Genomic DNA, 287176 nt, shown 5'->3' on the forward strand with positions numbered 1-287176 from the left:
TGAATGTTTGCTTCCCCCACCTCCACCATCCTGTTTTTCCCTCACTATACAATGTATCTCTTCAGTTCGCCCGCCGCCATTGTGCTGCATGCATTTCTGTGAGGTGAGGTGAAATTGATTCCGCTGTATAAACAAAGCAAAGCTTCGGCATAAACGGGATTTTGATAAAAGCGGGATTTTAATATAAGCGGGGATACTGCACCAGCAGCGAGTGGTCGTTGCAGCGAAAGACATGAGCTTAGTGGTTATAATACTTCGTGCGGCCTTTTGGGTTTCATATTTGCTTCCGTTTCTCGTATGCATCCTATTTTTTTCCCCGCTATATAGTTCCATAAACCCCGTTAATAGTCAAGGCGTGCGGCGCAGTTGACGAAGTCTGGGCAACAAATGTCCGGAGGCAAAAGTGGCATTTCGAGCTAGACTGTTTCGTTGTAACAAGGGTTTAGTGCACGTGAGATGTCTTACAGGCCACAAACAATACAGCTTACGTACGGGACACACGCGTCGAGCGTATCACAATACAAGCAGCCAATCATTTATGCATCGAAGGCGATACAAGTGTCTTCTTATCTCCGTGGTACTTTCGAAGAATGTCGCAGTGATACATCATAAGTGCACCACCTAACATGACTGCCGTTGGGAAAAAGAGTCGGGGGGGGGGGGGGGGGGGGGGAAGCTATCATGCAAGCAGTTCCATTCAAAGCTTTCAGATGGGCTTTATTTCGATTCTACGCTGGAATGGCGAAGCATTAGTTCTTCTCACAACATTTCGCTGCTTCTTCCATCGGAGAATAAAATGTACAAGTGGGGAATATCAGGTTGAGCAACATCGTAAAGAAACGAAACCTGCAGCAGTTGGCGCTGTTGGCCTCTGTTGGAGCGGCGCACATTCACGGTGAGGGATTGGCTAGGCTGCGTTGCAAACTCAAACAGGAGACACAGGCTTACTTAGTTAAGTTAGGTAGACGTTGGCTTACTTTTGACCTATAAATTCATGCTGTTTAGAAATTTGTAACTAAGGAACCTCCCTGATGCTTTGATAAAACCACGGAGAGGTTCGCACACTGGTTTCAGGACACATCCTTTGGCGCTTGCACCAAAGGAGAGAAGAATCGCAGTACACTCTACACAAAATGACTAAAAAGAGAGTAAGCTGTCCTCCTGCGCACTTCCTTATATAAAGAGGAGTGCAGAAGAGGACAACTTACTCCTTTTTTTTTACTCCCTTATAGACATATTCGTGTTCAGAGTGAAGAATGAGTAAGCAGTAACAAAGCGAGTAGGATCTTTAAATTAGTTCTCAGGGGAGCGAACCGCCAGCAGGAGAGAAAAAAGTGATCAGCTAATTAATTTTAGCACATCGTTCACAAAGGTTCCAAGGAGAGAACCCCAGTCGGCATAAATAAAGATTCAGTCGTGGTATTCTCAGCGCAAAAGAGTAATGGACGCCTCGCATTGCCATGCGTTGCATAAACGGGCACTCCAACGGAATTCCAAATGAAGAAAATCCGCTGCAGCAAGGAGAGGCTCAAGACTCAACGAGCTGGAAACCTTGAAAACGTGCGATTGTCAAGAGCACAGTGTTTGGAATAAACGGGACAACATGGTCCACAGAAGGCCTGCAGTAATTATTACCGGCGCACAAACTGCGCTTCCTTTTTGTTTTTCTAATTTAGAACTGGTAAAAAAAAAACTGTATTACGTGTGGATCTCCTTCAATGAACCGATAAGCAGCCTTCTCATAAGGAGTCATGAGAAGCATTTTCGTTTGTGGTGGTATTCACCGTGCGAATGCTTGCCCTGAATCTCGCAGTGCCATAATATGACATGCTCGATTCACTCCCTTGATATCGTTTCTGCACCATCATGCTGGTGCTCCCTTGCACATGTCAAAAAGACTGAAGTATCCCGTATCCAAGTTAAACATATTGGGAACCTATACATATACCATACAGAGTCCAAACACAGTTCCGTACACGATGTCCCTGTTCAACGCCTCATCAGACCTCGGAACGTACTCTTGCAATCATACAGGAGTGCGGTAGAGCGAGTAAATATGAGAGAGCGCTTAACATGGCGGAAAAGAAGAGACCGAACAAACGGCATGGTCAGTACGTGTGACGTCACAGTGCTAGTCATTGCTATGAGCCAACGAACGTAATGCATACGGCTCTTAACAAGAAATAACTGTCAATTTTGTTCGGGGTAAACATGCATATCTTTTCAGGCTTCACAGTATACTCTTCACAGCTGAAAAAGTGCCACGAAAACTCTCTTGATATATTGTTGTTGTTGTTTTCTTTAAACCGATGCTAGATGAGTGTTCATTTGTTCATCGACTCGTTTTTTTGTTTCTTATTTTTTCCTCACTCATTCGCTCGACTTATTTTTTTTCTTATTTTCCGAAAACCTCATCAAATACAACTTCAGTTCGAGAACGCATACACCGTCGATGGGATGTTGTGGATGAGTCGGCGAAGTCTCGAGATAGTCGAGGCTCGGGCAGTAAGCTGTGCCGGACAATTATTGCCACCACGAAGCTGCTTTTCCTTTTATTTCTGGCCACATATCTTTACACTAATTATGTGACGCCCTAAGGCCAAGCAGATATCTCAGTTCAAGACTGCTGCGTGATGCTAAGGACGAATTAAAAGAAAACTAGCGTAAGCGGAGTTGTTTCACGGCATAAAATAGCAGGCGAACCGCTGAAGCAGCTCTCAACAGCGTATCATGGCAGCGATGGTGCTATTTAAATTCTTCACAACAGACTTTCGCACCTGCAGCCTAAGCTGAGTAAGATGAAGAAGCACGCTATAGCTAGCTTGACAGTGCTAGTGCCAAGTTTCACTGCGCTAGTTTTTTTTTTTTTTTCTCAATATAATTACAAGTTCTACGCTTCGAACGTTTGAAACAGCGGGTTCGGAATTCTATCATTGTACAACAATGCATGGGGACTCAGCACAAGACATTCGTTTTTGTGAATATACGCTTGCTACGTCCTTATACACCTATAAATATGTATCATGTTAGTAGCAACATAGGATCTTATGAATGAGTATTTTTGAGCCTCCCACCATCGCATGTAACATGCACCCAAAATTTTGCCATTCTATATTTATACGCAGAAAGAATTAACTAAAGAAGGATGGGCTGAGCCGACAGAGAGAGATAGAAGAACGGAAAGGCAGGGAGGCTAACTAGGCGACGCCCACGGTAGCTGGGCAGTCCCTTCTCCAGCGGCTCTGCAAGAGATATGAGTCGAAGGCCTACTTGGCACTTAATACTCTTAGTTCTTTAGGCCTTAATGTTCCGAGGCCAAGGAAACGGTTGAAACCACCGTGGTCGTTTTCGACCCTCGACTGTAAGGTCACAATTCCCCATGTGAGCGCAAAGCGCAGCTCTCCTTTGGCAGCAACGCGTTCGCTCGTACTTGAACATTTGGAAAAAAAGGGTATGTCCGCCATCTTCAAATTTTCACGGATGGTTCTGTGGGCAAGGTCAAACAAGCTAGCGCAGCGGCTTTTTAATTTCTTTCTTTGGCCTGTAAGTGGTCTGTACGCATTTCTGCTGTAGTATCCTCCACAACGGCCGAAACTGTTGCTATTGAGGCGACTTTACGAAAGTTAGGGTCTTGTCCGGCTCAACCCGTTGTCATCTTCACTGATTCAAAATCTGCCCTTCAGAGGTTAGAGCGCGGGTTCCCTACTGACGCCTTGTCTATAAGTTCTCTCCGCATGATAGAGAATCGGTACAACAGAGACTTTACTCTATATTTTCCATGGGTGCCCTCTCACATAGGAGTCAGAGGCAGTGAGGTGGCAGACAGTCTAGCCCATAAAATTCTGTCATGAAATTCATCAAAACAAGTCCCTCCCCAGATGCAAAATGTTTCTTCAGAAAAAAGTTGCTCGATTATTTCAGTACCCTGTGGAGTGCGCCCCACAAGCCATGTGTGACCAAGGGTCTGAGAAGATCCCAAGCCACTCTACTACATCGAATTCGAACGGGCTCTGCTCGTACTCCTGCCTGGATGAATAAGACGGGCATGGCATCGTCTCCTCTATGTTCTGTATGTGGTGTGTGCGGGGATATAGAACATTATATTATGTACTGCCCAGGGTGCAACGCGGAAAAAGGTCTGTGATGTTCGCTTCCTTCAAGAGGACAGGAGCCCTTCACAGTACAGTTCAGGACATTCGCTGCCCGAGTGGAAACCAGACATGCAGAAGAGAGGCTTCACGCCTTCTTTTAACATTCCTGCAGGACACTGATCTTGTCTCTAAATGGTGACAGCAGGGCCGGTCTATGGTCTTCTGTGATTTAATGTGTGCGTAGATGAACCCTTCTGGAGTGGTCTATGTTGTTCTGTGAGTGAATGTGTGCATGGGTGGTGGCTCTGCAATGGACTATGTTCTACTGTGACTGAATATGTGTGTAGATGGTGACTTCTGGAGTGGACTATGTTGTGCTGTGAGTGAATGTGTGCATAGACGGGGACTGCGGGAGTGGCCTATGTTCTATTATAAGCGACTGTGTGCATAGCGGGGCAAATCTGACCGGTTTTAGGACACTATTAACATATAAGTGACGCTACGGTGGAGCAATTTCCGGCAGAATACGCAAGGCTAATTCCACCTGTAGCTTAAATCAATTCAACTCAGCTCAACTCAACTCAACTCAACTCAACTCAACTCAACTCAACTCAACTCAACTCAACTAGGCGACGCCCAGTATGATATACCCTACGGGGACAAAGGTGCTAAAGAGGCGGGCCCTGGATGCTGGTCCTCTTCTTACGTAAGGAGGCGAAGGCGAGTCCCTTATGCGAAATCCAAGAGGCTGTTGACGGTGGTCTCGTGATCCCAGGTTGGGTAAATCCATTCGCTGAAAGGCCCGACCACCTGCGGGGACTGGTGTCCAGCTCTTTCGGCCGGGCAAACGACAGGCGAAGGTTCGTTAAGTGAACCATGTCTTGTTTGTCCAGCCTATGTTGTGTGCTGAATAGATTTAGTGAGAAGATGTCAGCCCCAGAAAGCTGGATGGTTAAAAAAGATGGACACGACATGCATTGCTCAAAACAAAAAGAAAAGAAAAATTGGCGGGCACCACACGTCAGCTATCTTTTTTTAATGCACCGTCAAAGCAAGATGCTGCCGCTCATTCCACATCTATCCCCATGCGCCAAACACAGAGTTGAATAAGAACCTCTATTTTTTTTTTTTTTTGACGGCTAAAAGTTGCTTATGCATGCGCCAGTAAGTCTAACGCAACTGTCATCTGTCATAATTTTTTATTAGCCAGCCGACAGACGCACTGAACTGTTATACCACTGAATTGTTTAAGTGTTGAAGTTCACTGAAGCGTCAAGATTCAGTTGCGATTCTTGAGCCAGACGACACCTGATCCTCATAACACGCTCGGTCGGTGTTGGCCCGCTTCTATAGATGCTGTCGAAGCGCATCGGCCACGGTTGGATGAGCACACGTGACCTTGGAAGGCAACAACCCTTAATGTCCTTGACACTGCATGTACTCCAGCTGTTGGTGATCGTGATCGGAAACCAATTGCACTGCTTACCTGAGTAGTGGAAAAACCAGAGCATCAGTGCTCACGCACTGAAGGAGTAGCGAGATTTTATGTGCTCACAATCTTCAGCCGTCAGCTACTGTCTTGCGAGCATGTCGTTAAAAATGGAATAGTGCCATTTCACGCGAAAGGGGACGCGCCAGATTCTTAATATTTTAGATTTGACGAAAAATATCGCAATAAAAAATAAATAAGTGGTGACAGAAGTGCAGAGAACTTCTTTTGAAGAAAAAAAATTCTCCAAATATCAGGCTCCAAAGCGTAAGAAAGTGCCTTAATCTGGGCATTTTTAGAAAATTATTCTTCAGGAACCGTTCCTTGCCCAAAAATCTGTCTCCGCATGTAATCGGATATTGAGATGCCCTGTCGTGCCCCAAAAGATAAACTGTAGATTACGCCCCTGGTTCAAAATAGAAGCGCTTAACAGGAGAAAAATATCAAGAATCCGCATCTCTAAAAAGTAAATGGGGAGTCTAAATTTTGAAGCACAACTTTTTTACACTGTTGTTGTCTGAAACCTTTTTATAGTATTGTTAGTGTTAAAGTTAAAAACTACCCTTGCGTTGATCTTTAGTTTAATTGCGAATATCTATATTTCTGCGGAAGCCGCCAAATTGCTATGTGGACGCTATGTGGACAACAGCGCGTGACAAAACAAAAAAAGCCATATGATGTTTCACATGTCAAAAAAACTGGAAAAGTGCTTTTTGTTGTTGGCGAGAAATGTTTTTTTAAAGGAGTCGGATTGGTTTTGGCGACCAGGGACCTACCCTGCTGGCAAAGTGTGGCGGCGTCCGCTATGGCCGAGTGAAACACGGTCATGGCATTCGGTCAGAAGACGATGTCTACGAATTCACCGGTAATCACAGGAGGCATCGCCACCCACCCGAATTTGAAAAGGCAAAAGCCTCTCTAGCAGCCTGCATCGCTCTAACCATTCCTACGCTAAGTAAAATGACCTTCCTAAGCAGTCGGCATTAATGTTCCTTTAATTTGCAACGCCGTTCAGGTCATAAATGAAACTGCATCTGGTGCAATGCTGCTTAGCGCAAGTGGATTACATATTCGTGTAAAAAAAAATTACACTACCGTACACGTATTCCGTCCAAGCTTCAATATATCTGCAGATCGACGTGCCTTGTGCATATACAGGGTGTCCCATCCAATTGTATACAAATGATTTATTAAACATTGTATATACGATATGCACCACGGCTTTGGAAGTTTTATTATGTGGCCAGGCGGATGCCTCACTCAAGCGAAATGTAAATAATGAATACTTACTCATCAAATATGTTCAGACATGGCTTTCCAAATCTTGCGTTCAGGTCAAAACCATGGTGAATAACATGGTACGCTTTGTATACCGTGAGTATTCCACCTAATGGTGAAACCACTCCACTAGGTTGTCTTATTAGGATATGCTCAACGCTGCTAGCAGCAACTAATTCTACGAGTGAGAGAGAGGTTGAGGTAGTCTCTTTAGCGGAGACAGTTACAGCGCTGCGCAACCACCTCAAGTCTCCCCTCCCACCTCCCATCCAAATTAATAAGAGTCACAGAACGAACGATGTGAGACAGTGTTACGGCATCTTTCCTTGCCTCAAAACCGATTTGCGCCCTCGGGTTCAGCAGTCGAACGCCATGACCACTGAGCCACCGAACGCCATCGGTATCCCAATGTCGTCGGCAATGGCCTTCATTAAGAAAATTGAAAAACAATAGCGCTTGCTGCGCGGTGCCCGAAACTCAGCGATAGTTCAGCAGCAAGCTTAAACGCTGTCAATTTTTTGTCATTTATTGTTAATCAGTGTGCATCGACTGCCGACGACATGGAAGCAAACGCTACAACGCGGTTATGTCGACGTCGCTAGCAAGCGTCTGCCGCTCGCTTGGCGCGTACTTCGAGGTCTGCTTGGCGTCAACGAGTCTGCACAGTCTTTGTATAGCGGGCTCACTCCCTCGCCGTCTTACCCACACGAAGCCACAGGTCCTCGCGGGTTAAGCTTTTCCGCTCCCGGTCGAAAGCACGACGTTCAGCAGTAATGTCGTGTGTCCTGTGGTTAGGCTCCTTCCATGTCGACCGACGCTGCTGCTACTGTAGTGACCGAAAGAAGAATACATAAAAGTGCATGGGCCTCTCGACTGGCTGCAAATGGGCCACTATCACTGCCGCAGGATAGCAAGGAGTTTAAAGAGATCAGGGGTGGATTTGTGGGTTGCCCTTCGGAGGGGGGAGTTGCGGGGAATGTCTCATTTGAACAATGTATTTCTTGGGCTTTCTTCGTACAAAAAAAAAATGGGATTCAGCATGCGTTTCCCGAGTAAAATTTCTCGCCGTCGTGTCTGTGAAAGCTCTACGAGCACGTACAGGTTACAGTTCCACCTGGAGAGCACTGGGGCCTTCGCACACACGATGTTTGGGTTTAGACAGCACTTATCCACGCAAGACGTTCTACTATAACAAAATAAAGGAGGATATACTGGGCCCACTATTCACGCAGACTCCGCCAGCAGTTCTCGCCCTGGACCTGAAAGACGCCTTTGATAGCGTGGAGTATAAACTGACAGTCGAGAATCTGATGACCACAAACTGCGGGAGAAGAATCTACGAGTACATAACAGGCTTCCTCAGTAACCGAACGGCCAGGAATCGCGCCCCACCAAACAGACACATTTGAAACACTATCAACCAAAGAACGCAAAAAGGTCAGTTCTATCCCCCCCTCTATTCAATCTGGCGATGTGGGAACTGGCCGAAAGGGTCGCTGAGATACCCGCTGTAAATCACGCAATATGCGACGACGATCTCACTATATATGGACCGCGACAGTATCCAGAGGAGAAAAACAAGAGGCCCAGAAAGCAACAAACATAATACAGGCATAAGCAAGAATTGGAAACCTAACAGTATCGCCGGCAAAGTTGGAGCAGCTGATATTCCCAAGGAAAAGTCCCGGCAAGGTAAAACCTAAATCACCCATCGAGATCGACATTTACGGGAGCAAGATACCAGCGGTTGATAATGTGCGCGTGCTGGGCCTACACACACAGAAGCATGGCTGCGCCACGCAGGCCGTAGACCATCTAGCCTGATTGACAAGACAGGTACTGCGAATGAACGGCAGAGTTACCAAGAGGTACCCCGGAATGAAGAAATAAAGCGAGCGACGACTGCTCATCATCATCATCATCAGCCCAACTACGCCAACTCCAGGACAAAGGCCTCGCCTATACCTCTCAAATTGACCCTGTCCTTTTCCAGCTGCTACCATCTTATCCTTGTAAACTTCTTCATCTCATCCGCCCACTTAACTTTCTGCTGTCCCCTGCAACGCTTGTCGTCTCTTGGAATCAATTCAGTTACCCTTAATGCCATATGGTTTATGTGTTATAGCGGTTTAACTTCCCAATCGACACAGCCTATGAGGGACGTCGTAGTGAAAGGCTCCGGAAACTTTGACCACCTGCGGTTCTTTAACGTGCACTGACATTGCACAGTACACGGGCCTCTAGAATTTTGCCTCCACCAAAATTAGACCACCGCGGCCGGGATCGAACCCGCATCTTTCGGGTCAGCAGCCGACTGCCATAACCACTGAACCACCGCGGCGGTCCTTAATGCCTTATCTTGCCCTTAATGTTGTCTTGCCTTCGCATAGCATTTTCTAAACAAACCTATTTCTTCTTATTGATAGGTGAGTACCCATAGGTGAGTACCGGTATATGATACAACTGTTATATAGTTTCATCTTGAGGGATATTGGTAAACTGGCATTCATGATCTGGGAGTACCTGCCAAATTTTATCCACCCCATTCTTATTCTTCTAGTTACTTCACTCTCGTAGTCCTGGTCTGCGATCACTATACTTGACCTAAGTAGACTTATTCCTTTAACACTTCGAGCTCCTCTCTACCAGTCGTGAACTGCTGTTTTCTTCGAGGCTGTTGAACGTTACTTAAGTTTTCCGCGTTACCCCCTTTTCTAAAAAGTGAGTGCGCTAGAAAGATGAAAGTGGCCCTTTTTGCTCCCATATGAGCGTATTCGTGTATGCAGTGTATAAAGGGACAGAAAATTAAAGAAGCTAACTGAGTCCTATTCCTAGGATTATGGATACAAAGCAGTCTCTGGCTATCACACACCTTTCAAACTCTCAAGACAAGCGCTAGTCAGATCTCGAGGATGATTAAGCGCGTCACCAGACATCGTCAAGGCATGAGAGAGGAGGGCACCCATCGGCTGGTCCATGCTCTAATGATCACCAAAGTGACCTACGGTCTCCTCTACCATACTTTCATCAGGAAGGAAGAACCCCAAGTGGACGTCATCATCAGAAGGGTGTACAAGGCGGCCCTAGGCATTCCCCAAAACACCTTAAACGAGCGTTTAGGGGCTTTACCGCAAACTACAACAGCGGACAGGGTCATCCTGCATAGGAGAGGTACTGAGGAACTTGAATAACAGAGGTCCCTTCCTCAGCAGCCCAAATGTCGCATCAAAGTGTACCTGATTCCGAAATGCATGCACCACGAGCTGCACGTGGGAAGATTGCAAGCCCGAGTCTCGCGGCTCAGGACCAAACTATAAAAGGATCCATATGCCATATTTGTTGACGTGACGGCGTACTCGAAAAGGGGCACATACTCTGTGGCAGCCGTCGACCATCAACTTTCTTTCACCTTCGCAGCCTCAGTGAAGGAAGAGACACTCGCTGCATCTGAGACCATAGCCGCCGCTCTGGTCGTCAAACACCAAGACGAACTCGGCAAGACAGCGCACGTGATCACGGACTCGCAACAGGCTTGTCGCAACTTCACAGCAGACAGACCCCCACATAAGACGGATACCATACCAGGTAGTCAAGCAGAACTTTTTGCTGGGCTAGTTGGTTCATTGTGATATGAGTGAAAACAGCGCTCTTTCCTGTCCCTTCTTCGTTTCGCCTTCGGGCTTCTTTCGCGCTGTTTTCACTCATACCATACCAGGTCCCAACCTCACACAACACCACCAAACCACATGGACCCCAGGCCATGCGGGACTGGAAGGAAATAAGAAGGCCAATGCTCTAGCTCGAGCGCTAATTAACCGAGCGAAACATCCCGCGCCACCTGTCCTCCAACTTCAGTGAACGCCTCGAGACCCAGCGTCTCAACCGCATAATCTAACACCCCCCCCCCCCCCCCCTACCACAACACAAAGAAAAACTGAGCACAGCAGAACAGACCATGGAGACAAATTCAAACACATTTATTCCCAAACCTGTATAAATACAGCAGAATGTATCCAACACAACACCCGCACATCTGCCCCTGGTGCAGCGGTGGCCCCACACTCGTGGGGGGTCGGGAGCAAACCTTAAAACCTAAAGGCGCCACACAAATCATTTGAGAAGTAAGAGGAACAGCTGACCAGCGATACCCTGGAGGGCCAGCAAGACCTCATACAGTAGATTCACCGGGCGGCCAAGGCCAATGGAGTCCTGGAATGATTGGTTGGTTTGGTTTATGGGGTTTAACGTCCCAAAGCGACTAAGGCTATGAGAGACGCCGTAGTGAAGGGCTCCGGAAATCTCGACCACCTGGGGTTCTTTAACGTGCACTGACGTCGTACAGTACACGGGCCTCTAGAATTTATCCTCCAAAGAAATTCCAGCTGCCGCGGCCGGGATCGAACCCGCGTCTTTTGGGTGAGCAGCCGAGCACCATAACCACTGAGCCACCTCGGCGGCAGTCCTGAAATGAGGAAAGCACCCACCAAGCTCAAGAGAAGCCCTACCATAGAGTCCTAATAAAGTTTCTTCTCTCTCTATCTCTCGGCTTGACACCCTTCCTCGTTAGAATTTTATTGCTGCCTTTATAGAGGAGCTGTGCTGACGTTATAGATATTTCCCAGTACTTTTACATAAGGTTCTTCTACACCCTGATTCCGTAATGCCTGTATTTCCGATGGGCTCATCGTTAGGTACGGGATGGAGTGCGTGGTCTGGCTGGCGATTAATGCGATGAGTTCCGTGCCAGTCGTAATTGATAATTATAGACCAATACCAGCCGTAGCAATAACAGAGAGAAAGCATTTGACTTAGTCGAAACAGCAGGTTTCGACTAAGTCAAATGCTTTCTCTCTGTTATGTAACAGAGTAAGTAATGTTCGACAGTCTTGCAAGGGAACAGCAGTTCACAATCGGTAGCGAGGTGCTGGAAGTGGTAAGGGAATACGTCTACTTAGGGCAAGTAGTGATCGCTGATACGGATCATGAGAGGGAAATGGCTAGAAGAATAAAAACGGGGCGGAGCGCATATGGCGGGTTCTCTCAGATCATGAATAGCAGTTTACCAGTATCTTTTAAGAGAAAAGTATACAACAGCTGTATCTTACCGGTACTTAACTATGGGGCAGAAACGTGGAGGCTAACGAAAAGCGTTGAGCTCAAGTTAAGGATAACGCAGCGAGCTATGGGAAAAAATTGTGGCTACAACGTTATAGGTGCACTAAAGAGGATTCTAAGCTCGTCTTTTTACCACGGGGAACTCGATCTACACGCTCCGTGCATTCTTAGAAACTGCGCGTTACTGTCCTATGTGGCCGATTTCTCTATTAAATCGAATTAAACGCCCCAGCTCCCGCCTTTCTTTTTAACTCACCTCCGAAAGTAGGAGGAGTCAACTGACGCGTGGAGTGCATTTCAGCCAGTCGCGTGGCGGCTTCGCTTTTGCTTACATTTTGTTTTTTAGGCTTCCGAAATAGTTTCGGTCGCAGAAAACAGCCGCAAATCAGGCCCATGGAAATAAAAATACGCGAGGACTCTTTGCTTTACGTATCACTCCGCCGATGGCAGAGCGGCAAACCGCCATGCGACTGGCTGAAAGGCACTCCACACGTTGGTTGACTCCGGCCCATTGAGTCCTGCCCATCGATGCTCGCTCGGCAGGCTGGTTGATTTTGTTCTCGTTGAGCTCCTTTGGTTTACTATGCATCTACGATTACAGTTATCACACAGTTGGTTCAAGACAATTTACAATCGCTGCCCAATATGGGGCGATTGCAATTCGGTGCACAAATTTCGAGGGCGCAGGAATTGTTCTGCCGCGCGCACGACAAACACCTTGTACTAGTCCGCGGTTGCACCGCTTGTCGCACTTCGTTCGGTTGCAGCTTGCGAAATGCAATTATTCCTCCCATGCCAGCATAGGTGTTTTTTGTTTGTAGAGCGCCGAAATCCTCTTCGTCAACTTGGAAGCTTATATCCTCGCAGCAAGCCGCTGTGCACCAGTCGAAATTGACACGCTGCATCGGTACTCCACCTGCCGCGGTGGCTCAGCGGTTAAGGCGCTTGTCTACCGAGCCGGAGCACCCGGGTGCGAACCCGACCGCGGCGGCCGCGTTTCGATGGAGGCGGAACGCAAAAGGCGCCAGTGTGCCGTGCGATGTCAGCGCACGATAAAGATCCCCAGTTGGCCGAAATTATTCCGCAGACCACCACTACGGCACCTCTTCTTTCACTCCCACCTTCCTCCCTTCCCTTACGGTGCGGTTCTGGTATCCACCGAGATATATGAGACAGATACTGCGCCAATTAGTTTTCTCAAAAACCAATTTGCCAATTGGTTTTTGCAACGCCTAAACACATAAAAGAAGTGCAGTTTGAGCAGTGCCGAGGTTGTGTTCTGCAGTGAAGTTCCTGTACGGGATAACTATAACCGGTGCTGCGTCTTTCAAATTCAGTTTTTTTTTTCTGGACTAAAACAAAAAAGATTTAGATAAAAATTGCTGAGCGAAATTAGAATAAAGCGTACTGTTAACTGAACTGTATTTTGCATTTTTTAAAGGACCATCGCAGTATTAAATGTTCGTCCGAATGCGCAGCACAACTCACTTTTTTGCAAATTTGACTTTTTTTTCTGAACGTTATTCAGTTTAACCTTGAGTGTAACCATTTTTTCCAAGGAGTACCTACATGTACAGGAGTACATGGAAAAGTACATAACATTTTACTTCTTACTGATTGTTCTCTACAGGAGATGCGCTTCAGAGGTCAGTGCAGAAGTGCAAACGGCGTAAATGCTGTTTAGTGATAGCTAGCTGCTTAAAGTACGAACATATCGAGGTGAGACATTACGGTGGTGTTTTCTAAGTGTAAATCGAAGGCACCGAGCGAATACGTATCTCCGCTGCACTGTAAACAAAAATAAACCCAAAAGGGAGTATAAATGGTGGCGGCCACACTTTTTACTCTATTTGTGAAAATATTTACTCCATGAGTGTGGAGTAAAAAGCTGGACTGTCCTCCATTTTACTCCCATGAGGGAATAATGGAGTAAAAATGAGGATTTATCTAAATTTACTCCAGTCTAGAAAGGGAGTTAATTGTGCCAAATACTCCACCAGTGTCGAAATGGAGTAAAAATACACCATTTTGTGCAATCCGCCCCGCCACCTAGCGTCTCGTCTGCTTCTGGTCAGTTGTCTGATAATGGCGGTGAATGAAGACCACTTGGTTACCAACGTCGCTGGATCTCTGCTCACTTCTGCTTCTTCACGGGCGCCTGCCGCGGTACAAGATATCGGCTTGTCGCCGTTTTCTGCTACAGTGCGCCACATAATTGAATTGCTCCTGTGAAGCCTCCAGTGCTCTAACCGTACCTGGCTTTCCTTTGTTAGTGTCGCCACCCTAGTGTCGCTAGGCCTAATTCTCACAGGCTTTCTTCAGTGTGGCTCTCGCAATGTGTTGCACCAGATTATATGTTGCATGGACATGAAACTGTGATAGAATATAGTGTCAACGCTGAGCTTTTGACTGAGTTGATGAGGCTGCATTTTTCCTGAGTCACATTGAAAAGCCAAGCCCTAATGAAGTGAATATGAAGGCAAACACGGTCATTCCAAATTACCGTCAGGGGTGTTTTCAACTTTTCTGCTCTGGTCTTTAGTCAAATATAGCGTGGTGCATGACCGTGAAAACTACCCAGCGACTCCTTTCAGTTTTTAACTATTGATTATAATGTTACATCTCTATTTACGAACACGGCGAACCAAACGAGCTCGTACAGCAAAAGGAGACGACAAGCAGACGACTCCTGCCGCCTACGCCGCCGCTGGGCTTGCAGACGGCGAATAGAATGCGTGACGCGGAGTTACATTAGGGCAGCGTAGTTTCCCAAGTTGGGTTGCCGGCGGCCCGCGGAGCTACTGCCCGTTCCACCGCAATGTTGGTTCCACCGCTGTCACTGCTGTAAGAATGAGCCTGAATGAGGATAAATAAACATGACGCCATTTTGGGCTCCATTTCTGTGGGTAGTAAAAAATTTACTCCCTTATACTCCAAAATAACTCCCTTATATAAGGGAGTAAATAAAACACCATACAAATGGAGTTAAAAACCTCCTTTTGGGTGTGCGTTAGACAAGCCATTTACTCCCTTTTGGGTGTTTTTCTGCTAACAGTGTGGGTCGCGTCGCTTGCATGCAACCAGGTGCGAGAGAGCGGCGCTCGCTGCGTGCAGCCGGGTGTAAAGATGCCGATTTGTGTCACTTGTGGGAATGTTAAGACGTAAGAATGGACAAACTTCTCCCTGTAGCTCCTCGAAAGTCGCGAAGCGAAAGCTGCACGCTATGTACGCGTAACCAGCATGATAGGCATACGTTCGACGTGACTTTAGCCATGGTAGCCATGTGTCTACAGCGGCGTCCGCCTGTAACTTCAATCGAAATATCACTGGGAATGTTGGATGATCTTTAATCACTTCGTCAAAAAAAAATCATAGCTGCACATCTTGGTGGTAGAAAACTGCTGCCCTCATTGTTTGTACTTCGCGGTAGATATATTGGACGTGAGCAGTGCGCCACGTCGCGGCGAGGTGGTGATGTATCTTACCGTTCAGGTACCGTTCGGCAATCTCGGAGGCTACAAGGACTGCTGACAAAGTTTTGTCGCTGCGAGGGCGCAGCATGTATTCTGAAGGCCGTATTTTTTTTTCTGCTTGTTTTCGTTTCTTACAGTAACAAAGCAAAAGGTTGCGTGTCCTTTGTGCTCCTGACAGAAGTTTTTCCGCTGATGTGGGCCCGACAGGTCCGGCGAAAAGCCTCAATGCTTTGCATTTCTTCTAAAAGGTTTTTTAATCGGGTACATAAAAAGTCCAAGCATTGCGGGACAAATCCACCTATCTGGAGAAAACTATCCGCACCTTGGAGGAAGGAAAAATTTTTTTCCTTATGATTCGCACTAACGAGGAAATAAAAAAAAAAACATCTTTATTCAGTAGCGGCAGAAGTTGTTCTTTGGCCTACAGTTACTATGCATACATTTGTTCTGAGGCTTGTTGAAGAAGTGCGTGCAGCTGACGAACGTCAACATTTATTCAAGAATCACAAAAATAAAAAGATGTTACGCGTAAGATCAAAACTGAAACTGCGAAACTAACACAGCGCTTGAAGCCCTCTAGCGGTGACAACCTGAAACAGCGGTTTTCACGGACGGCTGTCTGGGCTGTCCGCGACGTCTGGGTGCAGCTGCCGCGTTTCCAGCTGTCTCATGCTTTCAACGGCGCTACAATAACTGAATCTCGTGCTACAAACTTTCGTGTCAGATTTCCTTGCTGCGCACTTCGCACGGCAGCTAACGCTCGTATAGCTGCGTCCAAATCTCAAGGTAAGTGCTCAGAAGCGCCGTACGCATGCGGCTCTTCGTTTCGAGTTGACGCTGACGCGTCGCGCGAAACTTTTGCGCGCATTTTTTTAGCGCAAAGTGTCAGTGATAGAACGTTTTATCTTGATAGCATAAAGACAGTGCAAACTGCCTTTTCATTCCGAGCGACGGACTGTGTTGTTGCCATGGGGCTTTCACCTGCGGCAGAAACATATGCGTGGGTAATTGTTTTGATCTTTCGATAACCTGCCACGAGCTCCTTGGCTCAGAAGAAAAGGAAAGGGCGGAAACTAGGTCAAGCGGCCCGTTGCAGGAGCGCGCGTGAACGGCGTACGAAGGCAGCGCTCCTAAACCGGACATGGGGTCATGTGGCATTATAGGGGCAGTTTGCTCGCGCACCTGCTTGCGGCCGTAAACTTGCTTGTCAACTTGTAGTTTTCAGCTTCATTGTGTTTGTAAAAATACCGCTGCTACACACACAAAAAGAAAATGTTGATAGTTGCGGGTTTCAATGGTTTTCGTGTTTTTTGGATCTTTATAGTACAATAGTGTTGGAAAATGCTCTCATTAAAAAAGGCACGCCTTAATTGCAAACAAACTTGAACCTTTTAGATGTATATTTGTGTTTTGGTAATGCATTAAGCTTGCAGTTAACGCAAATGCAGCTTAAAAATAAAGCCCTTGCATGACGCGGCTGTCTTTCTTATCTGTGCCAGCAGGGAAAGATAACCGCGATAGCGCGACTGCTCGTCTGCTAGCTGCGCTCAGTGTTGGCCAAGAGCTTTCATAACTGGCTGTTGGCCATAAAATATGTTGCCTTTTTGTACTGTGTAGCATTATTCACAGTAAACATAGATAATGATGGCTGTTTGAGCTGACAGCTGGAGGATTTCATCCTTGTTACATTGATGCCATTTGCAAATGGAAAAGAACAAAGCATCTGATGCCAGTGCAAAAGTTTATTAGCAGCTTGAAACCATAAATCATTTACAAAGGCCTTTTATTTCATAGCTTTTACAGTTTGTGTCTACTAGCACCCCATCTTTGTAATTTTTTTGTGCTGATAAAAAAGAATACTTTCTTCTTTAGCCTGTACATCTCTTTACAGAAAATGGGGATTCAAGTCACAGTGGAACCAGTGGTGTTCCTGTTCTTTGCTACAATGCACCTGGAGATGAGTGCCGTCCAGGATATAATAAACACAAAGTGCTGCTTCAGGCACCTCAACACGAGCAATGTTCAAGACTGCCACTCTGCCCAGAACCAGACACGAACGGACATTAAAGCGGAAGCCTCTCTGTGGATTGCTTTCTACTATGGGACAATGTCTGTGTTAACGTTGATTTGCGGCATGTGGGTTGGGTCCTGGAACGACCGCTTTGGCCGCAAGCGCCCCATGCTTGTCCCTCTTGTTGGGGGGATGGCGAGCGTCCTCAACTTCATTTTTCTCTCCCACTACCTCGACAGCAGCGTCTCGCTCATCATGATCAGTGCTGTCCTAGTCGGTGTGTCCACTGGAAGCTTGGGAATCATCTCAAGCTGCTTTGGTTACCTGACCGATGTGACACCCTTCCAGTCACGGAGCCGACGAATTTCTATTCTGGAAGCCATGATCTTCACGGGTGGGGCACTTGGAATGTACCTGGTGGGGGGCATGCTCAAGACAACCACGTATGAAGTCATCTTCTTGGTCGAGCTTTTTATTTATGCTGTTGCCGTCTTCTATGTCTTGGTTGTCGTCCGTGACAAGGTACCTGGAGAAACAAGCGTCGACTCTGGAATGGAGCACCCTGGCATATTTTCTTTCCGACACGTGACAGACATGGCCATGACTGTGTTCAGGCTGCGTGACCGTGGCAACAGGGGTCATATCATCCTCCTGCTGCTTGCTGCATTTGCAATGTTCTACGGCCTAGCAGGCAAGTAGTTCCTTGTCTTTTCTTGAGCCCATTTGTGTAATTCCGAAGCTCCAGTCATATCTGCATGCCATCCAGCTCCTTTTTATTATTTTGTTTCAGCTATGTTTGTTTTTTCAACTGTTAATTCATTACTTTGTTTCTCAATGCTTTGCATCAAAGTTTAGCTTGAGGAGTAAAAAAGATGAAGCCGTCAGTGTAATCGTCACATCTTGGTGGCAAAATAAAACAATCTCATTAATGTGTTGCATCTTGGAAGGCCCAAATCCCTTTTTCTGGTTTTGCGCTCAAACAATTATTGTCCAAGAAACTTGCTCCCAGGAAATTTTTTCTGAAGAAGCTCATTACTAGTAACCTTACAGCCATTGTAACCAAGCAATTCCACCGTTTCTCTCAGCAGTGTGCTCTCCAAGACGGCTTTTCTCGCACGTCAGGTGGCTAGTCTCTGCAAGAGCTTTTCTATTGCTCCTTTTCTATGAGGGAGAGGCGAAGATTTAGGAGACATCTATGTCGCGTGCCCCATCTGAACCATGCTGTCAGCTGTGTACTTTCACCTGTTGTCTTGGTGTGGCTGGTCACAATAGTCGAGTGTTCGTGAGGATATGTCTCAAAAACAACAATCACAAAAGAAGTTCTGTATACCATGGTAACATGCATGCAGCGTGCTTAAAATGGAGCTGTGCTTGCACTTACTGAAGAAACAATGCATCAAGGATTGTGCGTTATAGCTGCGGCACGAAACAAAACAAACATTTGAAGTTGAAGAAGGATACAGTGCACACGGCTCACAAGAAACACACAGACTAGCAAATGAAACTAAAACGCTTGACTTCTTTGAAATGAAAAACAAAAATTACATTAAAAGAGAGCAGATACAATGCATAGGTTATTGAAACGCTGACAAAGCATATCATCAGTCATTCAAAGTGACAGAATAATGAAATACTTTGCTCTCCTTGCTAGCAGCTACACTCACTGCATTACCACTGCAGCAGGCATAGATGAGGAGATTAGCTTTGTTGAGAGAGGCGTGAATATTTATTGTCTATACATGTTGTACAGAGACAGTCAGACCTGCCTAATCAGCATATCTGCATTTGCTTATTTGGAACATCTAGAACTGGCGAAGGCTTCTGTAAAATGTTGTGTATGTTCTTCAACCTGCAGCAAACATGTGAGCGAGATCTGTGTTGTTAAAATAAGTTGGTTAACTTGGTTTGGTTGTTTTTGTAGTGGCATTCATCTTTTGCTATTTCCTTAATTAAGGTGGGGTGAGACTTTGAAAATGGTTTTAAAAAGTTGGCTGTACAGTAGTTGTAATAAGGGCTATGGCTATATAATTTGCAAGCAATCTTAAAGATAGACGTAGCTTGCATTAGAGCTCGAAACGAGATTTAAATTTTGTCCAGTGGTTTTTATTTTTATTATTATTTTTTTCTACTAAAGTACATTTTTCTTAGAATCTACGATCTGCACAGTGTAGAAATTTTGTATGAAAGTAGTTACCAATGCTTTACACAGCTCTTACCAAAATTATGCCTTTGGAACAAAAACTAGATTTATTATGTTTTTTTTTTCTGTGTAGATGCAATATAATTGCCGCTCATGAATGGTTTTTGGTCAGAAAAATACAAATAAACTTCGGCTATTGATTCTGGTGTCAGTTATGTAAATGGCATTGGTTAACATCTGTGAAAAATTCTTTTGGCTTATACCTTATAGTTCTTGAGAAAAAGGTACACGAACCTCCAAAAATGTTTGTTTTGAGAAAAATGGCACTTTGACTGACTCTCCAACCACTCTTATGGCACAAAACAACATAGAGACATTGCAAACACGAAGAAAAATTCAACAATTGAAATTTCTTTTCCTACTCAAAAATAACAAACTCCCCATGAACCCAGATTTATTTCTTAAACCGATCACAACGCGACTAACACGACATCGTCACACGGAATCACTTACACCTTACAGCGCTAGAACCAATGCTTTTAAATACTCATTTTTTCCTCACACAATAACTCAATGGAATGAACTCCCGCCTGAAGTTGTAAACAGCATCGATGCCATTAACAAAATTGCTTATTAATAATTGCTAAGTTGTTTTGTTTTTCCCTTGTTCTTTACTATGTTCTATTACTGTTTTGTGCTATGTAATGTGCTATGTAATCTGCCGCACCTCTTTTTTTTGTGCTTTTGCCCCTCCTGCTTGGACCCATCTTAGGGTCTGCAGTATTCTGTAAGTAAGTAAGTAAGTAAAGTAAAATCTCTGAAAACCGTTTATTCGTCAAAACTTCCCTTGACAGAAAAGACACAAGAGAAGCCCTAATAGCTGAAAGATGTACTTCGAACAAGGCCAAATCCCAAACCGAAACCAACACTTGTGTTTCCAATGGAAAACTTCAGAGCAACGAGTTTTTGAAAGTAGCTGAAACAAAAAGACCACGTTGAGATGTGCCCACTTTTCCGGTCAACATGACACCAAAAAAAGACCAACAATCATTTTTTAGATCGCAAGTATCCAAGTGTAATATATTTTCTGTAAGATAAAGAAATTCTCAATCAGATCATTGCAAGACCTCAAAATTGAGTTTTTCGACAAAGCAAAGTCTCACCTCACCTTAAAAAAGAAAGAAAAACATACTTTCTCATTTTAACAATGAGACCTAAATAGCTTCTTGCACTGTGTCTATTGGGATGCAAAGCATGGCTGTTTATCACAAATGTTGCATAAATGGCACTGTGCTTACTTACATCAATTTGTCCTCTACAGCCCAGACGTACCTGACGTACACATTCCTGACTGATGAGCCACTTCGCTGGACTGCAAGTCACTACAGTTTCCTTCAAGGGATCAATATTGCTGTTGAGGGTGCAGCCCTTCTGATAGTGCTGCCCATGGCTTATCGTTATTTGAATATCTCTGATGCCTTTGCTGGCCTTCTCGGATCTTTGTCAAGGTTCTTGGGTCTCTTGTGGCTGGGCCTCTGCACAACGTCGTCCATGGTTTACTTCAGTGAGTGAGACCGGTGTTAATGTTTTCATCATTTGCTCGACAGATGCATATCTGCCAGGCGAAAATCGTAACTGGTTGATTCCAGTTGGTTACCAGTTGGCTCCCAGTTGAATGCAACTGGAAGTCAGCTGGGAGCTGTCTGGAAACCAGCTGGAATCAACTGGGAATTGTTCCTTAAACCAGTTTGACCAGTTACGATTTTCGCCTCAGTTGATGGCAGGAGTGCCTTCTTTGCACGTGTTGGGTTTGTAACCAGAACCCTTGTCAACCAGAGATTATGAAGGGAAGTGTAAAAAACACCATCTGAGGTCGAATGGAGGACATAAGCAGGTGATCTTTAGGGTTAAATAAAATTTGTTGATTTTAAACCAGCAGGAAAAATTACTGGATTATAATGTGTCTTATTTGAACGGTTATGCTACTTTGCTGTTGATTCATGTTTAGTACTGCAAGGCATGTCCATGAGCATTCGTTCATTGCTTGTTATATGTTAGCCTCTTAATATAAAAATAATTTTAAGGCAGCTTTATTAAAATATGTTCGCACCTGGCCCTTTTGATTTTGGTACAAATTTTTGGACCAGTGTTAGTATTTGATTTAAGGCTTGATAGTGCCACTGTTTTGTCTTTCTGAACTAATTTATCTCTTCTTTCTTTTGAACTTTACAGTTCCAGTTCTTTTTGTGTTTAGCGAGTTCACAAGCCCTTCAGTTCGTGCGCTGCTGTCAAAAATCGTTGCCATAGATGAAAAAGGTGAGGTGATCCCTTGGGTGTTTTATAAGAGTTTGATGTTAGAATGGAGGGCGGGGCGGATCTAAGAAATTTTCTTTTGTGATGTACTTCACAGAATTGGCAAAACAACTTATAGTTGCACGACAGAAGACCTGATTTGCACTTCCCATTTAGATATAGCACTCGCAATTGCCTGTTGTGCTGTTGAATTCTCTCGTGAGAACTTAGAATATGTCCTGAACTGTAAAGGGAGAAAATGTATTATTTAAAGGCCTGAAGACTAATCTGGCTCATCTGGTGACAGGTTTAATGTATCATATTGGGGCATTCAGAGAGAGAGAGACTTTAATGAATAAAGGAGAGGTCTGCCTGGTTATAGTGATAAACTGCTTTCGTGAAGCGTGTTAAAAGACTAATTATACCACAAAATAAAGAGCAAGCAGACACCTAAAATTTGAAGGCAATCACAAAATATTGGGGGATGGGCGCTTGTTATGTCAAGGTGTGAAAATCCAGAGCAGGCACATGGTGGAGTGGGCCCTTGATTGGTCCGACGACTAACCATTAAATTCAAGATAGCAGCCACCGCGAAAAGAAGAGGGGCGATCAGTATCGCGTAAACACTGAAAATGCCCTCCCAAGCTTTTTTTTTTTTTTGACACTGCTTGACCCTGTGCTTCGGCATATCATCCAAAATGATCTCATTGCCGCGTTGACCTCCCCACCCCTCTCTTCGTGATAAGCGTCACATGAATGCCGAACAATGGGCACTTGATGTGTCAGGGCCGTGTTTTTGAACTTATCCTGGACATAGCACATAATCGCATGGGTTCTTGCTCGGTTTTTAAAAAAAAATAAAAGCTCAAGAGATAAGGGGGATGTACGCTTATTCAAACATCGGCGAATGCTCAGTGTCATACGATAGTCACCAAACTACTTACGGTTTCTGCTATAAAAGGATCTATTTTTGATAATTATTGGAGGTTTCAACTTTATCACAGTGCATTTTTGTTTAGTAATTGTTTGAAACATCAGTGGCTTTCTTTTCTTTAGAGTGAGAGGGGTGAGGGCGGATTGAAAGTGATTCCTCAGCTGCATGTTACACTACTGTCTTATTGTTAGAATATGAACAGCACATTACAGAGAAAAAAGAATAGTCATTGTTGCGTCTCTGCGTATTCGATTTCACTACAGGCAAAGCCTTTGCTGTGATGAGTGCTCTGCAGTCCTTCGCAATGTTCACGGGATCCCTGCTCTTCAATGGCCTCTACCCAGCAACATCAAAGTTCTTCAAAGGTTTCGGCTTTGAGTTCGCCGCTGCTTTGCAACTCATCCCTATCGGAATTTTCCTGTGAGTTAAAGAAACAACTTGACAGAAACAACTGAAGCTGAAGGAACAATTCTGTACCTATACCTTTTCTTAGCAGCCCTCTTGATGCCATAGATGTATGGTTCACTGGGCAGAGGCTGTATTGCATTAGCATTGCAATTTACACGCATAAAGTTATAGCATTGCTAAAGACATTGTTGTTAACTGATTGGTTAGCTGCTGATTAGTCATCCAAGTTCCATCAAAATGCTCTGAAGGTAGTTATATATCTTTGCCAGCATTGCATGCCTTTTTCGCAGTTTTAGCAACGTGTCATGTACACTGGTGAGGAGAGCATTGGGCCCCACAGTGTGGTGTACTCTGCAGCATGATGCATGATAAGAGTTACCTGATAAAGTAGCATTGTTCTGCGCAGTACCTAGAACAAACCATTGACAGCCTTGTGCATGTGCACCCATGCCCCTCGGCAAAGTACGTATGAAGCATGTATGAAGTAACTGTAAATGCTGTGCACTCTTCTGAGGGACTACAGGTGTACTTTCGAAATTATTGTTAGTATATTAAAGATATGTCCAGAACATTTAAATCTGCAGTATTCATTCCTTTTATGTGTTACTAGGCTTCTTTTTTAATTTTTCAGTGCGTAATTTTTTTTACAGTTAGCCTTTTGTACGTGATGATATTGATATGCCTGAAGTTATTTATGTGTCTGATGTATGAACAGTGCATGTGCATAAAATTTAAGAGAGCAATAAATAGTGTCTAATGACCTGCGTACTGGGTAGGCTCTCATTGTAGTGAAGCTATCCAGATGGTTAGAGACCTTCTTTATAAATAGTTTTTTGATAAAAACTAAGGGTGTCCAGGCAACTGTAATAAAATGTTAAATGTACAGACATATTGCATAAGTACTTAAAGTAGATAGTGAAGCAAGCTGATGCTTGCTTGTGGCAACATGACAGCATGTGGAGCTGTCACTACCAAGATGTGCATGAAAATAGGCGCCAGTGTGCGAGATTGTGTGAATTGCCAACTGCCTTGTTTTGACCGGTTCTTCGAAACATGTTCAGGTGTACCAGGGCCACAGCATACTTTCAGTGAAGTGGTAATTTGTACCAAGCAACATCGATGTCATGTGGGTTTACTCTAACATCAAATATTGTTGTAAAGGCATTTCTTTATCTAGTGTGTAGAAAGTCTGTGCAGGGTACAGTGACTTTGTGTCTTTGAACTGAGCACTGTTAAACATATCAGAAGCCGTTCGTATAGTCACAATAGCAGCAATTCCAAAACCAAGTGCATGAAAAAATCTATACGTTCCTTATTGGTAGCGAGGATAAAACCAACTACGATTCCTTACTCAGTGGGTCACAGTTTTGAGGGGTGAATATGTCTTTACCCAGGACCCAGAATTGACTCAGGTTTTCTTTATATTACAGTTAATGTTGGCCTCTGATGTTTAGATGTTTCTGACCAAGAAGTTCTCATGTTGATTGCTGTTCATTATTGGTAAAAATTTAATCACGCAGCCAGGCTGGTGTACCTTCATTGTTACTCTCTTTCTCTGCAGGTACCTCTACTTCAGATTCAAGAAGGAAGCACCTTATGCTGAAATTGAGGGTGATAGCATGAGCTCCAACATTGTAGAGAGTTGAAAGGTGCCACAGCAACGCTGGCTTCACACATCGTGTGCCCAAGAAAGCATCCATTGTGTGTAGTACCGAACCACGCACAATCCGGCAATGCAAGCAGTGCCATGTTTTACCTAATTGCACCAGACGTAAGGCAGCAGTGTACACTGATGGCAAGATAAGGCATTGAAAACGAGCTTAGCACTCCTGTACTATTTTGGGTGGAGCTTGTGGAGCTGTCCCCGGTGTTGTACGCACTGCCCTTCATTGTTACCACGTGGACAAGTATGTGATGGAAATGTGGGGCTTTGCACATAAAAGTTATAGCCAGGAGAAACTCTATACTACATTCCAGAGTGGTTCAGGCTAGTCAGCTGGCCAATTTTAAGCCTGAAAGCCACATATCTCATCTTGGACACTATGTACTCATCATATTATGCATAATGGAGCAAATACTGTGCTGTTGTGAACATACGTATTTGAGGCTTTATTAGTAATTTATATTTACTTGGCAAATACCTGGCATAGTTATACAACTCCCTATTTTTTTTTCACTGCAAATGAGTGGTTTTGTTGACACCCTGTTACTAGCTGCTAGTATTGGTGTGACTCATGCCACCTGTCATGAAACATGGGTTTGTTTTCTAGTGAAAGGGAATCACTTAGCCATTGATTATTCTTGCATATCAAAATGTATGTCATTGAAAAATTGTTCTGTGTTTAACTTTCTCATGGTGGTCGGTGGTTAACATGTTCATCCACAGTTGTCAAGGTTATATGTTTTCATTTGAAAAGACAATGTGAAAACTGTGACAGGTTATTAAGCACTGACTTTGATAATAGCACTTGCGTAGTCACTACCTATCCAGGTGTCAGCTTACCTTTGTTATTTTGGTGAACAACTGTGCTGGTCACATAGAATGACATTGTACATTCTACACAATTATAGGGCAGCTTTAAGTGTTGGGGAGGTTTTTATTTTAACTGAGCACTGGATATGGTCTGTAAGAAGATATATATTACGATTCCAGTAAGTTTTACTTTTATGATGTGGTTGTTGACGGATAGTCTTTCAGGAAATTTCTTGATAGAAATAGAGCATCGGTCATTCCTGGTGATCACGTAGATATTGTTATTACACAAATGCCAGTCACACACACTCAGATGACAACTGTTGGTTATTTTACTGTAGTAGCAGATCTGCATGATTTCATAGTCATCCACTGTCTTTCATAGTGCACTGTTTACTCCACACAATTTTTAGTTAAGAGTGATGATTCACTTACTTTTTTTATCCTGAAAGCATGGAAGTGTTGCTTTTCTTTGTGGAGATGCAAGACAAAGCTTACTATATCTGCTCTAGGATTGCATGTTAACACATTACAGTACTGTAATATAGAAATGTTGACTAATTGTTTTCTGTGTTTAGCCTGGACTCTGAAGCCACTATATAGTAAAAGTCTTGACTCCACAGAATGCAGTAAATGCAGAGAGCTGTTTTAATTTCTGAGAGGCTTTGTGGAAGCTATGGACACTCTGTGGCCATATTGAGGTAAAGTTGTACTCCAGTTTTCTTAAAGTCTCTGCAATGCTGTTCTTTTTTGTCATGTTTTTGCTTGTTTTGATAAGAGCTTACAACATTGTTAACCTTAAGTACTGAGCAATGTGCAGCTCAGTATTTCAGTAAACTGAGCCATATGTTGTCTACCTGTTGCCCAGTTTTGTTATGGCTGCGCCTGTGTAAATGTGCTGAAAAAGTGTCTTGGGAAGGCTTTTTCATTTAATGTTGTGTGGCTTATGTGAGTAGTCTGTGCCTACAGCCTTGTCGCGCAAAAGAAAACATAGAACAATGGGAGTAAGTTTGTTGTGTGAGCAAAGTCTACCTATCCCTGCTCTCTTTTCATTTTTTCTTGTTCACATGGCTGTGATATCACCATGTTTGAATACATCCGAACCAGAGATGCATTCATGACACGCTGTCATTTTGTGGACAGTGAAAACAGTGTCTAAAACTCGGTGCATCTCAAATTCTATCATTCTGTGAACTCATTTGCATTGTTTTGTGTGCCTTTAGCTCGTATACTTTTTTTTACCTTTAATTCGTCCATTTCAAAGGTGGTGGCTGTTATTCTCATTTAACATCCCGGTACTTTCATTCTTTCATTTAGGTATCCCTGCTGAAGCAGCTGATGCTTCCTTTTTTTTTGTTTCGTTCTCTTATGCTCAGCTTGTGATAGCCGAGTTTTGGGTTGCCAGTATACGCTAACAAAGCAGTTCCCTTTGGAAGAGAAGATGTGTTTGATAAAGTTTTTGCTCATGTTTTTGTAACCATTTCCTTTAGATGAGCAAGTTTATTTGATAAAATTTTTGCTCATGTGAATTGTACTCTGCTCTCATGCAGTAGAAACATTCAGATAAACACTGCATCACACACTGCCTACCGTTTTCATGTGTATGCAGTATATCTCTAATTAATCGAGAGCTCCTGGCAACATCGTAACAACTTTTTGAAGAGCCCATTTACTTGCACCTTGAGCACAAAATGACCCTTCACAATTATTTTACAGTGGAGCAATAAATTATGTGATTGTTAAGAATACTACCTGTACCATTTCATGTGTTGGAATGAATGTGATAACGAACTTCAGTCCAAAGAATGCATCTTACAAGAGCTAGAAGAGCTCGAGCAGCGCAGGAGCGTCTGCTGCTGATTCGGAAGTCACGACTTCGTACCCCGTCTTCTGCGCGACTGACGCCAGATGCAAGTGGGGTGTTGTAAAAGGCTTGTCTCGCTCGCGCAGCGTCCTTCTTGCTTCTCTAATGCGTGTTCACTAAATCAGGCGGGAGGTTTCTTCAGCTAAGGCTTGTCGCGCTGGCGAGTCGTAAAAGCTAAAAGCTACCGAGTCGTATTCACGCATCTGTTAGGTGCCGCGTAATTGCGCGACGCGCTCGTAATGCTTGCAGCGAGAGCAAAACTTACGCCGCCGAGTATTCACCGTGAACCGTTAAATGGAGATCTTTAAGACCAGTTGGAATCTGCTGTCGGTGCTCGGAGCATGCTTATCGCATATCACGCGTAACGAACGACGCTGTAGAGAGCTGCGTCACAGCACGCGGTAGCGAGCGTACGGTAGGGAATGCTGGGAATGCATGAAGATTTGCTAATAGCGAGGTCAGTGTTTATAAGGGCTATAGACGACAAATTTTTGCGTGCGTGTTTTCTTTCAAATGATGCGTTAGTGATGGGTGCACGTGGAGCACCCCGTGGTATTCGCCTACGACCGCTAAATGATTTCTTGAACGCTGTTTTGGTTTCGTTTCATCAACCGAACGATAGCTGTGGCGGGCAGTTGAACTTTTGGTCACGTAAAGCACGAAAAAAACGGCAGTATAACTTCTGATACGTCGTTTTTTTGTTGTAATAAAACCGGTGTGGAATACAGCACTTAGAGAGAAAGCTTGCGTTGGGGCGAAAAAAATGGGTCCCTAAAATTTAGTGTTACGTCCATTTAAGTACCGCAGTCAGTTTTAACTACGTATCAGTGTTTACATTGCAGTTTTTCCGTGCCGCACGTGACAAGTCAAGTTCAACTACGCGTCACAGCCATCGTGGCTAAAGTGTACTTTATCGCGGCCACGAAGGAAAAAAAAAAATTGGGTGGGGCTTAGCTAAGGTTAAGCCTGGATATCTCGAAGCGAAAAGCTGAGGTGATCCGCGATAAACACGCGCTTGCGGCAAACGTCAAACGATGACGCATAGCGCGCGGCAGCGTGCCCCTCCTCTCAACTGCGCACGGCTGCGGCGAAAGGTCAAACGGTGGCGAGGAGGAGAAGCGGCGGCGCACATGCGCAGTAGCCTGCGCCGTGCGTGACGTCACTCGCGCTCCGACATACGCCGGCTCACGCGAAGCGCGGTGTTGACTAGCATAGTTTTTCTACAGTGACCTAGAATATTGGGTAGTGTGCTCACAGGCCCGCTCGGGGTGACCCCGCCGGTGTCGACAGGGCGCGGTGGCGCGTGGTGGCGCTGCACGCGTCTTCACGGGTGAAAACGCGTGGCGCATTCGGCCAGCGTCGCAGTAGCCGTGGTAGCCGCGCCTACAAATTGAATTATTATCGCAACATTCGCATGGGTGTCATTGAAATGGCTAGGCGGATCTTGAATGGACCATAATTTCTGGCATGTGCACATGCTTATTTATTGATCAAAGATCCACAAGGGACATTGCATGAGGGGTTGCATGAGAAATTTTTTTCAGTATACGTTTGGCACGCAGGGATGGTCACTCGTGCCTGCAATGTTTCCGTGTAGTTATAATGCACCGCATACCGAGGGGTCATACAGCTTTTTCTAAGTCAATAGTAGTCGCATGTGGTGTAGAGCAATTTGATTCATGCCAAGGACAAACGCGGAATGGAGAGAGTGTCGGCGGCAACAATTATTTCTATTCGCAAGGAGCCTGTGCAGCAGACAGAAAACTGAGGGGCAGGGTGACGATAGGTAGAACGGAGACATGTAAGTGAGACAAAGTACAAGGAGGGGGGGGGGGGGAGGTATATACATTATTTACAATTGGCGTTTTGCGCTGAACACGAGGCGCGCGCACCGAAACCATTTAGACACAACAGTAACAGTGACGTCACATTTGTTTGGACAGCCATGCAGCATCCACTGATATTTGAAAAAAAAAAAAGAATGAGGCAGATTTGTCATCACTGCGTGCATTTATGCTCGCTCATTTCGCCTCTGGCAGCGGTGGCTCAGTGGCGCTCGGCTGCTGACCCGAAAGACGCGGGTTCGATCCCGGCTGCGGCGGCTGAATTTCGATGAAGGCGAAATTCTAGAGGCCCGTGTACTGCGCGATGTCGGTGCACGTTAAAGAGCCCCAGGTTACAGTGACCTGTACCTAGGTGGTGTAAATTTCCGGAGCCCTTTACTACAGCGTCCCTCATAGCCTGAGTCGCTCTGGGACGTCAAAAACCCCGTAAACCAAAACACTTCGCCTTTTTCTCCTTCAACTTATTCTGGCACTTCAGAGCAGCGTTAGCAATGGCACAGTTTAAGGTGCTTCGCCAGTTCGCGTTTTTCTGCGCTGCAATGAATTACATTCCGAAAGCATTCTTGATGTGTTGAAAGTGGTTAGAAGCAGACTGCAGAGAGAAGTTGATTCTGTGAGCTTTTCTGTGAAGAGGTTTTCAAGCTTCAGCTGAAGTCCATAAGCTGCGCCGATGGGTACAGCAGTCCTCCGCGGTCGCGGTATATTTTGTCATCCCCGCAAGGAAACAGTTTTCATCGGGAGACTGCATTGTAAGCGAGGTAATGCACATCTGGCAACTTGTCTTCAATGTACACTTCCGTGGAACATACCCTGGAAAACAAGTCTACAGCCACTTCTAGCTACGTGCTCATCGTGGTCATGCGCAGGCATGTGCGCAGGCACCCAAGTTTGAATCTGGAGGGCCTTCACACTGCATTTGAAGGCCGCTATCTGGTCAAGCTTGAACAAGCACTGACACCATACGTGAACAAAAACGTGAAATGACCCCACGAAAAGCGCTCAAACCAGCGCAAATCCGCACAACAGCACATCAACGAGCCCACAAATACACACGGCGCACTGACAGCGGCGGCAAATCCTACCGATGGATGGATGGATGGATGGATAGGAGCGCCCCCTTTGAAACGGGGTGGTGGCAATTGCCACCATGCTCAGCTTTTCTTTATTTATTATTTTTTTTGTTTACTGTGTTGGCAATTCTCATTAAGATTCTCCATCAACTTTTCCTACGGTTTCCTTCTATTCTAACCTTATGCCACATCTCTGCTTTTCAGCCACCAATCCTCCAATCGCTTTTTGCTGACTTCCACTGCAGATTTATTTACATGACCATTGTTATCTTTAAACCCTAGGGCCTCAGAAAGAGTGACTGTGCCTGCATCGACATCCGGATGGATACCATCACATTTGATTATGAGGTGTTCAATTGTTTCCACAGATCTACCACACACTGCACATGTGTCATCTTCTTCGTTAAATTTCTTTTTGTAGCTGCGCGTTCTAAGACAACCTGATCTAGCTTCAAAAAGTAGGGCACTGCCTCTTGAGTTATCATAGAAAAATTCTTTCCTGATCTGCCTTTTCCAGAATCGATATAGTTCTACACTATGTTTCTTTTCCATTGAATTCATCCAATTTTTAACTTCCGCGTTTTTAACCTGTCGTTTAATGCTCTTTCTTTCTCCGTCCTCATGACCGGCATACTTACTGGTTAGTTTTCTAGTTCTTTTCCGCCACTGTGAGTCAACGTTCTTTCTGTATAAATATTTAAATACCTTAGCTGCCCATCTGTTATCGTCCAATTTCCTCAGGCGTTCTTCATATAGTATTTTACTCTTAGCTTCCCGTGCCTCGAACGATGCCCAGCCCATATCCCCTTGTACTGCCTCGTTTGTGGTTTTGCCGTGGGCACCTAGTGCTAATCTTCCAACAGCTCTCTGATTTACGTCTAATCTCGACTGAACTTCTGCCCTTAAGCACAGAACCGCATTGCCGAAAGTAAGTCCCGGCACCATTATTCCTTTCCAAATACCTCTTAGTACTTCATATTTGTTGTACCCCCATAATGCCCTATGTTTCATTATCCCGGCGTCTCTTCGTCCTTTTGCCCTAAGAGCCTGTTCATGCTTTTCCGTGTATATCTGCCCTTCGTTTAGCCATATCCCGAGGTATTTGTATTCGGCCACTTTGGGTATTTCGTGGCCTTGTATTGTAAGCACCTGATCAGTTGTATCGTTAAAAATCATCACACCTGATTTAGTTGCGCTAAAACTGAATCCTAGAGCGTCTCCTTCGTCTCCACAGCAATTAACCAAAGTTTGTAAATCTTCCTGGCTATCTGCTAACAGTACAATATCGTCCGCATACATTAAACCCGGGAGTCGCTGCTCAACTACATTTCCGCCTAATCTGTACGATAGATTATAACCCAGATTACTTTCTTCTAGCCTTCTTTCCATATTTATCACGTAAAGCATGAACAGCAGCGGTGATAGAGGGCAACCTTGCCTTGCGGGCAACCAACCTTGCGGGAGACTGCATTGTAAGCGAGGTAATGCACATCTGGCAACTTGTCTTCAATGTACACTTCCGTGGAACATACCCTGGAAAACAAGTCTACAGCCACTTCTAGCTACGTGCTCATCGTGGTCATGCGCAGGCATGTGCGCAGGCACCAAAGTGATGTCTACTGTGGCGCCACCTCGTGTCGGCGCCGCGAAACAGAAGCCTGTGGACATTCGCTGGGCCACCGCTCCCCCGTTGAGCCGGCGCGGAGTGAGCATACTACCCAATATTCTAGTTCACTGTAGTTTTTCGCTTCAAAACTCCGGAGAGAGCTTGGCGTCACGCGGCCAACCATCGCAAGCCATGTGCTCAAGAAGCCGCCCCCCTCATCGGTTTTTCGCTCTCAGAGTCAGTCCCTAATGTTTTCGTGTTGGTATTTAGTGCGCGCGTTTGCGCTGCCCATGGCACGGGCGTCCACTGCAAGGATATAGTTAGAGTTACAGTACACTGTTGCAAAGAGGTTGATCTAGCTGCAGTCAGTTTGCCGCGCTGGTCCGCGCATGCGCGCGAGCAGCGGTGATGCCCATTATCACCGCACGCTATCACGTGGTGTGATAGAGCACTAGCTATGGGGAGCGAACCTTTTACTTTTTGTGGCTCTTGCGTGCAAACAAGAGCTGTATACCAACTGTACAGGTGCACCAAAAGTAAAACGGATACGCGAGCGGTGGTCAAACTGGCCAAAACTAGGGTGCCTTGATTTCCGCGCGCCTTCGCTTTCAGGGTGAGGACACCCTTTGTACCACCCCGCGCCGCCGTTTCCCCCTCGCAGCGGCATGTTGGGTCCCACGCGCCGGTCACGTACAGTACGCTATGCGTGTGGCGCGGTTTGTAGAAGGTTAAATGTGCAGTACATAGTTATTTCGCTCGTAGCAATAATTCTGGCACTTTTGAGTGTTTAATATGCATGGTGCAGTCGCTCTAACCACACGGCAACCGAGAAGTAATGACTGGAGTACTGTATGTTCCCCAGTCACTAAGTGCAGTGAAAAACGACAGCGGTTATTTGTTGTTCCTTCGTAGTAGTAATTTAGAGTGTCGTGGTAGCCGAATTCAGTAGAGTTATGCTGCATTTGTTGTTCGTACGTAAGGACTGTTCACGGGGCCCTAATTTTCTCGGGTATGCCAGCAGCGCGGAGGATGACCTGCGAAATATAAATATTTCTGCGGAGTTAACGCCCACTTTTTCAACATTAATTGGGGTCCCTTCGTCTTATTACTGCACCATATGTGGAGAATTCCACGCAGTAATGGCAAATTTCTCTTCCAAATGGTCCGTCGCCACACTGCTCTGAGGTGTATAGCTGTGACATATCTGAAAGATATATTGGTCATACTTTCTCAACTGCTTGTTCCGCAAAAAAATCATACAGGCGGTTGAATTTTTCTCTGAGCGGTGTTGACTACATGTAGATTGATGATACGACGAGACGACGTTTTGCTGATTCGTAGTTGCTAAGTTGCCTTATTCGAGGACAAATTTAACTAACACATTTAGTTTTTCTTTTGAAAACTTCAACAAGAAAATCGTCAGAAGCAACCGATTAACAAAGTAACCTTACAAAATCAGCCTCTGATAACCACTTCGTTTGAATCCCATTATACCTGCCCAGCTAACAAACGGTAATCAGAGCAACGCGGGCAGCCTTCCTCGCTTCCGCGTCCCATCTGCTCCGGTTTCCAAAAGACGCTGGCTTCTCGCCTCATTCAGTAGTAGTCGGGAAAGGCATTAGATCTCTCATTAAGGTACGGACGTTGGAAAACCGCGTTTGGGGCAAAGCGCGTAGAAAGACACGGATGAGTCAACAGGAGAGACAAGCGCTCATCCCCCGCTGCTGTCATCAAAAGAGGCAAAAAAGAAACGTAAACTGTAGGAAATGCCTGCCCTGAAACATGTGTGACGAATTTTACTGATGTGGTTGCGTGGCGCCAAGAAAGGAGCGTTTTTTCTTGGTAGTGGAGGAAAAAAAGGCTCCTGTCGTTGGCATCACGTCGCGACGTCTTTGCTTACTGACGCACAGAATGCCGCCAGGATATTCGTAGTGAACTGGCGCGAAGAAGTAAAGAGGGGGGGGGGGGGGGGGGTTAGAATGCCTTCGCGACATAAAGATAAATAAATTGCACAAAATGCTTGACGAAAGCGCACATACTCGCTTACAAGCGAGAGCGTGCCTAAAAAATTAGGCAGTGGCTTAGCTCTGGTTAAGCCTGGATATACAAGCGAAAAGCTGCAGTTGTGCTTGGTTTGACGTCATGGCTGTCGCAGTTCGCGCAAATGCACTAGGAGCACCACGATAACGGTGGAGGCGTTCGGCCGTCCACACACTGCCTGTACGGAGGCGGAGGAGGAGACGGAAATCGGCGCGGTTAAAACTGCCCGTAGGAATACGGAGAGGAGGGTTGCCGGCTGCGACGCGGGCAACGCGGTAGTCAAACGGTGAGCGAGGGGGCGAAGCGCGCAGTTGTAGCGACAGCGAGGAAGCAGCGCGCGGCTGCGCCGAAAGGTCGGGCGACGGCTGCGGCGAGGAACGACCACCTGCGCGGCGCGTGACGTCACTCGGTTCCGCGCATGCGCATAACTCACCAGTTCGGCTCACGCGAAGCTCGGCTCTGACCTGCGTAGTGAAGCTTTTCGCTTCAAAAATATGGGTGCCTTACTGGGAAACGTCTTCGTCGTCAGATTCTGTAGGAAGCGCTCGGCCAATTTGGACGTGCCCTGGCAAGTTTTAATCCTCGCCTCCCCTTGCCGCAATCAACTGCAGGACGATTGCAGCGCTTTTTCCGGCCTACGTCATCGGCGCACGTGCTAGTGATCTGGACAAAACATGCAACTTTGACAGCGTGGTGCAGAAGGTTCGATGTGTACAGCCTTTGTCAAAAGTTTAGACCCCAGGGGGTTTGCTTCTAAGCACTATTGTGGCGCTCCTGTAGCGCTCGTGGAAGTCCTATGCATCGGAGGGAGCAGGACCAAAAATCTTACCTTCATGAGATTTGGGACGCTGAGGACGCATTCATGGGCGTCCGGAGGGGGGGGGGGGGGCAAGGGGGGGCGGCTGCACCCCCCTGGAAAATCACTCACTCTAACCGTGAGTGATGGCCGCACACCAGGGGCGGCGGTGCGCTCAGCAAAAAGAGTAAAAGCGGCCCCGCTTCCAGCTTTGGGTCACATCTGCGAAGTGCCGCGTCCGGGGACGCGTCGTTGCAGACATACAGCGGCACCGGCGAGCATGTGTTTCGAGGCGTCTTGAGATGGGTGCCTGTTTCTTTGATCTCTAGAGAGATAGCCACACGGAGGCAGACAGTGCACAATCCGGCCACCGATGAATTCTTCAGGAGGGAGGGACAAATCAGCCGTGTCCACCCCCGCTTTGTCGGGCTGCTCAAGGGCAAGCAGGCGATGAGTTGGCGCCGCCGCCGCTCGCTGTCTCCTCCGATCCACGGGAGAGCGCAGTTCGGTAGAAGCGCCGCTTTCAGAATCTTCGGCAAAGGGGATTAGCAGTTGCTTTTGTTCACGGCGACGCAGTCTCCAGAGGCGCCCCCACACCAGCGTTCCTTGCATCTTCTCCGGAAGCCAGCGCCTTTGGTCAAGGCAGCCCGATGGCGCCTGCCTGGCTCGCCTGGCTCGCCTGTCACCTCTGGCTGGGCCTCAAATCCCAACAGCGCCCATGTACTGTGCGATGTCAGTGCATGGTAAAGAGACCCAGGTGGTCGACATTATCCGGAACTCTGTACTACTCCGTCCCTCATAGCCTGAGTCGTTTTGGTGCTCTGAACCCCATAAAAACACACAAAACAAATTTTCCGACCGGAGTGGCGAGTGTCCCTTCCCCTCGGAAGTCGCGAGGCGTTCCTTTCACCCCCAAAGTGCTATTAGGAACGACGACAACAAGTCTCGCCGGGTGGCCGCCAGCACGCCTGTTTCTACTGTGTATGGCTGCTAGCGACTTGAGGGTGATTGCTTTCGGGCCTGCCGCCATGGACCATAAGCACCGAGAGGACCCAGGTGCCAGCTGACTTCAATTACGGAATTTGCCCGGTTGGAGTGCAGGAACAAAACCAGACCCCCTTCACAAAGTGCCTGCACGTGTAGAACGCCGCCGCCGCCTCGGGGAGACGAACGTTATCTTCCCCATTTGCCGTGACCGTGCCAGGGAACAAAGGGCCTCGTCTCCGGTTGCTCTTTGGCGTGCCCAAGCACCGCGACAAGCTGGCGGGCCTCATCTCCGACCCAAGCACGAGGAACCACTTTCGGCGTCTTCGTGACCTCGCGTCTGGCCTCGAGCGGCGGGTGGCATTTGATGATCAACAGATGTCGGTGACCCGCAGAAACCTTCGGCTGGCCGGAGGCCATCACCTACCGCCGTCAACGCTACCTCGACGACAACCTTCTTTCCCTCAGACTCCACATGTGAAGGGGGCGTGACCATGAGTGCAGTGTCGTGTGTGTGCGCACAGGTGAAAGCTCTAGGCCCCTCCCACTCCGGCAAGGGCGTCCTCAACCTAGGGACTTTAGGGAACAAGAAGGATATAAAACTCGACAACGGATGCGGCAGAATCGTCTCACTTCTAACCACCAATGTAAAATGTAAATAAACCTATTCTCCTTTCGCCATCTACCTCTTCGCTCAGCGGCACTCCTGTCCTGAACCCTCAACTCCAACAGTGCGTATTCGGGGATACTGCGGCAAGTAGGCCCTTGCATGTGTGCGCGCCTCTGTGTTTGTGCTTCGGTATTTTTAGTGGCCGGTTGTCAACGAAGCTGAGAACAATCAAGACAGCGGACGAGAAAACGACGAGCGGCGAGTAGTGTGTGTGCAAATACTCGACTGTGCGGTTGCGCGAGCAAGATGGAGCGAGGTGTATGAAGCTGCGAGCGTGCATTTATCTTGTAAATAAGTTTTCGTTGTATATATAGTCATTTTTTGTTTTCAACGTACGCATTCAACCGTTTTTTCAATCAATGTGTATATATTTTTAACACTACCAACCCCGAAGAACTCCATAGCCAGCTTTGTCTCGCGCGGTTCCGAATGATGGACATTCGGCGCTTCTTCAAGCGTCAGCGGTTGTCTGACGAAGCGTTATCCAAATGCGCCCCTGCAGATTCTGGTGTGATATGTGACAACGGTGTAGCATTTGAACAGAGTGATGCAAGCTTTTTTCACCGGACAGTAGCTGATGTCGTCGACTCCATGGAAGGGACTCTGTCAACAGTGAGTTCAGGTAATGCAGCAGGCCGAGATGATTCCATTTCTCCTTTCTTGGGATTTAAGTCCGGATTTGACCAGAGCGATGCAACCTTTCATCACCGGACAGTAGCCGACGTCGTCGTCTCCATGGAAGGAACTTCACCAGCGAGCTCCGGTCACGCAGTAAGCCGAGACGATTCCCTTTCTCCTTGCTTGGGATCGAAGTCCGGAGACAACATCAAGAAAACAAATAACTTGCCTCAAGAATATGACTTAGGAGAGTTTCTAGGCAAAGCTAAACTCACTGGCATACCGGACTTTTTGAAGTTGCGTCTTCTTACTAAGCCATGGTCACCAAATGTTACATACGATTTTAAGAAGGATGTAACACCTGGAAAGAGGCCTTTTCGACATCAATGGCTGGGAGATTACGCCCCCTGGCTTGCGTACTCAGCGACAGCGAAAGGCGCTATTTGTCGTTTTTGCGTCATTTTTCCTCCACGTGTTCACCGGGGTACTCAAGGAAGTTTTATCGTGCGCGCTTTCAGTAACTACAGAAAAATGCACGAGGCGTGCAGGGATCACGTAAAATCCCAATGGCACCAGGAGGCAATGACGGCCTCACAGAACTTTATGGATGTGATGAAAGGCAAGCAGCTACCCGTTGTAGAGCAGCTGAACAGAGCACTCCACGCGCAAGTTGAAAGGAACCGTGAGAAACTATTTCCAATAGTTTCCACCATTGTCTTTTGCGCGACTCATGACTTGCCAATTCGCGGCAAGCAGTCCGATAGTGGAGTCTTCAATGATCTGCTTGACTTTCGTGTAGAAGCTGGAGATACTCTACTTCAGGAGCACTTCGCTTCTTCTGCTGGCAATGCCAAGTACACTTCTGTCCGCGTCCAGAACGAGATCATCACAATCTGTGGCGACATCCTGAAAGAGCAGATAGTTACCGAAGCTAACAAAGCGTTTGCTTTTTCCGTTCTTGCTGACGAAACTGCAGATATTTCAGGAAAAGAGCAGATGTCTATAGGCGTTCGCTTTATTGACAAGGCGGGAGCCGAAGTGTGCGTTCGAGAGCAGTTTTTGGGATTTGTAGAGCTGGAACAATTAAACTCCGCTTGCATCGCCGCGGCAATCTTGAAGTTTTTGACGAATGTCGGGCTGATTCTTTCGAACCTCGTTGGACAGGGGTACGATGGATGCTCTACAATGGCTGGAAAAGAAGCTGGAGTGAACAAAATTATACAAAAACAGTTCCCGAAGGCACTATTTTTCCACTGTGCAAGTCACAAACTAAATCTCGTCATCAACGATCTGAACGACGTCTCTGAAATTCGAAACACAATTGGCATAATCAAACAAACCATAAACTTCTTCCGCGAGAGCGTACTCCGGAGAAAATTGGTGCCGAACATTCCGATGCTGTGTGAGACAAGATGGTCTGCAAAATATAAGTCTATTAGGATCTTCTCTCAGCATTACGTGGCCATAGTCGAAGCACTCGAGGAGCTCGCGTCCACGGAATCATGCTCGAACGCTGCAACTAGACAACGAGCTCACATCCTCTACTGCGCAACAACAAGCTCATCTTTCATCGTCTGCTTGCATATTGTAGCGAAGTACAGCGCTCGGCTCGAACCAGTTACGAACATTCTGCAAGGTGTATCCATGGACTTCCATTCTGTGCATGACCACATCACTGAGCTGCAACGTATTTTTCGCGGCCACCGGACGAACGCTGTAGAGGAGTTCTCTAACATGAATGCAGCAAGGGAGGCAGCCAATCACTTAAATGTGGTGATATCTGTGCCAAGACAAGTCTCTCGTCAGGCCCACCGAGACAACTACGGGATTCAGTCGCCGGAGGAATACTACCGTGTGGCAATATATGTGCCGTACTTGGACTCCCTCACTGCTTCTTTAGCTCGGCGCTTTTCTGAAAGCAATGAGAGGAGCTTCAAATTTCTCCAGCTGCATCCATCAAAAATGAAGCACTTGAGCCGTGTTGAGTTCGCTGTTCTCGCCGAAGAACTCCAGTGCTTTTACGGCATCGACAACTTCAAGGAAGAGGCCATCTCTTGGTACGAGATGTGGTGCAACAAAACTGGGGACCCATCAGAAATAACTTACTGCGAGCTTCTACATCAGGCCAAGACATTCTTCCCTGGTGTTGCAAAAGCCATTGAGGTGGCTCTGGCTTTGCCAGTTACTACCTGTACGGTCGAACGCTCCTTCAGTACAATGAGGAGAGTGAAAACGTGGCTACGCTCAACGATGACAAACGACAGACTGGACGGCCTTTGTATGATGAGTGTGCACCGAGAGCGTGTAATGAAGCACAGGAATGAATTTATCACCCGTGTCATCAGGCAATTCGCCCAGAAAAATCCGAGGCGTCTACAGTTGCTGTTTACTGACTGACTGTCGTTGCGTGTTTGTGAACATATTGTGCTGTGTGCTGGTCATCAATCCGGGTGTGTCGAGAACCCGTATGCAGCAAGACTGAGCACTCTTCTCCACGAAGTGATAGTATCCTTTTGCATTTTTATTAATTTTAATTGTTTCTTCGTTGATAAACTCCAATGTATCTCTCCTAGCCACGCTTTAATTTGCTGTTTGTAATTTTTCTTTCATGTGTGTATTTTACTTATTTATTTTATTTATTTATAAATAAATAAATTTACTCCGCAAATAGTGCCTTTTTGCTACGAACATAACCCCCCCCCCCCCCCTCCGGCGCCAACAGCCAATGGGGCCCCCCCCTGCAAAAAATTCTGCGGACGCCCTTGGACGCATTACGAGCAAAGCAGTGTGGCTCAGAAGCAAACCCCCTGGGCTCTAAACTTTTGACAAAGGCTGTACTTAGGCTGCTGCATAATGATGCGTGAAGAAGAAAACAACGGGGAACGCTCGAAATACGCAAGTTCGCACCCATTGGGCCACGCTTCTTTGCTTCAACTGACCCCGTGTTGTGGGCGTGATGCAGCTATCGGAGATAAGCTATGAGTGTCTGTTGTGTTTCCGGGTGTACTGCTCACGCTAGAAAAGGACAGCGGCTTTTGTTGCGGAAGCAACACTACGCTAGGTGCGAGTGATTTCGCGGAGCCCCGTAGAGCCTCAACTGCGCATGCGCCAGGAGCGAGTGACGTCAGAGCAGCGCGGAGCCGCCGCCGACTCCTCCGCTACGCGGGTGACTCAGAGGTGCCGCCGCCGCTGCGCCAGCAGTGCATTCTCCAGGAGGAGTGACGTCACACGGCTCAAAGCTGTGGCGCTGGGGCCACCGCCGACTCTTCCGCTACGCGTGTGGCTCAAAGGTGCTGCCGTTGCTTCTGCAATTCTACTCGGGATGGCCATTGGTCAAACCACAGCCTATATGTTTGCCTTTGCTCGAGAAATCGTGCGGAGAAAAAAGTGGGAATCACAGGTCAGGTGAGACGGCTGTAAACCAACAGAACTCCAAGGTATGCGAGACAAAGCAGCGAAATGCTTGCATTCCAGAATAATGTTTGTTTGGGGCGAAGTTATAATGCGCAAATTTAACGTTACATCCTCGTAAACTTCTCGCACTTGGCCTAGGTGCAAACGAGAAGCTGTTTGAATGGCAGTCTTTGGCGAATATGAAAATGTAGCTCGAAATGAGTGGTTCTGTTTGAACAGTAATTAAATCCAAAGCATCCGGGTCAGCAGATTTCACTGGAGTATGCAACGCCCGTTCTGAGAATGTAACGATTTTTCACAAGGCGCCGAGTTTCTCGGCAGATTAGCTGCGAAAAAGATATATTTTTGCGTAACTAGCTTTCATTCACTTTTTAAAAAATCTATGGTACCACCCTGTCTTGGAAGGACACCAAATTTGAGAAATTTCACGCTGTAGAGGCAGTTTTCGGTTCGAAACAGCTCGCCGACGCATTGCTTCCAATGTAACGGAACGGGAGAGTGGGACCCAACATGCCTCCGTCGAGAGCGGTGTCCTCACCCTGAAAGCGACGCTGGCCATCGAGGCACCCTAGCCAAAACCACGACTTGTCGTGGCCAAAACTAAAATTAGCCAAAACTGCATGCCAGCGCGCCCTATCAGCAGATGCCCAGCAAATAGCGAGGGTGCGTCGGCACATCCGGCTGACTCACCTCGATGATCTGATGCTCGCCTCGTTCGAGCGAAGCCGCGCCGCTATACCATCACTGCACGTTGAGAAATATTGCAATATAATTCATCGCACCACCTCCGCATATCATCCGCAAACCAACGGACTCGCCGAGCGCTTTAACAGTACCCTCGACATGTTATCTATGTATGTCTCTTCAAACCAGTCTAACTGGGATCTTGTCCTTTCGTATGTAACCTATGCGTACAATACCGCAACGCAGTCCACTACTGGCTTCTGCCCTTTCTTTCTCCTTTACGGCCCCCACCCTTCTGCCACCATTGACATCATTCTTCCGTACCAACGATTATACACCTCTTTCTGAAGCCGACCGGTACGCCGAAGACTGTCGCCGCATGGCCCGAGCTCTCACGACTGACACCCAGGGCAGAAAGAAATCCCGCCACGACCTCAGTCAAACAACGCCACACTTCCCCAATGGCTTCCCTTGTGTGGCTTTGGATTCCGACAAATACTCCGGGCCTGTCATCAAAATTTCTTGCCAAGTGCCGTGGCCCATACCGTGTCCTGGAGCGCACATCTCCAGTTAATTACACTGTAGGACCTCTCAACTCGTCTTCTGATCGCCGCCGCCGTGTACGCGAGAATGTTCACGTCCAGCGTCTCAAGCCATTCTACGTTCCAGCCATCCTGCCCGAGCCCTAAGTCGCCAGGTTGGCTCTTCTTTCCGGGGGCAATTGTAAAGACGAAGACGAACATTCTGTTTAGCGGCGGCATTGCCATCGCGGCGCGTGCGGTGTGCTCGCCTTGGCTGACCACGGACTGTTGCTGCCCTGCTCCTGAGGTCCCAGTGCCTTCAATAAACCCCCATCTTACATTTCTTTCAATTATGCATCTGTGGTGACAAAAGCAAGAAATCAAAATGAGTGGAGTTGCGGACATCTGTTAGAAAAAAAAGCATAAGCGTCAACTCTGCCATATCTTTGTCATGAACATTATGTAAACGCAATGAAACGATTCAAATAAATGTCCGTTATCTCACCAGAAAGGCATACTCACCGGATAATGTGTCAGAAACATCTCCAGAAAGATACCATTTATATCACCCGAACGGGAGTGGGCGTAGCCAGGATGGCGATGATGATGTTTTAGTTCTACTAATAATGCTCATGAACAGGGGTCAGTCAATCAACGACTTCTGTTGGGGCATTATTGGAAATTAAATGCTTTGCGACTGGCTATGAAGCCAACCAGCTCAGCCCCACTGTTATTTACATTAAGGTCCTAAAATTGAAGCGTGTCTGCAGTCTAATCTGAAAGGAAGCAGTTGGAGCCTCGGGCTGTTCCAGAGTCCCAGGGCGACCCGCGCTCGCCACGTGCCGAAAAGAGGAAATGGTACTAGCACGTAACAAGGTACCCATGTGGGCTAGTTGGTGTACATCAGACCAATGCACTGAATTTTACGCATGAAATGCCTAGTGACAATGCCATTAGGTTCCCAGACTTAATGCTTAATGAAGGCCACATATGCTGGAGCTACTCACCCAGAACTCAGAAAGCGCTTTTGCCTTATGTTTCATCGCACTCCAAGCTGATTAAAAGAGCCATAGCTAGCCTTTGCCTAGGGAATGCCTTGCAGAAGAGCTGCCCACATGCAGTGAATGACAGCTTTCATCAGCAAGTCCGTCGCCTTAGCGATGCGGGTTATCCGGATGACGTGCTGACTGCAGTTGGTGAGTCGATGCTGCAGAAGATTAAAAACCAGAACGCACGAAGGTCCGGAAGTGCTAGACTGGATATGAGGAAAGTTGAAGTGGTGCCCTATTTTCTCGGTGTGTTGCATACGCTGAAGAAAGTGTCACAACGGCACGGCGTGACGGTAGTGTTCTCGGCACCTTGTAAGATGTCTGGTATATGTTCACGAATTGCGAAGGCCAGTGAGGGGAAGAAGTCCAAGAGCTGAAGCATGCTAACAAGTTCGTTGCTTGTTCAACTCGGGTCGTTTATAAGATACCGCTGTCATGTGGTAGGGTGTACACGGGTCAAACTGACAGATGTGTTAATGACCGGGCACGCGAACATAACAATTCCCTGAAAAATTCGTCAGATCAAAATACTCTCCCACGTCACTGCAAGAGTTGTATAAACTGTGTTCCAGGTTTTAACAACATTTCAGTAATCGGAAAAGGAAAAAAACAGGGAGGAGAGGGAAATCCTTGAGGCCTATCATATTAGGCTGCAAGGCAGTGGCACATGCGTCTGTGCACCGTCCTTGCATCTCACAAGCAAGGAGGTTAATTTCCTAAGCAGAAGTGTGCGCGTGCAAGATTGATAGGGAAAATTATCTGTATTTTGTTGTTTGCCAGTGTTGGAGCGTGTATCCACTCCTCGGTGATCTGCCACTTATGTATTTGTTTGTTTTGTTTAGTGTGTCTGATATGCATGCGTCTTCTGGTGACCTAGGTTGGCCGTTTCTCGATTAAACTTCAGTTGTTAGTCCGGGTTGTCCTGTGTTCTTCTCCTGGTGTCTCGTTCTTTCGCTGGTGAAGTTATGTCTACTAGCACGTGTTACACAGAACTCTGGGGCTTTCGCCTCGGCCGGACGGATGCCGCCGTCATCGCCTCCACCGACCACCGCTTCGAGGAACAATGAATTAAAGCTTATTACTGGCCGTGCGATAGATGGCGTCACGGGACCTGTACTTTTTATTGTTACTTTTTTTATGGCTCCAGAGCGCCGACACGGTGCCCACCCAAAGACAATAAATCATCATCAGTAGAGTGCCTGAATGCCCGTTCTTCTCCGCTTTCAGGGTGGGGACAACCTTTGTGCCGCCGTTTACCCCTCGCGGCGGGTTCCCGCGCGCTGGTCCCGACTGCGCCCTATGCATGTGGCGTGGTTTCTGTGCGGTTGCGTGACGACTGCAATAACGCGCCCTGAATTTTAAATACGCCCTAATAGTTGTTTCACTCGTGGCAGTATTTGACCTCCCCTTTGTTCATAAAAGTCTCTCTCTCGTGGCAGTAATTTTCTGACAATTTTGAGTGTATACGCAAGGCCGAACCCATGGCAATCGAAAAGTTTTGTCGAGCTGCTGTGTTCCACAGTGATTGGCTGCACTGAAAAAGGGCAGCGGTTTTTGTGTGTTCCATCGAATGCCGTAGAATTATGCTGCATTTGTTGATGAAACGTAAGGACTGTTCATAGGCCTCAAGTTTCTCGGGTATGCCGACAATGTGGAGGAAGACCTCCCAAATATTATTTATGCGTAGCCAACACCCGCTTTTCCAACATTCTCTGGAATTCTAGCTGTAGTAGAACTTTTTGACGGGTTAGTTGGTACATTGTCTTGAAAGAATGTCGTACGCCAAAAAAGGACGAAACAGGAAGGAAAAACACAGAACAGGAAAGAGGCGCAACTTCCAACTTTAATAACAGGAAAGGAAACCAGGCGCTCTTTTATAGCCGCTGAGCTGCATGAGGGTGCGTGAACTAAAAACCAAATGCGGTGGTGGACGAGTGATAACAACACTGCAACACAGCACAACAAGTCATAGGGAGGTCGCTATTACAAAAGGCATGTTGAAAACTCATGCGAGCGTGAATGATAGCACAGGTTGAACGATTATGAAAAAGGATAAGAACTACCTCTAAGATATTAACAATCATGAAACCGATTGAAGGAAGCAGGCGGACTTTGCAAAGGGCATCTAAACGAAACCGTCCAAAAAAGCTAGTTCGTTTCTGGTGAGGAGAACAGAAGGCGTGCTAACGCAGTTGTCTTTTCTTTGATCAATATAAAAAGCCTCAATGACTTCTCTTTCGATTTTTTCCTTTGCCCTGGCTAGAAACCTGGTCTCTTGAAATTTCGGAAAACAATCTTTACACCTGCTACAATGTAAAGCTAGATTGCTTCCCGTCTTGCTTTTTAGGGTCACATTGTGCTGTCGAGCACGCTCATTGAAGCACTGTCCCGTTTGCCCCACATATACTTTGCCACACGTCAAAGGGATCTCGTATACCACATTAGTGGTACATTTTGTGAACATTGTTTGATGTTTGACAGTGCAGGCCTTTTTGACCCGCTTTCCTGACACCATCGGACATATGCTTGCCAGTTTGCAGGGGGCTGAAAAAACCAGCCGCACTCCGTGCCTGGGAGCCACTTTTTTCAAATTGTGCGAAAACCCATGCAGGTAAGGTATGACCTGCACAGGTTTGTTTCCAAATTCCCGCTTGTAGTCCGGCTTTTTCATTTTTTGAAGGAGGCTTTCAGACACACTGGTGACCAGTTGCAATGGGTAACCTGCTGACATAACTCTTCTGATCTGATACTGGAAGCTTTCACTGATTTTGTGTGGACAAGATTTTTCTAGGGCCGACCTAATGCAAAGAGAAACTATTCCTCGTTTTACTAATTTGGAGTGGGCGCTATCGTAAGCTAACAGAGACTTCTTTGAGCGAGGTTAATACATCCAACAGACGTGGTTGTTGGTAAAGGAAATCTGTAAATCCAAGAACTGTATACAATCATGATCTGGCTTTTCATGCGTGAACTTCAGGGACGTTGACTTCGAGTTAAAAGCGGTCAGTACGTTTTCGATATGCGAATCTGATTCACACTGGGCCGGCACATCAAGCAGAACAAGATAATCGTCAACGTATCTAAAAATGCATGAGACAGCTGTGCCGCAAAAACTGGAATCAAGTCGTCGATCAAATGAAGCCAGAAAAATTTCACACAAAACTGGAGCAACTGACGACCCTATACAGATTCCTTGCTTTTGCACAAAAAAAATTTCTTCGAAACAAACAGCTGTGGAATTAAGATAGAACACTAAGAGTTCTAAAAAGTTCTCTACTGTGAGCCCCACTTCATTTTGAAACTTTACTTCCCCGTATTCTTCCAGTTGTTCTCTAACAGCCGCGAACAAACCATCATGAGGCACAGAGTAAAAAAGGTCTTCTATGTCTATAGAAAATCCGGTAGTAGCAGCAAGCTTTCCTTCTTCTAAGACCTGCACTATTTCTCTTGAGCTTCGGACACGGTAGGGATCCCCTCCCGCTATTCTGTCCAAATGGCGTCGTAGAAATCCACTCACAGCTTTCTGCCACGTATCTCTTTCAGACACAATGCTTCGTAGAGGGCATGCCGGCTTGTGCGTTTTTCCTGAAAAAGAAGATCTCAAGGTGCCCGGTCTTAGCATTCTTGACAGCCTTTCCTAATGTATCCAGGTTCATTCGGGCCAGTAGTTTCAGTGCCGCACGTTTTTGCTTCGCAGGGTTAAAGTTGACAGGCCTGAAGCTTTTCTTAATGGCTTGAGTAGCTTTTTCCTTGAAGTCACCGTTCGTCATGACGACAAAACCGCCCTCTTTGTCGGCCTCCAGTACTGTAAGTTCGGATGCTTTCATAAACTCTGCAATCCTTTTCATGGGTGGCTTTCTGGTTGGGATCGAACTAACCGATTTTTGGAGGCATTCAAATCCCTCCCCAATGGCCCGATCCTTGTCCTTGTCCTTGATATGGTTGCCTACATTACGAACCATGGCAATTAAGGCTGAGCGGTTCATCTGAGGTTGAAAGCTGTGCTTGGGTCCTTTTTCCAAGTAGGACGTGATATCGCTTGGAAGATCAACGTCGCTAAGAAAGGTAACCTGGTTCGTGCTCTTACTTGGACGTTCTTTTGATGGAAGTGAAAGCCTCGCTGTCCGCCATAAGAACTCGGTGACTTCAGCTGCAAGCTTCTTGTAGCCTTTGAACAGGGAGTCGGCCACGAAGACGTCGGTTCCTTCATACAGCACGATGCGAAGCCAATCGTAGTAGTATCTGTCGTGTCCGGTCGCTGTGTGGAATGCAGCGAAAGACGCACACGGTACTTTAAGACTTCGTTTATTTAAAGCCGATGAGGGTGCGACCAGCGTCGACCGAGGCAGGAGCCGAACTGGCCGCCCGAAGAAAGGAGGGAGTGGAGAAGCGTCCACGGCAGGGAGTGGCTTCCCAGAACAGGAGGAGGGTGCGGGGGCGCACCGTGGGGGGGTCCTGGCGACAGCGTGCGACGAGGGGCAAGCGGTCGTTAAGAGGAGGATTGAGTGGTCGTTAGGAGGAGGATTGAGTGGTCGTTAGGAGGAGGATGCGAACTGTCGTTAGGAGGGGAATGCGAGTGGTCGTTAGGAGGGGGCGCACACACACAAAAGCGATAAGGGGACACAACACTTCCTTCCCCCTTAGAAAGTTGCCTGGTATCGTGCAGGGGGTCGGCGCTCACGCGTGGAGGCGCGCTGGCTTTGTGCGCTCGGGGGAGAAACACTTGTAGGCTGGCTGTTGTTCGCTGTGTCTCCTAGGTCTGTCCTGGGCGAAGTCTCTTCTTCCGGGAAGAGGTGCCAGGCTATGTGGGAAGATGGTGCACGTGTTCTCTCCGCTGGCGGACAGCTCTCAGACGGCGTCGTAAATCTACGCAGCTGGTTGAGATGTCGGCGTGCTACTGTGCCATGTATGTTGACGAGCCAAGAGCGCAGGCCTATGCGTCTGACAATTGTAGCTTCCTCCCAGCGTGGCTTTTTCAGAAACTGTCGGGCGAGGACGCGCTGCCCCTCATTAAGCGTGCCGCAGCGCGGAATTGCTTTTTCTTCCCGGAACGTCTCTGCCTTTGGCTCGGGGAGGATGGCTGTGAGCTGGGTTCGCATTTCACGCTCGAACATCATTTTCGAGGGGGTCTCGCCTGTTGTGCTCTGAACCGTCGTGTGCTGCTTGAAGAGAAAGCGCGCAAGGTGGCGCTGCAGCGAGCCTGTCTGATCTCTTTCAAGGGCGCGTTTTAGCTCGGCTACGTAGCGCTCGGCTTGTCCGTTTGTCGCTGGGTGGTAGGGGGCCGATGTAACTGATGAGATCCCGTTGTCGCGATAAAACTTGAGGATCTCCGCAGACACAAACGGTGTTCCGTTGTCCGACACTACCTTGCGCGGCAGGCCGAACGTTGCAAATAGTGATCGGAGGTTGTCAATGACTGCTGCCGAAGTCGTCTGTCCCATTTGCCTTATCTCAAGCCACTTTGTGTAGGCATCTACGACCACAAGGAAAGTGCAGCCCTCAATTGGTCCTGCAAAATCAATGTGCAGTGTGTGCCATGGTGTGTCTGGCTTTTCCCATTCTGGGACAGGAGCTTTCGGCGGGGCGCTCCGGCTGCTCTGGCAAGGCTTGCATTCTCGCACCACTGTTTCGATGTCGTTGTCAATGCCAGGCCACCACATGTAGCTTCTGGCACACTTTTTCATTGCAACGATGCCCCGATGTCCGGCGTGGATGAGAGACATAGCTTGTGCGCGTAGTTCTCTCGGCATCACAACTCGGGACCCAAATATGATGCAGCCGCGATGGGTGCTCAACTCTGTAGCTCGCCTGCGGTAAGCGTCGAAGTTGTCCCCTTTGAGTTTATGCACGTTGCCTTGTTGAACAGCTGTGTAAACTAGCCGGAGAGCTGCGCACTTCTGCGTAGATGCTGCAACTGTGCCTGCTGTAAGCGGAGGTTCTGGCAGTGCTTCGAACATCAGAACGTCTCCTGGTGGAAATGGTTCGTCAACAGTTGCGTCTAGTGGCAGACGGCTTAGCGCATCGGCGTTTTGATGTTTACCAACCATGTTCTGGCTCGGCGTCTGGTGTATGCCGCATATCATCACGCCTAGTGGAGAAAACCAATTTCTCCCTAGAAGGCTTGATCCTGTGCCCTTCACAACAAGCAGAGGTAGCGTATGGGTCTGGCCGTTGTAGTTAACCTGCACGTTGGCAGAGCCCAATAGTGGCAGATTCTGTCCTGACCACGTTCGCAGGTGCGTGTCGTCTTGTTGCAGGGCGGGTGCGTCAGATGGCCATGAAGTTCGGAACGTGTCCTCACTGATCAGAGTACAGGCTGCGCCGGAGTCCACCTCGAACTTAATCAGCTGGTGATGTACGCTTACTTCTGTAAAAATCTTCGGTCGCGTGCCGAGATTCATGGTGTTCAGGTCGTACAACACAGATGGTGTTGCTGATGTTGTTCCATGGAGATCAGATAGCGGCGTATTCTCTGAGGCGTTGACGCTGTGATTAGGCTGGGAAGGTGACTTTATCTTGGCAAGTCTCCGTTTCGTAATGCATGCTCTTTCGATATGCCCTCGCTTGTGGCAAAAATTACACGTGGCTGACTGGAATCGACATCCCTGGGGGTTGTGTTGGTCGTCACACCGCCAGCAGCGTTGTGCCTTTTTGACCGATTTTACAACAGAAGGCTTGCGCACCTGGTTGCTTGTCTGGTGTACCGGCTCGGTGTTCCGGCGAATCCCTCTCTGCTGGTGACCGGCGCGCTCCGCTCGAACGGCGATGTCGTAAGCTTTGCTGAATGTGAGGTCCTTCTCAGCGAACAGGCGCTGCTGCAGTGACTCGTCACTCAGTCCGCACACAAATCTGTCGCGTAACATCACGTCCAAGGGAAGCATGGTGGTGTTAGCAGAAGAAGCTGCGTCCATTTCCTGCCCGGTAGCTGTTGTCGACAGCGTTCCAAAATTGCAGTCGGCAGCGAGCTTCTTGAGCGCTGCTACGTAGGCGCTCACAGTTTCTCCTCCCAGTTGATCTCGTCGTTGGAAGCGAGCCCGGCTGTAGACCTCGGATGGCCTTGGGTCGTAGTGCTTTTGCAGCGCTTTTACGATGTCGTCGTAAGACACTGCCGCTGGTGTGCTTGGCTGAATAAGGGCGCAGACAGTATCGTAGGTCTGCTCCCCGCACAGCGTCAGCAGGTTGGCCCTCTTCAAGGCTGGGTCTGTGATGTTGTTAGCTTCAAAGTAGAACTGAAGGCGTCCAACCCACGATGACCACGATGAGCCGTTGAATTCTGGGATCTGATTGGGAAACCCTCGCGTAGCCATGGCTTGTCAATAGCGTTGCGTAGCGCGGGTCGAATCCACTTTCTCGTCGCCACTGTCGTGTCCGGTCGCTGTGTGGAATGCAGCGAAAGACGCACACGGTACTTTAAGACTTCGTTTATTTAAAGCCGATGAGGGTGCGACCAGCGTCGACCGAGGCAGGAGCCGAACTGGCCGCCCGAAGAAAGGAGGGAGTGGAGAAGCGTCCACGGCAGGGAGTGGCTTCCCAGAACAGGAGGAGGGTGCGGGGACGCACCGTGGGGGGGTCCTGGCGACAGCGTGCGACGAGGGGCAAGCGGTCGTTAAGAGGAGGATTGAGTGGTCGTTAGGAGGAGGATTGAGTGGTCGTTAGGAGGAGGATGCGAACTGTCGTTAGGAGGGGAATGCGAGTGGTCGTTAGGAGGGGGCGCACACACACAAAAGCGATAAGGGGACACAACAGTATCGCACCTGTCTCCAGGCTTCCGACTTTAGAACCTTGCAGACCCTCCTTGTATGGCCCCATGATGGCTCAAGAGCACCAAATAGCAGCTGGATGTCCCAAGGAACCATTCTTCGCTTCATGTAGAACGTCAAAAGTCGAGAACGGCAAGTCGTGACCGCGATAAGGTTCACACACAAAGAAGCGGCAGCTTGCCTGGATTGTAGACATAGTAAAGAACCCGTAGTAGAAGAGAGATGCTGTAGTAGAACTTTTTGACGGGTTAGTTGGTACATTGTCTTGAAAGAATGTCGTACGCCAAAAAAGGACGAAACAGGAAGGAAAAACACAGAACAGGAAAGAGGCGCAACTTCCAACTTTAATAACAGGAAAGGAAACCAGGCGCTCTTTTATAGCCGCTGAGCTGCATGAGGGTGCGTGAACTAAAAACCAAATGCGGTGGTGGACGAGTGATAACAACACTGCAACACAGCACAACAAGTCTTAGGGAGGTCGCTATTACAAAAGGCATGTTGAAAAGTCATGTGAGGGTGAATGATAGCACAGGTTGAACGATTATGAAAAAGGATAAGAACTACCTCTAAGATATTAACAATCATGAAACCGATTGAAGGAAGCAGGCGGACTTTGCAAAGGGCATCTAAACGAAACCGTCCAAAAAAGCTAGTTCGTTTCTGGTGAGGAGAACAGAAGGCGTGCTAACGCAGACAACTGCGTTAGCAACTGCGAAAAGACAACTGCGTTAGCACGCCTTCTGTTCTCCTCACCAGAAACGAACTAGCTTTTTTGGACGGTTTCGTTTAGATGCCCTTTGCAAAGTCCGCCTGCTTCCTTCAATCGGTTTCATGATTGTTAATATCTTAGAGGTAGTTCTTATCCTTTTTCATAATCGTTCAACCTGTGCTATCATTCACGCTCGCATGAGTTTTCAACATGCCTTTTGTAATAGCGACCTCCCTATGACTTGTTGTGCTGTGTTGCAGTGTTGTTATCACTCGTCCACCACCGCATTTGGTTTTTAGTTCACGCACCCTCATGCAGCTCAGCGGATATAAAAGAGCGCCTGGTTTCCTTTCCTGTTATTAAAGTTGGAAGTTGCGCCTCTTTCCTGTTCTGTGTTTTTCCTTCCTGTTTCGTCCTTTTTTGGCGTACGACATTCTTTCAAGACTATGGAATTCCTTTGTCTTATGGCTGCACCATGCATAGGAGAATTACTCGCAGTAATGGCAAATTTCTCTTCCAAGCTGAGGACACGTCTGAAACCAAATAGTCATATTTGCTTCTCTTAGCTTCTTTTGAAAAAGACTAAATAAGGCGACTTATTCACAAAGAAACCTCACAATATAACCCCTGATAACTTCATTTGAATCCCATTGTCCCCGCCAATCAAAACTAACACAGGGGACAACACAGACCGCCTTACTCGCTTCCGCGAAACAGTCTGCTGCAGTTTCCATGAGACGCTGGCTTGCCGCCTCACTCTATAGTCGTCGAGCAAGACAATAGATCTCTAGTTAAGGGTATGAGTATTTACTGGTTAGAAAACCACGTTCGACGTAAAGCGCGCAGAAAGACGCGGACAAGTGAGCACGAAAGACAAAATGTCAGCACCGCGCTGCGGTCACCAAAAAAGAGGCAAAAAAAAAAAAGTAAGCTCTAGGACATGCTTGCCCAGGAACACGAATATACTGATGCGGCTGCATGATACCAACGAAAGGAATCTTTTCTTCCCCAGGAGTGGTTTATTTAAGTGATATACTGAAAGGAAGGGAAATAGCACTGGTTTATTAAGAAGCAATACGAAAACGAAGGAAAAAAAACACGACTGTGGGGCGGGGGGGGGGGGGGGGGGGGGGAGGCTCCTTTCGTTGGCGTCACGCAGCCACGATTTCTTTTGCTTACTGCACGCTGAAGGTATTCGTAATGAGCTGATGCAAAGAATTGTAGAAAGGGAGGGGGGGGGGATGAAGAATGCCTTCGCGGCATAAAAATAAAATACATGAACTGAACAAAATGCAGCGACGAGAGTTTCACACCCTAAATAATATGGCTCCCTTAGTAGGAAACGTCTTTGTCGTCGTCTGGTTCTGACGAAAGCGCTCGGCAAATTTTGACGTACCCAGGCAGGTTTTAACCTTCGCCTCCTCTTGGAGCCATCATTCTGCTGAGAACGCCAAATGACACACCGACGCCCACATGCCAAAAAAAAAAAAAGCCTCTGGAATTTGCGCAGCTGCGGGACGATTACAGCCCGGGCTACGTCATCAGCGCACGTGCTTCTGGTCTAGTGGACAAAACATGCGACTTCTGACAGCGTGGCACAGAAGGTGTGACGTATACCGAGGCGGTTTGTATCGGAAGAAGAAAGGCTGCGAAGCGTGACGGGGAGTCTGGTTGGTTGGTTGGTTTATGCGGTTTAACGTCCCAAAGCGACTAAGGCTATGAGAGACGCCGTAGTGGAGGGCTCCGGAAATTTCGACCACCTGGGGTTCTTTAACGTGCACTGACATCGCACAGTACACGAGCCTCTAGAATTTCTCCTCCAAAGAAATTCAACCGCCGCGGCCGGGATAGAACCCACGTCTTTCGGGTCAGCAGCCGAGCACCATAGCCACTGAGCCACCGCGGCGGCTTTGACGAGCAGTCTCTGATAGGGAGAAGAAAGGTGGCGGGATCGAACGCTCGAAACATGCAAAACCGAGGCGAAATCTAACGAGCACTGAGACTCCAATGGACTTTAACACACCTTCCCAGGACATCCATGGGAGCTTCAGTGCCCTTTGGGAAGTGGTCACTTTTGCCCATCGGGCCACGTCCCTTTGACGGCACGTTGTTTACAACGGGGAGAAGTCTATTAAAAATCTAATGAATGAAATTACCAGCCGTCAAAAGCGACCTCTCGCAGTTGACTTCAAGGCGAACGAGAAGCTGTCTGGGTGGCAGTCATTGGCGAATGTGCAACTGCAGCTCGAAATAAGTAATCGAAATGTATCCGGGGCAGCAGATTGCATTGGAATATGCTATGCCCATTGTGAGAATGCAACGACTGTTCACACAAGGGGGCGAGTTTCCCGGCAGATGGGTTCCGAAAGATGACATACTTCAACGTATAAATGACTCCGATCTACTGTTCAAGTAATCTCCGGTACCACCCTGACTTGGCAGAACACCAAATTTGCGGGATTCCACGCGCTATAGCGGCATTTTTCTCCCCGAAGCGGCCCGCCACTGCATTGCATTCAATGCGCAGCTTCGTCCACAATGGGACCATGAAGACGACGTTGTTGGCGCAAGCGCTGCTCAGGCGGCAGCACAGCACGCAGGCACCAGGGGTGAACTGAAAGTTTCGCCAAAGTTCGTTTGGGTTCGCCTCCGTGTTATCCCTCCTTCATGGCACCAAGGTCACCCGCAGCACGCCAACAGGAGCTGAAAGCATTTTATGCTTTAAAAAAAAGGTGATGAGTCGGTTCTGCGACAACAGTTATTGTGCAGGATAATTAACAAGTTGCACAAATAGACTGATGCTGTTTATTTGAAACAACGCGATAACAAGCTATGTCTACGCGGGCAGAAAGCAGTGTCAGAGCAGGGCCCCGGAACATTTTTTTTAGTGGAGAGGCAGGACTTCGTTTGTTTCGCATTTATTTATTTCATGTTGAATTTACATATTAAATTTTATACTTCATTTAGATCTTTTCTTATCATACATTGTTCAAAGGTGTATCCGTTAATGCTTATAAGTTAAACGTTATGCTTACAAGTTAAGTCCAAGATTTTTCGCTACATCCAGGTTTTCGTTACATGCAGTTTTCGCGAGAAGAGTCGAAAGGACACGGCAGAACGGAAACCAAAAGAAGAAATAAATGTAGGTGAAATCACCTGTCGTGGAGGTCGCGCGACAGGCTTAAATCGATTTGTTACGCTCCCTCCCTGCTTTACATGTGCTTCGGAAACCGCAACTAATTGACAGACAACTAATTGACGTTTGCGACTCGCCAGTGTGAAGTTGCCTTAACTCGATATCATAAACGCGGCGAAGCGCTTCGCGACTGCGGTAGCAGCCGCCGCCACCTCCGCCGCGGCTCGCGCAACGCCGCTACGAGTTAGAGTTACTGTATATGCTACCAAAGGTAGCAGAGTTGCGCGTCTGTTTGATCAACGCCGCTCGCGACTCCATTGGTAGAGCGCCATCACGTGGTGTCCAAGCAACCGTGTACTGCGGAGAAGACGACGCTCGATGGGCAAAATCGTTCACTTTTGGTTCTGAACCGGTTTTACCGGTGTCAAGGGCTCCCCCGCCGCCTCTGTTCCCCGATTCGAGACGCCCTGCAGCCTTTCTTCTCCCTGTGAGAGCCTCCTCGGTACGGTGCATGTTTTGCCCATCCGGCCAGAAACACGTGCGCTGATGACGTAGGCCGGCCGCCGCTGCAGCGAACTGGATTGACAGCCGGCCAAGTTCGAAGCGGATCCACTATCCAACGGCTGTTTACGTTCGCTGCTGTGGGGTGTAGCTCACGCGTTTTGTTTGTTTTTTTTTGTTTGCTAAAAGTTGCATTGAGGTTTCTTTACCGAAAAAAGGCTGGACTTGCGGCTCTGCGCTTTTTCGTGTACACTGTTGAAACGCTAAAATAGAGCTCTGCGTTGCGTATTTAATGCCTGTTGGCATAAAACCTGAATGGCAAACCATTTTTTATCGAGGGAAACATGTTTAGGCATCTGATTGTTTACGTCAGATGGTAACGTTCAACCAGTTTCGAGTAAACTGTATTTTGGATTTTTATACAGTCCTTTCTATAGTTCCGGCTCATAACTTTTTGCAGGGTTTCGTATTTAGTAAAGGAGACTATAAACAGTTTTTTTAATGCAGGTCCGGTGAATAAATGTTGCCGCAAAGATGAATGAATGCCGCATTTGCACGGCGTATTTAGAATACTGAGTCTGCTCTTAGGTTATCAGGTAAATAGTTCGGGGAAGGTGACGGGAATCGCCTGCTGCCGCAGCTCACGGCGTGCGCTAGAGCACCGTTTTTTCTTGGCCACATTTGTTTACTGGGTTACGCAGTCAGCTTTTTAGGGGCTTTTTGTTTGCGATCAATCGAAAAAGTGCTTTAAAAACCTCGGAAAAGCGCTCACGGTCGATCGGTGATGCGCTAGGCATGTCGCCTGCAGAAACGGAGTGCGGCTTCGCCGCATAACTTCGGTTGCTTGGCAGGCAAGATGGCGGACCTACGCGCAACTCTGCTACCTTTGGTAGCATATACAGTAACTCTACTACGAGTAGGGTGGGGAGGGTGGGGATGCGGGGGCGTCGCGGCTGCAGGGCGCGCGGCCGCACCGCCGCCGTAGACCGACCGCGGAGGCATGTGCTTTTACCCGCATGTTCCCTCTTTCGGTGTTCTCCTCACATTGCTCCCCGGTGCTCGCCGCCATCCCCGCTCCCGACGCGCGATAGCTGTCGGCGCCGGAACACGCGAGCAGCCGCGCGGCGGCGGTGACAGTGCAGTGCTGGTTTCGTTTTTGAAGCGAAAAGTTTCACTAGGCTAGTCAACACCCGGTCTGGCGTGCGCAGTGATCAATTTTAGCCACAGCGGCGCATGCGCGAGTTCGCCGCGCGACGTCACTGGAGAGGCGCACGTGGTCGGCGGAGCCGCCGCCTAGCGCGGCTTCGCCAGTCGTCGTTCGCGCGCTTTGCGCGTTTATCGAGTGTGCATCGGCGCGCGCTCGCTTCTTCGTATGACGATACTTGCAGCCGCGTGTTTACCACAGTTACTACGCATGCGGAAGGAGGGCTACGTAACGCGCTTGCCTACACCGTTATCGTGGTGCTCCCAGTGCATTGTGCGCGAACTGCGACAGCCATGACGTCAAACAAAGCATAACTGCAGCTTTTCGCTTGTATATCCAGGCTTAACCATTGTTTATGCCGGAGGTTGTTCTTAGTCGTGCGCAGCGGTGGCTTTGTTCGCAGTAATGAGGTCACCCACGGACGCCTGACGCCCCCTGTCGGAGCGGACAACTAATACAATAGTTGTCGTCCGCTCTGACAAGTGGCGTTAGGCATCCGTTGGTGGTAGTATATGCCCAGTGCGTGGTACTGAAAGTACGTACTGATGACTTGAGTGTTCGTGCTTTATCATCACGAAACCTTCGCGTAGTTATGCCAAATGTCGAGTAACTCAGCACTACCGCATAGCCACATCGTTATATCAAGGTCAACCGCCGCATCACCTTCGTTACATGAAGGTCTCAAATGCACGCGCTTCAATTAGGACGGCGTTGGGGGAATTGAGAAACTTAGTAATATCGAGGAATTCGCTATATAGAGGTTCGTTACATCCAGGTTCAACTGTAAAGCTTGAATTGGGCTGCATGATGGATGTACACACAAGGAATTTCAATTCTGCTAATCGTGCTCATGAACAGGAATAAGACTGCCATAACAACTTCTGCAGGATATGATTGATTTAGGTTACTCAAATGAAAGGCTTTACGACTGGCTATGAAGTCAAATGGCTCAGCCCTACTGTGCTTTAGATTAAATAAGTCCTAGAATTGAAGATTTTCGCAGAAATCTGTCCTGAGCGCAAGCAGTTGGAGACTGGATGGAGGGAGGCGCCCTCCCTTGCCCCCCCTCTGTTCCGAGGTCCCTGCCAAAGAGATAGATAGAGAGGGGGGTAAGGCAGGGATGTTAACCAGATGTTAGCCAAACAGAAGTTGTCATCAGAGCAACACGTTTAGTGCCTGTGCTTCAGTCTTAGCTGCATCAACATTTATAGCTCCATAAACATTGCCCTGTACGGTGTCTTGCAGGTTGTGGTAAAGGAACGAGCTCAGTGCCGTATAAGGATCCTGCCCAGTAGATGGCTGTCTTATCACAGCTCTCGAAGGGTCCTTCTATCTCCATGGGTTGTTAACGCAGCTATTGTCGGCACCTGGCACAGCGGATCCTGTAATCTTTGCCGCTCTCCAAGGCAGGAAACTGCTGAGGGCTTGGCAGCGATCGAGTTGCAAAAGTGCACGATTTAGGGCGGAGTTGTTTTTCTTTGCAGTGACTGCTATTGTTTGTGCTCGGTCGCCAACACAGCGGTCACCAAAGAAACAATAATCGGGGAAAAATCTACCAGTTCGACGACAAACTCGGACAAAAGCCCACGTTTACTTTAAGGGACCCTGGAAAGAGCAACGTGCTGTACGGCCAGTAAAAGTCATGCTCACAAAATGTTTCACATGACTGTGATGTGATGACATAGAAATTTTGTTAGGTTAAATCACAATTGGGATGTGAAAACAATCACTTTAGAACAGGGGCAGATTTAAGGGGCCTCCTCAGGTGAGACATTTTCTGTTGAGGAAAACACATCGGTAACAATGTTTTTAATAAAAAATGTTAAAGAAATGCACTGCATGTGCAAACTGGACTGCAAAGTGGCTCAGCTGACGCTTTTATCACATTCGATCAAGACCACTCGGTAAAAAGATGATCAAAGCAAGTGGCATTACAAGTCTGCTGAGAGCAGAAGAACACTCGATCCTATAGGTAATATTCTTCATAGGATCCCAAGCAGACTTTCAATAATAGGGCGCACACGTAGGACATTCTGCTTACGGTACAGGGGCCAGCTCAAAAACTTACAAATAGAAATTGCAAAAAGAAAAGAATCTTGTACCCATTAGAAAACCAGCGGGTAGCCACGGCGGCACTGGGGACTGGAATCCAGCATTTTCCTAATGCGAGGCGAATGCTCTACCACAAGGCCACCACTTCGGTAAAAAATGCAACAGTTCTTTCTTGATCTAGAGTTACCAGGTACTAAAGGTGTTTCAGAGAAATTTTAAACAAAATTGGCAATGACGTTTTTTTCGTTTGTTTTTTTAAGTGTCCGTCAAAGTTAGCTTTTTGAATTCCAGATGATTTAAATGCTTAACTAAAAACCATCTGAGTGGTCTAGAAGTACAAATTTGTCCGAAGATAGCAAAAAAGGAGATTAATACTCAGCGTGGCTTTGTGGTAGAGCATCCGCCTCACATTCGGGAGGTGCTGGGTTCGATCCCCAGTGCCGCCGGGTACAGACCAGTTTATTTAATGGGCACAAGATTTCCCCTGGCCTGGTGCTCGGCTCTTCTAGGGTGATATGCTTCGGAAAAGCGTCTAGACCGCAGTTGGTTCCACAGGTTCCACAAAATTTTATTTTCTTTCAGCAGGGATCCAAACGAGAGATTATAATGCACGGAGCCTGGCTAACAACATGCATGAAAAACTGCATGCATAGCTACAGCACTGCATTGGTCCTCGAAACACTTTTGTCAGTCACAAGAAAAGCCTTGGAATGATGCAGTAGGGCGCATCATTAGCAGTGTTGCCCCAAGAGAATTTTTCTTGAGCCAAGAACAAGAGTGCAGCTATCACACTATTCAGTGCATAACCACACCGAACTGCGACAGGTGCAGAGGTGTTGCCAGGGTAGACAGGACCTAGTGTAGTGGTATGGCGCGGTACCCTCTTCCATCCTTTACCATATCCTTATGGCCCACCTCTCCGTGAAGCTAGTGCTGTACTGTACGACAGATGATTCCATAAAGCATCGTTAGACAAATACTTGGTGAATATATTGAAAAAGTTATTCCAGCAAGAAGGAGAAAAAAATTCTTGACATTTAAAAGAAAAAAAAATTAAGGCGCACTAATAAAGAAACAAGCACAGCAAGTGTGCTCTGACATGGATGACTTCTGAACTGAGTTTATAAAAATTAACAAGGTGAATAAAAGTGCAAGAAATGCAAGCATTGCCCGAGTGAGTCAAAATGCACCCATCAATATGCACAGCAATTTTCTCCTTGCAAACTGCACGAAAGTGAAAAAATGAGCATTTTTTTATTGCTGCCTGCAACATTTTCAACACGGTGACAAGTGCCACATCGAAATCTCAATCATGGAAACACATTTTTCTCACAACTACAGGTTTTGCCATATCAGCAGCAGAAGGGAAATAACAATGATGCAGCCTCAGATTAAAGCAATCAGAGCAATATTTGTTCGACAAAACCACACGCACAGTAAGAAAATAGGTCATATTTTCTGTAAGCATAGTGCATACACCCGTAGAAACTTGATATCTTAGATTTGTTCTCCACTGGCTAGTAAACAGTATATAGTGCGACAGCACTGAAATAGCCATCAAGTGCCATAATGCAACAGCAAGGGTTCAGAGCTGGGGGCCTTGATCGCTTCAGCACTACTTGTCCCATGGGGTGACTGTGCGGTCGTTCCACACAAATTCTCCCTTGGGCGAGTCGATGTTAGGAGGCAGCAGAGCCAAATAGGTAGGTGCATCAGCGCCTGTCGATTATTGTGAAAAAAGATACAAAAACATAGCACAAGTTTAGTTGAATTTAATGACAATAAATAATACATACTTTATATAACTTCATTTTTGCATTTCTTAGGAGTGTGACGCAGGTCGCGAAAAATAGGTCCCGCGAATAATTTCGGTTAAATGCACACTTATAATTGGGCAAAATACTTTATATATCAGCATGTTGTTAATTATTTCAAACTAGAAGCGCGCACTATGGTGAAACTTCGCATAGCGGACTCCCTTTCTGAAGAGAATGTGCCGCTGTTTCTAGAAATGGCTCTCTTTGCTTCTCGCAGCAGGGTGCTGAAAAATCGGCGTGCTTTAATTTTATCTAATTTATCTACAGCTGAGTTCATGCAAAGGTTTGTTCCACCAAAGCAGGGCACTACACAGCATGAGACATGCACCAAACTCTGCAACACCCGAAAGCTTGCAGGCCTCCGGGAATAGGGGAAAGCTAAAGGGCCTGTCCCATCTGCTTTGCGAAATTTTGTGTCCGTGAAATATTCGTAAAATGTGACCTTGGCCTTGAGGGTATTTTTAGTTATATAGCCTGGTTGCCAGTGTCACCGGATGCACACATGACAGTTGTAGAAGCTGGTTTCACCACATACCACTCATCTTTCTCTTTCTGAAGTGTTACAGATGCATACGACTATGCGTTTGAACAAGCCATTATTGAATGTACGTAAGTGTTAAGGTTTCTTTTAGAAAGAAAGAGCAAAATAGACCACACTGAGCACACAAACCTAACAATACAGCGGGGAAATTAACTAATAAAAGCCATGCACTCACCTTGGTCAGGAGTCAGAGGCCCCTTGTGGCTTGTCATATCCGTGTCAACATAACCAGGATGCACCTGTGATTGAAAAGGAACAAAACATCAAAACCAAGTGGACATGCAGTCATTAACAAAGTGCCTAGTCTATTCGCAGCGATCGCATCAATTATGGCACCAGAGACTGCCAGCACACTCTTTTCACAAGATATTACCCAAGATATTACAGAGTACTTTTTTTTTTCAGACAAGCTTGCATTAAAGGTGCAGTGAAGAGGAATCTGAACTCGTCTTTTTGCCGCGGGAACTCGATCTACACGTTCCGAGCATTCTTAGAAACTTCGACTTATTGCCCTGTGTGGCCGATTTCCCTAATTAAATCGAATTAACGTCCGGCTCCCGCCCTTAATTTTTGAATTCTCCCCATACGGTGGGCGGAGTCGACCAACGTGTGGAGTGCCTTTCAGTCAGCTCCGTGGAGGCTTTGCTTTCGCTTTATTTTGTTTTTAGGTTTCCGTGAATGTATAGTTTCATTCGCAGATAATATAGCCGCAAAATAAGCCCGCAGAAATAAAAATACGCGCAGACTATTTGCTTCTACGGATTACTATGTATTACTCCGCCGATGGCAGAGCGGCAAGCTGCCACGGGACTGGGTGAAAGGCACTCCACGCGTTGGTCGACTCCGCCCACCGTACGGGGAGAATTAAAGAAAAAAGGCGGGAGCCGGACGTTAATTCGATTTAATTAGGGAAATCGGCCACACAGGGCAATAAATCGAGGTTTCTAAGAATGCTCGGAACGTGTAGCTTGAGTTCCTGCAGCAAAAAGATGATTTCAGATTCTTCTTCACTGCACCTTTAAGGCAGAACAACACATCAACAAGTATTAAGCAGCAGTGCCTGTCATGGGTTTCTGCTGAATGGTGAAACAGTAGTATATGGCTTCTTACACAAAAAGCAGACGCTATGCACATCAATTGTAGCTGCCATGGCAGACTATTTCCTTCAACAGTATAACAGTGCAAGCACAGTAACAAAGACTGCTCAAGCACAATGCTGACTAGTTTGGCGAAGTTAAACATAACATTGCACTTATCAGGTAATGTCAGGCACTCCTTTTCCCTCTCTAGTAACAACTGTAATCTTTCATCAAGAAAGCTCTTTTAGCAGTTCTTGGTACAAAAGAAAAGTGCTTTAAACAAAAGCTAATGCAACAAGCTTTTTACTCAGCAAAATTTCTTGATCAGGAAAAGATCCCTACATCACGTCCTCATTCAGAGGTTCGAACATTTGAAACCCAAAATCAATATCAGAACAGTTCACAGCAGAAAAAGCGCATCGATTTGTGTGACTTGCTGCATGTACGCTCAGCAGTGCAGTGTCCCTCCCACTCTGATGCCATCTACAGCTGTGGCATAATTTGATGTCACAGCTGTGGCATAATTTGATGCCATCTGTTTCTACTATGCATGCTACAGCACACACAGGCGCAAATTTACAAGGATGCTGCAAACACGACAAACTAAATGATCTACTTACAGCATTTACAACCAGGTCCTCACGAGGATCCTTATCGAACTCGCGTTGCTGGATGAAGCTCAGCACAGTGACTCCCACCTTAGAGACATTGTAAGCAGAGTGCCCCCAACCTTTTTCACCATTCTTCCCCTCTTTAGCCGCCCTGTAAAAATAAAGAACCTAAGTAAAAAGGTCACTTTTCATGCAGAAAAAAAAAAGTAATGTAGAAAACGCTGAGAGCAACAGATGTTTTACAAGCGAATCACAGTATCATGAATACACGAACAAAGTATCAAGACTGAAGCAAACAGATACCCACTGCACAAACTGCTCCATGAGGCTGCAAAGCTCTTCCAAAGTGATGTCAGGGTTGTTGAACTTCTTCTTCAGTTCTTCTCCAGGGATTCTCTGCAGCATGCCACACATGCTGCTTACATTGACCACCCTGAAAAAGCATTGAATTAGTAGATACGCTACACATATGCCATACTAGAGCTAGTGCTATATATATATTCATACCTTCTTTACACAGTTCTCATATTGTCAACGAGTGAAAAGGACTCTGTATTAGCAGTGGAAGCTTTATATTTTGTGTCTCTGCTATGGCTAGGCTTGACACTTTCTCTACAGGTTTATGACTGTTAATATCTCTAGTTTGTGCTGTGCTACACCAATGAAAGCAGGAATGGCACAAGGAAACTCTAAAAGAGAGGTATTTCATCCCTGTTCATCTGCAATACTTGCAAGGCAGCAGTGTGACCAGTAGCAGGCAAAGAATGCCACTAGCCCTATGTGAGCCTGATGCACGAATGAGTGCATAAGCTACAGAGCTGCTGATCCCTAAATCGACACCAGCATTCTTCTGAGATGAAAACTGGCTCAATAGAGCCCTGTAGAAGGCAGCTTAGAGTAACTGTTACTCAGAAAGAGTATTTCCAAATGAGGTGCTAGTAGCCAAAAATATTAAGAAAGCAAGGACACACTCATGATGCCTCAAGTTTTGCGTTTGGGGTATGTACAGGTGTCAAATGTGCACTCAGCCTTCAGAAATTTTTAACATGCTTTCAACTGCAGCTGCCAAAGGCTTGGATTTCGTTGGTTTGGTTTATACAGTTTAACATCCCAAAGCGACTTAGGCTATGAGGGACGATGCCATAGTGAAGGGCTCCGGAGAATTTCGACGATCTGGTGTTCTTTCACGTACAGTGGCATCACACAGTGCACAGGTATCTAGCATTTCACCCCCTTCAAAATGCAACTGCCATGGCCAGGCTTGAACCCACGTCTTTTGGGTCAGCAGCCAAGCAGAATAGCCACTGAGCCATCGTGGTGGCTACAGGTACAGGTTGGCCTTCTCAGTCATTGAGGTAAAAACCAAATGTTATCAAGATGTGTCTTCAGGAGACTTGCAGTAAGGATCTAATAAGTGGATCCCGTCAGTGGCTACAGCTCACTTTTAAGGACAAATACCAAGCAAAATACCAAGGAGAATATTCTGTGAGCAAGCAATAAGTAACACTTCCAATAAAAGCAAGCATATTTTTGGTAATGCACTCCCGGAATGCAAGCAAATGTTGACTCTAAGTTCCAGGGGTACTTCTAAACCCCGTAACCATAAGTTGTGACATGTTTCCTGGCCTCAGAATTTCAGAATATTTCAAGAAACTGACTGAAAAAAAAAAAAGGAACTACACCATATGCTCAATCAGTGATGCACGACACATAAGAAGAGACAAACATACCTAGCATGTGGGCGCAGCAATGGGAACAGTTCCTTGCAGACGTTAAGCGTGCTAAAAAAGTTTGTTTTCACAGTGACTTCAGCTTGCTCTGCAAATGGCGCTGTTGAGTTGTGCTGCGATTAAAGAAAAAAAAAGCAAATCATTTGATGACAACTTTAAAACAAGTTAACACCCTCAATTCAAAGTTCAAGAAGGCATAATAAGGCCCTAAACAGTTTATACACTCTCCCTTGTTTACATCTCCTGCACTGGCAAAGACAGTAAGGTGTGTTCGATGAATAGTTACAACAAACATGCTCACATCAACATGCTCAGGCTTAGATCTCAAGAAGAAAAATAAATGTCAATTAAATAAACTGACATCCTGCAACAATATTAATCATTTGTAGTTGGTATGGGTGTGATGGAAGCAATCTCTGAATGCTAAGAGCAAGCTCATAATCAGCCGAGCACACATTGCGAAACATGCGATTCTCTTCCTTTTCTATGTACTGTCGGGGACAAAAGTGGTATACTCCACGCCGCGGGAGCCGGAGCAACGGAAAACTGCGACATTTTGGCAAGCTAGAGCACGAAACACTGAAACGAGCTAAGTGACATGCCTGCTGATAATAAAGGTTTGTCTTGTGGTTTTCATGCTTCCACATGCGGTCGACTGTTTTTAACTTCTGATATCTGTAGATTGTGACTCGCATGATGAGCATCGCATAACGTTTTAATACTTCTTATTTCTGTAGTTTGTGACTCGCATATCTTTCATGTGCATTGTTGTCAGTTAGGTCCTGTTATCTGTTGTTTTTCATTCATCCTTTTTACCTGATTGTAAGATCACACGTGCCTCTGTCTTTAAAAGGCCATGAAGTTTCAAATAAAATTTTAGTTGCAAGTACCACCCTGTGTCGTCTTCTTTCTCTGTGCCGTGTCCCCTGCGGTGTTTAGCTCCTTCATGTCTCACCAACTGGCCTACACATCTACCCTCCTAAGTAAAGGTCACGCATTGGCTGTCTCGATCCCAGACGCCGCCTGTAGGTGACGTTGCAACGCAGTTTTCCGTTGCTCCGGCTCCCGCCGCGTGGAGTATACCACTTTTGTTCCCGACAGTACATGCGTCAAAGCATGTGTGTCTTAGTCAAAGGTTGCTGTAAATCTAACTATGAAATTACAATGTATAATGGTGCAATGATAGACCAATGAAATCCTCACATGCTTAAAAACCCTTCACAGCAAGCATGCAATATCTTTCTTTTTTCTAATGAGAGGAATAAAGTGGGACGCTTGCCTTATATGCAATGCCAGCATTGTTCACGAGCACATCCAAGCCACCATAAGTGCTCTTGAGGAAGTCCCGAAACTTGCGAATGCTCTCAAGATCGTCAATGTCAAGCTGGTGAAACTTTGGCCGCAGAAGCTGCTTGTTAAGCTCAGACACAGCTGCATTGCCCCGCTTCTCATCCCTAGCTGCTCGGCAAAAAGAAATAAAACATGATATTCTTTCCCGAAAAGTTAAAATAATGCACGAGTAGAAAGAATAAAATCGCTTTTTTATGACTTCCAACAATGATGGCAATAACTCATGACTTAAGCGATGTGCAATGTTCACCATGGACTCTTTAAGACCCCATCCCTCCACGCAGCGATTCCTTAATAATTCACATGTTCAGTTTGTATAACGGGCATTAACTGAGGCCATCACCATAATGTGCTCTAAAAATCTCTGGCGAATTTTCTGTACATGAAACACTAATCACCCCAAGCCTTACTGAATGAAACAGTCAGTCCACAAAAAAAAGGAAAAAAGCTAATATGTGCTTTAGCACAGCTCATGCTTACTTGTATTCTGCATGTGACAACTTACAGTATGTAACTTAGCCCTTTCAGTAGTTTTAGAACTTCTCAAAGAGGCTTTTGGCCAATCGCAACAGCTAACAAAATTAGCTTTATAATGTCCGACAATATTAAACAAGCCATAGCATCAAAATTCTAGAGCCCATAATTTTTTTTCTTTTTATAAGCTTCTTGTTTAGGTAACAAGAAGAGTTTAAGCAACAGACTACTTTTTCGTCGTGGAGGAATTCTGTGCGCGGAGGCTGAATGTGGGCGGAGCTTCACTGCAGACTTAAGTTGTATACGACTATAGCAGAGCTTCACATTAATTTCAGCCACCTCAGTTTCATTTATATGCACTGAAATCTCGGCACATAAGCATTTTTTGTACTGCACCACCATCAAAATATGGGTACTGCACTGCAGAGCGCGTTTGCAACCTTGAGCTTAGTGGCAGAATGCCATAACAACCGGGCCACAACAGTGGGACCTTTCCGAGCTGTTTCTTTTCATTGCCATTTAGAATGTCAAACTGACTGAGGGGGCTCAGGTCACAAAGAACACTAATGCCCTACTGCTGCAAGTCTTCCTTCCTACTTGTTGCCCTTTGAACAAGTCTCACCATTTACCACAACCAACTCAACCCAATGAACAGTTTGCTACAACTGATGTGGAATACTGAAAGTGTGATAAAACAGTAACTTCAAAACATCAAAGGCCTCAAGAAATTTTGAAGAAAATTCCAGTGACAAGCTGACATTATTCAGTGCACACAATGGGGAAACGTAAAATTCAGACAGTATGGAAGCATGTTTGCACAGCAACTGTTTTCTCTTGCCCCGCATGCCAGCAGAGCCGAAATCACATTCAATGCAGCAGATACTAACCAGTAAGGAACACATCTCCATCAAACTGCTGGCAGAGGAACTTTACTATTGAGAAGCCAATGCCTTTGTTGCCACCTGTAACCTGCGCACACAAAAGACACTGATTAATTAATTTACTATATGCAACGATGATTTCTTCGTATTACAACTTTTTGTGGCATGGACAAAATACTCATCACTATCAACTCCCCTGGCTACCCAGGAGCATTACAGGAGTAAGCTTTCAGGTCTGCCTCCTAACTAGCAATACTATTGTGAAAGCAGAGGACATATATTTTGTCCATGCCACAAAAAGTTGTAATACGCATGAGTATTTAAAGAAAATTTGTGCAATTCTCCTTCCATGAATAAAAATGAACCAGGCACCAAAACAATAAGCCGGTTACAACTCGAGAATTTAACAGTGAATGCCCCTCAAAGAAGGCCCTCCAGCCAAAGCGTCAACCAATTGTTGCAGCTGTAATTACACAGCTGTAATTCACAGCTGTGTTCTTGAGTTGTATCCTACTATAACCCAATGCTATAAACTTTTCAGTTTGAAGTTTGCTACAGCTCATAATTATGCAGCACTACAATTGGTATGTAACTTTGTACTACAGATATGAGATGAATATATGCAGAAGCCTGATGCAAGCACATTGTTCACAACTGCTGATACAGCTTAATTCATACAGTGAAAAGCAAACGAGTTTTACAGGTCTCTTTTTGCACTGTTGCTCCTGCTATTTGTGAAAGACAAAGCTCCACAGATTTGCATGACACATGCATGTAGCAATTCATGACTAAAGAACATGCTTGTTTCAGCCACTGTCAATGTTCTCGCAACACAGAATTAGTTCCAAACAGCTGTTCTGTGTGGGAGACAAGAGTAATAAGCTAAAAACCCTACGAGCATGCATTTCACTTCGTTAACAAGAAAACATGCATTGCACCGCTGCACGAAATGATCTAGTCCATCTGCTCTTGTACATAGCCAGGTCATAATAAAAAGTGCAGGAACAGCTGTCACATGAAAAACCTGCAACATGATAAGTGATCCGTGCCCGTATGTCCCATAACCTGAATCATAACCTGAACTTAAGGCGAGTTGCCAGCTCTCAACTCCACTGTTGTGCCAGACAAAATTGTGTTTGGTCAAAAATGTTTAGGGGAATTCCCCAAGGTGGAGTAGATTTGTAATAACGGAGTACTAAGCAAAAGTGGCCTGAATCAACACACGATTACACTCTTGATGATCATGAATAACATTCGTTCGAGATTCAGGAATATCTATCAGACTTTACGCTCCGCATGAGTTTGTGCTACCAAATATGCTTGCTGCTCACTTTCATTCACAAATCGCAAAAAAAAAAAATTAATATCACAAAAAATCGGAGTCAGCATCACGCATATTCGTTCGAGCATCAGGGCCGGTTGGCCGAGCAAGGTGACCGCGGCAACGGTAGAAACATGACGCGGAGTATCTCCCATAACGTAAGCGGAATGTATCATTTCGGCCAGCATTGCTCAGCAACGGCAGCGATCGGCAAGCAGTCGCACGCGCACCTGCACACGCGTGCATGCGGAACAGCGCCCCGCCTACAAAGCCAAAACGCGCTTTGCTTCCGCGCAGCTAACGGACGGCTGCAGAAACAGAACGATAGCCCCATAACAGAGACGATAAATGAACGAATGACACAACACGAAGAACGACTCAAGGCCGCCAACTGCTCAAGGTCCTTCAGTGTTCAAGGTCCGAAAGAAAGCACGCGGTGAGCATAAATCCAGCTTGATCAGGTATTTGCAGTATTTATCTTACCACAGCGACACGAGTCGACATGGTGCAACGGTTACACCTTGCAGGGCGACCACAAATCGGAGCAAGAATGAGAAAAAGATGATGCGAGGAAGACGTCGCCCACAAACTCACAGCACACCTCTCTCAGCGCGCGCCGAACTGATCAGGGATGTGTGAAAGTGCGCAGGGCACAGGACGACTCGATGCGTTCACAGGACGTCACGTGAACGCATCACCTTTGAAGTCTGGCCACCTCATAACCTCTCTACTACTCTCTACACGTCATAGTTGGTTCTTTTCTCCGCCAGGGCCGTAACGCTGCGAGGATGTGGCGCTACAGTAAGCCAGTTGCTTACTGTAGCGCGGCGGGAATCAAGACCGTTTTCGAAATTCTAAAAATTGATATGGATATTACTCGCAATGTGCTACACGCCTCTCAATAATTAAGTAGCTTAACAGCAATACTTAGAAAGTTAACTGTCAAATTTTAGTTAACCAGCCTTTCTGATTCAAAATGCCAAGTTTTAAAAATTGTGTAAAGCCTTAGGTGAAACACCCTGTATTCATGATTGGAACGGGTAGAAAACATCAATTCCCGCGGCAATGCAAGCCGCGCGATCGAATCTTTTCACCGTAGAGCGCATCGATTTTATCGACAACAACGCGCAATGGCGTGGAAGGTTGTCGAGTGGCTATTCCTGAACAAGTGGTGGTCGAGAAGTACATGGTACAGGAGGGGCTCGATTCAACATCAAGCTTGCGCTATATAAAGGGGCTGCTGGACTGTTCGGTGTGAACCGAAAAAGTAGTCGACTTTAGTTCTTTAAATTCAGTTTTAACCGAAAAAGGTCAATATTTTTGGCACGCAAAGCACAGCTAGCTAGCTGTTGAGTGCGAGTCACACCCAGTAAAAGTTGGATATTAACTAAGTAGGGAAGCCAGTGGCGCAATGACGGTGGCATTGTTGGATAAGCAGCGCAGTTGCGTGATTTTAGCCATTTTTACGGTTGTTTACACTCCTCTGCAGTCCGGGAAGCACCACCTTCTCGCCGCTTGCTAGCTAAGCATTGTTTGTTCACTGTCATCCCCCGCTTAGAGCAGTTATATATTCTGTCAGATAGCTTTATCAAGTGCAAGGACGACACCGACAACAAGCCACATGCATGGTCGTCATGGAAAGTATCATGTTCTGGCTACCGCGACGAATGTGCCAGTTCCATCTCTGCCATCTACTCGCAGACCACATGATGCCCCGTCCTCTTGTCAACCAATCGCGGCAACCTAGAGAAAAGTTGTCAGCCTAGTTCTTAAACGTAAAATCCACTTGTGTTCTTGACTGCCGGCTGTGTCATTAAACTTGCATTTGTTTATTAATCACCAAAGCAATTATTTCTAAAAGCATACCTCCAAGTGTAAAATTACTGGTAAATTATGTTAACTACTGAAAAACAAACTGTTCATGCTAACAAAAATGCCAAGATATACCAAGTGACTTTTGAGCGCACAGAATTGCCACATAAAATCACTGAGAAAAGTCAGTAATTCATTCATCGAAAATATTCGCTGAAAAAAAAAAAACCGAAACTTACATTCTGAAATAAACACCGAAAAAAGTCCGCCGAATTTTTGAAGAATAAAAACCAAAAATCCAACCCCTAGCTATATAGGAGGAGGAGGAAAGAACTTTTATTGTCCAACAGAGATGGCATTCCCCCACTCCCCCTCGGCTTAGGCCGGGGAGGCAGGAGGCACCGCTTTAGATGCTGGCCGGGAGGTCTTGTGTCCCGGTGGCCTCTTCAGCCAGTCGGACAAGGCGGAGCTGGAGCTCGGGGTCTGAACTACGCAGCAGGGTCTCCCAGGATTCTGTAGAGTCGATATTTAGTACCCTTCCAGGAGAATTTGGGCATTACCAGATTATATGGTCTAGGGACCCTCTCAACCCCTATTGTATACACTTGTCTCATCTCATACCCGGGAACATATGGTTCGCCGGGATGGGGTGTGGGTACGAGTATGTTTGAGTCATCTCCAAGCGACTGCCTACTATACCGAGTGTCCCAGCTAAAGTTAGCAAGGTTAAAGGCAGCAAGGGCCGCCAAGGTGGGCCACGTAGATGGCACGTGGGCCACTTCGGCCGCGTAGCATGAGGCGTCATCGCAACCTGCCCACCGGAATGTGAGCAAACTACCCACCATGGTAGGTGGCAGTTAAATTAATGATTGGTGGCAAGAAGTTGCTCCGGAAGAGCAACCTGGGTACCGCTGACAGCACCTAGCTGCCATCGCAGGATTGTAGCCCATCGCTTAACCACCACACCACTACGCTAGGAGTGGTATGAAGACTCCCAGGGATCTATGAATGTATAGATTGACCGATTCCGCATGTCAAAAACAGAACAAAAAAAATGGAAAGGCTCCCCCTCCAATTTTTTTTGTTCCCCAAAGTTAATTAATTGGTGCACAGTAATTAGTTAACACTTTGGTTATTGGCTTCACGAATAAAGTGTCAAGTTGTAGACCACCTTGAAAAACAACTGGCTAAAATGTCCGCACCAAGGAATTTCATTTACGGGAAGTACTTTTTACCGGCCTTAAAAGATAACTCGCACAATACAAAACCTAAGCTTCTACATGATGGCAGTGAGCAACTCCAGCATCCCAAGACATGTATCAGAGAACAAAATAAGCTTTTCTCTAGAGCGCTGTCACCGACGGTGCGTTGCAGGTGCACTAGAAGAGAGGTATGTGCTAGCACCTGTCAGGTGGTCTTTAAGGCCGGTATATACAGCTACGTAAATTGTACCTTGACGCAAACATTCCAGGCATCTGTTTTTTAGGGTGGTCTGCAGCTTCTGGAGTGACACTTTATTCCTGCTGATAATTAGGTTTATTTATTTATTTTATTTATTTTCAATACCTCAAATTCTCCTGTGCAGGGGTTGTACATGAATTAGTCTTTACTAATTCACTAACTCTACAGTATGAAATAGCCTCAGTCGCTTTGGGACGTTAAACCCCAATAAACCAAACCAATCTACAGTATGAAAAAAATGATGCAGCTTTATTATTGGAAATTTTTCGAACAATGTTGAAATATTGGAAAAAATCAATTTTTTCAGGGTCTCACATCTCGGTGGACACCCGAACCATGCCATAAGAGAAGTTGGGAGTGAAAGAAGAGAAAGAGCTAGGATTGGTTTGATTTATGGGGCTTTAATGGTTTGGTGTGGTTTGTTGGGGTTTAACGTCCCAAAGCGACTGAGGCTATGAGAGACGCCGTAGTGGAGGGCTCCGGAAATTTCGACCACCTGGGGTTCTTTAACGTGCACTGACATCGCACAGTACACGGGCCTCGAATTTCTCATCCAAATATGGGGCTTTAATGTCCCAAAATGACTCGGGCTATGACTCACACCACACACGGGCACCTTTTGCATTTTGCCTCCATCGAAACGCTGCCGCAGCGGCCGGGTTCAAAACCGGGAACTCCGGCTCAGTAGCTGAGCGCTCTAACCACTGAGCCACCGCGGCAGGTCAATACATTTAGGCTCTGTTTTGATGTTCAGACAATTTATTGCTGTCTCGGCGAGACCTCCGAAACCGAGCTGACTAGGCATATATGAACGAAGGTACTAATAAAGACTGTACATGTACGATGGCAGACGGAGTTATGGATGGCAGACACGAAACGCATCTATGCTACCAACTTTGGCGTCAATTAATGGCCCGGGCTGCTCGGTCTGTTGGTCTGCTTGGCGGTGAAAGTTCACGAGAAAGATCTCAGTCGCTTATCATATGCTCAAATCTGTTTTCAACGAGCAAGGGCAAAAAACACTACTCTGCCACGCTTTCCTCAAGCACATTAAAAGCAGCAGAGGCCCACGGACACCTCATGTGTGCTAATGTGAAAAAATCAGATTGCTGTGCAAGGCACCAACTCGGACAAGGCAATATGCCATTAGTCCCCGCCGCACGGCTCACGCGACTTAAATATGGTGCCCAGAGCCTGAGCAGAGGTGTTCCCTGACGTCGGCAGTGATGTGTCGTGTGCCGCAGGCACGTGGCCCCTCCCTATAGCCATGCCTATTTGCCAAACTCTCAAGGCGGATTCATGCTGGCGAGTCGCAAACATCACACAACTGATTTCGGGCAATTAGTTACGGTTTCTGAAGCACTAGAAAAGCGGGGAGGGAGCGTAGCAAATCAATTGAAACTAGTTGCGTGACCTCCGTGACTCGCTAATGTGAACCTCCCTGTACACAGTGAATCGCCATTGCCTTCCCAAGACTGGGAGCATGAGTGGCGACAAGAACCAGCCGTGCGTGTAACTAAAGGAGTGCTTGTTCACACAAGCATTTGGTTGTTAAGATGAAAGCCATAAATGGCTCACCAGTAACTCAGCAACGAAACGAGGCATTGTCGTTGTTGACCGCAAAAGTGGTCATGAAAATTCAGTGTGACGTCACCACGATCCTGGAGACCGGAAGCGATGTCATTGTGCTAGAAGTGACGCAGTGGCTTGGTTGAAGCAGCGCTTGATATGTATGCATATGTCGTGTGGTCTTTCCTAAAAGCCTTTACCGGAAAGACCTTTGTGACAATAGTGCTACTTACTAACTAGTAAACAAATATAGTTATATTGCAACCAACAATGACACACAAATGCTTTCGCATTCACAGCACTAAGTAGTTTTAAGTGCTGTCGGTAACTTTTCTACAGAAAAGGTGTCGATGCATCCTCAGATTACACTTTTTTTGTCTTGTCGAACAGCATTTGCAACAACATGACACAAAATTTCATAACTATGGGCCTTGTTACTACATCATCATCACACCACAAATAACCATGCTACACCATTGATTAAAGTAATCGGAGCCATCTTTATTTCATAAAACCAGAAAGCGCAATGAGAAAATAGGTCGCATTTCTTGTAAGCCTATATATCATGCAGATCAGTGCAAATATGTTTTCTCGGGATCATTAATTAACTACCACACCCTACATAGCGTGACACTAGGAAAGGGTGCCGGAGTGTTCAGAGCATGATACCACAAACCGAGAGGCCATGCAGTCGATCACCTTTCCTACTATTTGTCCCATGGGGTAATCTTGCGATCATACCAGACAAACTGTCCCTTAGGTGAGTCAATGTTTGGAGGCAGGAGAGCCAAATAGGTTGCAGCATCAGCGCCTGCATATTTTTTGAAAAAAAAGAAGCAGAATAAAATGCAGAAGAAGCAGAATTATTGTCGTTATGCGACAATAATGAAAATAGAAAAAAAGAATAACAAATTAATGAGAATAACAAAAAAAAAACATTTTCACTGTCGAGTTTTAATCATATAACAAACATTACCACCACGCACCGTTCGCAACATCCATGTCGTTCGTTCACCCGATGTTTCCGAGTTTGGAATGGATCAGACATAAAACATACGCATATCAGACTGCGCAAAACATAATTTCGTGGTGTGCTTTTTTGCACGATGTAAGGAAGTCACCATCAACACTGCGAGGTCTTGACACTATTTGGTGCACTCTCGCTTCATTACTCGTGTCTGCCTTGACTACCTACAGTGCAAATATTTACATCCCGCTACTCCCGAAAAACACTAATCAGGAGTACGATCACAAGCGACGCACTGCCACAGCTAAGGCGCCCTTCGCAAGCATTACTCCTCATCCGCCCCCGCCATCTATGTGGACGCGACACTGAATGCCCTCAGTAGACCGCACTTGCAATTGCAGTCATAGACAATGCTCACAACTCAGTTACATCTGCCATCATTTGGAACTCGACCGACCCAGTCCATCGAGGCGGAAGAGGCAGCAATAGCCCTTGCAGTTACCCACTCCTCTACTGAATATATTTTCTCTGATTCAAAGACAGCCGTATGCATCTGCGATGAAGTTCATGGCCGCACACGTGTGTTTGTAGAGCCTGCATGTTCTCTAAAACAGAGTTCTGTGTCCTCGCTGATACTCCCTGCCACTGCCCCAAAGCCCGCTGTGCCTGTGGCGATGCGGGCTGGGCAATTTTATTTTCTTTTTTTTGTCCATTCTACTCTTTGCCATTGCCCCAGGGTCCATCACGGTGGTCAGGTCATATTTGTTTGTACAATAGCGAGTGTTCGCTGTAAGGGAAGCTGTTATGTGGTTTTAACTACTTTGATGGCACTGCAAGTACATAATTTATCATTTTAACAAAGCAAAATATGATACCAACAAACATTTTTCCTTAAAAAAAAAAAAAAGCAGACAGCCGATTATCAAGCCACCCTAATTACTTGAAGAACAGGTTACCATGCAACCTGTTCTTGCATGTGTGGATGTCCAAGCCACCTGGTAAAACTTTGGCTGCTGAAGGAGGTTAACTTTTTCTAAAGTTAGTTTGTAACAGATGCGTGTGATTGCATGGAGTAAAAGAGCACACTTGGATGTCTGTAATTCTCAAGCTTTATGTAACAAAAAAAAAAGACCACATTGAGCGCACAAATGCAACAATCCAGAAAAAAACTGAAGCAAAAAGGAACTTGTTCAGTAGGCACCAACCTTGTTCAGGTGTCAAGGACCCGTAGTGGCTTGACATATCGGTAGCAACCAAACCTGGATGTACCTAAGATTACGAAAGGTCAAGATAACACAAAACCAAGTTGATAAGCAGTAAACAAAATGTGCCTTGCCTATTTATGTTAGCTATGTAGACTATTCCATGAAAAACTACCAGCACCTTCTTCATGGAGAAGCTGAGCATCTGTGGAGGCAGTGCCAAAGAGAGACCAAACAAAGCGCCTCCACAGTACTCATTGTGGAAGCCTCTAGTTTTGCCATGAAGTCATTAAGTCACTTAATTAATAAGATATTTACACAGATTACAGTTGTGACTGTAACCTTGTTTCCTCCTTCATCAGCACAATGTGTCAAACACAGCAAATTTTGTTCATGTGGGATGCCAGCTGTGCTGAAGTCTGGCACAGGCTTGAACTTTTCAGGTAACATCACAACGTGCACATATATCTAAATGCAAAAAAATATTAAAGTACTGTACATTACTTGGGGTCCCTTCTGAGAAAAAACTACTGACTATGTGCCTTCAATAAAAACGAATCTTTATGATTACAACAAAAGCAAAGTACAGTAAAGGAAGCTGTATAGCTTTCCTTTGTAGCCGTATGGCTGCGCTCGGGTGGACGTCAATGAGTAATTACTCCCTTATTAGAAATCTACTCCACCTTGGGGGATTCCCCTGAAACATTTGGTCTACAGTAAAGATTGAATTGACAGCTAATGAAACAAGCTTTTGAAATGCAAGGTTTCTCATAAAAATTTTTTTTTAAAAGTCGTTACATCATATCCTGGAAAGCACATCTGAAAACTACAACAGACGAGTTCATAAAATAAATAGCGCTTCAAGAATGATGTGGCTTGAAGAAAATGTGCAGGTGCTCGGAACCACATTTGCACTCTCATTTTGATGCCACCTAGTGCTCCACAATGACTACACTCCACTATAAGTCTCACAACAGCTGTGTTTAAAACTGTGCAGGTCTGCATTTCAGTTCTTACAGGTTACAAATTTGCCATCAGGAAAGCAGATGACCTGAGTGGGCTGAAGTGAAAGGTGCATGCAGGCACTAACAAGCACACAAGGACTTGATGAAAATTTGAGACAATGGCTCAACTCATACTCTGGGACCACCGCTTCACCGGAGCAGTCGCTCATTGAGCTAACCGGGACGGCAAGCTTATGGTAGGGCGAGAGCGAATTGATCAATAACTCGAAGTGGGAACAGTGTTGACCAAATGTTTAGGGGAATCCCCCAAGGTGGAGTAGATTTGTAATAAGGGAGTAATTACTCATTGACGTCCAACCGAGCGCAGCCATACGGCTACAAAGGAAAGCTACACAGCTTTCTCAGAAACTTCATAGTTAAAGAAAAATTCGTCCTGGTCCGGGGTTCGAACCCTGGGACCACCGCTTCACCGGAGCAGTCGCTCTACCAATTGAGCTAACCGGAACGGCAAGCTTATGATAGGACGAGAGCGAATTGATCAATAACTCGAAGTGGGAACAATGTTGACCAAATGTTTAGGGGAATACCCGAAGGTGGAGTAGATCTGTAATAAGGGAGTAATTACTCATTGACGTCCACCCGAGCGCAGCCATACGGCTACAAAGGAAAGCTACACAGCTTTCTCAGAAACTTCGTAGTTAAAGAAAAATTCGTCCTGGTCCGGGGTTCGAACCCTGGGACCACCGCTTCACCGGAGCAGTGGCTCTACCAATTGAGCTAACCGGGACGGCAAGCTTATTGAGCAAACCGGGACGGCAAGTTTCTGAGAAAGCTGTGTAGCTTTCCTTTGTAGCCGTATGGCTGCGCTCGGGTGGACGTCAATGAGTAATTACTCCCTTATTACAAATCTACTCCACCTTGGGGGATTCCCCTAAACATTTGGTCAATACTCATACTGGTGTGATGAAATAAAATATCTACTTACAGCATTTACAACCAGGTCCTCGCGAGGGTCTCCATTAAATTCACGCTGCTGAATGAAACTCAGCACAGTGACTCCCACCTTAGAGACACAGTAACAAGAGTTTCCCCAACCTTTTTCACCACTCGTGCCATCCTTAGCAGCTCTGTAAAATATAATAAGGTAACTAGGTTAATGGGTTGCTACTCATGCAGGAAGATATAGTATGATACAGTATGCTAGTAGAGCTAGATAATTATGCAATGCAGACACAGAAACAATAAACTACCAAATTTAAGCAAGCAAATACCCACTGCACAAACTGCTCCATGAGGCTGCAGAGCTCTTCTAAAGTTATGTTGGGGTCACTGAACTTCTTCTTCAGCTCTTCTCCAGGAATTCTCTCCAGCATGCCAGCACAGCTGCTCAAGTTGACCACCCTGTATGAAAGTGTTGTACAAGGATTCTGGTTGTACTAAATAGTATATTACACCACACGTGTGTACAATTTGCACTACACATACTCCTGCCCTCCTTCGGCAGTAAATACGTTGTCACTGGATGAAGAAAATGTTGTAAATGGCAGTGAGAATTTTAATTCCACCACGTCGCAGCAGGAAACGCTTTTTTATCTCTACATGTTAACGACTGCCTGAATTCACAGTTTGTGCAAAACTATATGGTATTTCATATTTCATCTATCTGCAGGTCTAGCATGGCAGCAGTGTGGCCAATAGCAGCAGGCCTGAGGTGCGGTGTGTGCGTTTCAATGCCCAACCCTTTCTGGGGTCTGAGTTGTTAGGACTGATAGTATAAATAAACCAAATGAATTTTGACATTACCCAAGTTTTGCCTTTGGCAAATGTATGCACGGATCAAATGCAAACTTGGCATTTACAATCACTGGACACGCTTTCGACTTGAAGCGTCATTATTTCAGGCTGGCTTTTTATTCGCGCTTTTTAAATCATAACTATACAGTCCCAAGTTGAGTCTTCAGGTTCCAGTACAAAGACCCTGTGGCTCCAGCTTGCTTGTAATGTCGATTATCAAGCAGAATGTGACACACATTAGTACCTGAACACCTAAAAACACCTGGAACTAGAGCTGTCCATTCATGACCAACAAAATTAACATTTTTGACTCAAAATGCAAACATAGGATGTCCGCAAGCTCTGGGGATGATCCTGCCCCTAAGTTGTGATGTGCTTCCTACCTTGCGGATCGCCGAACATTTGAAGAAATTTGCTGCAGAAAAAGCTCAACCAGCTCGATAACAATTCTATTACAGAAGGAGGAACAACGCACCTAGCATGTGGGCGCAGCAATGGGAATAGTTCCTTGCAGACATTAAGCGTGCCAAAAAAGTTTGTCTTCAAAGTGACTTCAGCTTGCTCTGCAAACGGTGCTGTGGAGTTTTTCTGCAAGTAAAGAAAAAAATAACTGAGACGGTCACTGCAAGATGTATCAACATCACTTTTTCATCGCTTTACTGTTGAATGCCCAGCACTGCTCAGGAACAACAGCTGAAATATTTTATTTTCTTGCATACTATGTTAGCTTTGATCTTTCTGTTGCCATCTGCTCCAAGACAGTGCCCTTTAAACTTCATATCATAAAAAAACAGATGGCTGCTCTCACTTCATTTTGTTATAAAGATGCACTAAATGAGGCTGGTTGCGCAGCCTTCACATCATCAAAAAGGTGAATGACAAGTGACTGTTAGAATGACTGCAAGACATTGTACAGCCAAAAATATCTTAATTCAGTCAGAAGCTGAATATTTCACCTAAAAAGCATAACAATGTGGCTCCTCACTGCACTTATTTTTTTCTGACACCAAATTTACGCTTATTTTGTGAGCTTTAAAACTTTGTCCTAAGTTTTTAGCTGCTTGAGCATGATAAAATTTTGAATGATAAATTTTGAGTCAAGAAGGCACACAAATATTCCAAACTTCCCACACTCCCTTTATTCGCCCTTGCTAGAAAGACTATTCATCTGTGCCCACTAGATTGAGACAACGAGTTGAAACCAGCTAAACCAAAAGCTAGGCTCACGTTTACATGCTTAAGAAGAATAAGAAAAGAACAAAACTAGATGAATTGATTAACTTGAAAAAATATCAATGCTACTGAGGTGTCATGGAAACAACAGAAAAGATAACTGAACAAAAGGAGCTAGCTCATAATCAGCTGACCACACTTCAACACACACTCTCTCATCTGTCCTTATCTTTCCTTTCTTCTCTTCCTTTTTCACAAGTAACTTTGCTGCGAACCAAAGTGAGCAATCACAAATGTGCAAAGACATATCAGTGAAAGCCTTACATCTCCAACATGCCTTTATCGTTAACCATGTACATACACACGTGTATAGAACTCTTTTCGACAACAACAAGAAAATTGGAGATAGTTGCCTTGTATGCAATGGCAGCATTGTTCACGAGCACATCCAGGCCCCCATAAGTGCTCTTGATGAAGTCGCGAAACTTGCGAATGCTCTCAAGATCGTCGATGTCAAGCTGGTGAAACTTTGGTCGCAGCAGCTGCTTGTTTAGCTCTGAAACAGCTGCACTGCCACGCGTCTCGTCCCGAGCTGCACGGTAAAAAGAAACAGAACGTGGCATTTTTTTTTTCTCATAACAGCTGAAACAATGCACAGAAAGCTGAGACAATAAAATGGCCTTTTTATAACTAGTAACAACAATCTTGAAACTTGGAAAGAACTACCTAGGCACAAATAATTTCACAAAGACAAAAGAGACGAGGAGACAACGGACAGTCCATTGTCTCCTCGTCTCTTTGTCTTTGTGAAATTATTTGCACCTAGGTGGTTTTTTCCAAGTTTTAAGATGCAGAACCAAAGCCCGTCAACATGCCTTACTAGTAACAACAATACTGTTATAACTAGTGCAGTAACACCGACAATAAAATATTCGTAGCTAATTGATACTAAATGTCCACAATAAATTCTGAGGCACTTATTTCTTTACCATCAGGCCTTTCAATTGGCATCACAGGCATTACATAAAGTCTGCACCACAAGGCACTTAAAAATTTTTTTAATGAACTTTTCGTATCAGGCCCATCAATCATCCATGCCTTCAGTAAATGCACATTTGGGCCAGCTGGCACATAGCAACAATGAAAAAAAAAAAGCAAAGGGATTAGACAAAAGAATACAAGAGACACAAATCAGGTATGGACCTATCAGACATACCGTCCATGTCCTATAAAAGGCAGCAACTTACAGAAAAAAGTTAGGCAGTGTTTCACCCCGGTCATACCCAAAGGCCGAGTGATAGCGTTTTGGCAATAGCCCGAGCCAAATTTGGAGGTTGCCATAGCGGCACGCTCGATTATGACTGGTCATCAGTTATGACCCACAATGGCCAAGGTGAAATTTTTGGGGGTGGGCCAGGCCAAATTTTAGAATTTTGGAAACTACAGAGAATGTTTACTACATTCGAATCAGTGTGAAAGCATGGACTTGTGCTACGTAAAAGACGCCGATGGGCAGGCAGTGCCCCTGGACGGAACAGATAGAAGTTGATGAAGACGACGCTCTGCAGTGCACAGCACGAGAGTGTGGTGCAGTTTATCACGAGGCATATTTGGGTTTGGCTGTGACGATAGCCTAGTGGTCTCGCGCAGTGTCCTGTGAAGCTGATCTGTACGCACTGCCGCTGGTTCGACTCCCAGTCGTGGATGTGATTTCTTTTTCTACGTCTTTTTACTATCTAGGCACATTTTGACCTTGGCTAGGCTGAAGGTCAAATTCAGACAGCAGACACATCACATGGTGTTGAGTGGGGTTGGTGCATCGGCTAGAGCTATTACTCTAAAAGGAAATGCAAAAAAAAAAAGAAAGAGTGTTGCAGGTGGGCAACTAACCAAACAAGACCTTTTGGTATGCCTTAGAAGAATCAGCCAAACGAAAAATATCTACACACTTAAGCTCCTTGCAGACAGTGAATGCAAGAATTCAGTTGGTTGGTTATGGTTTATGGGGTTTAACGTCCCAAAGCGACTGAGGCTATGAGAGACGCCGTAGTGGAGGGCTCCGGAAATTTCGACCACCTGGGGTTCTTTAACGTGCACTGACATCGCACAGTACACGGGCCTCTAGAATTTCTAGAGGCCCGTGTACTGTGCGATGTCAGTGCACATTAAAGAACCAGAATTCAGTTTATTAATGTGCAACAGTGTTCCTGAACGTATGTTGTAAACAGCTGCACTTGTACACAGCTAAAGCTATGCATTATGTTTGTTTTTAAAGAAATCAACGGATTTTAACATGCTTGAGTTACACATTGTCGATGGGGCATAGTGCAGTCAATGGCTATATATGGCTTAATTTCAATCAACCGCGAGTCCTTAATGTGTACCAAAATCAAGGCACATAAATGCTGTTGCATTGTGTTACCATTAAAATGGCTGGTATTGAGTTCGTGACCTTGTACTGAAGGCAAAGAAGCATATACACAAAGCCACCATGTTGGGCTCTTTTTAAATTTTCTTCTAGCCACTGAGGATTTCAATCTCATCTCAGTGTCCATCTGAAGAGGCACAGTTCACAAGCAACATGAATGCCATTCAAGTGCAACTCTTTCCTCTTGTACTTCGTATATCAACCAAATCGCCCCAGTGAAGTTTCATGTAGTGCCATAGACTTAATACTACAAGTGCCATTAATACAGTTTCAGAGAAAAATTAAGCTTGTTCAAACATGCCATATTCACTCACACAATGAACACATTTTTTGTTAAAGATTTGGTGCTAATTTTGGAGGTGATATTATTACATACGGTAAAGCTTGTACAACGACGAATATTGGTGATGCATTTTTTATGCCAGTGCATACATTATATGCGAGTAAATATGGTACTGAATGGGGGTAACACTGAATTTATATAACACTTCTGTAGAGTAAAGGCAATCTATCTCAAGTTATTACTTCTACTTGATGATCCATTCAAAATAAAGAATGCTCGTGCATGTATTGTTTAACATGTGCCATCAAACCTGGAATCATATTTAATGCAGTGGATACAAACCTGTCAGGATGACATCTCCGTCAAACTGTTGGCAGAGAAACTTCACTATGCAAAAGCCAATGCCCTTGTTGCCACCTGTAACCTGTGTGCACAAAAATAAAGAAAAGAAAAGACGTTGAATAACTAATTTATTTTACATCATGGTGACATCTTCTGGTGTTGCAGCATCACTATACAGATTACGAGACAAGTAGTGCTGTGATGAGACACTGACATCAGTATCAGTGCAGTACTAAAATTAGCAGCAAAAATATTACACATTAAAGGTACAGAAACTCACATTTTACAGTTAACCAGCAAATATTTGGCATAAAAAATTTTAACAACATGCCACCTAAATTAATGCGTTATAGTTAGACATACCAAACGATTTCATTCGAGACAAATATATGCTTTTATTATATAAATCATTCAAGGTGTAGCCAGAGGGGGGGGGGGGAGCTTTTCTTTTTTGTACTGTAATACTCCGTCGACCAAAACAACAACTGGTGCCTGAGATCATTCTATCTGTCTTCAATGTCTTTTTCATGCTCGAAAAAACATTTCGGCGCGAACATTGCGAAGTCGGGCTGGATTTCATGATATTATAATTCAATATATTATAAACAATATATTATGATATTATGAACTCGGGCTGGATTTAATGACATTATTTCATGGATTTCATGATTGCATGAATATCATGGCAATGTCCATGCACCTAGAGTCACATAACCCAAGGAACCCCATCAGAGCACAAAGTTTCAAGGGCATTTCGATGGCGAGCGTGCTCGTCGCGGCATCTCGCGGCGGCCGCGGAATCTACGGAGCGCATGAATTTCAATTCTGGGACTTTATCGGTACAAATTTCTCATAAACTTTTGAAGCGAGAGGTGCACTGACATTTCCGAAGTCGCGCTTAAAATTTTCAGTTCTGGAATTTTATGGGTTCAATGTTCTCATAAACTTTTCATGCCAAAGGTGCACTGACTTTTCTAAAGCCATACATAGGAACATACAACGAGACAAGCCAAATCAACACACTATCAAACAAGTTGACAAAGCACGAAGCGTTGTACGATGAGACGAACCGCTGTGGTTAGTCATTTGTGCCGACATGTGAAAGAAAAGAATATCAAAAGAATATACGCCCGCAGAGACATCGACCTTAACGTGTCCGAAGTCACTGACCGCTTCGCTAAACTTTCTCGCCAAGTGAAGTTTGTCCTTTAGGTACCAAAGCAGCAAAACTCAATGCAAGTAAAACCATCTGTTCCTTCGGGTCCATAAATGCATAATTATGAAAACATATGACTGTTCACTAGCTTTTAAAACCACATAAATTTTTGCCGTTTATTGTAACAGTTAGCATCGTGATCAAAGTTATCATGCGAATACGAAAATTACAAGGACAATTTTTATTGACCTTGCTCATTGAAAGCCCAGCCCATGCGGCGCTTCCAAACAAACACACTCGGATATTGGGTTGTTCAACTTGTCGCATCATCCGTGGCTTTCGTTTGTCCTTTTCTTTCTTTTTAGCTGCCTGCTTTTACTTTTTTTTTAATCAAAGCAATACCCTTCTTAAATTCTGGGTGCAGAATAATTGTCACTGTGCAGGCACTTAAAATACACATTTTCTTATTGATTTCTGCATTCTTCCTCTATTAATCTACCTTCCTCTATTTATCTACCCATATGGTGCTCACAACCTGCAGCAAGGCCTAAGTATATATCACAATTTTTGCGATCGTAGTTTTGTTCTTGCCTAGATTGTCTGCCTTTCCATGCGTAAAGTAATCCACAACATGTTAATTTTATATATTTATTACAGATACCTCAAGGGCCCTTGGGTGAGGGCTTTACAGTGCATTATATACAGTGGCTTTTGCTTAGATAAATAGATTTATAGGAAACTTACACATATATTTAAATATCTTGTTTCGAGGTTATGCATATACATCAAGTGAACTTTGTTTCCAGTGACATTTTTTTGCCCTTTATCAAGCTGTATCTTTGCATATGTAATAATCGGTTGAACTTTGCATTTCTAATGTATATTTTGCAGAGCTGCTTTTACATGTGCTCTCTGTTGCGACAATAATTTCGGTGCACTTACAACATACGACTGGTGACAGCTGCTGCAATACACTGTTTTCATTTCATGGCTTTTGCTTTTTCATATCAGCTGCATGCATTGCTTTGGTGGTTTTGAACTGATATAGTTCTAAAGTTCATGTGATATTTTCTTTACTAATTGAATATGCAAAAAATACAGAAGCACTGATATCATGTATTTCTGCCAAAACTTTTGGGTCATACGAAAATGCCTTTTTATAAAAAAAATATATATTTTACTTGTCTTGACAGTGCGTAGCGTTAAAGAGTTCATCTGTAGCATCTATACACAATGTTATTGGCAATGCACTGATATTATTCATGTATTTGATTCCTCGACAAATTATATGAGGAGGGCGCGCTAATCGTTCGAACAAAATTTTTGGCTACGGCACTGTTCAAAGTGGATGAACAACAAAAAAAATGTTTCGTTACGAAAATTGCATATTTAATATATATAAATTTTGTTTGGACGATTAGCGCGCCCTCCTCATATAATTTGTTGAGGGATCAAATACATGAATAATATAAGTGCATTATATATATATATATATTGCTTGGGCTCGGTTAGAAATATACGCAAAAAATATATGAAGACGTTTGTAGCTTAGAACAATTTAATGACGTTTCGGCCGCGGGACGTCGGCCGACGAAGGGACGGACACCGACACACACACACGCACACACACACACACACACACGCACGCACGCACACAACCCAGTGGTTTGCACAGGATAATTTTTTTACAACCCGGACAGATATCATACAAGACAAGGAATGCGCCCCAAGGCCAATATTTAGTACTTCCAAGGTCTTTCCGCTGTTCGAGAGTGCACGTAGAACGTAGTACGCAAGTGCACTACGTGAAGAAAGAATGTAGGCAGAAATGGTTCATTTGAGGCAACAGGGTTCCGAAATGTTGATCTTACCACAGCGACTCGAGTCGATGACATGGTGCAACGGCTTAAATTCCACTTCAGGGGACGACGAGTAATCTGCGCAGGGAGGGTTCAAAGGCCCTTCTATCGCCACCTGAGGTTTGCCTTGCCTACGACGCGTCGCCGGCTCTGCGTTTACAACTAGCGCATCGCGCGCTCGCGATCTGTAGCCGGTCCGTTCGCGCGCGTGAGCATTTTGGTCACGTGACAGTGGAAGATGCGCGAAGACGGGCCGGAGATAGCCTACTATCTCCGTGGCCATGGATAAGTATTCTAGTTCACTATAGCCATGGAGGAAGGAAATAAGTTGCAAGGTTGGAAATTATCAGGGCGGCGTTGACGGAGCAGTACTGTTGCAAGAAGCGAAGTCGCGGTGACTTGTGAACCACGACCATCGAAACCCCTAAAAGCATCCCAGAATAATCATTTTCCAAAAGCACAGCCGCCGTTAGCAGGCTAGAAGAAAAACAAGAAAAAGAAGTCGCCGCTCGTATATTCGCGAGACACGACTAAAATATCTAGAAAATAAAATTAACACAGCAATTTGAATAATTTTTGTCACATTAATCTACTTTCGGTTTCGTTTCGCAGAATATATTCTTTTAATGTCGTTAGAAATCCGACCTAATCCAATCCGTTTGCATGTTGACTTTCGGTTGCTGAAGGGTATCTGCGTTCTCCGAGGATGGGTAGCCAAGGTAAATTCGGAGTCGTCATTTTGCTCCATCCTAAAATAATTGTTCGAAACTTAACATTGGCGATGCAGCGGAAAGCTTGTCGCGATGCGCAATATGTTCACGAGTAACTGATACACCGTTGTTACTTTGGTGTCAGTGTGGAGTACTAGAGTGCACATGCCGAGTTACGGAAGAAGCGTAGCAACGTAACGTGATGATCGTCGCCCTAGTTGCGGCAGAAAGCGTAGTAACGTAGTGTGAAGATTGTCGCGGACATGTTTCCTGCTGACGTATGAGTCTACTGAGGCATTGCATGCATGCTAATTCCAGTGTGTGCATTCATTGAGCCCGGTGGAGTATGCGTACTGCGCACTTGAACGGTGTGCTGCATGTCGAACAGATTCGACCATTGCACTATTTAAAGCCCGAATCGCGGCAAACAGTTAAGCTGCTTGCGTCAGGTTGAACAGAGTAGCTATTACGAAGTCCCCGATTTGTGGTGGGTCATCGTACTGAACTCTCCGATGTGGCTCATCTTTAAAATTCTCCACTCCGTGGTTCCGACTGACCGACATGCATTTTACTGTACCCAAAGAGAATACGCCGGCCTGGAGTAGAAAATAAGTGTCGTTCATTTGCGTGACGCTAAGAAGCGGGCCATTTGATCTTTTTGTGCCTCTCGTTTGCACATATGTTCACTCAACATTCTTGTGTGCTGTTGGAAACTTTAAACTCTGGTCTTGACTACACGAGCACATTTCACGTTTACCTGAATAGAATGTTTATTTGGGTTTCCAGCTGTAAGCCAGCACAGGTGTAATCTTCATTCCAGACTGTGCAGTGCCTTGCGTGTACTGTTCCTAACATAACCAGAATGAACGCAAACCTACAGGCCACGTTTTCTGTCTCCTTACATTTGAACATGTCATTCCACTTCATTACAAATCAACAGAAATCTAGTTTTGCAAATACAAAGAAAGAACTGCCTACAAAAAGTGTGTGCTTCCTGTTCAATATTTGCCTGCATTTGCTAGGCTGCAGGCCCAGCATTTCTTCTGAAAAATTGAGAGCCAGTTTACTTTGGCTGAGCTTTTTTCCATTTCACTCATTTTCGTCCTTGAAAAACTCGACTGCACACATGCAAAAAAAGCGGGACCTTAATTACAGAGTTGACATTCTGATTAAATGAATGCATGCGAAGGTGTTGTAAGCAGATGATGTAGAGGTAGTTCGTGTGCAACGAGTAACACTGCTGCACCCATAGTTGATACCGCAATTATTGATTGTTGTGTCGCACACGCTCTCTATTGGAGGTCACAAACCATGTTGAACGAAGTGTTGAACATGCATTTTTAAATTGTACTCAGTTTAATGAATGCTCTTTTTGTAATCATCTAGCCATGCTTATTTGCTTGTTGTTTTATAGCAGCAGCTTTTTGGACACACTAGCAATGCGATCCCAACAATGGTGTTAGGCCACCAGGTTTGTTACGAGCCAGGCTTTTGCTATCTTTTATTTTTTTTTTAACCTTAACAGAAGCAGTGCAGATCATCTTTACTTCAATTCAACAACTGCCACCAGCAAGGCAATAATGGGGCATGTAGTCTTGTCTAACATGTTTTCAAATTAGAGCGAGTTGTGCATCACAGCTGAATATTTGCACTGCAGGCTTACAAAATATACACTGAGTTCAGAGTGAGCTTGTGGTTCTGAATGTAAAACCACGTTGTTTTTTGGTTTTACGGTTTTATTGGTTTAACGTTTCCTTAATACCTGTGTATTTCCAAAGAAGCAGTAAAGAAAAAAAAAGCGACTCAAGCTAAGGGGATACCATAGGGAAGGACTCCAGATAACTTCGACCACCTGGGGTTCTTTAACATGCACTGACATTGCACAATACACGGACCTCTAGCATTTCGCCTCCATCGAAATGTGACTGCAGCAGTCAGGGTCGAACCCATGTCTTTTGGTTCAGCAGCCGAGCACCGTAACCACTGAGCCACTGTGGCGGCTTGACAACTCTGCTATTGAATGCCCGCATTTTCTGATGGATGCTTTGAATTGCAGCCATCTGGGGGCCGGGCCGCATGGCGACTTCGGTGCTGCACCGCATTCTTGGGCCACAGTGTCGTAGTGTGGCGGTGATGCAGCAGCTGCGCTCCAGTGCCTCCCAGACCTCTGAGCCGGCCCCTACAGATCCCAGTCAGGTGCCCTGGAGGCCCTACTCACCCTTCAAGCCAACAAACTCAGTGGAGTTTGCACTTGCTCGAGCCGATGACATCCTCGCTTGGGGCAGGAAGGTAACTGGCATGCACTGGCAAATTTCTCATGTGGTTCTACTGCAGGCACATTTTGTCTGCACACTTTGCCTCCACATTGTCTTATTTTTTTTTTTATGTTACATTCGATACATTCTGAAGAGTGAATTTAATGAAGGTTAAATGAAATTTTAACTACAACTCAATTTTTCTTTCCCCAGGGCTGTCGAGGTCATACTAGAGAAAGTGGAGCGGTAGCATTGTACTAGTTGCTTGTTAAATAGAAGCATAACACATCTTATTTTCTTACTTCAAAAACACCTAAATAACGTCGAACATGAAATATTACTTAAAAAATTGTAGACTTGCATGGATATATTTTTTTTCTTTTCTGCTGGCTGTCTTGATCTGTTCGAGGACTGAAGTGGAGCGTGGCATTGATTAGAAAATTGTTCATATTTCAGAGTTTGATTGAAAAGAAATATAGCTGCACAGTAGCACTGACATGCGGCAGATAAACAGTTTGGTATGGCTTATACATTGTGAAGTATGGCGGTGTGGTTTTGCCTTTTTGGCTACTACAGAAACTGTGGAGTTGGAAAGTTGTGAATGAGAACGTTTATGAGGTCACGAAATTTTTTATTGAAGATCTAGAATAGGCAGGTTAGCTTGAGATTTCGGATTAGAGATGCCAGTGTAAGCTGTAGTCAAAGCAATAAAGCTGGTTGTGTGATTCTGGGCAGATTTAAACATGCACTACAACGTTTTTTCACTACTACCGATTATGCTGGCTCAAATGATTCCTCATGTGTCCCAGAGGCCAGTGCGAAAAAGAATTGCAGAAATTGGAGCTTGCAATTGAAAGTTATTCCACTTGCAAAATTCAAAACAAAAAGATACAATGAAATCTTGTTTCACTTGCCCAGAGCCAAGATTGGGCGATACTAATCAGAGCCACGCGTTGCACCCAGCTCGCAAAGCATTGTTGACTGCATAGGACAGCCCACAGCCGCGTACTTTGACGCCATTGCTGTTCTGAGTACGCACACCTTTAACGATGCAGGTGTGACTAAAGGAGCACAGCAGGGCTTCCCATGCCTACTTGTGATCCCTTTGGCTTTGGGGTTGGAAAGCTACCACCAATCTGCCCCCCTTTCCCCTCTCCTTCCCCTCTATCCCCTGTTTTGGCAATGGTGTCTGCCGACAGGTTTCTTTTTTTCTTTTAATATATTCTTGGTATCAGTAGCTTGGAACAGCAGCGCCCCGCTCCGCGACAGTTTAAAGTGAAATGGAAAATAGCGCCTCTGGCGCTCTTTTTATTAGTTTGCATTCAATTATAGCGCTTATTTTTAGATTCTTTCTGTTCGAAACGCTTACAATAGTCAGACGCATTGTGTTTTGGATTCATTTCCTAAATATACAAGAATCGAGTTCTAACTCGACCCCTAACCAATCGAACATGCAGCGCCCAATTGGAGTGCTATGTCATACCCGTTGGCGAAAACCACTGCTGCGTTTCTGGCACAGAATAAAATATTTAATATTACGATTTCAGCAATCACATTATTGGGTTGTAAGGCATGACAATGCAGCATACTATGCACGCAAAGAATAAAAACCACAAGCCTGAGTCATTTTGCAAGGGCCCTTTCAAGGTGTTTGAAAGTGCGACGATGTGTGTTCAAAATGACGCGTGCATGTTCTAGGTCCGGCCGAATAGCTGTTAAATTGCCTAAAAGATTTACAGAAGGAGGAGTAGGTTTTTCATTTAAAGGTGTTAGTGACTGATGTTTTGTGGTCAGACAAGGAAAGGTTGCGAGTTATGTTAAAGGAGTGTAGATACCTAATTTTGGTGGCATGTTTTCTTCTCTACAATGATGCGGAGGACACTACTATGTATGAATCACTATGTGATATTCACCTACAACCGTTAAATAATTTACAGTCGCATTTTTCTGTCATACTACTATGCATGAATCACTACATGTTATTCACCTACAACCGTTAAATAATTTACAGTCGCATTTTTCTGTCATACTACTATGCATGAATCACTACATGTTATTCACCTACGACTGTTAAATAATTTACAGTCACATATTTCTGTCATGCGGATTTGATTTTGGTTTCAACAGAATGATGACTGATGTGTGCTTATAGGTCACATGAGGCATGAAAAAACTGCAATATAATTGCTGCTTCTACATTCGTTCTCATTCCATCTCTTGAGACAGGCTGACTTTAGCATTGTAGTGAATTAAAACAACGAAGCTGCGATTATATCGCTGTTTTTTCATGTCTTGCATGACCTATAAGCACACCTTGGCATCACAGTCAACGTTCGGCTATTGAAACTGAAACTGAAATAGCATGAGAAAAATTCTATTACAAATTATATAGCAGTCGTAGGAGAATACCACATGCTAATCTCTGTATTATAATGCCTTACACATCATTACGAAGAGGAAAACACGCACCAAAAAGTTCAGTGTCTATACTCCTTTAATACTTTAATATGAATATGTGTATGAGGGAATGGAGTATGTAACTGAGCCAAAGGTGACAAGGTTAGTTGACAAGAAAGTCTATAATGGAAAGAGAACAGTGATGTTTTGTTAGTTGTGGTAGTCACTAACCAGTTTTAAACCAAGAGTCACTGTGATGTGTTAGCGAGTGTCATTTTCACGTGCATTTGTTTCTGTGACGACCATCCATCCTTTCTTTTTTTTTACGAGTGAGGTGGTGGGAGTCTTTTTCCTCTGTGTGAGAGTCGGTGGGCGAGAGCTGTGGGGGGGGGGGGGGGGGGGGGGCACTATGCCCCGAAGCAGTGTTCCCGGTTAGTGTTTCCGGTTTCGAAGGGACAGCTGAGGCTCGGACGCGGGGCCGCTTCCATCCCCTACGTTTCTTGGAAGGGAGGCTTTTGCACGTGTTCGTCTCTTCTGTGTGTGTTTGTTTTCTGAGCGTATTTGTGTGTTTGTAACTGTGAGAGTGTCAACTTTGACACAGAGCAGAACACCCTTTGTGTAGCCCACAGCAGGAGCAGAAAACAAGCGATACGAGTTTGTGTGCCAGTGTGGGTTAGAGTGTGTGCCCGAGCATGTGCCCGAGCGGTATGTTGAGCTAAGTGACGTTTCTAAAGTGTGTGTAGCTAGGGCATTATATATTGTGTATATATTAAACTTCAATACTCTTAACTGTAACTCTAAAAATAAATAAATAAATAAAAAAAACGTAACTCGTAGTTCGTCTTCCTATCTATATATACATTCATTCCTTCTATCTTAGTTAGCCGAATAAGCTAATAGATGTAGGTTACAACACAATTCATCAATATTGATAGAAATGGAGGCTGCAGCTGTGGCGGCTCATATCGCATGCAGAAACAGAGGTTTAACCAGTCAGTTTTTTTTGTAATGTTCCATGCAGACTTCGCTCTGGCCTCTTACCTTTGGCCTAGCCTGCTGTGCTGTGGAGATGATGCACATTGCAGCGCCTCGCTACGATATGGACCGTTATGGTGTTGTGTTCCGTGCAAGTCCTCGTCAAGCCGACGTCATCATCGTAGCCGGAACAGTTACGAACAAGATGGCACCAGCATTGAGAAAGGTAGTGTATGCACTGGCAATCTCTTCGGGTTTCATCTTTTTGGTGGGGTCAGTTAAATGCCTATTTTTGCAACTTGCATAGAAATGCACAGTACTATAAGTGTGTGCTTGGAAAGATATTGCAGCATTAGTGTGTCCTGTTTATGTGCTAGCTAGTATCTGCATAGCGTATAATGAACAGTATTGAGCATTTTATTTCAGACCGTTTTTAATGCATGAAGTTTGGCTTTCAAAGGAATCAGTTAGACATTTTTTTCTTTAAATGAGGCATTTTAAAATGTTAATTGAGCTTAATGACTGGTGTAGCCTGTGTGCATTTATTTGCAAAATAATTGAATGATGTCTTATTGAGCATGCACTACAGTATAAATGGTGCTTTACTTGCTTGTACTTCCGAAAGCTACACCAAGCCGAGCAGGCAGCTGAAAATGTCACCACAGGCACCCTGGGGTGCACCATTTGAGTGCAGGTGTGAAGGCAGATTTGTGGAGTCTGTGCAGGGGTCTCGTGTACATCATGATAACTCACTTTGTTGTATTGTGGAATCACTATGACGATGGTTGACAGTGCAGACCTGTGAGCTTAAATAGCTAGAAAAGGCGATTTGTTATTCAGTTATTAAAGAAAAAGTTTGTTGCCATTGTTTAATGACATGGCTGGATGTACTGCCTCCATGTGTAACCATTTATAGGGATGCTTTAAATTCCACCTTGCTCAGCTGCAGCATGAACCAATATCCTGTAGCATCCTGGTTCAGGAATGGTTAACGTGAAGTTATACAGTGCAAGTATAACATTCTGTATTGCAAATACAGTCAAGCCTACTTATAACGAACCTGACGGTCACGCAGATCGCGTTTGTTGGACTCCCCCTAATACAGTCAAAATTGCCGAGTCTGCGAAAAAAATTGCTAAGTCTGTGAAAAGTGTCGTTAACTCCATAAAAACTGCTTCATACGCGTGTACTTGAAAACAGCACCTACCGCGGTGCTGTCTAGGTTCTTCAGGGTGGTGATGTTCTCCTCGCCAAGACCCTTGCTGCCAAAAATCTGCTTTCAGGACAGAATATAACTAATCTTGGTTCAAGCATCCATGGCACCTAGTGTCAGGTCGGTCACATTAATCAGATTCCTAGCGGTTTGGGAGTGCTCGTACTTTGTGTACAACAGCTCCATCAGAGAACAGCTGTGCGATATTGTCTCTGCACGAGCGTAGTCATCCAAGTCAACATCTGGCCAGCTATGCATCAACGAGGCGTTGCCGCAAATCTGCACGTGTCTGATCACATCTGTTTTCGACAGCATCATCCATCGTTCCTGGGCACATGCAGTGCCGAAAGCAGTGCAGTGCACGTGAAAGAATGCAATGCACATGCGCACACAATGAATCAGCTGCACCGTCTGCTATCTGGCGCTGCCCGTACAAGGCAGCAGCACAATTCCACTGCATGGCCAGCAAAGCATTCCAGCTTCCCAAATCGCTGTCGTTACTTGATCCACGACCATGCACAGTAACTTTGCTTCCACTTCGAATGCTTTGACCAGCCGGTGCACGTGTAGGCATTGATTCACCTTCTAGGCGATCGGCATGTGCTTGATCGGCGGTTATCTAGTTTCAATGCTGCCTTTCTATTTTCTTTCCAGAGTGTGTCATGGGGGCCGAGAGGAGCTCCTCAGTTTCCATTCTTGCTGGAAGAGCGAGTTTTCCAACTTTGGGGCCGAGTTTACGATGCCTCCTTGGTCACTATAACAAAGTTGTGCAGCCACAGATGTTCGTTGTATCCAAGATAAATTGCCATTGCCCTAAGGCATATTCTGATGGTAGCACCACAAACATTCGTAATAAGCGAGCGTTTTTTATATCTGCGGCCGTTATAAGTGGGCTCAACTATTCGTTAAGTGTAGTCAAAATTTTCTCCATTAAAGGGAGCCTGAAGTGATTTTTACGGTCTTATTCCAATGCAACAAATCTGTACAGGTGCTCTTAGTGAGTATTCGAGTCAAATTTGCAACTCTGCAGGGACTATAATTTACAAATAATTTTTAAAAATTGCTACTCGCAGCCGATTAGGGTGACTCCTCGCCGCACGTTCTTAGCCGCCCCTATCCTGATGACTGGCATTGACAGTTTTCTTTCTTTTTTAATCATTGATATCTTGAGTGTTAATGAAGCTACTTAAACATTTTTGTCGTACGGTGACAACGATGGAACACCGATTGCTCGTGTGCTTTTCTCAACCTCAGTAAACACCACTTCATGATCCCTTTAAGTGGCAGTATTTCACATGGAATTCAATACTACAGACGTCTCTACACAGCCTCAGTTCCGAGTTTATGGCTCACATTTTTGGCTGTAGCCACCCTCAGGCAGATGACAGGTCACAGTAACAAGCACAATGAAACTGCATATATGTGCATTTTCATACTTGTGCCAGTTTCTTTTTCATTGCTAAATCTAGGCAAGGACCACTTTCATGGTGCTCTGAAGTGGCTAATCACTAAAGGAGGCGATGCCCTCGTAAGGAGGAAGCATGGCAGCAAACATTTTGTGCTGTGTTTGTTTGTTTAGTGCAGCACCTGAGTGGAAGAGTGGTGCATGTTCTGCACTGTGGTTTCTTTCTTAATGGTTGTCGTTGCTGCAGGTGTATGACCAGATGCTGGAGCCTCGGTGGGTTATCTCCATGGGTAGCTGTGCCAATGGTGGTGGCTACTACCACTATTCCTATTCGGTAGTGCGTGGCTGTGACCGCATCATCCCCGTTGACATCTATGTGCCAGGTACGACCGTACCAACTGGCTTCCTAATGGTGCCCACCTTGCTTAAAGTGTCCCGAATGTGTTGGAGGTAGCTATGGAATAGTTGTCAGTCCATGCTCTTGCAAGATGGCAGCCAAAGCTGAAATGAAAGTTTGCTAATAATGCTTTGTTTCTCCTGGCATTTATCAAAACACTGAGAGCTGAACCTGCACTTGATTGTAAGCAAGTCAACAGTACAAATTTTTTTATTTGGGGGACCAGTACGCAATGCTCAAGAGCACTGAAAGTGCGACTATAGGGGAAAAAAATTATTTTTGTGGTTTTGCAACTGTTCATTCTATTTCTGTGCATGGAATACTTTCAATTCAACTTTCATCATCTCTTTCGTTGCTACCTATCGCTGCAATGAAAGCTAGCAGCAGCTTATGTAATGCCCACTTCCCTGACACTAGGCAAAACAGTTAGATTAGTAGTCACACTTTTAAAAATCTTTTAGCACAAAGTTAAAAAAGAAAAGCCGGCTCTAAAAGCATGCGAGAAGCTTAGCAAACTGTCAAGATGCATTGCATGGTATCCAGTGGATCCCGTGTGGTCGGTTAAGACAATATATCTCTTATTCCGTGGTTTTTGTTTCCATTTGAGATTTTCCCGACACTTCTCTGTTTTTCCTTTCTTCGTGTTCACTGGGCACCCTGTGGTACCTTTCACTATAGAAGCACGGTTATTTTATGTAGCTCATTTCTGTGTGTTCACCTTGATGCTTTGGTGGTGCTATATCAGAAGCCGTTAAGGGGGGATGAGGGTCTTGAAAACTTTATTTTTCGACATAACTTGTTGAAACTTAGCACGCAGGTGTATCGTAGAATGCTGATTTCAAATAAGCATTTAGATTTAAAATATCTCAGCTGGAAGAAAATTTATCGCAAAATAACATTCAAATTAGGTAATTTCTTACGGGCCTTTATAGTAATTTATCAGTTAAAGAATGATTTTTTAAAAATAAGCAGACATTTGCAAAGGCCGAAAGCACGTCCTAAAGCTTTCTTTTTTCCTTTAAACATTATATATGAGCAATTAGGCCAAGTGTGGGCTAATTACTGCCATGTCAATTTTTTTTTCAAACTTTGTTGTTTATTTATGATCAACAAAATTAGTTTGTAGACATTCTATTAGCTTTAGGATGTGCTTTGGGCCTTTGCAAATGTCTGCTTATTCTTTAAAAATGTTTATTAACTGATAAATTACTAAAAAGGCCCGTAAGAAATTACCTAAAATTAGGATATTTTATTTCGCCATATATTTCCTTCCAGCTGAGGTATTTGAAATGTAAATGCATATTCGAAATCAGCATTCAGTGATACACCCGGGTGCTAAGTTTCAGAAAGATATGTTAACAAATAAAAAAAAAAGTTTTCAAGACCCTCGTCCCCAGTGAAACATTGGTCAAAAAAGAGTCTGCACATAATCCCAGTTCTTCCCTTTCAGGCTGTCCCCCTACAGCAGAGGCCCTCATGTATGGCATCCTGCAGCTGCAAAGGAAGATCAAGCGCATGAGCATGGCCCAGATGTGGTACCGGAAGTAGTCAGTGCATTGTCCGCAGTAGGGAATTAAAAGTCTGCCCATTCTTTTTTCCCTCTTAGGTGCTGTAATAAAGTTGTGTAAAGTTCTGCCTGCCTTTTTCACATGAGTTTCTGAGGTGTTGCATCTACTTCTCCATTGTTCTGCCTTTAGTCTACTGGAAGCAGTGAGGGTCATCATCTTAAAGGTGCACTGAAGAGGATTCTGAACTTGTCTTTTTGCCGCGGGAACTCGATCTACCCGTTCCTAGCATTCTTAGAAACAATGACTTATTGCCCTGTGTGGCCGATTTCCCCAATTAAATCGAATTAACGTCCGACTCCCGCCTTTTTTTTTTAATTCTGCCTCGTACGGTGGGCGGAGTCGACCAACGCGTGGAGCACCTTTCACCCAGTCCCGTGGCGGCTTCGGCGGAGTAATACGTAGTAGTCTGTAGTAGCAAATAGTCCGCGCGTATTTTTATTTCTTCGGGCTTATTTTGCAGCTATATTATCTGCGAATGAAACTATTTATTCATGGAAACCTAAAAAACAAAAAGTGAAAGCAAAGCCTCCACGGGACTGGGTGAAAGGCGCTCCACGCGTTGGTCGACTCCACCCACTGTACGAGGCAGAATTAAAAAAAAAAAGGCGGGAGCCGGACGTTAATTCGATTTAATTGGGGAAATCGGCCACACAGGGCGATAAGTCACTGTTTCTAAGAATGCTAGGAACGGGTAGATCGAGTTCCCGCGGCAAAAAGACAAGTTCAGAATCCTCTTCAGTGCACCTTTAATGCAAATATTGCTACATCTACAGTGGACCATGTAGTTTTCGTTAATGGGTAAAGGCACCTTGGATTGTTTAAAAGGGAAGTTAACGACGCTCTTCTGCATAGGGTGTTATGACCTTTCTACAAAGTGTGTCGCAGCATTGATTTCTTATTGAAGCTGTGCCTATGTGCTAGTTAATAGCCGAAGAGTTGAGTGCTTAAAGAAAAGCAGTTTTAGTGGTCTTTCAAAGGTGCACTGGACCTCTTCCCAAACTATAGAGTCAATTTTGTAGTACTGCTTGTTCACCAAATGGCTAAACATGCAGTTTTCAAAGCACAAAAAGCAGCCGCACTTTGTTTCTGTTGTAAGCGTGGTTCCCATCGTGACACCATGTGCAGTGAAGTGCAAACACATGCAATAGTAATTTTGGCCGTGGTGAACTTGGAACCAGTGACGCCTTTAGTTGGACAAAGTGCATTGTGAAGGAATGATTCAACAATTGGAGAAGAGGTTCCTTGGAAGCAGTGTGCTGTACCCGTTTTTCATGAGGTATCACATGCTGTAAGTCGCACCTACAATGAGCTTGAAACTATTGTGTTGAGTGGCAACCTGTGCACACATAGAAAAATGGGCATTATGAATGAGCTGGGCGGTGCTACGAAACTTGGCAACACAAGTGGATTATTCTAGCACTCTGTTCATTTTATTCTGCAACACACACCAGTCCTGACCACTGCTTTGAAGCTCAACTTGGCAACTGCATATTAGCTGCTCAGAATCACACTCCACCATACAAAGTTTCAAAATGTTTGACGTACTGCTCACAGTGCTCTCCCTTGGCAAACTCTGGCACACCCTTGAGGGCCTCATTACGGTGCTCAAAGAACTTGAAAACTGCATAAAATATTGCAGGGTCGTCACTGCTTCGTGCAGCCTCCAGAAATTTGCGGGCCGAAATGGAGTCCGAAGTGCCCAGGTTCTGCACAAACCGGATGGCGCTGAGCACCCTCTTCTGCGACAGAAGCACTTCTACAATTTCCTCATTGGCTGTGCCGAGTCTCTTGAGCATGTCAAGAGCTAGCTGTGTTGCTGGTGGGTACACTGCATGCAGGGACAGGAGGAGGCATGCCAGTGGTTTAGAATCTGTTAGTACATGGTATTGCAGGAACTGATGTAACTGATGGAACCGCCGGTTATGAACAAGTACATTGATGAGGAGCTCGTTGTGGCAATAGGGAACCGGCAACTGGTGCTGCACCAGCGACCTGATGTACTCGACGAGGGTAGAGACGACAAAATGAAACCTGTCCTCGCACTCATCAGCGAATTTCGAGAAGACGTGGGCATACATATCCGAAGGGTCCACACAGCCTTCCTTGGCAGCAAGTTTGTCGAAGACATCTGCAATTTGGTCAAGGGGCAACTGGGAGTCCTTTTCCAGCAGACGACAACACACACCGAGCAGTACATCTTTGGAATTGGACCGCTGCAAGAGGAAATCAACCAGCTGGCGCTTGTCATCAAAGTGTGCCAGCAAGGGCTCCAGCCTCAGCGTGACGTACCAAAGGCAACCTATCTTTGCGTCAATGACGATGTTCGGTTGGAAGACAACCCAGTTTGGTGAGTACAGCTCATAGCTGACCTCTTCTAATGAGTTGTTTGGCGGCACAGACACCTTAAGCTTGAAAGGGCGAATGGGTGACGGGGGAACTACAGGTCTGTGATACGTCACAAAACCATCGCTGTACCCAGGCAGCTTTATGTCGAACAGCATTGACCGCTTCGACGCTTGATGGTGCACAATGACTAGGCTGTCCACTATGTTGACAGCAAAGCGCCCGCTTGTGTCTAGCTTCAGGATGTCCGTCTTTCTTGGCGGCGCTTCCTTCTGCAAGGTGTAAATGACGATCTCGGCCCCCGTGCCCCCGACCGAGGTTCTCGCTTGATGACGGAGTACAACGATAACGCACTTGCCGTACAGCACTGCTGTCGTAACATCCCGCTCAAGCAGGCACACTCTCGGCGGCTTAGGAATGATTGGCAGATCAACTTCGAACTTCGGCAGCCGCGTAGCGACACCCGGTTTAAACTGAAACGGATGCAAGATGTTACCAAGCGGCCCAGACGACAGCACAAGCAACGATGTAGCTGGCTGATAAACAAACCAATTCACTTGTAGCGTGTAGGTCTTCAGAGCCCGCAGCGTTCGTTTCTCTGAGCTGACCTGATACAACTCGATGCCGTGGTCCGTAACGAAGACAATTTCGTTCGCACAGGTCCAGGCTATGCCCAAGATGTTGGTGGCTTTTCCTTTGCAGCTCTGAGAATACTCTACAGTGTCGATCGTGCCGGAAAAGTTAACAAATTCGACAGACTTTTGGCTGCGCTGAATGGCAAGGACTTTCAGATCGGGAGAGAACTTGATCGAGACAACGTCCCCCTTGTCGTCCATTCTGAAGTCGGTAGATTTGTCGTCATCTGGACCCTTGACGACAACGCCCGTCGCTCCGCCCGACCGCACAACGAACACCTGCTGGTTGGCATCGTCAAAGAAGACGTTCGCAATCTTACTGACAGGTTCGAACCTTATTGGATTTGATGATAGTTCAAGGAAGTAGTCTTTTTCGTCTGTCATTGCAGAAGACACCGCAACAGAGATGCAGGTAACCGCAGCGCCATTCGTGCCAGAACTATGCCAACAAATAGTGGATAAAAAAGAAATAAAGCACTGGTAACCGGAGAATATCTTAAGTCAGGAGGTCTACCACAAAAATAAAAATAAAGCAAGTGTAACAGGTCAAGTACAGTGGAGCATTCTTCGTTATTTTTGTTCTTTCTATGGGTCGTTTTTACTCAACGTGCTAGAGGGCTAAGCACACACAAACACACGCTGCGCACACACACGCACACACTCACCACACGCAAAGTGCAGGGGCATCAGCAGCCGCGGGTAGAAAGTTACCGATTGAAATCAGCATGAAATTAATAGGTAAGTGGCATCTCTGATGACATTACTTTGTACTCTGTTGAATACGCAGTCTTTTGTCATTATAAAGGCCGCCGGAAATTGTAATCTACTCGAAATTCCCGTCTTGTGGCAGCAGACACGGCGATGTCGGCCAGGGCCCCGGGACTGCGAGGCTGAGATAGGCGCCGAGTCGTCGCTACCGAGGACGGCTGCTTGCCATTTCGGCGTTGCAAGTGCTTGGAACACCGCCGGTAACGCCGTGATGTACGACCCAGAGTCGCCAACGGGGTAAGCACCGAAAAATCCAACGCCGTTGGAGCTTTGATACCTTTTTATATGTTTGTGTTTTATCTGGCGCTCTCCACCGCTGCTTCTCTCTCGGTGCCTCAAACATGGCCGCCGGGAGTTGATCATCCGCTGACCCCTGACAGTCGAAAAACCGCCGTTTTACATTAGTATACGCCCGTGGAATGGTGTGAGGGGCCCGAGTGTGTCAGCATATGTTCAAGGATACACATACAGCCGACACTACGGCCGCAGGTGAGCGGCGAAACGCGGCGCCCCCGATCACAGAAGGGGAGGCCTCCTCAGCGGCACTCGCGAGGTATCGACAGAGTGCAGTTTTCCCGTGATTGCGGCTCCGGAGGCGCGGAGACACCGACGAGCAAGCTACAGGCTTCGAACTGCACCTCCAGATTCGACGGTAGCCGTTGCGATCGTCCGCGTCGAACTTGACGCCAACCGTACGCTGTGCGAGAGCGTTTGCCGAGCCTGCTACTCGACCCCGGCGAAGCCATGTTTCGTGCTCGACTCGCTGATTTAAATGGCCGTAAGAGCAGCTGGCTCGCCTCGCTCTTCGCCAGAAGGAAGAATGTCCAGCCCCAGCTTGGTTCGGTTGGGCACGGCGCGGGTAAGGATAGTTTCGCACTGTTTTGCAGGAATACGTGTGCGGTTTCATAACACATTTCTTTATTATATACACCAAGGCAGCTATCGTGCCGTTTGCGCGGGCCGGACGCTCGCGTTTGGGCGTCGGCGTGCGCCCCGGCAACTGCGGATTATCGAGCGGTGTTTCTCACGGCCAGGAAAACATCTTGCCGCTACTGTATGTGCGACTTCAGCGATGATCGGGTCTTGCAGCTTTTGGCGCTAGCGGCTCGTTCCCGCGAGCTTGCAGGCTGCCCGCGTCATCGTAAGCGGCTGTCGTAGTGCGAGCTCCGTGCCAGTGTGGCTCGCGCCGCATCATCTACGTGTATCATTGAAGAGGGCGGATTCGCTCACTTCGTCTTCTGATCGCTGTGATCGCGCATGGTTGTGGGCTGTAGGCATAGCATAGGTCATCGCTGTCTGTCCCTCTATGCCAACACGACGCCTCGCTTGTTTCTGCGCCTGCTCCACTCGTTCTGCACACGCACATTGTTATTCTCTTTTTCGCAGGTCTGCGCCCCTTGCCTTATTTTGATGGCTGTTTTGTGCTAAGATGCTGTGGTATTATGTTTTCGTTGTTTCCTCGTGAGATTCTGGGCAACTTAGCTCACCCAACAAGCCATCTGGTGTTTTGTCACAATTTCAGATTTGAACACTGTTGCTCATTTATTTAATATTGAAGCAGAATCTGCGTGTTCTTTTTGTAAGTGCTCACTTGTCTCTCTACCTCGTGCAAAGAGAGTTGGCATATTGTGGGGCAAGTGTTATCTGGAGCTGTGGTATTCGCTTAGCTGCCGCGATGGTTTGGTGTTTTTTTGTATTCTGCTGGCAACCTTCATTACACAGGTTGAATTTAGATATGCCAGAAATGTGGAAACGACCATGCTTCGACATGTAGCTGCACTTTAAGGACAAGTTCACAAAATCTGCAGCTATCCGCATGCTCCACCTCATCCTCCTAGAGGCATGTACTGCTATATAGCCACATGTAGCACAGGCCACCTCTGTGCATATTAATTTTGCTATGTTCTGTGTTATTTGAGTTGAAAACAGTGGGAGGACAGTGTCCCCGATTTCAGGTAAAGCTATACTCCGTTTCATACATCAGTTGCAACACTGAAAGGTATGGAACTAGTCCGCATGAAAAAAAAAATAAAGAGAAGCGCATTCGTGCTTGTTTTTTCTCCGAGTGGTCTAAGGCACAAAAAAGCGACATGTCGTCGGCAATAACAGTGCATCTAGTCAAGCTCGTGACAAATGTATAATATAATAAGCCTGCAGGCAAAGCATTCACTAGTTTTCGCTCACCACAAGGAACGCATTACTTATTGATCGTGGATGTTGACAGTGCAAACAGGAGCGCTAGCTTCGACAGTGTTGCACCTGATGTATGAAAACAGAGTATAGAAATCTACAGAATGTGAAATTCGCTTTTTTTTTTGGTGCAGTGCGCACATTCTACAACATACATTTTTGGTGCACGAGATAAAACCTTCAGGACAAGTGATACATTCAGATGTTCTGCTTGCTCCTTTTGCGCCAAGTCATGTATAGTACAGGCTGTTTTGTGTCCACTTTTTGAAGGAGCTATAGTGCAGAAAAAGGAGGGGGGGGGGGGGGGGGGGGGAGGTGCTGTTCTAATCTTGTGTGGTGCCGTCGTGGTACTGCCAGCGGTGCTTGCCAAAAAGGGGCACAAAATAACGGCACCCCTTTAACAAGCACTGAGACTTGTTTAAAGAAAACATTTTTGTACTTATGAGCACTCTGATCTTAAAAAGTTACAGAAAACCTGTTTGTAACAGCCATCTTCATACTGCTTAAAATTGTGTGATCAGGAAAGATTATTGTTTATTTATTTATTTATGTATTCATTTGAATTTCTTGCAGCGCCATGACAGCATAATTGCAGGGGGGGATACATACTACATACATTTCAAACAAACAGCATGGGCTACCCAGTCAGTGATACATTGCCAGATTTTAAAAAAAAAAAAAAAAATGGTTTTTGAGGAAAGGAAGTAGCGCAGCAATTGTCTCATCTTGATGAGCACCTGAACTGTGCCAATGGAAGGTGGGAGTGAAAGAAGAAAGAGAGATATTGCCAGAGTTTGAAAAAAAAAAAATGGTTTTTTAGGAAAGGAAGTAGTGCAGTAATTGTCTTATCTTGATGAGCACCTGAACTGTGCCCTAAGGGAAGGGAGGAAGGTGGGAGTGAAAGAACAAAGAGGTGCCGTAGTGGAGGGCACTGGAACAGTTTCGACCACCAGAGGGCATCTTTAACAGCACACGCACATCTTTGCATTTTGCCTCCATTGAAACGCGGCTGCCGTGGCCGGGTTCTCACCCGGGAACTCCAGCTCAATAGCCAAGCGCTCCATGTACTGATCCACTGCGGTAGAGATGCCAGATTAGCATTGCCTTGTATTTTGTCCTCAGAGTAATGGCTGGCTGTCAAGATACGTTACCATAATGGTTGCCAACAGCAGTTGGAAAAAAAGTGTAGAAGGTGTGCCTGGTGGTGCCACTGCTGCTTTCATTCTAGGCTGTGTACAACTGCTCCATGCACTTTTTATTGATGTGTGCACAACTATCATCTGTGAATGAAACTGAGTACTGTGCGAGTTCTGGGAATACTATTTGAGGTGCTTCTGAGAGAAAAATATACATGAAAGAAACCAGTTCTTGAAACCGAGGACAGCGTAGACATTTTTTTTTCTTCTTTTTGTCATATTTTTTACAGCAAAAATAAAGAATCATTTTAGATGGGTGATAATTTCATAGAAAGTGGAAGAAGAGACAGCCACATGGAGCCATAGCCACAATCTTTGCATGCTGTGCACTACCGTTTGAGCTGCAGCGGCGGTCATTTCACTTTCGACTTTCAAAGACATTGATGTTACCTGTAGCCTGGCGCTGAGAGTGTTCATCACTCGCATACTATGCGCAAAAGAAAGCGGAAGGATTGACGGAAGGATCAGCTTGCGCATCAGCTCATCTTTCTTAATGATTTTAATTTGAGCATTTTCTCTCATTGTCAGAAACAGTGTCTGTAAAAAATAAATTTGTATTGAAGGTGACCTTGTGGCAGGGTTATACGCGTGTGCACTCACTAACTTTTTTTATTTTTCTTATCGCAGTTCCCCTGCCACAGCTCTGAAAGGCATGAATGGGGATTCTGAAGGCTCAACCAGTGAGGACAGCAAAGGTGTGGACAAGTGAGTGTCACCTTTATGTTTTGAGCTCAAATGAACGAATAAATATGTGCTTATATATACTCATTCAACCTTATTTGCACCTTGCATGCATGGCGGAGGAATAAATATGAGCTCTTGTATTCATTCAACTTCTTTTTCTTGTCCAGCCAACGCATGTGGTCCTTTTGAGCACTGTCATTGGCTTGAAGTACTTTGAGTTGGCCAATGAAAAGCTGGCCATGTGTGTTTGCAGAGCACTCTTGCAATATGTAAAAAATTGTGCGCAATGTTTACTAGGGCATTGTGCAAGCAACAATACTTCACAGGAAAACAGTGTGAGCTTCACTTCTGAAAGTAGTGCTTGATACAAGCAAACACGTCACTCCAACATATTTCGCGTACTACTGTCATCTGATATAACATGTGGAACACCGAGTAAAGGTTGCGTTCAGACTGTATTTTGTATTCAATGTGGCATACTGAAATACAGAAGTGAAAAAACTCGCTCTTTTTATCTTCATTATACACGTATTCCTTGCTTTCTGGTTATTACATGCTGCATTTCACAAGCTTGACAAACACAGATTGTACGGATATCATGATGTTGAATGTTTTGCATTCCTGCTAGAGGTGTGAGTACTTTTTCACAACTATGACTGACGTAGTTTTCCTGCCAAATCGATATGAATGGAATATTTTCACAATATTCGTAATTAGTCCATGTGTTCATGCGAATCAATAACTGTGCGATACGGCAAAGCGCCAGCGGTGGTGCTGCGGCATGCCACTATGACTTCTGAAGTTATATCTCTAGCTGTAAAAAGTTGCAACAATGATCTGCTGTGTGGAGTTGTTATGAGTATATTAGAGAGTTTTAGAATAGGGTGACCCTATTGGTTAGGGGCATAGTGAGGCACAACAGCGCATGCACAGAACGCTTACACTTCTTGGGTCTCTGGTGGGTTTGTGGGCAAAACTAATGCAAAACTGGTGAAATAGTGACGCCCCCAAATGCCATATAGGTTCGGGCAAGATGGCGGTGTCCGGCAAGGGATGGATAAGTGGGTGGTAGGGGCTCGTTTTTCCATTAGTTCATCGTTGCCGCTTCACTGTCACGCAGTCGCGGCAAATTAATGGCGCACAATGCTCTTTATTTCTGCATCACAAAATGCTCAGCAATAAAATGCTGCAAATTTTAAGATTGCTTCTGGATTTTGATAGCTGCTAGGCTTAGCGAGTACTAAGCATTGTTCGGTCACCCTGAAGACAAGACGTTGAAAAGCACGGGACGTTCAAACAGTGTGGTGTTGCTGACGTAAAAAAGAGGTCACAATCGATGGAACTTCTGGTGATGCTTTGGTTTTATTATTTATTACTGCTTTTTGCTTATGTTGGCGTAAATAAAAGTCTGAAGTTAAATTTGCAAGGTTTACAATTTCGCATTTCACTTTTCAGCTAATGTAATCCAGATGTGGCCGGCCCTCTATTCTGAAGCTATCGCGAGTACGAACCGGGAGGGCCACCTTACGCCCCATGAATAAGGGGCCCCTAAGCTCGGTTCCCCTATTCTAAAACTCTCTATTAGCTCTGTGACCACCTAGTTATACGAAAATTACCTAAGTGTTTGCTCAACCTGCGTGAACCCTGTAAAGTTACCCAGTCTTGTAGGCCAAGCATGGGTGTTATGAACGATGTTCAAAAAGACCTTGTCGCGGCACTGAGCACTCTATCCCGCGCAGAGTGATCATGGCACAGTGATGCGACTGCTGCGCCATTTGCACCAGACTGCACTAAAAGGCAAAGCCTGCTACATGTTGCTACATTATAACAAAATACGCATAATTTTATTTTATTTTACAATACTGCCAGCCGCCTTTTAGCGGCCAAAGCAGGAATGGGGAGAGTACAGTGCATTAGCAAACAAACAGGCACGCACGTGGTATACATCGGGTTATGACAAAAGAATGAACAGAAGAGAAGATACAACAAAGTACATCAGACGCGAGGCCTGTACATAGTTTACAAATCTGCTGTGCAATTGCCAGAGAAGATAAGGGACCACTGCCGATGATTCACACAAGGATGTTACATACACTATTATCACAAGCAGGGATGCAAAGCAAGCAAAAATGTTTCAACTGATTTGGATGCGGTAAAGTTGGGAGGCAGTCCGTTCCATTCGTGGATGGATCTCTGAAAAGAAGAATGGCGATATGAATTTTGTTTTACATTGAGGCATTAAAAGTGTTTTGGTATGTTTTCCTCAAGTAATCTTTGCCAAGCCTGAGCCAAAACTTGTATTTACTTAAGAATGAAATTCTCGGGTGCCATGTTGTATTATCTTTCGCAAATGCATGCATGTTGCATATCAAGCTGGCCAGGTCCATTGGCACCTCGTGTAATGAGAACATAGAAGCGAAATAGGCCTGGAGCACGCAGGGATTTACTCTGGTCATACCGTGGCTTGGAGGGCACGCTAAAAATGCACAAGCAAAAACATTCACAAACAGCACCAGTCTTCACTTTCACGTCCTTGCCCGGCTGAAGTGGGGAAACTGCACGCTACCACGAAGTTCTCAGGGTGGACTTCGGTTTTGAGGTTCGCTTCGTTGCACTATCAAAAAGAGGCGTATAGTCCTGGATAATTTTTTTCACTCATGTTGAGCTGTCTCTCTGCTAGGTGATTCCAGTTCTCCAGCGCATATTCAACGGCATGCAGCTTCAGTTTTGCATTGTAGCTTCTTCGCTTCACGTACGGCGTCATGCTGAAATCGAGACTTTCAGGAATGGCTGGACTGGATGCGGTGGCGGCGCGCACTTCATGCCATCACCGCATTCAGTCTGGTTGTTGGGAGGTTATGTGATTCTAGCCGTAGGATAACATTTTAAAAAGGTTTAGCATAGCGCGTTCCGCTTCCGTTAACCGGATCTGCGGCGAGTTGGGTTCCCCCACTTGGAAACGGGATTGCCTATCGAGTTCAGTAACAGTCATTAAAAACGGTTGTGTGGCACTGGCTGATCTGCATTGAGTTCAATGTTAGAGGGCATTAAAAGTGCTTGTTTGACAGGGTTATAAGTGCTGCTAAGGTTTTGAACTGAATAAAAAAAGAAGGAGAGGGTGCGTGAACACTTGTTTTTGGTAGAATTCAGAACAAAAGCAAATACTACTTATTCTTTCTCCTTCCTTTTTCTTGCCCACAACTGTGAGTGTCAGTCTGGTACTCCCCGCTGTTTCTACAAGATTATTGCCTGAATCAGTTGGAAGTGAATGAAATAATAAGTGGCACAGTTTCAAGTCGAGCCTTGCTTTTATCGAATGCCACAATGTTGTGTATAGACCAGATTTTTGAGCCTCTCCTGGGCGCGGCCATTTTGCACCGACTGGCGCGCCGCGGTGCGGGCGTTTCGTTGGGGACTGCGGGGCTGCGGCAGTTCCGCGGCCGCGCCTGCATATAGCCGCGCTTCGGGCGCTAAAAAAACATTGTCGAGCATACTTCCGCTGCGTGGCTGTGTTGCAGGAAGTATTTACGTTATCAAAGCGATAACATTGACGCGTTTTAATGACATTTAGTTTGACATTCAAGTTAATTGTGCCGGCGCTTAGAACGCGCTCGTGCTTAATCGAATTCCGTCTTGGTGCTCCACCGCAAAGAAACTTTTTATTCAATATCAAGAATTAGGTGTGCGGCTAGTATGCAGTTCCAATTCCCATGCACTCTTATTCCTTCCTGCCGGCCATAAAGCCCCCCCCCCCCTTCCACAAACGGCTTTCTTGTCGCCGCGCCAGTTTATCAACAAATTACCGCTGTGAGCTCAACTGAGTCGCAGCGCCAACAGAAAACAAATTTTGTCATGGTTTATGCAACCTGGTGCATAAAAACGTACTTCCGCTTAATTTATAAAAGCTTGAATAGATATGAGCAGCTAATCCAGCTTTCACTAATTCTGAGGTCCGAAGTCGCGTTATTTTATTCAGGAGCTCTCGCCGCGTGTGAGAGCGTTGCGTAGGCGTTTGGCTAAGTGTGGAAAATGTAATGAAATTGCGCATATTTTCCTATGAATAATGTAGATACCGCACCGCTGCGGTGGCTCAGTGGTTATGGCTCTCTGCTCTGGCCCAAAAGACGCGGGTTCGATCCCGGCCGCGGCGGCCGAATTTCGAAGGAGGCGAAATTCTAGAGGCCCGTGTACTGTGCGATGTCAGTGCACGTTAAAGAACCCCAGGTGGTCGAAATTTCCGGAGCCCTTCACTACGGCGTCCCTCATAGCCTGAGTCGCTTTGGGACGTAAAACCTTAATAAACCAAACCAAGCTAAGGTAGATACCAACAGCAGAAAGATACTATAGATAAACCTTTCCCCAGATACCTCTAACATGCGTGCCGAAAAAGCAGCTGAAATCGGTAGCGGTCGTGCTTACAATCCTCTGCATGAAATGTGTTTAATGCGAACAAGAGCAAGCTCAGCGCAAGGGTGCCGAACACGTACATGGTGATCGAAAACACGCGCTCTGTCGGGACAACCGTCGGTCTGCAGCTCGCCTATCCAGTTACTACTCCACTGAGTCAAATCAATAGATCTACATTCTGATGCATAAAATTATCATAGATGATATCGCACGTAAAAGGGGACGACAAACGACACGACAGCGCAGAAATCTGCTTAGAAGTGCCGGTTTCCAGTCCGTACACTACTTGGTCGACTACACTCGGATGTCACGTTAACGAGTAACTGCGCACTAGATAACCGCAGCACTGTCTGGAAGAGGGCAAATGTGAGTAGTGACGCACAGCACACACCCTCATACGTTAGCTGATGGAGCACAAAACGGCAGAAGCGAACACGTAAACATGCGTTCTATGCGCGGCGCCGGCGCGACCCGCAGTCCCTCGGGCCGCGCGCGCCGACAGATGGCGACTGGCGTCGAGAGTAGGCGCGCGTCCGCAGCCTGCGTGCGAGGGTAAAAAAATCTGGTCTATATTGAGCAGTTTTAGTACTCCCCATGTGTCCCATGTAGAAGTGTGGGAAAATTGTGCATCTATACAAATCTCCCTCTGGTGACACCACATTCTAAATATCTAATGGTCAGTTCTGTTTTTGTAGAGCGCATTTTATCACCATCGCCAAGGTGAAAAGTGGAGCGGGCTGGGCTAGTTACCGAAACGGCACAGAACAAGGCGAGTGATAGGAAGGTACCACTTGACAAAACTTTGCAACTACTTTTGACGCGTGCAGGCTTGCTTCCGGAGACATTGGAACCGCGCTTGTCGCGTGACAGGCCGGTCAGCATCCTGCGCCGTGCACGAGTACACCACTGAGCTTTTGTCAGGAGGCCCCTTCTTGGTGAGCGATAACATGCAGTGCCCCAGAAGGAAATTTGCATGATTTGGTAGCCCAGTGGGCATGCATCACGCACTAGGGCCTTGCTTGATAGTTTTCGCTTGCGAAGAGTGAACGAAAGCTGTGGGGTCTCGCCATTAGGTGACCTGCATTATTTCAGTCCAGATCTATCGTAGCTTGGGACTACAGGAATAAGGTGTACAAGAGACAATTGAACTTTTCTGCCATGCTCCTGAGCTTCCGTTTGCTCATCAATTGCAGAAAAGGATAAAACTAGCGACATTTATCTGGACTACTGCTTATGATGTAATAATACCCTGCAGTCCCCTTTGGCCGCGCTGACTTGAGCATGCTGGGACACTGGTCTTGAAAAGAAAATTTTATTAATTTAGTCATAGTTATGAGATTTTCAGGGCACATGTATTTTTGTGCGCTGATTCTAGATATGTCATTTAATTTCATGTAAAACAATTCCTTGAGCACTTATGCACTTTTTATGCAAGTATTTTGCGGAGAGTTTTGGAAGAAAATTTGCTGCAGGAAACTTGCTGAAATGTATGCCATTGGGTTCTCTTGACACCAAGGAATACAATAAGGGTAAAATTATCATCCTGGCTCTCATAGAACTTGAGTAATAGGGTACGGAAGCTGCCACTTCATAAACAGGAATACACACTTTCCTTCTCATTTCTGAAGCGACAACTTTAAAACTCTATAACTCAAGTTCTATGATAGGCAGGAAGACAATTTCACCCTTATTGTATTCCTTGGTGTCAAGAGAACCCAATGGCATGCATTTCAGCCAGTTTCCCGCAGCAAATTTTCTCCAAAACTCTCCGCAAAATACTAGCATAAAAAGTGCATAAGTGCTCAAGGAATTGTTTTACATGAAATTAAATGACATATTTAGAATCAGCACACAAAAATACACATTCCCTGAAGATTTCGTAACTGTGACTTCATTAATAAAATTTTTTTTTTCAAGACCAGTGTCCCCCCTTAACTAGCAGGCCAACATTGACAAGAGCTAAGCAAATGGCTTTCACCTCTAACAGCCTTCCTGTAATAATGGTGTAGATGACTCGGAAAGCTCAATTACAGCTCTGGAAATGTAAATGGTCTGACTTACTTTAAGTGCACCTCACTAGAGGAAATGCATTAAAAATGATCGCAAAGCAGCCAGCGTGGCTTAGACTTCAGGCTCCAGTTTGAAGCAAATAGAAAGCGTACAAACTTGTCATTAGAGCCTCGTAATTGGTGCATACGTGTATATTCAGTACCATTACAGGGTGCGCACAAGTCCTTGAAAACCCTTGAATCTGAAAATTTTGTTCTCAAGGCCCTTGAAAATCCGGGATTTTTTGCTGCTCCTTGAAAATCCTTGAATTTTTAGTGTAGCACATGTAGATGGCTATTAATAAGGAAAAAAAAAATGAAGTTGCAGTGTTTGCATTTTTTTTCTATGCGTGTTTCAATATCAGCGTTTCAGCTGTTAAAAAGAAAATATTTTGTGTCAGTATAGCCGACGTTTGCACGACAGTTCGCCACATTGGAACCACTGGGCTCTGAAGCCAACTGAGCCAATTCAGTCCAATCAGATTTAAGCTTCGTTATGGCGGTTGACGGCATTGCATTTTGCAGTTGCTTCTGTACCCAGCTTGTTGCGGCTGAAGAACCTGACTGCAAAGCAGATTCCTGGGATAAGCAAACTTCAGAAGGAAGAAAGAAGTTAGCCTCCAAAATTTGGATCCTTTCACAACTTATGAGAGTTTGCCAGTGATGTCTTAATGCTAGCAAAGCTTCAATTTTCACTGGGTGTGGCCATGGCCCTCAAGCCATTCCTCATGGAGTACCAGACTTATCAATAAGCCCATGGTATTCTTTCTTGCAAGGGACTTGGAAACTGTAGTCGGGAAGCTACTGACGAAGTTTCTGAAGTACTCGGTCTTGTCTTTGGCAAAAGGAGTTGCTGGCCTGCCTACGGTGGACATTGGAAGCACAGAGAACCACACTCCACTTGAAAAGGTGGCTGTAGGCCATGCTGCAGAAGAGACTGTCAGAAGCAGTAAAGCAAGCCAGAAAGATGTGTTCCAGTTCCGCATGGAATGCTAACACTTCTTGATCAGTGTGACAAGGAAGGTGCTCGAGAGAAGCCCACTGAGGTTCCCAATCGTTAGGAGTTTGTCCTCTCTAGACCCACAACAAATATGCGTTAAACCAGATGAATGAATGCCTGGCCGGCTTGAGAAGAGTGTTGGATAGCCTCGTTACAGCGGGCAGAATGTTTGAGCACCGAAGAGATGCTGTTAGGGGAGTACAGAGAGTTACTGCAGGAAGAGATGCATAACCTGCGTATGTTTGAGAAGAATGTAAACAGGTTGGATGAGTTCTTGTCTGAGCTGATGAAGTTTAATTCATCATACGGGGAACTCTGGAAAGTTGTCAAGCTTTTTCTCGTGTTCGGTGATGGACAGGCCACTGTGGAGCGAGGTGTAGCGTGAACCGCCAGGTTGCTACAGAAAACCTGAAATACCCATTGTATGTTTCGCAACATTTCGCGTACAACGCTGTGGACAGGGCAGGGGCCTTTCTTAATGTCCCTATTACAAAAGAGCTGAGGACTCCTGTATCAGCTGCCAGGCAGCTGTATGGTGCATATCTGAAAGCAGAAAAAAAAAAGAAGCAATGTGCTGATATCAGGCTATCAAAGGTGCTGCATTGACAAAGAGATGACGCGATGGAAAAAAAAAAAAGCAAAAGAAACTCGGGGCAACAATAACCGACCTCCAGGCTTCAGCGGATTGCTGAAGGCAGAAGCTGAAAAGGCAGAAGCAGCTGATGATCATACATATGTTGTCCAATCCAATAGTGTGAGGAAGGCTGCACAAAAGCAGGGCTGAGGAACAGCATAGCCTCAACCAGAAGGTTTTGGAAAAGCAGCAGGAGCTCCTTCGAAGTTGCCACCTGCAGTTTTCCAGAATTGGTGGCTGTTTGCAGTTTTTTATTGACTATTTATTTTGGCAGCTTAGTGCAATACAAACCGTTCCTTGAGATGTTTTGTTTTCCTAACTTCGTTCAGTAAAATTGGTAACAGATATATTGACTATGGAGTTGCGTTGAGAACTGCTGCTTGTAGCATTATGCTGAGTCCTTGAAAACACTCCAACAGGGCCTTGGAATTCCTTGAATTTACCCCTTTTGAATCTGTTCAAGCCCTGTATATAGCTCCTGTGCTGTGATTGGTGTTATCTATTGGAAACTGCTGCTGCTGCTGCAAAAAAGTAGTAACAAACCAAGTTATATATTTAGAGAATACTTGATATTTGCATACTAGTCTTTAAGAATGGTTAAATGTGAACGATGAATTGCCAAAATGAAAAATGAAATAATAAACATATCTTTGGGCTGCAGCATGCAAAACCTCATAGGAAATAACCTAAGATGTCCTGGGATCGTAGCAACTGTACATATATTAGCCAGGCAACACTGCTACCATGTAGACACCTACCACGTGCCCAATACCTGCGAATTGTCTCTAATGCTAGCTTTTCGTTTTGCATTGTAACTTGTGGGTATGTTGGCAATTTTCACAATTTAGAGGGGAACCTCAAATAATCCAGTATGGCGGTGTTATGGAGGAGTCCTTCTACAGCCTAGGCAGATTAGCGTTTCCTTTAAAATTTTGTGACAAACTCACATTTGTTTGTTTATTGATGGTGATAACCTCGTGTGAGCCAGTCCTACGTTCCTCAGGGGTGTAAAGGAATAAACAGAAGACGGGGAAGAAATTGCTGTCCGGCATTTGAAAACAGCTGGCGTGAAACTGGAGCAGTAGATGGTTGACATGCGTTTTGTCAAGAACTGAAAATTAATGGCATCGACGAAGACTTTTGTACAGCAGTCGAATTAAAGAACTATGTATTTAGCAGCACAGGCAAGCAAAAGATCCACCGATTATCATGCTGCTGGGGCTGAAACGAGGCTTGAAAATTTGGCAAGGCATTCTCGTTTTTGTTTTAACTGATAAAGATCCACCCTTTTGCATTTCAAAAATTTATTGACTGCGTGCTACATTGAATATGAATGCAGATTTCTAATTGTGTGTACAGGTGGAGAGGGGGAAAAGTGAGACTGTCTTCTTCGTGCACTGTTTTCTGAAGCAATTGACCGCATTTTGTACTCTCAGTTTGTTTATAAGGATTTGATGAAAGGGATGTAATGAATGTAAGGCCACCGTGCCACAATTATTTTCTTTCGATTCAATTTGATTCTTATCATCCGCACGTCTGACTGATTCCAGGCATAACAAGGCATTCATGAGGGCAATAACGAAGTGCAAAAAGAACCAGTATGAAATCACCACACCGTACCCCCTCACCGTATTTTTTTTTTTTTTTGTGGATAACAAAGCATCATATCGCCATACATGCATGCTGTACTGAGGCCTGTCATTACAGAGACTGTCAAGCACGAAATTCTTTGCGCTTGTAATGTGCTCAGCACTTGCTTAGCGATGTTAACAATTAGCACCTCTTATTTACATAACTGCTCTTGTCCAGGTAAATATCTTTTTTTTTTTTTTTAAATATAGGCTGAATGCTAGATAAGAGCTGTGCTGTCATGGTCTTGCAAGTGCTCCACTAATGTAGGAAAGAAAAGCTTCCTATTCCTGTGCTATGTATGGTGTGCACCAGAAAGATTCGCTATGACACGTGTATATTGGATCTTCTATTTAGTTAGTATGCAAGCATGCACGTAACAGCGCTTCTAAGGTCTATTTTTGTAGGGAAGATATGATATCTTCAGGGTTGAGGGAAGCACCGCAATGAAGTAAATGGCACGGTTCCGCGTGCGCTGATCATTCTTGGGATAGTTCGCGGTGTTGCTCTACAGCATGGCATCGTCGATTTCGTGAAAATCACCATTAGAGCTAAGCAACAGAGGACTGTATAAAGGCACTAGGCGCAAAGGGAAGCCTAGTGTGTGTTGCCAAGCACATTACGCTACAATCAAATGAAAAAGAAAAACTTGCAGCATTTGGCTTTACTTGCGGAGACGTATGGGCAGTAGCCAGATCTTTGCCTCACTCCAAACCCCTGCTTGTGGTTTTCTGTGCTGCACCAGTTCCGACACAGAAGCCTGCGGCCTTTTCCTTCTGCTTCTAGAGGACACATTGCTTTGGAGGCCAGGTGACAGCTTTTCTCTCGTCCGAAGACTGCAGGACTGCATCAGAGCAGAGCCAGTTCTTTCAACTACTGTGCCTCAAATTCAGCATCGAGGAGCAGATTATGAAGCGTGTGCCCTTCCGAGAACCTACTTTGGCAAACTTAGAGCTTCTAGACCCCGTTGTTGTCGAGAAGGTCAGCTCCATCAAATCCCATCCCCCCCCCACCCCTCCCTAGCAGGATCATTCCCGTATGTGGTTGCTGAGAAGTCCTTGCAAAGCTTGGACGCTGAATGGAGGATGGGATCCTCGGGGACACAGACCAAGACATAGAAACGGAAGCAACCTTGCACGAGTTCTGGGGCTCAGTATTCCAAGTGAGACGCAATGATGAAACCATGGTCTTCCCTGCACTCAAGGAGTTTGTATCGGCCACTCTAAGTTTGCCGCTTTCTAGTGCAGCATTCGAAAGGGCATTGTCTGCTGTTAACCAGTTAAAAACCAAGCAACGAAACAACGGACATTGTATGTGGCTCGCTGCATACCAAGCACCTGATTGCCACTTCAACGTGCTACGGATTTAGTGTTGAGAAGCCATTGCTCTGCAGGATGAAAAAACTGCTAAGGTGAAGGCCAAAGTGACGACTAATTTCCTTGTTGCTGCTCTGGATTTGCAGATGTCATTAGTCATTTGTTTCTCTGAATTATATTCTGCGATATATTCTAGTCAGTGAAAAAGTTAAGGGGGGACATGGGTCTTAGAGCATTTTTTTTTATTTAGAGACCAAATGCAATGAAACTGCACAGACTTATTCAGTTTTTTCTGCTGATTTCAAATATGCAGTTTGTTTAGTTCTAGACAAATTAGTTCCTGAGATATTAATATATATCATGCCATTGTCTGCTGAAACAATAGTAAAGAAATGGGCCACCAGAAATTTAATTTTAATATGTGGGTAGATATTACAATGTGTGAGGAATGCAACGCTGGAAGCAGTTTTCAGTTTTTTGACCGTGTGGACAAATGGGCTCAAGGTTAGTTTTCAAGTGAGTTGACCAGACATGCAGTGCCAGAAAACATGACACACATGAAACTAACTATTAAGCCCATTTGTCCACACGGACAAAAAGCTGAAAACTGCTTCCAGCGTTGCATTCCTCACACATTGTAATATCTACCCACACATTAAAATTAAATTTCTGGTGGCCCATTTCTTTTCTATTGTTTCAGCAGACAATGGCATGATATATATAATATCTAAGGAACTAATTGGCCTAGAAATAAACAAATTGCATATTTGAAATCAGCAGAAAAAACTGAATAAGTCTGTACAGTTTCATTGCATTTGGTCTGTAAATAAAAATAATGATCTAAGACCCATGTCCCCCTTAAGAAATTTGTAAAAGTCACTAGTCATTTCTTCTTCTAGTTATTGATGTTTTATTTTCTAGTCAGTGTATATACAAGCTAACAGCACTTATTTCTATGATTGGACTGAACTAGTCAATGTGAATGAATACCCACCAACACCTCCAACAGAGTGCTCCATACTTTGATTTGACTGTCGACTTTCGTGGGAGCATTTTTTGCGCTGCCACCAGTTATTCTTTATTTATTTATTTATCCACAGAGCGCATTTGGCATTGCAGTTGGGGGGGGGGGGGGGGGGGGGGGGCTGATACAATAACATAGCGCATAAATGCAGGTAAATAAAAAAATAGAGAAACAGCAGCCCAGTCATTCACAAAATAAGCAAAGAATAACAGCATTGACGCAATATGCATCTATGTACAGAATTCGGGGTACAAGAACGTCAACCTCATACCTCATTCAGCTGAAATCGCAATTCATTTCGTGAAACAGTGCCGGCAGGAAGATAGGAATTCAATAATGTTATCAGGTTACTATAATTCCTATACGATTTCCTCTATACTCTGCCCGAACCCGCAGCTGATAATTAGAGTGTTTAATGTCGTACCGTGGTTGCCGTTGGCTGGTCATGGACTAGTGGCCGGCCCGCTTGGCCCAGACGTGCACCTGATGCTGCTATCCTGCGGCTGTTGCTATATACAACAGTGGCGCTTCTTTGTTTGTTACTACTTCGTACTGCAATAAATGGACAACCCATGCTGCAAATGCAAAGAGAAAACATATTTAAACAAGTGACCCCAGCATATAGGGAAATCTTTTGATTTCTACTGATTTTTGATGGCAAAATCTACTACTACTTTTTTTACTGCTGTAGCACTACTGCGTTGGCACAGCGTGTTGGCCTTCATGTGCACTTTCGTCCAATACTGGGCAAAACCGAAACATTACAAGTTTGCTGCCTAGGTTAGGCCTGTTCAGAGTAACGCTAACGCAGTGTACTGTGTGCAATGCAGAAAGCAGTTTTCACTCAGTAACATGGGAACAATAGAGGTGGTAAGTCACGCTGAAAGAAGCGCTGACTGGCCGCAACTGCAGCCAGGACGCTGTCTCTAGCTTCATTTTTGACACCACCGGCAAACAAAACGGCGGCCACCGTTGAGAACAACGCCGTCCGCAGCTTTCGGCTGCTTCAACTACAGCTACGGAGCGTGCTGTAAAGGATATCTTTCAGCAGGTTATAAAGGTCATAAATGCTGAGGTGACTTGGTGTCTCAATGCTGTTATGACGCACACATCATCTGTGCTGCTGTGGCATCAGCTTCTCTATTCCTGGAGGAGAGCCTCATGTCGGAAGCGAGCCAAGCCTCTCGCTTCATCATAGCATTTGACAAATCGCGAAACAAAGTTGCAAAAAAAGAGCAAATGCTTTTCGTTGGACGTAGAGCACAAACGTACTACCTGATGTCATGCTTTCACGGGTGCATGCAAGCTAAAGATTTGGCGTCCGTCTTTAAAAGTGCAACGGATGGACTCTCACGATCGAAAATCATTCAGATAACACGGACAGGCCGAATGTAGACATGAAGTTTCTCCACGTGTTCAAGAAGAACTGTGTGCATCCAGTGACTGCTGTCGAATTCTCCAAGTTGGAAGCTGTGGTCATCATGTAGTGAGCAGCGCGTTTAAAACTGGACACGCGACAACAGGGTGGCAACTCATGGAGCTTCGGTTTGTTATTGGGGTTTAACGTCCCAAAGCAACACAGGCTATGAGGGACGCCGTAGTGAAGGGCTCCGGAAATTTCGACCACCTGGGGTTCTTTAACGTGCACTGACATCGCACAGTACACGGGCCTCTAGAATTTCGCCTCCATCGAAATTCGGCAGCCGCGGCCGGGATCGAACCCACGTCTTTCGGGACAGCAGCCGAGCACCGTAACCACTGAGCCACCGCAGCGGCTCATGTAGCTTCTGTGGGCTATGTACAACTTGTTCAGATGCGTAGCTGCCCAATGCGCTGAATGCACATGTATGACTGGGAGCAACATTCACCATTCGAAGTTTTGCCCTATGCATTGGCTTGAGAATGTTCATGTTATTTCGAGGGCTATTGAGGTCCTGCATACTTAAAGGTGTGCATTGCGTCGTGTTGAGACGAGAACAAGTGACCGACTAACGCCACTTTCGGTGTGGTTGAACCAACTATTCGTGATCCTCTGCTGTTTACAAAGCTAACCTTTATGCATGCTATCGCAGAGGAGCTGAGGAACTACAGCTGTTCTCGCCTAGGTTCCAGGACAATTCGCCTATGCTTCCATTTCTTGGTACAACATTGGAAACCTTTCTGTGGTAATTTATAAGTCAAATAGTGAAGAAAGAAATGATGGCAGTGGACAGTCCATTGAAGTTGATAAAGGTCTACATGGAACATCCTGCAAACGTTGTTGTGGCGCCCAAGACTGACTTTAGCTGAACAGCATGCAAGTGAAAGGAAAACACGACTGAAGCCAACGGTCACCGGAACCAAGGATTTCGGTGCTGCAATGAATGCACTCCAAAAGGCTCCTAAAGTTTCATATTTGACTATCCTTGAATTCAAAAGGGACTGCAACACTTTCGTGAACAACTGCGCCAAAAAGATCACGGAAAGGTCGCCCTTGACATTCAAGCTGTCGAGGGAATCGTCACCGCTCGATCCTGTGTGAGCGCTGATTCCCGGGCTTGGGGAAAGGTGTCTAACTATTGCACTTGTAGTAGTTGTATCAGAGAACCAATGGATGACGGAAGCAGGAGCTGATCATTCATGGTACATGGACCTACAAACAAGGATAACTTAGCCTTGACAAAAGCAGTGCTGAAAATTATTGGCAAGAGCAGATTGACTGGATGCCCTAGGGTGGGCATGCGTGGTTCAAACAAGGAACTACTCACTTTTGCCAAGATGGTTCTCTCTCTTTTGCAAGGAAATGCATTTGTCAAGCGGGGATTTTCTATTAACAAGGAATGTCTAGCCTAAAATCAGAAGGAACAGTCTCTTGTCACCCAACCAATCATCTTTGACACCGTGTTGTCGGTTGTAGGATTTTCCAGTGTACAGCTGACCAAGAGGATGCTTCAAATGGTTTGTGGGGCAAATGCATGGTGGAAAAGAGGAGCTGAAGAGGACAACAGAAGAAAGGGCCAATGCATTGAGGAATGAAGAGGAAAGGAAGCGTGCCGCCACTTGTGCGAAAGAACTTCAGCTCAAAAAACAAAGTGTCGGCTGATGTTGAGATGCAGATGTCCTTTATCCAAAACAAAATAAATTCTCTAAACCAGTGAAACAACATTAAGGCGTTGTGCGCAATCTGAGAGTATGTGGGGATGATCGAGGTTGACTTTACAATGTTCCGTTGTGATTTGTCGCTCTTATTTGTTATTTAAAGCTATGCTTTTTTTATAGCTACCGCATTTACTTGCGTAATTTGCGCTCTTTTTTCCCTTCGAAAAGGGGGTGGGCAAATTACACTACAATTTTGGGACCACGTCCTAAAATACTGTACAAGCTTCATAATGCGCAATAGATACCATAGATACCTACACATCGACCCCCCACAACTTGCACCCCTCGCTGGCCAAAAAGAAAAAGGAAAGTTCACTCCAAATATAAGACGCATACCCCACTCCCGCCCCATGTAATGTCATCCCTCACAGGATGGAAAGATGGTGTGTGTGTGTGTAGCTCAAAGCAATAGATGCAGTAGCGAAGCCAGCAGGCAGAGCCAAATGGAGATAACACGATAAAGTGGCGCCCTCACCTGCGGCCCAGCTGACTAGTGGCAAACTGAACAGAGTTTCGGATTCCGGCATGCATGCAACTGTTCGTCCAGGACAGCGCCTGCCAGCGCGAGCAAACTGATTAAACGGCGCACAGTTTGTCCCCTCGCCACTCGCATGGCCATGCCGATCTTCACAAGCCTGTCGTGCGTGCGCCCGCATGCATGCTGGTGGTCTGGTGCAGCAGGCAGCGTAACATACGTGAGGTAATTAATTGGGGGTGCGCAAATTACACAAGTAAATACAGTATGTTTACTGACAGAGAGAACCTTGCTTGTGAAAAAGTTGACTTGTCGCAATGTGCCTTTATTTTTTCTTTCCTACCCTGTAACAGCCCACAAACGCTTACAGTGTTGCAAATAAAAAAAAAAGTTGAGACCCATACCAATGAGGTTACTATCATTAGATAAAAATATCTCATTCAAAGATGTTTGGTTCGGTAGGCAGTCCCTTTTTACTATTCATATTTGGAAATGTTCAACTTTATTTGCAATGGGTTTTATCATTTGTTCTTTTTTCGAAGATATTCGAATTGCTGTAACCTCTTTTCCTCCCATTTTCTTATTGAATGAAATAAACACCACTGCTTACTATTCGAACTGGATTTGCAGACAATCTTTTTTAAACTCCTTACTTGAGAGTGGCAGCATAAGGCGGCATTTTGTGAGGCTGTCTTGACGTAAAACACATATATGTCACTTACGGAATTTTACAGTAACACTCAAGGAAAAGCTGGAAAACTCTGGGAATTTAGAAACGTCAACTTGGTGGACACCCTGTAGCTGAACCAAGCCATGTCTCAATGTGCTGCCTAAGCACAAAGCAGAGGGAACAATTTACATTAGCCAGAGAGCATCTTAATTGCTTCAGTCTCCTTGAGTGGTTTATGCCTCCAACAGGAGGTGCCAATTAAGCAAATCAGAAGTAACAACTGGAAGTACTTTTCAGGTCGTTTTGGGTGACAGGACAGAAAGCCCCAAATCTGTTGTTAGATCTGCGTTGGAAGCTCAAGTTTCGCAAAAGGAAGAAACTTAACTCTTTAGGCTTCGATGCTTGAATGTTTCAGCGGGGTCCTTCGTTCACCTTATAACTACTGTATTGCGCACGGGGCTCGATCCATTGTCATACAGTTAGGCACGGATTGCATTGCCCTGTCTGCGAGAGAAATCAGAATAGGGCTTTGGAAAGTCCACTACAGAGAAAGGAAATGCAGTGGAGCGGGATTCCAAGATTTTGCTTTCTTTGCTCAGCACTACACCACTGGAGAAACAAGCCCGATAAGAGGCGTTCTTGCAATCGACATGTTAGGTGAAACTCATTCTCACTATGGAGTGGAAGCTATGAGTGCAAGGCGCTTCCACAAATTTGTCATGCACTCGCGAGCTAAGCACAAGGGCCCAGAAGCCGTTCGTCACACCTTGTTCCACTATTTCCAAGCTCTGAGGAACAGCACAGCACCAATTTAGGTTGGGCATCTGGATTCAAGATCGCAGCACTTCATGGTCGCAATGCGAACTGCCAAGTCAGAAGGAATGACGCCGGCATGACTGCCATGTGCAGATAGAAGAGGAGATAGAACAATTAAAAGATCATACACACGTCGCAGCTGAGATGCATACTTAAGTGACAATGACGACCACGTGCTTAGCCACCCAATACAACACCATTAGTAGGAGTCTTTTTATGCTGTCGTGTAGGGCGAGTATTGGTGCACAAACTGCTGTTTACACAAAGTGCAAAAATCCTATTTTTGTTTCCTCCTGAACTGTAATGTACACTATCACTAGTCTACTTTACCAACTGCACTAGTTATAAAATTTACCACAGCAATGTTTGTAAATGCAAACAGTACCACTAGGATGCTTGTTTTGCTACAGAACATTGGTTTTTGGTTTATGGGGTTTGATGTCCCAAAGTGACCTAGGCTATAAGGGGCACCGTAGAGGAGGGCTTTGGATAATTTCAACCAGCTGGGGTTTTTTAATGTGCACTGATATCGCACAGTACCCAGGCCTCTAGCATTTCGTGTCCATCGAAATGTGACTGCCACGGCCAGGATTGAACCCGCGTCTTTAGGTCATTATCTGAGCACCGTAACCAAGCCACCACAGTGGCATGCTGCAGAACGTTAGATGGTGGCACAAAATTAAAATTGAATACGGGTAACGCAGGCAAAAAAAAGAATAATAATAATAAGGGGTCCACTTTGGTTTTCATGAAAGACTGAAAAATTCTCGATTGCACATTTGGAACCAACTGGAAGTGCTACCCAGTCACAAAAGAAACCATTGGCTTCGAAGCGGACTTTTGAGTTGTGCATTTGGAACCAATTGGTGGAAGCTGCAATTGAAGTAGACTGGGCATTCCATTTTGATATTCCAGTTCTAGCTCCCAGTGCAAGTGGCAACTCCATGTGGGCTACAGGCAAGCTTACATGACACACAAACCATAGGAACACTACAAACTTGAAGAGGCAGCACAACATGATAGTGGTCAGTACATATCCACTGAGTTAACTTTATTAGGTTATATACCACTTTCATGGGACCCTTTTCCTGGAGTCAGTGGCACTTGTATGACTGCAGTGATGGTGGAAGCGACTAAAACAATTGTTGAGATAGGCTGCAAATATCTTTTTTCCAAGTTTTTAGAGAGCAATGTGCAGATCCCAGTCAAGGAAATCATTGGCTTCCGATTGGACTTTCGAACAGGAAAATTTCCAATTGTGTATTCGAACCGATTTGGAAGCTCCAGTTGGAATGCTCCATACATTCCATTTTGATGTTCCACTTTGCTGTCCCAATTTTACTGGATTCAAATAGAAAGGTAGAACCATTTGGGCTAACCACCTAGAACTAGGAGAACCAGTTTGATTCACGTGTCCATTTGGCTTGCCTGTTGGGTTCATCTGATTCCAACTGGATCCAATTGGAATGCCATGTTGGGCCCAACCTTTTTTTTTTTTTGCATGCGAAGAAAGTGCTTGCTCAGTAACTCTCTCACTCCTGGTACACACCTCAACCACACTGTGATGGAAGGGATGAAGGAGAGAGTGAAAACTTTAGCTTATCCTTTCTAATTTCTGTAACGTCGAAAAGTAGGCGCAGGAAAGGTGCCACCACGTATATGGACGTCATCATAGAAGAGCATTAAGAGTATATTGTGTTATCAGTGTCAGGAACCTCTACTCAAATGTCGCTGGCTAATGTAGTTAGTGTATTAAATTGTCCACCTGGTTTAGCGGAAGTTTGTTTTCTCCAGAGCAGCATCTGGCTTGTACATGACACTATTCGTATCGGACGAGTACAGGTAAATTTTGTCTCTTCCCTTCTAATGACACACCTACTACAGGTCCACCTTTGTTTGCCAAGAAGCAGCGCGGCTTTGTGGTCTGTGGGGTTGCATGCTTGCCTCGCAATCTGAAAGTCCTGGGTTCAGTTCCCCACACCTTCAGAAGAAATTTATTTTTCTATGATACTACTGTGACGTATGGGACCACTGCTGCTGGTCAGCACCAATGCCGGGTTTCGTTGCCGATGAGCCATATGCTTTCGCATGAATACTTCCGAAAAGGAGTAATACCGCACAGACTTCTGCTCTTACGACGAATTAGGGATGTGCAGATGAAGTGAATGAAAAAAAGAAAAAAAAATGCACTCACCAGTGCGTATGTCTCTTAATGTCCCTCCAAACCAATTGCCAATGAAGTGTCAGCCATGAGAGTGAGGTGATGGCCTAAACAGGAGTGCAGACCTCGTGCTGTTCAAAGCCAACTGTATCAGTCTGGAAATCTTCGTCTTGTGCCCGTAACTGCTGCTCCACTTACATTTTTTTTAAGGCATAATATAAAACTTGATGGACTGCATAAATGGCAAAGGCTTTGTGCTGCACAAAACATAATCTGTACACAATAAAACCGATTACAGTGCCGGCAAATTTGAAAACCCAGATTGCCAGTGAAATTGGATTAGCCCCGAGCCGCTGCATTTTTCATGAATCATAGGTTGATTAAACTAGTGTGTTGCCCCACGGCACAACAGACTCTTTCTTGAAGTATTCATTATCATTTTTGTTCCCGTGAGGCTGCGAAGCTCCAGAGACTTCACAGTGCTCTCAGCCTCTTCTCCTCGATATGGTCGACTCGACTGGAGTGTGACACTAGGTGCTGCAGATGCGAAGAGGTGGGCAGCCAAAGTTTTCAGGTATTGGTACAGTGAAAATGCGCACATGTGGTGGAGGAAAAGGACTAGAAAGTTCAAGGCAAGCTACGGAGGTTACAACAGGAAAAAGAAAGTTGTCACAAACATCAAAAAGAGTCCGTGAAACTGAAACAGCTAAATGGAGACAAAAAATGGGGACAAAAGAATCATTGCACGAATACAGAGCTGAAAAGAGCGAAAACCAGACGGAAACACAGGCTCGGCTAGTTCAGGTTGCCTTGAAACCATGTTCTGGTACACTGTAAAGCTATACGTAGACATCAAAGTGGCGAGCCTTCCAGTAGCTTTGGGTTCAATGATAATGAAAGCAAAATTAAAGCATCGGCACTAGAGACGAGCAAAAGAAGACTCGGGGCATAAAAGCAGAATTCAGAAATTGCACGAACCATTACAGAATCAAGGCAATATAGTTTAGAACATGTAAAATAGCTTTTGTTGGTGGAAAAGAAAATTCAGCACACACGCTTAAGACTGCTTACATGCGAGAATGTGAAAGCATTGAAGTGCTGAGTCATGCTATGTTGCAGAATGAATATCATTCATGACTATGCATAATGTTTGTACAACACTATACACCTTACATTACTTGTACAGTGCTGAGTCATGCGTCATGACTAGGGCCCGGAAATTTAGGCACTAAAGAACCCCGAAATAGGCAGGCATCTAGGCTCTAAAAAATATTGAAATAGACGCTATAAAGCGAAAATAGGTGCTTTGAGTAATACTCTTTATTCATAAGTGCCAGATTTGTAATTCAAGCACGGAGCTTACGCAGTCCTCAACTGAAGCAATAAAGCACATTCTCAGGTTTTCGAACTTGAAGCGCCTTCGGTTTTCGCTAAGCATAGCTTTGTACTTTAAAAGGCTTCTTTGACATAACATGAACTTAGTGGCGCGAACCTAAAACACGAGAGTTGATAAAGGCTTAGACCTTCAGGTGATGTGGCCGTATCGTCTCTGCGAAGAAAGTCTCTGATTTGGGAAATTGTGTCTAGGCATCTATAGGCAGGGTGTCGAACCGGCATTTTTTCGGGTTCGGTTCGGGTTCGGGTTCACGCCTTTCGGGTTCAGTTCCGGGTTCGGCTCCAGAGGGCCATTTCGTTCCGGTTCGAACCGGTTCAGACCGTCCCGAACCGGTTCGAACCGGTTCAAACGGGTTCAGGACAAAAAAAAAATTGAACGCAGATGAGTTTGTCATCCCTGCTATGCGTTTTCATTTTTCCGGCACATCGGTATACATAATAAAAAATGCAAAGATTTGTTTACAAGAACATAAAACTGGGCTAGCTGGTAAGAGTTCATGCTTAAGCAGCGCAATAAACAGGACAAAGGAAGACTGGAGACGACACAGACGCTGACTAACAACTGGTTGTTACATTCTAGGAGAAGTGTATGAAGGCGCAGGACACAGTGAACAATGCAAAAAACAGAAGAAAAAAGATTAAAACTAAAAAACATACTGCGCATGCCCAGCATAGTCGAGTCGTGACATCTTTTTCAACGAAATACGAAGACTATATTCCATAGTAGACAGCAATTCCCTATCTTCTGATCCTCACACAGTTGCCAAGAAAGCCTGACTCCTTCTCTACAAATTGACGGATGGTGAAGCAACACGCCCATCTGCTTCCTTCCCGATCATAAAGGCCTCCACCATGTCCCTACAAATTCGATCTGGGTGAATAAGCAGGAGACTTGTCTTTCTAAATGGGTAAGCAATGAGCATTTGTTCGAACGTCACAGATGGGTGAAAAAGTAGCGGTGTCGTACAACTTGGCTTTGCATTGCAGCGAGTGCAACGATTGCTTACCCCGCAGATAAGACAAGTGTCGTGTTAATAACCCTGTTTGCATAAGTAGGGAGTTGGTCGAGGCCTATATGACCAGGAAGGAAGCTGATGAGCGTGTTGCCTCACCATCTATCAATTTGGTAGATAAGGAGTAAGGCTTTCTTGGCAACCGTGTGAGGTCCAGGAGATAGAGGATTGCTGTCTATTATGGAAGATAGTCTTAGAATTTCGTTGAAAAAAACGTCATGACTCAACTGTGGTGTGCATGCGCAGTGTGGTTTTTAAGTTTTAACCTTTGTTCTTCTGTTTTTAGGGTCGTTCCTTGAGTCCTGCGCCTTTATATACTTTTCCCAGAATAAAATAACCAGCTGTTAGTCAGCGCTCGTGTCGTCTCCCGTCTTTCTTTTTTCGTGTTTACTGCGTTAATTAAGCATGAAAAATTGTTTAATGCGAGATGTTCTCACTTTACCCATTTTACTTATTGTCCGCAGCAAAGACGAATTTACGGCAAGAGCCGCAAAATGAAATGAACTCGAAATTGATGAAAATCGGCTATGTATATATACGCTATAATCCACCTTATGAGGTGTAAGGCGAAAAGCCGGTGGATTTTCGATCTACAAGACCCTCCTGCTTGAGCAATTTGGGAGACGCCGTTGCGCGAGTAATAGGTCTCTTTCGAAGCTTGAGTCAGTTGGGGCTTTCTCGTACGCAGTGTAATTACGGGGCCCCAAGATTGCCGACGCACGGCCCTCTACGTTCCCGCGCACTACTGAGAAAAGAAACTGCCATGTATCGGTAACTACATACAGACAGACACACTTCCGTCGCCCCGAAACCGACTTGCCAGTCACCCCTCCTTTACTAAATGGTAAGAAAATGTGCGAGAATCCCTCCACCGTCCATCTGCCGCCCAACGAGAGCCTCGTGGGAGCACTTAACTTGCAGAACTTACCAAGCATATTTTATTTAAATCACCTATTCGACATCACCTTTGTGACTCACGTTATATATCCCGAACCCATATAGCTCAGTATCTTCAAAAACACAGCTAATCGTGGCTTCTCACTATAGTACAGTAAGAAATTACGACATTGACTTATTATGATGACGTCAACCTCCTCTCTTCTGATAAAAATAGTATCATAAAAAACGCACTCTTGGATGGGTTGAGAACGCTTCGTTTTTGCACGGACACAAAATGTCAACAGCCCCGCCGCGGTGGCTCAGTGGTTACGGCACTCGGCTCCTGACCCGAAAGACGTGGGTTCGATCCCGGCCGCGGCGGATGAATTTCTATGAAGGCGAAATTCTAGAGGCTTGTGTACTGTGCGATGTCAGTGCACGTTAAAGGACCCGGGTGGTCGAAATTCCCGCAGCCCTTCACTACGGCGTCTCTCATAGCCTGAGTCGCTTTTGGACGTTAAAATCCAATAAACCAAACCAAACCAAAGAAATTGGCATCATGTTTGTTGCGACGTTGAGCTGCAGCATTCTTTCAAGTGCAGCATTGTGCGAGGAAGGAGATATACTTACACTACATTGAATGTTTGAGACTTTTCCTGGGGCGCTATCAAAGGGAACCTTTGCGTCAACAGAATTTTTTACGCCCTTGATAGAGTGATAAAGAGTGGTTAATCTGGCGTGCACCATTTGTCCACCAATTTGTTTCACGCATTTATTTTCAAAACTACAAACAACCCCTTTCTGGCAGCTATGCTTTCTGGGCGTGATCACTAACGCATGCCAGCGAGCGCATATATTTCCGCATTGCCCGTTTGATTATCCGGTATTTAATTTTTTTTTCTTATTAGTGCATCTCCACCGTTGCCAAGAACCCGCCTTTCGTTGCTTATTTCCGTCGCTGCAAACAAGAATATGCGGATTCCAAAAAAAAAGAAGCTGCACCAATTTATACATCCCCCTTTTGGAAATACTAGTAGTAATATCGCAGGTTTAACGTGTCGAGTAGACATTGAGGCTATAGGATAGACGGTGTAGTGGAGGGCTCCAAATTAACGGAGATCAGCTGGGGATTTTCGGCGTGCGACAGAGCAGCCGAGCTCCACAGTCATGAGCCATTTTTTTTTCTTTGTTGCCCTGCATTGTGAGGGGTTTTATTTAGAACCTGCTGTCTGAGACAATGAGCGCCTACAAAAGTATATGTTGCACTACCCACTGCGGTGGCTCAGTGGTTACGGCGCTCGGTTACTTATTTGGTGTATCCGGGTTCGAACCCGGCCCCGAGGGACACGTTTCAACGGAGGCGAAGCGCAAAAGGCACCGTGTGCTGCGCGATGTCAGTGCACGTTAAAGGGCAACTGCGCCACTTTTTGAGAATATCGAGGTACTCAAGAATTCAAATATATATAGGCTGTAGGTAAAACATGCTAAGTTTTTTTTGCACTACCATTTAAAATAGTGACGTAATCGACGATTAAATTTTGCAATTTTCAAAGCAACAGGGGAGTGCGGGGAAGTTTAGTGTGACGTCACGGAGGGTATGATTTCGAATTACCGCTGCCGTCAGCCACGCCCTGCCGTGTCTCGTTGGACGAGGCCAAACAACGTTCGGCGGGCTTTGCCTTCGGTGGCATTGGTTTTTTTTCCTTCAAAGCAGGCGTTTATGCGTTGGAAATGTACCGATACCTTCGATGACGTCATCATGTGTCCCCCACTTAGCGTTGTACGCTGCGGAGAAGCTTGAAGGCCGTCCCAATTTTAATGGTGATTACGTCAGCGTTTCAAATGCTAGGCCAAAAGGATTTCGCATACTTTACCTGGAAATTTCACACATTCGACCCTTTTTAGCTCGTCGATTTCTAAAACCTATTCAGTTGCTCTTTATTAAGGATCCCCAGCTGGTAGAAATTATTCCGGAGGCCTCCCCTACTGCACCTGTTTCTCTTTTTTCTTTCACTCCCACCTTCCTCCCTCTCTTACGGCACGGTTGAGGTGCCATCAAGAAGTGAGACAGGTACTGCGCCATTTCCTTTCCTCAAAAACCACCATCACAACGTTGTTGGATCCTCGCGCTAATATTTCATCTATTTGTGAGAAATGACGCAAATAAGAGGAAGGCATTCTCAATCGGTGCTTAAATGACTATGATGATGATGATAACGTTTATTTAAAGCCACAATGCCTTAGTTGAAGGGAAGGCTGATCGGGTCCCTAGTCCGGGACGCCGTTGGTAAAAGCCGCTGCCCGTGCTCTGGCGACGAGGGCTCGTTGTTCCTCGAGGTCCGAGCTGGAAAGGGCCGCCTCCCAGCCCTCCCGAGTTGGCTGATTTATGATGTCAATGCTGTCATTTTTCTGACAAGCCCATACCATGTGTTACAAGTTTGCCTTCTGGCCACAAAATTTGCACTGTGCCGAAAAGGACTCGGGCTCAATGGTGTGAAGCGTAGCTGGATTATTGAAAGACAAAGTTTGCAGCCTCCGAAGGTGACATTCCTCTGATTTAACGAGACCTTTAGCGGGCCTCGGGAGACACCCAGTTTTATTGCGTGTTTCTCCTTTCAAATGACGCCATAGATATTAGAACACATGGATCACCGTGTGGTATTCGCCTACTGCCACTAAATAATTTCGAAACTAATTTTTTCTTCTATGCTGTCCCGGTTTCATCAACCGAATGATGGCTGTGATATGAATAAAGCTAAGAAAGGCTGTGATACCAAGGCTGTGAAGAAAGGCTGTGATACTAAGAAAGCTAAAAACTGCCCCAGCACACATGAAAAAATTGGCTTACGAAACTCGTGTGCGGTCTTTACTTGAATATGCTTCAGTCGTGTGGGACCCGTACACGAAAAAGGACATAATGGTCCTTGAAAAAGTCAATAGGAAAGCGGTTAGGTTCATATACGGAAAATACAAAAGGGAAGACTCTCCCTCGCAGTTAATGATGTCAAATAACATTCCTACACTAGAAATCCGCCGAAATATTAATAGATTGGTATTCTTGTTTAATAGTTTAACAGGTAAAAATAAACTGAAGCTTCCGGAGTGCATTAAGCGTCCTCTAGTGAGAAGGACTCGGAACGTTCATGAACATTCACTTACTTCCCTTTTCGCCAAAACTCACAGTTTTAAATACAGTTTTTTCCCTAGAACAGTGCAAGATTGGAATTCGGTACCGGAATCTGTTTTTTCCTCGAAAAATTTTTCTGATGCGTTAAATCGTCTACTTACCTGCTAATATTGCTTATACGCATGTTTTGTATCCGTGTGCTGTTAATATTGTATAAGTTTATTCTCTTGGTTTTATTCTTTTGGTATCCGTGCGCTGCTAACATTGTATAAGTTTATTCTTTTGGTTTTATTCTTTTGGTATTCGTGTGCTGCTAATATTGAATAACTTTATTCTTTTGGTTATGTAACAATGTAAGTTCACTCCTGCTTGGGCCAAGCAGTGGCCTGCAGTATTCTGAAATAAATAAATAAATCAACTTTAGGTCACGTGAGGCAAGGGAAAACTAATACAAACACTGATGCGTTGTTTTGACTCACTCTAGCACTTAAATCAGCTGGCTTCAAGACCTATAATCACAACGAACGACGTATCAGCAGTTGTATTGCCATTTTATTGCACCTCACGCGACCTAATTTGCTCTACACGTCACAGCCATCGTTATGTTGGTGAAACCGAAATAGGGTCATGAAGAAATTCAAATATAAATTATTTATTATGTGTTGGTGAAATACCACGCGGCGCTCCGTGTGCACCAATGTCTAACGCATCGTTTGAAAGATGTGCACGCAAGCAAAAATTTGGTGTCTATAGTCCTTCATTGAGTTAGAGCAGTGCTAACAATTTGATTAAAGATTTACGCAAATATGTAAAAGGGGAGGAATAATAGCTCAAGATTTCACATAAACCTGAAGTACAAAGAATTGGCGGTAGTACATTACAAAAGCGTCAATTAGGCATCTTCCCAGGCCCCAGACTTCCTGCAAGTTTGCTGTCGCATATAATGGGTACCACTATCGCACTTCCCAGCGCAGACAGCTACGGGTGGTTAAATCTATGCGCCAGATCATCTCATTTTGTCCGGAAACAAGAAGTATGCCAAGATGCAAAAAAAAAATGGGGCTGAACCGGGTACCGAACCGGTTCGGAACGGTTCCTTTGAATCGTTCCGGTTCGGGTTCAGTTCCAAGATGGCGAAAAAATTATGGGTTCGGTTCGGTTCCGGTTCCGGCCGAAAATTCGGGTTCGGTTCCGGTTTAGGGTTCGGGTTCGGTTCCGGTTCGACACCCTGTCTATAGGGGATATTCAAAATTCCGCAAGTGCGCTTTCCCACATAACTATGTTGCCCCAAACAAGATTTCCGACTTTGCTATAAAAGAACTATGTGGGCTACAGGACAGGTGCTAAAGGTGTGGATAGAATGTAAGAAACGTATTTTGGAAGAATCAAACAAAAAACCAGTCTTACTTGCTTTGTTTCAGCTGGAAACGCATGGTTAGCCATCTTGTTTGGGACAACATTGTTATGTGGGAAAGCGCACTTGCGGAATTTTGAATATCCCCTATTGCTGCATCTTCGTTGAAGCAGTAGCGCCCTTTCCTTCCAGTTGCCGAAGTGCTGCTGGTACTTCTGCCACTACCTTTAACGATTGATATATTGAGAGTTCAGCCTTTTCCAACTTTGTCATCCTTTCCGTCAATGTTGAGAAGTTTGCACTAATGTATGTCAGGTCTCTTTCCAAACTCGCCTCTTGCTACACTTCGTTACACTACGTTCAAGTTACAATTCGAGAAAAACGTTCGGCGAGACCCGCGCCTTTTGTACATGCATCAGCGCGCGACTTTCACCATATATAGACATACATAGACAGATGTCTCAAAATTTAAAAACGGCACCAAGGACTGGAGTGCCGGATTTAGGCATTTATAGGAAAAAAGTGTGGTTAAATAGGTAGTATTTCCTAAAAAATGACAAAAAGGCAGGCAAGTGCAAAAATCCCCCGTTTAGGCATTTATAGGCATGTTTAGGCAAACGCCTAAATTTCCGGGCCCTAGTCATGACTTAAATTTGGAAATCGCCTAGTTTTGTATGTGTTTTGAAAATGAGGATGTTTTGTTAGTTTATTCTGAATTACTGTGTTAGGGCCCCCCTTTACAAGCAATGCCATTTGAACTCGAGCGTGCCGGGAACTTGGAAGAACTCTAACGATATCTTAATTCATAAGAAAGGGACGTCAAGGACTATGATTACGCATGTGTTATACAAATGCTATACGCCTTACATTACGTTACATGTAAAGTGTTGATTCATTATGCATTTTCATTGCATGTCGCATTTAGTTTGCCACTTGGAATCCACGTGCATCGGAGATTCGGCCTGTAGTCACTTGGCGCAATAGTTGCTTGAAACTACGTCGTAAACGACCGCCACTTCTAATGGACAGCTGCGTTGGGTTTCACTGCTCGAGCTGGTTACGGTGGAATGACATAAGCTGGTCACGGGTGCAGGGTTCCTCATGTTTCCAGAAATGAAGCTCAGATTGTGGTGAGTGACAACAACGCTTCTGTGAAACCAGTCAGCCACTTATGGTTCAAGCACATTGATGGCCCGGGAAGAGACAGGTGACCCAGCCACACTCAGTGGTGTCTATTTACGGCGTGAATCTTGGAAAGAAGGCACTGATTCTGTCTTGTGTGGAATGTGGAAGTCATCCACACACAATGAATCCGAATGATCGGACTTGGGAAGGCTTGTCATCACATTGGAGCCCTTGTTTCATCATCATCATCATCATCAGCCTGACTACACCCACTGCAGGGCAAAGGCCTCTCCCATGTCTCTCCAATTAACCCTGTCCTTTGTCAGTTGCTGCCACTGTATCCCCGCAAACTTCTTAATCTCATCCTCCCATCTAACTTTCTGCCGTCCCCTGCTACGTTTGCTTTCTCTTGGAATCCACTCCGTTACCCTTGTTTACATATATATATGTTTACACTCCGAGCCCTTGTTTACATATATATATATATACAAAGGTGGTCGCAGGTTGTCACTGGCTCAGAATTGGGCAACAAACTGGGCAACAGGTGGTGGCCGGTTGCACTGTAATGCCATTTTGCACCATGCGCTTTTTATCGAGAGTAAATGACAGCTGACACTTGATGTCCACACTTTGTCAGTGTCGTGTCGCTGTTTCGTGTCGGCTTCAGCCAACACAGCGCACTGTGCAGAAATTAGCTGTTTAAGTAGGGAGCCGTGCCAGTTCGCGAGCTTGCAGCATCGCCCTGACGCAGACTTCACATCATCTACGATAAAATAAATGCCGCCTGGAAGGCCACAAGTTTACCGAAAACGAAGTGCATACCCTAAAAACTTGTTTCAGCATCTAAGACAGGACGAGGTCACATATGTTCCTTCATTCAACTTTTTTTTGGTGGCCGTCCTGCGCTAATTCGGGATGCACCCCTCGTTCAGAAAGTTCGCAGGTCACCCTAATTTTAAAATCTGAAGCACCATATCTAGGTCACATGTATAGTTGAGCTAAGAAATCAAAGGTTGGGCACAGCTGAGCACAGCCTCTAAGCACGACGTATCTAGATACGCCATCCACAGTTATGCACGCGCCGCAGCGATCCAGTGTTCCAGCGATTCAGGGTCACCGATCTCTTTCCCGTAAATGCGCCTGAACCACATGCGGCTCTCCATTTTCACGGGAGCGTTGCTGTCACTAACCACTATCCGAGCTTCGATTTTGGAATCGTGAGGAACCCTGCAACCAACTAAGTCGATGCGCCGTTTCTCCACCGGCTCGAGCAGCGATAACCAGCGCAGCTGCCCACCCGGAGTGGCGTTTGTTTACGACGTAGTTTCGTGCGGCAATCTGAATGCGACACGCGATGAAAACAGCAGGACTTCGTCTGCTACGCACGCACTAAGCATGACGGCCGGCGGCGTCGTACCGCAGCGCCGCGGCTGTGCGCCAGTGCATACCACTTAAGAGAGTACAACACACATAAAACAACCACATTAATTTCCTGTTCTCATGCTATACTCCGTTTTGTACGCTACATCAGGTAGTACAGCGCCGTGGAAGGCACGGAAGTAGTCCGCATGAAAAAGTAAGCAGGCGTGTTAATCCGCGCTTGGTTTGTGGCCGAATGGTCTGAGGCACGAGAAAGCTAAAGCGTTGTCATCAGCTAAAAAAGCGCATTTAATCAAGCTCATGACAAATGTAGTATGTAATAACTCTGCTGGCAAGCATTTATATTTCGCTCACTACAAGGAAGGCACCACTTTTCGGTCGCGGATGTAGGCAGCGCAAACAAGAGCGCCAGCTTTGACAGCGTTGCACCTGTTGCGTGAAACGTAGCAAAGTGACACTCACCACCACTCGCATACAAAGGGGATGCCAATAGTTACTCTGCTGGCGCCCGCATCTGGTGCAAATTAACTGAACGAACCAAACATTCGAGAAACGGGAGTATATGCCCTTTGTCTACGGTCACAGCGCTCCCGTCGCTCGCGCTGGGTGCGGGAAGAAGCCCGCGAGAGCGCTTACCTATTTGACGCCGCAGTAACGGTAGTTTTGCGCCGAAAGCCGTGCTTCGCACTTTGTCCGAGGTTCTTGCTTTATCCGCCTTGTCAGGACAATATGGGGCGTCAGGGATGTTCGCGGCCAACATCGTCAGGCTTCTTGCCCGCCGTAGGGATGGTGCAATCATGGTGGTGATAATTAAAGTCCATAAATGACTTGATTGCTTGAGTGTAGTCTTTTGTGGGATATCATCACTTCGTGTGTGATTCGTCGGCTTTCTTCGGCAAGGCAACGAGGCTCGATGAATGAAGCTGCATTGTGGATGTGCACTTTACCTCAACCTGTTTTCCATTGTAGCCTGGTTACCTCTTCGATGCTCGCGCGCCGCGCGCTCGCTGAGGGTGATCACGTTTGAGCGCACGTGTGCATCGAGACTTTCAGACCTGAAGTGACTTTAGAGGCTCTGGAACCCGTCCCCTCGTTGAGTGCAGGCTCGTAATCCATTGCGAACAGTCCTTTCCTTCCTCCATGATTGCGAACAATTTGCGTCATCTTCATGCAACATTTGACGACGTCGCGAAAACGCCGCGGCGCTAACATTAGCTGCATTCGATTCAGCCGTGGTTCTCTGCACCGCCGGAACCGGTTCACGGTGCGCTGCACCAAAGCGCTCGATTCACAGCGCCCCCTGCACCACCGTCCGCGATTGATTTTGGTGCAGTCGTGGTGCCGCTTTGGTGCAAAGAACCGCGGCACCGTCAGAGACGGAGGTGCAGGATAGTGGTGCACGTGTTTGGCGGCGTAAGCAGACGACGCGCACAGACGACGAAATGTTTGTTAACATCAATGGCCAACTGAAGGAAGTTTTTCCCGTTTCTCGCGACAGCCTCAACAGCCTCTTGAATTCGAAGCTGAAATACCTCGCTTTCGTAGTAGTTGGGGATTCTGTTGCGGTCTGTCCGAACTGTGTTGCTGCAAAAGAAAGCACCACGTCGGCTTCCTCATCTTCGCTGTCTGACGACTCCGAAAATTCCATAAAAATGGATTCGGCGATGTCGTCGTCCACGAGGCACGAAAAACAGACGCGACGCACCGCGCGACACAACACACCACGACGGACGAGAACCGGATAGCAGACGACAAGGCCTGTGCGTGCACGCGCTCGATTGAAAATCTCCGCACCAGTGATTTGTGACGCTGCTGACGCGCTGCACCTGCACCAAGAAACTGGAATTGCACCGCGCCGGCACCAACGGAACTTTTTCGGAATTGGTGCAGAGAACCAGTTCTGAATCGAACAAACCTAGAGGTGCAGGATAGTGGTGCGCGTGTTTGACAGCGTAAGCAGACGACGCGCGCAGCCGACGTTTTTTTTGTTAACGTCAATGGCCAACTAAAGGAAGTTTTTCCCGTTTCTCGCGACAGCCTGAACAGCCTCTTGAATTCGAAGCTGAAATACCTAGCTACTACGCTTTCGTAGTAGTTGGGGATTCTGTTGCGGTCTGTCCGAAGTGTGTTGCTGCAAAAGAAAGCACCACGTCGGCTTCCTCATCTTCGCTGTCTGACGACTCAGAAAATTCCATAAAAGTGGATTCGGCGATGTCGTAGTCCATGACTCCACGAGGCACGAAAAACAGACGCGACGCACCGCAACACAACACACCACGACGGACGAGAACCGGATAGCAGACGACAAGGCATGTGCGTGCACGCGCTCGATTGGAAATCTCCGCACCAGTGATTTGTGACGCTGCTGACGCGCTGCACCTGCACCAAGAAACTGGAATTGCACCGCGCCGGCACCGACGGAACTTTTTCAGAATTAGTGCAGAGAACCAGTTCTGAATCGAACAGACCTATTGGTAGCGTGCCTACAGCGTCATAACGCTGGTAGCGCCGCCACACGGTCACACTTTCGTTTCGAAACACGAATGGAGCGCTAATCTAAAGGCAAGGAGTCTAAAGGCGACTCATAAGCTTGCTCAAGAGGACGGGCCGGATGGCGGAGTTGAGCTGCCTACCGTATGCAAGAACGAAACTTGTTTTGTCTGGCCAGTCCTGTCATCATTTGGGCGCGCCTGGGTTTGTGGCTTCAGCTGCTGGGACGCGGCTGCAAGTTGGGCTCGTCGCTCGTCTACCCTTGTTACTCTTCCCTTCCCCGCTCTTCGTACGCGTTTATACGAGGCCACCGAGCAGATTTCTTCATCTCTTCTCTCACTCCCTACTTTATCCCTTCCCTTATGGCGCGGTTCAGGTGTCCACCGAGATGTGAGACAGATACTGCGCATTTCCTTCCCCCAATTTTACGTTGAAAATTATGCCAACTTGGAAACGCCACAACAAATATAGTAACAGGTACGCCTTGGTGTCTATTTTGCTGCCTCGTCGCATCGAAACTTGGAGGTCAAACGTGGGAAAATGTCAGCTGTGAATCGAAAATCGTGGGCTACTGGAAAGTGTGCGCGATTAAATCGCAGCCGATGGCTGACGAGAAGCTGTCTTGTAGCACCGAAAGATCGATTTGCAGTCGTACGTGGCGCACCTTTTTGCCTTGAAGCACCTCAAACTTTTCGCTTCGTCTCCCATGCAGCGCTTTCGCCCTCGAGAAGAGGCGCGTTGAATGCCATCGCTGTCGCTGTTTGTGTTTACCAAGCGCCCGCTGGTATCTTTGTCGGCGATCGCGGAGCCCCCGTTTCTTTGGGGCAGTGGGGTGGACAGAGGGGTGGGGGTGGCGGGGAAGGAGGGCTGTCACCAGTGGTGCATTGGGCGCCGGGCGTTCCTCTTCTGAGTGGATGCGTCGTTCGCGTGGCGGCGAGCCACGTGCGGGCGCAGTCGTCTGCCGCCGCTTTTGACGCGGCTCGTCCCGTGCCCCCGTTTGTTCCCCCATTGGCTTTATGGTTCCCGCCTAAAGAAGACGCCGGCGGCTGCCTTTAGCTTCTCTGGATGGAGACGCGAAGGAGATGGGCTGCTCTTTGAGGCGGCGCCGACAATGGGGAAGGCCGTGCCTAATTGTCCCCGTCTCGATCGCGCGTGGCAGAGGATGCCTGCGCCTTTCGGCTTTTTCCTCGCCCCAGGGCATGCGGCGTCTTCGTCCAGTATCTCGTCTCCATTTTATGGTGGCTGTTGACTTGGCCTGTGCATGGCTTCTTTTTGTAGTTTCTTTTTCACCTAGTTTTTCGGACCTCGGTTTCTTGTCGCCGCTTTTCGGCGCTTTTACAAGACGAAGGACGGCGGCGAAAAAAGAATGGTGGCGACGCCGTTGCGAACAAATTGCTGCCGAGTGTGTTTCCGCTCGCTTTTACTTTTTACCCTGCTTGAGTTTTCGCCCCTTGAAAGACATCGTGGTGTGTCGCGAGAGAACCGACTGACGCTGCTACGCGAAATACACCCTGCCGTCCCGCGAGTGCCGCCTCGCAACAAAACGAAGAAAAGGCATTAAAAGGAATAGTGGAAAAGTGCAATCTCATTTTCCTGGTTTCTCTTTCTCTCTCTCTCTGTCGCTGTCGGCTCGATGGTTGCGCGCCGCGCCCTGCGTTTTTGTCGCCCCTGTGGCAGAGCTCACCGTGAGATCGGCTCGCATGGTCCCCATCCCCATCGCCGATAGCAGAGCGCGCTCGGCGATCTGCGTGGACGGTTCCCTCCTCGTGCTGCTGTCGTGCCGGGTTTCTTCCCCTGCACGCGCGCAATGGAGATCTGTTCTCGAACGGTGCACTTCGGCGGCTGGTTCCTGGGACCCTGCTACGGTCCGGCGGCGTTTGTCCTGGGACTGTTCGGGTGAGCGCGCACGCACCACGCGGATCGAACAGTTCTCGTGGCGCGACGTCCCGTTCGGTCATTTTAGAACCGCCCTCCCACCCGCCGCGAATGTTCCTGTCGCGCAGTGGGCCGTTAGCCTCTGCCTCCCTTCTCCCAGTCACGCGGCTTACTCGGGAGAAGGTGGCTGGGTGCATCTGCTGCAGTTTCATTGATCTCGTGCAGAATTCTTGTAGAAGTCCAGTCTGTCATCTTATTGGTTCTGTGTGCCTGTCCTTTCACGTGAAAGGCAGGGTTGCTAAGTAATGCTGTTGATAAAAGTCATAAAGACATTCATCAGGTGCACAAAAATTGGAGGGGACACTTAAGTTCCGCCTTAAGGATAGCTTATGAGTTAATTGTCATATATGCAGAATTGGTCATTCTGTACATTCCTGGATCCCTGAGAGTCCTCAAACTACTCCTGGCGCAGTGGTGCAGTGGTTAAGCGATGCGCCACTGCCCTGGAATGGCAGGTGCTGCCACCGGTGGCCTTGTGTGACCCGGGTTGCTCTTTCCGAGTGACCAATCATTAATTTAACTGCCACCGGCCACGGTGAGCAGTTTGCTCACAGTTCAGTGGGCAGGTTGTGATTAAGCCGCGAAGTCACGGGACCTAGGTGGCCCACCTGCCTCCTAGGCTGCTTCTCTGGCGATTTTTCGCTCACGGTCAACGACGCCGACAATGCTGGATTTTCTCTGACATGAACTCCTTAACAGTGCCGCGTTAATATCTGTTACAAATGGGGCAACTTCTACCTCTGACTGGTGCTATTGGTGTGTACCTCATTATGTGCTGCCCACTGTTGTGTGCATTTCATAACTTTCAGTTATGAAATAACTGAGCACTTGCCTTACTGAAGTTAAAACATGTGGTCAACTGAGGTGACGACCATGTCAGTTGTTTTTTTTTTCACTGAAAACTGTTGTCTAAAGAAAGCCTCTTATCATTGCCGCAGGGAGGAAGATGATGAGACAGCACCGAATCACATGACTGCTGGTAAAACAACACAGAAGCTGGCTCGCCGGCGTCTCAAAGGTGGTCACCGGACAGTTGGCTCTCCACAGCGGTGCGACAATGAGGGAGAAAAGCCAGCACGTTTCAAGGGTGTCGGGGCGGACAGTGCTGCGACGAGCGTGAGTGAGGAGCTGGTGACCAGTGGTAGCAAAGGGGGTCGCAGTGGTGCAACGTCAAAGAACAGTGTGGTGGTTGTGTCGTCTAGGCGGAACAGTAGTGAACAGCCTGAAGACAGAAGAGCAGGAACAGCATCCACAGCTGCAACAGCGGCAGCTGGGCAGACTGGGTTTGAAGCAATGGTGGACGATGACGAGGATGCAGGCCATTCCGTCGACAGTTCTGTCCAGGATGAGTCGAGTGTGGCATCTGTGACTGACAGCCAAGCGTCTTCAAGCGATGGTGAGCAGCCACGGAGATGCCACTTTGAGGCTCTCTTTCCGTTCTCCACAGAAGTTTGTAGGAAGTCGGTTGTTGTCCTTTGACTTTGGGCTGGAAACAAAAGGGGAAAAACAAAGGAACCACCACAGGGCATGGAAGTTGTACTGGTGTCATTAAGCAGCTGCTGAGCAGTGTCGGCACTGGATGTGTGAGCATCTATCTGTGCCTGTTGAAGCCCAGCAGATGCATTGCTGGAATCAGTTCTCACGCATACTAAAGTGCTTAACGTAATTGTCGGCATATTTTGACAGTAGTGTACGCTAGGCCATTATCTAGTGCTTTTTATACCCAGTACAATTGCTCAATCTTTAAAAGAAAACATTAGTGTAAAATAATTCAAGACGGCGTGTTTAGGAGGCTCATCATGATGGTACGGAATGTAGTGCTAACCAGGGTAATGCATGCTTACTTCGTGACTAGTTGGCTGGTGAAACAGGAGGTTATGAAGAAAGGAATAATGCTTTAACTGTGCCACCCTAGGTGAACACGTGAACTTTACACGGAGAGAACGGATGAAAGGATTGAGAAAGAAATGGTGGTGCTTACTGCTAATCGCAAGTTGGCTTCAGAGACTATGGAATTGATTGATTATATTGTTGTGTGGCTGTGAAATCTCTGTAAGGGAGAAGACAAAACTAATCAGCCTGTACTTGCTTTGTCTCCTTTCTTGAAATTTTAATGGTGCTTTTTACTTTTAGTAACGAATAGCTGTGACAGCTTGTGTTTTTTTTTTTTTTTCCAAAGCCATTTCATCCTAATAGAAATCTGCCTTGTAACTTTGTTTCAATATGGACAGCTTTTGTTGCAGTGTCAGGCTTGTTTTGTGGTAGTCTTATAGATTGCTCCGCAGCATGATTGCACTTGAAAGAGAAAAAAGTAACAGTAGAGAGAGAATCAGCTGTGTTTGGTGGATGCTGTCCGACTTGCAAAAACGTCAGTCTCCTTTGTTTCAAGGTGTCTCGGCAGTGGGAAATGGATTAAACATTGGATATACTGGAGTGCATATCTAAAGTTGTGTTTGTTCACCTGAATGATGCACAGACTGTTGGTCAGCAGTTGTAGTTCACATTAAATGTGCCATCGTACCCCAAATGATTTGGTGTAACAAAATTTCCACCGGGGAGGAGGTGATGTGTGACATAGCTTTTTTGGTTTTGATGTGTGAGGTGAAAGCTACATGGGCCAACAGACATGTGACGGCAGACATTCACAGTCTGCTTTACTCAAGATTTGGTGCCTATACGTGTTACATTGTCTAATTTTGTGCTTGATGGCAACGTTGACTGGCCCAGCAGCTAGGCTAGCTTGCACACAAAGGCTTGAAAGTCTAAATGTTTCAGCTGTTGTCACTCAGTCATACTTGCTGCATGCAATCCTTGCATCATGAAAACCTTTGTGCTACAGCTCCTGAAAGTACAATATCTGGTGTCCTTACTGGTATGGTGTAGGGTGTTTTTTCTTTAGAATGGTGTTTAAAACATTGCTACACATGGGTCAACACACGGAATTTGCCTGTACCTACTAAATAAGTTGTAATTGGATTTTTTTCTCTTGTTATTAAGTTTTGGTTTCAACACGTTAACAGTGGTAGTGACGTACATGATGAATTGACATAAAGTGAGACACATAAGAGCTGCTGAGTAATAGCTGCTTGTTCATTTCAGCTTTTGAGACATGCTGGTAAAAGTTAGAATTAAAATGATTAAGCACTGTTATGTTGCAGTTTTTGTATGCCTCACATGGTTTTAATTCATCTTAATCCTGTGTGTCACTGCCCCAGTCTGTTGAAAGCGAACCCAAAAATTACATATGTGAAAAAATTCAGTTATAAATATTTATTGTGCACCGGTGAATTCCATATGGTGAACCATGCTTGCTAGTGTATCGCGTATTGTTCCAAAGAAATAACACACAATTAAAACTTGGGTATCCCCACTCTTTTGTCCTGATGCTGCACCTGGGTGGTTAGAGGCGTCGTTGTGAAGGGCTCCGGATTAATTTCCACCATCTGAGGCTAATTACTGTGCAGTTTGCCTTCATTGAAGTACGGCCACTGAGTCATTACAGGGGGTTATTGGCATCTGTTGTGCTTTATCCTTTCCTCAATCCAATTTTCAACCCCTGTTACAATCGCAGAGCATTCTGCTATGGTCGTCTAGGTGTCTAATGCGTTTCTAGGTTTTCTTAAAAACTCCTTTTAAAAGTGAGCAGAATCGTTTGTTATTTTTTAGTCGCCATCAACATTTCTGTTGTATAAAACAACTTTCTTGTTATTAGACAGCTATCATACTGCCCAACTGAATGCCTCTTTTGCAAGGTGTTCGTAAACTCTACATGTGAAATAAGTTAATATTGTACACGCATTCCTTCGAGTTTTTGAACTGAGGGAGGAGGGTTTGCACTTGTGTGTTTAGGATTAAGTACATCAGTAGGACAAAAAGCTTTGTTGCTGAAAAGAAGTGATGATGACGAGTGCATTTTAAAACCTTGAGTTGTTAAGTGGAGGCATCTCCTTCAATGTTGAGCGCATCATGCTTTCTAACAGAATGTGCAGCCTTAAAATGAGTGCACTCATGTGGCATGCATTCAGAGGACCCAATTTTTTTCCTCAGCCGGGGCGTCCACCAAGAGCAAGCAGAAGCAGGGCAGGCAAGGCAAGGCGGCCGCCCAGCCAGCTAAGGGCGGCCGCCGCAGGAGGTCTGAAGAGGTGCCCAGCTTTGAGGGCCCGGCCACCCGCAGGCGAAGTGTGCGGTTGAGAAGTGGGGAAAAGAGACGCGGCACCAGTCCAACTCATCTCTCTCCCACCAAGAGGGCACGGCAGAAAAAGCCACCCGCCGCAGCCAAGAAGCAGGGAGGGCGAGGGACTCGGGGAAAGGTCTCCAACGGCGAGGACGAGAGTACAACGGAGAGTCAGGAAACGCTGGACGAAGAACCTGGGGCAAATCGAAGCGAGGTTGTGCAGGACCAGTCTGACGCGAGCATGGACATCTGCCCAGCGGAGCAACTTGTCGTTGCACCTGTTGAGGAGGAAGGCTCGCCTGTAGCTTCCCAGGCCGGCACAGGTGGCTGTGAGGACAATCCAGCAAGCACTAAGCTGGAAGACGTGAAGGAGGACGAGGAACCGGAAACAGGACGGCAGCCATCTGCGGCTGCTGGTGATGCTAGTGCCACTTCTGCACTGCATTCATCAAGTTCAACCGCTGCTGAGGCACCCGAGCAGAAGCAAGAGATGAGTGCTGATACACCCACTGAAAGTGGAGACCAGGAGGTAAGTTGGAAAATGTCATTGGCCAGTTTGATTCGTAAACACATTCGTAGTCTTGTAGTGGTCTATCTACAACTTAGTCTTGTTGTTGCTGGTTTAGGTTGCCTTATTAGTGCACTGTGTGGATTAGCTTGACTAATGTACTGTCGATTTATATGAATTTGGGAATTCCAGAGGTCATTAGTGTTGCAAAATATGTCATACTTCGCACCGCTTTGCAGAGGAGCTGAAAATATGAAAAATTAACATTTGCTTCACTGCATATGCGTTATGTGCCTTCAACTTGTTTCTGATTACAGCCTTGTGGTAGCATAGGGAACCCTCGAGCCCTCTTCATGTCCTTGCTGGTTTGCTGGTGCCTTCCCTCTATTTGTTGTTCTTGGAGCATGTCGTCTCTATAGAGCTTTTTTTGTCTTGCTTGGATGCAAGGCAAGGAATGCTGTTAGCATCAATTTTTTTTAAAGGGGCACTGAAGATTTATTGAAGTCGGCCTGTATTGCTAAGTGACGACGTTCTAATGGCAGAGGCTGCTTTCACTGAATGTAAAGTGTTTATAAGCTGAAAAATGCCACGCAGTGAAATACAGATTTCTCCAGCTGTTTTCTGAAGCAGACTACAGGAATGTTGATACAGATTTTTTTAACATGGATTCCTGAGGCTAGGTCACGCCATCTTTGCATTTCCCTTTTCGGCGTTGATGTCAATAGTTTGAATTGAGCAACAGAAAAAAATGTTCCATTTTTAAAATCAATTATCTCGGCAATAAATGTGCCTTTTGCCGCATAACAAACATTAACATATCCAGAATGGGCCTCAAAATTAATTTTACCAAGAAGAGAAAGGCTGGACTTGCCGTCATTGACCCTTTAACTTTGGGAGCTGTGTCATCACATTGTTCAAGCCTTGAAAAGATGGACAAGTAAAGTAAGTGTGACACTTTAGGGGCAAAGCTGCAACGGCAAACACTAGTCACTACTCTCGCAAGTGGCCTGTGATGATTTCTTCAAGTGGCCGAGCACTCTGAATCTGGCCTCGCCCTTTGCTTGCCCCTTACTGGATGTAGTCATATTTCTCATGTACAAGCTGGATTACTGTGTTGCCTGCTTCCTTAACTTGTTCCTAAAATGGAGCAGAGGAAGTTCATTATTTTGACTTTGAGTCATTATCTATAAATGGCTCACAAAATGAACTGTTCAATTACCAGGAGCAACACGAAAAGGACGCCAGTGAAACTTGCTCCACAGCACGTGTTGAATCAAGTACAGCCCCCGAGTGCGAAACTCTACAGACTCGTCGTCCTTTGGCAGTCGTCCAGCTCAAGACTGCGGGCGCCGCAGACTTGGCGCTTGCTCCTGGTGTTTTGCCTGCATCAGATTCTGACGGAAAACAAGACGATGATCTACTTCGTGGTCAAGATAATGAGAAACTGCAAGAAAACAGTACGCCGTTGGTTACTGTGATGGACACAAGTTCTTCTGCATCAGAAGAGAGCGACCCTGTTTCAGACCAGCCATCGCAATCGTCCAACACATCAGTGACGTTGCAAGAGATTGCTGATGATGCCTTTCCGGCAGACAGTGAGGCTGCCGCAGTTCCTTCGCACCACCTGCTGTCACCTACACAGTCACCTACACAGTCACCGCAAACAGTGCAGGTGGCTGGCCATCGGGACAGGCGCTACTACTGTAGCCCCGAGAAGCAAGGCACACTTGATGTAAGGGTGCATTTTTTTACTTACGACTTTTAAAAGGCTAGAGTGGCCTTGGATGGACCTCTCTTCACCTTGAATGCTCACGCATTGAATCGGGAGATCCCTTAAGAGTGAAACTGTTCATGCTATACTTCATACTGGTGAACAGCGCAAAAAAGGCGGGACAACGACAAGACAAGCGCTGACTATCCATCTTGTTGTTGTCCCGTCTTTTTTGCGCTGTTAACCAGTATGAAAGCACACCAACTCGCCCAGATCTCAGCCTTACTTCATGCTATACTGCCTTGTTTTATGTTTTGTGTCATTACGTTTCCCCTGTTGCGATGTCAAAGCTGGTCAGTTTTCGCAAAACGGGTGTGGACATTGCAATGGGAATTCGTGCTTTTTGTGCAGAGGGGCGATGGCTCTTTTGTTTTTGTTGTAAATATCATGGTTGCTGCATTTATCCTTCCCACTGTAGATTGCAGCAGGTAGCAGTTCCGTGCTACATGACCGAAAGGAACAGCAAAGTTTAGCTCTCATTACAGCTGTAGACAAATTTGCCATATTTCCAAAGGATCCTCTCTAGGCCTAACATTAATGCAGTAAATTTTTAGTTGGGTGTTCAGATCATATTTCATTCATAGATTCCACTTTATTTTCCCCCACAGCTCTACCTCAAGGAAACGCTCTCCTTTGTGTAGTCAGTTTGTGGTCGGGAGCCATCTCTCATATCTACATGTGATCGCTTGAATCTGCTGTTCGTTGCCATGCTTGTGCAGAGCCCCGAGAAAGGGCCGTTAACACCGAGGTCATCGAGGCGCAAGAGCAGGTGGCAAGATGCAGAGGCTAATGTTGTTTCCGAGCCAGTCATGGCACCTGTTGCTGACCCCTCCATGTCGCCAGTAGCCGTTCCTGTTGCATCAGCTATGCTGCCGGAATCGCCGCTGCCAGAGTGGATGTCCAGCAGCAAGCCTCAGGAAGCAATGGATGCACAGGATATTGTTCTACCACCACCTCCGCCACCAAAGGCTCCGTCTCCTCAGAGGAAAGAGACGTCGGCTTCACTCGACTCAAGTCGTCCCGAAAAGGTGAGGCACGGTGGAACAAGTTCTTATTCATTTCATTCACTGAGCTGTGGCCGTACGGATGTGCAGTTAATGGTTAGGGCAGGTAGCGAACACAATAATGTGTGGCACTAGGAACTTGCAAAGTGTATACGTAGTAAGAGAAATTTAAAGGTGCCAGGAGCTATTCTGCTGCAAAGTAATGGATGGCTAGTCTTATGTGGTGATGTATGTTGCTGCCTTAAATGTTGAAATAATATGGTTGACCCTTTCAACAACAAGCTCCCGCTATAATGAAATATTTCTGATTCCCTGTCAGCTAACCGTAGATATTATAATGCAGCTAATGGGTATCAAGGTGTCGAGCAACATTACAAAATGATGTGCTCAGCACAGAAGGGCCAGTGAGGTTTGGTTGGGGTTCGTTTTGTCCCTTCGTAGGAAATGTTTGCTTCATAAAAACGAGGTTATCAAATACATTGGTGTTGTGGGAGCTTCCGGGGGGAATGGCTGCTTCTTTTGTTTTATCCATTATTTTGTTATAAACCGTTTTGTTATAGCAAGCATTATCAAGCATTATCATTATCAGTTTCAAGCATTATCATGTGGTGCTGCTGCCAGCATCATTGCTATCTTTTAGGTAGCACTAGTTTTTTGTCATGTAACAGTAATGCAAAAAAAAAAAGATAATTCGTTGACGTCTCATGTGATAAGAACCATAGCGTAGTTTGCTGGCTGTATTGGGGAACTTACGCAGGAATCTTAATTCCTACAGTTACGTTAGCTGGGCTGGAAGAGTCAAACATGAAATGTGGCAGCTGGATTTCTGTTACTGTTGTGCACCACCTCTTGCCTGCATAGTGGTGTACAGTATTGGCAGGGCCTTGTGCCATCTCCCCTCTGGCCAGACTTCATGTGGTGAAAATCTTCTCCTGCACATTTTTTTTTTTGCAGGTCAAGTCTCGCTGGCGGCGCAGCAGTGAGCTGGAGACGCGCGACGTTGCACCTGCTTTTGCGCCGCCGTCGCCCGTAGCTCGAGACTCTCCACCTCGTGGCGCCAGGATGCCCAGCATTCGAGAAGAGGCGCCTTTGGCCAGCAGCGGCAAGGAAAGTCCGCGGAAGAAGGACCGGAGTCCCCCATCCGCGCCTTCGAAGGAGTGCAGGGAATCCAACAGAGAGTCCAGAGGAGGAGGAGGTGCGGGCAGCAGGGAGACACCCGAGCCTTCTTCCCTCTCCAGGGGCTCCAGGGATGCTGAAAGGACAGAGACGAGCAGGGATAGAGGAAGCAGTGGCAGTGGGACTAATGGCTCGAGTACTGCAAAGCCCCTGGACTACGAAGAAATTGAAGACAACCTCTACCTCTTCGAGAGGTAAGGTTGAACGTTGCTTTAGGGCAGGGGTTCTCAAAGTGGATTCCACTGAGTGCTTTTTGGGGTTTCCCAAGCACCCAAGTCCATGCATGTCTCAGCCCCCACATTTATTTGGGGTCTAATCATACTGGAATTGCTCAGTGCAGGTATTTTTGCCACAAAGCTCTATGTTAATGCTGGCGTGCACAGACAACCTAAATTGTGCTCAGTGGCTCAGTTTGCGGTTACTCCCGGCACAAAGTGCATCTTGTAGTACTGCTCTCCATTATTGTCTTCAACACTAATTCTGGAGAAAGCTTGGCGCTGTCATTTTGTAGAGTGCTTTCAACTCAAAGGCGGCACTTCTTTGAAGCAGGCAACTTCACAGTTTTCTTGATTACGTGCCGAAGCACGCGAGTGTAAAGGCAGGTTCACATGCAAGTGTCTGCACGATTGAGCGGCGCGTTGCACTGAAAATTTTCAACTTGTTGGAACCTCGCCGCTCACTGCTGCAACGGCTCAGAACAGGTGTTTGCTCCACGATGGCGGAATTTGCTAGCGTTTTCGCTTGCACGTGAAACAGGCTTAAGACGCCCTGTGGTATCGGTGATGGCAGGCGGAAGACAAAAAGCAAGAAGGAGGTGCGCCGCATGATCTGCGACTGCTCGCTGACCAAGGACGAGAAGGATCGGGGCATCATGGGCTGCGAGGAGGACTGCCTCAACCGCCTGCTGATGATTGAGTGGTCAGTCCATTTCCCAGCTGCTTCTTGCCTTGTGGCCATTACAGGGCACAGTATGTTGGTGTGTGCTGCGTAAGGCAGTTATGCATTGGAACCATCCAGTGCACCTGCTTGTGCGCCATTCGTGTCGCATTTCTCCGGCTGCTCTGAATACATGGATGCCCGGTCCCTATGAAGTGCTTTGCCTACTAAAATGCTGGGTGTAGAGCTCTAGCTGTTTTCGTTGCTGCTATTTCAGTGGTGTCTTTGAGGTGAGCTTGCATGTGCTTGCATGCATAGTGACACAAGATGGTACGAAACTTTGTTACTTCAACTGCGAGATCTCCCTGCTTGTTCACTGTGGAAACCCCGGCTGTTCTTGCTTTTTTCGTGTGGATACCTGTGGTTATTTTCATACTGTTTAATTTCATAAAGTATAAATGGTAGGGAGGAGCTGCGCTTCTATACATGAGAAAATAGCCTGGTGTCTAAGTCTTGTGAAAGGCTGGTGTTTTTTGTGGGGGGGGGGGAGGCTGAACTGTGGCTATAGAACTTGTGTTATGAGTATAAGTAGTAGGTGAGTGGCTGGTTGTCGTGTTGTCATCTGTGAGCCTCCTGTTCCTAAAGCTGTACTGTTCAAGTGTACGGTGGTCCAGTTTTGAACTGCATACCAGGCAGGACTCGCTTCTGACTGCAAAGATTTGAAAAGGCTATACGGTCTTCCTTTGGTAGATACGCAGCTACACACAAGTGGATACTGATTATAATTGCAGTTTCCGTGTTATAAAATCTTGAAGATACGGGAAGCTATTGTTTTTCAGGGTTTGGGGGGGGGGGGGGGGGGGGGCATGTAAGCAAAGCCTTTAACAGAGTCTTTCCTTTTGTCCAGTGGATCCCGGTGTCCTAACGGTGACAACTGCAGCAACCGGCGGTTTCAAAAGGTGTGAGCCAAAAGTGTACTCTATTTCACCTGCATGCTTAATTCGTAAAACAATTTGGCTACATGAAAGTACAGTAACTCATCGCATTTATCTTTCGTCATGCAGAAAACCTACATCAAAGTGGAAAAATTCATGACTGAAAAGAAGGGATGGGGTCTGCGTACCTTGGAGACCTTGTCTTCGTAAGAACAGACTCATTACTTCCTTTCATTTAATAATGAGTTGTTTTGCATTTATAACAATCACTGCTGACTGGTGGGCCCGATATAGCTTTTAAAGACATTAGAAGTTAAGTATGTTCCATTGGAGTGTGCATGCCCAGTAAGGTCAGGTTATCAAGGTCTGGTTAGATAATTATTAAGCTTATTATTTCACTTTGGAAGCATATTTGAGTCTCTGTGTGTATGAGCTCTTATATGGCCTAGAATAATGCGTGAATTTTCTTCTCAACACAATTTTAGTGTTCATTTGTAATTGGCATTGCATTCCTAAACTGAATTTTTTGGGCAACCAAATCTGTGCATGCACTCTCTCTCATCTTCATTTTCTCTGATCTTGTATTTAAACATGTCACTGGCTCTTTTGTTTTCTGAGAAAGCTTTTTCAGCCTGCCTTTCTGAAAGATAAGTGTTAGAATTAGCTGTAAGTTGTAACATACTTGAGTCTGTCCTTGATTGTAATAGAACCACATATTGACAAGATGTAAAGTGCCCGTGTGGAGGTATTGTTTTTTCTGTCTGCATAGTAAACTTAGTGTGACCGTTGTTTCAATACGGATGTCATGGAGGGCCTTTGTGTCTGAATTTTTAGCCACATCTGTACATTTTATTAGATGTCCTGAAGGCATGTGCAGTTATTATTTTTTTTTTCTTCCCCCTAGCCAGGGGTGTTTTCTGGGGCTCTCTTGTCATGTGTTCTTCTCAGTCAGCATGCACTGTTTTTGGTCTAGGAGTGACCTGTGGTGCTCTTTCGATCGCTGTGCACAGGGGTACATTTGTAATGGAATATGTGGGTGAGGTGCTGACCCCCGAGGAATTCCGCAAACGGGTCAAGCAGTACGCCCGTGACAACAACCAGCACTACTACTTCATGGCGCTGCGTTCGGACGAGATCATCGACGCCACCCAAAAGGGCAACGTTTCACGCTTCATCAACCACTCATGCGACCCCAACTGTGAAACACAAAAGGTAAGTAACCTCCTTCTATCTGTTGTTTTTTTTTTCTGGCATGTCTTTTATCTATTTAGTGCCAGTGTATTGCTTTAGGTTCATTCTAATTATTCTCTCTCTCTGTATTTGTATGTGTGTGTGTGTTTTTCGTTTGTTTGCTTAATAATGGTGTCGAACCATATTATGCAACCTTGTGGTTTTGCTTGAGCATTGAAAGTGGGTTGTGGGTTGCTTGAGTGCTCTTTTTTTTCCTAAGAGCATTGTGCACCCAGCATAGGGATGGTTGACCTGCAACTTAGAGGGGTCATGACATGGTCTAAGACATGGTCTACTATCAAATTGTGCTCTTACGCTGCAGCTACAAGCTATGACGTTATTATGTGTACGTAAAAAAGAAGTAGGGCTCTACGCACACATTTGAGCTAGGAATTGTAATTTGAATTTATCGGCCCCAAGCCCCCCTAGCAGCAATGGTCATATTAAAGCAGCCTGAGTGACGCCGTAAACTGACAGCGCCATTGTCAGCTGCAAAATTGCTGCTCGCATAGTAGGTACAGAGTGGAGTGCGCGCCTACTTGGGTCGAGCCGTGGTACATTGTGGTGAGGTCGCTGAGACCGGGCAGAAGCTAGACAGAAAAGGGAAGGCAGGCCTTTGTTGCCTTTGTCCCTGTCCATCTACGTACTCCCCTTCACCCCACCGCACCCCCTGCCTGAACCACAAACAACTCACTCCCCTATGCTCACTGTGCACATTTCAGTGGCGAGGAAGCACATGACTGTCGGTTTATGTTGTCACAAACCGTGAGCGCATTATTGTTGCCTGACTGCCTCACGGTTCAGGAGAACCTTTAAAAATTCAATCACAAATTACTCGCGGCACCAGATGGCCTCATATTTTGTCCACTTGTTCCGAGATGTATAGCGAACAACATGCAAAAGCAGCTTGAGTCCGAAAAATGGTGTCATGACCCCTTTAGGAGCACACTGATTGACCTTAATGTGGGAGGAGGAGGGATTAGACTTTGTGGGTGCTCAGCATGGCAGGTAAAACTGGTGGTGGGTTTATCCAGCTTTACGTCTCCATATGTGGCTTTTTCTTCTTTGTTTCTGTCCTCCTCTGCTATGCACGCACCTCTTAGTCAGGACAGATGTGTTGACAGCATCGAGGCTTTGAGCCACAGGTTGATAGGTTTTCTGATGTCCTTCTATTTCTTGTACCACTGTTTTTGAGCCGGGCTTTTCTATTTTATTTTCTCACTGTGTGTGTATCTGCATGGTTTTTAATGCAAAGTGTTAACTGGAGCACTAAAAGAACCCATGTTAAGAGACATATCGTATAAACGCGTGTAAGGGCTGCACTTTCTTTTTTCCAGATTAGAGGGCTACCTTTCGGGGTGTGGCCCATATACGCTATGTGCGAAAAAATGTTCTTTTTTAAACACACCAATCGGGGGAATGAGTGGCATTTATTCTATGTTCAATCGTCACTCGCGGAGTCTTCAGACTCGGAGCTGGTGCTGAGCTCTGGTGCATGCTCATCCCTCAAGAAGTCGCGCAGCTTGTCCGTTGTCAGCGCGTAGCCATTGTTCCACACTTCCATCACACAGTAGAGCAGCTTTCGGGAAACCTGCATGGCTTGTCTCGGAAAGCGCGCTTTTTACAGCTTGTGTTCCTCAATGCATCCTTTCGGTTGCACCATCATCGGACGCATGTCTCATCCACATCGAATTGCCTGCCTGCTGCACCCTTGCCATGTTCGAGAGCAAACTCCCAGCCGTGTAGCCCTCAAGGTGCTCACGCATCGTGCTAAAATTTCAATGGGCAGTGGCAGCTCGCAAAAGCCACATCTATGGTGCACTACCACGCTAGCACAACTCCCGTGTCTTAGACAGCCACAAAATCCTGGAGCTCGTGATACTGATGCCGATATGGATAACGGGAGCTCGCAGTCTAGAAAAAAAAGCTAATGATGATGATGACCGGTGGCCCCAGGTGATCTGTGGGCGGCATTTGGAAGCTCCTGTGGGTGTGCGTGGCCTCCGCGATCAACCGCACCCTAGCTTGCTGATCGCGGAGATCACGGTGCATGCACTTCGAAGGAAATTCCCGCGTGGTTCGTGGAAAGTTTGGGTGCGACCCTTACACAGATCTTTTTCTTTTTAATATTTCCTTCGAGAAAACAGGGTACGGCCCATACACGTGTGCAGCCCTTACACGCGTTTATATGGCAACTTTTATAGTTGTTGGATGTCAGTTTTGGGTGGTGCTGTGACTTGACTTGTTTTCAGTGCCTTGGGGAATGGATTATTATTCTTGTTCTTACTGCATATTTAGATGTAAATCGTAGTCCTTGCCCTTGTCATTTTTTGTTTTGCATGTAACTTTAAATCTTGAACTTTGGTGGCTTGTTGGAGATACTTATTTTGTAGTTGGTAAGGATTTGGCAACAGACCATGTGACTGTTGTGATAATGAATGGGTTACAGTGGACAGTGAACGGGGAGCTCAGGATTGGTTTCTTCACGAGACGCCCTCTGAGAGCGGGAGAAGAGTTAACCTTCGACTACCAGTTCCAGAGATATGGGTATGTCACCTCTGCTTGGCTTTTTTTTTTTTGTCCCTCTGAAAATACCTTAGGCCACAGAGAACAAGAAAAAATTATCCGACAGAAGCATCGACCTCTAAGTCAGCCCGCACAACTGCACTGCGTAGAGCGCAGCTCATGCGCTGGGGTAGCTAACAACGTGGTTTCGTTTTCGTGCCTGCGGTTCGCGACAGTGCTCAAACCGAACACAGGACTTGCAGTTCGAAGAAATGATACGCGTGGTCTAAGCGAGCGGCTACGAGTTGTCGGGGGTACCGTGTTTGGTGCAGCATTGCACCACTGGCACTTTTGTCTTCAGGCATCAAAGGAAGTACAGCAGGGGTGGTCCTGTTCGCATTGCAGCTGAGGTTGCTGCTTTTACGTACATTTTGTGAGCTGTCTTGTTGCGTTTTTCGACCAGTGCTTTGCCCGTCTGATTTGCGAGCATTAAGTCAGACTATGATATCAAACTTTTTTTTTTTTTTTACACTGAACACAGTTGCTTACAAAATAGTTTGTTGTTATTACTACATGATCCCCCTCCCTTATTAAATGCGTTGTGGACTGTAACAGTATAGTAAACGTGCCAATGATGGGTGAAAACCAAATTCGTTTGTAATATCTGTTTCTTTTCATAGCTGTGTTTTGTGGAAAAGTGTTTATCATGTAGTTTGAGCTACCAGTTTTTTTATTCTATTTGCTTCGGAACCAAACTTTTGACAATAGCGCACTTTTGCTTCGAATTACCAGAGAGTTCGAATACTCGAAGGACCTCCTACAAGAGCTACTTGCATCACAGTAAATTTATTTTGTGAAAGACTGGGAAATGGTCGCTAGCTTTTGCGATGAGAACTGCTCGACAGGGACTATTTTTCGCAGTTTTGGCAATGCATTTTTGTGTGCACAGTGTCGGGACTTCTCCAGAATTGTTAGGGTCTTCCTTATCTTTACGGTGCGATGGAGTAGTGGTGGTGAGACACTCTTACAAGCGGTAATGTCACGTGTGAGGAGGTTTCACTGCACAAACAGCAAATGGCACGTGACAAGCATGCACTTTCGTTGCACTGGAAGAATGGAAGTACTGCAGATGGAAGCAAGGGAAATACTGAGAGGAGCCAAAGCTGCAAGAAGAAAAAAAAGAATGGAAGGGAAAGATCAGCCATTCAGTGGGCGAAAACAGTGTGCAGCTGGGCTTGGTTGACTGGCTGATGTGCAGCCGAGAGCTGTTGTCATCGCTGGCTTTCGTGAAACTCGGAAAAATGCAACTGAAGCTAAGAGGTCGGACTATTTTTCGGAGACTGGGCTGATTGTTCATCGTCGCGTCTGGCATTGCACGCACGCCAGAGGCGCGCGGATCGCTGCATCATGCAGTTCAGTTTTGAGTTGGGCCATTTTGGTCGATCGTGTGCTATGCGGTCATACCTGGTTTGGGAGCCCGTTTGAATTAGCCGGTGTGACGAGACCCGTAGCATCCGAATTAGCAAGTGTCCGACACCATAGACTTCCGCGGGTGTTGTCCAGGGCCGCGTGGGCATTTTGATGTATGCCCATTTCAGAATTGCGAGCCTTCAGTGCATGCTGAATGGGTATCGGAGGAGTTCTGCTGTTCGAGTAACACAAGTAGGGCAGTGAGCTTTTTTTTTTTCTGTAATTGTTGTCATCTTGTCATATATATATATATATAATTTTTTTTTTAATTTATGCTTAATCTTTTTCATTATTGTGTACTTTTTGTGTGCTTTTTGGTCAATAGTCGAATGGTGTGTCCTTGATGCAGATTGGTTATTGTCACTGCTTCTGCAGCGGTATTGCGTGTTAGCAAAACTGCTTCAGTCCCTTACATGTGAAAGGCTTTTTAAACATCAGCTAACATAAAATTGTTCCTTTTTGTCAGTTTAGAGATCTATCCAAGTTTTTCAAATAGACAAATGGCACTACATGTATTGCTACTCTGCCATTGCTGCAGAAGCAACGGATAGCTGCAGCTTTTAGTGGTTTCTTTGTGGCAGTCATCACTGGAAGGACTGGGTGTTTGCATTGGGACACGTTCGTACATTATGTTTTTTTTTACTCTTCCTAGTGAGAAAAAAAAACATACAAAATGTGCCACAACGTGCATGCGAACAATACTGGAGGTTTTGTCTCAGCACAAGGGTACAGCGTTATCGCCATCGTTGGTTGTTGTTGGCACTCTGGTAAACTTCACGCTTGTGGTTGTTAGCATTGACAGTATCTTATCAAGGCTGCCACATTCCTGAGTTGTAGGAGCTTAGAAGGGAAGGCTCCCACTAGATATGCACAAGTGTTGTGGTCTTGGTGACATCTTTTTGGGTGTGCTGGTTCATACTCCACACCTCACTCTTACCTTTCAATGATGTGTAAGCTGTGCAAGTGGCGTGCACTCTGATGCATGTCACTGTGCCTCGTGTCACTCCCAGTTCTGTACGCTTAGGTGACGGGTAGAAGGATAATTTGGAAACTCTAGACACTGTAAATAGCAGCACGTGCACATTATCCCAGCAAAAAATACTTTCTTTGTTGATGTAGGCAAGTGCTGAGTCATCGCTCCGTTTGATTCAACCCTCTTTTTGAGTTCTCTACTTTGCGTCAGTGCCAAACCACTTTTAGGGTTGGGACGCGTCCAGTGCCAACGGCCACGCAGTGTTGAATGCAAAGCGGGGTGGGTGTGGAGTATGGGCCAAGCCAGACTTCGGCAAAGTTGGCGTGCTCGGTGCGCTCACCGTGTCCTTGCTTGTCGACCCCCTCCAGCAAGGAGGCACAGCGCTGCCACTGTGAGTCTAGCAACTGCCGGGGCTACATCGGGGAGGACACGAAGATGACGCTCAAGTCTGGTGGCCGCAGCTTGCCTCCCAAGCGCAGCAGCAGCAGCTCCTCGTCCTCCAAGAGAGCCGAGGAGCGCAAGCGGGACACGGTGGAGGACCTTGCGGTGAGTGTGCTGCTCTTGCCTGTCCCTCACTTAGCGTCCGCTGTGCATCGCTGAGCCTCTTGGTGTCTTAATTTCTTCAGACTTGCTCTAAAGCCGCTGATTTCGTCGTGAAGTTCTAGATTGAAGCAGACTTTAGCTATGGTGCTCTCTTCCATAATGAGAAAGCAGCTTGCAAAATGCTCTTATTCAGCAATCTCAGCTACTCAAAATTGGGGGTAGTATCCAAAGAAAGAAAAATGTTTGCCGTTTTTTACATCAGCTTTTTACTTGAAACACACTTCAAGTTGCATAGTGTCTTGCTATGTGCACAGTTTTCCACAAGTACCATGAGCTTGAGGTGTGTTGGTTTTGCCTCTTGTAGCGAAACCTGCTACTCCAAGCAAGGACTTGCTACTTTGCACTTCGGCTTCTGTGCCACTTGCATTTGGGCTGGAAATAAATCTTGTAGATGCGCCACAGTAATTGGGCTTTTGGATTGTGGTGGCTTTTAGTAACAGCGCCAGTTTTTTTATGGTAGTCACTTCATATGGCTAGAATGCTGCTGTTAGTAGGCATAGCCTTTCTGAAAGTGCATTCTGGGACAAAGTATCTGCAGCTGAAAATGATCTTCAGTGTTGTTATATGTGTGTTTTAGTATGTAAAACTGCAACACCTTTTGTATGTCTGGGCATATGGCCATTGGCATTGAAAACTGCAACTCCATGAAATTGTTCCCCATAAGCAGCTGAGTTTAATTTATGTGGAGAGTAACACGAAACCAAATGCTTGCTAATCATCTTGTGAAGAGTTCAGCGTTTATGTTGAAATTCATTTAATTCTGCGCTCACATAAACATTCATTTGCATCTTATTTAAAAGTCCTCTGCTGTGTCTTGTAGGACAACCCTAGAGTGACCTTGCTAGTTAAAAAAAGAATTGCATTGTGTTTGTGCCTACAGCAGCAGTGATATTTAGCAGTTGCTAAGACCTCAATCGAAGGTGGCAAAATCTTTGTAGGCATGTGGCACTGAGAAACATGCTGCTTATGCAACCTGCCAGATGAGATCAGAGCCCTGCGTTTAGGCTTGTCTGCTTGATAACAGGTCATTGTTAAGCGCACTACTTTACAACACAATCACACGAAAAGCACACACAACGACGAAGCGCGAACTCACAGTTTATTGCACATGAAACGCTTTGTCCTTTTATACAATCAAAGCGCAAATGATTAATTCAGATTAGGCACGTGTCGTTGCATCTCTACCTGTTTCTGATAAGTGCTATTTCTGCTTTGGTTAAGGTAATGGAAGAATCACTGACACATTTATCACGATCCGCATCAAGAATTGCAAATGCCTCTTATACCTCTCTTTCAATCCTTTCTTTTTCATGTCCGATTATGCCTGTGTCACTGAATAATCAATGACACCCGTGCCAAGCGCAATGCTTGGCTAAGTTTCCCGGGTGTGTGACCAGCCGTTATTCATCCGTTATTCAGTGACACAGGCATATTCAGACATGAAAAAGAAAGGATTGAAAGAGAGATAAGAGAGGCATTTGCAATTCTTGATGCGGATCCTGATAAATGTGTCAGCATTTCTCCCATTACCTTAACCGAAGCAGAAATAGCACTGATCAGAAATGGATAGAAATGCAACGGCACGTGCCTAACCTGAATTCATCATTTGCGCTTTGATTGTACAAAAGGACAAAGTGTTTCATGTGTAATAAACAGTTGTGAGTTCGCGCTTCGTCGTTGTGTGTTTTTTCATATGATTGTGCTGTAAAGTAGCGCGCTTAACAATAATACAAAACCGACTAGCCCCCGTTTTAGCACTGCTTGATAACAGGTGTCAGAAACTGAATGAATGTCGATGGAATGTTACGCTAGTTACGTGTCTTGCTTATGTCTGTGTCTGCACTATTTTTCCTTCACTTTAAAGGAGTATACGCATCAAAGTTTCTTCTTTGGAGTGATGCGTAATGTATTAATATACTTGGACAACCACATTGAATTCTCCTTGCCTGTTAAATAATTTTTAGTTGAATTTCTAATGTTGTTTTGGATTTTGTTTCAACAGTCGAACAATGACGATGGCATCAAAGTCAACTTCAGGTCGCTTGAGGCACCGAAAAACTGCAGTATGATCATTCCTTCATCATATGAATTCACTGCTGCTCTTATGCCAGTCTGCTACAAAAGCTGGTATGATAACAAATGAACCAGCAGCTATGATATCACTGTTCTTGTTCATCTCGCTTTAGCTCAAGTCAACTTTGACGTCACAGTCATCCTTTGGTTGTTAAAACTGAAACCAAAACAACATGAGAGAACAAATTCAATTATAAATTGTATACTAGGTATAGATGACCTCCATGTGGAGTAAGTAATGCCGTACGTATTATTACGAAGAACACAACCAAAATATGGTGCCTGTACCCTTTTAAGATGCATGAAGTCTGTTCTTGTGTTATAGCTTACATCGATTCATCTAAGCACTCCTAGCAGTGCTTTAGTTCATTGCAGTCTCAATGAAGATGGAATGCTTGCCATTTTAATCTCTAAAGTTGATTGTATGAAGAGCTTTATGCTTCAGGTGCCTTACTAGCCGTTTTTAGTTAGTTGCCATGGTAATATGGGATCATCAGTGCTTAGCGTGATAAGTTTTTTTACCTTTTGCGGTAGCTGCGTGGCTGCGGTGTTGGACTGCTGTGCCCAAGATTGCGGGATCGCATCCCAACTGGGGTGGCCGCGTTTTGAGGAATGTGGAATGCAAAAACATCCTTGTGCTGTACAATGTCAGTGCATATTGAAGAATTCCAGGTGGTCTAAATTTATCCAGAGCCCTCCATTAACGGCGCATCTCATTGCCCATATCCAAATTTGGGATGAGAAACCCCATGTGATATAGCATAATATTAAGTTTTATGCATGCAAATATAGATGCTTGTAGTGCGCTTAACATTTAGAGGACAGTATAGTAGCTTGTATTTGTTAAAGTATTAGGGATGTAAAAGTTTTGTTCTTGCCAGTAATGTGTTTGGTTGCTGGTTATGCATTGTAGCATCGAAGAGCCTTAGACAACAACTTACCTGCCATGTAGTATCGGTTTCCTCTTTCTAACCTAATTCAACTGCATGCAGCTGGTTGTTAACCAGTAGGTGCACGGCCAATACATTCCCACACTTCTGTGACATTTGGATGGGTTACTCGGACATATAGCGATTTTGCACATGGTAAAATGACTGCATTGCAGTCACCGGCTCCTGAAATTACAATTTTTGTGATCTTCAACCCTACCAATCCGCCTTTTTTGCAAGGTGGGCTTTCTTTGGCGGAGTGCATGAAAATTCGTCTGCTACCCATAAAACTTGGTAGCAGGCACAATCTGGTTCCATGGGGTGTCAACTGCACCTGTGAAGGGGCAAAGGTGTGCTTGTAGTTGCCTCCATCTGTCGCTTGCGCCTGTTGCTAACAAACTGTGCATGTGCAGTAGTAGAAGCTGGCGGCTTGTTTTCAACCAGTGGAGCTTGGGAGAAAGGAGAGGCTTGCATATGCAGAGCGGCTGTTTGAAAAAGGCAAATTCTCTGGAGCCTGATGTTGACGTTACCAGATGCGTGCACTTTGTAGCACCATGTATAAATGTGAGAGCTGGCGCTCAAAGAGCCAAGGGAAGTAGAGCAAAGCAGAAGTTTGGGCTAGTTGATAAGGCATGATTTTAAAGGGAGGCTTAACGCGACAAAGCAGGGACAAGCAAGGCACACAGTATGAGTGCTCGTGCTGTTTTCACAGAGTTAAGTGTCACTGGGACCATAACCTTTGTTTACATGCTGTTTAACTTAGCATGTGATTATGTGTAGTGCCAAGTACAAACCACTTTGTAAGCAAAAAAAAATTGCAGCATGTTTAAAAATGTTATGGTCTTTTTGTGACAGTTGCTTTTCTTTCTGATTAGGGGAGGGAGAATGGAGGTTAGAATTCATTCTTAGCTTTAAGTTCTGCATTTAAACAGTTCCTGCAATTCGTTAATTTAAGGGAGCAAATAAGTTCTTACATGCACAGAAAGCTTGTGAGCTTTTGAGTACCTGATCCTAGTTGGATTAAGCAATGAACTGTACTCGCTATTTTCTATGCTTCAACTGACAAATCTTTGTCATTTCTTAAAAATGCTGGGTGATGAATGGCGTCCTTTTGTTTTCTCACTTGGTCATGTTGTGGCTTTCCACAGGAGCTTTCTTTAGTTGCTTCACTTAGTAAGCATAGCCATTATTCGTCTACTCTTCCAGTTTGCGTAGTTGCTTTTGATAGCATGTTGGAAGTGCTTGCTGGCTCGTCATTGCTGTCTATACAAGTCCATTTAGTATGACCGTAGTAGATGGCGACACCCACATTAAAATGATAACAGTAAGCCATTATAATGGCAACCGTTATCATAGGCCGACTACACACTTATTATATTGGATGAATGTGCACACTGCACACATCCGCTGGAATAAAAGAGCCTACAATGATTTTTGCAGATAGTTTAACAAAGGCGTTGTGAGAAGTCACACCAGGGTGCACACAATGCTTGTGCCACTTCGGTCATTGTGTGTGCACTGCAGATCGTTGTAGGCTAGTATTGCGAACTCTTTGGCAAGTATCTTGTTGTCCAATACCATTAAGGGTAGCCAAGACAGCAGAAGCCATGTCCCGAGGGCCCACCCTAACTCGGCGCTTCTCTTGCAGCGTCCGGCTGTCTGGCCAATAAACTGCCCGGGCCATCACGAATGGATATGTGACCTCTTGAGCTTCGCTATTGGCACTCTCGGCCGAGGTAAATAGAAGACTCGCTCCATTACCTCTTGAGCCACGACACATATACACACGTCCGCACGTTTCGGGAGCCAGATGCGCCCTAGACACCGGCACACTTTTTCGTCAATGGCTGCAGGGAAGCCGACATGAAGCAACTCAGAATGGATGCATGACATGGGCTGCTGCCCTCTTTGAGAAAACTCCACCCGTGGAACACACCTGCGCAACACTACCTTCCAGGTTTTCTCTTCGTCGTCCTCCTCCTTTGTGGCACAACGCAAACAATCAGACAACATCTGAAATACCTCCAGGAGAGACCAGCCGGCCAGTCACTTTCCAACATGCTGTGAAATGCCAAATGGTTTTGCTCGTTTTGATTGAAATTATATTGCCAGTTGCCACTGTGACCATTTGAAAAAGCAATAGATTGCTGCATTGTGATCAACTGCAACCATAGCCTGCAGGTGTTGGCCTGCACATTTGATCACAGTGCAGCTGCAGAGTTGTGGGGGCTTATGTTTGTGTTGGTGCATCTGTTTTATTGTAAATTACTGTGTCTGGCGTTTATTTCTGGTGCGTTTTGTCATTGTAGCCGCAGATAATAAAATGAGGATTGGATAGGGGGGTGTAGTGAATGCAGAGGATCCAGGTAGAATATGGAAATTTAGGTATTATATTAATGTAGAAATACTTCTGCTTATTACTTTCCTTGTTGATTTAGAATACATTGGCTGCATTTTGTGTTGCTTTATGGAGCCATACTTTACAGTTAGGCTAACAGAAAAGTGCATCAAACATTTACTGTAGTTCCTAGATTACTTCTTTGAGGTGCATACGCTGGGAAAATAACTCAGTGTGACAGCACCCTTATGTCTGGAGTGTCTTATGTCTCCTTCTGGTTATTGATGAGGGTTGGACCCGCTACTGCCCAGTTCAAAAAAAAAAAATTCCTGTAGTCGCTCACAAGCAAGCTTAACTCTGCTTAAAATCGGCTCCACAAAGTCTGCTCCTCAAAATCGGCTGCGCAGAATCGTCTTCTCAAAATCAGCTGCTGAGAATTGGCTCCTTAAAATTGCCGCTTAATTGGCTGCTCAAAATTGGCTCCTTAAAGTTGGCTGCTTAAAATCGGCTCCTCAAAATCGGCTGCTTAGAATTGGCTCCTTAAAATTGGCTGCGTAGAATCGTCTCCTCAGAATTGGTTCCTTAAAGTTGGCTGCTTAAAATAATCGCCTCCTCAAAATTGGCTGCTCCAAATCAGCTCCTCAGAATCGGCTCCTCAAAATTGGCTGCGCAAAATTGGCCGCTCAAAATTGGCTGCTTAAAATCGGCTACTCAGAATTGGCTCCTTAAAATTGGCTGCGTATAATCGTCTCCTCAGAATTGGTTCCTTAAAGTTGGCTGCTTAAAATAATCGCCTCCTCAAAATTGGCTCCTCAGAATCAGCTCCTCAAAATCGGCTGCTCAAAATTGGCTCCTAAAATTGGCCGCTCAAAATCGGTGCCTCAAAATTGGCTGCTTAAAATCGGCTGCTCAGAATTGGCTCCTCAAAATCGGCTTCTCAAAACTGGCTGCGCACAATCATCTCCTCAAAATCGGCTGCTCAGAATTGGCCCCTCAGAATTGGCTCCTTAAAATTGGCTCCTCAAAATTGGCTGCGCTAAATCGTCTCCCCAAAATCTGCTGTCAGAATTGGCTTCTCGAAATGGGCTGCTCCAAATTGGCTCCCCAAAAGCGGCTCCTCAAAATCGGCTGCTCAAATTCGGCTCCTCAAAATTGGCTGCTCAGAATTGGCTCCTCAAAATTGGCTGCGCTAAATCGTCTCCCCAAAATCTGCTGTCAGAATTAGCTGCTCAGAATTGGCTCCTCGAAACTGGCTGCTCGAAACTTGCTGCTCCAAATCGGCTCCCCAAAAGCGGCTCCTCAAAATCGGCTGCTCAAATTCAGCTCCTCAAAATCGGCACGGCTCCTCAAATTCAGCTCCTCAAAATCGGCTCCTCAAAATCGGCTCCTCAAAATAGGCTCCTCAAAATAGGCTCCTCAAAATAGGCTCCTCAAAATAGGCTCCTCAAAATCGGCTCCTCAAAAATCGGCTCCTCATAGTCGGCTCCTCAAAATAGGTTGCTCAAAATGGCTGCTCAAAATAGGCTGCTCAAAATGGCTGCTCAAAATAGGCTGCTCAAAATAGGCTGCTCAAAATAGGCTGCTCAAAATAGGCTGCTCAAAATGGCTGCTCAAAATCGGCTCCTCAATAATCGGCTCCTCAAAATAGGCTGCTCAAAATAGGCTGCTCAAAATGGCTGCTCAAAATGGCTGCTCAAAATCGGCTCCTCAATATAGGCTCCTCAATATAGGCTCCTCAATATAGACTGCTCAAAATCGGCTGCTCAAAATCGGCTGCTCAAAATCGACTGCTCAAAATTGGCTGCTCAAAATTAAGGTTAACCGCTTGTTATATCTATGGCAATGTGAAATTTTTTTTTTAAATCTAGTTGCCTTAGAGGCAGATGTAATGCAGCAGCCACATTTTAAATGGAGGCAAAGCGTGAAAGGGCTCTTTGTGCTTTTTGATGTCAGTGCACGTAAAAAGCCCCACGTGGTCTGCATTAATCCGGAGCCCTCCACTACAGCGTCCCTCATACCTGCATGTTACATCAAAGTGTTAAATCCCTCAATCTAAAATTTTAGTAATGCCTTCTTCAAGGCATTGGTTTTTCTTTTTTTTTTTAACAGAGAGTGTACATGTAATGGGTAGGACAGATAATCTGTTTGGGAAATGGAATGCACACCAAGGGAAGCAGAATTTGGAACGGAGTGGCGGATTTTCAAATAGTAATATAATAAAGTTAGGAAATTTGAAGGGATTGGGTAGCTGAGGCTGGTGCAATTCTCATTCTTTTGTGTATGTTGACAATAATTGGAAAAATGGAATACATTCTTGACCTTTATTATTAGTATTATCCTTAGAAATTCTGATGTTCGCAACTTTCAGTAAAGGCATAATGCGGTAGGGCTGATATTTTATGGGGCCGACAGCCGAATATTGAGGATCCAATTTTTTTTTTTTTTGGCGCTACTCAAGATTTAGTGAAAATCTAGTGTTCAGGATGCTCGATTTTGGAACTGTTTTGTTATCAATGCTGCGGAGGATTTTTTACCCTTAATTTTTCTTTAATTGGGTGCGCCCATTTTTATGTATACCCCGATGCTGGAAACCATGATCTGTGAGTGCAAGTGATGGCACAGTGGCAGAAGTGATGGGCTCAAAATAAGCCACCACACATTTACTGTTGAGCAGACAAAGGAAGGGAAAAGAGGGACACTATGCCATACATGATGTCACCGAAACCAAGGAGCGTATTGGATTTTTTATTATTATTATTTATTTTTAATTTTTTGGTTTTCATCAATGGCAGATTAATGGAGCCAATTATTTTAAAGATAATTGATTAGAAAGTAGGAAGGGGTGATTGTTGGCTTTCGTAGTGAACACAGTTACTTGACAGTTATGGCATAGCGTAACATCCATTTGAGTTTCCACACCTTCACAGCTTCATCCAATTTTTGTTAGTAACTTTTTTATGGTTCTTTCCGGCTATATTTATGTTTTTTCGGAAGCAAAAGAAGTGTTATTGGTGAGAAAATTGGGTTTAGAAATTAAAAATTATTTTTTCCCTTCACCTAATTCAAACTCATGATGTTGGAACCGAAAAGGACTCTGTTTGGAAGCCTGCGAGAAAAAGGTCTTGATGTCAGCATAGCCTTTTTGGAAGACTGCTTATAAAAGCTCTGTTTTAAATGAAAGTAACCTTTATGTGAAAGGAATGCGATAAGCTATCAACAAAAGGCAGCTTTAATTTACCCTTGGTGTCCTATTAAATAGCTCCTAACAAATGCACTCAAGAAGTTCTTGCTGGAGGATGTTTGGGAAGTGCCATCCTTTGAACATCCCAAGTATACAGCAGCTTCATTGAGAGCCCCTTTCAGAGCCTCTTTAAAGGGTAGCTTTGGGGGTTTTTCAGACAATTTGGGTTGATAGTCGCATCACATTCCTCAGAGTCGCGTCCCTTTGCCACAACAAACTGTTTTTCAACATGCCGAGTGGATCCATTTTAAAACAACAAAAACAGCCAACTGAAACTGAGACTCTGTGTGTGGCCAGAGTCGATGCTTCACATAATCCAGCGATGACATCGCAAACATTGCTAGAAAAGCATTCATATGCACATTGAATGGCTGAAGTCCCTTCATAAAACACCTGAGACGACCTATGACAAGCCTCAACATTTTATTAGTGAAGCAGGAAGCAGGTATTAACGTGTGAGGAATGTTTGTAGCGTTGAAAATGCAGGGCTGGCGGTAAAAATCGCCTGAGTTGAGGCCACAGAAACTGCTAACTTTAAAAAGGAGTGTTGCCAGAACAAATTGTTGCATGGCTGCCAAACTTGGTGGAAGTGATAAGGAATGAGAGAAACGTACAGCATAAGTTTCATTAGTATGTGGTAGCTTTGGAAATCCCTTGGAGCTACTGTTTAGAACTTGACACCCCCCTCACCTTTTTCTTTTGTGAGCTAGTGTCTGCTGGCACTGGTATTTGTAATCGGTATTTGCAGAATTGGTTTTTGAAAAATGATCTAGCTTGTACCATATTTGCATGAACATAATACCTTTTTTTTATTTCTCTGAAATCATCTGGTTCAGAAGGCACTTTGCATTACCATATATTTGAAACCAGGAAATTTTTTTTATTTTTTTGCTCCTTTTCAAGGTAGCAGTAGCTGCCTCCATCGCAAGCCTTATGACCTTATAGCCTGTCTCTTATAGTCCCTTATAGCCTGAGTCGCTTTGGGGCATTGAATTTCATGAAACTAAACTTTCCATTGAGTTTCGCAGCATCAAAGCGCACTGTATGCATGAGAAAAAGAAGGGTGGCTATGGATGTGGAAAGAAGGGCCACTGAGAAAAGGAAGGTGGCAAAAGCTGCATGGAGTTGGGAAGCAAAAATAAAAGGCAAACAGGCACTGGGTTTGGCAGAGCAAAACACCACATAGCAGCCTTGTGGCAGAGATGGCGGCTGGCACTACATGGGAGGCTGCGAGCCGCACCTTATTTTGTCGTGGGCGTTTCTGAACTGTTGCCTCTCATATAACAGTGAGAGCTCAGTGGGCAGTGTCTGTTCATACACAATAATAATTGCTAATGAAGCTAATAATTGGTTATGAGGAAAGAAAGTGCAGTAACTGACTCACTCCTGGTGACACCTCAACTGTGCTCTAAGGGAAGAGATGAAGGAGGAGCAAAAGGAGGAGTAGAGAAAGGGTCGCTTTAATGGTGGGCTCCATATTAACTTCGACCTCCAAGGCTTCTCTAACATGTGGACATGCTACGTCCGCCGCTTAAGAACGTGGGTGGCGCTGGTGAACACTCCCAAGGTTAGGTTACTTGTAAACGTAAATACCCCCGAAAGCAGAAGGTTTGACAGCCATCTTCATAGCTCAGTGGTAGAGCACCGGATGCGTAATTCGGAGGTCGTGGGTTCGGATCCCACCGGCGGCATGTGGTTGTTTTTTCTTCTGCTTTTCTAATCAATTAGCTTTAAGCGGTAACATATTCAGTAATATTCTTAATCGAACAACAGCACAAAATAAATAAATTAATTAAAACTCCCTCGTGTCCCTTGGTTTCTGTGGCTGTTGGCTTCTCTCATGTACTGACATTGCTTGGCACAGAGGTGCTATTTGCATTTCATCTCCATCGGAATGCTTGGGATCCCAATGCTGTAACCACTGAGTCACTGTGGCTGGTTGGTAATGAGGAACTTAGCGGCGACGATGACTATCCGCTGAATTATCTAATCGCAGGTACTTGTTGCTTGCATGCTTTTGCGTACCATCTCTGTTTTGTTGAGTCCACAGATATGATTGCCTTGAACAGTTCGGGCGCGTGCATTGATGTAAGCGCCTTTTTCTTTTCTTTTCTGGATGCAAGTGCCCCCTTGTGTTATAATCATGATAGAATTGTATTTTAGCAAATACGATGCATTATAAATGCTAGATCTCTGCTGGAGGCTCTGGTTTAAACTGGCAGACTAGCTCTGCTTTGCAGTGTGTGCAAATTTTATTGCAACTTATTGCAATTGTAGCTTTTCTTCCAATTGAGTGGTCAGGCAAATCATTAGGTGGACGGCTGGACAACCAGCCATCTACATTAAGGATGACTGCAGCAATAGATCGCAATATTCTCCTTTTATGCAGAAAAAAAAAAGTCAAGCTGCTGCTTCTGTTGTTTGTGCCTTTGCCTTTTGTTCTTCTTTACGGAAGGTCTTCTCTAAATGCTTCTTTCTTCTTTTTTTTTCCCATTATCAGATGGAAGAAGAGATTGAAAAATTAAGTGGTGGATTGAAGAACCGAGAACATACGCTCCTTCTTGCCCGACTCATGGTTCGAGGAGAGGACAACGACACTCGGCGACGACTCCTCAACATCATCAGGGTGTGTAGTTTTTTGCTTCCTCCGCCATCAACATGTATGTTGCATTTAAGCGGTGCCGGAGCATTTAGCTCTTACTTTTAAAATGCCCTTTCCTATTACGAATTTTTTCTCTTAGAATGTTGATATAGAAAATTATGAATCGCTTGTGACTTATTGTCCGAAGGGGAATGCTGTCGCCTGCAGGCTTGAACAAGAAAACAAACAGATCAGACAAAACAAAACGAAGCCGTATTTATAATTTAAAGGAAAAGAGCCAATAAGAAACAAAAACTCCAAGAAGAACACACACTCAACAGGCGTACAACACTACAGATTAAAGGAAAGAGTTCACTGGATATGGAGCGTCCCAGGTGAAGCAGGAATGCCTTGCTGGCTGCAAGGACACGGGTTGATGAACTGCAATGTGTCGCTGGCATTGCGTCGAAGGAAGTGACGGAAGAGAGCCAGGTAGTAAGGAGCGGAGAGGAACACAGGAAGATGCCGATGGACGACTCCAGTCAGCCGCCCCAAGAACTTGGCAGCAGCAGCAGGAAAAAGCACAGCCAAGTCCCGTCGACGGCGTCCCGAAACGCCGTAGGCTTATGCAGGCTATCCAGGGTTTCAACATGCGTACATATACACCACTAAATTGCCTGTGCGATCTATTCTGTGAAGCAGGTTGAAATTGCAGTGCTGCCATTTGCTTCTTCTGAGGAACGTACACCTCTTTGCACAGAACACAACGGAGACAGCCTGCCTTCGCTTGTTCCTGGATTACCATGGCCTCTCTCTTCTGTGGAGTTGGATGGCAGACATTCCCGACAACGAGCTTGCCCTGAAGTCGGAGGTAATCAGCTAGTACCGTCATACAGTCGGACGTGTCCGCCAGTTGTGCGTCTTGGTGTGGCCCTTGAGCGGTGGTGGTGGTCTCTGTGGCAGATCCTGACGGTGCTGCGCCAGCTGCCCATCCCCAACAAGACGATGGTGAAGGACAGCAAGGTGATGTCGGTAGTGCACCGCTGGGCCTCTCAGCTGGCCGAGCAGGGCAGCTCTGGTCGGGCTGCAGCGGCCGCCGCAGAGTCTGACACCCCACCCCCATCGGAGAAGCAGCCCAAGGTGGCCGGTGAGGAGGCCGACAGCGATGGCTCCGACAGCTCGGGGTAAGTGTACGCATTTGCAGTTGGATCTTGCTGCATGCTGTTTCTTAAGACATGCAGGGAACTCCACCTATATGTTCTTTCTAAAGTTGTGCCATGTTTCTTTTATTCGTTTTGGAGCAGCTCGCTTTGTGACAGACCACTCTTTCTTGCTCTACCGCCACCGCGGTGGCTCAGTGGCTATGGTGCTCGGCTGCTGGCCCGAAAGACGCGGGTTCGATCCCGGCCGCGGCGGTGGAATTTCTTTGGAGGAGAAATTCTAGAGGCCCGTGTACTGTGCGATGTCAGTGCACGTTAAAGAACCCCAGGTGGTCGAAATTTCCGGAGCCCTCCGCTACGGCGTCTCTCATAGCCTTAGTCGCTTTGGGACGTTAAACCCCATAAACCAACTAAACCACTCTTTCTTGCTCTACCATGGAAGCTCATAGTTAGCGAAAACTTAAGATGTGTGTGTCACTTCCTTATATGGAAATGACAAGCTTTCTCTCTTAGATGCCCATAGGCAAAAGTGGTATGGCAAATTGCGCTTACTTTAGGCGACAGGTGCGTTTGCCTTGGAACTAAGTCATTTTATCCTCTTATCATGCCCTTGGTGTTTCACTACAACACTGCCATGCGCTTGAAAAGCACTTATTACACTTTTAATCAGTAGGAGTGAGGCTATTTGAGCACCCTTGAAATGGCTGTTGGCAGAGGCAGGAAAGTTTCTGGCAAATTCCCTCAGGGCCTCACAGAGGAAGGTCTCAGCCACAGGCAGCCAGTTATCTGTTTGTAATTAACACATTTGGAGGCTTGTGGAATCTGTCATTTCTCGGAGTGCCTAAGAATGGTTGGTCAGTGTAAGTAAGGTTTGTTGTAAGTATAAGCTGAACTATTTGCTGTCAGCTGAGCTTGAAATGAAACCTTTTTTTTCTCAGAGTTCAAAAACTGAAGTGTTGATGACAGTCGTTAGCCCATCAGTGCCGTCATGCATCTAGAATAGCTGATGCCTATCTGTGGCGTGGTACATAGTACTGTATGTTGAAAGAGGTAAAGAAAATTATGCACATTGCTATGAGAAAAGTGAGTGGCAGTAATGGCACGATATGAAGGGAAACATCGGGTAGTGATCTGTGGCATAAAATGTACATTTGTATCTATTTCTGTGGTTTATTTAATCGTCTGTCATCTCTTTGATGCCAAGCCAGTGTGTTCATGATCTTAACTCTTTCCTTACCACGGGAAAAACGACCATTTTTCACATGTCTCAGACAAAATTTTTTTTTAGAAAAGGTGTGATAGATAAAATTATATAAAATGCATAAAAATAATTCAGATAGAATGCGCTTTATAATGAAATTTATTTGAACACATATTCTGCTTGAAATGCTGTGAAAAAAAATCAGTAAACACAACAAAAAGTAAAAAAGAAGAAAAGTTTTGTGTTTATATGAGAATAACTTTCCAAACACTTGTACTAAAAAAATTCTAGAAACTACAAAACAATTCAAATTCTTTCTAAAACATGGCATTAAAGTTTGAAAATTATAACTTGAATAGTTTTCGAGCTAGAATTTTTTTTCTTCATGCCTCTTGAAAAGGCGCGTTTGAGAGTGCCCTTTATATGATTTTTGCAGTCCAACAAAAAAAAAATTGGAAGTGTAATGTTATGCGCCAAACGAAAGCTTGGTAAGCGTGGTTAAAAAAATACAAATCAAAACTTATTTAATTTACGTCAAAAATTAAAAAAAAAATATAAAACACAACAACTATAGGTGTGATATTGCGATATATAGTATGCGATAAGTATAGCTGCGATGTAGCTGCAGAATCGAAATCCGACGTTACAACATCTTCGTCCGAGGCACTGCTGCTCGGAGGATCTTGAAAATCAGCTGCAGAGGCTGGAGAATCACGTGCAGCGGGACTCTTCCGAGGGCGCGAAGCGCCCGACCTCGACGCGACGCCATCCTCACCCCGTATTATGTCTCAATAAGCCTATGCTCCAAGGGCACTTCAAAAATGCACGACTGGCGGGGAAATTACGAACTAGGCCGAAAATGGAACTAACCGTCTGAACAACAAACCAGATGCGCCCGCACAAGCGGACAGGAAAAAGAAAGCGATACTATCAGGCCAACGTTCCGGGATCGGTTTGCGCAGTTACAGCGTCTGAACCAAAATCCGACAATGCAACATCGTCACCAGAGACTCTACTACTCGTAGCATAGATAATAATTGCAGTCAACGCAGTAGAATTGCGCGCAGCAAGGTTTTTCCGAGCGCGCGCCGTCTGCGCGCCCGACGCCATGCACGGAGCGTCCGCGCCGTACCCTCCGCTTCAAGGGCGTTTCAAAAATTCGCGCGTCGTGGGAAAATTGCTCTCTACGCAGAAACCGAAACTGTAGTCTCTGGAGAACAACTTAGATGGCGCCACATCACCGTAACGGCTACAATGAGGAGCTTCGGTTCACACAAACAGACCGGAACGAGGAATCTGAACGCACAGGCGAGCGTTCTGGGCTCTCGTTGCCCCAGTTTGGGCTTCGAAACAATACCTGACTATACAGCATCGTCGTCAGGGTCCGTGCTAATCGATACATCAAAAATATGTGGTGCAAACGCAGCGGAATTGAGTGGAACGGGGTTTTTTCGAGCGAGCGCCATTCCCGATGATGACGGCTTGTTCGGAGCGCCCGACGCCGCACACCCAACTTCAAGCGCGTCTCAAAAATTGCCGCTTTTTGGCAAAAATATAAACTAAACAGGAAGTTGAAGTTTAATGTGTGAACAACAAACCGAATGACTCAGCAAGTCCGTAGCGGCCGCGGTCGCGCTGCCGTAGCGCTTCGAATTTTTCGATCACCGGTGACCGAAGCACAGTGGCGTGGTAAGGAAAGAGTTAACAGCTCTGGAAACATGCTGCTTGACACAGCATCAAGCGTACATGTTTTTCTTTATTTTTTTTTTCTGTTTTTGTTCAGTAGCCAAACGCCAGCGTCGGCGCCTGGTCAGCGCTCATTGACTGGGTCTGTGGTCTGTTCCCCGGACTCTACAAACCTGGTTGAGAACGGGGACTCGACGCCCAGCGATGGCCCCAAGGAAGAGAGCGGCGGTAAAATGGCCAAGGATCTCTCTGACCTCGCATCCACACTCTTGGACTCTTGGAGCTCACTGAAGGTTGGTGAATCAACTACCTGATGTCAGGCATGCATGCCTGTGGGCCGCCTGTTGACTGTGAAGACAGAAAAGTCTTCACGGTTAACTCGTGATTATCCAGACGTAAATAATTTGTACTTGTCCCTCAGTAAAAATTTGTCTTGTTTGGTAATATATATTTGTAATATCTGTAGTGTCTTGAATTTTAAATACCTTGTTTTGTGCTGAAATAATCCTTTAAGTGGCTTTTATTGCCAAAGCAGTTTAATGTATTCGCGTATGCAGCCACTCTGGCAGGGCTGAACATTTCAGTGTGAAAAGCACCTCAAGAAATTTTAGAAAGCAGCAGTAGCTTGAACTGCGTAGCTGGGATAAGCCATTTTCCATTAGTGTGACGCAACATTTTTAATCTGTGCCACTACTTGGCTCTATTCAGTTTCGCATAAACCTCAATCAACATGGCTTACACCTTGATCAGATGCCACGTTCTGGCAGGAAATGAGACAAAAATGCACTTGCACTCGGAGGGAAACCAGGCATATATTCGCCAGCTAATATTATCCTCTGATTAGGACATAGTTGTCGTGGCGCCATCTCTATGTAATAAGAGGAGGGTGGGGAGATTCACTGTTACCATAGTATTTAAATCATGACTGTGTTTTAAGCTGGCATTTGTTAATATAGCTGACATAGTCTGTGTGAGGAAATTCAAGCACTGGAGCTTGCAAAGTGCTTCAAGCAACTCAGCTTTTCATCACAGGCGTTTTTTTCTTTTTTTTTTCCTTCCCCGAGACTGTCCTTCTGACTGTGCCAGCTCTACATTGTGTGCAGGAAGTCTTCCGGATCCCTCGCTTGGAGCAGCAGAAACGTCGTGAAGACGAGCGGGAGGCAGACAGGCGAGAACGAGAGCGCAATCGTCAGCAGAAGAGCCGAGAATCATCTTTCAGTAGCAGGGACTCTGGATCTCGACGGCGCAGCCCTCCATCATCCAGCAGCCGAGATCGCAGGGACAGGGGTGAGGATTTCAGGTTCTGCACGTGTAGTTGCTCCTGTCAGTGTGTTTTTGCAGCCTGCTGATATCTTTGAGGGCAGTGGTATCACTGATCATTGTTTTGATAGACCCAGCTGCCGTTTGCCTTTGCACATGTGGAGCTTGAGCCTCTTGTCAGATTGGTGTTTAGTGGTGCATGCAGTGGTCTCGATGGGCTGTTTGGTGCTGCTTGGCATAGCTGTGGTGGCTTTGCGCATAATTTCAGCCGAAAAATTTTAGAGGGCTGATGGAGGTGGGAACAAATCTGTTGCAACGATACCTCGCAACCCAGTTGTCTGTTCGTGTTGTACAAGCGGATGGAGTGTGGATAACCTCTTGTACATATTGCAGGCATTTCAAGCATTTGGTTTTTACAGTGGTTCCAATATAACTTTTTTTCTACGATGAATAGTATGGGATACCTAAGCCATCAGTGGATTGTCACTAAGCAGTGGATAAAACTGGCCTTGGACGTTAGTTGTACAAACAGTATGCCTCGCTGCATTTAACTCTGCGGTGGAATGCTGCAAATGTCATTAGCTCAGCTCATCCATTGCTGATGCTTTCTGCAGACCATGAACGGTCGTCCGATCGGAGGCGGTATTCTGCTTCGCCGGAGCGGAGAGATGACAGGAAGTCCTACCATCGATCGTCAGACCACCGGCGCTCTGGCAATGGCAGTGACTCCAAGCCTAGAAAGTGAGTTGCACTTTTGGCCTCCATTGCCTGGCTTGTAGCTGCGTACTGGTGGCATTTGACTGCAGTTGTTCGCTAGTGCTAGGGTGGTGCTCACAACATGCTGCCATAGTGGTGTTGAAATGTATCATGCCGTCTTGTATCTGAATCGCACTAAATGCACAGAAATTAGAAGTGCGCATCATTAATGGTCCATTTTCAGCAAGAGCTCATTTTAATAAAGGTTGATATAGTTTATTTGTCTATACCTAGCATTTCAATGCATTGAATGTGTTCTGCACTTTTTTTAACTCTTTAACTGTTAGTGTCATAAATGCTTGCAATTGGACACTAATAGCCGTGTCAGATTTAAGAATCTCCAAAAAGTGATTACCGATGCTGTTGCTCGACAGAATTTGGCTATGTCGACTATAGTTACGTGCATTGGAGGTTGTTCTTGTTGTTGTTGCGACTGAAGGAAGGATAGAAAGGAAATTTTTTTTTTTCTGTTTCATGTATACACTTGTGGCTGCTGCAGCCAAATTCAAGTGTTGGGACACTTTTCTCAGTGCTGAAACATATGTCGGAAGCTTTGTCAACATCTGAGCTGTTGGCCCCAATATCATCCCAGCCTTGTTGTGGTCCAAGTCTGGAAAGGGGCGCCTTGCTAATTGCGTTGCTTGCCAAATGCATTGCAGTGGGCCTTCCCAAGTTGGATCTAACAGGGAGGGCGTTGCCCTTTGCAGAACGCTGCTGCCCACTCCGCCCAGGATGACCAAAGAAGAGCGTCGACAGCTGTTTGCGCTCGAAGTGCAGCAGAGGGACCAGGAGGAGGCCCTGAGGCGGCAGTTCATGGTGCCTCCGGCTCCCGTGCAGCAGAGCATTGTGGTGCCCCCCCCTCCACAGGGCTTTCTGGGCCCGCCTGGAATGGTGCCTGTGCAGGGTGAGCTCCAGTTTGCTGCTTACCATGCGCACTGTAGGGCTTAATTGAGGAGATAAATCCATTCTCCCAGTTTAACCGCAGCTGACCCAGTTCAACACCGCTGGACCCCACCCCGTGGTCGCGTACGCTACCGAGCGCACGCCGACCACGGCGGGCCTTGCTCTGCGGGAACAAAGGAACGACACACTGGCTGACACAAACAAGGCATTTATTGCTACAACAACAATAACGCCAGCTAGCAACAAAATACGCTGAGGAATCGAGGACGTCCGACTCACCAGCACGGTTACAAGCGAACGTTCACCCACGCTAGGGCTAGAGGGAAGCTCCGAGGCTGGACGGGATGAGCTGACGGGAACATGTTTCCACACGAGGTCGCCCGCCGGCGAAGAGCGGAGCCATGCGCGTGAATGTCCACGCGCTTCCCCGGTCCCGAGCAAGAGAGACCTGTCTATCCCCCGCGCGCGAGCAGCAAACACACCATCCGTGGCGCTGGTGTCGCTGCGATGCGAGCGCCCTCCCCTGTTAGTTAAAGTAACACAACTAAGAAGGGTGCATTGCGGGGAAGCGAACCACAGGGGACGAGTGCATCCCCACAACACACACTGCACATCTCATACCTGCGTGCCACTTTTGCTCATGCATATCAGCATGTTGCATCCCTTCATGAAGAAGGAATATGATGCAGCAGACACACTGCTGTCCAGAGCAGTAGTGTTCCAAGTGGCTTTTAGGGTAGGTGACATACTGAAGGCGAGCGGCTTCCAGAAACCAACAGCAAGTGCCCCCACCTACTTTCTATGCCTCGAACGGTGAATTTATTGCAAAGCAAGTGCTCCAGTCTTGCTCGGATGTTGTGTTAATCCTTTTGAGGCTCCGCTTGTTATTTCTGCTCAGAACAAATATGTTTCTTCGTAAATATATCCAGCCCTGAGTAAAGCCAATTTGACGGTTTTTTATCCTAAAACAGCAACGGCTGAATTTTTTGCAGGAATGTACAAAATTTTCGTACGTAGCATCACAATGGTTGGAAGTTGTGACATGGTAATAGTACCAGGGCATCGCACGCTATAGATTCTGAAGAGAAATTGATGCTATTAGTTGTGCCAAAATCTGTCTACATTAGAATGGTGGAGTACCTGCTACCAAGCTCACTATATTGAGCAATATTATTTGCTTTGCTTGCTGTTGGACACAAAAAAAGCCACCCCATTTGGGATATGAAGGATGATAAATTCGCCTGCAAGGTGTGGCATACTTGTGTGGCTGCTAGGTGTGGTGGCATACTTTCAGAAAATGCTAGAAGTTTGCTATGATTTACAGAGGTGATATAAAGAAATGCGAACAGCACAAAGCCTACATGCTCCACTGTTTGCATTTCTTTTCATCGTGCCTGTACCCATGTGTTAACAAAAAGATGCTAGAGTCATCCACGATACAATAATGAATGACTGTAGTGTCTTTGTATTCCAAATACGAGCGTTATGAAAAGAAAGGCGAACAAAGGAGTGTAGTGTTCTCGTTTCTTTTTATCAAGACAGTATGCAGTCATGTACTGTCGGGTACAAAAGTGGTATACTCCGCGCGGTGGGAGCTGGAGGAATGGAAAACTGCGGCATTTTGGCGAGCTAGAGCACGAAACATTGAAACGAGCCTAGCGACATGCCTGCTTATAATAAAGGTCACTCATTGGCTGTCTCGATCCCAGATGCTACCTGTAGATGGCGTTGCAACGCAGTTTTTCGTTGCTCCGGCTCCTGCTGTGTGGAGTATACCACATTTGTCCCCGAAAGTACATATCGCCTAGAAGAGTTTTTTTTCGCTTCCTTGGCAGATAACAGTGCTTGTAGTCCACTCCCCCAGGTGCTAGTGGTACATCAGTGCCTCGTTGGTATGCATTACCTGGCCGCCTGCTCATGCTCGCACTTGTGATGAGCATCTTCTATTTTGTGTTGTATTGTTGTCCCACCATGCCTGTACTGTACTAAGGCGGAGCACTCCTTACATTCCTTTTTTTTTTTTTTTTTTCTGTGCAGCAGGTGGTTGTCCCACTGCGCCAATGGGTGCTCCTATGGTTCCGGGGCAACCACCGCCGCCACTGCAGCAGCAGCAGCAGGCCATGTATGTCTATGACCCGGCCACAGGTGCGGCCATGTATGGGACCCCGACTCCTCAGCCTGCAGTGGCTTACTACGATCCCCAGACAGGGGCACCTGTCCCAGCCCCCCAGCCACCCGCCCCACAGGAATACGTCCTGCAGCACAGTGAGTCCTCCTTTGCTGTGCTCATCTTGCACCTTGGGCCAGAGACTTGACCTGCGAAGCCTCAAGTAGCACAGTGCAGGCACTTTAGATTTGGACAGCACCAGTGTGCAGATCAACTGAGAATAATCACTATTCTTGCTACAAGTGCTTGGAGACTCTTCAATTGTTGAGGAAAAAAAAATAAAAAGAAGAAGCCTTGTTTCTGTTACCGTATATTGCCGATTATAAGTCGACTCCCCAACTCGCCACCCTCTTTGGGCAAAAAAAAAAGTTAGACTCCGAATTTAGGTTGACACTGCCGCACCCTGCGGTCCTAGCTCGCCCAAAAAGTTTTTCAGAAGGCCGAGTCATAAAGAAACATTTATTCGTTCACGAGGCATCTCTGACTCGTCGTCTGCACGTGGTGCGACGTGCAGAAATGGCGAAAGGCACAGAACAACGTTGCACAGCAGCACGCGAAAATGCTTCTCGGCTCATGTGACTGGTCACGTGTGGTCTATTTTAGATTGGATTGGATTTGTAGCCGCCCATTTGTATTAAATATTGCCAGCCCGCCCAGCTTTGGCCGTTTTTCTGTGGAACGCCCACGGTTTGGCGATAACTAGTTGCTATCGTATTAAAACAAACCTTTGGTGCATATCTCAATTAAATTCAAGTTTTTTTAAGCAAATCCACTTTCACACCGTGTCTGGCAACTATTATGGAATTAAGAGCGCACGGGGCGTGATATTATCCGCGGCTTGGTTGAAATTACTTTTGACCCCGCATATAGGCCGACTTTAAGACTCCGCATATACGTCGACTTCGATTATAAGTCGACCCCCCAACTTTGGAAGGACATTTAAAGAAAAAAACATCGACTTATGCACGGCAATATACGGTAATTGTTGCTGCTTTTGTCTCTTGAATGAGGTTTATTATGGTCATGCTCTCTTGTTTAGTGTGATTAACTTTTTGTTCTTAATGAGTGATATTAATATTTAGTATGGTTCACTTCTGTTCATCTTCTATATTAGGATTATTGACAGAATGCATCTGTTCAAAATATGTTGACAGCCATTGATTTCTGGTCATGATCCATAATTTTTGGTTCCTTGCTTGCTTGCATGTTTTTTGTTTGTGTGTGTGTGTGCATTTGTGAACAAAAGCTAGCCATGATTGAGGACAGGGATGAAATCACAATAAAGTGCAGTATACTCCAGTCATGGGCTCACAGTAGCACAGACGTTACCACCTCCTTGTGAGCAATTTGGAACCACATAGCGACTAGTGTCAGTGAGGAACCAGGAACAAAACACTGCTGCAGAAGACATGCGGAGAGCGTCAGAATGTTGATGTGGGCTAATGGGTGTATGGCTTGAATGGGAGACAATGGCACACAGCATTCACCAGCAACTGTCTATTCATGCGCACACGTAAAAATATGTACCCAGTGTCTAGAACAATGCTGCAGTGGTGAGTTATTTTTCTCTTTCACTACTGATGAGTCTGCCACCATGCAGCCTGCAGAAATTCTGAAAGGAAGGTAGAGAAGGAGAAAGGACAGACAAGGAGGGACAGTACTCATCAGTGAGCTTTGTCAGTTTGTGTTCTTCTATTTTGGTTTGTCAAGAGCAAACCATATCTAACTGGTGTTGTTCTTTCTCCGGTGAGCTGCAGTCATGAACGTAGCTAGCCCTTGGATATGCCTGTTCTCTTTCTGCATCCCGCCTGTGTTGTTCCTCTGATTTGAAGTATGAATGCATGTCGAGTGGCCTGTTACTTCTATGCTTGATCATGATTGTTTTTTTAATGGCCCATTGTTTGCCTATTCTCGTGCTTGTTGATTTTTCAGATGCCATGCTGGGTGGGCCCCAGCCAGTGGTGGCCCCCGGCATGCCGCCGCCCCCAGCAGAGGTGGGACCCCACATGGTGGTGCCAGGGCCAATGGTGCCTCCACAACAAGCAGTGATGGCTCCTCCGCCTACTGAAGAGCCCCATCCTCAGCACCAGGGCCTTCCTCCCAACATTGTAAGCTGCAGGCATTGCACCTCTCTCCCTTAATTTAGAAACAGGAATGTAGGTCGAATTAAAAAAAAAAGAATGAAAACGCTCAGCAAAAAAGTCTACCACAATCTTATATGCCAGTCATTGGTCGAAAAACTACAGGGGTCTTGCAAATACGGGCAACTCAAGTCAGCAGCCTCCATCACATCGTCGTCGTCAGCAGTGCGACATAGCAACGCCATTTTGCTTTTTTTTTTTTTGCACGTATTGCAAAGCTGCCTTGGTTTTCTGCTTTTTGCCTTTTTTCTCAAAATGAGCAGAAGCGACGGCAGTTCACCATAGCTTTCAAGAAAAAAGCTATAGAATATACGGAAGCACATGACAGCCTGGTGGCAAAGCGCGGATTTGGAGCATCGAAAAGAAAAGCATTCAGTACTGCCGGAGCCAGATGCATTGCATTACGGTGTTCAGAAATTAGTACAAAACATCATTTCATGGACGGACTGCAGCGGGATTCGTCCGAGAGCTGCGTGCAAGATTGCTGCCTGTGTCTTCCAAGTGTATCCGCATGAAAGCTGTTGAGATTGCCCACGGCTCTGCACTCATGAGGGCACAATTCAAAGGCTCGTTATCATGGTTGCAGCAGTTTATGAAGCAAAAGGGCATTGCTTTACAGCAGCAGAGTTCCGTCTGCCAGAAACTGCCTGAAAAGTTTGAGAACAAGCTGAGAACAGCGCTCGCGCACTTCATGACCTTGTGGCATGCATGTGAACAGCATTTAAAAGCAAATAAAAAAATAGTGTCATCACTGTGGGGCCGGTTGGGTCCCATTTGTTTCAAGGTAAAGGTGTCTTTCGGTACTTTTGTCGTACAATTTTTCGGTGCACAGTTTTTGCACTCCGAAAATCGGCCCTCAAATATGGAAAAAAAAAATGTGGCCCTTAGATGTGTTTATACGGTATTCTGGTCCGACCTTATTTCGTTTTTACAGTACCCCCCTCCCCCTCCATTCTCCTCACCTGCTATTTGGGCAGCTGATTGTAAGAGCAATTTCGAATTACCTGATTTTTTTACGTACAGGTGATCAAGTTTTGTGTGGAGCTATATTAAGTGCCTAAGATATTAGCTTTGGCTGAAAAGTTTCACTCTTTAAACCTCTCAGCTACAGCAATAGAAGACAGAGGGGCATAAAAGGAGGGGTGCATTGGTATGTTTATCGGCCTTGCATTTATGAAATAAAGAGGAGGAGAGCGGCTTTCAAAAACAACAACAACAACAAAAATGACTGCCATTTACCATGCCTGTTGCATAACGCGAGGTTCGGTGTGTGCTGTAATGAATATAATTTGAGACCATGGCACACAGCAAACAGTGCAAGCACTAGTTAATGCTGCTGCACAAAGAGAGCGCCACTCCCCTTTGCTCTTCATTTGTTTCTCGTGTTAGCCGGCAGTGCAGAACCAGAAAGTGTGCCTTAACAGCTGTAGCTGTAAAACACATGTGTTCAGAGTTAATGAAGAAGAGAGACAGGCTTCATTCTGTACCTAAAATCTTCAGAGAGTACACTTCGTAGTCCTGTGCCCTAATATGCCTTAGCTTTCATTCAGCATCCATTTAGCCATTTGCTTAGTTGCTTCTTTCTTCCCTTTCTCCCTGAGCAGGACTACCAGGCTCTGGCAGCGGCCATCAGCAGTGTGACCAACAAGCCACCCAGTCCTGCTGTTGTGCCGCCTGAGGCCGCCTACCTGACAGACCCCATGCAGATTCCTCTGCCTCCACCCCTGTCTCCGGACTCTGGAGAGGTGACGCCGCAAAATCCGGACCCAGTTTCCTCACCAACCCTGGACAGCACAGAAGAGGCCATGGAGCTTCTGTCGCCTGCTCAGCAGCTTGAGGTCAGGGAACCTGTGGGCACCAGCTTGGAAGTTGTGCCGCCCTCCAGTTACGAAGCAGCTGTAGGCACCCCACCGGTGCTGCCATCCCCCACTCAGCTGCCTCCACCTGTTGCTGCTGCAGCTGCTCCCCCTGCCTACACCCCTGTACAGGTAATGGAGCAAGCAAGGAGGTTCTCCTGCTTTGTGGTTATTTCTTCTTCTGCGGTTTTCCTGTATTTGTCGTGGGATACATTTTGGCCGAGTTGCAGAGTGAAATTTCATAAAGATAAAAATTATTACGAAGTACATTGTGCCAACTTGGCCTTGAGAGTACATAAACTGTGCCTGCAGCATCGTTAGGGCATAACTGTAATGATACTCGAGCTGCATAAGTCTTTGCTTCATCAGATAACATTTTGTGGCAGTTGCAGGACATGGAGATAGCCAGAAGCAAGTAACAATACTTATGACAAAAGTGAGCCACAACTGTGTCGATAGTTATAACAGGGCAGAGGAAGTTGTTTCACAGCAGCCACTGTATGTGGCGCAGCTCATTGTTTTCCTTCATCTGTGTTGCCCCCTGTGCTGTGGTACTAAAGTCATTAGGCAGGGTCTTTTTAATAATTATATCTCTGCCTTGAACCATGTGCTCAGTGACTGCTAATTGCAATTGCACTGGTACACACAGGTGGCAAAGATGGCAGAGTTCAGCCACTGCAGAAAGAATGCTGCTTCCATAAAAATGCGAGACTTCCAAATCACTCTTCTAGCCTTGTTCACTGGGGGATTAGGACATGGTGCATCAATGCCGGAGTGCAGGAACATTACCTTGTCACGCTTCGGCGATGACGCAGTCGCACTAACTCCAAAACACACGGGCTCTCACGCCAGCAACCTTTATTGCACTCGTCTCCCTCCATCCTGCCGCTGCTCAACCTGATGATGATGATGACTTGGCGACCCACTAGCGCCCTCTCGTGGCATCACCCAGAACTAGACCATGTACCGCCACATTGTCCTAACAACCTTTCCCTTTGATGATTGATTGCCGTACTGTTTGTTTCTTTGTAATGCAATGCTTCTGGGAGCGATCCGTGTAGCATTGCCTGCATCTGTGTCTCATTGCAGCAGGCCCCGGTGCCTGTGCCCTATGCGGTGGTGGCACCCGCTGCTGGGGCACCAGCAGGTGCTGTGTACCCGCCCAATGCGCAGCCGGTGGCCCCTGGGTATGGCCCTGGCTACGGACCCACTCCTGCTCCTCCGGGCCCAGTGCAGGGCATGCATCCCCAGGTCTACTTCCTGCCACCCGTCGCACAGGCCATGCCTGGGGAACAGCCACAGGTGAGCCTCTTGCTCCTCAGACGCTCGTATGGGTTTGTATATTAAATGCCGTAAGATTGAAGCCGTTGTTGATCCTTTGTGGCCGTTTCTGTCTGTATTTTTATGCAGCCTGGCACCTTTCCTGACTTCTTGGTGCAAGTTTCAAGTTTTGAGAATCTCTAAACCTGGGCAGAAAATTTTTTTTTTTTTAAGATTCCACAAATTCCTCGACCAAATTTAAAGTTTGTCTTGCAGTGTGGAAAACCTCTTTGAATGGAACCTGGGTAGTGCTTGTCAGATGATGTTTTCGATATCAGAAGCATTTTAAGCAGTGAACTGTCCTGGGCTGATGCATATAATGTATACAGTAGCACAGCATGTTGTATACTGCATGTATGTGATGACTTATGCGAATTTGCAGCTTTTGCTGGCAGGCTTTGTCATGGGAGAACAGAAGCAAGTACTCGATGGAATATTTGCTCAGCATCTGCTTTCAAGGGCATTTGCTCAAAGCATGCATATGCAGCCTGGGCCGGCATTTCTCGAGTGTTGATTTTATTTAGCTGTACTGTAGCACACCATTTGTTTTTCCCTTTTGCAATGTTTCATGCTTTCAAGCGGCCTGCATGACATTTTACTTTGCCATCTCTGAAGCTTTTGCTTCACACAGCGGTGAGCCATGGGCTTGAGCCACATAAATATGTGAAAGCATCTGGACCCAACACTAAGGAAACTGTATTGCTACATGAGCAACACAGAATTTGGAAGGATAAGACCAAGGAAACTCCAGTAAAATCAGTTGTGCCTCATTGCGCAGCATTAACATAAAATCAGCATTAGCTAGTTCTCTTATACAATTGGTCTGCAGAGAAGTCAAAAAGGGATACATGAGAGTAGTTGTGTCCATTCCTTTTACCAGTGCTGCATTTTCAGCCGTCTCGACTATGCTGGATGTTAGGACACGCTCTTCAAAGCTAATTTAATTGTGATGTCTTCAGGAACAGGTTCAGTGATAATGTGAAACGAGAAAAATCTCTAAACATTTCGGAGATTTGACGGTGGTCATGTAGCACACTTTGGTTTGCCTCATTTATTTGCGTTATTTGTGCACTTTTTTTTTCTTAAAATTGAGGCTTCAAAAGGGGGGTGTGCAATTTGCTTGGCGATTTTGCGAACACTTCCTAAAAAGCTCTACACAGGGCATAACATGCACTGTATACAGTATATTGCCGCATGTAAGTCAACCCGACAACTCGCGCACCCTCCTGGGCAAAAAACAGTTGACTCCAAATATAAGTTGACGCATATCCCCCTCAGCTTGCCTGCCCCAGACCTACATTATGTAGTTCCCCAGCACAGCAGGGAGCGCAAAATATGAGAGTAAAAGTTTTTTTTCTATAAATCTCTAAATCCGGATTAAATATAAAGGGTGCACAAATTGCTCGAGGGCACAAATTGCGCGAGGGCACAAATTGCGCGAGGGCACAAATTGCGCGAGGGCACAAATTGCGCGAGGGCACAAATGGCCCAAGTAAAGTGTTACATGACATGGTGGGCACCTTAGTTGGGTACTCTGAGTATAGCTTTACAAGAGAGGAAACCTCTCAATCTCAGCTGCAATCTCGGCGCCTCCACTTCAGGCCGTACTTTCAATGCCTTCATCTCTCTTTCTTTGTCCACGGTGGCTCAGTGGCTATGGCGCTTGGCTGCTGGCCCGAAAGACGCGGGTTCAATCCCGGCCGCGATGGTTCAGTTTCGATGGAGGCGAAATTCTAGAGGCCCATGTACTGTGCAATGTCAGTGCAAGTTAAAAAACCCCAGGTGGTCGAAATTTCTAGAGCCCTTACTATGGCTTCTCTCATAGCCTGAGTCGCTTTGAGACGTTAACTCTCCATAAACCATAAACCAATCTCTTTCTTTGTGTCTTTTTTTTTCTTTCCCTCTCTCTCTAATGTGACGTTATCCAGTTGCCTGACCACTGCTGTTATACCTTTGCATATGGGAGATTTCCCTTCTCTCTGTACTTTTTCCTGCTTTTTTTGATAGTGGTGTTTGTGAGCGAGTGTATTTTTTTTTTTCTTCCAATGAAGAGTCTATAGACAGAGCCGGGCAGTCACTAAGGCCATTTCTTTAATCTACACCAGCTACACCAGTGTAGCAAATGTCCAATACCTCCAATGAAGCTTCGCTACACTGGTGTAGCTGGTGTAGATTAAAGAAATGACCCTACTGTGTGGTGGTGGAGGGTCGTGTCATAATGGCTGCATCTTTGCCTTTGCTCCTTTTCCCAGCAGTCGGTGGTGCCAGTGCAGAGCATGGAAGCACCGTCTGGGCACATGGGCAGCCCCCCACCGCAGGCACGGGCCCCCAACAAGAAGACTGGCCGTCTGCCTCCACACTGGAAGACAGCAAAGGATGAAGAGGGCAACGTGTACTACTACCACGCTCAGACCAGGTAAGCTGGCACTGGCAGACTCTCATTTGAACCTATGCTCTTGTACTTTTTTGCTTTTTTGCTTTTTTTTTTTTTTTTTGTATAAGGGGCAAGGCCTCCCTCCGTGCCCCTCTTTGGGGGGGGGGGTATCTGTAGATGTTACTGCAGCTATATGTGTGATTTTAGGTTATGTTCATGGGCAGTGCAGGGTTGCCTTACTGATGGAGGGCAGGATGCAAAAATGCCTGTGTACTGACACTTAAATGCCTGTGAAACGATTCTAGGCTACAGCATGGAGACCATTCATGGAGATGGAGACCATTAACATGATTGCATTCCTCCGCAGTCCTCTGTGAAGCCATTGGCACATTAGTTTTTCTTTCAGGCTTCTTTATTTTTCAAGTGCCGTATATACTCGTGCAAGGGCTGCGCACCCAAATTGGCATGGTAATTCGGGAGGGGGGGCACGGTCGCATTGTCCCACGCACTGGACTCTGCCTGGAACCGCGAAAACACAGTGCCTCAGCACTATTTCCCGTCCCTCCGGCCTTCACATATATATAAAAAAAAAAGGGAAACGGATGTAATAATCGGGCAACTACAGTACTAGTGAAAGCTCAATGCCATCATGGTACACGTTATTGTTATCTGGTTTCTGTTTTGGGTTTTTCTCTGGCTTTCCTTTTTCTAGTACAGGCAGAAGCAGCAGTGCAAATGCACCGACAGCATGGTTCAGAACTTTCTGCAGGTGGAAGTAGCTGCTTCTACTATTTCGCAAGTGGAAGAGTGGCTACACAATTGAAAATTTTTGCCTTCCTTTTTTATCAAGTTTGTGCTCATAATGTGTCATTCTACTCATTGTCTCTGTAAATGCAACTGCTGATAAATGGAACATATTTTTCTGGTCCCTTGAGGTTCCATTTAAAGAGGGTCCACTGTACTCTGCAAAAATTTGTCAAGCCACATGCAAGGAAATATTCATGCTGATGATGCAGCTTTGTGTCTATTCACATATCACAGCAAACAATGCCAAAGCCTAACCAAAAAGGGTTTTTCCGTCTGCTGGTTATTGAAATATGCATAATCTATGATAGCTTATTACCATTCTTTATGTGCCACTGGCATCTTGGTTGCAGAATTTCTCTTCCTGCTGTGCACATTATCCATTTATAAGCACATGCTCACTCAGGTTGGCGCCTTGTTTGCAATCTTTGCTTTTCCAGGGAAACTCAATGGGACCCTCCGGCGTGGGATGAAAATGACCAGGACATGGACCTGGAAACACCAACCTATGACGAGCCTAAGGTTTGTGCCTTTTTTGTGTGTGTTCATCTGGGAAACACCAGACGCAGAGCCTAATGAAAATATTGCAGTGTTGTATACCTTCTTTTGAAAAAGAACCTTCTTTGGATCAGTCATCATCCTAATAGAAAGGTTCTGCAGTAGTGGGCACCCAGGTGGTATCACGTAGCATTACTTCATCTTCCTCTCGCAGGATAGGAAAAGGAAGTGTCCTTTGGAATTGCAGTAAAGCTTTGTTAACTTGGAATTCTTGAAAAGGGAGATTTTCAAGGTGAACGAAGTTCTGAGGTTAGCAAAGTGCCTAAATTTTTAGTATGTTCATTGTGCATTGGGAAAATGTAAACCTTCTATTTAGCTGTACTTTGAAACAAAAGTCCTTGTACAGAAGCTGAGTGTTTAGTTAAGGGGGGGACACTTGTCTTGAAAAAAAAAAATTTTTATTAATGAAGTCACAGTTACGAAATCTTCAGGGAATGTGTATTTTTGTGTGCTGATTCTAAATATGTCCTTTAATTTCATGTAAAACAATTCCTTGAGCACTTATGCACATTTTATGCTAGTATTTTGCGGAGAGTTTTGAAGAAAATTTGCTGCGGGAAATTCGCTGAAATGTATGCCATTGAGTTCTCTTGACACCAAGGAATACAATAAGGGTGAAATTGTCTTCCTGCCTATCATAGAACTTAAGTTATAGAGTTTTGAAGTTGTCGCTTCAGAAATGAGAAGGAAAGTGTGTATTCCTGTGTGTGAAGTGGCAGCTTCAGTACCCTATAACTCAAGTTCTATGAGAACCAGGATGATAATTTCACCCTTATTGTATTCCTTGGTGTCAAGAGAATCCAATGGCATACAGTTCAGCGAGTTTCCTGCAGAAAATTTTCTTCAGAACTCTCCGCAAAATACTTGCATAAAAAGTGCATAAGTGCCCAAGGAATTGTTTTACATGAAATTAAATGTCATATCTAGAATCAGCGCACAAAAGTACATGTGCCCTGAAAATTTCATAACTATGACTAAATTAATAAAATTTTCTTTTCAAGACCAGTGTCCCCCCTTAAGTAAAAGGACTCGTGGCTAGGATGGCATGGCAGCACAAGAAACACGGCCCACACAGAGAGTGACGTTGAGAAAGCAACAACAGCAGTGTCCACCATTGCCTTCTTTGCGCCGCTACCCGTAGGGGAATGAAAGTTTGGGGTAATGAGAGGTGCCCACCTCTTTCCGCGTGTCCTCCGACTTGGTCTCTGGTTTTATTCCCTGGGAAACTGGTTATGTCCTCATGCAGCACATTTTCAAAGATGGGAGGTGGAAATAGTGCGGTTTTGAATCGCGGCAAGTAATGAAGGGGCACATTGCGATGCATTAGCACAGGGTTGCCTGTTTGTGTAGAGCACCATTTGTGGCATTATCTGCTAAAGCACACTGCTAGCTGATGGCTGTTTTTTCTGAGTTTTCCCGTGCAAAATTTCGAGATATCTGAATTTCGTTAGGCCTTTTAAGATAAGCTGCAACAGTCTATTGTGTGACTTGAAAAACATTTTGACTTAACTGATGTAGTAACATGTGCATTAGTGGTGGCAGTCAGAGAAGTCTATTTGTTTACAAACCATTTAGTTTTTGTGGAAACTAGCTAAATTGTTTCAGGAGCAAGTCGTTTGAGGATAAAGATGCTCTTTATTAGGTCTCATTGAATGAGTAAGAACTCTTACTGACGTAATAAAATGCTGCAAGCTGAAACAGGCTGGAAGTGGATGCTAGGCCCAGGCAAGCAAAGCTGCGGCGCGTGTTGTTCAAATTAGGGCGGCTATAAAATCTCATCTCAAGAAAACATTTCATCGCACTTGTTTTTGAATAATGTCGTATCCTTTTTCAATTGTATTTTTTATTAGTATTTGAGCAAAGAATGTGCCAGCAAGTAGTGTCTGCCAAACACTGCTGGATCAGTGTTGCAGTGAGAGGTAGTAAACCTGCCCATATGACAGCTTACAGTGATTTTATGCCTTCCGGGTGGGCAGATTTAGTGGTCGCTGTAGCACCACATTCGCCCACCTGGCAGGTGTAAAATGAGTTTGGGAATGAAAAACTGTTTTTAGCAGTGTAGTCTTCTTACGAGTTGAAAACAATTCTTATCCCACCTTTGCACTTTTTATTTATTTATTTATTTTGGGGAGGTCCTCAAGGCAGTTTTGTTTTGTCAAGATGCCCACCTGCATGGGTGAACAGGTGCATGCTTACTGCACGCCTGCAGCATCTGGTAGCAGGCTCTTGATTGGTTTTTGGTGTTGGCCTTGGTTTTTGCCCATGGTGTACCCCCCTTTGTTTTTCTCCTTTATTTTTATTTTTACTTGTTTTACTGTGCAGTTTTGTTTGTTTTTCTGATGGCTCTTGCTTTTTCCCTTCTGCATGTGCATTGCCCATCAGGTGAACAGCACGGTAGGCAGCAGAAGGTCGAAGAAATCATCGGTCAGTATCTAGCGCACGCACTACTCTAGTGAACGCTCATGCATGACATGCTTTCTTTTTTTTCTTTTTTTTTTTTTTCGGAACAACTGGCATCTGTTGTGGTGGCTGGCTGTAGTTTCTCTCACAAGCTCACGGTTTGGAGTTGGGTTTAAAAGTGTACTTATCATTGGTGAATCTGGTTTTGCATTCGTCAAGCATTACTCGAACCTATCGTCGGCCGCACGCACTGGGTACGCTTAACTAAGAGCCTACAGATGAATGTTAGATGCCAACTGGACTACCATTAAAATCAGAATTGCCCCACAGCTAGTGAGCGAGAAGGTGACCAGGAAAGTGCTGTTGTTCATCACATTCCCTTGCCGTTACTTCTGTCACTTCATTGGCAACATGGAATGTGAAGCATACATTTTAGCAGCCTGGTTAGCAGTCGTGCATCGTTAACATGCTTTGGAAGTGGGTGCTTGCATGTCTGTACAATTTCTGAGCTTCTTTTCTTCCTGTATGTGCACACTACGATAAAACACGTGGGCACTGGTTTTGTGCTACCGCCTTGCGGACTTGCCATGAACTAAATTTGACTGTAAATCAGCTACAAATTGTTGATGGCTTAGTAAAAACCCTGTGTATTACATTTAGGCAGTTTAACTAGAAAACTCCTTCTTGAAGCTTTTAAATGCACTGCAATGTAGAGCATGTCCTTGTGGGGTTTATTTCAAGCACAAAACCTTTGCTGAATTGAATGGTGACTGAATCTGTGTGTTGTCTCCAGAGCAAGAAAAAAGCCGTGACAGTGGCTGCAGACACCTCGGAAGTGGCCAAGAAGATCAAGGAGCTGTTCCGCTCCAAGATCTCCTCACACATAGTGCACTGCCTGAACCCCTTCCGCAAGCCGGACTGCAAGCTGGGGCGAATTCAAAGCACGGAAGACTTCAAGCATCTTGCCCGCAAGGTAAACTTGCACGGAGATGAGAGGGGGAGAGAGGATGGTCGCATCAATATAAGGCTCGCACACAGCCAGCGGTTATCCAAATAGACCAACCCGAACCTGAACTGCATGAAACAGTGGTATCCGCACACCTGAGGCGTGCGCGCTATGGCAGGCGCGACGAAGATCGAAAGTCCCCCATGGCCGAAATTAAGCTCAGCCGCATAGTTTCAGTTTCGCTTTAACTTCGCGCTGTCCCTCGGCTGCCATCAGGTGCGCGTATCGGCCAGTCACGCAGTTACAGGTGTTGCTTGGCGAGTCGCTGTTATTCGATATTTCGGACTTTCAGATCATTTGAATATTATTTCTGGTTCCTTGAAGGCCGAATAAATGAGATCTTAAGATGGCAAGAATGGGAAAATTGTGTTGTTTCTTGCCGGAATACTCTTGCAGAGCTCTTACTGCAGGCTGCCCTCTGATAATCTACACCAAGATTGGTAGCCATATGGAATTTCACTACTGCACAAATTAATTGAAGTTTGTGTCATTACATGATCTCAGTTCGGGGCATTTCTTCAGGCAACACTGTTCTTGTAACATCACGAACACTATCCACACCTTGACACCTGCTCCCAATTTGCGGAAAGACTTTTCAGGCTTGTATTCAGAAATTTCAGACATCTCATAGATGGCGTAAGCATCCTCGATTGCCATTCCAGCCATTCAGTCAGTTGGTAATGAATAGAGGGGACTCTGAACAGTAATGTAATGCAACCACCGACTCAAAATGTTCGAAAAGACAGTGCAGTTGCCCGTTAACCATCTGTTCTAACATTGCTACTTTGTTGTTCACACCATTGACATCATGTGAAGGCCCAAGTCTATCATCTGTACAGATGCAAAGTTTTGTTTTTGCATTACTGCATTGAAAGAATTTCAGCCGTTATGTACTGTAGAGTTTAATTATTTGGAATAGATCGTCACATGAAGATATGCTTCGTGATTCAGCATTGCAAAAGGCATATTGTAGTAACACCATTGTTTGAATGGTGTGCTGAAGTGTGTTATGTTCGGCAGTGCGAGTTTAAACTGACCCACTCCTTTTTGTGTGTCATTGCTATCACGTAGCTGGGGCAAGTCACACTGGTTATGGTTGTAGATGTGGGGTGCTACAACACTGCACAGAGACTGGACTGGATAAGTGCTAGTTCTTCAGTTTATGGTTGCACCTTTCTTTCTGTGTTATCTTAGAAAATGTCCCTGCACTTTACACATCTCACCAGCATGCCTTACCAACTCGCCTACAGCTCTGCTCTTAAAGGGCTTGCACACAGCTGCAGTGATGGTTGTTTTCTCTGTCCAGCTGACGCACTTCGTGATGGCCAAAGAGCTGAAGCACTGCAAGAATGTAGAAGACCTGGAGTGCAACGAAAATGTGAAGCACAAGGCAAAAGAGTTCATCCAGAAATACATGGCCAAGTACGGACCCGTCTACCGGAAGGACAAGGCTGTCTCCCCAAAGGATGAGTAGCGTGATCGAGCAGCTCGACAGCTGCAATCCACAAGCGACGACCCAAGGCTGGCTGGACACCGAGAACGCTGCCAGTTGTCATCGGCACAGCACCACCATTGCCAGGCCTAGTATTTTAGGGACCACTAGACTGCCAGGCAGCACCACCACCCTAGGGGATGAGAGCTTCACGTCAGCGAAACGACGTGCACGTGCCATTGTCACAAATTGCTCGGCGGACCAGTGGGCTAGTGTGCACCGTTCACCAGCTGCGTGCCGTGGTGCCTACCTCGTAGTTCTGCCTTATCGCCGGTGAGGGGGAGTGCACATTCAGATGACTCTGCAGTGCCACCAGACAAGTGCTGCATGAGCCACACCTGCGCTGGCCCCCACAGACTTGCTAGTGTCCCTCCTGCTGCCTCTCTGTTGTGGTTGCCAGAAGGCTTTGGATTAGCCGACAGTAGATGCAGGTTCTGTGACCTGCTAGCATAGCTGAGGAGACAGATTTGCGGTCTGTGGGCATGTGTGACCAGTGCTCCGGGGAGATGAACCTCTCCGCTCTTACGCTCATCGGAGTGGAAAGCAGTGTCTCTAAGCCATCCTCATATGCATTCAAGAGCGAGCCCTTCCTTTCCCTTTTCTCGGGAGGTGGAAAATGAGGCCCTTGGTTGTTTCTTGTTCCACGGCATTGTTGAACAGTCTCATGTGTGACTTTTGTCCATAATTTTAGCCTTTTTTTTTTCTTATTTTCAATTGCTGCTGCTTGAACCGGCTTAGACTCAAGGTGCACACATTGCCCCCTTCCCGCTTATTTTTTGAAGCTGCAATGAGTTTGGTACGTTCATGCAGAGTGCTCACACATTTCATTGTGTTACACATAGAGCATTTTTTGCCTTGTGATTCTTGACCATATGTAACAACATGCATTATCATGGCTGTTCTCTGTCATGAGGGGGTAAAAATGTTGAGTATTTTGGAAATGGATTGAAAAGTCATCTTGTAAGTAGTTCATTTTACTCTGGAGATTGCTGAGAATGTGCTCTTTTTCTGTATAGCTGGCACTATTTCGATTTATGCAGCACCCGGTCTTGCATGCTCCAAGCTGTTCCTTGTTTTTCTTTTTTGTTTTTGTTTTTTACTGCTGTACATAAACTGTTGTTCACTTGTTTTTTTTTTTTTTTCCCCTTATTTATCGGCAGTGAATGTGGCACCCAGTAACTTCATTGACCATGCGTGACGCCTACATCTCATCACTTGCCGTTATTCTTCTCTCTGGCAGTGGTGTACGGCTTGTAATTTTGCTGCTCATTGTGGAAATGCCAACATGAAAAACCAAAACATTTCCATCTTTGTGCTGGGAGAGGACAATGAAATTGTGATGAAGCCTCCGGTTCTGACGGGCATTGTAAATAGTCAGTCGCGTATATACGTATAGATGCACAGGCCGCACACATTTAGATGCTTCCGAATATTTGTAATAAACATACATTTTCATACCACTGGTGTAAGGCGATATCCTTCACAGCTGTGCCTTGGCAGGTACTACACATGGCTTTGCCAAGTGACCTGCAAGGTCAGCTCGCCTAGCTTGTTTGTCTGCAATAAACTTTGGAATGCAGCCTTGCTCCAGTGAAGTTTTATGGAAACTTGCACTATATTATTGTACCTACCGCATATGGCAAGGTTTTCTGCCTGTATAGCATGTAAAATGGTTTGGTTTGGTTTATGGAGTTTAACGTCCCAAAGCGACTAAGGCTATGAGAGACGCCGTAGTGGAGGGCTCCGGAAATTTCGACCACATGGGGTTCTTTAACGTGCACTGACATCGCACAGTACACGGGCCTCTAGAATTTCTCCTCCAAAGAAATTCAACCGCCGCGGCCGGGTTCGAACCCGTGTCTTTCGGGTTAGCAGCCGAGCACCATAACCACTGAGCCACCGCGGCGGCAAATGCTTGCAAACATTTGAAGATGATCATGGAATCTTCTAAGGATGGTCAAGGCTGCTAACTTGGGCCTTTTGTGTGCGAGATTCTGCTAAATTTGGTGTCTGTGTACAAATATTTGTTCTCCAGCAAAGTGAAAGTCCAAGAGACCATAAGAGTCTTAAAAAGGTGAACTGTCATGGCAGTTCATGGACAGATTCACAGCAACACTTTTTGAAAGTCGCAACAGTAATACTGCCACAGTCATGCCGGTATTAATGAAAGACTATAAGCAATTTTTATTGGCGTATTTACAGATATGTATTTCTTGCAATACTGTTACATATTCCAAGGCCACCAAAACTGTTGAGTATGGACAAAAGATCCTTGCTCCACATTACGATACACTGTCAGATTTTGCAATAATAATGCATTGCAAAAAAAGGGCCCCTTGTAGCTTGCATATCAATTTCCTTGCTGTTATCACAAGCATGAGGTTTTTTCCAAATGAAATGCAGGTATAGTACGGCCTTTGATTTACTGAAGTTGTTTTGCACTGATATTTTTCATTATGATGTGCCCCATGGTCCACTGTTGCTTTCAGTTTCACTTGCTTAAAATTACTACCGTGAATGCAGGTTAGAACCAAACAGGTTTTTGTTTGCTACTTAAAATTGAAAGGAAAGGTACTACGCAGGAGGAGGTCTGGTAAAGATGACTGGTACATCCTGTGGTAGTGAACAAAGTAAATTATATGCATGCGCAACAATATTGTCAGTGTGTTAAATGCACATACTATAAGTGTTTGGTTTGGTTTATTAGGGTTTAACGTCCCAAAGCGACTCAGGCTATGAGGGACACCGTAGTGAAGGGCTCCAAAAATTTCGACCACCTGGGGTTCTTTAACATGCACTGGCATTGCACAGTACACGGGCCTCTGGAATTTTGCCTTCATCGAAATTGAGCCGCCACGGCCAGTATTGAACCCACGTCTTTCGGGTCAGCAGCCGGGCGCCGTAACCACTGAGCCATCGCGGCAGGTCATATATACTATAAGTGTCAAAGAAAACATGAACAAGATGACTGAAATGGAAACGTCGGAACAAGAATTTTTTAGTACGAGACTGAAAATTAGTGCAGTTGATTTTCACTTCAAAGGCATGGGACCCACTCTTTGGCGCCATTAACAGACCTAGCTCGCATTTCCTCTCCACAGTAATATTTGTTTTTCTGCTTGCATTTCACTGACACTGATGATGTGGTACAAAGGTGGAAGCTTATATATAATGCAGGAATAACTTTGCAGCAAAATAAAAAATCAACAGAAATGGTAGCAGTCATTTTTGGAGGAGGTTTGAAAACATATATCTGGACTACGCGGTGAAATGAGACGGCTGCGTTTTGATAGAAGTGAAACACAAGAGGCACCCTTGTGCAGTGCAGTGTCTGCGCATATTGAACCCCTGGTGGTCTAAATTAATACGGAGCCCTCCACTAAGGAATCCTTCATGGCCCATGTATTATTTGGGTCATTAAGGCCCCGCAATTTACAATTCATTTGAAAGCTTTTAAAATAAATTCCTCCAAAGTTAGCAGGAAATGAAGAATGTTGCTGGTGTATGCATACTGCTGTCTATCAATATGTTGAGCTTGGGAACTTTTTAAGCTTTCTTTATGATAACCATAAATGAGATAGTGAGAAAGCTGCCTAATACAAAAGTTCTGCACAAAATCATTCACAGCTAGAAATAATGTGAGAGTGATAAAGGGGATGTCATTTAATGGGATTCCTAGAGGAATGAGGTAAGCTTTTGGAAAGCTTGCATGGTGCAAAATATTGTGACGAAGACGAAGCTGGCAGTGGCGCGGGACGGAGTGCTCACGCTAGGCCAGCGGCCATTAAAATCATCTCTTGCTCATGGTTCACCACGTTTCATTCTTCGGCTGGCTGCCACGTTACAATATCATAATTGGGCCCTGCTTTTTTGCTAAGGGAACTTTTACTTCTTCAGGACAACACCATGATGGCTTTTCATACAAAGGTGGCACTCTGATCCTCTGAAGGCAAAGCTCCAAAGGAAACTCAAATAGAATGCCCTTAAGAATCGGATTGAAGTGTTAAAAGTCTTGCAAGAGCTGTGACGCCCATGATCACTTGGCCACATCAATAGGTCCGCTCCCTTGCACTTGAGCCAACAGGGAATAAATGTGGCAACTGAATTGTGTGGACCACCAGCCCCTTGCTAGAGCCACTTTCCTGGGAGCCTACTGTCAAGGGAACTGCACGCCATAGTGCACAATGTGCCTGCGCTACCCAGGGGTGCATCTGGCTGTGAGGTGGAAAAAGTATGGCTTTATGAGGTCAGATATCCAGCGTACAATCTGAAATACAAGAAGAAAAAGGAATAGTTTGAGCTGGGAAAGCGCATATCTAAAGTACACGGCCAGCACTTGTGCTTCAGGTAGTCTCCTGAAAAGCCTGCTGGGTCCTCGGTATGCAAAACTGTTAACGCATTTTTTACAGGCCCTCCACTAGTGTAGCACAGCTACCAAGTGGAAACTGAAACCTTCCCATGTATGTTGTAAGTTTGTTTTTATGCCATGGTGAATGAATTGAGTTTGTGAGGTATCAGTGTTGTATTAGTTGCTTTCAGCTAGCATAACAAGGATACAAAAATGTCACACTGCACTTTCTGTCCATCTAGTGGGTGGGCCATATTTACATCGACACAAGCACAGTTTTTTTTTTTTGCACACCGGCCTTATTTGCTCTCCCTGATGTGTGCCAGACATGTTCATACCTCGCAGAAGTGCCTCTTTCCACTGTGTCCACGGAGCTTGTAGCCATTGAGTATGGTTTATCTACCCTAGAAAATTGCCTCAGTATTGCACCAATTTTCCTTTATACAGACTCCACCCAAGTACTGTGGGCGCTATGCTGCCTATGCCGTGTGGCCAACCCAGTCGAAATAGCAATTGGAAAAAAGTGGGTTTTCAACTAATTTCAGTTAGAACAACTGAGTTTCCAACTGGTTCCAGTTGAAATTGGTCTTGCCAATTGCATCCAATTGGTATGCCTAACTGCACCCAGTAAATCCATATGAACATTTGCATATTCAACAAGGCGGAACTAATATGGTTCTTATATTAAGCGGTATCAGCAGTGTAACCTCCTAAATTGTATTCATCATTTGCGCTACCATTGTGGTTTAAATTAAATGAAATAACTGCTCAATGGGCAGGCACCACTGGCCCCAGCATGACTGCCTCATAAATAGGATATATAAGTTTGAGCAAAAGTGTGTTCTCTGGATGTATGAAGTACGTACTGAGTTTATGCTATTAGTGCTTCTTGTGTGTGATGTATGTGTGTCAGTTGACCTTCATTTCCATAGAAGCATGTAACTCTTAAAGTTTCAGTTACCTTGTAAAAATGGCAGTTAGCAGCAGGCAGTATCTCCCTGCAGTCCTTGCAGATCAGTTTTCCTTTTGCACATTAATAATATGCAAGGTGTAGAAATATTTCTCTTGTATTTTGCGTAATTCATTTGCGAGGTACTCTTTGTGAATATTTGCTGGATGCAGTAACTGCCTAGGGCCTAAGAGGGTTCAGTTGGGTGGCTAACAACTCAGCTGGAACTAACCAGAAAATGAAATATCTAATTGGTTGCAGTTGAAATTTCCAATGGTTTTTTTTTTTTACCGAGATTCTCTGAACATTGTTGACGTGTGCCACATGGTGGAATCATTTCCATACCCTGTCCAACTTGTGTGGGCTAAGCGCACAACGTCCGACTTCTCTGAAGCTGATAATGCTTCTCATCCACAGGATGTGACATGCCTATGCTGCCTATGTTGAAGCTTTCAGCAGAAGACACAACCCTACTACAAAAGAATATATCCGGTATTCGCTGCGAGGAGGCCTCACTGCGATGAATTCGAATGGATGCTGTGCCGACTCCCGCTGGATCACTTTTTGGGAACACGCCCCGGACTTTGGATAAGGCACAACCAATATCTATGCAGCCGGAGCTACCACCCAAGCTTCCCAGCAAACACACGCATGTGGACGCACAGGCAGGCTGTTGGCATTCATTACTGAAACCAGCCTGCACCTTTTCCTTTAATTTATGACAAAGGGTCAGTTTGTTCAAGAAAAGAATGTGCCGCACTGTTTGTGCAACATGAACTGGAAATGTTGTAAGCGAAATACAAAAATGCCCCTATGAAGAGTGATGTCGGCGCAGTTTTAAAGAACCCGATGTAATCAAGATTAAGAGAGAGCCCATCACTTTGGCACCTCTCTGCCTGCTTTCACTTCCCTATGTGGTGCGATTCAGGTGTTCATTGAGAGTGAAAAGATTAGCATCTTTTGCATTTTGAATCTATTTATACCTCATAAAGGGTGCGAAACTGTTCAACTGTGTCACGGAAAATGTTGCTGTATTGAGCCAGACCAATTATATGCCACCTAAGTAGCCAATTTTGTTCGTAAAATGCAAGTGACAAGTCGTCACATGCGCACCACACAGTCTGCGAGACTAGTTAGGTTAGGTTAAAATTAGCGTCACATCATTTTGTGCTGCACTCCATGCACAATGGCAATTTTCTAGTGCTCCATATATCCATACCCTTTTCTTCTATTTCCAATTTACTCAGCAGCATACTACATGAGCTTTACTTGTGCAGCCTACCCCCGATGTACTCAATGAAAATATATTGTCAGGCAGTGGCAACAGCAGTCCAGCAGTTAGGAAGGCAGCATAAGGCTACCAAGCTGTTTACTTGGCCAATTTGTGCCCAAAAGGAACTGAAGAACTCAGCGGCGGCATTAAGACCTTAGCAACTGCACTTCATGATAAACACTCCTCACTTCACAGAATGAAAAAGACTCAGTATAGCTCCTTTGTCTGTGTGCTACAGGAAAACCTATTCCCAGAACCAATTGGTTTTGGTTTTTGAGGAAAGGAAATGGCGCAGTATCGCAACGTAAGGGAAGGGAGGAAGGTAGGAGTGAAAGAAGAAAGAGGTGCCGTAGTGGAGGTCTCCGGAATAATTTCGACCACCTGGGGATCTTTAACGTGCACCGACATGGCACAGCACACGGGCCTCTTGCGTTCCGCCTCCATCGAAACGCGGCCACCGTGGTCGGGTTCGAACCAGGGTACTCCGGCTCGGTAGACGAGCGCCTTACCACTGAGCCACCGCGGCGGGTTCCCAGAACCAATATACAAGGTATTGAGCACCTGCAGTACTTTATCATACGAACAAGCGAGACAACTTAGTTCAGTCTTTAACGTGCCACTTACCACCATTCATTTTCTGCTGCCAAAACAGTCAGACAAAACTGCAATGAGCAGACTACTGCGTAGTTAAGTTTCATAAGCATAATAATAAATTATTTATTTGAAAAATTACATAGTACAAATACGAGCCTGCCCAAGCCGACAATGGGCTTGTGGGGCAGTCCTCGGCAGCGACATGTTTCTACAAACACCTGAGCAGTTAGGAACTGCAGGCCACAAATGGCCACAACTGCGATGAGAGGCTTACATGTTGGCCACTAAAGATGACTGAGGTATTGGTAGGATGCTAGGTGCAGCAAGTCAGGATACGAGTCAGTATGGTTTAATGGGGTTTAACATTATTAAGTGGCTCAGGCTATGAGAGATACCGTATTGGAGGGCTCCAGATAATTTCGACCACCTGTGGATCTTTTTAATGTGCAACAACATTGCAAAATATACGGCCCTCCAGCATTTCGCCTCCACCAAAATGCAGCCAAGCGCCATAACCACTGAGCCACTGCGGTGGTCGGTTACAAGTAAGCTTGGCAGAACGGCAACACACACAAGTTGGCTAGCACATATACACAGACAGAGAGATGTGGACCAGGACGCATGCTAGTCCCGTTCTACATTCCTATTCTCTGTCTGCGTCCATGCATATGCGCTAGTGACGACAACCAACTAGCCCAATCGAGAGCCTCAACAGACAACATTCAATGTCTAGAGTTTGAAACGTTCCTTGCACATAAAATTCTAGCTGCCTGTAGTCCGATCTGCACTCTCCTAAAAACAGCACTGGATGTATGTCACTGGCAGAAACATTCAATGGCAAAACACAAAAACACCAGAGGCCCACTATTTGGGTGCATATTAAAGTTCCCATGTGCTCCTAAATTACAGCCCTCTACAGAAGTGTACATCACAGCTATGCTATTGTTTAGGCACTTATGAGAGGTGCATGAAAATTTTTCTCCCAGAGGTGTAATGCAGCCACCAAGATTTTGAACATATTGCACTCCTCTTGAGAATAAACATGTGCGCACAAATTCTTATAAGCAATGCAGATGGCCACCTTATAGTAAACACTGATACCGACACCTCAAATCCTCGGAGAAGACCCACTGCACATTTGGCTTAGTGGCTATGGCGTTTGGCTACTGAGCCCAAGGACGTGGGATCGATCACATTTTGATGGAGGTGAAATGCAGAGCACCTGTTTGCTCCGCGATGTCAGTGCACATTAATAACCTGCACCAAACCATAACCACCTTTATAACCATTTCCAAAACATCCTTCTGAGTGTTCTTTTGCAACATGGTTCTTTCCAGTTCCTATTTTATGCAACTGTAACCTGTACATGCACAACATAAGGAACATTGTCAATTGCACATAAAAGATCCCTCATGCCTAGCACAAGACCCCAAATAAAAAGAATGAATCAATGAGTGAACCTCGCGCTTTTATTCACACATTATTTGACGGCAACACGAGGCGCATTGGGTCCACGGGCCAGATCCTGCAAAGAGAACAAAATTACTCAAGTAAGTGATATTGTCAACACCTCAGAGGCTACTATCTTCTGTTATATATTTTTGTCTGAACAGATCTGAAGGCTTATGCATGTAATGACGTACAGTGATTTTTTAAATGCGCTTACTTATCATGCTAACAAGTTTGTAGACTTCGCAGTTTATGCTACAAACCATTGTAGAGAAAGAATAGCCTGTTATGCTTCTGGCAGCACAGGCTGGGCAACTTAATTTTTCTGTCCATTGTACCCTTTGTAAAGAAAGAACGTGAAGTGACACATGCGGCTGGTTTGAATATCAACTGCTCATGCCACCTGCTCTATTATTACTTTCAAGATCCCAGCTCAAAGTGGCAATCATATGCCTGAGTGCTAAAGGGGAAATTTCTTTCACTGGTACTTTACAGGGTTTGAAATCTGTCTACATTGATGGTTATGCATGCCGTCTCCGGAAGCTTTTGCTATTACCAAGTTTGAAAGTGGGCTAAGAAAACATTCGCCTTGCCAATGCAGAATTACAAAATAACCCAATAAAGGACATGCAGTCATGCAACACAATCAGTTTGTTCTGTGTAACAGCAGCTTTCCCAGCTAGACATGTGATCCTATCTAGGACAGCATCATGGGCTCATGCCTGACCTCATGCGCATCATGATGAACCATGCCTAGCTGCCATGATGCAGTCGAGAGCAAGTGGCATCAGCCGCATTACAGAAACAAGGACAGTTTCAGTGTGGTCCTAGTTCACCATGACGGTGACGTCGATGCCAGCTTGCATACGCAAGTGCATGACCTACACCAAAAATCAAAACGATCTTCGATCCTCTGCACACCCAGCATTGCAGTCAAGTCAAGCATGCATCCATCATATGGCCATGTCTACACATTCAGCGAATGCGCCTGTTGCCTAAACAAACATTCAGAGTTTCTGCTCAATTTGTTGCACCTGCATCCACAAAACAGCAGCTCAGCACGTCATTTGCTCTCTATTGGTAGGAAAGCGGCGGAACCGGTGCCAAAAGGATCGTCTCTCCACGGCCGACTCGCTGATGCCAAGTTCGTAGGCCTCCGACAGAGGGGGGCAGAGAAAATTCTAAAGGTAACGAGCGTCTGCCAACCTTTCTGACCTCCGATGTAACAAGTACTTGCACAGAACAAATCTTCACACCCTGACCAAAGTATTTCGGAACGCATTTGGGGTTTCGAACTTTTCTCACGTGTTCAGCAGAGGAAATATGAATTTTTCCTGGAGTTAAATACACGAGCACACCAGTGATATTTGCTTGAATATGACCTAAGTATCGACCAAATTCTGCTATGTAAGGTGTGAGAGGAGCTTGATCGCCGTGGCACGCTCGTGATCGGTATGGCCACGAATGTACTACCAACAAGCACCTCGCCCTGACACGAGGCGTGCAACACACAGCCTTCACACATGGCTGCACTGTAGGCATGAGCTGGGGTGCACGCAATGTGCAGGAGCTAGTGGGTCAATGCAGAGACAGCAGTGCACAATGGGAGCTCGAGCCTTACTCGCAAAAGCCGTGCCGGCAACATGAAGCCAACAGCCAAATCCACACACAAGACGACGGCAGCACACAAGACAAGAAGCACTCCAGAGAGGAGACGAGTGATTTAACTGACCGCCGTGGCCCTGGGGAACCTCGGGGGCGGTGCACGGTCCTTGCGCGCCTCTTTGGACCTGTTGCGGACGATCTTGGAGTGGATGGCGCAGGACACGCAGTAGTGAAGCTTGGCGTACAGCTTGGGCAGCGGGTACGACTCGTACACGCTGGCCACCGTGATGTCACGCACGGCGGCCGCCTCCACGATGTTGCGGATCACGAACTTCTTGATCGCCTTGTCTTTGGGCACACACCGGGCACAGTTGGTGCACCGGACGGGCTTCACGTGCCCGCGGCCGTGCTTGGAGCGACCGTTGTTGCGCCTCTTGGACGTCTGCATCGCACAGGCAGGAGTTAACATGGTCACAGTATAAAACACGCCAACTGTAATGACTCTCTCTGGCTTTAAACACTTATCATTTATTCTTTAACAATAACCGCTTTGACAAAACTAATGTCATGGGCTTTCGCTTAACCAATGTGACAAGGAAGGATGTCGGGCTGTCACGAAAGAGAACAATTTTATCCACAAGTATTCGCCGTCTTCCTTTGATGACAAGTACGTGCATCTTAGTGAGAACCTATAAATCCACGTGATTTCACTGCGTTCCTGATGAACAAGCGGTGCCGGTGCCAACCCAGCAACACATGGCATTGTCTAAGCCTAACAGAAAAGTTGGTTCCTGCCAAATAATCTAGCTCGTCTGCAACACTCTGTGGCTCTGCTAGTTGCACATACGCCCACACAATTATTTCAAACGTAATTGCTTATATTAGACGACAAACAATACGTAAAATTCATTAGGCGCAACGAGCAAAGAAGCATGCTTACCATCTTCGACGAGCAATGGAGCCGAAAAGACCAACTCGATTCTCCTCCGACAAGTAGTGCGCTCTGCGTTGCAGCACAGAATCAAAAATAAAATTTTGATTGCAGTAAAACTAAAAACAAACTTTATTAATTATATGCGCAATACTTAAAAATGAAAAATAATAACCGGTTGCAGCGTAAATAAAAAGAAACCTCAACAAACCAACGCGGATGGACACAAATAAAGTTGCGCAGCGGTACAACTTTGGTACCCCTGCTGGTGACTCTTTTGATCAGCTTACCTTATAAATGTTAAATTAAAAAAAAAGCGACTAAATACTATAATTTTAAATTACTGCACTTGTTTATAAAACTTTAAATGAGCGTGTTTTGTACGGACTTACAGCTGAACATTGTCGGGGGTGTGTGTGGCGCCGGCGCGAATTTTTGACGGTGATTGGCGTCTGATGCTTTACGTTGCGCGTGGCAGGCTGTGTGTATCAGCAGTGAGCTTAGATGCCTAGATCAGGTTTTGTTCCGGCTGCTATTCTCCATAACGTGCTCTGCAGGCCTGAGGGTGGAAAGTCAGCTGCTGCTAGCAAGCTAGTTTCTGCTTTGTTCTTTGTAGGTCAGAACATTGGTCGGAGCTGCATACTGCAAATGTGTGTTAACGTCTAGTTTCATTTTATGGGTACGGGCCCCTAGTTAGCCTGTTCCCTGTTCTTTATCAGTTCAAATTCGTTGTAGACCAGTTTCAGTTGTAAAACCTTAGTCAGAAATATACAGCCAAAGGGACTTGCTTCTAAGTTTTGCACGGGGCTGTCTACATCTGGCAGTCCTAAGTTTGTGAGGCTTGATGAACCTAGTTCTTTCCACCTTCAAAGTATTAGTGTGTCTGGACGCAAAAAGCTAGAGCCACGCTGCAGGACTCAGAAGTAGACCCCTTGGGCTATATATTTTTGCCAAATGCTGTGTTTGATAGTCGCAAACTTTTGATTTCAAACTTTTCGAAGTGTACTTTTGAGCAGGTATTACTGCCATCTGTCGTTTGAATGGCGTTTGTAGTTGGTTGTATGTTACGTCTCAGTTTCATTTTCTGAGATACCATGCAACGTGCGTGACTGTAAAATAAGTGCTTCCTATCTGCTGCACATAAGATTAAGACAAAGGTTTGTCTTTGTTTTGGAAGGCATTTGTGCTTTTCTTGATTTCTTTTTTAATTCAAACAACGCACAGTATGTGAAGTGCTTTCCTGTTCGTGCTTCGAGCATTGCTGGCACAGAGGATGGTGGTCCTCACCATTTCAAGCATGTGTCCATTCATAGGACCACTTCATTCTTTTGTGTTAAATAGGGCATAGTATGTTGCTGATTCCTTCAAGTTTTACATCACAGCAAAAAATTTTGAGCTTTTCTTTTTTTTTTATAGACCTTCACTTTTATGGTTGATTAGAAGCAAAAAAGCCCCTTCCAGCAAAACAGCCACACATTAGCCTTGTACAACAGCATTCCCTGGTGCATAAGCTGTAGAATATCGCAAGTTTCTTTTTAGCAAAAAATTTTTCTTGAGACAAGATATTTGAATGCTTGGGAAAGCCAGAACGAGATAGTGTTTTGGGCACTGAGTAGTGTGTTACCCGTACCTTCACTGACAAAATTAAATAGTGTAGTCAGTCTGCCACAAGTTTTTCTAACTGCTCTGTTCAAAACTCTAGAACGGACAAAAATAGACTTCTGAAAACTGTCGCAGCCGAAGCAATCACTTTACAAGCCCAGTGTACCTCCTGGGGCTGTCTTGCCTCTACCTGAGCAGTAAATTTCCGGGTTTGTTTTTATCTCATCTGATTCCTCAGATGTGACCATTTTCTAAACTAAGCATTTTTGGAAATCAAGCACTGCTCCTGGAGATTTGTAGTGTTAGTCATGCTTAGACCACAATAAAGGCTCAACATAAGCTAAGCTAGTAGGTTTTGATCTTGACTTTGGGGCTCAGCACAATGCATAACTTTTGTCTTGACGAAGACACATAAAAAAAAAGAGGCACACAAATGTGTGCATGATGCGTTACATATGCATGTTTCTATTTTTTTATATGTGTCCTGTTTGAGGCAAAGTCGTTCTAATAGAGCCTCACCTGCTAAACATATGTGGGCCAGTCCAGACCAAAAAGGCATGAATGCATCAAAGCAATTATAACCAAGTCAGATGGCTTATTATAGTCAGCTAGTAGTGAATTCATTCCAGTGTTAACGTATTGTGTGTTGAAAAAGGCCTGTTCCTTGTTTCAAAGCCAAGTGGAGGTTGGTGGATGTCAAGAGTTAGGGACTTTGCAACATGACAATCAGTTGAGATAGTGCCTTTATAACGCTGAAAGTGCTGTTTTCTATCTTAATTGTGAAAGGGTTGGCAGTTTTAGTCTGATCTCTATGCAAAGGAAAAAAAAGTTGGATTGGCATTTAGTTTTCAAAGTTTGGATTCGGTTGACCCACTAAGGAATATCGGATTCACTTTTGCTACATTCGTATGGTTACAGGGGATTTCTAGTGTGATGGAGCTTCATACTTTTTGTACTGCTTAGTGGTTTATGTCTCTTTTCATGCTTTACTTTAGTGTCACAATGTATATAAAGATTAGGTGCATGTGTATACAGGGTATTTCACCTAAGAGTTTACACAGTTTTTAAAAATAGGCTTTTTGAGTTAGGAGAGCGCTTTTTTTTTGGCATAACACTGTCAGAGGTGTAATACACTAGAATACAGCTAAGACGTGCTAACTTACAGGATGGTTAACTAATATAAAATTGTTAACTTTTTAACTATTACTGTTAGGCTCCTTATTTATTGAGAGGCCTGTAGCCCACCATAAATAATAACCACATCACTTTTTAGAATTTCGAAAATGCGGTTACCCTCGGCGCTGTGGCCCAACAAATTGTGGCTACATCACGCCAAAATACATGCACTTTTGAGAAGCTTGCAGGCAAAGCAACCTCTCCAGTGGACATAACTCGTTGAAATAGCTTAAATTTGTTTGGCCACAGCACCGAGGGTAACAGTTTTTTCGTAATTCTAAAAACTGATATGGGTATTACTTACGGTGGACTATACTCCTTTCACTAATTCAGGAGTCTAACAGTAATAGTTGAAATGTTAACTATTCAGTATTAGCTAAACAGCCTGCTAGTTAGCATGTCTTAGCTGTACTCTAATGTACTACACCGCTGGCAATGCTATGCCAAAAAAAAGTGGTCTTCTAACTCAGAAAGCCTGTTTTTAAAAATTATGTAAGGTCTTAGGTGAAACACCCTGTATTTCATATAGGGTGTATTGGCTCAAAATGCTGAAGAGCACTTTTATGGTCCCTTTCTTTTTATGTGCTTTGATTCCTGCTTCACATATCAGAGTACCCTGAGAGTGAGTGTTGCATGGTAGAAAATAGGACGGACCCTCTATGGTGGCTCATTGTCTACAACGTTCAGCTACTGATCCCTAGGTTGTGGGATTGAATCCGTCGCAGCAGCCACTTTTTAATGGAGGCGAAATGCAAAAACACCCATGTGCTGTGCAACTTCAGCATGTGTTAAAGAACCCCAGGTGGTCTAAATTAGTCTGCAGCTCTCCACTATGGTGTCCCTCATAGCCCATGTGTAGTTTTGCGGTGTTAAAGCCCACATACCATGCATACCAGAAAAAAGGAAGGAAGATAAGTTTCACTGAATGTAAGATTTAATAAGGGCTCGGAAAAAAAACCTCAGTTCATTGATCAATGTTTCAACAAGTTTGACTTGAGGACTTCTCTAAACGTTGATCAGTAGATTTAGGCTTCGACAAGTCATCTTGTCAAAAAGTTGGTCAACAGACTTGTCCTTCCCTTCCTCTCCTTGCTCAGTTGTGAGCTTCCCAAATATGGGACACATATCTTGCTTTTAGGGAGGATCTGGTTTCATTCAGAACTGTACGCCCATTAGTATGTGAGAATCATGATTAATACTGAACACTGTTAAAGCTAGGTTTATCCCATTTTACTCGCATCAGTCTGATATGTAGTATCGCACTCAGTCTGAGCTACAGCGCACAAGATGTGATGGGAATCCATTTCTCGAAGCAATGTGAGCCCAGCAGGGCTGTAAATCAATGCTGTTAGCCATTGATGCAAAGAACAATGTACACTGAATGTCTGTTTTGTACTACTTAATTGGGAAGTACATTTTGTGAATGTTTCCTGGATGCAATAATTGCCTGCAAGGGACCTAATAGGTGCTATTGGGCGAGTTCCATTTGGCTTGAATGGGACCAATTGTGTACTAATTTGCAATTGTAAAGTTCTATTTGGTTTCAGTTGGAAATTACCAGTACTTTTTTTTTAAGTGAGATGTCAGATACTGAACATTTACATAGGCACTTCTTAGTGCACTTCTTATTGGTGCCATAAGTAAGCAAATCTGTCTTAGGCCAATAGCATGTAATGTCTCATGATTTTTAATAAAACTGCAACAGTGGAACAATGATAAAGTGAGAGATGTATTTTAGGTGAGCGTGCTATTTTTAATGGAGCCTTTCCAGTGATGTCAGTGATATAGTGTGTGCTAGTTGTAGAAGCGTTTCTTTATCTCCCCTTCCATTTCTTATGAAGTGCACTCCCATGTTCATAATTGTTAGACATCAGTATTGGCATAGACAGCATATATATATGGGAGACATATATGTAAGATAGGCAAGCTGCTACCCACACTTGACATTACCAGGTGAAAATTTTCATCTGGGTCTCTGCCGTTTGTACTGGTTTCTGCTGGTTTAGGTTGGCCTTAATGTTTTTTTTACTGGGCCAACTGGCTGCAGCACGAACCTGCTGTTCCCAACTAAGAGCTTACTGGTTTCGAACTGGGATCTGAATGCTGGTTCCAGCTGAAAACTTTTTGCTATTCAGCTTGGAGAGCTGTTTCCATTGCTTCAGTGGCAATAAATGTTCTTCAACATATCTTTTCAGCTAAATATCTTGAAATGTGCTTGCTGTAAATTTTGTTAAGGGTGTGAAAATTTAATGAGAAAGCTGCCTTATTAACGATATTCGTCACTTATACCTGTGGGACATGTGCCCTTAGTATTAGTTTGAATATGAACGTATGAGTTCCGCATAAAAGTTACGTGCATCGTAGTGCTTCGTTGTTGCTCTTGTCGCTGCTTGCCGAGTGGAGTTTTAAGCGGTATATCTGCGTGGTCCTAGCTGCAAGGTGACTTTAACATTTTAGCACAGGTTATGGTCATTTTCCTGAATAGAAGTGTTATTTTAATGTTTTGATGCTACCGGTGTGGGTTTACCTACTGGTTCCAGCAGCTGCTGATACGAGCTGCTTGCCCCAGCAGTTGGTGGGAATGTGCTAATAAACCAGTACTGCTGGAACCAGCAGGTTCCCAATAAGAAATTTTCACCTCAGTCTTATAGTTTCTTTAACTTGTTTGTTTATGGCTTATGGGGGGTTTAACGTCCCAAAGCGACTCAGGCTATGAGGGACGCTGTAGTGAAGGTCTCCGGAAATTTCAACCACTTGGGGTTTTTTAATGTGCACTGACATCGCACAGCACATGGGACTCTAGGATTTCGCCTGCATCGAAATTCGACCGCCGCGGCTGGATTCTAACCCACGTCCTTCGGGTCAGCAGCCGAGCACCATAACCACTGAGTCACCGCAGCGGCTGCAGCCCAACATGTGGCTAGCACTGTTAGTAATGCTCCCAATATGGTGCGCCCAAGTGAAGCCAGCAAAGATGCGGACACTTAGGTATTTATATATTTATTTTTTTTTTTATTTACACATACTGCAGTCATAGAGACCAAGCAGGGGGGCAACATTCAAAAAGCAAAAATAATATCAAACACTACGCAAATCCAGCGTTCCGGCAACAAACAAAGGAAACCAAACAGAGTGCAATGATATTGTTAAGTTTACACATACAATAAGATACTCTTTTCAAAAGCAGCGGCATCCTGAGCCGAAAAGACATTTGCTGGCGGTGAGTTCCATGTTGTGATTGTTCGGGGAAAAAATGAGTTTTTGAACATATTTGTGCGTGCAAAGTATGGGGTAAGGTTATGATTGTGGCTAATGCGTGTCTGTCGTGTAGGACGAGAGGATATATAGGGAGCAGCATTAATATTAAATTGACTAGAGTAAAATGAGTAAAGAAATTTAAGCCTTGCAACTGCTCTCGTTCTTTGTAGAGTGGATATGTTATTCATAGGCATCAGAACGGATGGCGAGATAGAGCTATGGTAAGCGTTAAAAATGAAATGGACGGCTTTTCTTTGGATCATTTCAAGTTTCTTTATATCCTTTTTAAGTGCGGATCCCATACGACAGAAGCATACTCAAGTTTCGGACGAATTAGTGTGTTGAAGGCAAGTCGTTTAAGTTATTTAGGTACCGCACAGGTGGAGTGTTAGCGCGTCTTGGTATTCGCATAATGCTACACTTCTTTGTACTGAATTCCACAAACCATTCATTTCACCAACGAAAAATGTTAGAGAGACCACGTTGAAGAGGGTTAGCATCGTAGATTGATTTTATTTCACGAAAAACAAGGCAATCGTCTGCAAATAGGTGAATGTTAGACGACACAGTGGATGGGATGTAATTTTTAAATGAAAACCAAAACGGGTCCAAGCACTGACCCCTTTGGTATACTCGAGTAAACTCACTGAAATGTAAGTTTACTGAAATGTGATATATGTACACCAATAGGGCCTATTGTTGTACATATCTGGTTGTAATTGGAATGATGTTCCAAATGGATAGTCCAAGTGGACTCCCGATTGGTATCAGTTGGAATGGGAGAATTGAGTTTCCAGGTTCAAATCAGAATAGTGTCTCAACTGGCTAGTACAAATCATGGCAGCCCAAATAAACCCCCAGTTGGACAAATTGAGTTTCCAACTGGTTCCAAATGGAATTATTGCTCCAATTGGACAGTCCAAATAGACTGCTAGTTGGATACAGGGGTAGTCCAATTGGTAGGTCATTTTACAATTGGACACTCAGTTGGATCAGTCTTTGCTAATTGGTGAGCCCAGTCGGTCTTGCTATTTGCATCTAATTGGTCTCTCCAACTGCACTCACTGTAACCTTGTAAACATTTGCTTATTCAGCAATCAAGGCAGAGCTACTATGGTTCTTATAATAAGAGATACCAGAAGCTTAACCTCCTAAATTGTATTCATCATATGAACTACCACTGTGGCCGAAATGAAATGAAATGACTGTGCTTCGATCGGCAAGCACCACTGGCCCCAGCATGAGAGTCCCATAAATGGGTTTTATAAAGAGGGATCAGAAGCGTGTTGTGTGGATATATATATTGATATTATGCCATTAGCGCCTGACTTGTAAGTGATCTATGCTTGTCTGTATGCCTTGATTTCCATAAAGGCATGTAATTTACATAGTTCCAATTAATGGGAATGGTGGTACAAAGTAGAACATCTCCCTGCAATCCACACAAACCAGTTCTCCTTTTTCACCTTCTCCCGCTGAGGTGGCTCGGTGGTTACGGCGCTCGGCTGCTGACCCGAAAGACGCGGGTTCGATCCCGGCCGGAGCGGCTGAGTTTCGATGAAGGCGAAATTCTAAAGGCCCATGTGCTGTGCGATGTCAGTGCACATTAAAGAACCCCAGGTGGTCGAAATTTCCGGAGCCCTCCACTGCGGCGTCCCTCATAGCCTGAGTTGCTTTGGGACGTTAAACCCCAATAAACCAAACCAAACCTTTTTCACCTTCACAATGCGTGTTGTCAAAATTTTTCTCACACTGTGTATTTTGCATGACTTAATTGAGAGGTACCTTATTTGCAAAAAGCAAGCGATCAATGGGCCTTGCTTCTCTAAATCTGTGTAAGGCAAGGAGAAGCCTTGTTCACACCATTCTGAGCCTTTTGGTCCCCAGGAGTTCCATAAGGGCTCCACAATACGGCTGAAAAGCCAAACTCCACTGCTTGGTTACTTTTGACAAAGGGAGTACATTTTGTGAATATTTGCTGGTTTGGTTTGGTTTATGGGGTTTAACGTCCCAAAGCGACTGAGGCTATGAGAGACGCCGTAGTGGAGGGCTCTGGAAATTTCGACCACCTGGGGTTCTTCAACGTGCACTGACATCGCACAGTACACGGGCCTCTAGAATTTCTCCTCCAAAGAAATTCAACCGCCGCGGCCGGGATCGAACCCGCGTTTTTCGGGTCGGCAGCTGAGCGCCGTAACCACCCAGTCAAAAAAAACCATTGGAACCAATTGGACATTCGAGTTGGAACTAAATAGACATTCCCATTGCTTCCAATTGGATTTCCTAATTGGGACCAATTGGTTCCAGTTGTGTTTTAGCCCCTGACTAATTGGATCCAACTGGACTAGCCAATTGGACCCATTAGGCCAGGCAGTTATTTCTCCCAGATAATATTCACAAAATATGTTACGTTCATTGAGAAAGGTAGCTAAATGTTTGAATAATATGCTCTAGGATCTTGGATGAATATTTCTGCAACTTAACACATTGTAATGTGCAAAAGGAAAACTGATTTATGAGGACTGCGGGGAGACACTCTGCCTAGTGCCAATCAACATTTTTCTACTGTATTGAAATTAACATGCTTTTATGGAAATCAAAGCCAACAGACACACATGCATCACACACAAGCAACACTGCACATTCAGGCACTAGTAGCATACATTAGCTCAATATGTACATCCAGAGAACACAATATTTGCTGGATATAGACCTAATAGGCCCAATTGGTTTGTGGCTTGGTTCATTTGGATCCATCTGTGTCCAATGTATAGAGTCCAACTGGCGGGATAAAAACACAATCAGAACAAATTAGAAAATCTAATTGTTTCCAATTTGTTCCAATTGGAAATTTCCCATGATTTTTTTTTCACTGAGGTACCAAACCTTGCTTGGTTTATGAATGTGTAATGTCCCAAAGCGACTAGGGCTATGAGGGACGCACCAAACCTTGTGAAACACTGTGTCCTTCAGAAATGGTCTTTAGGCCTTAAGCAACGGGAGGAAATATACAGAACTAGGTATTCACTGGACCAGAAGTATTTTAAAACAACTGTCTTCATCAAAAGATTATTTTAATTTTTCATTGAAAGAATATTAATATGGTCTGCGACAGCATTCAAGACTAAATCATGCGATATATTCTTTAAGCAGGAATGTAATAGGGCGTTAACTATTTTGTGCCAACTAACTGGGCATTGCTTATAAATTGTTATTTCATATTGCAGTACACAGTACCCTAAGGCATGTGTTGTTGTTTTTCTTGATGATAAGGGCACGGGATATTTCACCTTGTCACAATACGTATGGCATGAAGGTTTTTACAAACGTAAGTGTGCCTGTTCCAATAATGGTCACTGTCATGATACAAGTCAGATACTTTGCCATCCAGTTCATAGTGCTTGTGGCAGCAGACTGTAAAGAAAGAGTTGCATCACAGTAGCTATTAGCAGATGTTAAAATCGTGGGATCTTTCAAATACTGAGAGAAGGAAGCAGGTATCATACTGTGGCGGTCATTTACATAAATATTGAATAATAATGGACTTAGTATAGAAGCCTGTGGGACTCTGTTAGCATTAATCACCAAGGAAGCACTACAAAGCTGCCCAAAAATTGGCACCTATTTTGGAGGAAATTTGCTAATAAGGACATGAAAGTACCCCGAAATCTTAGCACGAAGCGCTTATTTAACAACATACTGGGACGCACACTATCGAAAGCCTTCCTGCAGTCAAGAAGCAGCACACAAACATCTTTATTACTATAAAAATCTAATTCAACTGATCATAAAAATCTTCCAGAAACCATATTGTTTAAAAATAAACGTTTTTACAATATTTGAGCTATAGAAGGCAGAATTGAAAAAGACAATAATTGTCAATCTTAAGTGCACCACATTTATGAGGTGGTATAACTATTGGTAATAAGGGAGTAATTGCTCATTGACATCCACCCGAGCGCAGCCAACTATTGGTGCTTTTTTAATTTTACAGGAATATTGCCTTTTAAAATTGCAGCAATTCCAGCAAAGCACCTCGAGTGCAATAAATTATTCTTTGCAAGTTGTTAATGGTGATACCCATTCCAGGAGATTTATTGCATTTCAAACCGAATACAGTCCTGAGCTACTTCTGATAAATTGAAGGCAATATGCTGATTCACTAATGCTGCATTCACAAGGAGCACAAACCTACTTGTAAGTTTGTATTGCTAATTATGTGAGAGAAGCTGTTTTTAAATCTGTTAGCAATATTCTTGCTGTCCTGTGCTTATCTCTGTATTATCTCGGTATTAGTGCCTCTCTGGTTAGTAATTGGTGTCTATGTATGATTTTTTACTACAGCAACTAGCGGCTTTAAATTTTTCTTTAAAATGTATTCGTTTCAGACACGTATCCAAGGGGGGGGGGGGCCCATGAGGGCCGTGACCCCCTCTGAAATCCAGCCAATTCCTCTCAGTGTTCTCTTGGTAGTGTTTTTCTGAGAAATGAAGTTTGATACAAAAATTACCATGAGCACTTCCAAAAAAAAAAAAAAAAAAATCTGGCTTCGTGCCTGGTTTATTTCACAGAGTAAATCATGTCATTTCTCGATTGCTTAAATTCGGACTGTAGGTCTGAACAGTTCAGGCGTCACTTTGATTGCAAAGTAAGCCTTTTTCTTTCATTGTTGCAACTGTCTGAAGACATCTATTTACTAAGTTACGTTGTTTGATAAGTATTGTTCAGGTGGAACTTATTTTTAAGCTTTTGGTTGCTTCTATCAGCTTATCATATAAGGCAGCTGACAACATTATTGTTAGAAAAGGATTCCAATCATAGTGTGTCAGCAGCCTATCAAGTATTTTCGAGTCAAGCTCTGAAATCATTTCTTTTAAAATTTGTTGGTGCCGTTGCAGTACATGGTGAACTTACTCAGCCAGAAACAAAGTAACGGTCAGCAAGTTTAGTTTCTACAAGTGCAGATTTTATGGCTAAATCTTGAGCATGAACCATAATGTGATCAATACAATACACAAGACTAAAAATTCCTCATGAGTCACTAGTTGAGTGTTGTATTCCAAGCCCCATTTGGAACGCTGTCACGATAATCTGCAACTAGGTGTACTGTGGGACTCAAAAGGTGAATATTAATGTCTCTTATGGTAAGTGCTCTTCAACAATAAGGATGATGGTGCAGAATCAGGTTCGGATAAGAAAAGCCATGCATTCTGGGAGGTCGATAAACTGATCACAAAAGCACAGAAAAAGTAGTCGTATTCAAATGCAATGAGACAACTTCAGCTTGGGAAATGAGAAAACTTCACTCTGTGTTCCCATCTCATAAAAACTGCTTCCCTCCTGCCTTCTAGTTGGACTCATATACAAGAAAGCTTGGCAGTTTGGCAGTGAATGCTGTGGAATTCATTCAGGAGAAATATTAATTTCTGGGATTAAAAAAGCATCAAACTTTAGGCAAGATGATTAAACTGATTCCAATGTTTTCGAAGGCTACTAAAGTTAACATGAGCAACTTTGAAACATTGACTGGAGGCGTTGGAGAAAGTCTCGGATTTTCAAAAGTAATATATGCGTACCTTTGGTAAATTTGCTGAAAAAGTTTTGGAAAGCAAATCATTAAATTCACGTAAAATTAAATTTCTTATTACTGCACATCGTTTCTGTGCAGGATATTCTTCTAATCTATCATAACTGGGCCTCCTTTTTTTATGTACTCCCATACCACAGTCCCATACACCTTGTCTGTCAAAATTCATTAATTTTTAATATATCCAGTGTTCATGCTGCACTTGCATGTTTTTAGTACTAATTATGACTGCTACATTGTATGGATACACTGTTCTTGCTGTGGCCAGTACTTCTTTCTGTATATTCATGCTGATAAACGTATTCAAAACATTATATGCCGCCGCGGTGGCTGAGTGGTTATGGTGCTCGGCTGCTGACCCGAAAGACGCGGGTTCGATCCCGGCCGCGGCGGATGAATTTCTTTGGAGGAGAAATTCTAGAGGCCCGTGTACTGTGCGATGTCAATGCACGTTAAAGAACCCCAGGTGTTCGAAATTTCCGGAGCCCTCCACTACGGCGTCTCTCATAGCCTTAGTCGCTTTGGGACGTTAAACCCCTTAAACCAATCAAAACATTATATATATTGAATTGAAATTAAAGAAAAGAGTTAAAGGTACATTAGCTCGAGATTTTCTTGAATGCGCTGGAATAACTGGAATAACTGTATGTGGGGACAGCGCGCGTGCTTTTATTTCAACCGTTGCCAGAAACTTCTTCGCAGGCGGCACCTAGTTTTAATGTTATGTCAATTGCCATGGCATTTTTTTTTTAAACTGCATTCTGCATCGCATGTTTGCTAAGTACCGGTGCAACCAACACCCTTGTTCCAGTTTCCGTACGTTCTCTACTCGCCGTCCTGCCTTCGCGAAAATTTTGCACTTCGCAGAAAAAAAGAAGAGTTGATAAAGCGACATTGTCTCTGAGAATTTTTGTTAAATGGAGAGGGGACAAATTCATGAGAACACATGCGAGCAACAACTTTTAAAATTATTATTGCAACCACTTTGTTGTTTTGGCGCTGCTGAACATACTACATCAAAGCCAGCCACATTCAAATTTGGTGCACAACATAGTAAAATTAAAACCTAAAGTTTTTATTATTATATTGTTTAATAAACAGTCGGTTACAAAACATTTACGTTTATTAGTAGCATTTGTAGAGTTAAATTTGCTCAAAACGTAAGCTAATATATTCACGAATGAGGGCTTTGCATTTCCTGCGCTGCGGACCTACTCTCTTCAAGCACCGCCCGTCGCGCCGCCTCTCGACGAGGAGGAAACACACGGAGAGAAGTTGGCGTCTATTCGCGGCGCGCGGATGGGAGAAGTGGCTTGTGAGCGCGAGCGGCGGCGATTTTCAACGGTGGTTCGTGCTTGTCAAAAGTGAGCATGTTTCTCCCGTGACAGTGTGTGGATCAATAGTGCCCAGGATTCACCGAATCGCTGCGATGGATTTACTCTTGCGGACTCTCGTAGTCGTCGGCGTCACAGCAGGGCTCATCGCGAGTGTCCACGGCGTCTTGGAAGAAAAAGGCAAGTCCCTTTCAGTGGCTCCCGTCACGGTCCGCTGCTCTGGCCGCTGTCACGCTACGCTGGTCCTCTTAAATGGACTCCTCGGGCTGGCGTCGGCAGACGCTTACCTCTGGGGACAAAGTTCGCAGCGGCCAGGTGACTTTAAAAGATTCTCTTTAATCAGGAGCAACCGTTTGCCTGAGCTCCCGAAGCCGTTGGTCCGAGGTGCTGCTGCCCAAGAGTCCGTGCGCTAGCAACAGCTTTGTAGCGACGTATCTCGTTGCACTGTTCGTTAACACAATATCAACAGTTGTGTCTCAGCAGTCGTCGAAATGATCGGTGTTTTAGAAGGCTAACCTTTTTTAGAATTGCATGCGACCGTTAAAATCTTCAAATCGGCGAATGACGGAGCAACCTTACATCAGTATCCGATTGTTTCGAAGGCATGCTGAGTTATTTTCTTGATTTTGCGACGTCAATCTTGATTTTGCGAAATGAAAATTCACCGAAACCTACCTTAGCCTCGCGCTGCCAGACACGGGTGTACCGAACTGGCCCTATTTTCCGATTTAGCCGGTATGTGTATGCGTTACCTGGATTCTCCAGAATAGACATGGTCTATGGACAACTATGGCAATACGCACTGTTTGTTACTATTCACCGGCATCGCATCATCCTTTTTCATGTGTCCCATGATTCTTCGTCCTGTTGGCACAGTATATCATTATTCATTACTCCTGTCCGCGAAGAACTACATAAAAAGAAAGCTCAAGTTTACCGTCTCCAGCGGCGTCAGATATATTTTGAGTGCGCAAAATGGGCTGCTATCATTCTTTGTGACGATGTTCTTGTCGCGTGGGTATTGCGTGGACTTTCCAAAAATTTTACAATCCGTCTGATTTGCGCAAAGGATACCCCTTAGACTACTCTACTGTGGAGGCTCCATTTTCTTCCTGCCTCTGGTACACCGAACATCTTGCGCGTATCTTCCTGTTACGCTCCTCGCTATTGGACCGTTTTGCGTTTGTCATATTTCTAGCAATATGAAAACTTTTTCTCTGGAGGAAAAGGAACATTCACTCCAAATAGCTTTAAAATAGTTCACTTATGGCCGGCTTTCGTGGTTTCTATGCATGCATGTTGCAGCTTTAATAGTGCGAAACAATTAGTTAAATCAGTCTCATGACATTATTCAAGCCACGGTCAACACGGTATGCTGCCCGTCGTCTTTGTGTGTTGGCTAAGCTGCATGTCTGGCGGCTTCAGCTGCGCGATGCGCCCAAAGGCGCCCACAAAAGATTTTCCGGGGAGTTTATTTTCGTCGAGGAAGCAGATTTTATCGAGGCTCATGGAATTGACGTATTAGAGGGTTTTTACCACAGTGTATGGAGCTCGGCAGCGGGCGTCCCTTGTTCGTCATACGGTGCGAAAGTTCCGTGAACAGCTGTGCGCCACCATAGAATGATCACACGACAGTAAGTTGGTTGTCTGTGCAAAATGTGGACACTGTTGTACACGTGACGGCGCCCGTCAGCACTGTATGTACGTACGAAGTTTGCTTCTTTGCAAGGTAGTTGCAAATACTTGACAGTGACCTTCGCTGGCTTTCATTTATCGCTGTGTGCTGAGAATTCAAGGGTTCGTCTCCACGCCCGTGCTCTCAGACAAAAGGAATGGAGGGGGAGAAAAAAAAAAAAAAAGAAACGGACGAGCAGTGTCAGTGCGAACCGAAAGTGGCGAACTCCCGCAATCGGCAAGTGACGAGCGGTCCACGTAGCTGATCCATGCTCCTGCGCGAAGATGGTGGAAAGGAGTCGCACCTATCGGTGACAACTGTTACATTCCCTTCTCTTTCTGTTGGTCACTCGTTTGCTCGAGCATGCCTCGGCGTGTTCTACACACTCTCGATGCCATCGGAGCGGGCGCTGAAAGATCGCCTCTCTCGTCGCAGTGGCCATCGCGATATGCCGTTTTATTTCTTTTTCCCTTGCAAGGGGGCCGCCACTGACGGCCCTGTTTCCTGAGGTGCCCCCCCCCCCCCCCCCCCCCTTCTCCATTTTGCAACGTTATTTATCGCTGTCGGTTTCTCCTTCGCTCATTGCTAGCTTGCGGTGCCCTGTCTGGGAGCGCACGGAGGAAGAGGAGAGGAGAATGGGGGGAGAGGCGAAGGTTAATGCAGAAGCAAAGCCGGTGTCCGCGCGTGGAAAAGCGCCCGCTGCCTGCTCGCTTCTCGTTCGCCCTCCTGTCGGCAGCCAGGTTGTGTGGCGTTGGGGAGGAGGGGGGAGGCGGTCGAGCTACACCGGAGCGGGGCGTACGCTTCTTCGGCGAGGAGCGAGCGCTGTCTTCAATGAAACCGGCTTTTGCCACTGCTGCTTTTCTTCGTGCGCCGACCTGTCGTCTCAAGCTCGCCTTCTTGCTTCTTCTTGTGGGTTATTTCCTTCCTGTCTAGCGCTCGCCTTTTACGCGCTACGCATCAATCCCCCCTCTCTCCTCCCCCCTTTACCCCACTACTTCTGGAGCCCGATTCTCCTGTCCGAGTTGCCCCTGCGTGGGTTTGTTTCTCTTGCTGATGTGCCCCGACTGCTACTATATCAATGCTCGGCAATCACGTTTATGTTGTCTTTGCTTTTATTATCGCGGCTACTCTCCTCGAATCGCTCTAGAAGTCCGCAGTGCTATTAATGATTGGGGGGGGGGGGGGGGGGGGGATTGTTGCTTCGATGTTGAGAGGGAAGCAAACGTTCACCCTTCTTTATCGTCATCGAAGACTGCCCGCGTTGACAGGTCCGTGATGGATTTCTATGCGATTAACTATCGTGCGCCTAATTTTGTATCATTTGAAACAAGCAGGCTTCTCGGAATGTGCTGTTCACAGTCCCATCGTTAAGTTCACTTTCGAGAATAATGATCTGCCTGACGTTGCATGCCTAATTGAGACAAAGGTTGCGATGCCCATAGAAAGTTCTTTGCCTGTTTAGTGATGTCTCTTTTATCTCTCTCTCTCCCTCTCTCTCTCTCTCGTTTCTTTCTTTTTGCTCTCTCCTTTTTAGTCGCATGTGTCAAAGTCGAAGTCCGCATTAAATTTATCGGAAGCTCTTTAGACACTGGTGCTTCATCTTGAAGAACAGCGCTAAACAGACCAACGAAACAGAATCGTTTCAACGTTCCCTGGGACCCTACTGCGGCCTTCGCTTTACTTATGGCAACCTCAGAGCAATCCCTCGTTGAAGCGATTCGTGGATAGCGCCCGTGTCGTCTTCTCTTTCGTTTGGGGTTTTGTCTGTTTAGAGCTGGTCTTCAAGATGAACTACTCCCAACTCGCTCAACACAGCGTACGGGTGCGTCACTTGGCGTCAGTTTTTGTAACCGTACTTGATTAGATTCTGTACTCTGTAGCACAAATGATACATGTAATAACTGCTAGAGTACTGTAAATCATCGCAAATAGGTTTTAGGGAAGCTGGCACAGAGCATCGATGAAGCAGAGACCAGTGTTCATCGTAGGTTCATTCGTGCATCAATGCGATAATTTTGCAGTGTTCCTTGCCTAACCTGACGCGCACTCCCTTGCCTCACTGAATAGAGAGCTTGATTTGTGAGTTGCCTTAGCGCACCGGAACGCTGTTAATAGTTGCTGGTCTTCGGGGAAAAACTATACTCATGCTTGATTTTTCTCGACCAAGCTAATAGTATCGCCTTACTCTTACGACATTCTGTACTTAGCTGGGAAACCAAAAGTAAGGTCGTGTACTTTCTCACTATACAGGCGGATGTAGGGAGAAAACTGACGCACGACTTTCTATGTTTGCCTGATACAGTTGTAGTAAGTGTCCGGGTTCGACTGTATATAGCAGTGCCGTCGGAACTTGCAACCGCCTGTCGCGAACGCACCTTTTGCGGAACCTACGCCACGGCGGGAAGTCTTGCCTTGTACAGTGTAACATCCAGGAAGACCGGAGCTTGCGAAAAGCAGAACGAACGAGCTGTGGACGCTGGCTCTGGACGGCTTGACCGCGGAGCACGACGAAGACATCGCACAAAGGGGGGCCGGGAGAGGACACATGCGCTCTGAGCCCTTCTTTCTATTCTTTATTTTTTTTTTGCTCAATGAGACTGCGGGACCTCGGCGTGGCGGGACAGTCTTTCTGGCTCTACCTTAGTTTGGGGAGAGGGCGAGTTACCTTCTTGCTTCGCTTTTGGCGTTGTTGTTGTTCTCCGCCAGATATGAAACAATGGCCTCCCCTCTCCCGCCTTCTTGTCCCGGGACATCTTTTATTTTGCCGAAGCTGGCGCGCAGTTTTCTCGCTTCTTCTCGCGGACATTTCCTTTATCGTGGAGGACGCATATACATATATAAAAAACTAAACTAGTGACCGCGACGACGGAGGCGTATGCACGCGAAAGTGCGGACTCCTCTTCGCCGCGCGGATTGTGCGAGGCAAACCGCTGCTCGTCGCCCCCCTGACCACGCCAGCCACGTCCTCGCATCTTTCGCTTTGTCTCCTTCGTTCCTGCTGCTGTCGGTACACTTTGTCCGTATCGCGCAGTCCCCAGCGCCAGCCATTAGGACGACTATCTGGTCGCTGCCGAACGCCTTTCTTTTTCTGTTTGAGGGGGGATCTCCGTGGGGCGTCCATTTTGGACACTATGCAGGCACCTTCTCTGGGCGGACAGATGGAGCATTACGGTGAGGGACGTCTTGCTGGCACCGGCGCATGGACCGTTGGTTCGCTGCGCTATGCCCCCGCGTATAAGGAAAGAGGAGGGGCTGGAGAGGCGTGTACCTTGGTGCATATAGAGCGTTCGAAAACGCGGAAAAAAAGTGGGAGGAGGAGTAACGGGCGTTGAGAGAGGTGAAGTCCCGTGGCGGAGTCCCTGGCTGGTCTGCATATGGCGCATGCTGTACACGCGGTGAGAGGACGTCTAAAATTGGCACCGCTGCCCGTGTGGTCCGGCGTCGCCGTCGCCAGCGCCTAATCGCGGGGAAGAATTCGAGCACCCTTCGGCCTGTGCCGCGCCATGCTGCGCTCCTCAGTGTGCGTCGGCTTTGTCGGGGATTCGCGCACAAAGGGCTTTTAGGGACGGACGGCTGTTTTTTTTTTTTTTTTAGTTTCTGCTCTAGTTTTCCTGGCTCGCTGTCGAATCTCCCCCCACCCATAGTGCGTGGTTGCCTCCTCTGGACCGTAGTGAAGAAGAACAGGCCCTTGTCACCGAAGAGAGTGTATTCTGTCGGCCCGCGCGCTGCCTGACAGCGGCGACGGTTTCCTGTGTGGAAGCCGCTTTGTCTTTTGGCGGGAGCGCGTTGTGTGGAAGCCCAAGTTCCGCGCGCTCCCCGTACAAGTGGCGCCTTTGGTGCCGCCCATTCGAGGTGCCGTCGGTGAAGGCTCGTATATGCAGTCATACATAAGTCCGTACTTGTAATGCTGACCTCAGAACAGATTTTCGTGGATCAAGTTTTGCGTGCGCACTACGGGGGCAACGTTTTTATGTCGGCACTTCTCAGCGCACCTCGATTGCAGACAGTGCATGTTTAGGCTTACGTGGATAACAGTAGTGACCACCCGTGTCTTTATCAGCGTACACAGTATATATGCATGGCCGCATTGGCAGGAGCATAGTTTATTCATGTTACCCAGGTGAGCAGAAGAAAGTGACGATGAGAAGATGAACTCTTAGATGAAGTAGAAAATAAATACAGTCTCGACAGAAATCATGGGCTTTTCTGCTGCGTATATGCTGCAGTTTCACCCGGGAGTTAGCGTTTAATCGCGTCTGCTGTTTTTGTTTCCCGCCATGTTATCCGTGACTTCTCGAAAGGTCGCTTGTATCACCGACCGAGTGCTATAGTTTCGTTTTTATGAGCCTTCAGCGTTCCCCCTCTCTGTTCGTATGATTTGGTATGTGGAGTCTTATGTCCTTATATGAATTGGATATGAGGGACGCCGTAGTGGAGTGATCTGTATTAATCTGGACATCCTGGGGTTCCTTTGCGTGCATTGACATATCGCACAGCAGAAGGGCGTTTTCGCATTTCTCCTCCATCGAAATTCGGCCGGGATTCGATCTCGTGACCTTGATTAAGCAGCCGAACTGCATGATAATACGTTTATCTGCATGGTGATGCCGGCTTGTTTTTTCCTGCGGTGTGCACAACCTATGTCGAAAGCGCTGACGTATTAGCGCATGCCCTTGCGTACCGGACACACATCTGAATATGGCCAGCTGAAGATCGCCAAAAGGAGCTTGCGTCGCTTTAAAATGTCGCCTCCTTTGACGTGTGCATGCGTGCCGACAAGGAGCGCGCGGATATTCTGATGACATCTGTTGAAACTTATACCACTCTGCATGCCTCGCGTCCAGCGGTCGTGCATGCATGGATAGATGCTGCAAGTCTGCAACGTTGCGTGGACCGCCATGTTCGTCTCAGTATGCACAAGCACGCATGTATCCGTACATTATCGAGCGGTGCGTACTTCACGGATGGTACGGGCGCCCTCCTTCGCACCGGAATCGCGTTTTGCTCGGTGTTCACTCGGGCGCGCAAGTGACAAGAAGCGCGCCGGAATGCGTCGTCCCATATGTCACCGTCGCTTTGAAAGACTGACTGGCGAGGTGGGCATTGTTTACTCCGACACGACCCGCAACTGCCGGTGGCACGCTTTCTGCGCCTGCAGAGCCGCGCCCATCAGCACAATGAAGTTTTTTGGAAGCGTATATCGATAATTATAGAATGGCGGTTGTTGACGTCGCCAATGGGTGACCTCTTCGTCGGAAAAGAAGCGCGAGCTCTTTTTGTGTTCCTTCTTATTGGGGAACCAGCCTACTCTGATGGCGCGAGTCACGGGTTGTATGTAAGGTCTGTAAGACAGTAGAGCCACCTTCGTTCTTGTGTACGACGGCATACATAGACCATACGCATATGGTGGCCGAGTGCATCACCAGCGATGAGGACTATACAGAAAAATGACGCACCTGGGAAACAGCTCGTTCCATAATTTCGTTTTAATGTAACTATTATAACACTCAGGAGGTAAAGCTTATTGAGCACCGCTCGTATAATCGTGTGTAGCACCGATATGCGAGGCCTATATCGAAGTGAAGTGGGGTGTCGCAGCTTGCTTCGACGTATCCCTTGGGGTTGCGGTGATCTGTGACGTGCCGAACCTTAGAGCACACAAGTTTCCGGTGTCGGGCCGGCGCGGGCTGGTGCCATCGACGGCCTGCGCATGCGCTGTGGTGTCATGTTCTTACATGCATCATGTGTCACCGTCGCTCTGGTTTCACTATTTGTTTCTAGTAGCCCTCAGCGCAAAGGTAATTGCAGCGGCGGAGCTGTCATATCTCCGTGTTTTCTATCTCGTACCTTCATCCTTATCTGTGTAGAAACCAATCGCTGGAAAGTGCATTGCAGTATATAATATGCAAGGAGGCCGTTATTGTCTCGCTTCGTTTACCCGTAGCCGCCACGGAGATTTATGACGCGCACAGCGAAAAATGTGCCGGTCGTTCGGTGCAACTGGAGGAACATCGTGCACGCGAACGTCGTGTACGGTTTCAGGCCTCGTCATTCGCATCCCTGCGGGCGTCACTCGCTGAACAGCGCCGAGGCCTGAACGCTTGCGCGTCGTGCTTATTCCTGTATATATCGCCCTGTACAGGCGCCCCTGAATGCGTCGGCGGTTAGTCAGAGCACTGTGAGGGCAAGCGTCTGAAAAAAATGCGCGATGAGCCAATGCGCACCTGCAACCGCCTTTACCGCCGGTTGCTATAAAAGAGAAGTGTACGCTTTAAGCGATTTTTATTTTAAGCGATTTTTATCGTGTTAGATAGAGAGGGCGTGCTTCAGGTGCACGATTGGTCACACGTATACGTCGGTGGGTGTCCGCTAGTGTTTGTATTCCCTACGGAAGTGTGTAATGAGTTTCTTTATTTAAGTCAACGACTTTAGATACCACATTCATTAGGTATCTCTTATGAACAATGCATTGAGTTTACGATGCATTCGTTCTGATTAAGACATGATGCGTATTCTGTTGTTGAGGTTCTCAGTAAATGTGTAGTGCGTACGTGTCAAGTTCATTATGCATTTCGGTACGGTTTATGATGCCTAGACACTGAATAAAACTAAAATGTGTTTAATATCAAATTTTTCTGCGGTTCATTAACATTACACAAAAAATATCTCTGGAACATACTCTAACATTCATGGAACATTAATGTGTGCGTCTCCCGCCGAAAGAAAGAAGTAACGCTCCAGGGCCAGATCCTGCAAGTATTAGATCAGCGTCCATCAGCACTCTGAAAAGAGAAAGCAACAGCATGCAAGGTCGAGAATCGGAAACTACAGAGTACAACGGGAAAAAGGTCACGTCGATGTATTCTCCTGATTTGATCGCTGTCTTACTGCGGCATCATGCTTCGCTTCCGTGCTTCCAACAAATGTAAGTGAGGAGTTGTTAATGAATGAAGTTTTCTGAAAGAATTTAATCGCCGTGTGGACTTTCTACCCTACAACAGGTGTACAAACCAAGAGATTTGACCGCGAAATTATGTTAGGCGACGTATATCATCCCTGCAGATGCAATTGAAAAAAATGTCTGGCACGATGCTTGAAGTAGGTACTTAAAATAGACTTGTTGTCTGCAACATTTTCTTTTTATGGTTGTACCATTTTTTCAACACTATAGAGTATAAGTCAAAGTTCCATAAGCGTTACCTAAATTACTCAGTGAAAGGGTATTACAGGGACACTATAGCATTGATTTCAGGTAGTGACGGGAGCAGATGTTCCGTGCAATAACTGAAAACGCCCTTAATTGGACACCCCCCCCCCCCCCCCTAAAAAAAAAAAAAACCTTATTGCTGTCCGCTTTCCCATGCAATGGTTTGCAAAAAATAAAAAATAAAATAAAAATAAATAAAAATTTCGGTTCTTCAAGTATCTCTGAAAAAGGAAGAATTCCCTGAAGGGATCATCGCTGCTGCTTCTCTGGAGTCTTCATGCATAGCTACTTGTGCTGAAAAACTTGTCTTTTTAGCATCAGGAAAGTTAATACAAAAACTCATCAAGAATTCATCATGAATTCAACACTACAGATGTTGCGTTTGGGATTAATATCTGAGGTTTCACCATGAATGTATCATAAATACATCAAAAATTCAATATCCATTTTCGTAAGGGTAATCACTATCAATCACGGAGAACACGAATTGTCAAACTGTTCGATCGTTTGTACAGTCAGCGTCACCATGAATGTGATAGCTTTCGTGGCAGTCGCTTGTTCTCTCAAAAACGAAAAAAAGAAACAAGAAAGGCCGCTATGTTGTTCGCTGAAAAACGCAAAAAAAAAATGAAAAAGCCGCTATGAATAAGGCTAGAGAACCAAAACATCTCGGTTCACATATTTTGTTCGACCTTCTTGGAAATACAAGCTGCTTATAGTTAAGCCTAGAGTAACCACGAATGGGAAGCGTGCCTTCCGTGGCACCATTCACTGCAGAAATTCACGAAATTCTCGCGAAAGAGGGAGACGAGGGTACGCAAAGGGCAGGGACGGGTTAACCGGTGTGCCTACGTGAAACGTGCGTATACCCGAGCCGCAGAGTGAGGAGGAGGTCCCCCGACAGCGCGCGTTTTGCGAGCGCTGCAGTACATCTGCAGGCACGGAAGGATGCGAAGAGCGGTGAAGGCGCGCGCGTGTGTGTATGAAGCGGCGTGTCGGGGCCAGCTCAAGCCGTGACCCGGCGTGCAGCAGGAAGTTGTCTGTCCACCGCCGGCACATCTCACTCCGCGTCTTCTTCTTGCCCATTAGGCAATGGGGTTGAGGCCGAAACGCCGCAGGATTCACCTCGCCCGCCCTCTTCCTCTTTGGGCCTTGTTTTCCTCTTGCCTTCTTTTTTCTTTTTTGGGTTCTCTAGTACAGGTATAGTGGTTCCTCCACGACTTGCCACGCGCTCCCTGTTTGGTGCGGCCTAACCCAACACCCTCCGGAGAACCCTAACCGCGGACTGACTGTGAGCGTAGTTTCTCTGCCCCCACCTCCCCTGTATACTCCAACATAATTTTTTGGTTTCTTTCTTACGTTTTTTTTTTGTTTTTCTTTTGCCAGAATGCGGCTGATATTCGGTGGGAGCTCCCGTGTCCGTTTAGCGCCTTCAGCAGTTGGCGCCTGCCTCGCATGGGTAATAAGGAAATTTTGTCGGTTTCAGCCGCTTCGGACGATACTGCTGTCGAAATTGCCGAACTTTGGCGACATGCTCTTGTTTCGCTAGGACTGTGTCTCTGGATTTAGGGGATCGCATTCCAGGGATTAGCCGCTTGGCTTCTTGATTTGCGCCATCTCTGGGATAGCCTGATGGCGCGCTTTCCGCTGGTGAAGCGTCCGCAAAAAAAAAAGATAAACAAACAAGTGCAAGTCCGGCTCTTGTTCATTCTCTTTAGGGATGGTGTAAAGGTGCAGAGTTTGTTTTAACAGCGTCGTGCCCACCCGGCGGACAGTCCCCGGATGAGGACGCGGTGAAAAGAGCGTCCAGGAAGGGAGCAGGATGTTTCTCGCAAAGCCCCAAATCCCTCCTCCTGGTCTCGAGTCGCGGCCCTGCGTCCTTCGGCCGACCGCTCTTGACCCACACATGGCGCGCGCGCCACTCCGCAGGGAAGACTGCTGGCTTCTTCGGGGTCGGGCTTCGGTTCTTCTAGATGCTCCCCCCCCCCCCCTTCTCCTCCTCAGCAGGACTCCTTGGTCCCTCACCCCGGGGTCTCGGCGCCTTCCACAGGGGGTACGACCATGCGGCAGAGGGGGGGGGGGGGGGGGGGGGGGGGGAGGAGGAATCACGGCTCTCGGTGCAGGACCCGCCGACCGGCATCGGTCTCTTCTCTCGGCGCCCAGGGGGCATCCCCCGAGGGCACGGGGAATCCGCCTGGGGGAGAGAGCGCAACACAGACGCCGCCAAGACGCTGCTGCACCGGTGGGGAGGCCGGGGAAAGGGGGGGGGGGGGGGGTGCGTGCATCACCGTGCAGTGAAGCTGGGCATATTTCACGCATGCTTCTTGGCCCCCCTTCTCCGTTCGATTTAAAGAAAACTCCGCCGCTGTTCCTCCGAGATGGGGGCAAAAGGAAGGGAGGAGGTAACCGTGAGGCGCAGGCAGAGCAAGAAAGACGGACCTCCTCCTCGCGACCCGAACCACCGCGCCAGACGGCGGCTTCGTGGGAAAAAAAGACGTCCGCCTCTTCCTTCCCCCCTGCTGCTGCTTCTTCTCCGTCTCATTCCTTCCCTCCATCTTTCTCTCGGCGGTTAAGGGCTCCGTTTTATTTCTTAGCATTTCGCCCATGCCCCCCCCCCCCCCCCCCCCCCCCCATTTCGCGAGCTTCGGAAGACTTGCTCTACGCTGTGTCCCCTCCTGAGGAGCATGCGTTTTATGCCCGCCGCGTGCAGAGGGGAGGAGGAGGAGGTACGGCGACTGCTTCGCGGACGCCTTCCTCTCTTCCTCCTCTCGCATCTCTCACCCATAGCACTGTGTGCGTGCGTGCGTGCCCGTGAGACGCACGGGTCGTGCGACCACACTCTCGTCGTTCCTCGTCCCATCCGCCATGCGAGGAACCGGGCGTTGTTTTTGCTGGGCGCCTTCGCTTAATTTGAAACCCCGCTGCTGCACGCACGGGACGGCGCGACGACGTCTTTTAGATCTTTTTTTTTTTTTTGCCCCCGCAGAGACCCATCCACGGTTCTTCCAGTACCAGCGAATGTACTACGCAGTCTGCAAATTGAACTAGTCTAACCACTGAGGAGTGCCTTGCTCCATTGCGCGTCTGCGCCGATATTTCTTCGCTTGATGTCGTGGGGGCACTTGGTGGGCTCTGAGCGATCGCAGAGATTTCGTGCATTGGGTTGAGTGAGTGAAATTACGATCTTTGGTCTAAAGTCAACAAAACTCTCCGAGTGGAGCCCCCGGTTCGGGATCCGTTGACGGAGGCCACCTTTATCGGCCCAGTTCGCCTGACATTACGCTGGTTTGCGAGTACACAGTTGGTGAGCCGCTCCTCCTAAGAGGGGGCACTGAGTTTGTGTGCGTAGAATTTCGTGCAAATATGGGGCAAAACTCTTCGCGTAAGGCGGCGGAATGTGGTAGGTATAGCTAAGGTTTTACTGCGGTTCCTGCACTACACATATTTGCTATATTCCATTGGTGCGGTTCACATGCTTAAAACAGCATGAAATAACCGCACACGGGAGGCAGAGATGAGATAAATTTTGTGTGGGAAAATCGCTCTGACTCCCTTTTATTAAGCGAAAGCGTTAAATGCCCCGCTGACGGGAAAATCCGGTGTCGGCGTTGTGAGCTAAAAATCGTGGGTATGACTCTGGCAGGTGGTGCCCAGAGAGCAACCCAGAAGGCAGGTGGGTCACCTGGGTCACGTGACCTTGAGGCGCCATTGCAACCGGCCCAACGGATAGTGAGCAGACTGCCCATCGTGGCATGCGGCAGTTAAATTAATGATTGGTCGCTCGGAAAAGGCAACCTGGTCAGCACAAAGCCCACCGCTGGGAGCACCTGCCATTGCAGGGCAGTGGCGCATCGCTTAACCGCTGCACCACTGCGCAAGGAGTAGTATGAGGACTCCGAGGGATCTATGAATGTGAAGTAGAGAATGACCTTCTGCACAGTGGTAATTAACCCATTACTCTATCGCGTCGTACCCTTGAGGCGGAACTTTAGTACCCTCCAGTTTTTTTTTGTTTTTTTTCGACCAAGAAACGTCCAGTTACATTGTGCAAATAGAAGTACCTCCGCAACCGCCACCTTCTCAAGAGTTGCCCATAAATTCGCCCGCTCCTTCCACTCCAGTGTGGTCACGTGACCTCTGCTTGGAGGTAACACTGCCATCGGCCAGCAGGCGATCACGGTTGATTTCGCTCACGCGTCGCATAACGACGCAGGCGCCGTCTCCCTCGCACAGTAGTCGCAATGCAAAAGATGCATACTCAACTCGCTTGCTCGCGTCTCACGCGTGTCTATCGCGCATCTTCATTCGTCCACTCGCTGTCATCACTACGTCACTCTTTGCGCGCAGATCCCTGCCCTTCGTGGAATGCGTTTCACATAAGAGTTGGACGAGAGTGCCGTAATCCCTCGTGAATGGCTTGAGTCGTCGATGCGGTTGCAGAGTACACAGCGAATGCGCCTGTCTCTGCCCCGCAGATTGCCTGTCCGGTTCTCCGCTGTCGACGCGCAGCTCGCACGCAGACAGCCCCGTTCGCCGTCTCTGTCGAGGGGCGCGTGCCAGCTTCTGCTGATGGGCTCCAATTGACGGGGGAGGGGGGCTGCGCGCGCGTGTCATTCAGCCGACGCGGCGCCGATGGGCAGGAGCGGCCCTTCGGAGACGACGCTTGCCAGCCACGCACCCAGGAAATCTCTCGTTGGCGCGCGTCTCGCGGTGTACACACGCGTCGCAGAGAGACGACCGCGGATGCGGCCCCGCAAAGTAAGACGAACGATCCACGCGCCGCTGATTATTGCGAGCGTGTCGGCGGCTCGCCTGAGTGCTGCAGCTACTTCTCTTCGGCGCGCGCTTGCCTAGGTTGCGCCTGGCTACATACAAGCGCAAACGTGGTGCTTTTGTTGGCTTGCCTGTGAATATATATAGACCACGTGGATTGCGATCGACGGATCGTGATCTCTGTTACCATACGCTGCTCGTTGTAACGGTACCGCGCCCAACTGGTGCACTTGGCGCCTATAATATAACGTCATCAATACCACAGAGACGACAAAGAAATAATAATAGTCTAAGAAAATGTACATTGCGGAAAGTCTTGGCGATCGTGCTTTTCGCCGCTTTACGGATGCTCAAAGAGCGGAGAAAGTCTCCGTTCGAAGTCATTCGTTCACTGCGGACACGAACCGGTTCGTTATTCGCGAATCGTGTATAAACGGAGTTGAGGGGGGAGGCGGGGAGAAGGAGGGGTGCTTTATCGATCAGATTTGATCGATATGCTGCAACACGTACGTACGTCAAATGGGCGCGACCGGACTACTCGTTTTGCTATCTATCCACAGTCTCGACGTTCGTCGAGCGTGTCTTTCGGTTCCAGGTCTCTGTGTCCGTGAAAAACCCGCGTTGTTGCCGGAGGCGCGAATGGGTTGCGGCGAGAACCGACATCTGTACTCATGCGGCCTTACTGATGGCTATCCACGAAATGGCTATCCGAGTAGCCGGAAATCGAACTACTGCAAGCATTATGCGTGATTAGCAGCGACGAGAAAGGTGAAAATCAACCTCGACTATATAGGTGAAGCAAAATACATGCACGCAGTTGGAAGCCGAACAAACTGCGAGTTAATTGTCGGCGAGCCGGTCTGAAATGCGGGAAGCTCTCGTCCAAACTCGCCTCTCAGCTCAACAATCCATTAGTTTCAACACCAGTACAGATACGAAAGATGGGAGATGTGCTCTCTCAGCAGTTCTCGGTAATCGCTCTTATTGCTTTCTTTTGTGTAATCCTGCTCAATGATATCAAGCGAAGCTCGGGTTAGCACGCGTGTGTTCGGTTGCTACACCAATGTCGACAGTGAAATGTGCGGGCAGGCAATCCGCATTCGCGCGTGATAAGCTCGAGCGGACTCATAAGATAAAGCAATTAATTCGCTCCGTGCGACTCAGTTTTACTTCTCGCTTTTATTTTTCAGCTTGTTTTTCCTTGTTTCGTATCAACAAACGCTTTGCTTGTTTGCAGTTCGATTCTAATGTATGATATATATTTTATGCATGCCTGACATCTAGGATCAGCTAATAGCTTTCACCTTACTGCAGTGTATGGCGCAAGCTATTAGCCAATCCTCGTTCTGTTGGGGTTTTTCGTTTATTGCTCTTTCTCTTCTGCTGAACAGTGCTATTCGCAAATATGTGCAGCTCGTAAATGAGTAAACTCGTGCCACTGTTTTCTGTGCGTATAAGCTTGCGCTAACGTGGATGTGGTTGGTATGAATAGAAATCAATTTCTCTTTCTTGAATGCCGATGCATGCCACCGCGCTGGCTCAGTGGTTATGGCGCTCGGCTGCTGACCCGAGATCCTGGCCGCGGCGGCTGAATTTCGATGGAGGCGAAATTCTAGAGGCCCGTGTATTGTGCGATGTCAGTGAACCCCAGGTGGTCGAAATTTCCGGAGCCCTTCACTACGGCGTCCCTCATAGCTGAGTCGCTTTGGGACGTTAAAACGGCCATAAACCATTCAATGCCGATGCGTAGATTACTCTTTTGTTCGTAGCCTATAGAGGTTTTCAAATCTACCCTCCTGGGCGCAGCCATATTTCCACTGGGGCTGTGGCAGCGGCGTTTTAATTGGCTGGTGTCGAACAGGCAACTTACTGTTCTGCGCTTGTGCGGCACAGTCCAAAACCCGCGCGCGCTCAGTGAAGCTGTAACCAATGAAAATGACCATATACTAGATTTAGCATTCTGTCCGTTCCTTTATCTGGGTGAAATTGTGCTTAGCATGTTTCGCGCTACCCGAAGATATCTGATGCTTCAGTGAAATATAGCGTGACGGGACAGACTCTGTTGCGGCGGCGCGCACATTTCTTATCTACCTCGAGGACGGATATATATCCCCGCACAAACGCGAATACGAGTACGCGGCACCTCTGGACCGCTGGCCACGAGCCGTCGGCGCGTCAGCTTTGTTATCCAGATGCGCAACATGTGAGAGAGAGGGCGCGTTTGTTTTGTTTTATTCCCAGACCCCTCCTTGCGACAGCGTGGCGCGCCGACGTATGCGCACATGCCACAGACATCGCGGTGCATCCCCCCCGAAGGTCGTGTTGCCCCCTCCCCCGTTGCCTCCATCGTGGCGGCCGTCATCTGAGAATTCCCCTCTCGCGCTGGGGTCTTTGCGCGGACTGGCGGTGTTGTCAAGGGGTCGATTCTGTGTTCTTGGTTCCGTCGCTCGATGCAAGTTAGCGCGCTTGTACAGTAAGGAACCGTCAGTGCTCGTCCGATCTCCGCGTTGCTTCTCGTCCGGGAGGTCCGCGTCGCCTTCGCGTTGGCCTCCGCACACCGGCTAACGAGCAACGGCCGCTCTTTCCTCTCCGGAGCCGCAAATTCGCCCCCCGCTCGTAACTCGAGTCGCACGCCGCTGGTGGTGGCATTCGCGTCGGAACGCGCGCGCTGCTTGTTGCGCGCCATCCAACTCTGCGCTCCTGGCCGCATCATGTGTGCACTGCGTACCGCTGTGGCGCGGCGCGCATGTGGAGCTAGTGTCTGGCTTTGCGCGCGTTGGTGGAGGCCATGTGCTGTGCTGCAGGCCATGTGTTGGCCGGTAGGACGGCGCTTACGGACAGGAATCGCGAAGCTATAGCCAACGTCCCTAACGAGTAAGTTTTACTGCCGAGGGCTGCGGAAGAACCGATCTTTCTTTTCCGCAAACAGGACTTGTCGAACCTTCATTGCAACTTCTTTGATACACGCTTGTAGGACTTGACGAACCTGCATTGCAACTTCTTTGATACACGCTTGTAATATTAGATGAGGAGTTCTCGATGTAAGGAACGACCTGTGGGATCTCAGTGAAGACGAATTACCAGGGCCATTGCTCTATGAAAGAGGGTTTCTAGAAGGGCATGTGATGTGCAATAACTGTAACGTTTCCGCTTAAAAGTGCAGGTGCGAATTATTAATGTTATTACAAATCCTCGGAAGTTCCGTGGACACAGTTCCCTCGCTGCAAAGTAGAACGTTCCCATTGACTCGGCCGCAGAAAATCATGATTTCAGCCGGCGACACCAGTTGCGTCACAAGCTGCAGTTCCGCGACGCGCCTCCTCCGAACCCCTTACGTAACTCGGACAGCTTCAACTCGGACGCAAAACAAAGCGTGGACCTTTGTGTCGGGCGCGCACGCACCGCGCGTACTCGTTTTAAAGCGGGCGAAAGAAGAAAGAGCTAAAGACAGGAAAGCGAAAGGATTGCGCATGCACGCGTCGTGGGAACCACGCTCCGGGGCAGAACCCGCACGCACGGGCACACCGATCGTGACCTTGGGCGTCAATTACCCCTTGCGCAGAGGGAGGCGGGGTTCGAACCCTCCTTCCTTCCTGCCTTTCTCTCGCCAGCCATTCGGGGCGGCGATCCCGCGCTTCGGAAGGTTTGAACCCTCCGTTTCTCACCGCAGCCCGCGAACCGAGAATGGTTCCCGTCCGACCAGAAATCTCGTGACTACGTTTATAATTTTGTTCTTCTGCACGTAGCCTAGCGTTTCTTTCTTTTTTTTTTCTCCAAGATTCGCGCACGCCGTCATAAGCACTGTCGGGGCTTTCGCTTTTCGGTGCGCGGCGTCGCAGGGCCTTGCGGCCATTGTGCGGCGCTTCCCTAATGCTGCTACTTGGGACGGCGCCGTTGCGTGAGACGCACAAATTATGCGCGGCCGCTGGTCCTCCAGCTCTCTCGCTTTCGCTCGCGTTGGGGCTCGTTGTTCTTGGCGAGCTCCGTGAACTCCTTCTTCCGTCTTTCTTCCCTCCCCCTCTTCTTCAACCGGCGCTCTTTTTCTCGCATGCGGGAGAAGAAATCAAGGGCAGCCGTATCCCCCTGCTCACGCTGGTGCCCGCCCTTTGTTCTTCGAATCTTGGCGCCATCTGTCGTAGGGTGCGGCCATCTTTGTAGGGTTCGCGTCTTCTCGGTCCTGCGACTCCTGCGACATCCACGCGAGCTGCACAATGGTGTTTGCATGCGGGGCGCTATTGCTTCGTCCCTTTTCACAACATGGGAGCGTCTCCTCCGTACACCCGGCGGCGCTCATCCTTTCGTTTGTTTGTCGCCTTTTTTTTTTTTCTAACCTCACCGTGCGTAGCGTAATGTTTGCGTATACCTTGTGTGTGTCTTGCGCAACGTGCGCGCCCGCCGAAGACGTGTGAATGGCTCCGCGAAGAGCTATAAAGCGGTCGCGCGGTATAGTTTGTCGTAGTGAGCAAACTCATTCATGCCGCTGCCGTGAGAAAGGCGTCGCGACGTGCTATTGGTACCTGTGGGGCCAGGCTTTCTCCGGCGCGAGTGTGTGGTGCTTTCACAAGCGCTCACATATACCTTGGCCTTCCCGGTTGACTTTGCTTCATTGTTGCCTGTCCGTGCTTTGATGCATCGTCCGCTCTGAAGTCGCTAACTTGCTTGCATATGCGGACGATGTGGTGCTTCGTCATTCTTATAAAACTGTGTCATGAGGATTTTTTTTCTTTGTTACGGAGCGTTCAGATATACAGCCACGTGTGCGCTCGAAAATGTGCCCTATATGTGGTCAGTGTGGTCGAAGTGAGTCTGTCCCAAAGTGGACTCGCATTGGTCAGGGACATGGGAATCGTAGAGGACGGGACGTGAGAATGGCTGCACCCGCTTGCTGGGAAGGGGGAGAGGAGGGGGTCGGGGGGTCGGAAATGTGTTTTTTTTTTCTTTATTTCATGAAAAGACAGACAGACCTGTAATTTCCCAGCATCTGATATGGTGACATCTGGCTTGACGCTGCCGGCATCGTGAGCGGTGCCCTCTATCCTCGTCGAGCGAGCGTTCAAAACCACGGTGCCGTGTCTTTGGTGCCTGTTACGATTCGTTCGCATATTCTGTCTGTTGTTGCCGGATGCGGAGGTGTGTGAAGGATTACCTCGAGGGTGCATTGCGGCTGCACTTGGCGCCTTGAAGTGTCGCCTCTGGGCAGGAAGAAGGCGGTTCCCGCATCACACTCACTTTAAGCTTAGGCAAACAGCTCGCGCGTGACCGAAGGCCCGAAGAGTTGGAGGATGAAGATTCCCGCTCACCTCGCTCGTTCAACGGCTTATGCCGTCCGCGGCATTTTGAGCAGCGCGTCCGTCCTCGGCTCTATTAATCGTCGGAGACGAGAACACAGGAAGCGAAGGATCTGAACGCCCTCTGTTTCCTTCCCATTTTTTAGTTTTTCTTTTTCTCTTCCGCTACGGTGCGCGTAAGGAGTGAGCCCCAGGGAAGCTGGGGGCGCAGATCTTGCGAGGAAGTGCGCACCACTCTCTCCCTTCCCCCAGCCTCTCTATCTTCCGCATGTACAGGAGAGGCGCTGGACGAGAGTGCTGCGCCCGCGATGATCAGCGGGATGCCGCCGGATGAGCACGGGGCACCGCTGGAGGAGGCTGCAGGGTGCCGAGGAACCGAAGGGCGAGGTCCTTGCCCGCGGCTTCCGCGGCCGGGGGTTGGGAACAAGCGCCCCGGAGTCCCGCCGCTCCTGCCGACGCTGAAGCCTCTGCATACGCTTTTGCGCGGCGCGGTTGGTGACTGATGTGGCCTCGGTGTCGTCGTGCGAGGGATGTCCGGATGTCGAGCCACCAGCAGCCCCGCTTGTGCACCGTAGACGTGGAAAGAGTAGCCACGCGGGATGTGTGCGGGTTGGGTGCTTGCACACAGTGCTGAAGATGACCCGGGGGCTGGGCGTTTAGGCACTCGGAAACCGCGTTCCTTGTACCACGTGACGCGTGGCGCAGATTGTTGAAAGATGAGCCTGCGCGGATGCTTGGGGAGTACGCGAAATGATCGAGAACCTAACCGAAACCGTAAGGAAGTTTCGGTAAGGTGAGATCATGAAAGGGCACATTAACTTTCTCGTTATGAGCGAACCACGGTGTGCAGGACCGCGCTTTGATGAAAGCTGTGAAGGGAGTGAAAAGGAAGGAGAGAGAAAAAGAATAGCGCAGTTATATCGTATTCGTCGCTCACTCATCGCTCTTGTTGAAATGATAACTGTTTCAGCATTTGCTTGCCCGCTGCGCATGCTGAATTAGTTTCGAGCTGGCCAGTTTCATGCTGCGTAACATTAGTATCGCGTTCTGGAGCTCGTGTGGAAAGGCGTAAGTGAAGGAAACCACGGGGACACATGCAAGCCGAACTCGCGGTCTGCAGTCCAGCCCCATGCAGAGGCCATGTGAGACTCGTCTAATAATTCAGCATGCTGGATAGCTTGAGGTAACGTTATGCGCTGCGCCAGTTGTCGGAAACGTGATGATTCGGTGGCCACTGTTCGTCGCATCAAGGACGCCCGCGGTCAAGGAATGTACTGCTTCGTGCTGGCGTCAACAATGAGTTAAATTGCCGTTTGTCTCTCTAATTGCGCCCCCCCCCCCCCCCCCCCTATGCGTGTGTGTGTCATTGGAGGCAAGAGAGGAAGCTATATGTGATCGTGGTCCGGCGTGTATGTCTTGCTGGTGGCATTATCTAGGTAGAGTGCCGTTTACGGCAGCCGCATGAGGTTCTTTGGACACGGCAACAAAAAGTTTACTTGGGTTAAAAAAAAAAAAAAAAACTTGTTCCGACACCGGGAATCGAACCCGGGCCTCCTGGGTGAGAGCCAGGTATCCTAACCACTAGACCATGCCGGAGATGGATTTTGGCGGCAAAAACGAGCTAGAAGTTTAGTCGGAGGGTGTAACACTACCATTGCACCACAGGTGTATTTGGACTAGCCTGTTAGAAAGGATCGACGTAATAAGCTAAGATAAAATTTTGGCTTACGCAGTTTACCTTTCTGCTTTTGTCTGTATGCTCTGCAGGCACTGCTGCTTTCGCCAAAGTATTTCTCTGCAGTTCCACGAAAAATGAAAATTCGGTAGAGCCGCCGCGGTGGCTCAGTTGTTATGGTGCTCGGCTGCTGACCCGAAAGACGCGGGTTCGATCCCGGCCGCGGCGGCTGGAATTTCTTTGGAGGAGAAATTCTAGAGGCCCGTGTACTGTGCGATGTCAGTGCATGTTAAAGAACCCCAGGTGGTCGAAATTTCCGGAGCCCTCCACTACGGCGTCTCTCATAGCCTTAGTCGCTTTGGGACGTTAAACCCCAATAAACCAAACCAAACCGAAAATTCGGTAGACACACTTAAGACTGCTTGCGTGTGGGAATGCGAAAGCATACCATGGACTCAAAACGCAGACTTTTGGTCGCGATTTATTAACTGGGTTTACTTAAGGCGATCAGTCTTTTTTTTTTTGTTTGGAGTATGAGACCACCCACACGCGCACACCCGCGTATGACACCATCCGGAAGTGTACGACAAACGGCTGCGTCGCCATGTTGGTACGCATGTCACCACGTGGATGGCGCCACGCGGAGATCAGCCAGTTGCGGATATATATATATATATATATATATATATATATATATATATATACAGGATTGTCTGAAATGGCGGTGCTCGACTTGCTGTGTTCTTCATATGGCCGCTTGATGCCGTCACCCTTTTTGCTTTCCATCGCTGGGATTTTTGGTGCCATATCTGCGAGTACACAAACACATCCACACCACTGGCTTCTCGCGTAATGGGACTAGTGATGCATTCGCGTTAAAATAACACCGCAGACGCGTTCCCTTCGCCCGCTGCCCACCTTTCGCACACTATACAACTTCCAGCCGGACCAGCCATGAGCATATGCTGACGACAGCGCTTGTTTATACTGAATGCGATGTTTAGTGTAATGTACAGTCTTTGTCAAAAGTAACCAGGCTGCATGGTTTGCTTCTAGCTTGCATAGTGGAGCCCTGGTGGCTTTCCTAAAGATCAAAACGTCTTAGAAGGTAAGAAGACCCCCAGTCCTTACCTTTAACGACCATTTAAGTTTCAGGGAAGCTGTAAGGGCTCCACTGTACGAGCTAGAAGCAAACTATGCAGCCTGGTTACTTTTGACAAAGACTGTACACTCGCTGTTACACTTCGTTTGAAAATCAGTCAACGTTACACCGCTGTGAGTGGTATGTCCCCCCGCGCCCTTTGCTTTTTTTGTTTATTATTTTCTTGAACCGATTGTGTGTCCTTCCCTCGAATGTGTTTCCCACCCCCCGCCCCCCTTTTTGTGTTAAAGTATAACATGGTCATTTTTTCTGGGCCAGACCTCCGCCCCTCCGGCGGTGACGTCGTCCGGGACCTTTGAAGAAGACAGCCAACCCATTTCTCCATTGACGCATCCTCGCGAATGATCGATGGGAATATTATGCCACCGTGTACACGCGTGGATCAAGCAGGGGTGACATCTGCGTCGGTGTGAGAAATGTGCGTCGGATGTTTGCCCCCTCAGTACTACTATACGACTCGCGCAAATAGTAACTGTGTAGTGAATGAAAGACGGGGCGCTGGGGTGGCAGAGGGCATATATACGTACGGATGAAACTGCGCTTACGTGTAAGACTTCCCGTCAGGTTATATATACAGTCCTTATACTGCGACGTTAATTCTGACAAACGATGTGGTACTGCTTTGCGTGTCGTCGTACGCGTATAGTAAATATGCGCCGGGCTAAATTAACGGGCAGGTATGGCCTCTCGGCTTACTCCCTTTCCATCCCGGCGTGTGTGTGTGTGTGTGTGTGTGTCAGGCAGAGGGACACACCGCTTTATTTTTTTTTTTCTGTGCTCCTTCCTTTTTCTTTTCTTTTTGAGCTGCTCACTCGCGACCCCCGTTTTTCGGAAGAACACTATTTATATCCGGTATATTGGGCCAGCTGTCCACAAGGGGGGGAGACAAATCGGCGCGGAAGCGAGACCCTCCTCTGCGCCGCCGGAAGAGGATGCACGGCGGGGAAAGTTTTTTGGGAGGGCCGCGCGCACTTCCGACTTCCGGCTGCACGTGCGCTGCTAGCCCCGCCGTATGCATGCACGTGCAGCGGCAGACCCGCTTTGGGCCCCCGCCCCGCCACTGGCGTGCGTGGGACCGGGCATTTTTTTTTTCTTAAGCCGCTAATTAGACAGATTAGCCGGCGTGTGACACGACCTACCTTGAGAGAGATTCCTTCTGCCACCGAGATTACACGCTGTACCCGTCTACCCGGCTTCCTGCATACTGCGTTTGTTTTCTTTTTACGATCTTATTATTTCTCGGGGCGGTGAGCTGGCTTTTTTTGGGCAGGCTCCGCTTCGGCAAAGCTGCTTCCTTCTCTTGGTGCGCTGCGACCGTTGTGGGACCTCTCTCCGGGCGGTCTGTACTCCACCGGGCTCATTTGCGCGAAGCTGCATGCATGCAGGCACGCATTCCGAGGGTGACTGCGCCCCCTGCCGGCATCCGTACGAGTCCAACCTTGGCCCTCCCGAAATAGGCTGGTGGGAAATTAAGGGTCGCTCCTCTCACGGTGGGCGTTCGCGAGCTGGGGACGCGTCGCGGTCGCAGCTTCATCCCTTTGCGTATTCTCGGTCCGGCCGCTTGTGGCTGGAACATACATGCGCCTTGCATACGTAAAAGGCGTTGGGTTGGAGTCCCGGTAGTGCTCCGGGAACTCACCAGTTTCGCTAGTAGGTGAACGAGCGTCCGCCAGCCTGGCGCTCCTTTTCAGCGATACGAGTTTGATTGGTGGTGGTGGTGAAAAAGCGTTAATACCAAGCCTAGTCCATGGGTTGTAAAAGGGAGTGTATCAAACGAACGAGACGGTGGAAGGAGGTTATATAAAACCATATAATCACATTGAAGTGGTGTCGATGAGACCCAGCTGGATAGCTATGCGCACCATGCCTCGCGTGGCTACTTGGGGAGGTCGAGGAATCTCTCAGCCACTCTTCAGAGATATTATACTGCCTCGTGGACAGTTTCACAGGATGTGGGAAGTGTCTGGGCAGTCGCCGCATTGCGTATAGGGAGGATATCCGGGCGGTTCTCACTATAATGAGTGTAGTAAGAAGGGAGTGGAGTTCTAGTACTTAACCTCCTAGAAACGTTGGCGACACTTCTAGCGAGTGAAGCGAAGTACTGCTGAAGCGGAATAGGGCGCAGTCCACTGATACACCGGGCCCGGGAGTTATACGCGGGTGATGGATGGAGCCAGCTCCTTCGCTGCGACATTATGGATAACTTAAGGCGGGACGCATTCGAACCGGCCATTACGATGGCCCACGAACGGCTGTGTCTTTTACCGCTTCTCGGCGAACAGTTCCATCTGCGCTTTCACTGTGCCTGCACTTTTCAGTAGTGTTTGTCGTCATAGCAATTTGGTCGCTTGTCATATATGTACTTGTTGCAGGAGTTGACTCATTTTCCTTTTCTCATGACGTCTTGCGAGCCTTTTGAAATGTGTTACCTGTCACAACTTGCATGCTCACAACGGATGGAAAGTAGGAGTGGGATTGGAGTCTTTCCAGCCCTGTGTGTACGTATATTTAGATTTGTAGGGAATAACAGGTAAAAAGAATATATTATTGACCTAAACTCTGCTATATACAGGAAGTTCTAGTAGCCGGCTCGTGAAGCTATATTTTGATTCTTGGTCTAAGTTCACATGAATCATGTAAAAGAAAATCAGAAGTTCGGTTCCGTTTAATTCATTATGTACCTATACCCTTCATCACCCGCAGGAAACAACACCAAGAGTAAGCCCCGGGAAAAAAAAAAAAAAAAGATGGCTCCATTTTGTTAGATTAAGAGGGAAGAAAAGAAGCGCTGTTCGAACACGCACTCAGCGCCGGTGAGCTCATCGTCTTCCTTCGTGCTAAACCAATTATCCGTTGCCGCGGATCGAAGAAACGGCGTTTCGGCTTTATAACGCAATCTCAAGGTCGATACGTATACACGTCCCGCGTTCTTTCACGCGCGGTAGTGCGTGCAACGCGTGCGTTTCTTCACCCGAACGCGAGCGCCGCGCACGGCAGAATGGCCGATACGCGTCGTTCCATCGCTCGGACGGCGGTGAGAGAGAGAGCGGGCGGACCATTTTCGCCGGTGCGCGCTTCGTCGCGGACTCTCTTTGCGGGGCGGGAGCGAGAACGTGATTTGCATAGCCTTCGGGGCAATACCACCACCACCGCCACCGCATGCATCATATGTGCCCCGCCGGAGCACATGCAGCGCGTGCTGCGCTGGCTGATACGACCCCCGGCAGCAGCAGCAGTAGCAGCAGCAGCAAAAGAAGCCGTCTTCTCCATAACCGCCCGACTGAGCGCCAACTCGCTTTCTTAAATGCGCGCGCTGCGGACTGAACCCGCCGAACTGCAGGCCCGTCGCTGCCCCAATGCGTATACTCGCTCTTTGTTTCTTTGATTCCTTCCTTTTTTCGTTCTCTCTTTCTCTCTCTCTGTTGCTCTGTGCGCTGCTTGTCCTTCGTTTTATCTCTTTCATTCCCCCACCCTCCCCCTTCTCATTCTGTTTCATGTACCCCTGCGGCGGCGCCGTTTCTCGCTTCATCGTGGCGATCACGCATTCGGCGTGTGCAGCGGCAGTCGTGTCCGACAAGCTGTAAATTCTGGAGAAAAAAAAACAAAAAGGGCCGCGGCATTATACCTGTTCGCCAACCGGCGCCTTTTTTTTTTTTTTTTTTTGATCGCGGGTTGTTCTGTGGAAACTCGTCGCCACGGTGCGAGAACCGCTTTCACGATCCTTCGTCTGCATTCTTTTTGACCTTGTCTTATATCACCTCTTTCTTTAATGTATTTCTTTTCTTTTTGTTTATAGAGTGCGGATTGGCTGTACCTTCGGAACCTTTCACAGCTTGCCTTTTGGTTACATTAGTCCCCCCCCCTCTCCTCTATGGCCTGCTATTTGCCTGTCTCTCGGCATCGCGCCTTTCGCAGTCTCGCGGCGGCGGCGTCGATCGATCGGCGCTTGGTGAGTTCGAGAGATAAAGTTTTAATGCGCGCCGATAAAACGGGTCCGCCGAAATCAATCTTCGCGGCAAACTGGTCCTCTCGTCGTCCCGTGTCCGCGTCCCCCCCCTTTCTTTCGCCCAGCAAACAGTGACGCCCCGTGTGAATGTGCCGTGCGTGCGCGCGCCTCCTGATACGAGCGAAGAAATTTGTCGCCGTGTGGCCGCAATGAATAGGCGCGCAAGCACTAAAACCGTACAGCATTGGGAAAGCTATAGCTGGGGTCACATAGTAACGGGCCGTATACAGGAAAGCTTTCGTCAAGTGCATGCGAGGGATATGGCTGTTGAAGAGAGATTTGACTGTCGTATAGCGTTTTCCCATCGTCGTGAAACAGGAACCGTTCTCACCTGCAGGTGCTGGGAGCTTCGTGAATTTGGTTCTTGCTGATTCGGCGACAACATCAGCTCTGTATTGGATTCTGAGAGAGAACGGAATTTTAATGAGGGAAAGGTGGAGAGGTCGGCCGGTGGTAACATGGCCCTGGCCTGCTACTCCACACAGGGGAAAGGGAAGAGGAGGAAAAGGAAAGTGCGAATGAAGGCTGATGATGGCATAATACAATCAGTTTCTCGGGTGATGTCTACACACACACACACCACACACACCACACTGGCTGGCACTCGCATCGCGGTGAGTAGACGCACATAAAACTCATAAAACTGGTGTCAGCAAAACAAACACCGACACATGTCATTAACCATGTAGGTTGTGCACAGGCGGTCACAGACGAGTATCCAGGCCTGTTTCACACAAAAAAGTTGAGCAGGGCCTTTGTCACACGGCACCAATCAGAACATCTCGTCCTGGCGCCCAGAAGAGTTTCCTCAGAGAGAGGGCGAGAGTCCAGTCGTTTCACGGTCGCCTCCAATGTTGTTCTTTCAGCAGTATAGTTCGGGCACTCGCAAAGAAGGTGTCCAATAGTCTCTGGAGTGTGGCACTGTGCGCAATTTGGGTTACTTTCGATGCCGATCTTGTGAAGATAGTGTTTGGTGTAGGCAACACCAAGCCGTAGCCGGTGGAGTAAAGTCCCATGACGTCGCACCACCATAGATGGCAAATGTAATCGTGAGCCAGCGTCAAGCTTACAGACGCGGTCCTGTTGATGACTCGAATCATGCCAGTGCGACTGCATTGCCGCTTGCATTAAATGCGCCAACAAGGCTCCAATGTCTGATCTAGAAAAGGCTATCTCAATGAAAGCACCATCACTATGTGCCATCCGAGCCTCGGCGTCAGCACGCTCGTTTCCCGCTATGCCGCAATGGATCGGTATCCATTGAAACTTTATGATATGGCCGCGGTGGAAAGCTTCGGCTAACAAAACCACAATTTGTTGAACCAGCTGCTCGCATGCCCTTGGTTTTAGATAAGTTTGTACGACCTGCAATGCCGATCTCGAGTCGCAGAATATAGTCCATTGCTGCGCTGGCTGGTGACCAATATAAAGGACGGCTTCTCGTATGGCTGCCAATTCGGTTGCCGTAGAGGACGTTTTGTGCATGAGCCTGAAACGGTGACATGAGGCATTTCCTGGCACTATCACCGCTGCAGCTGAAGAAGTGGTCGTCACGGATCCGTCCACGAAAACATGCTGGGTGTTAGTATACATAGATGTAATGTATGACAGCGCCAGCTGTTTCAGTCCGACTGTTGGAATGTGCGTCTTCTTTGTTATCCCTGGGATTGTTGTCCGTATAGATGGTTTTGGTACTGCCCAAAGTGGCACCTCCGCAATCTGGTGTGGCGCGTAGTTCGAAGGCACCGCATTGCGCTGCATCCTAAGGGCTCTGGAAAAGGCTGCATCTGGACGCGCCGCACTAATGTTGGTCAGGGGGTGATGACGATGCCTGGTCAGATGCCGCAAATGCACACGAAGTGGCTCCTGTTGAAAATAAATTCGTGCTGGGCAGGCTCGGGCCTCATAAAATGTGCCCCATGTAGAAGTTTTACATGGCAAACCCAAGCATACTCTTAAAGCACGAGCCTGCGCGCTTTCAAGCACATGCAGGCCTGATAGTCTGACTCCTGAGAGAACGGGTGCACTGTATCTGAGAAGACCGACTACCAGCGCCTGGTACACATGTAGTAAAGATCGCTCAGAGGGACCCCAACATTTTCCTGCCATACACCGCACAATGCTTGCAAAGCTGTCGAGCTTTTTCTTGAGCACAGAAATGTGCTTCGTCCAGGACAGGTCACGGTCTATCGTAGCACCGAAGAATTTGTGATGTGTTACGTATGGAACAATTTGCCCGTCGATTGTGACCGGATACCACGCCATTAACTTGCGTGTGAAAGCCAATGCTACGCTTTTAGTTGGCGAAAGTTCAAGCCCCTGACGGCGCAAGTACGCAGACGTAATGGAAACCGAACGCTGCAATCTTGCTTGCACTTGGGGACGCGTGACACTTGATGTCCATATGCAAATATCGTCTGCGTAGGCGGATATCGAAACAGTCTTCGGCAGTTGTTTGAAAAGGCCAATGAGCACGAGATTGAACAACGTTGGACTAAGCACTCCTCCCTGAGGAACACCACAAGCAACATGATGATCTGCTGTGTCTCCTTCAAGAGTCTCCATGTAGACTGTCCGGTTTGTCAAATAGCTTGCAATCCAATTGTGTAGACGTCCGCCTATGCCACATTCATCGAGTGTTTGGATTCTAAACACGAATACACCTATATGGGAGTGAAACGGGGGCAACATGATCTCTGCAGCACTGCCTTTTATGAGAGGGAGTGCGCTACAGGACAGCTTACTTCCCGTTTACTCCTTTGTTTAGAGTGTGGCCCCTTCCGCATCGCTGTTTCACGCTGATTTTTTTTTTTTTTTTTTCAGCGGGCGACAGCTGTTGCTTCCGTAGTCTTCTATCACCTGGTTGAAGCCGTGGGCGGGTTCTGCTTTCGACGGGGGGAACTGCGTGTTCGGTTATCTTGAGAGTGGCCTGCAGACCGTTCCCAAATACGCGGCGGTTGTCAGCGCCCCCGCCTTGCGACCATGATGGAACGAGTTTCACTCGCGCTGTTTGGTTGTTCGTTCGTTTTGTCTGTAGACTCGAAAGGAAGGGATATCTGCCAACATTTGTGGTGTGATGTGAAACCAGGGGCGCTGGAGAAGGGGGGGGGGGGGGGGGGGGGGAGGCAAAGTATAACTATGGGCATATGCTGGGTTGTCTGCCTTGTGACCGAGAAGGAGAATAATAGGAATGAAAGAGAAAGGCGAACGAAAGTCGAGTTTGCCATATAAATGAAACGTAACGATGGCCACAGATCCCTTTAATAAAGGCAAAGAACGTGCGTAATGTGTATCTACAAAGCGCACCCCTCATTTCATGGCTGTATGCTTAGGCTGCCGATTAATTGGGCTTTGTTGTAAGTTTCGTGTTCCGAAAACTTCTGTGGGCACCTGTACAGACGAGCGCTCATGTCTGTGCATGGCTCCTAGGTGCCTGTGTAGTAGTAATGAAGACCTAATTATTTTCGTTGTTTACAGATAGCCATGCATATGTATACATGAGGGACTGCGTGACGTTCGTGTCAACGATAACAGGGCGTTTTCTTCGATGAAGGTGTGACTGTTCCTGAAAGTGCTTCGAGATTTTTCACGCACTTGGTAGATTGCCCTCTTTCCTTTTACTAACGGGATACAGGGTGAACTGAGATGGCTTATGAACTGGCGAAACTTGATCGCAAGCGGTGTCCGGAAAGGGAAACCGGAACGTTTCCAGCTGTCCGTGTATGCGAAACGGAAATGTGCCAGTATATAGTCTCGCTCTCATGAATACGCTGAGGCGCTGTAATGTCGTTCGACGCAGCTACGAGGCACAGCAGGGACGCGAGCATTGATGTCATGCAGCGCGATGACTACGATGACAACGCCTTGCGCGCATAAACGTCGTCATTTCAAGCTGCGTGAGGAGATCTCGGATCCGGACTCAAAACGGCTGCCAAAGGCTACTCGGGCAATATCCGCAGATTCGATTCTTCACTGGAGAAGGCTAATTTTGGTCGATTCTTTCGCTGGCTATATTTTTTTTTTTTCGGTGGATCTGGTGGAGATGAGATTGCCTCTCTAGCAGCAAGAGGCCTAGTCTATAGCAAAGCTGCAGGTGATGGAGAGTATACCATGCAACGAAGCTGTCACGTGATCAGCGGGGATTTCCGTTTGCGCCTCTGTGTCACCCTTTCGCTGCCTTGACGCACGTGAGTGCGCGTCTCAAAAAGCTCGAAGTGCTAGCAGGTACTTGAAGTAGTCCAGCCGGGGGCAGTCGCCTATTTAATGCTAGTAGCCAAGAGATTAAAAGAGAAATAAACAAGTGCGTTGCAAGTTCGCATCGCCATCCATCCAGCAGAACCGGCAGTCGTATTAAACGGTGTTCGCGGTAAACGTTGAAACCACGAGGAGCGCGTTCTCCGCATTCGGGCGCACCGACACTATATACCGAGGCGCTTTCGCAAGTGCCGCACTCGACGAGAGGGGAAAATTTATTCGCCGAATCGCACGCTGTGTAGTTAACCACTCGCTCATAGTTTCCGCATAGTAACGAAACCGTCGGTTTGTGTTTCCTTTTTTTGCTTCCTGTTTTATCGCAGTGGATAGGAAGGCCGTGTAGAAGACGTTCGAGGCTTTAGGGGGGGGGGAGCAGGATCATGCGCAAACAGCAGCAGCAGCAGCTTGTTCTACAGTGGTGCCGAGTGTGTTTCGCAACTTGTTGAACGCGGCGGGTAGGCGAGCTTAGTTGGTGCTAGCGGGGAAAAGGAGGGGGGGGGGGGGGGGGATAGAAGCACAATCTTTAGGGTTTTGTTCTTTTTTTAATCTTGCGAAGCCAAGAATGCTTGGTTCGCCGGTGGGGCGCCGTCGTCTCGTCGTCGTCGTGGAGTCGCACGACGAGTTTTTCTCTCCGTGATGCGAGCGTTCGCGCGCGTCTGCTGCAAGAAGATTCGCGGCGAAGCCGAATTCAGTGGAAGGAGAGGAAAAGAAGAAGAAAAAAAAGAAAAACGTCATTCAGGCTTGCGTGTAGAACGCGGCTCGCTGGCGCGGCGCGCGATCGCTGGGCGTGCCCACGAATCGCGCGCGCTCCGGGAGACGAGTGGCGCATGCTGAGTGCTTCTCGGCGCCCCTCCTGCGGCCGCCGCTCGACGAATCTGCCGGCGGCCCTGCTCGCCTTCAGAGGCCGGCCGTCCTGCCTGCCGCAGGTCGCAGCGCTTTGCTATACGTCGCCGGCGTCCTCGGCTGGCCGCGTATCAAAGGAATCTCGGTTCGAGGAAACCGGGCAGGCATACTACATAGCAGACAGAGGGGGAGTGTGCGGAAGATTTTTCTTTTCATACAGCGCCATTGCCAACTCTTGTTTTCTTTCTCCTTGCGAATAGGCGGCAGTTGACGGAGAGCTTAGGGTAACGGAGCGGATTCCAAGAGTAGGCGAACGCAGCGCGGTCAGAGTCACATGGGCGCATGCGATTACAAAGTATGGGGTGATTGGGTGGTCACTGCTGGAGCGGGACACGGTTAATCTGAGACGAACTGGATAGGTCTTTGGCCTTCAGTGGACGAAGTTTCTTGGCTGCTGCTTCTGATGATGATGATGATGACGACGACGTGGAGCAACAGGCACCAGCGGCGGAACCTTAAGGGGCAGTTCTCTGAGGCTCGCGTGCGTACGCACTTAGGTATATGGACGAAAGTTGCGCCGAGAGTTGTGTGGGCCAGTAGGGCACACAGTGGGCCGTATTTTACGATTTCTGGAGGTACAGCGGCCATTGTGCGCCCTGCTTTCCGTACATGTGCTATTTCAGTGTGCCCGTTCCTTAGGCTCATAGGCGCCCGTCCATGAGGCGCCCGTCCATGAGGCGCCCGTTCGCGTTGCAGTCGTCGCCGTAGTCGTTGTAACGCCACCTGAAAACCGTGACAGGCAGCGCGCCACCTGCTGCGGGAAGATCCCGGAGGGCGGTTAGCAGCGTAATCCGCCACCTGCGAGAGGTGGCAGGTAGCGGTTGAAGAGCTGCGCTCAAATTTCGCATTACCGACCATGGTAATCGTCTGTCATTTCTTTTTTTTTTTTTTGCAGCTCGGCATCCTCGCGTAGCGATATAGCGTCCGATCCCCATTAAAGATTTGCCAGGCTCCCTCTCTCTGCCCCTGCATCGAAAAAGTCCTACCATCGTGTCGCTGTTGAACCAGAGTTGGTGCTGGCGTATACAGTCGCGCGTTTTTCACGTGAATTTCTTGGCCGATATCGCTGTGCTTTAGTTCTCTACTACGACCTACCTGGTTCCTCCTCTGTCTACGCCCTCGTCAGTTCTTTTCCGCTCGTGTACGACAAAGGAGGCACTGTGGTTCGACCCCTACAGATGCTGTTCAGTGGTGATACTTGCTTACAGTGGTGCGTGTCTGTGCATATGATGCATTTGTTATGTTATGTTATGTTATGTTTGTTATGTTATGTTATGTTGGGTCGCGTTGCGTTACGCTCAGTTATGTTACGTTAGGCTGCATTACCTTATGTTCGATGTAACGCTCTGCAGCACATGAGCTATGAGCGACGCCGTAGCGGATGTCTCCGGATTAATTTCTGCCACCTGGGGCTCTTTAACGTGCGCCGACATCGTACAGTACACGGCTGCCCGTTTTCAATTCCGCCTTCTTCGACATGCGGTTACCTTGGCGGCGGATTTCATTGCGCGACCTTGGGCCCAGAAGCCGAACGCAATGCCCACAGAGCCAGTCTGGCGCCGGTGAGCGACGTCCTCCTAGCTGCTGTGTAAGTTCGCGTGAGTGTCATTTTACGGCAGACCGCTTCCTTCATGCGCGTCGTCCTTTCGTTTCTTTTTTGTTTTGTTTTGCAATATGCTGCTTTCTCGCGCAATCAGGGCAAAGCTTCTATACGTCGCAATCCTCCGTCGCGCGCTCGCCGTGAGAACAGAGTATACACGCACCCGCGCGCAAGGCCTCCTCCGGCCGATTAAACGCCGCTGATTCCCCCGAAGTCGCGCGCCGGACAGCGCCGGGCGGAGGCATATAGCAGGCGGCACGTAGCACGGTACACACATACGACGTCCGTGTGTACGGCTCGTTGATTTCCCACGCTGCCTCCGCTCCGCCGCTTCCGCGCGCAGTCTCGGGCTTTGGGCGCCGCGTCGTGCCCGATAAGATCGGGTCGTCGTTCTCCGCCATTGCGCGCGGACCCACACACGTCGATGGTGGCTTCTTTTGTGTTTGTTCGTTTCTTTTTTCTCCTCCTACCTATGGCTACTTGTCTCGTGTCCTGTACCTTAGGTTGTTTATTGTGGCTCCGCCCTGAGCGGCTTCTGTTTTGTTTTACTGCGTTCGTCCTTATTTACATCGCGCATTCGTTCCTCGTCATTGCTCGTGGCACAAATAGTCGCCGACCTTTCCGTCTCCAGCCAGCCTGGCTTTTGTTTCTTTTTGCCCCTAATGTCCGTTCCGCTATGCGGTCGGTAGCCCGCGGCCTTGGGTTTCCCCTCTCTTTTGACTCCCTCCCTCCCATGTTTTCTTTACTTCCAACCGAAAGAGTCCGGGACCGTTCATGCAGGCGGCCCGGCTTTGCTTGACTCGACCCTGTTGCTAGCTCACCCATCTGGGCCGCGGTTGTGGCCATAGTTGCGGTTTCTTCGAAGTTCGAATCGGCCGATAGTGGAGCTTGCGCTCTCGTCTAATTCCGTAGCCGTATATGAGTTTGCAGATTAGCTTTCAGTTGCATCACTCCTTTGTTTGTCTCGTCGCGGTTGTGCAACTGCTGGCGCAGCGATTGTTCTCAAAGCAGATATATATCTGCTACGTGAGTGCGTTTCATACGAGCGCCGCGAGAACATGAATGTCAGAGTTCAGTTGCGTAGGGCGACATTGGGGAATCAAGCATACATGCTTACTCCTATGTGTGAGCGTTCTCTGCCGCACTACTACACGCCTCCGCCATGGTAGCTGAGTGGTTGTCCCGTTCAGCCGCTGAGCCGATTGTCGCAGGATCGAATGTCGGCCGCGGCAGCCGCATTGCGTAATCACCCCCATGTGCTGGAGATGAACATTGATTTTTTTTTTCTTTGAGGAAAGGAAATGGCGCAGTATCTGTCTCACACATCTCGATGGACACCAGAACCGCGCCGTAAAGGAAGGGGTGAACGGAGTGAAACAAGAAAGGAAGAAAGAGGTGCCGTAGTGGAGGTCTCCTGAATAATTTTGACCACCTGGGGATCTGTAACGTGCGCTGACATCGCACAGCACACGGGCGCCTTTTGCGTTTCGCCTCCATCGAAAAGCTGCCGCCGTGGCAGGGCTTGAACCCGGTAGCTCCGGCTCGGCAGCCGGGCGCCCTATAACCACTGAGTCCCCGCGGAGGGTACGATGTCAATTCCGGTTGGTTGGAACTAACCCGTAGCCCTCCTCTACGGCGTGTCTCCTAGCTCACGTGCACATTGGAGCGTTAACACCACGCCACACCAGCTGCGCCCGTGAATTTTGAATGTAAGGGACGCCAGTGCAACTAGACGACGCAACCGTCTTCCTCTTACTTTCGATGAGAAGATGCGTCCTGCGTGATAGGCTATATTGTCGCTGACCGGCGTGTTTTTCTGCTTTATCTGGAGGAGAAAGAAAAGCTTGATTAGTTAAAAAAAAAACAAACGGAACTGAGTACTGAGCTTCAGCTCTGATTTAGGGAGATCGGACGGGCAAATCCATAGGGCGTCTTTTCTATCAGCACGTGGACCGCATGAGGGCGCTGTCGGGGCAATAGCTATAATAGTTAGCGGGAAACATGGGAGGCATACGGGGCCGGCGTAGGGAGAGACAGAACTTCTGCCTGCCGCAGCTTCCGTGATCTCACCGTCCTCTGTCACCTGCCTCCTCGAGATTCGCCTCGCACTGTGGCCTGTACCCCGGTTCACACGGCTGTAGAGGGAGATCAATAGATGCATATGCCTGGACCCGCGCTATTTCTTACCGGGGCTGGCTCCCCTCCGGCCGCCTCCCCTGACCAGGTACTCCATTTCAACCCCATAACCTCTGTTTTCATCGAGGCTCTAAAGCATTTTCCATGACTACAGCGCAACGAACGGGACAAGAAGGACATATACAGGGACACAACACAGCGCCTGTGTCCTTCTTGTCCCATTCGTTGCGCCGTAGTCATGGAATATCGGAACCAACTCGCACAACAACTTACCTTGTCAAAAAAAGCATTTTCGCTCCCGCCGCCAGTACCCCCTTGCTCACACTCTTCTTTGCCGCGAGGAGCCCGTTTCCCTTCTTCATCTTCACACCGGCACCTACCCCAACCTCGCGCGCTACCATCGCCTTTACCCTGACCGCTACCGCGCCAATTGTCCGCTATGCGGGGAGACTGTCTGGGCCTGCCAGGCCAGTCCCGAATGTAGCCGGCTGTGAGCGTGCCCTCCGGTTTCCCGGTCTGCGGCGGCAACGAGGGCCCTTTGAGCCTTGGACTCGGGGCTTCTCCCCAAGTCCCCCCAAACCTCACCATAAAGATATTTTCCGCCACCACCACCGGCCATCTGGTACACGTTACGCTTTAAACGCCTCCATAGCGCTGAAGCTCTGTTTGCTCGAGACCTCTTTTGTTGCAGCCTTGTCTGTCTGCTCACGTGAGAGCTAGACACTTCTAGAGGAATGACTGGACGTCAAATGCGTGTACTGGTTAAATGAGAGTGCGCTTATATTACGGCTTCATACGTGTACTTCGTCTCCTCTCTTTCTTTTTTTTTTCTGCGAATGACAACCGGCTACTTGCGCAAGTTGACTCCGAAGCCGAATCTGAGGCCAGCGTTAGGAGCGTCGAGAAGGCCGCGCTACTTCTGCGCAGACATTCGGTGTCATTTGCCGAAGTCGCCGCATCCGCGAAGGCTGCACCTCGCATGCAGAAAGAAAGAAAGAAAGAAAGAAAGAAAGAAAGAAAGAAAGAAAGAAAGAAAGAAAGAAAGAAAGAAAGAAAAAGTGGAAGCCTCGCCGGCGAGTCGTCTCTCTGCCCCGTCCCCTGGGCCGGAGTCGTCGTCGTTTCCTCTTCTCCAGGCTCTCGCGGTGAGAGGACGGACACACGGCTGCGGCGGCGGCGTGCTGGGCCTCGTCCGTGGGAAAGCCGAAACTCGACACCCTGTCGCTCGCCTTCTGCGCTCCTCTCTCCTCCTCCTCCCCTCTGTCTCGGTAACCTTGCCTCACTAAGACAAGGGCAACGGAAAGAGAGAGAGAGAAGAAATGAGCTCTGGAAGCCGGCGCTTGCTTTGGCGCGCGAACTTTTGAGAAAAGGAAAAATGAGCACCTCATTGGATGAGAGCGCGCGAGTGGGAGAGACCTGCGCACGTGTTATCTCTATCACTGCTTCTTCTTTTCTCTCCTCCCATCCAGCTGTCTCCCCCCCCCCTATTTTTTTGCGACTCTGCGTGCCTGGGCTTTCGATTTCATCTCTACGACTCTCGGTTGTAACGTTCCGCAGTTTGGGCTGTTTTAGGGCATATTTCCCACGTTTCGAGATCTCGCCCACTTGTCCCTTACTGTTTGTCGCCTCCCCCCCCCCCCCCCTTCCCTGTCTCTTTCTTCCTCCATTTGTTTCTTTCTACGCGGCGACCTGTACGCTTCATTTACACGTCGCCTCCCGACCGGTCCTGCTCTTTCTTTCTTTCTCTCTCTCTCTCTCCACGTCTATCCCTTTAAGTGACATCCCTTTCCCCGTCTTGTTTTTGGTTTGCGTGAATTTTGTCGACTTTATTCCGGTTTGCGCAAGTCTTCTCGCAGGAGGGCGATCGCTTTCACAGCAACGCTTCCGGGCTTGTTGACAGCGTACATCGTTTCCCACGGACAAAGTGCGGGAGCGTCGTTGTATCGTTCCAGCAGATAAAGTTTTCTTTTTTTTTTTTGCTATAAACTTTGCTGAACTCGCTTACTGATCTTGCCCTGAACGATGTGAGGATTAATACATACAGTGCAAATTTGTTTTTTGTTTTTTTTTTCTGTCAGTTTTCAGTTTCGTGAAGCTGTCAGCTCCCGCGCAGCGTTCATGGGATTGCGTCTTCATACCTATAGAAGGACGCCTTCCATAGTTTATTTGTTACTCTTGTGGATGCCACTGTTCAGCCGTATAAAATGGAGTCACTAATCTATATACAGGGCCGCCGGCCCGAATAAAGTTCCGTCGTCTTCCTGTCTACAGCAGCTTGTTTGCTGACACCGGCTCCAACCACTCGCCTCGGCCCGGCCTGTCGGCCGGCGAGGCGTTCCGTTGCTCAGTTGTCGCCACAAAACGGTGATGGCTGCGTGAATGCTAGAGGTGGGCATTAAACACTTATTTTTGCGCGTAACGTAACATTGATTTTATATTTTTAAGCTTTTCTTTGCTAAAAGAACACCCATCACAGCATTACTGACTGTCTTTCTGTGTTATTTGAAATGTTTGGCCGGAATACCCGGGTTCGAACCTGACCGCGGTGGCAGCGTTTCTATGGCAGCGTTTCTTTCAGTCCCTCCTTTATCCCTTCCCTTACGGCGCGGTTCAGGTGTCGACCGAGATACGTGAGATAGATACTGCGCCATTTCCTTTCTCAAGAACCAATCTTATCTTATCTTATCTTATCTTATCTTATCTTATCTTATCTTATCTTATCTTATCTTATCTTATCTTATCTTATCTTATGTTTGGCCAAAACGGCAGTTAGCGGCTTTTCGTAGCGGCTCGTACCCGTTGGGCTCTTGAGCGCGGGTTCCCGATCTCCGCTGCCTTGTTTCGATTTGTGCGAAGTGCAAGAACGCCCGGACGCTGTGTGACGTCACCGGACATTAATGAACCGCAGGTGGTCGCGAGCCCTCGACTGCGGTGTCACTCGTAGCCCATGTGCTGCTTACAGACGTCAGAACACGTATTCCAATTCCTGCAGCCTTCCGTTCGTCAAACCAAATTTACGGCACTTGTAGAGGGCGGTGCTTTCCTCAGCTCGTTTGGAATGCCGCCGGCAGAGCAAAAAGACGGAAACAAGTCGGAACTCTATGCGAAAATAAAGGAATAGCGCTAACTTAGATAAAAAAAAAAAGTGAAATCTAGCGGACGTTGAGCAGTATGTAGCGCGGCAAGTAGAGACGAAGGGTGTGTCCGTAACGGGGAGGCGCATACTTGCCCAACGCCGGAACGCTCTTCCGCCGCGCAGATTCCCACACTCGGCGCGCGCGAGTTTCGAATGTGGGGCGCCAAGGAGAAGGAGTCGTTTGGAGGGGGGGGGGCGTCGCCGAATTCGCCACCGCTCAATGCGGAACCAGATGGAATACGGCGGCAGCGCGTCTTCGCCTCTGCCGCCTCTCGAATAAGATATATAAACACAAGCGCATGAGCGGCGCGTTGGGAATCCCGAGACGGAGCTCATGCTCGCCTCGTTGTTGTGTCATCGCTTTGATTGGGTGTCGTGGCCGCCGCACCCCCTCCCCTCCAAATGATGCTCCGAGGAAACGGGGTCAGAAACACATTCTCCGTTTCTGCCGAGCCTTTTCCGAGTGCAAGCCCGCAACAGGGCTTCTTGCGTACACCGGGCCCGATGTTTTCCGATGACACTCAATCTGCTGGTTGCGGCTGCGGTCTTCCGCAGGAGGCCGTGTACTATATTTGGCGAACTGACGTCTACTAACGAAGGGATAAAGCCACGCAACGGTTCGCACGTGACAGCGGTTGGCGGTGATTAGTCGGCGTCTGGGGTCGGCGATAGCCAATCACGGCATTTCCAGGGCTCCGGCTGATCGCTAAGCGCTCTTATGCGTGCGAACTCCTTCCCCTTGATTTGCTGCGACGGCAAACCTCGGCTTGTACACATCGCTGCACGGTACTGTAACGAGGCAGAGCGCAGCGCTTCCTTTCAAGTGTGTACACTCGACACACAGACATCGTCGCCTCTGTCGACGAGTGCGCCGATGGCAATTCCGCCTGCGAGGGTGCGGCAGCTTCCTTGGCGTTCGTGATTGATGAAGGAGCGCTGCTGAGGGCGGCGGTGGAGGGGATAGGAGGGGATAGGAGGGGGTTTCCTTGCGTCAATAAGGTTGGCTCTCGTGGTCGTCGTTGTTGTTGTCGCTGTGCGAGCTTGTTGCGGTCGTATACCCGGGCGCATGCAATATTGGAGCTGTGCGATGGCGTGCGCCGATGTTGACAGGTTTCCTTCACTGCCGCGAAAGAGGCAATTGCCTCTTCGAGGTGCTCCGTCAAGCGGCGGCCGCCGAGGCAGCGACGACGGGTAGCGACGCGTTCTTACGAGTGTGCAAATTTTTCAATTTTCAGGAACCGAGTGGTACGAGGAAAAAAAAAATCAAGAAGGAGATATTATAAGGTAGAGGGAGCGGCGTAGTGTTGCGCATACTCATATAGATGCGCGGTCGTCGACTTTCTGCTTGGATGCTCAAGAGCCATTTGCGATCTTGCCCTCCGCGTGATTTGGAAGCGGTTCGCCATATATATGCTCCGTCGCTTGCGTGGTTCATACATATTAGTGCGACCCGGGCGTTATTCAACGCATGCAGAAACATAATCGCCTTACGCGTGGTGCTTTGATAAGTGATGGGGCCTTTATGGCAAGCGTGCGAAATAAAAAAGAAAAGAAAGTGATGAAGCGTCGATACGGCCGAAACGTGTCGAATCTCGACCTGCATGTGTTCTGAGGTTGCTTTTATTCCTGGGAAATATTCTGCGGCCCCGGAGGCTTCGGATTCTCTCAATACGCTTCTTAAAATAGAGATAGAGAGAAGAGAAGTCGTTTAAACCTAACTATTACCCGTGAGTCCTTGAAACAAGCAGTCCCGCGGATATAGCCTCCCGAGATCCTCGTGATAGGCCTCTTATCTCGAGACCCTATAGGGAGGTTTTAGTGGTCCACAAATTTTCGCGTGGACAAGTTGGTTCGATTGTCTCATTCAGTTTTCCTAAGTCTTGCTCGCTTCGTTTTTGAACCATTTCGGAGAGTCACTCACGGCTAAATATTAACCTAACCAGCTTGGCTGGTATGATATTGTAACACTGACGTGTTCACATAAATGGCCGAGCAGTGAAAATGCTTCATGTATAACATATATGAGTTCATAAACACCGCCTCGAGCGCGCCCCGTGGCAACACACTGTGACACTCAAGAGTCTCGTTCTTGACCTCAGCGCAGGGACTGGCAGTGTCCGGGCACTGTGCCCACGCGGTCGGCAGTGGCATGCAGTGCGTCGTGTGCGCCCACAGCGCGGAGAGCTGCGACGGCAGCGTCATTTCCAACGCCAGCGGTCGAGTGCGCACTGTGTGGCTGCGCTCCGACCTCTTAATTGCGTGCACTTGATGAGCTTGCGTGCTCGCAGTAGGAAGGAACTCACTCCCTGGCTGGCACTGTTAACAGAAAACTTATGTTAGCTATAGTTTTGCAGTTAATACTGCCATTAGTTAGCGCCGCACTCGACGTCGTGGTCACTTGCGTTTATGCGGTTGCGTCGTTTTTACTTTTTCTGCTTTCGTTCATTTTTCACTTCCTACCTCAGTCGTTGTAGGACTAGTCGTACCTGTACATCAATAAGTTGTTGCCTAAATAGGGGCTTTTATTGCTATTACTCAGTGTTTGTCGCTCTGCGTCAAGGCATACATAACTCAGGCTTGGCTCAAAGCCTAATGAACTTCTGCGCGTCAAAGATAGAGGGTGGTTTATGGGGTGCTGCTAACTAGTTCGAGTCAGTTTCGACCACCGGGTTCCTCACTTCGGCTCCGAACGGTTCTCCACTCAGCCAGCTGGGGCCGTCTGTGCCCCCTGGTCCGGGACCGCATGCGCGTTCTGCTACGCGGCGCTCTTTAATGAATCGGAGACAGGGGAGCCTCCCGCGGCGCGCTCACGGAGACCACTGCAGCCGCGTCGAGTGCTGCATCGAATTTTTCGCCTCCCTTCGCCGAGGGGGTGCGGCAGGCAACAGGTAGCAGCATGCAGCAGCCGCGGCTTCTGGTTGTCTCCAGGCGCGCGGCGTGCCGCCTGGTCGCTGTGGCGTGACGGGCGTTGGCCTGTCGACGACGACGACGACGCGCCCGCCACCACGCTGGGGAAGGTATAAACAAGGAGGGGGGAAGGAGGAGAGGCAAATCCACGAACTGCGAGGGAGAGGAGGAAGAGGAGGCAAGGCGTCTTGGCCTGGCCGGCTTTTTTTGTTTTTGTTTTCGGCGGGGTGGGGGCTCCTACCGTCCTTGAGCCTCCCGCGAAGAAGACCACGAAGCCCGACTCTTGTCTCTCCCTTTTTTTTTCTCTCTTTTGCTGCGCGCTTCTTTTCTTCTTCCTCGTGATCGTCGCGCGACACTCTGTTTCGTCACCTATACACGCAGCCGACCGAAATGCGATCGTGCACTCATGCGTGGATGTGCGCGGAAGCCAGACACGCGGCCCTCGACGGCGTCGTTATTAAGGACAATATGCGCCCCGCTGCTCTCTTTAAGCTTTAGTGCTTTGTCTTGTTTCTATCTCTCATTTTTGGGGGGCCGAGTGTGAAGAAGGCATTTGATTAGACGACGAAGTCGTTCGGTGCTGAGCGCCAAGCATTGTCGCTGGCTTTTCGTCGTGACTACGCGTAAACCACGGCGTGGTGAGAAGATCTAAAGTCGTACAAGCACGTGCTTCTCTCGGTTGGTTGATGCCGGCGGCCGCAATCTGATTACGCCAGTCCCTGAGCAGGGAAGTGAGACGCATGTGCCGTGACGGCATCTGCTCTCAGCGGGGCAGCTGGGATTCTCATAGAATTAGACGCTGTTCGGTGCATTTAATATAAGCTTGTCCAGTATCACAGGAACATGATTCGTATGGGGACGATTCACGATTCGGGCAGCTAAACCTCGTTATAACGAAGTAAGGGGCCCACGATTATTTCGTTATAGCCGTAGCTTTGTTATAGTCCGTGTTGGCCGAGCTTGCGAGGGGAATCGTCATTCCTTCGTTATATCCATTATTTCGTTATAAACCGTTTCGTTATAACGGGGTTCGACTGTATTGCTTTACGAAAATGACGTTATTCTCAAAAGCCAGTGGCTGTGTATCAGCATTAGGTGCTATGAAAAGATGATCCTTTTGATGGTCACCTTTTTGTCGGGAATCAAAATGGTCCATGTCGTCTGGCCGAAACACAAGCCGTATCTTTGGCCCTGAAAAGTATAAACGATGTTGTGTTTGGCGCGCATATAGTGAACACACTCTGTGGAGTCAGTCGTCGACTCGTCGTACTCAGTACACCTGTTTCAGGCGTTAGTCATCAGTTGCCTCATTTTAGCGCTGTTGCCGTCACTTGTTTCCGCAGATGCTTCATCTTTCCCAACCTTGCACGCCGTGGCAACGAGAGCCGCCCCGGTGTAGAATACTCCGCGCCAATCCTTCTCTGTCAAGTGCGGGACTATTTCACTCATATTTCATTCGCCCACGCAACTGTGTATAGCAGAGTCGCGACAAAACGTTGTCGCGTGCGTACATCCGCGGCCCGCATGGTTTGCACTGAGCGCACTCATGCAACAGGCCCTGGTCGAAGCCATGTTCTGTATGGTGCGGCCATTGTTCCTGCCCGCAGTATACACGATGCTGACGTCTCAATGCCACGCGAGGCAGGCAGGCAGGAAAAGAGAGACGATATACGCCTCTGACGGAGCCGGCGCGAAGGGGAGAAGCCGTGATGGCCGAGCCAGTGTAATGATGTCTTCTTCTTCTCTGTTGAAAATGGCCTGGCTTTGGCTCGACGTGCCTTGCTGCCCGAAAACAGCAGGGCAGCATATATATGATGACCGCCCGCGCTGCTGCGGACTCTATTTTTTTTCGTGTAAACGAGAAACGTACGGCCGTCACGTTTTCTTTTTTTCATGGTCGTTCGTCGACGAGAGAGCTTGTAACTTGTACGTACATATACGCGAGGGTTCGCTCACGATCGCGATGGAATTCCGCATCGCTTTTGGTCTTTATTTTACTGCTTGGTTGGAAAGAAAAGACTCCGAAGGAAGAAAGATGGCCGCTCTGACGGGGAGCGGGGGCGGGCAGGGCTGATGAACGAAGAAGAAGGAACGAAAGAAAGCAGAAAGGAAGCAAAGAGAAAACGCAGAAAGAGGAGCGGGGGTGCGCGGGACATCGGTCGGCTTCAGCAGGAGCGGCAGCAGGCGACCAGACGGCCAGTCAGGCAGAGCGTCTCGCACCGCTCCGGTCTCTCCTCCTCTTAATTCGAGAATCGTGCTCCCGGTGAAGCCCGGAATGGCTTTTTTATTGTCGTGATTAGCGGTCCAGCGCTGCCGCCGACGCATGCTCGGAGTCCGGAGATGAGGCGGGATGAGGACGACGAGATGACCAGAAAGTACACGCACGTCCCGCGCGCGGCGCTCGTATCGCTCAAAGACCCGGGTTCGTCTGAGGGCCTGTTTCGAACATGCTTGGTGTCTGTTTTTTTTTTTTTGTTCGCGGAGAGTACTCTTTCTGTTCCCCCTCCCCCTTAGCTGCCCCCTTCCCCCATTCTTTTGCAGACGTGAACTTGACGGCGAGTATGCGTAGCCGTGGTTGGTGTGTCGGGCTTCTCTGCCCCCGCGTGCTTCCGCCCCGGCCGGCTTCTCCGTCTTCTTCTTTTTACTTTTTCTGCGTTCCCAGCGTTCTCAGCGTTCCTGCAGCTTCCTCCGGTTGTCTGTTTTCTTTTCTTGCTTCACGTTCGTGTTTGCATGATCAGTTGCAAAAGAAAAACATAGAGAAAGTAGAAAGACAAAATTCCGTGGCAAACGAGGGCAGACAAGGGTTTTTTGCCGCCGTGCGGTTCGCTTCTTTGTTGGAGGGCGGCTCCCTGTGTTAGGTTAAAGCTGGTGGTTTAATTGGTTAGCGTAGGTGCTTGGCTTACAGGTTCCACCACCCTCTTCGTGTGCTTTGTGTTGCTTAGATGCAGTCACGATTGTTTTGTTGACACCTCATTCCGGCACGCAACGTGGGATTCGAATCTGTTCCATGACCGTTGTTTGAAATCCTAGCCATTCGGCAACGTTTACAGTTAGAGACGTGGTGTTGATCTTTTGCCGCAGGATGAACGCGTTCGCAGCTTTCCCTTCTGCGGAAGAATGTCTTGTTCCACGGGGGCCTTTTAATTATACCTTCAAGCTCGACTTCCTCACCTGTGCTAGCTGCCTTTCGCCCAACAATGCATGTGCATCAACGATATTACAGAGTCCGCTAAAACTGGCTGATATTCGCACTATGTACAATGAGCACCCATGTGCGAGTGAACATATTGTGCGGGGGCGCTGCAGTCGAACCTGCATATCTCGAATTACTGGGTATATCGAACGCACAGATTATCCCTTTGAAAATTCTGTGTAGCAGTATAGGAGAGTCGCGCACTATATCGAACTTCAATTTCGCCGGTCATTCGATATATCGAACTTCGCGCCGCTCACCTGCAAATGGCGCTCACTTTTTGGAGGCGAAATTCTAGAGGTCCGTGTACTGTACGATGCCAGTGCACGTTAAAGAACCCCAGGTGGTCGAAATTCCCGGAGCCTTTCACTATGTATGGCGTCCCTCATAGCCTCAGTCGCTTTGGCACGTTAAATCCCCATAAACCATAAACTATTTTTTGCTTACGGAGACGGGTTAGCTTCGCTGCCTTGCATGGACACCAGCTAATGCTACGAAACCGTCTGACGTGGTTAACATGGGTAGTGCTTGAGAGTGGCCTTCGATTTCTTATACTCGTTTTCCACCCTACATCACCGTAGTGCGGTGAAGCCAACCTAACGAAATCTTAGCGGCGGCCCTCGCTTGGGATGCTTCGCTCGCCTTGCTGCTGAAAGCGTTGCGGAAAGCAACCTTACCCGAGTTTTATAATGAGTGGTTATTCCATTTATAGTGTACTGGTAACAGGATTAGACATCTTATGGTAGGCAGCGGCTACTTCCGCTAGTTCTCTGCGGCATCGATGCGAAGCAGGTTAGATATACAGCAACGCACAGAGCGTGGCACGCTGCCAGCGCGACGGCGGGTGTCTCGTCGACCGCTGCAAGAACCGCTGCAAGACTCTGGTCACTGGAGTGGGTGCAATGCATTTTTGCTTCCATGTTACAGATAAGTTTCTCTGTTGCCACTCTTTATATATCGAATTGTAGATATATCGAACCATTTCGCGATTCCCTTAGAGTTCGATATATCCGGTTTTGACTGCATTGCATGTTTCACATTCACGGGGCACGCCTCATTACAAGCGCGAAACATGTTTCTGCGGAATACTGGCGCCAATCCTCGTGCCGTCAGCCGAATCCTCTCCGTGTGCCGTGCCGGCTTTCCGTCGCCGGCGCTGCTTCTAGCCAAACGGTGCACGGGCGTGTGCACGCCGCTTTCGAGATGTATCATCACTCGGCGTCTACAATGAGTCGCCGTCCTAACCGTCCGCTGCCTGCCTTCAACCCCTCATTCTCTCCCTTCCTGGCTTCTGCCCCCTTGGTCATTCTGCGACCCCTGCTGGAATCGCGCGGCCCTCGGTCGCAGCAGTGCCGCGTGTATACGTAAACGTGCGTGAAAAACGGCATGCGAGGGGAGGAAAACAACACGCCGGCCGCGCGCTCTGGCGGTGAGGAGGGTCCATAATGTTCGGCCGTGGACAGCGGCAGTGCGGACGCGAAAGCAAATGCGCAAAAGAGCGAAGCGAACGGCGGCGTGCGGTACGGTGGCGTAGTGATGCGCTCGGTGGCCCGGTAGGGAAGCCTAGCCGCCGCCCCCATCCCCCCATCTCGGGTCGAAGCCGGACCTGGACGCTCCGCGGGCCATTGGACGGTTCCGGCGATTCGCCAGGAATGCGCGGCGCGCAGTGTCGACCCCCCTCTTGGAGGTGTAGCAAGAGGGAAGCCGCGCCGTGTATATGGTACCACTACACTTCGTGTTCACGTTTCTCGTAAAAGAGCGGCCTTATCGATTTGCGTCCGCTGCTGCTGCCCCTTTGTCCCAAGCCGCCACTGTCGTCGTGCGCCTAGACGAAGAGCGTGACGCCGTGCACGTTGAGGGAGGGAGGGTGGGGGCGAACGTCCTCCCTTCGTGCCTGCCGGAGGTCCGCGCAACGTCCTGCAGGTTCTTCTTTGATGGCCACGACGCCGTCCGTGGCAGTGCTGCGGCTTGACATTGTTCACCGGAGGACGATTACCGCCCGCATTCCTTGTGATGATGGCTTCGTTTCATCTCACCGTAGGACGGCGTGCAAGCTCCTGCAGACTTTTCACCTTAGGTCATGGATGATGAGTTTCAAGGCCTCCCTGTGTGTGGACTGGCGTGTAAGAATGTGCAGTGGAAAGTTGATGACTTCCGTTTAGGGGCAGCGCCACTTCAACTTGGAGCAGCGCTTTCGTCCGATGCAAGAATAAGTTGCTCGAATACACCGACGCCGAAGCACTAAGTCACGGGCAGCATTCCATGTTCCGCCTCTTGTGTGCCACGGTTTTGGTCTGTCGATACCGCGGTCTGAGGCCTAATTTTCACGCATCTGTACCTCGTCGGCACCTATGTTCACTTGTGTTTGAAGGCGCGGCATCGCAACCGCCGTGTACTCATTCTCTCAGGCTCGGTATCAGACATAAAGCGAAACTCGCCTTCACGTTGTCTAACTTGTACCTGTGGCCACCTTGCGGAAGCGACTTCTACCGGTTCTTGCAAGTGACCTCGAGGTATAAACAAGACTGCCCAGAGCGATTCTGTCACAGTTAGCTGACGACAGCGTATAGCTCCGAGAGTCCGTGTCGTCAGCGGGGCGAACAACGCATCCGGACTAAGTGCAGCGGTGACCAGCGGCCATAGGTAGCCGCAGTGTAGCAACACCCGGCCTGGGCAGGCCTCTGCGCCGCCATTCATCTCCTTTGTCCCGCGGACTCTCGCTCTTGGCGCCTTGATCGCATAGCGGCCGGCAGCGGCAACAGCGCAAGCGTCCGCCTTCCTCTCGCTAATGGGAGCTCGCTCGGTGCGCCGGGGAGGAGCCGGCCAACCTCGGCGGCGGTCTCGTTAATAACAGCGCTCTGGCGGCCGCTGTTTGCTTTTGCCCTCCCTTCTCCTTCTTTCTCGTGCTTCGTGCTTGCGCGCTGTATTACTGTTTGGTCGGCCTCCCAGCAGAGCGGAGGGGGGGGGGGGGGGGGGGGGGGGGGGGCAGGCTGTGAGCCCGTCGCCGCCGTGTTCGTAAGGATCGCTGTTGCACTGGCTGGCGACGACCAAGACGACGCTTTCTTGCTTGTTGCTCGGAGAAGATGGGGACGTTGTTGCTGCTGCTGCTGCTGCCCGCTGCTACCGCTAAACTCTTGTCCGGGCCTCTAAAGAATGAGAGCGGAGCACGCGAGCAAAAACGCTCGACTGTCGGCTACACACTTATACTTGCTCTGCTATTGAGGGAGCATGCGGAGGCAGGTCGCGCCAGCCTGCTCCTCTGGCAAAGGCTGCGTGGTGGTTTGGAGGGTCAGGTGGCTTGCCCGCGCCGCTGCCGCCATCTCTCTCTCTCCCTCCTCGTCGGTAGCTGGCAGTAGATGAACACGTCTTTGGATTAGACTGTATTAATCAGCGCGTGCCTGCGCCTACCCTAATTATGCTCCGAAAGGCGCCCTCCGATGAAGCGCCGGTGCGAGGTATGGCGGGAGCAGCTTCGGAAATTTATTTTTTTTTCTCCTTACTTTTCTCTGTTGAGGCTCTTGAGCTGTTCTCGTGGACTGCATGCGTGCCTGGAATGCAAATAGAGGAGCACGTCGTTCCCGAGGGGCCAGTCAAGGGAAGGCATTTTACTTCCGACTCTGCGGTCTATTGTTTATTCGGAACGCCGTCTCGCCGCAGGCTGCATTAATGTGTACTTTGAATGTGCCTGTTCGTAGTAGCCTGAGAAGAACTCGCTCCTTCTTCCTATGAGTTATGTGCCGGTGCAGACCGGGCACCACTCATTTCCTTATCCAACAAATAATGCGTGAGAGCGCTCGTTGAAACGAATCCTCTCGCGATTCCGCCTGCAGTCGAACTACGAAACCTTGCACGTGTTTATGTTTTAGTTTGCATAAAACTCCTCCATCCTTTAGTGTTTCTCTGTTCTTGAGGAACCTTCATTTTTCAAACTTTAGGCGTCATTCTCTCGAACTGCGAATTCTCTGTTTTGCATGTGCTCAAGGACTTCTGAGTCAAGGCTGGAACCACGCCTGCTTAACGAGTCACACTTTTTCACCGTACATCTATAGATAATCTCAGTGCTTTATCTTCCATTGACGTTGCACCCACTTATTCCTGCTTATAATTAAACGTCCAGCGCGTATACGAAATTTTCGACCGCTGCATCGCTTCTGCTTGCAATTGTGTGATATGGGATTGCTGAGATTTATCCAACTGGCAGGCATTTCCTTTTTCCGCGCGGGCATTCTGGGATGAATACGTTCTTCCGGGAGAAGTTTCCTCATCTAACTACGATGAGTTTACTCTCGATATTCACGAATAATTTCTGCAGTCGAGAAGTTTGGGAGTGTAGGTATATGCAGAAATATATCTATAATAGGGTGTTTATTTACAGCCCTCGATGGCAGGGGATCAAAGATTAGTACCCAGCGCGCTGTGTCCCGAAACAAGACACCCACTCTCTGCCTCTTTCTCGTTATTGTCCACTGGCCAGCCCCACAGGGCTGCTTCTGGGTCAGGGCTGCTGCTGGGTAAAAACGAGAAGGGAGGCGATCGAGGGATCTTCCTGCTGTTCGTGGATATAATGATGCTGGGAGAAAGAGAAGACAACTTCCGAGGATGAAGGGTTCGAGGAGCTGTAGTTGGCCGTGGGCGGGAGCGGGACAGAGCACCTGAGTCGGCATGCTTGCGGCCGGAGCGGTTAATGACACAGGCGTCAAATTCTTGGAGGCGCAAAGCCCAGCTAGCGAGGCGACTTGAGGGATCTTTCAGGGGTGGTTACCAGCACAACGCGTGATTGTCCGTGACGACGTCGAAGAGGCGACTGTACAAGTAGAGACGAAGTTGATTAAGTGCCCAGACGATGGCCAAACACTCTTTTTCGGTGACAGTGTATAGTTGGTCTCCGCTGTTGTGAGACTGGCGTATACGCGACGACGTATTCATCAACCCCGGCTTTACGTTGAGCGAGTACTGCGCCGAGGCCGACACCGCTGGCATCTGTGTGCACCTCATTGGGAACGTTGCATGGGGTCAGAATGGCACAGTATGGGCGGGGAAGGGAGAAGAGCTCGCGGGGTGAAGGATTTTTCGCACTCGGAAGACCAGCAAGATATCTCGGTGTCAGTGTTGAGAAATCGTGTCAGGGGCGCAGCGATGGACCAGAAATTCTGGGCAGAGCTTTGGAAATAAGGACGGGTGCCAGTGAAACTATATATGCAAAGTTGTTTCGCAGTCGTCGGCTTCGGAAAAGCTGCGACGGCACGCAATTTGGACGGGTCTGAGAGGACGCCATCTTTGGATACCAACGGGAATCCTTGTCCTCACCTTTCGATACCTTCTGGTCTTTGAGGGTGGGCTCGATTGTAAGGCAGAGAAGCAAGCCCTGCTGCCTTACTTTTGGCAAAGAGGGCACCCATATGCGCCATAACGCTGAAGCGCCTAGAGGTGTTTTTTAAGGAAGTCAGTGGTGCCGGCTACATTTCAAATCCCTGATGGACAGGTGAAGGAGCACGCATAAACCCATTGCCGCCTGCCGGCTGTAAACATGCATGTCCGGGATTTAACTCACGCTGGGTGATAGCGGAAGCATTTTGAAAATAATCAGCGCCACACGTAAAACATGTTTGGTATTTACCGATTGATATATACCATGCTCTCGGCAGGAGGCGTTGCAGTTTGTAAGGCACTTGAAGACGAAAATTGAGGGGGTTAATGCGTTACGTCGCATCAACGTACGTTAAATAATAATAAACCGGACCAGTGTTTTCTGGTTTACAGTTCCGCAGTTTTCATGACTCGGTGACGTAGTATCGTGTAACAGAAAAACTGTGTGTCCGTAACACTGTCGCATGTTTCACTGGATCGAGGGTGCGCAAGGTATGCATTTTTAGGTTGCAACGGCGCGAGCTGGTTCTGTGTGCAGTAATTCAGAAAGAAATGAACAACAAAAAGTATGTACTATGCCATTCGCAACAATGAGTATATACGCCACGTTCCGACCTGCCACCCCAGTCTTTTTTTTTTCACATTTTTTTTTTCTCGCACGAGCTTTTCGAATTCGCAACCACACTGCTGTCAGTATTTCGTCCTTTTTTGTTTAGTTTTCTTTTCGTTTCTTTCGAATTCGCAACAACGCTGCGGTCAGTATTTCGTCGTTTCTTGTCTTTCTTTTCTCACGGGTGTTTCCAGTGGTCGCAGCAGCGAATTTCTCTATACGTGTGACGAAACGCGTTTTTGTTTTGGTTTCCTTCTCACTTTTTTCTCCGCGTTCTGCCTGAAATCGAAGAAAGCAGCGCTTTCGTAAGGAGGCACCGGCACTGGCAAGCGGGTCAAATGTCTTGCAGTTGCAAGGCCGTGGAACATTCCGTTACTTCAACAAAAACGCAGAACCGCCACAGGCATCGCGCACCGGCCGTGACTGAAGGGTTCAGATTCGATCGTGGTGACACACTTTCTTGTCCATCAGACATCGGTCGGTGGCGTTTCCCGTGCACTGCACGTTATGCGTGTTGTGGCCGACACCTGTCGTGACCGCCACGGCCCATACTGTGCGCTATACGCGAATTGAACGAGGCTTTCACCACCTACATCGAATCGACGCCTTGCTGCGCGCTCTGTTCTTGTCACGGCCTTACAGTTTACGACGGGCAAGTCCCGGCACGCAACCTGTGCTATCTTAGTCGCCCCCTTTTGGATAGCATCTGAGTGTGTGTATATGTGACTCATACGACCCTTTCTTATCGCTCGAGTCGTTTCGTGCTGGCATTTCAAAGGGGCGCTTCGATTGACGACGAGTCGCGCGATGTGGCGGACCTCGTCGCTTTCCAATGCTGCAAGAACTGTGGACGGCCAGGCGCCTTGCGTGTTTGGGTAGTCCGCATATAGCGGGACACACTGATGTCCTCGCCAGGTGTGCTTAGGGAAAAGGGAAAGGATTTCTTGAGGTTCGCTTGAAATAAACCACGGCTTGCTTAGCTCTAGGTTTGACTATCAGCGCCTCTGTGTGTATACCTTGGAGTGGTGCTGTGGGCTTTGCTTCTGTTTTCGTTTTGGGCTGCTGTGTCTGTTTTCTTTTTCTTTTTTCCTCTCTCTATCTCGTTTTCTTCCCTCTGTTGTCACTGTGGCAAATTCAACCAATGTGCATTATGTGACGATCTAGCCATAGGTCAGTCCTCCGGTTTGTGACTGCGTCCCCTTTCCATTTGGTTCGACTGAGAACAGCGAATTCGGCGCAAGCTTTTCTGCCATGTTGCATGAAGACCTCTCAAACTGGCCTATCCTTAAGTCCCATGTGTTACCGTCGCGCAAAGTGTTGGATGCTTCTTTCGTGTACACCTCCCGTCAAAAGTTTCCAGGCCGCAGGGCTAGCTTTTCAGCCGTGCATGCAGCGGATCATTCGAGGCAGCCGTCTAGCAGGCGTGAGCTTATAGGCGAAAAGAACCCTTTTCCTTTAGCCTGCCAAGGCCCTTTGGTCAGCGGTTGGGGCATCCTTTGTCATTTGAGAGCCTATACTGCACGTTGATCATCCCTCGCGTTCCTGCTAAGTGTAAACGGAGTACCGGTTTGGCGGAAACACGTTCGTTGGTGCTTGCTGCTCGAGCTATTTGAAAGAGAATTTGGGCCTGATTTCAATGTTTGTACTGATAGCTTTGTGCACAAGATTGGAAATACGTTCGTTGGTGCTTGATGCTCGAGCATTTTGAAAGAGAATTTGAGCCTGATTTCAATGTTTGTACTGATGGCGTTGTGCACAAGGTTGGCGGAAAGGTTTGGCCTTAATTCTCTGCACTTGGTCAGGCACCTACATGAAAAGGAATATTTAACACGTGTTTTAGGGGGTGGGATCCTCGCTCGTGAAGCACTGTCTGCTGAGTCACTAAGGAAAGTCCTTCACGATGCCGAGCGATTCTTCAAAGAAACGGGGATAAGCCGTTCCATATCCCTGTGGTGTCCGCCCAGCCCTGTGTTCATGCACTCCACTACACCGCATTCGCACGAGTTCTGCTCGTACGTTCTGAACACGAATACGCCCATATGGGAGTAAAAAGGGTATGCGCTAGAGGGCACCTTACTCTCTTTCCACTCCTTTCTGTTTAAAGTGTACAGTCGCGGGTAAAAAAGATTAGCACACGAGCGCCGGAATGACAACGCGTGGCGCTGCCGGTGGCGAAGAGGCTGATAACGAGAGTGCCGGGCCGTTCCCATTCTACAGTATTAGGGGGGGGGGGGGGGGGGGGGGTTCAGTGGACTGCCACGGACCAGCAAAATTACTGGCTAAAAGCAGCGCTATCAGCTATTGTTCCCGCGAGTTCCTTTTGACAAACCATCGCGGACATAAAAAAACAGTAATAGAAAGAAGCCATCTTTGCTTGATAACCGAGCCAAAATAAATGCAGCATGCACAGTCACGTAGGGTCGGCACTTCAACGCTCGGGCGGTGCGCGCTTGATAAAGCTTACTTCCTGCCGTCCCCCCCCCCTAGGCTGCAAAACATGGAAACGGCCCGATAAGCAGGTCTGCGTACCGCAGCGCCGCGTGGTGAGATATCCCAATTCTGATCGCCAGTGATCTGTGCTAATATTTTTTGCTCGCGACTGTACGCCAGCGTGAATGCACAGTCTGAAGGCGTCTCCGGCGTGTTTCCCATGCGGTGTTTGGGGTGATTTGCAGCGTTGTTGAATGGGCTGCTTAGATCACAACACGAAGGAGAGGCAGGCCCTGCTCACTTGCTTCCAGGAGGCAGGGATGCCACGCGGTTCGCCGCAAGACATTGTTTTCCGCGCAGGAATCGGAAAATTGGGAGGGAGCCTTCCTGCTTTCTTTCGAAATTCTTTGGCACACCAAACTGCTCTTCATGCGTGGTGACAGTGGCGGCTCTTGTGGGTGCTCGTGTGCGTCGTGGCAGAGAACTGCTATATGTCTCGGAACTTCGCCACGAACTGAGGACGACTCCGTTCGAGTATAGTTATTAGTAAAATTTGATTCTGTGGCTATCTGTGGTTATGTTAAAGAGGTGGAGACACCAAATTTGTGGTTGGCGCGTTATTTGTTTCAAACGTTTCTTATTGCTCTAGGAAGCATGATGCACACTCGAAGATTCATATATTCACAGTGAATAATTAAATATCGCATTTTTAGGTACGATTTTCGGTTTCGGAACACCGAGTTGGACAGTGACGTCACTTTCTAGGATGCTCAACTACTTTGCCTGGTCACGTGGGCCCACAAACTTGTGGGCGTTCGCGTGAGGATGAGAAGCACTTTGCAAAATTCCAGTAAGCATGACTAGTTCGGCCGTACGTTTACAAAAACTAACCGTGAGAGTGGCGGTTCGCAGCAAATGAAGCTTAATTCGCGCTTTGCACGACCTGCATCGGATATGCTGGTGACGTTGATTCGGACGAATACGGTAAAGCCATATCACACCGGCCCTGTTTGCACAGGTCGGCAATGCGCACTTGTCAGCTTGCTTCTCTATGACGTCACGCGTGACACCGTTGATTCAACCGCTCTTAGTAGAGGTGCCAAGGAAGAATCCGGTAATTGGAAAGTCCCCGAAAGAGCGCGAGCTTTTCTATTTCGCGCCAAATGCACTAAAGTAGACAGAATCCGCCTTGTGTCGCCGTTGACCTTGCAGTTCCTGTGAGGTGTCGCTGCGCAAGACGCTGCAGGATTTGATTATAGAGCGCAATTCGTAATGCCGCGAAACGCTCTATTTTTGTTAGAATATTATTGCGAAAGCAATACTACTTGCACTTTCACGCCTTTGCCGTGCCGCGGCCGGTGACCACCATCGTGCCGCGGCGGTGACCACCATTGACCTTCATTTGACCTTGATTGGATTAGATTAGATTGGATTGGATTGGACTGGATTATATTACATTAGATTAGAGTACATTATATTAGATTAGATTACATTGGATTGGAGTGGATTGAACTGGATTGGATTGCATTGGATTAGATTACATTACATTAGGTTAGACTAGATTACATTACATTACATTAGATTAGAGTGGATTGGTGTGGAGTGGATTGGAATGGATTGGACTATATAACCGATGCACCACCACAAGTCTAACCACAAGCACCACCACCAGCTACACTACCAGCTGTACCATGGCATAGGTACGGATATTGCTTTCGCAATTACCGGGCTTAACCAGCTAAGCCAAAACCAGCTAAGCCACAGCGATTTTTAGTTCGGAATACCGTACGTGCCAAGAAACGAGATCGTTCATTTCTACTGCACCGCGTTCGGCCGTCCCCGCGTCGCTCGGTCGTCGCGGAGGTAAACGAGCAGGACTGTTGAGGGTCGTTTTTCTGGACGTTGGACGCGGCGGGAACCGGTGCGCGTCGACCGATCGTCTTTCCTCCACCGGAGAGCGGATGTCGGCGCGGGGTATCTATGAGGGGAGAGAGCAGTGGTCACCCTACACCGGCGGTCTTCCCTATGCCGTCTGGTGTCGCCTCACCGTGCGCGGTAGCTGCTTTACCGATGCTGTTGCATGGCTCGCCGGCAACAGCGCCCCCAGTTTTGAACGCATTCTTTCAGCGAAACGTGTACGCGTAGGGAATTGAGGATGTTCGTGCGGCATTTCGCTCCGCGTTCGCAACTTGCCCTTCATATTTCTTTGCCGTTGGTCAGGTTTTCGATATCGGCACCGGCGAATGATGTGGCTTGTTTAGACAAAGGAAGGGCTCGTTTTGGAATTCGTATATGAAGGGAGTCGCCGAAACCGAAGGGCATAAGGAATGTTTCTAGCGTTTCATCACTTGTGTGCCTTTTAGCCAATGTGAAACAATAGTGTAGTCATTTTATCGCTGAAAGGTAGCTGGTTAGGAAGCGGAAGAAACAAAACAACCACATGCCGCCGGTGGGATTCGAACCCACGACCTGCTTTGTGGTATGCTTTCTAATCAATTATCTTCCGGCGATAGAATAATTGCGTTATTTATTTGTCATATTATATAAAAGACAGAAACATTCCGCTGTGCTCTTTGCTTTCGGCGCCTTTAGACTTCCTTCATATGTATGGCTTGTCTAGTTGTTGCTCAAGACGTCACAGGTCGCAGCTGCTAATGGCGGGAAGGCAAAATAACGCATCTGGGGAAAATAATCGTTGTAAAATACGGCCCGGCCCTGGGCGCTTTTTGCTAGGGCTTCTTAGGATTTAACGTCCCGAAGCGGCCCTATGAGGGATGCCGTAGTGAAGGGCTCCGGAAATTTCGACCACCTGGCGTTAAAGAACCCCAGGTGGTCGAAACTTTCGGAGCCCTTCACTACGGCGTCCCTCATAGCCTGAGTCGCTTTGGGACGTTAAACCCTAATCAACCAAACCAAACCAGAGACGTGAAGGAGAGGCACAGGATTTCAGCTCGAAACAGGTACTTATTTGTCGAAGACTACGGTTGTCCGGAAGCGTCTGAAAGGTCAGTTCCCCTGAGGGCATGTTCAACGGAGTTTCTCTGCGTAACCCCTTCGCAGCAGAGGTGTACCTTCACCATGTAAACGCTGTCTTCGCAGCGTTTAGAAACGAAGTGGCAGAGTACAGTATCGAGGAACGGGTTAAGGTGCGATCGAAGAACTGAACCGTGTGCTTTCGCTCACGCGGAATCATTGTTTTGTCTTTAATTTGTTCACTGAATCAGACCCGCTGCCTTCCTTCCATCGTCCTAATTAGCTCTTGTATAGCAGTGGCCTTGTTTTATAAGAAAGAAAGAAAGAAAGAAAGAAAGAAAGAAAGAAAGAAAGAAAGAAAGAAAGAAAGAAAGATTCTCTGGGCACGCGACGCGAGCAGGTTAGTGACCGTGACACTCGGTTCGTACCTGGCGGCCAGGCGGCTCCATGCTTGGAGGAGCCTTTGGTTTCTGCAGCGGCCGTTTAGAAATCACCTGCCCCTGAATCATTAACGCACTGGCTGCCCCACGCTACCGAGGCGCACCAGAGGAATCCCGGATAACGCAGGGCAGAAGCTAGAAAACAGAAAGATAGAAAAAAGAAATGAAGAAGGAAGAAGAATGGAGCGTGCCGCCAAGAAGAGAGAGAGCGCGCGGCGTTTCCTGTCCCTATCGCGCGCGCCACGGAGAGCAGATGTGCCGCGGAAACGTCGTTGGCCGCCGGGTCGCTCCTTGTGATGCTAATTGAGCCGCTCCTCCGGACCTCCTTCCCGTCTCGTCCGTACACCTTGGCTAAGCACTTGCGCCATTCAGGTTTAAAGGGACTTCTTTCTTCCGTTCTTTCTCGACCCACTCCTACCTGTTCTTTTCGCGGCCGGTGGCGCCATCTGGCAACGTTTCGCTGCACTACGATTTGAAAAAGCGGGCGAAGGTTCTCTTGACTGAAGACATTTTGTACTGAACTTCACTTCTAGAGCACGGAACTCTGAAATATACCAGGATGGGGAAGTGAGGATTTTGCTTTTTTTTTTAACCGCCGAAGGTTATCACTGTTGAAGCGGGCTGTGTGTCTGCCGTGGCCGCACGAGAATGCCTCTTATCTGTCTCCTGTCAGCAACAGTTGTTACGAGAGGTGTTCTTTGTGTGCTCTAAGGCTATGGTTGTGTTTTCTAGCCATTGCGGGAGAATATCCGAACATAAAACTGTCAGAAGTGAAATATAAATAAAGCGAGCTAGTACATACGTCGACTAAGGAGGACATGGATTATTAAGTCGCTATTACTAATTGCACTGGTATTTCGCATTGTGCTCTTTGCTTGAGTCTTTAGAACATTCATATGGAAAGAAATTTGTGTTCCCCCTGTTCACAAAGAGTGAAATATATTATTATAGGCATGAGTAGTGCCATGCGGAAAGCGCACCCGAAGTTCCAGCTTGCGTTTTGGGCACCCCATGGATGCCTGTCAGTGCTGCGCATTACGTGAGTAAAAGTACTGCTTATTAAATACTCGCTTTCAAATGTGCACAACGCATTTCGCTTCATCGTTCCAATTTCCTCATGATGAAACGTGGAATCGAATTCAGGCAGGTGTGCCGTGCCTGGTGATATCAAACGTGAGCATGCAGAGTTCATGAAAAGGCCTTTCTTATCTCTTAATAAAAAAAAAGGTTAACTGTCAAAGGTGATGACGATGTGGTCGTCCCTTTGAAGTGGACGGGCATCGAAGGCCGAAGCAGTTTCCCCAACCGAATTTTCATAGGATAAAAAAACAGAACTAGAGGGGAAAAAATTTTGGAAAAAAAAAAAAGAAGGCGCGCTTTTCAATGCTGCAACCTGTCGGGGCTCGCTGAAACTCGCATTGCGGCCTCTGAGATGGCGCGTGGTCGCGCTGTCGCGCGGCGTCCTCGGAGCGCCGTCTCGGAGGTCATAAAAACACTAGCGTAGTGCTACCAGCTGTGGATAGGCGGCGCTACGCGTCCAGCACGCACCGCAAGGGAGCAGCGCAAGTAGTGTTCTCGCCATTGATAGCGCAAGCAACACTTCTTTTTGTTTAGTTGGTATCTACTAATCTTAAAAAAGTTGAGTGGTGTCCAGTTTAAAAAAAAATGAATCTAAATCTGTCCACTCTGGATCAGTTTTTCGTTCGAGTGCTACGACGTTTCTGCAGCGCAACTTGTCTACAGTGGGCGTCACGCGTCGGGCAAGTCTCCAAAATTTCTTACTCAAGAAGCTTTGAGTACATCGTGGTAGTAGGAAAAAAGGATTTAAGTGGTACTAAAATAAAAAAAAAAGTGAAAGCAATGGAGAGAAAGTCAACGAAAGATTGCCAGCATGCAGGTGAGCTGCGCGATGAACGCTAGCGCCATCTCGCGGGACTACTAGAACCGGATCGGCGCTGTCTTTCGCATTCGCCGATAGGCGGCGGTAGCGTTGCATGACGGCGCAATCGCCGTCGTGGCCGTTGCTCCGCTCCGCTAGCGCGCGCATGTTGTTTGTAAACTTGGGCATCGCTGCGCTCTACCCACGCAACGCAACGTTTTCTTCAATTTTACTTGCGCGCACTCTTCAAGAAACAGGTTTACTTTCTGTTTTATTTACTTTATGAAATGATATGTTCAGCTGCCTCAGACGGGTACATTGTAGAGAGTGGGCAGGAAGGCGGGATTCTTGACAACACAAAACGAAGTGAACAAGGGTTGAGGGGGTTCAGTGTGCTTGGCCAACGTTTCGACAAGAGGACTTGTCTTGTTCAAATGTTTCTTTTATGTGCCCTAGTGCGTACGTATGTATCTAGCTGTCAATAATAGCACTGAATAGTAGAGTAGCACTGAACGCGCGCGTCCACTGCGTGTGCAGCCGGCGCCCGGTGTGCTAGAAACGTCTGTTGTTACTAGATGGCGCCACGGTGTTCCGTATTTCTTAGTAGTTGAAGAAATCTCTGTACACTAAAACTATAGGGTCCCTAGAAATACTAAAACTGTCGTCGAAGTGGCGTCGTCACTGTGCCGTTACAATTTCGGAGGGAAAACTGAAGTGGCGGCTAAGCTACACTAAACGGGCTAATTACGTTTGAATAAATTGGTTTTTAAGCATTCATTAATTTTTTGTTTGCCTTCTTCCATCGTGCCTCAAATTGTAATTGAGCACTGCTATACAACACTTTGAAAGGCCGTGTGCTGTGCGATGTCAGTGCACGTTAAAGATCCCCACGTAGTCGAAATTATCCGGAGACCTCCACTACGTACGGCACCTCTTTCTTCCTTTCTTTTTTCACTCCCTCCTTTATCCCTTCCTTTACGGCGTGGTTCTCGGGTCCACCGAGTTATGTGATAGTTATTGCGTCATTTCCATTCCTCAAAACCGCTTCGTTCGCTGCGATACCAAAGAAACGACCATTTATTATAATTTTAATTTGGCTTTGAAAATCGCATAAAAAGCAGTTTTATATATCCTCCTTGTGTGAAACACGCCATTATCAGTGTAGCCCACCGCGTGACCTCATCTTGGTAAAATATCCGTTATCTGTTTTAAGAGCACAGTGTTTCTTTTTCTTTCAGAAGCGTTCGTCACATTTTTGTATTTTGCACTGTCTCCAGTGCGCCCTTCGATGAAAAGCAATGCTATCTTTGCATCGTCGACCATGCGCTTTTAGCTTTTGAAACTAGATGGCGCCACAGTGTTGAATTTTTGGATGGAGCGGCATCCACGGTCTATTAAAAGTTTTGTCGACGAGGCGTAAATCACTGTGCCGTAACAGCTTGGGGTGCAGAAACAGAAATAGACGCTACTCTATATGCTAAAAAGTGCCTTATTACTGTCGGCAGGTGAGATTTATATTAAATGTGAGAGAGCGAGAAAAACGTTTAATGCATAAAATGGTTGGGTGGGTACTCATCACAGGAGCCCATTGGCTTTTGCCGCCGCTCTTGCCCGATTCACCAGCGAAAGCGGGTCTTCCGAATATGAGCAGCACTTTTACAACAGCACTTTTGCCGACGTGCAATCGCCATCGCGCTCGCTTGTCATGGTCTCCAGCATCGGGATGCATAAAAACGGGCGTATGTTCTGATTTGAAAATTCTCAGTAAAAATTTAATCGCTATCGCTCTCGCTGTTGTTGGTACTCAGGTAGCGTGGTCTGGCCGGAGGAGGAACTAGGAATACACTGAAAAAAAAAAGAAGAAAATAGTCTACAGTGCCTACTCTTCAGCGCTGCCTCTTGTACAACCAAACCGCATCTCACGTTGTTTAAACAACCCTCTAAGCTTCCAACGCATTTCTGGTCGAACCGTTACAATTAATTCATCTCCCCTGCCGCTGGCTATTATTCACTGGAATGGTCTTTCGGATCACATCGTGAATAATCGTGATCCGGTTCGTTTTAGGGTCGAAATAACGGCCATTTTTTCAAGTTACCTAAGGTGCCATTAAACTTTGTATGATGACGTTCCTACTCTTCAGTGATCGGTACTAAGAGTCAATAAGTTTTGTATGAACGCGTTACTCGTGCTTTTGTCATTACCCCTATCTGTGTAATCCCCCCCCCCCCCCCCTCTCACACAATACTCCGTTCTTGAAGCCTGTGAGGCGATATGAATGAATGTATGAATGAACATAATGTAAAAGTAAAGAGCAACGGAACTTACTTTCAGCAAAAGGGAACGTCTTAGAAGAAGGGAGTCTCTCTGAGAGGGAGCTTCTCGGCCGCACTCGCTGGCCGAGTTTTATATGGCCTTCCTTCCCTGAAATCCCTAGATGGAGGCCGGGCCTGCCGAGGAAGGCGTGTCCTGTAAAATTCAGTTTGGCACTCATCACACACTCTCTCATTAGGGGGTACGCCCCTGTCAAGTGTTGAGCTTGAAGGTGTGGAGGATGTCATCTACGTCGCGCAGACACCGGAAGGTCCGCGACTGGCGTTCCCACGGTCTGCGCGTGGTCGCACGTGTGACCCGCACTGTGGCCCGCAGTGTATGACCACAAGTCCAAGGCTGAGGCCACGCGCAGGGCCACGTGGAGTAGGGAAACCGCTCGTCGAAAGCTGCCCCTTCGACGACGGATGGCGCAGCCGGACTCAGTGACTGGACCAAGTTGACTCCTGGGTCCTCGCTAGAAGGTCCATTACGGCTGGCCTCGGCAACTATCTTCGTCATGTAGATGAGGGCGCACTGGCAAAGCTACTCTGGCTGGGTTAGAGAGGGCGCCCCTGGCATAACACTGATATTATGTCTGTAGTTTATACAGCCCTGTGGACACTAGATGGGTCCACGCCTTGTTCAAGGCCGGGGTAACTGGACATCATTGGAAAAAGCGATTGTCTTGCAATGCGTTGCTGGTAATCGATCGATTAATGGACAGGGAAGCAATCACGCCACTTGATACCGTTCCACAGGCACTCACTGCATCTCGATTATTGCACGGGGCAGCATTCGGCAGCCTTCTGCAATATAGAGCTGCTGGTTTACAGCATTGGCGAGTTTGACACGGGCGCGTACACCCGCGCGGTTTACATCTGTATTTCCAGTCACTGTGATTCTTCGATAGTTTTGAACGATGTTCTGTTTTCCATCCCAGAACTTTCCCATGTATGTTTGCAGCAAGCATAATACCGATCGGCTCCAGCGGTATCAAGCCCAGGAAGAGAAGCGCTTCTAGTTTTTGCGGCTGCCATCACATGCTTCCTGGCGCTGACCATTCAAAATTGCCTAGAGAATTTAGAATGTTTCCCACCTCCTATTGATTTCCTATGGCCACCTTCTGTGGTATCACTTGTGAAAGCATGTGGGTCCATTTGAATTTTCCGCTAATATTTTCACCTGGCTCTTTGGTGCGAGCACGGAAAGCTTTTTATAATTCAATTTCCGCAGCGCGTGCGAAAAGTAAGCGGTATCGACACAGGCTATTTCACGGTACGCTCTAGGTTTCTCTCAGTTGCAAATGAAGGTATTCCCATTAAGTTAGGGGATGTTCGCTATTTGCGGCCGACAGATGGCGTCAGTTGGCGATGCCCAGGAAGCCTGGACATGAGTTGTAAATTCGAACTGAAACGAGCTATTGCGCCGAAGAGTGACCAAACTTGCGATTTTGTATTTGTGATGCGATGCAGGCTGGTTTTTGTGTTCTGCAGAATATGGCAACAGGTTTATCTGAGGCGTCAGCGCTGTTATTCTTTGTTTTCGTTCACGGACGACGAACGAAACGATAAAATGAAAGGAAATGCTATGGGTTCGCATTGCAGCTCTTTTGTTTGTGCACCTAAACGAGCAGTACAAAAACGCGTACAGCGTTTGGCTTTTGTCCCTCGATGTTTCCTCACTGCCGTATCTGCCGACAACAACGCGCTCTTAAGCATACAGAATGAGCCTTCTTCTTGGGTGCTGTCGGCTTTTGTGCCTCGCCTCTGGCATAATACGCGCCCCATGTCCATAATCTGCTCCTCGGAAAACGGTAAGGCGCCGACGAGTGGTCCGTCTGAGAGTCTCGGGGAGACGGCGCTCTTCTCCGCATCCTGTTTGTACAAGTGTACGCGTGCTCACTCCAGGTATATAGATAAACAGGAAAGAAGCTTGCGAGAAGCCGGTACAAGCGTCCCCCCCCACCCCCCCCCCCCCCCCCCCCTCCACCCCTGTATCCCCTCGAGAATTGTGCGTTGCCCTTATCGCTGGCGCACACCGCAGCCGTCACCTGCTCCATCGCCGTACAGCGTGCTTCGGTAGCGGCCGCGAAGTTCGTATCGGCGCGTTGGCCTGAAACGCGGTTGCAACCTAAAGAGGCCGAATGGAGGACTGCAGACGCGCTTCCTCTCTCTCTCATTTTGTCTCTCTCTCTCTCACTATGTGTGCGTCCACATTCGCGCACCCCGTGGCATCTGCGTCGCTCGCTCGGGTATCTTGGCCGCGTCGTCTTCTACGACCGGAAGCCATATAAGCAATCTTCGCGCCCGAGTAGCCGGCTGGAATTTCCACCGCATTCGCGCGTGTGTGTATACAAAAGCCCCCTGTTGCTGGTCTCTCTTTGTTTGTCCATTAGTGCTTATGGCAAGGAACTCCCGGATCAGTCCTGCCTCGGATCCCGCGCGCTTCCATTTGTCAGAGTGGTTTTTGAAATGCGTTCCTCGGATCGGAGGAAGTTGCTCCTGGGTGAACGCGCCGAGTCTGCGCCATTAGCGCGGTCGTATCGTTCCCGGAGCCCACCTCGATGCAACGTTTATCTCGGAACACGAAACTACATTTGCAGCCGGGCGTCTGGCGGAGTCGGGACGCGAACGAAAGCTTCCGCGCGCTTGCGTTCCGGACACAATTCGCGATTGTGTTGTTTGGCTTCTGCATGCATTCGAATGCCTTTCATCGTCGCTTTTCGGTGGCTTACCAGGATAAAGTGCCCTAGCTGTAATTGTGGAATACCTGCTGTTTTTGGCTTCAGCGTGCATGCGAGTGCCATCCATCTTCGCTTTTCGGTGGCTTACCAGGATAAAGTGCTCTGGAATTGTGGGATACCTGCTGTGTACGTCCAGCTTGCGACCGGTCGGGCTGCTGTTCTTATTTACTGCTACATTTACGCATCCTTTTGGCAGGTGTACCAACTTGACAGTGAAAGCGCTCAAAAGGACAAGGACGACAGAAAAGGAAAGACATACAAAGCGCTTACTTTCAACTGATTTTATTTCATGCGAAAAACAACTTTATACTCATAGTAATCACTTGCGCATGCTTACAAGAACATTACCAACGAGTGATAGGTGGCACGTTCTTTCAGATAACCGGCATGCCCGATGTAAGATAGGACATCTCTTTATCCGACAACAAAATTGACGGATCGCTTACGCAATCATCGCTGTCGTCCTTGTCCTTTTGAGCGCTTTCACTGTCAAAATGGAAAACCAACTCGCCCACTCAATTCCATTATTCAGGTGTACCAAACGGAGAGCCTTCTGTATTAGGGCAGCGTTTTCTGGCACCGCACTTCCGACCAGGCAGGACGGCGCGCGATGATTCGAGGCTGGGAAGCAGAATTAAGCAACCTTCTGTGCGCGGCATTGGTTACTGATAATTACATTACGAGAATTAGTTGTTCAGATTAATAGGCTAGTGTCCGCTGGAGCACACTAGATGTGAGAGCGTTGTTCCCTTTTTTTGCTCTGTTTTGCACAGCCAGAGGTCCCAACGCACAGCTCCGGCTTCTCCAAACATGTCGACGAACCACATTCGACTCAGCTAGTTCCCGTTCGTACAGCTTTTCTCGACGGGTCTCCCCGGGCTTCGGCGGAATTCGCTCTGCCGCAAGCTTCTCGGGAATGACGGGCGTTCGACGACCGGCGGAGTTGTTCCTTGTCCTGTCGCATTCCCGCGCGGCCGTCTTATATAACGCGGATTAGCGACGCTCGAACTGCCGCGCGCCCGCCACGTATGGAAATGGTGTCCGGTGCTGCCACGGCAGGGAAAGGGGGGGAACACGCATAACCGGCGCGGCGGCGTCACCCCCTCTGTGTATCCATGTCATGCCGTAACAAGCGCCACGTCCTTGCGCGTCCTCAGGTGAACTGCGCGATGTTCGTCGGCGAAGCCCTGCTGTTCATTCCTGCGGCCCGGCCGTCTCTGCGTCCTCTCCCCTTCGTTCGCTCCTCCCGAGCCTCCGGCTGTCTTTCTTTCTTCTCGTCTTCTTCCTTCATGCCACGCGGTCGCCATTATGCAAACGCGCCTGTCGTGGCAAGAAATGCCGTCGTCCGTGTGATTCCATGGGCTGGGGGCCGACGTCGTCTCGCCTCCCCTTGCAGTGTTTCTCGGGAGAAGCCCTTGGCGGCGGTTGGACGTCCTTGTGCAGGCTTCTCCTGCTTCTGCTGCTGCTTGCGGCTCGCCGCCATTTTGTCCCTCTCCCTGTCACCCGCTCTGTTCTTTATTTCCTGGCGGACGAAGGAGGGGGGGGGGGGGGGGGGGGGGGGTGGGGGGGGGGGGGGGGTATACCGTGACAGCATAAGCCGACACGCACGACGAAGTTGCGCGTCGGGTGGGATGGGCGCTCAGGTGTAGCGCCCAACTTGAATGAAGATAGATAAACAAAAAAAAAAAATATGGCCAAACAACACAACTCCGCAACACGCACACACACGGGCTCAAAGTGTACAACGACACGGCCATGGACTTGTTCCTGTCGCTCTTCGAGGCGCGCATTTGCGCCTGCTTGTGTGTGTTTGATGCAGGTGTCAAGTGGGCCCAGCAGCGTGTTTTGAAGCGAAGCGAACGCGTGTGCGACACTGCGACACACCGGCGCCTGAATCCTGCCGGAGGATTACCGCGGTAGGCTTCGCGGGGTCTCGGCGAGACGCATTGCGCTGCTGCTGCTGCTGTGCTTCGGCATCGGCTTTTTGATTTACGCTGCCTCCTGGAAATCGTGTCTGGCGCCGCGAATTCCGAGGAAGCGAGAGAGGTCGGATGCTGGCATGCAGTTTTGAGCCTTGAGTTCTGACTGAAGTTGGAGGAAGGATCTCGTAAGAAATGAGTGATGAGTCTGAGTTGCACTTGAAGGTGAAGATTATGCGATCTTGCCTGCTTTTTCTTACAGGATCATATGATTTTATATACAGCGGTTTCGCTGCTAAGAAATATCTACGCAGTGGCACTTTATACCGTCACGTTTTGAGAAGTGTCGCGGCCAGAAGGCATCTTGTATAGTCGAGCCTGAATGAAATGACGAATATGGTATCTCTGTTTCTTCTTCTTTTTCTTTTTTTTCTGCGAAGTAACGCCATAGCCAGCTATCGCTCCATGATTTTTATTATATTTTTTTTGCCCTGCTGCGAATAAAAAAAAAAGAAAGGAAGGGCATAAAAGAGGGAGGAATACTGTCACTGATTCACCAACGTCCAAGTTCAGCGACCAGAAAGCTAAGCAATCGTGTTTGCACTTGGGATGCGTCAGACGCGCTTGAGCATCGGCCGTTCTATGTTCACGTTCAGCTGATAAACTCTACAGGTATGCATATCGCGGGGGCTACGCGAAAGGTACTGCAGTGCAGTGACGGATCATCTGTTGTTCTGAGACCTACACTGATGCTTCGGAGTGCTAAGCTACGATTTGTGTCGAAAGGGGGAAGGGGAGGAGGGGGGGGAGTGGCTTGCCGGTATTCATGTTTCCGGAGCCGAAGTTCGGTCTTTTGAGGAGGGAGAGGAGGAGTTAAACTTTATTGAATAGGTTTTATGGGTGCGGGTTGGGGTGGTGTTCCCCTCCCCGCGGTTGTCTCCTTTTCTAGGCCGGACGCCAGGTGGTCGACCGACGATGTCGTTCGCGGCAACCTCTTCGGCCCGCTCCGTGACTTGGAGTTCGAGCTCTGGGTTCGAGCTGAGCAGCGCAACCCCCCACTGCGATTGGGGAGAGAGCTGAAGACTCTGCAATGGCTTGTCTTGGTTACATGAGTTTTGGTGCCCGCAGAGAGAACAGACGGGGCTGAACTGCTCTGGGAACCATTTAGAGTATATGCACGGATTCAAGAAAGTGTCCGTTTGGATCTGCCGCCAACTGACTTGTTGTGTGTTACTTAGAGGTCTATGGGGGCCTGGGAAGATTTTTCTTATATTTCTTGAATGTGGTTGTAATTTCTTTGTAGGATGTCCCTCGCTCCTTGGCCGCGGCCTGAGCTCAGGGTAGCGCATCTGCCGGCTAACTAAGAATCTTGGCAGATTGGTGCGCCGCCTCGTTTCCAGGATGGCCCGAATGGGCGTGACCCCAGATCAATATATCAGTGGTGGCTATTGGAGATTTTCGGTAGGATTTTGATGACTGCAGAGTGGGCACTTCTTTTGGCGGGAGTTTCTATAGTGCATAGTGATGTCGTGATAGGTGAGGAGGCGGTCCCTGGCACTGCGGAACGAGGGTAGGCTGTCCACTGCCTGCATGGTTGGCGAGAGCTTGGGCTTGCTCGTGGGCGGCCGTGTTGCCCGGGTGTCCGCGTGTGCGCTGGAACCCAGAGGAGGGTGGTGTGGCGATTGGGAGGGGGAACATATTGAAGGGTGCTAGCGGCCGGAGCGTGGATTTTTCGTTTTGCGAAATTTCAGATGGCTGTCTTTGAATCTGACAGAAAATATATTTTTGCGGAGGAGTGGGTAATCGCAAGGGCTATGCCGCCTGTTCTGCTTCGATGGACTGGGTCGAGTTCCGAATGGCGGCACAGGTAACTAATTAAGGAGCATTGTCCATCACTGCAATCAGATTGCGGACTACTGACGATATGCAGCGGCTTCTTCATGGACGGCAGGGGAGGACGGAGGGTAACGCTTGCGAATGGCCTTAGCTCTGGCGATGCATGCGGTGCTTGTCATTGTACTCCGGATGAGTGTTTGTCCGGAGTTTCTGGGTGAGATTGCCAATGGTGATTTTAGACGTTATGATATAATAGCCACTTCCGAGATTTTGTTTAGTGATAGGGTAGGCAAAATTATAGGCAACAGTGCGAACAGGGACACGTGCCCGGACCTCGCGATAGGCAAAAATCTCCCGGACTTAAGTTCTGTCTGCCCCGCCGCAGTGGCTCAGTGGTTACGGCGCTCGGCTGCTGACCCGAAAGACGCGGGTTGGATCCCGGCCGCGGCGGCTGAATTTCGATGAAGGCGAAATTCTAGAGGCCCGTGTGCTGTGCGATGTCAGTGCACGTTAAAGAACCCAAGGTGGTCGAAATTTCCGGAGCCCTTCACTACGGCGTCCCTCATAGCCTGAGTTGCTTTGGGACATTAAACCCCAATAAACCAAACCAAGTTCTGTCTTGTACGTTTAGAACATGGTTTGAAACTACCGCTCGCACTTTGGCGTTAGAATGCATTGACTCCGAGATTCAGTATGTCGACGCGGTACATTATTTTCTCGATAGGTGTCGCCACGTGATGCTTGTTGGACCGTGTAGCCGAGTCCACGGGTGCTCTGGACTGAGGGCTCCGTGGCTGAGGGTCAAGCCCCCGGTGAAGCGTATACCCACAGGATGTAACACCTCCTTCGACCAATAAAGTATGCAAGCAAGCAGACAAGTAGCGTTCTTCGCGCAACGGAGCCGCAGTTACGAAGCTGTGCAGCGACGTACCGAAGAATGATCAGGTAGCCCGGTGGTTGCTCCTATGAGTGTCGGTTTCTTTTTGCACTTTGCAAATATAATTCAGTTGGCTGCTGGGACAGAACACAAAGTGCGTACCAAATCGCTGTAACTGGGGAAAACAACTCCGTTGTTTCTTAGCCGAATTTTTATTAGCATTGTTTTTCTCTACCGAGGTGAGGGACCGGTAGTTTTCGTGACGCTGTGCTACAGTGGTGCGCGGACCGCGCTTTTTTTTTTTAAAATGAGAAAAACACAGGTAAGCAGCAAGGAAAGAAACCGTGGGATATCTGAAGCGTTGCCATGGGCTTTTCTTAACACCCTACCCCGCGACATCATTTTATATATATTTTCTTTTCCTGTCCTGCCCGGGGCCTCCGTTTTGTCCGTAATGACAGGGCACCGTTCGCCGCCGTCGCTGTTCTGCGTGCCTCGGCGCCAAATGACTGTTTTTCTGGAAATACTTTCGCGGCCTCCCCTCCTCTTGTCTTTCCCGTTCGGTGTGTGTTGCCCGCCTTTCCTCCATGCCAGCCCGCCGGTCATCGGCGTCTTTCTTAACTGCACTCCCAGAGGATGCGAAGGGACTGAGAAAGAGAGAGGAAGAAAAGAAATCTTATGGCCAAAGCACGATAGCCGAAGCACAATTAGCATCACTCCCCCGTAGTCGGTATGTGCCATTTGATTTGAGGCCAGCCAACCAACCAATTAGCATGGAAGTTCGTCTCGCGGTGTTTCCCTCACACGTGAGCTATATTCTCATCCAGGGATGTGGCTAGAATCACAGGCGCGGTTTGGGGCCGTTTTAGTAGCTCGGGTGCTAAAAATTGGTAAATTGGTTTTGGAAGAAAGGAAATGGCGCAGTATATGTCTCACATATCTCGGCGGACACCTGAACCACGCCGTAAGGGAAGGGAGGAAAGTAGGAATGAAAGAAGAAAGAAAGAGCTCTTTCGGATATTCAGCCCTGATAACTCTCGTCGGACAGCTTAAGTCTATGGTATTTCCGATAATCGTTGCTCCTCCTTGTTCCTGTGCACTGTCTTAGCCAACACTTTATGTTAAGGAAGAAAAAAAGATTGTGGTCAGTATAGCAATACCTGAAACCTTATCGACACTCCTTTCTTCTCTCGATCTGTTTGTTTATCGGTCTGGCACGAAAGTTTTGGGCTAAAACAATAGCTGGTGGCACTGGGGGAGTCGCTATCGGCCATTCCTCGAAAGAAAGCTCCGTATATCTTGGTGCGGAGCGTACACCTAACCCGACTAAGTCGCTGAAGTCCGCCGCAAGCAGCACAGATAGCGAGCTATATATACGGTGGAGCGAAGGAGCAAGTCCCCAGTACGCTTTTTGCGCGCTGCGTCGGCGTCCCTGTCGACCGTGTCCAGTAGCCGACACGTGCTGCGGCTTCGCGTATACGGTTGCTGCCGTGAGATCTGCCGCCGCCGAATCCTTGCAGTCGTTGTTACCGCAAGTCTCGTGATAAATGTGCGGCCGTCTCGCTGGTGCTGCTGCTGCTGCGGCGGGTTGCGAAACGCACCTCGACGCAGGTGGTTTCCGCGATTGCGATCGGCGCCGCGGCTCGTATTGGAAAACAACCGGGCATCTCCTCCATCTTCGTTCGTTTACCTTTCGCAAAATTTGAAGGGGCTGTAAAGTGACTTTATTTTTTTTTTTTCGTGTTTAGTTCCCGACTTGCTTTCCTTTCTCTTTTTATCTCTCTCTCTCTCTCTGTCTCTTGCGCGCGTAGTTTGACAAGTATGAAAGATGAAAAGTGCGAACAACGCTTGGATAGCGCAAGTGGGACCGTATAAGCAGCGGGAAGACGCGCGGTTCACTGTTGCGAAACGCGGTTTTTGTCAAAAATTAGTGGGACACTTAAGCTCCGTATCAAGAGTGGGATGCGATAGCTTAATGCTTTAATTCCCATGTATGCAGAAGGTCATTCTCTACTTTGCATTCATAGATGCGTGGGAGTCCTCATACCCTTCCTGGCTCACCGGTGCAGCGATGCGCCACTGCCGTGTGATGGCAGGTGCTCCCAGCGGTGGGCCTTGTGTGGCCCAGGTTACTCTTCCCCGAGCGACCAATCATTAATTTAACTGCCACCTACAACGGTGGGCAGGTGGTGATGACACTGCAAGGTCATGTGACCTAGTTGGCCCACCTGGGTCCCAGGTTGCTCTCTGGGCACCACCTGCCTGAGTCATGCTCGTGAATTTTCGCTCACTGCGCCGACAACGACGACGCCGTATTTTCTGCGTGACGGGGCCTTTCACCGCTTTCTTTCTTTCACTCTCTCTCTCTATTGTAATATATATTTGTGAGGCTCCTGTGACGCTTCTGGCGCTCCGAGTCTGCGGTTCGATGGTGATGAGTAGCAGATTACCCTTACACTCTGACGACGCTCCTATAGCGGCCTGGGGAGTTTTGATTCAAACTAACTAGTGCGGTCATATGCTATTTAGGGGAAAAACACATACGCCGGCTGATTCATACGTGACCGGTGCCTTTGATTATATATGTAAGAGAGACGCTTACGCGCCGTCTGTTTCACTCCGCACACATGCGCCACATTTTTATGACGTCTGCTCATGTGGCTAGGCACTGGAAACATGGAGTGAGCGTCGCCCAGTTGTTGTAAGGCATCCGCCGTTTAAGGCTCTCCCAGGTGGCTACACCCCGGGCGTTGCTGGCAGTTCGGCAATGAACCGTAGTTTGGCTAAGTTCGACTGCCGATGCAGCTTTTGCAAGTACAAAAAGAAGCCAGCCGAAGCCAGTGGCGAGCCGGAGCAGGGTCGTACCTTGCCGGAGGGAGAGGGTACCGCATCGGGGCCGGCTGGTTCCTCCTCCTCCTCCTCGAAGAAGGAAGGACTGGTCTAGTGAGATTCCGAGCGGCTGCGGCGCGGCGGCGGCGGCTCCGTCATCTTCGCGCCGCGGTCGCAGTGCACGGGGAGGGACTCTTCGCTCGCGAGAACGCTTTCTTCGTGGAAACAAACCGACCGTTATGACATCTTCGAGCGTTAAGCTCTACTTCTGGCGTCTTGGGTCTCAGCGTTATGCGTTATAACGCACATCGTAACCCAGTGGTTGCCGTGGTAACCAAGGTGGTTGCGTAATGGAATAAAATAATAACAAGCGGCAGCGTGATGCCCGGGCGCCACAACTCGAAACTCATCCGGTTTATAGTATATATCCCTGTCTGGCAGGCGCCATAGTCGGGCCACCTAATCCCGACATTCGTGTGAAATTTGTCGGCCAGCCGTTTGCCGCAGAATGTTCCCGGATGGTGCCATATGATCAGCGTTTCGTGCAGCATAAACTTAATGGTTAAGTTAGAGTCTAGCTCGCGGCAGGGATTAAACCCAGTCTTCTGTCGCCATCAACGAACACCTTCACTCAGCGGCACTCCTATCTTGCTCGGAACGGGCGTCGTCTTGACCGTGGTTCTGTCGAGCCGCGATCCCGAACCCCACCTGCAACGCTACTAATAAATAAGCGCTCAGAAAATTTCGAGGGGTGTTCTGACACCGAAACATCACCCCTGGCTACGGCCCTGGTCGCTGGTATCTCATAGTTCTCTGTTAAGAAGTTCTAGCGCAGATAAACTTATATAAACAGAGGATGAAAACCAACTTGTCCAGCTCGTCACCATTTCTCCATAACTCTGGACGGTTGAAGACGATAGAACATTTTTTTTTTACCTTCCGTACAATCGGAACGCCGGGGATAAAATACCACTGCACTGCGCGGCCCAGGAGTAATATTACTGGACCGAAGCGGTACATGCGTGTGCATGCGTACAGTGACGATGGGAAACACGGCATGAGCGTAAGGACCACGAGATGCGAGTAATCAGGCACAACGTTTAACTGTTCGCTGTTGTACCTGCAGCACATCAAACTCGCCTTGTTATCGGAGAAAAGAAGCCTCACTTATACATTGCGTGCCGCTATCCTCGGTGAGGAATTCTCCCAATTCCTCACATGTGCTATAGTGTCTCTGCTGCAGCCTTAATTGTCATTTTAGGCTCACAATGTTTAGGCAGATTCTCATGTCGTTTGCTTGTAATAGACTCGACAATCGAGCGCTTTGTCGAAGTTTACGGGTTGCCTGTCTAGCCAGTGTGGACTTGTGCGCAGTGCGTGGTTGCGTATTACCTGTCGGTTCTGTCGCACGTGTTTGCTTCTGGTGAAGCTAACTGTTATATCCTTCACTGTCGGTTTCTTCCCTATGCTCTCCCACACTTTTTCCTGCGAAGACTAGTTTAAATGCGCTGCCAAAGGGACAGGGACATCAACGTCTGCTCGTTTTCCGATTTTCATAGGCAAGCCCTGGAAGGGAGTTTTTCTGCGTGCGTGGATGCGTAGAATGTGGATTTGTAATATGACGGACGGAATGAATTTTCGGGCTGTTTTAGATGACAGAGTACCTCTCTTCTTTTATTCTCAATTTTTTTTTTTTGTTGTCTTCTTGGGCGTTTCCCAGGAGCCATCATAATGTGTACCCAGGCAACTACGCCCCGCGATGTCGCCTGACTAGCCACGGGCTACTGCTACAGGTTGCTGCTGTCGCTCCTCGGGATTATCGTCGAGAGGGCCCTTCCGCGAGCGTCTTGCGGCGGTGTGTATGTGCGCGCGTGTGTTTGTGTTTTGCTAAGACGGGCCGCTTCCCCGTCCCCTCCGCTTCCTGCGCCGTTCCGTCTTCCCGGGGCTGTTTATCTCGAGTCCATTTTAGCCCCCTCCTTCTTCCCCACAAAACTGCTCGCTTTTGTCGTTCCTAGCTGCCGCCATCAGCGGTGCGAAAACGGGCTGGTCCCCTTTGTCTGCCTGCTGCTTCGCCCTCAGCTTACAGTCCGCGATTTTGACGGACACTCAAATTGCGCGGTTTGCGAGAGCGCGGCGCCTTCTTTTCCCTCTCTCTCCTCACCATTTCCGTCTCTCATGCATCTTTTCGTGTTTCTTTCCCCGAAGCAGTTCTGCTATCTTATCGCTTGTCTCGCTTTTATTCTATTTTCTTTTTAACCGTACCACCCTACCCCCATCACAGCCGCCTTTCATTGTGTTCGTTGTTCTCGCTCTTTCTTCTTTTTTTTTCTAGCTTCTTTCTCTCCTTGACTCTGTTGCGGTGGAAACGGCTGTCCACTGCTCGGAGTTCGAGAATCTGTGTTTGTTTCCTCTTCCCTCGGTCTTGTTTGGCCTTCGCCACCTTTCGCCCGTGTCCTCCCCGCGAGGTGAGAGCGGTGTTTGTTTTTTGACAGCCGTCACTGCCGAGATGGATTGGCTGGCCTCATTGCTGAAGGGGTTCCTTAGCCTGTCTCTCTCTCTTTCACCCTCGCTCGCTCAACCTCCAAACACCCTCTCTAGCTCTCTTTCACTGTGCGTGTAGCTCTCGGGCCCGCTTCATTTCCTCGCGCGCAACCCGGATCTCTCGCCGTTCATCGCTGTGATTATTACGCGGCCGCTCTCTGGGATCGCGTGAATCTGGCTTCGCGTGCGCGTTAAAACCGGCGCCGGGTCTCGCCCCCAGTTTTGACGGCGGCCGGCCGATCATCGTCGCCGCGCGGCTGGGCGGCGCTTGTGTTTCTGTCCGACCCGTGTTCGCCCGCCTGTTTCGAGCAGTTCGGTGAATTGATGCAGCCGGGACACGCTGTAATATCGCCTCCGGACTGTCACGCGGCGACGGCAGCTCGATCGCATTCTTTCTTGACCGACGCCTCTTGGACGCGCGCTGTTTTTCATTCCCCTTCCTGGCATTCCTTCGTGCGCGGCTCAGACGTCAGGTCCGTCGCGGGCGTGGCGCGGAGGCCGAGCTGATACGTCAATTTGGAACGGAGCCGGCGCAGTTACGCAGGGGCTGCTATTGTAGCTTTAGCGCGCTCTCTTATACGCGAGATCACTTCATCTTTTTGGTTTGTTTGCTAGATTTTACCGTGAGGCACTGCGAAGGTATGGCCGCACTTGTTTTCAGGTGTGCGGGATCTTTTCAGGGCCGTTCCGCTAAAAGCGACGAAGAAAAATTGTGTGCTATTGTCGTCGCTCGCTTCAGTTGAAGAAAGAGCTGCTGTTGAACCGTTCAGCTTTCTCGGACAAAGTTCCTTCTTCGTCCTGGGTATGCCTAAAGTGAAGTGTCCATAACTGCTGACGTAGGCATTCATAGTATTGTGATCACTATCATCTTACATCAGTTGTACCCCCCCCCCCTCCCCCTTGCTGCCCTCATCTCTGCTCAAAGTGCAGCTCTGGGAACCGACCTGGAAATTCTGTTTCATTTGTTGTTTATTTTTTTTTTTTTATCGAGAACGAAGGATGTTAATGGGCAAACTGTCTCGTGTTTCTCAGAGCAAACAGCTCACGCGTGTTTCATCCGTCTCGGATCCAATATAAAGTGTGAAGTGTGCGACTCCAGTTTTGATCCAAGAGTGAACCGTGCATATATTTTTGGACGT

The 287176-nt window shown here is 47.1% G+C and overlaps 8 protein-coding genes and 1 non-coding gene across 20 annotated transcripts in view; 4 read left to right on the forward strand and 5 right to left on the reverse strand.

Moving 5' to 3' along the window:
* Positions 1–16039: 16039 nt before the first annotated feature.
* Positions 16040–27452, forward strand: LOC149342843 (proton-coupled folate transporter-like). The gene is made up of 6 exons (XM_089545344.1): positions 16040–16232; positions 17338–18148; positions 20919–21161; positions 21830–21913; positions 23087–23243; positions 24793–27452. Exons 2-6 carry the CDS (start codon positions 17341–17343, stop codon positions 24875–24877), a joined length of 1377 nt encoding a protein of 458 aa, XP_089401470.1. The 5' UTR covers positions 16040–16232; positions 17338–17340; the 3' UTR covers positions 24878–27452.
* Positions 27453–58773: 31321 nt separating this feature from the next.
* Positions 58774–68710, reverse strand: LOC149342844 (carbonyl reductase [NADPH] 1-like). Its single transcript, XM_089545345.1, has 8 exons — positions 68514–68710; positions 66716–66797; positions 65284–65462; positions 64005–64117; positions 62582–62707; positions 62284–62425; positions 60760–60823; positions 58774–59945 (listed from the first exon to the last, which is right to left on the reverse strand). Exons 1-8 carry the CDS (start codon positions 68532–68534, stop codon positions 59842–59844), a joined length of 831 nt encoding a protein of 276 aa, XP_089401471.1. The 5' UTR covers positions 68535–68710; the 3' UTR covers positions 58774–59841.
* Positions 68711–73352: 4642 nt separating this feature from the next.
* On the reverse strand, positions 73353–85399 carry LOC149342845 (carbonyl reductase [NADPH] 1-like). The gene is made up of 8 exons (XM_089545361.1): positions 85054–85399; positions 82027–82108; positions 79387–79565; positions 78276–78388; positions 77282–77407; positions 76992–77133; positions 75045–75108; positions 73353–73683 (listed from the first exon to the last, which is right to left on the reverse strand). The coding sequence occupies exons 1-8, from the start codon at positions 85075–85077 to the stop codon at positions 73580–73582; spliced, it is 834 nt and encodes a 277-aa protein (XP_089401487.1). The 5' UTR covers positions 85078–85399; the 3' UTR covers positions 73353–73579.
* A 296-nt stretch (positions 85400–85695) lies between these two features.
* On the forward strand, positions 85696–96026 carry LOC149342846 (uncharacterized). The gene is made up of 5 exons (XM_089545346.1): positions 85696–85760; positions 87808–88040; positions 91425–91604; positions 94244–94379; positions 95844–96026. The coding sequence occupies exons 1-5, from the start codon at positions 85748–85750 to the stop codon at positions 95939–95941; spliced, it is 660 nt and encodes a 219-aa protein (XP_089401472.1). The 5' UTR covers positions 85696–85747; the 3' UTR covers positions 95942–96026.
* A 1343-nt stretch (positions 96027–97369) lies between these two features.
* Bulli (regulator of MON1-CCZ1 complex protein bulli) lies at positions 97370–99381 on the reverse strand. Its single transcript, XM_089545360.1, has one exon. It carries the CDS (start codon positions 99321–99323, stop codon positions 97467–97469), a length of 1857 nt encoding a protein of 618 aa, XP_089401486.1. The 5' UTR covers positions 99324–99381; the 3' UTR covers positions 97370–97466.
* A 156-nt stretch (positions 99382–99537) lies between these two features.
* Positions 99538–190849, forward strand: Set2 (SET domain containing 2). Of its 12 annotated transcripts, XM_089545359.1 has the most exons (31): positions 99538–99677; positions 99790–99944; positions 103721–103798; positions 109012–109119; positions 138732–139189; positions 141841–142496; positions 143698–144207; positions 144966–145274; positions 146205–146620; positions 147216–147344; positions 148210–148261; positions 148367–148443; positions 149248–149449; positions 151917–152014; positions 154784–154961; positions 166100–166225; positions 166941–167051; positions 167144–167364; positions 170325–170520; positions 171331–171514; positions 172102–172228; positions 172903–173147; positions 175184–175411; positions 177246–177421; positions 179059–179442; positions 180400–180612; positions 182883–183046; positions 184249–184330; positions 186749–186790; positions 187560–187739; positions 189079–190849. In XM_089545359.1, the coding sequence occupies exons 5-31, from the start codon at positions 138763–138765 to the stop codon at positions 189244–189246; spliced, it is 5901 nt and encodes a 1966-aa protein (XP_089401485.1). In that variant the 5' UTR covers positions 99538–99677; positions 99790–99944; positions 103721–103798; positions 109012–109119; positions 138732–138762; the 3' UTR covers positions 189247–190849. The 12 variants fall into 12 exon arrangements, with proteins under 12 accessions (XP_089401485.1, XP_089401473.1, XP_089401477.1 ...); XM_089545347.1 differs by lacking the exon at positions 109012–109119; XM_089545351.1 differs by lacking the exon at positions 109012–109119 and having other exon boundaries at positions 182886–183046.
* Positions 190850–197875: 7026 nt separating this feature from the next.
* On the reverse strand, positions 197876–200580 carry RpS26 (ribosomal protein S26). Its single transcript, XM_089545362.1, has 3 exons — positions 200423–200580; positions 199610–199924; positions 197876–197953 (listed from the first exon to the last, which is right to left on the reverse strand). Exons 1-3 carry the CDS (start codon positions 200423–200425, stop codon positions 197909–197911), a joined length of 363 nt encoding a protein of 120 aa, XP_089401488.1. The 5' UTR covers positions 200426–200580; the 3' UTR covers positions 197876–197908.
* Positions 200581–213330: 12750 nt separating this feature from the next.
* The window catches only part of Egfr (epidermal growth factor receptor), a 197688-nt gene continuing 123842 nt past the window's right edge, over positions 213331–287176 (forward strand). Inside the window, exon 1 of the mRNA XM_089545364.1 lies at positions 213331–213550. Coding sequence (XP_089401490.1) covers positions 213466–213550 — 85 coding nt within the window. The 5' untranslated portion in view covers positions 213331–213465. The remainder of the gene's footprint in view (positions 213551–287176) is intronic.
* TRNAE-CUC (transfer RNA glutamic acid (anticodon CUC)) lies at positions 233838–233909 on the reverse strand. Its single transcript has one exon. It is a non-coding gene; the product is annotated as a tRNA-Glu (tRNA).

The sequence above is a fragment of the Amblyomma mixtum genome, chromosome 5 (genome assembly GCF_055824585.1).
Source record: "Amblyomma mixtum isolate Tamu chromosome 5, ASM5582458v1, whole genome shotgun sequence".
Lineage (NCBI taxonomy): Eukaryota > Metazoa > Arthropoda > Arachnida > Ixodida > Ixodidae > Amblyomma > Amblyomma mixtum.

Bases quoted from the DNA above. Each gene is read 5' to 3' on its own strand.
- RpS26 (XM_089545362.1), bottom strand. The intron at 197,954-199,609 runs GTCAGTTAAATC...TTCTCTTTGCAG, and splicing joins GGTTCCCCAGGGCCACGGCG to GATCTGGCCCGTGGACCCAA.
- LOC149342844 (XM_089545345.1), bottom strand. From the start codon at position 68,534: ATGTCGACTCGTGTCGCTGTG. The intron at 66,798-68,513 runs GTAAGATAAATA...TTGTGTGCGCAG, and splicing joins TGTCGACTCGTGTCGCTGTG to GTTACAGGTGGCAACAAAGG. The intron at 60,824-62,283 runs GTAAGTAGATCA...TTTCAATCACAG, and splicing joins AGGACCTGGTTGTAAATGCT to GTGCATCCTGGTTATGTTGA.
- LOC149342846 (XM_089545346.1), top strand. The intron at 88,041-91,424 runs GTAACTGGCATG...TGTTCCATGCAG, and splicing joins TCCTCGCTTGGGGCAGGAAG to ACTTCGCTCTGGCCTCTTAC. The intron at 94,380-95,843 runs GTACGACCGTAC...CTTCCCTTTCAG, and splicing joins CGTTGACATCTATGTGCCAG to GCTGTCCCCCTACAGCAGAG.
- Set2 (XM_089545347.1), top strand. From the start codon at position 99,919: ATGTACGACCCAGAGTCGCCAACGGG. The intron at 99,945-103,720 runs GTAAGCACCGAA...TTCTTATCGCAG, and splicing joins GACCCAGAGTCGCCAACGGG to TTCCCCTGCCACAGCTCTGA. The intron at 166,226-166,940 runs GTGTGTAGTTTT...CTCTTTGCACAG, and splicing joins GACTCCTCAACATCATCAGG to AACACAACGGAGACAGCCTG.
- Bulli (XM_089545360.1), bottom strand. From the start codon at position 99,323: ATGACAGACGAAAAAGACTACTTCCTTGAACTATCATCAAATCCAATA.
- LOC149342843 (XM_089545344.1), top strand. From the start codon at position 17,341: ATGGGGATTCAAGTCACAGTGGAACCAGTGGTGTTCCTGTTCTTTGCT. The intron at 21,914-23,086 runs GTGAGGTGATCC...ATTTCACTACAG, and splicing joins CGTTGCCATAGATGAAAAAG to GCAAAGCCTTTGCTGTGATG. The intron at 23,244-24,792 runs GTGAGTTAAAGA...CTTTCTCTGCAG, and splicing joins ATCCCTATCGGAATTTTCCT to GTACCTCTACTTCAGATTCA.
- LOC149342845 (XM_089545361.1), bottom strand. From the start codon at position 85,077: ATGTCATCGACTCGAGTCGCTGTG. The intron at 79,566-82,026 runs GTTTGTATCCAC...TTTACCGTGCAG, and splicing joins CGGAGATGTCATCCTGACAG to CTCGGGACGAGACGCGTGGC. The intron at 73,684-75,044 runs GTTGGTGCCTAC...AAAAATATGCAG, and splicing joins GTCCTTGACACCTGAACAAG to GCGCTGATGCTGCAACCTAT.